The sequence below is a fragment of the Budorcas taxicolor genome, chromosome 2, assembly GCF_023091745.1.
Source record: "Budorcas taxicolor isolate Tak-1 chromosome 2, Takin1.1, whole genome shotgun sequence".
NCBI classification, from domain to species: Eukaryota; Metazoa; Chordata; class Mammalia; order Artiodactyla; family Bovidae; genus Budorcas; species Budorcas taxicolor.
In genome coordinates this window covers 170,182,142-170,452,506 of record NC_068911.1, presented here as the reverse complement: position 1 = coordinate 170,452,506, position 270,365 = coordinate 170,182,142, and the positions used below count along the sequence as shown (strand labels likewise).

The 270,365-nt window shown below is 47.2% G+C and overlaps 9 protein-coding genes, 1 non-coding gene and 1 pseudogene across 21 annotated transcripts; 6 read left to right on the top strand and 5 right to left on the bottom strand.

Annotated features, from left to right (window-relative positions):
- Nucleotides 1-50,002: 50,002 nt before the first annotated feature.
- WDTC1 (WD and tetratricopeptide repeats 1) lies at nt 50,003-112,836 on the top strand. Of its 7 annotated transcripts, XR_008200996.1 has the most exons (17): nt 50,009-50,348; nt 63,431-63,578; nt 64,949-65,032; nt 94,147-94,193; nt 94,624-94,735; nt 97,389-97,579; nt 99,625-99,807; nt 100,506-100,600; nt 100,978-101,093; nt 102,435-102,510; nt 103,121-103,229; nt 103,895-104,068; nt 107,071-107,306; nt 108,678-108,858; nt 109,507-109,699; nt 110,922-111,179; nt 112,519-112,836. XR_008200996.1 is itself a non-coding variant. In XM_052657137.1 (16 exons), the coding sequence occupies exons 2-16, from the start codon at nt 63,531-63,533 to the stop codon at nt 110,989-110,991; spliced, it is 1,857 nt and encodes a 618-aa protein (XP_052513097.1). In that variant the 5' UTR covers nt 50,003-50,348; nt 63,431-63,530; the 3' UTR covers nt 110,992-111,129. The 7 variants fall into 7 exon arrangements, 6 of the variants coding, with proteins under 6 accessions (XP_052513097.1, XP_052513082.1, XP_052513058.1 ...); XM_052657137.1 differs by lacking the exon at nt 112,519-112,836 and having other exon boundaries at nt 50,003-50,348; nt 109,565-109,699; nt 110,922-111,129; XM_052657122.1 differs by having other exon boundaries at nt 50,006-50,348; nt 103,124-103,229; nt 110,922-112,836.
- A 3,898-nt stretch (nt 112,837-116,734) lies between these two features.
- On the bottom strand, nt 116,735-117,202 carry LOC128043724 (U1 small nuclear ribonucleoprotein C-like). Its single transcript, XM_052636123.1, has one exon. It carries the CDS (start codon nt 117,200-117,202, stop codon nt 116,735-116,737), a length of 468 nt encoding a protein of 155 aa, XP_052492083.1.
- An 8,487-nt stretch (nt 117,203-125,689) lies between these two features.
- Nucleotides 125,690-136,613, top strand: TMEM222 (transmembrane protein 222). 3 transcript variants are annotated; one of them, XM_052663079.1, is made up of 7 exons: nt 125,829-125,896; nt 129,530-129,780; nt 131,229-131,313; nt 132,592-132,623; nt 134,120-134,216; nt 134,317-134,447; nt 135,551-136,613. In XM_052663079.1, exons 3-7 carry the CDS (start codon nt 131,254-131,256, stop codon nt 135,636-135,638), a joined length of 408 nt encoding a protein of 135 aa, XP_052519039.1. In that variant the 5' UTR covers nt 125,829-125,896; nt 129,530-129,780; nt 131,229-131,253; the 3' UTR covers nt 135,639-136,613. The 3 variants fall into 3 exon arrangements, with proteins under 3 accessions (XP_052519031.1, XP_052519022.1, XP_052519039.1); XM_052663071.1 differs by lacking the exon at nt 129,530-129,780 and having other exon boundaries at nt 125,690-125,896; nt 134,317-134,438; XM_052663062.1 differs by lacking the exon at nt 129,530-129,780 and having other exon boundaries at nt 125,690-125,896.
- A 5,685-nt stretch (nt 136,614-142,298) lies between these two features.
- On the top strand, nt 142,299-148,937 carry SYTL1 (synaptotagmin like 1). The gene is made up of 14 exons (XM_052635936.1): nt 142,299-142,489; nt 143,469-143,617; nt 143,817-143,889; nt 143,965-144,010; nt 144,460-144,544; nt 145,164-145,267; nt 145,431-145,544; nt 145,751-145,917; nt 146,185-146,281; nt 146,823-146,981; nt 147,288-147,366; nt 147,486-147,585; nt 148,369-148,574; nt 148,798-148,937. Exons 1-14 carry the CDS (start codon nt 142,299-142,301, stop codon nt 148,935-148,937), a joined length of 1,710 nt encoding a protein of 569 aa, XP_052491896.1.
- A 275-nt stretch (nt 148,938-149,212) lies between these two features.
- On the bottom strand, nt 149,213-162,576 carry MAP3K6 (mitogen-activated protein kinase kinase kinase 6). The gene is made up of 29 exons (XM_052660422.1): nt 162,234-162,576; nt 159,374-159,513; nt 159,262-159,285; nt 158,790-158,980; nt 158,508-158,676; nt 158,064-158,170; nt 157,497-157,667; nt 157,274-157,386; nt 156,705-156,864; nt 156,343-156,505; nt 156,147-156,266; nt 155,987-156,036; nt 155,808-155,903; nt 155,562-155,649; nt 155,347-155,480; nt 154,834-154,961; nt 154,456-154,592; nt 153,729-153,834; nt 153,045-153,202; nt 152,753-152,945; nt 152,511-152,649; nt 152,081-152,240; nt 151,748-151,924; nt 151,168-151,273; nt 150,723-150,894; nt 150,524-150,636; nt 150,357-150,430; nt 149,722-149,798; nt 149,213-149,498 (listed from the first exon to the last, which is right to left on the bottom strand). The coding sequence occupies exons 1-29, from the start codon at nt 162,574-162,576 to the stop codon at nt 149,408-149,410; spliced, it is 3,900 nt and encodes a 1,299-aa protein (XP_052516382.1). The 3' UTR covers nt 149,213-149,407.
- A 1,906-nt stretch (nt 162,577-164,482) lies between these two features.
- Nucleotides 164,483-169,261, bottom strand: FCN3 (ficolin 3). Its single transcript, XM_052653697.1, is given in 10 exon segments — nt 164,483-164,648; nt 164,650-164,713; nt 165,545-165,642; nt 165,644-165,677; nt 165,789-165,890; nt 167,576-167,671; nt 167,896-167,925; nt 168,387-168,437; nt 168,764-168,852; nt 169,158-169,261. Coding segments are annotated over 10 exon segments (834 nt in total).
- A 3,375-nt stretch (nt 169,262-172,636) lies between these two features.
- On the bottom strand, nt 172,637-176,270 carry CD164L2 (CD164 molecule like 2). The gene is made up of 6 exons (XM_052636130.1): nt 176,183-176,270; nt 175,603-175,770; nt 175,431-175,502; nt 174,899-174,943; nt 173,251-173,395; nt 172,637-172,703 (listed from the first exon to the last, which is right to left on the bottom strand). The coding sequence occupies exons 1-6, from the start codon at nt 176,268-176,270 to the stop codon at nt 172,697-172,699; spliced, it is 525 nt and encodes a 174-aa protein (XP_052492090.1). The 3' UTR covers nt 172,637-172,696.
- Nucleotides 176,271-187,188: 10,918 nt separating this feature from the next.
- On the top strand, nt 187,189-188,181 carry GPR3 (G protein-coupled receptor 3). The gene has a single exon (XM_052636029.1). The coding sequence runs from the start codon at nt 187,189-187,191 to the stop codon at nt 188,179-188,181; it is 993 nt and encodes a 330-aa protein (XP_052491989.1).
- Nucleotides 188,182-196,201: 8,020 nt separating this feature from the next.
- WASF2 (WASP family member 2) lies at nt 196,202-270,077 on the bottom strand. Of its 4 annotated transcripts, none has more exons than XM_052658321.1 (9): nt 269,991-270,077; nt 216,392-216,564; nt 209,792-209,926; nt 209,111-209,264; nt 206,878-206,995; nt 205,726-205,850; nt 203,315-203,470; nt 201,034-201,551; nt 196,202-200,084 (listed from the first exon to the last, which is right to left on the bottom strand). In XM_052658321.1, the coding sequence occupies exons 2-9, from the start codon at nt 216,519-216,521 to the stop codon at nt 199,927-199,929; spliced, it is 1,494 nt and encodes a 497-aa protein (XP_052514281.1). In that variant the 5' UTR covers nt 216,522-216,564; nt 269,991-270,077; the 3' UTR covers nt 196,202-199,926. The 4 variants fall into 4 exon arrangements, with proteins under 4 accessions (XP_052514281.1, XP_052514287.1, XP_052514294.1 ...); XM_052658327.1 differs by lacking the exon at nt 269,991-270,077 and adding an exon at nt 266,599-266,726; XM_052658334.1 differs by lacking the exon at nt 269,991-270,077 and adding an exon at nt 231,096-231,162.
- On the top strand, nt 220,687-220,840 carry LOC128044098 (uncharacterized; annotated as a pseudogene).
- On the top strand, nt 226,251-226,357 carry LOC128044123 (U6 spliceosomal RNA). Its single transcript, XR_008199091.1, has one exon. It is a non-coding gene; the product is annotated as a U6 spliceosomal RNA (small nuclear RNA).
- Nucleotides 270,078-270,365: the final 288 nt, after the last annotated feature.

The window sequence follows — 270,365 nt, the reverse complement described above, 5'->3', positions numbered from 1 at the left end:
GCCCTTCCCCCCACCGCATTCTTGACATGGCACTCAAAGGCCTTCACACCTTCAGGCCCACAAACATTTTCCCCTGCTCTAATTATTTGTTTATTGTAATTAATTAATCTATTCTTTGGACTGCAGAGGGTTTCTGTTGCTGCATGTAGGCTTTGTCTAGTTGTGGTGAGCGGGGGCTATTCGCTGCAGAGCGCGGACTCCTGTTGCGGTGGCTTCTCTTGGTGCCAAGGCATGGGCTCAGGCACGCGGGCTTCAGTAGCTGTGACACACGGGCGTAGTTGCTCTGCAGCGTGTGCCATCTTCCCAGACCAGGGATCAAACCCATGTCCCCTCATTGGCAGGTGGGTTCTTAAGCCCTGGACCACCAAGGCGTGTGTGTGTGTTTGTTGCTCAGTCGTGTCCGATTCTTTGCAACTCCAATGACTGTAGCCCGCCAGGCTCCTCTGTCCATGGGATTCTCCAGGCAAGAATACTGGAGTGGGTTGCCATGCCCTCCTCCAGGGGATCTTCTTGACTCAGGAATCAAACCTGAGTCTCCTGCACTGGCAGGCAGATCCTTTACCATCTGAGCCACCAGGGAAGTCCCCTCTAATTATTTTTAAGGGGGACTTTCCTGGCAGTCCTGTGGTTAAGATTCCTTGGAAATTTGAAAGTATAAAGATAATATAGCAAACATCAAAATGTTTACCATTCTGAATTATCAGCTGTTACAGTTTGTTCCGTTTGCTTTCATTTTTTTAAAAGATATATCTGTACTATTTCGTCAGATTTTAAAGTCTCTTTGAACCTTCACTGACAAGGTTATATACAAGGTTATATTATAAGAATGTAATATCGGGGACTTCCCTGGTGGTCCAGTGGCTAAAACTCTGTGCTCCCAGTGCATAGGGCCCAGGTTCCATCCATGCTCAGGAAACTAGATCCCACACGCGCAATTAAAAGAGCCCGCATGCCACAACAGGCACAGCCAAACAAATGAATAAGCAAAAAAAAAAAAAACCAAGAGTGTAATGTAGGATTTCCTGGTGATTAAATCTCAGTGCTTCCAATGCAAAGGGCATGGGTTTGATCCCTGGCAGGGGAACTAAGACCCCACAGGACAGATGGCAAAATAAAACACAATTAATGTACATCAACCTCTACCAATGACAGGAAACTTTATCATGAAAGTGATGCATTATTTTGACACTCTAACACACTGCTGTTCACCCCACACTTCTCCCAGCTGTGGTCAAACCCTTGAGAGAGCTGTCTGTACTGCCTGCATCATGTCTCTTCTCTCAGACTCTCAATTCTGATCCAAGTAGATTTTAACCTCCACATACTCTACCTAAAGCCACTCTTGTCAATGTCACTAATGACCCCTGAAGGACAAGAAAAATCTCTTCTTCTGCCCCCAGATCTCTTCCTATACCCATGCAGCTGGGGCTGCATAAATTAGACTGGCCAAAGACAGACTAACAAGAGAAAGGCACATAGAAGTTCATAAACATGTGCAGCATATACCCAGAGATGAATACCTCAAAGATTTAGTTAGAGCTTGGGCTGATATAACAACTTAGCAAAAGAATGAAATTTTTAGAGATATGACAAGAGAAAGAATAAGATCTGACTCTAGGGGCAGGTAAAGAATCTGCCTACAATGCGGGAAACTGGGGTTCGATCCCTGGGTTGGGAAGATCCCCTGGAGAAGGGAAGGGCTACCCACTCCAGTATTCTGGCCTGGAGAATTCCACGGACTGTATAGTCCATGGAGTCGCAAAGAGTGGGACACGACTGAGCGACTTTCACTTTCACTAGGGGCAGCAAATTGTGGGAAGGCAAATCAAAGGAAATGATGGTAGATAAAGGATAGTCAGTAAAGTTTCTTACATATTGGGTTGGCCAAAATGGGAACGAAATTTTGGGCCAACCCAATAAATTTCTCTGGAGCTGTCTCTAGACTGAAAAGGGTCTAAACTTGTTTCCAGTGATTTTCTGTCCCTTCTGATAGAGACAGGAGTTGGGACACCTTTATGAATGTGTGTGTTGCTTTTATGCAAATGAGGAGATAGGGTAGAGAGCCTTCCTTCTATCTGCTTCTTCTCAATTGCCTTTAGCTCAAAACAATCCTTGTGCCAAAGTGGCATATTTGGGGATGGCACATTCTGCCACCCCGCACCTCCATGATGCTTGATCAAACGGTCATTTCTCAGTCCTCATCCTTCTTTCCCTATCAGCAGCCTTCAACACATTTGATCACTTGATCCTTCTTGGAACACTTTCTTCAACTAGCTGGCTCTCTCTCCTGGCTTTTCTCCTGGTTTTCCTCCTGCCTCTCTGGCTGTTCCTTCTCCGCTTCCTGTTGCTGAATTCTCCTCCTTCTCCCTTTCCTCCTCCTCAGCTGCAAACTCTGAATGCTGGGGCCCCAGGGTTCAGTTCTCACATTTTCACTGCTCTATATCTATATTCATTTCTCGGGTGATCTCATCCTTTCTTGTGGTTTCAAATAACATCTATATGCAGATGAGGCATAGATTTTTATCTCCTCTGCTCAAAACTCCAGACTATTATATCCAATTGAACGCTCAACGTGTCCACCTGGTTGTCCAGTAGAAATCTCAAACTCAGCATGTCCAAAACGAAACTCCAGGCCTTCCCACCCCCTCCTCAAACCTGCTTCTCCCATTGTCTTCTCCATTCAGGAAACAATCGCTCTGCCTTCCCATTTACGTAGGCCAAAACCCTGAGTCATCCTTGGCTCCTCTTCCTCTGTCATGTCAATCCTCAGCAAATACCGTCAATTTGATCTTCAAAATATATCCAAAATCCAATCACTTCTTACCGCCACCCACTGCCACCACTCCAATGCAAGCTACCACCCGAGCCTCTGACCAATCTCACCTCAACAAAGAGGGAACCCTCTTAAGCCCAAGTCAGATACTGTCACCCCCTGCTCAGACCCCTCCAAGGTCCTCAGGATGGATAAGGCCCCACCCAATCTAGCCTCCATCTCTCTCTGGGCTCATTTCTTTTATTCTCATTTCTTTATTCCCTCTGCTTTAGTGACCCTGGCTTCCTTGCTATTTATTTTTCAAACACTCCCGGTTTACCGCTCCCAGAGCCTGTGATCTTGTTGTCAAGGCTGAAATGCGGGTACCCCCAGATACAGGCATGGTTTCCTGTTTCACTTCCTTAGGGTCTTTGCTCAGATGTTATCTCTCAGTGAGGCCATCCATGACCCCCACACCCCCTCTTTGAAGGGTAATACTCCCTTTACTCTCTTTTTCCTTCCCTTCTTTGTTTTTTTCCACAGCTCGTTCACTGTCTAACTTACTTACCTTCCCTAGAATGGAGCTCCATAAGGAGGGGGAATTCGAGGCAGAAAGCATAATGGTTGGTAGGACAGACTTGAAGCCAGGCTTCCAGGATATGGTTGCTGTTTCTACCACTATCCAACTGTGGTACCCAAGACAAGTTACTGAACTCCATTGCCGCTTAGTGTCTTGATCTATCTGTTGGGGTTAATAACAGAACCTGTCTCACGAGGTTTATAGTATAGTAAATGCTGGGCTTCCCAGGCGGTGCTAGTGGTAAAGAACACATCTGCCAACGCAGGTAGACGTAAGAGACACAGGTTCTACCCCTAGATCAGGAAGATTCCCTGGAGGAGAAAATGGCAACCCAGTATTCTTGCTTGGAAAATTCCATGGACAGAGGAGCTCGCTACAGTCCATGGGGTTGCAAAGAGTCGGACACACAACTGAGCGCACACACACACACACACACACACACACACACACATCACATATACCCTTCTTCACCTTTACTCTTTCATTCAGTATTGTATTTTTAACATCTAGCCATATTGATATATAGAAATTTCATTCTTTCCTTTTAGCTGCACTGTAGTAAATATCCCACCATATTTGTAATCTCTATATAATGTCCCCCTATTGTAATCTCTATATAATGTCCCCCTATTGATAGACATTCAAGTTGTTTCAGTTTTATGTTATTGTGGACAATTTGTATCAAAGCCTTTATAAATATCTCTTGGTGTCCAAGTGGAATTCTGGATTCCAGGGTTTGTACATTTTCTGCTTTCCTGGACTCAGTTGCTTCCTACAATACCTTTGACCCTTCCACCGCAAATATGAGAGAATTATTTTTCCCATATCCTCCTCAATACTTCTTTGAGTCACACTTTTTATTCTTTGTTAATCTCATGGTTAGGAATAATATCTCATCATTCAAAAAAAAAAATGTTTATTTATCTGACTGTGCCAGGTCTCAGTTGTGAAACATAGGATCCTCAGCCTTCTCTGCCGCATACACAGTCTTTAGTTGCAGCGTGCTTGATCTTTAGTTGTGGCACACGAACTCTTTGGGTTTCCCCGGTGGCTCAGTGGTAAAGAATCCTCTTTCCAATGCAGGAGACATAAGTTCGGCCCCTGGGTCAGAAAGATCCCCTGGAGAAAAAAATGACAACCCACTCAGATATTCCTGCCTGGAAAATCCCATGGACAGAGAAGCCTGCAGGGCTACAGTCCATGCGGTTGCAAAAGAGTTGAACACGACTTGGCAACTAAACAACAACTTAGCAACTAAACAACAACTTGGCAACTAAACAACAGCAGGAACAATATGAACTCTTAGCTGTGACATGTGGGATCTAGTTCCCTGACCAGGGAGCAAACGTGGGCTCCCTGCTCTGGTGGCAGAGTCTTAGCCACCAGACCACCAAGGAAGTCCCAGTATCTCATCATCTTTTAAAATAAATGTTCTACTTTGGAATACCTTTGTTGTTGTCATTTAGTCGTTAAGTCCTGTCTGCTGCTACGGAGAAGGCAATGGCACCCCACTCCAGTACTCTTGCCTGGAAAATCCCATGGACTTTTTTACAACTCTATGGACTTAGCCTGCCAGGCTCCTCTAACCATGCTATTTCCCACACAAGAATACTAGAGTGAGTTGCCATTTCCTTCTTCAGGTAATCTTCCCAACCCAGGGATCGAAACTACATCTCATCTCCTGCATTGCAGGTGGATTCTTTACCACTGAGCTACCAGTATCTTTAGATCTATAGAAAAGTTACAAAGATAGTCCAGATACCCTTCAATCAATCTCTGCTAATATTAGCATTTTACATTACCATTGCATATTTGTCAAATCTAAGAAGTCAACATTGGCTTATTACTGTTAACTAAAATCCAGAGTTTATTCAGATTCCAGTAATGTCCTTTTTCTGTTCCAGGATCCCATCCAGAATACTACACTGTCCTTCTGTTTCTTTAGTTTCTTCTGGTCTATGACCGTTTCTCAGTCTTTCTTTATTCCTATAACCTTGATAGTCTTGAGGAATATCGATCAGGTATTTTGCAGAAGAAAGTGAAATTGTTAGTTGCTCAGCCATGTCCAACTCTCAGGGATCCCATGGACTATAGCTTGCCTGCCTCCTCTGTCCATGGAATTCTCCAGGCAAGAATCCTGAAGTGGGTTGCCTTTCCCTTCTGCAGGGGAGCTTCCCAACCCAGGGATTGAACCTGTGTCTCCTGCATTACAGGCAGATTCTCTACCATCTGAGCCACAAACCTAATCCATTTTGCAGAATGTTCTTCAGTTAGAGCTTATCTGATGTTTTCTTCATGGCTTTCTCATCACCCCCTACTGGAGGTCACATGCTACCCACATGCCTTATTACTGGTGATGTTATTACCTTTCATCATTTGGTTAAGGTGGTATTCCCATGTTTCTTCACTGTAAAGCTACTATTTCCCTCTTTCCATACTCTATGGTGTCTACTCACTTTAATTTGCACTTCCTTCTGCAATCAGGAGTTCTTATGAGAATTGCCACTTTGTCCTTTGCTTATGTTTCAACTTGTTTGCTTGTTTCTAGATCTTACTGACTTTAAGGTGTTATTTATATATAAATTGCAATTATCTTCTCCCAGGGAGTCCTTTAGTATTTTAACTTAGTTCATAATGTCTTTTGCCATTTATGTTTTAAATTTTAATTTAATCATATATACAAATGCTTTCCTTTATTCTTTGTATGTTCTGAACTACCTTTGAACACCCATCCATAACTCACCAATCCTCTAGCAATCTTTGGTTTTCCTGATTTGATTCATGTTGCCCCTTTGCCTCACATGTCCTTTCTCCTTCTTACTGCCAAGCAAGCTCTTATTATCTTCAATGCCATAAACCAAATAAAACCTTTTATGGGAAGCCCCTCCCAATTCCCCCAGATAGAATTAGTTGCTGTCTCCACAGTCCTCTCACAACGAGTCCATATGTTTACTAAAGTACATATCTTGGGGGCTCCCCTGGTGGTACAATGGCTAAGACTCCAGGCTCTCAATGCAGAGGGCTGGGGTTTGATCCCTAGTCAGAAAACCAGATGTTAACATGCTGTCACTAAAGATCCCTCATGCTGCAACTAAGACTTCATGCAGCCAAATAAAAAATGAATAAGTAAATAAATAAAGTACAAATTATATTGTTATATTGCTTTTTGCTTAATTGTATGTCTTCTCTCACACTAAATTATTACATGAGGAGTAGAACCCCATGTAGTTCATCTTTCTTTTTTTTATTGTGTTGAAATATACATAACATTTACCACCTTAGCCATTTTTAAAGGGACAGTTCATGGTATGAAAAACACATTGTTGGGACTTTGCTGGTGGTCCAGTGGTTAAGAAAACGCCTGACAATGCAGGGAACACTGCTTTGATCTCTGGTTGTGAAACCATTTACCTCATATTGGGACTTGCACCCATATCCTGGGACTAGAACCCAGCCAAACCCAGTTTGGGACTTGAACCCAGTCAAAACCCTGCTTGGGACTTGAACCCAGGTGACTGGGACTCAAACCCAGCCAAAACTCTACCTGGGACTTGAACCCACATGGTTGGGACTTGAACCCAGCCCAAACCCACAGTACCTGGTTTCAGGGCTCAGGTTCTTGATGTCTCATCACAGAAAGAATTCAGTGAGAGAGAGAGTGATAGGGAAGAAGTGGGTTTATTCAGATTCAGAGAGAAGCACACTCCACAGACAATGTGTGGGCCATCGCAGAGGGTGAGTGGTGCCTGGAAATGTGGAGTGGTTAGTTTTTATAGGCTGGGCAATTTCATATGCAAATGAATGGGAGGACTATCTCTGGTATTTTTGCCTGGAGAATCCCATGGATAGAGGAGGCTGGCGGGCTCCAGTGCATAGGGTTGCACAGAGTGACAGCAGGCAGGCATGGGAGGACTATTCCAACTATTTTTGGGAAGGGGTGGAGATTCCCAGGATTTGGGCCACTACCCACTCCTTGGTCTTTTATCAGTGCCTTGGAACTGTCAAGGCACCTCTGGGTGTGTCATTTCACTTGCTGACTGAGGATCAAGGTCTAGTCTTGTCTGCCATCTAGGTCCCACTTGATTCTAATCAGTTTATGTTGTGTCCCTGGGCTATGTCACTCTGTCAAAAGTTATGCCCTGCACCTTTCCCTCCTGTTACAGTTGGGGAATAAGATCCCACTTGCTGCAGAGCAACAGGGCATAACTACTGAGCCCGCACTCCGCAACTAGAGAATCCACGCTCTGCAACAAAGGATCCTACATGATGCAACAAAGATGCTGCATACCGACCACAACTAACACCCAGCGCAGCCAAATAAATACATAAAACACATTGTTGCGCAGCCATCACCACCATCCATCCCTGTAACTCTTTTCTCCTTGTAAATCTGAAACTCTATATCTATTAAACAATAACCCCTCCTTCCGCCCTCCCCTCATTTCAGTTCAGTCGCTCAGTCGTGTCTCTTTGCGACCCCATGAATCGTAGCACACCAGGCCTCCCTGTCCATCACCAACTGCTGGAGTTTAGCCAAACTCACATCCACCGAGTCGGTGACGCCATCCAGCCATCTCATCCTGTTGTCCCCTTCTCCTCCTGCCCCCAATCTCTCCCAGTATCAGGGTCTTCTCCAATGCCCCCCAGCAACTCCCCATTCTACTTTCTGCCTTTTAAGTACCTCATATAAGTGGAATCATACATATCATGTATTTTTTGTCCTTTTGTGACTAGCTTGTTTCGCTTAGTATTACATCTTCAGGGTCCATTCATTTCGGAGCATGGGTCAGAATTTTTTTAAGGCCAAATATGATTCCATTGTATGAATATACTGCATTTTGATAATGCATTGAAGTGGCCAGACAGTTGGGTTGCTCCCATGCTTTTGCTATTGTGGATAATGCTGTTATGAACATGGGTGTGCACAGGAGGGTGTCTTCGAGACCCTATGCCAAGAAGTGGAGTTGCTGGGCCATCGGGTAATTCTATGTTTAATCTTTTTGAGGAAGCTCCATACTATTTTTCACAGCTTCAGCATCATTTTACATTCCCACCAACAGTGCACAAGTGTCCCGATTTCTCCACATCCTTGCCAACACTTGTTTTCTGTGTTTTTAATTTTTTTAATTGAATTAATTATATCTCTGCTGTACAACAAAGTTCTTTTCTGTGTTTTTGATAATAACCATCCGAATGGTCGTGAGGTGGCCAACTAGTTCATCTCTATAAATGAACACTGGACACGATGCAATCAGTGTTTACTGAGTGAACAAATGAGGCTACAGTCTTGTTAGGGGAAACACTGAAACCACTTGGCCTGGTCAGGCAAAATATAGCTACTTGTATGAATTACCTTAGAACAAGAGGTCCTATTTAAAAATGTGGGACTAACAAGCTACCACCAACCAGCAGAATTCAGGAAAGGTCAAAAGGAGACAGTAGATGCCAGGCCATATATCCTACCAACCTCCCAGATCCTTCTCGCTGGAATCCATCTTGGCTGAGCAATGTGTGTGCTACTAAGAAGGACTCTGAGTCAGAATGATTATCCAGGGACAGTTCAGTTCAGTTGCTCAGTCATGTCTGACTCTTCGCACGACCCCATGAATCACAGCACACCAGGCCTCCCTGTCCATCACCAACTCCCAGAGTTCACTCAGACTCATGTCCATAGAGTCGGTGATGCCATCCAGCCATCTCATCCTCTGTTGTCCCCTTCTCCTCCTGCCCCCAATCCCTCCCAGCAGCAGAGTCTTTTCCAACGAGTCAACTCTTCGCATGAGGTGGCCAAAGTATTGGAGTTTCAGCTTCAGCATTGGTCCTTCCAGTGAACACCCAGGACTGATCTCCTTTAGGATGGACTGGTTGGATCTCCTTGCAGTCCAAGGGACTTTCAAGAGTCTTCTCCAATGCCACAGTTCAAAAGCATCAATTCTTCGGCACTCAGCTTTCTTCACAGTCTCACATCCATACATGACCACTGGAAAAACCTTAGCCTTGACCTTTGTTGACAAAGTAATATCTCTTCTTTTCAATGTGCTGTCTAGGTTGGTCATAACTTTCCTTCCAAGGAGTAAGCGTCTTTTAATTTCATGGCTGCAGTCACCATCGGCAGTGATTTTGGAGCCCCAAAAAATAAAGTCTGACACTGTTTCCACTGTTTCCCCATCTGTTTCCCATGAAGTGATGGGACTAGATGCCATGATCTTTGTTTTCTGAATGTTGAGCTTTAAGACAACTTTTTCACTCTCCTCTTTCACTTTCATCAAGAGGCTTTTTAGTTCCTCTTCACTTTCTGCCATAAGGATGGTGTCATCTGCATATCTGAGGTTATTGATATTTCTCCCGGTAATCTTGATTCCAGCTTGTGCTTCTTCCAGCCCAGTGTTTCTCATGATGTACTCTGCATATAAGTTAAATAAGTAGGGTGACAATATACAGCCTCGACGTACTCCTTTTCCTATTTGGAACCAGTCTGTTGTTCCATGTCCAGTTCTAACTGTTGCTTCCTGATCTGCATATAGGTTCAACCCAGGAGCTAATCCCATCACCATAAAACCAGAGGCTGAGAGCCACGTGGCAGAGCAGTTCTTTTGGGTTCCTTTATCCTGCTACTCTCCACGTGGGTGCCCTTCCCTAGTAGCTCAGCTGATGAAGAATCCGCCTGTGATGCAGGAGACCCCAGTTTGATTCCTGGGTCAGGAAGATCCCCTGGAGAAGGGATAGGCTATCCACTCCAGTATTCTTGGGCTTCTCTGGTGGCTCATGTGGTAAAGAATCTGCCTGCAATGCTGGAGACCATCCCCAGAGAAGGGAATGGCTACTCACTCCAGTAGAATTGCCTGGAGAATTCCTTGGACAGAGGAGCCTGGCGGGCAATAGTCCATGGGGTCGCAAAGAATCGGACACAACTGAGCAACTTTCACTTCCCTCCCCTGCTGCTCTCCACCTGGGCCCCCTTCCCAGCACAAGCCTCGGGCTTTGTCAGCATGTGTATTTCCTTGAACAAGTCATTTCCAAGTGTTAGACAAGAGCCCACTCTCGGGCCCTAGAAGCCGTCCCCCTTTCTGCAGCAGTCTGAATCAGTGGTCTTCAGACTTTTAAAACTGCTGCTGCTGTGAGGATTCCAACAGGAAACAAATAACACAGTCAAATTAAGATAATTCAAGCAGGTCATATGTACAAAGGAGCTAATTTAGAAGGTGCGGTCCAAGTGTAGGGAAATCACCAGGGATTATGCAGGAAGCTGGGAAGAGCAGCAGCTAGGGTGTTACCACCTAAGGTCTAAAGGGCAATTTTTCTGCCTTAAGAGGAGCAATAACTTTCCAGCCAGGGACAGGGCCAGAATGACTAGATGTCGAGAGATGAGAACAAAGGGAATAAAGATCCTAATCTTGCTCCTCCCTCCATCCTATCTCCTGCCAGGGCTTCCCAATGACCAAATCCAAGTTGAGGCTAGAGGCACAGAGCCCTTGATGTCCTCCAACCAAGTCAGCAAACCAGGGGAGAGAAGACGGGACAGGTAGGTCGGAGAATGGATCTGCTGGTCCACATGCAGGCTAGGTGGCACATTTTAATATTGTTCACTGAAACATCTTAAATATAAGCCACTGCGAAAGGTGTACTTGCTTGGACTTCCCTGGTGGCACAGTGGCTAAGAATCCATGTGCCAATGCAGGGGACATGGGTTTGACCCCTGGTCCAGGAAGATTCCGCAAGCCATGGAGCGACTAAGCCTGTGTGCTACAGCTACTGAAGCTCGAGAGCCTGAAGCCTGTGCTCCACAGCCAGAGAAAGCACTTCCACGAGAAGCCCAAGCAGCACAAGCAGTAGCCCCTGCTCGCTGCAACTAGAGAAAAAACAACGAAGCAAAAAGCAACAAAAAAAGACCCAGTGTAGCCCAAACTGAGCCCCAACAAAGCAAAAAGCAACAAAAACACAAAAGCAACAAAGACCCAGTGTAGCCCAAATTTAAAAAAAAAAAAAGGATACACTTGCTAAATAAAACTGTTCCATCATCAGCTGAATGTAAATATCATCAGGGTTAAAACTGTTCCATCATCAGCTGAATGTAAATATCATCAGGGTTTGATACTATCTTTTATTTCAAGAAGGTCCATCTGGTGGCTCAGAGGTTAAAGCGTCTGCCTGCAATGCGGGAGACCTGGGTTCGATCCCTGGGCTGGGAAGATTCCCTGGAGAAGGAAATGGCAACCCACTCCAGTATTCTTGCCTGGAGAATCCCATGGACGGAGGAGCCTGGTGGGCTACCGTCCACAGGGTCGCAAAGAGTCGGACACGACTGAGTGACTTCACTTCATTTCAAGAAAACACCAGAACAAGCTCACTTTAACAGGCAGAAATGCTACATCATTTTGCTTCCTTTCACAGAATGTTATCCTAAGGTAATATATTTTATGTTGGAAAGTCTGTTATTGACTACTTTATTCATACTCTGATAGAAATTTGTATATATGATTGCAATTTAAGAAATTTTGAAATTTAAATAATTTAAATTTTCCTTTGACTCTAAGTTTCTATGTTTTAAAATTTCTTCTGGATTGAAATATCACTTATTATTGTACTAATACACAACTGATCAAAGCAACATAACATATATCTTTTGGAAAATAATTATTAAACAAAGAGTGAAACAATATTGGAAATATGTCTCTTACTGAAATAGATTTTTTTTCAATTGTGAATTTATGGATAAATGTTACTACTGGAATGAAGCTGGGTTCAGCATCAATTCTATATCTGTTTTTAACTTTTATAAATAGAAGCTCTGAGAAACCATGTTCAAATAAATAAGTAGATAAAAATGAAGGGAGTTTTGTTATAATAATGTCACTTAACTTTTTTAATTCTTAGAGTTTCAAGCCAAAAAATTACATAGTGATTATTTTGAAAATGATCAAAAGTTATTCTGGGGGGACTTCCCCGCCAGTCCAGTGGTTAAGACTTTGTCTTCCAAAGCAAAGGGCAGGGGTTTGACCCTTGGTCAGGGAATTAAGGTCCCACATGCTGTGGAGTACAACCAGAAATTTCTTTTAAAGTTGTTTTTAATAACAACAAAATCAGAACCTCCTTCAACTCTATTTTGAAAGCAAAAAACTGGCAATTGCTTCACTTGCAAAATGCCTTACCCAGTCTTCAGAGTTCTTTACCTTTTGCTGGTATCCTGAAGGTATTTACCCCCAGGGTAAGATTGTGGGTAAAAACCAGGGCTTAGAGCCTTTTGTAAAGTTAGAAAGGGTGGGTGGGAAAGAAAAAGATGGACCTGGACCAAAGAGCCTCTTCTTCAGAAGATGTGTCTTAGCAAAGAGCATGAAAGAGTTTGAGGATCAATTCTTAGAAGTATCTGTGCCATGCACCTTTGCCCTCCAGGCATGTCCAATTTAGTCAGGGGCAGAAGATTGCTGACAAAGGTCTGCATAGTCAAAGCTATGGTTTTTCCAGTAGTCATGTATGGACAGGACATGAAAGCTGAACCATAAAGAAGGTTGAGGACCAAAGAATTAATGTTTTCGGATCGCGGTGCTGGAGAAGACCCCTGAGAGTCCCTTGGACTGCAAGGAGATCCAACCCAGGCAATCCTAAAAGAGATCGACCTTGAACATTCATTGGAAAGACTGATGCTGAAGCTGAAGCTCCAATACTTGGGCCACCTGATGTGAAGAGTGGACTCATTGGAAAAGACTCTGATGCTGGTAAAGATTGAGGGCAAAAGGAGAAGAAGGTGGCAGAGGATGAGATGGTTAGATAGCATCACCAACTCAATGGAGCTGAATCTGGGCAAACTCCAGGAGATAGTGAAGGACAGGGAGGCTTGGCATGCTGCAGTCCATGGGTTTGCAAGAGTCGGACACTATTTGGCAACTGAACAACAGCAGCAGCAAGGGGAGTTAGAGAAACGTGCTGAAGGCTTGGTGAGTAGTGATGGAGAGGTTCAGGGAGTGTACTTTTCGCTGTGGGGGCCTAAAAAGGCTTTGTGGGTGAAGTGGCATGTCAGCTGCTTTTCAGGTTGGGTAGGATTTTGACAGAAAATATAGGAGAGAGGACATTCAAGGTGGAGTGCACTGAATAAACAAAAGCACAGAGATAAGAAGCCATAAGGCAAAAGAATAAAAATGGAAGACATAGGACATGTGAGCATGTTTGGGAAATAAGCAGAGTGTAGACAGGGGCAAAGAGTGGTAGAAAAGGCAGAGACATAAACTCTCAAGGCTAAAATCTTAAGAACCATCTTATCTAATCTCCACTGTTATCTCCAGCACGCCACAAAAATCCACTCAGTTCAGTTCAGTTCAGTTTATTTCAGTTGCTCAGTCGTGTCCGACTCTTTGCAACCCCGTGAATCGCAGCATGCCAGGCCTCCCTGTCCATCACCAACTCCCAGAGTTCACTCAGACTCATGTCCATCGAGTCAGTGATGCCATCCAGCCATCTCATCCTCTGTTGTCCACTTCTCCTCCTGCCCCCAATCCCTCCCAGAATCAGAGTCTTTTCCAATCAGTCAGCTCTTCGCAAGAGGTAGCCAAAGTATTGGAGTTTCAGCTTTAGCATCATGCCCTCCAAAGAAATCCAAGGGCTGATCTCCTTCAGAATGGACTGGTTGGATCTCCTTGCAGTCCAAGGGACTCTCAAGAGTCTTCCCACCACAGTTCAAAAGCATCAATTCTTCGGCGCTCAGCCTTCTTCACAGTCCAACTCTCACATCCATACATGACCACTGGAAAAACCATAGCCTTGACTAGACGAACCTTTGTTGGCAAAGTAATGTCTCTGCTTTTCAATATGCTATCTAGGTTGGTCATAGCTTTTCTTCCAAGGAGTAAGCGTCTTTTCATTTCATGGCTGCAGTCACCATCTGCAGTGATTTTGGAGCCCCAAAAAATAAAGTCTGACACTGTTTCCACTGTTTCTCCATCTATTTCCCGTGAAGTGATGGGACCAGATGCCATGATCTTCGTTTTCTGAATGTTGAGCTTTAAGACAACTTTTTCACTCTCCTCTTTCACTTTCATCAAGAAGCTTTTGAGTTCCTCTTCACTTTCTGCCATAAGGGTGGTGTCATCTGCATATCTGAGGTTATTGATATTTCTCCCAGCAATCTTGATTCCAGCTTGTGCTTCTTCCAGCCCAGTGTTTCTCATGATGTACTCTGCATAGAAGTTAAATAAGCAGGGTGACAATATACAGTCTTGACAGACTCCTTTTCCTATTTGGAATCAGTCTGTTGTTCCATGTCCAGTTCTAACTGTTGCTTCCTGACCTGCATATAGGTTTCTCATGAGACAGGTCAGGTGGTCTGGTATTCCCATCTCTTTCAGAATTTTCCACAGTTGATTGTGATCCACACAGTCAAAGGCTTTGGCATAGTCAATAAAGCAGAAATAGATGTTTTTCTGGAACTTTCTTGCTTTTTCGATGACCCAGCAGATGTTGGCAGTTTGATCTCTGGTTCCTCTGCCTTTTCTAAAACCAGCTTGAACATCTGGAAGTTCACGGTTCACATATTGCTGAAGCCTGGCTTGAAGAATTTTGAGCATTACTTTACTAGTGTGTGCTGCTGCTGCTGCTAAGTCGCTTCAGTCATGTCCGACTCTGTGCGACCCCTTAGACAGCAGCCCACCAGGCTCCGCCATCCCTGAGATTTTCCAGGTAAGAACACTGGAGTGGGTTGCCATTTCCTTTTCCAATGCATGAAAGTGAAAAGTGAAAGTGAAATCGCTCAGTTGTGTCCGACTCTTTGTGACCCCATGGACTGCAGCCTACCAGGCTCCTCCATCCATGGGATTTCCCAGGCAAGAGTACTGGAGTGGGGTGCCATTGAGATGAGTGCAATTGTGCGGTAGTTTGAGCGCTCCTTGGCATTGCCTTTCTCTGGGATTGGAACGAATACTGACCTTTTCCAGTCCTGTGGCCACTGCTGAGTTTTCCAAATTTGCTGCCATATTGAGTGCAGCACTTTCACAGCGTCATCTTTCAGGATTTGAAATCGCTCAACTGGAATGCCATCACCTCCACTAGCTTTGTTCGTAGTGATGCTTTCTAAGGCCCACTTGACTTCACATTCCAGGATGTCTGGCTCTAGGTGAGTGATCACACCATCGTGATTATCTGGGTCATGAAGATCTTTTTTGTATCGTTCTTCTGTGTATTCTTGCCACCTCTTCTTAATATCTTCTGCTTCTGTTAGGTCCATACTATTTCTGTCCTTTATCAAGCCCATCTTTGCATGAAAGTTTCCCTTGGTGTCTGTAATTTTCTTGAAGAGATCTCTAGTCTTCCCCATTCTGTTGTTTTCCTCTATTTCTTTGCATTGATCGCTGAGGAAGGCTTTCTTATCTCTTCTTGCTATTCTTTGGAACTCTGCATTCAGATGCTTATATCTTTCCTTTTCTCCTTGGCTTTTCGCCTCTCTTCTTTTCACAGCTATTTGTAAGGCCTCCCCAGACAGCCATTTTGCTTTTTTGCATTTCTTTTTCTTGGGGATGGTCTTGATCCCTGTCTCCTGTACAATGTCACGAACCTCCATCCATAGTTTATCAGGCACTCTATCTATCAGATCTAGTCCCTTAAATCTATTTCTCACTTCCACTGTATAATCATAAGGGATTTGATTTAGGTCATACCTGAATGGTGTAGTGGTTTTCCCTACTTTCTTCAATCTAAGTCTGAATTTGGCAATAAGGAGTTCATGATCTGAGCCACAGTCAGCTCCTGGTCTTGTTTTTGCTGACTGTATAGAGCTTCTCCATCTTTGGCTGCCAAGAAATAATCAATCTGATTTCGGTGTTGACCATCTGGTGATGTCCATGCATAGAGTCTTCTCTTGTGTTGTTGGAAGAAGAGGAGCGACCCCACGTTCAAGGAGCAGTGGCTGCGCGGGCGCCAAGGGCCTAGAGGAGCTATTCCATGTTCAAGGTCAGGAGGAGCGGCGGTGAGGAGATACCCTTCGTCCAAGGGAAGGAACAGCGGCTGCGCTTTGCTGGAGCAGCCGTGAAGAGATACACCATGTCCAAGGTAAGAGAAACCCAAGTAAGACAGTAGGTGTTGCAAGAGGGCAGACACACTGAAAGTGAAACCATGCTCACAGAAAATCCACTCAGAGCTGTAAAACATCTAGTCCTTAGGAGTTCACTATTCAGAGCTGCGGTTCCCGTCTTCTTAGTACCAGGGACCGATTCTGTGGAAGACAATTTTTCCACAGACAGGAATGCAGGGGTAAGAGGGGTGGTTTAGGCAGTAATTCAATCATTTTTCTGTGACCCAGAGGCTGGGGACCCCTGCTTTACATAATGCTCCGTCCATTGGAAATATAAAGCAAGCCACATGTATAATTTACATTTTTCTGGTAACTACCAAAAGTCGGGGAGGTGGGGGGGAGAGAAACAGGTGAAATTAAGCATTTTTTGTTTTCTTGGAATATTTAAATCCCTATTGAAAGTGAAAGTGAAGTCGCTCAGTCGTGTCCGACTTTTTGCGACCACATGGACTGTAGCCTACCAGGCTCCTCCCTCCATGGGATTCTCCTGGCAAGAGTACTGGAGTGGGTTACCATTTCCTTCTCCAGGGGATCTTCCCGACCCGGGGATCGAACCAGGGTCTCCTGCATTCTAGGCAGACACTTTAACCTCTGAGCCACCAGGGAAGCCTATTATTAAGTTTTAAACAATTTTTAATGTATTTTTATGATTCATTTATTATTTTGGCTGCGCTGGGTCTTTGTTGCTTCGAGCGGGGGTTTCTCTAGTTGCCGTGGACTTTCTCTAGTTGCGGGGAGCAGGGACTACTCTTCCATTGGTACTCAGGGTTCTCACTGTGGTGCCTTCTCTTGTTACTGACCACCGGGCTCAAGGGGGCTCAGGCTTCAGGAGCTGCAGCACATGAGCTTCAGTAGCTGTGGGTGCAGTCTCAGTTGCTCCTCAGCATGTGTATTTTTCCCAGACCACAATCAAACCTATGTCCCCTGCACTGGCAAGGCGGAATCTTACCCAGGGCACCACCAGGGAACTTCCCCATTATTAATCTGCATATCATAAAATTAATTAATTTTAAATGTATATGTTTTGTCATATGTACAGGTGAAATTAATTTCAGTAGTATTTTATTTAGCTCAACACATCCAAAATATTATCCTTTCAACCAGAAATCAAAATAAAAACAGTTACTGAGATATTATACATCCTTTTTCTGTAACCATCTCATTTCAGATCAGCCACATTTCACTTGCTCAGTGGCCCCATGTGACTAGTGAATAAAGCACAAATCTAGGGGGAACCCATTATATTCTTGGACCACTTTTGGTAGTTAGACATCTTCCCTTGGGTGATAGAATAATGCTGACTTGGTTTCTTCTTTAAACATTTGCATCTTCAACTTGTTTATCATCGACATGCACTAGTACAGAATTAGGATAGGAATAAGTACTAGGTGTTATGGTTGCTCATGTTAGGGGTGCTTCATCCTGGCCTTGTAGGTCAGAGAAGGTTTCAGGAGGAAGATACACAGGAATGGAAATAATTGATGCTGAAAAGAGATTTGATTATATCCAGCTTGTAATTATTCTCTAAACCATACTTATATGTTTGATGTATTCCTCTGTATATGATTTATTTCACAATTTAAAAACAGAAGGTTTTTTTCCCAGTAGCAATGAGCAATGATCCAGTGTCCAGATTTTGGCTTCTAAAAATCATCTTCAATAGAAGAAACCAGGGGTCTTTGGAGAAGTAGATGATTTTACGGTGGGTAGAGAAAAGAAAAGGCTTCTCTGGTGGCTCAGATGGTAAAGAATTTGCCCGCAGTGCGGGGAAACCAAAGTTCAATCTCTGTGTCGGGAAGATGATCCCCTGGGGAAGGAAATGGCAACCCACTCCAGTATTCTTGCCCGGAAAATTCCATGGATAGGGGAGCCTGGCGGGCTAAAGTCCATGGGGTCTCAGGACTGAGTGACTAAAAATTTCCAATTTCCAGAGAAAAGACAAGATGAGCTCAGAACATCTTGCAGTGCCAGAAAGTAAGAAAGGATTAAAAAACCAGAACCCGATAACCTGAAAGAGCAAGTGATGAGCAAAGCTGGGACAATTTGAGCTACAGAAGAAATAACATAGTATTGGATTATAACCCAAAGTGTAAAATAAATATTACATGAGTCCCTGTTAATAACAATAAGTAATTGAATAAATAAGTAAATAAATGGGGGAGAAGAGACAAATCTTCTTTAAAGAAGAATCCCAAATAGTTTATGTAGATGCTTCCCCCTCCAGGAGGCAGAATTTAATCCCATTCCCTAACCCTTGAGTGTCAGCTGGATTTAGTGACTTGCTAAAGAACAGACTGTGGAAAGGTGTGGGGGCAGGGGTGGCGGTTAGTGAGTAGGAGTGGTAGAATCACCAAGCGGTGGAAGTTGACATAACCAGTAATAAGCCACGTGGGTAGCATGTGACCCATGACAGGGTGTGATGAGAAGGGCTCTTCATCTCTGTGGCTATTTGTTCTCCCGAACCCATAACCTCAGTCTAGTCATGAGGCAAATATCAAGTAAGTCCAAATTAAGGGACATTCTGCAAAATACCTAACCAGTGTTCCTCAAGGTTTTCAAGGTCATAGGAATAAGGAAAGACTAGTAAGTTGTCACCAGCTGGAGCAGACTAAGGAGACAGGGGAACTAAATGCAGGGTGGTGTCCTGGCTGGGATTCTGGAACAGAAAAAGAAAATTGGTGAAATCCGATTAAAGTCTGGAGTTTGGGATTTTCCAGGCAGGAATACTGGAGCAGGTTGCCATTTCCTCCTCCATGGGATCTTCCTGACCCAGGGATCGAACCCGTGTCTCCAGTGGCTTCTGCATTGGCAGGCGGATTCTTTATTACTGAGCGACCTGGGAACCCCTCAAAGCGAGGGGAGAAAGACATCAAAAAAGAAAGGGAGGAAGGAAGAAAGGTCTTGCCTACTAGAAGCAGAAACCTGGGAGGAGGCTGCACTTCAGGGAGCATGGGGAAGGGGTGGAGCGGAACAGCAGACCCAGTGGAGGCTCTTGGTCAGGTCAGGGTTAGGCCTTTGGGACTTTATCTCATGGTAGTGGGGGAACCATTGACGGCTACGTAGCCTGACTTCAAGGGTGCGGCTGATTTCAGAATGACTCAGCCAAAGTCATCCTGTTCAGCTAACCCAGGCCCCTTTCTACCCTCCCCTACCCAAGGTCCCTTCTTTCCATGAGCTCTTTACTCTTTGCCTGTAGAGGCCAGACTCTGGCTAGAATCTAAGTCATTAGCACAGAGATGATCTCCTCCACTGCTCACCCTCCTACCTCCACCCTATCCTGGTTCAGTGGTCTTTAGAGGCTCAGCATTGCCACACCTGCTAAGGGCCAGAGCCACCTTTCAACCCACCCAGCAGAGACCCCTGGGCAGGGAGGTGCAGGATGGGGACTCATATAAAAATCCCATAAGCTCTTAGTGGAGTCATTTCCACCACACTCTCTCCCCTCCCTCTCCTCTCTCTTCCTCTGGTGAAAGGAAAGCAGTCCATCGGAGAGGGAAGCAAAAGGCAGCTTCAATACTGAACCTTCTAGACTGCCACCAGGAAGATTGTTATCAGCCTTTCTTCGATGACCTGCTTGGAAACACAAATATGTCCAGGTCAGAAGCTGGGGGCAGGGATGGGGGAGAAAATGGGAGAGAAAAGGTAGCTGTATAGTTTGCTCTCCGTATCCATGGATTCAACTAACTGCAGATAGAAAATATTCAGAAAAAGACATTTCCAGAAAATTCCAAAAAGCAAAACTTGAATTTGTTGAGCCCTGGCAATGATTTACATTGTATTTACAATGTTCTTGACAACTATTTAGGCAACATTTACATGGTATCAGGAATTATAAGTAACCTAGAGATAATTGACTAGTTGATGTTTTGGGCTATGCTGGCTATGCATGTGGGCTTTTCTCGAGTTGCAGCTCACAGGCTTCTCTTTGTAAGAATCCGCCTGCAACGCAGGAGACCCCAGTTTGATTCCTGGGTCGGGAAGATCCGCTGGAGAAGGGATAGGCTACCCACTCCAGTATTCTTGGGCTTCCCTGGTGGCTCAGAAGGTAAAGAATCTGCCTGCAATGCACGAGACCTGGGTTTGATCCCTGGGTTGGGAAGATCCCCTGGAGGAGGGCATGGCAGCCCACTCCAGTATTCTTGCCTGGAGAATCCCAGTGGACAGAGGAGCCTGGTGGGCTGCAGTCCATGGAGTCACAGAAAGTCGGACACGACTGAGCAGCTAAGCACACAGCATGCTATTTTATAGGTGTGAGGGGCTTGAGCATCCACACATTTTGGTATTGGCAGGAGGTCCTGGAACCAATCCCCCAAGGACACTGAAGGAGGACTTCTCCTGCCAGCGGTGGTAGCTATGATAATTCAGTGTTAGAATTTATCAATTTCCACACCTCAATCATGCCAGTTTTCTCATCCTGTATCTTTAATCCTGTATCTTTTCCCTCTGTGGAAGAGAATACAAAACTTTAACTTTACTGAGCAATCTGTTCTGTGCTAGGCACTACGCATAACTTCATTCGGTCCTCATAACAACTCTATTGTTATACCCATTTTACAGATAGAAAGCTGAGGGTCAGCAAAGGTAAGTGACGTGCCCAAGGTTATGCAGCTGAGAGGTAGCAGAGCAGGGAGAGAGCAAAGCCAGTTCAAGTCTTTAGAAGCATGGGCTTGAAAAGGATCTTAGGGAATTTTACCTTTCAGGGTAGAGGAAATGGTTTTATGGTAAAATCCAAATTTCTTACAAGGTATCTAGCTTCCACTTCTGACCTCACCTCTATAATGTCTGAAGTAGCCACAGCATTTAGAGAACGTCTTAAAGCCTTGCCCTTCTTTCTAAAGGTGTCCCTCCAAATCATTCATTCAGGTCTGGGCCTAAAAATCAGAGCCGCCATCCTTGTTCACCCTATGCAGAGCCCACATCCCCTTCAGTCACTCTTTGAGACCCCATGAACTGCAGCACATCAGGCTTCCTTGTCCTTCACCATCTCCTGGAGCTTGCTCAAACTCATGCCCATTGAGTCGATGATGCCATCCAACCATCTCATCCTCTGTCGCCCCCTTCTCCTGCCCTCAATCTTTCCCAGCATCAGCATCTTTTCCAATGACTTGGCTCTTCGCATCAGGTAGCCAGAGTATTGGAGCTTCAGCTTCCAATGTATATTTAGGACTGATTTCCTTTAAGATTGACTGGTTGGATCTCCTTGCAGTCCAAGGGACTCTCAAGAGTCTTCTCTAACACCACAGTTCAAAAGCATCAGTTTTTCAGTGCTCAGCCTTCTTTATGGTCCAACTCTCACATCCGTATATGACTACTGGAAAAACCACAGCTTTGACTAAACGGACATTTGTCGGTGAAGTAATGTCTCTCCTTTTTAATACAGTGTCTAGGTTTGTCATAGTTTTTCTTCCAAGGAGCAAGAGTCTTTTAATTTCATGACTTCAGCCACCATCCACATCCCCTTACACATGCTCAGGTGTCATCATAGCACCTACCGCCTCCTGAGATATTTCTGTACTTATTTCTCTGCTTGTCTGTATCCATCCACGAGAATATAAACTCCATGAGATCAGGACCTGGTCTGTTTGATTCACTGCGGTATTCCTAGTGTCTGATATAGTAGACCCATACTATGTTGGATGAATAAAAAGAAGAAATTCTGCCTTCTTCCACTGAGTACTTGACTCCTATTCCCCATCAGCTGCTGAATTCTCTCCCCACTTCAAAGCCTCACTCCTTTGCTTTCCCATTAGGGACTGCTTCTCTCTCACCTTTCCTAGCCTAGGGACTGATACAGCCACCCAATTAGTTGTTCCAACCAGAAACCAGAAGTCATCCTCAACGCCTCCTTTCTGTCTGCCCTGTGCCACTACCCCCAGTTTCCAATCAATCACCAACTCCAGTCCATTTTATGTCTTTACTTGTCCCCCAGATAGGCCGAATCTCCCGGTCCCTGCTATGCTCCCTCCTCCAGGCAGCTCTCCTACTTTGCCTAGGTTGCTGCATCAGCCTCCTCTGCCTCCGGTTAGGCCCTTGCCATTCAGCCTGCATGGTGTAATCACAATGATTACCCTAAAACTCAAATCGCCTGGGTAAGCATCCCATTGAGTCCTCAGTGACCTGAAATAAAGTCCAAGAACTTAACATAGAATATAAGACTCTGCCCTGTGTGCATAGCCTTACTTTTAACCACACTTTGCTCCTGTCTGATTGAAACACTTTTCGTTTCCCCAAATGTGTCCATGACATTTCTTTTGCCTGGGAACTCTGGCCAACTCCTGATTGTCATTCAGATCTTAGCCTGAACGTCACTTTCTCCAGGAAGCCCTCCCCAGCCTTTTCCTCCCCACCAGGCTGGGTTAGGAATTCTTAGTGCGTAGAATCAAGGCATTTTGCCTACCCTGAATGATCTCAGTGGTCACCTGGTCCAATTTCTCACCCTCTTCCCTTGCATCCCTCTGGGTGTCACTGCTTGAACAGACTTCATTACTTCTCCAATGCTTTTCACCTTTCAAGACCCATCTCAAGTTCAGATTCATCTAGAAAAATTTCCAGAGAGGGAAAAGAAGGCTGCCTATGAGTTAGGATGTCTCTAGTCTTCCCATTGCCACTTCCTAGTGTGACTGTGGGCATGCCACTTTGCCCCTGGGAGCCTCAGTTCCCTCTATAAAACACAGATGATAACATTACAATCTACCTCATGGTTGTTATAAGTAAAATTATAGATGTTAAAAAGCAGTGTAAACACTGAAGTGTTGTGTAGACATGAGGAAGATTATCATCTTTCTGGGCACTGTGCTCCTGCGGCACTCACAGGTCATGCCCTACCATTCTGCACTTAATTATACCTTGTCTCTAACGATCTGCTCTCGTTCCCGTGTGGTAGCCTACTGTTTACCCCAGTGCAGAAGCCAACTGGGATCGCATCTCTTACAGCCCTTCTGCAGCCCCTAGAGTTCAGAGATCAGTGCTGAGCTAACAGAAGGTGTGTTTTATTACTGTGATTGTAACACACTACCATTTATTGATTGCTTATTAAGCACTCAGTATATATTATTTCTCAGAACTACCTGAGAGATAGGTATTTTTATTTCCACTATGCAAACTAAGGGTCAGATAAATTAAATAACTTGTCCAAGGTCACAGAGCTGTTAGGACCAGGGGGGAAGAGGCTCTGAGAGTCTTTGTGGCACTATCCCCAGATGTATGTTAAGGGGCTGGTGGCTTTCCACCTATTCAGTCTTCTTTGGCCACAACTGAGCTGTGTCGAAGAAAAAGAAAAAAAAATCAAACTAGAGGCTGGTCAGAGGAGGTGGCTGCCATGTCATGGACCAGACACAGGGGCAGGAGACTTTTGGCAAGTAAGTTAGGTATGGCTCCACCAAAGGCAGTCACAAAGCCTTGGTCTTGTGGATGCAGTGTGTGAGAAGTGGTCAGCAAAAGCCCTGGGACATCTAAAAGTGTCAGCACTGAATAGCTGCCCACACCTACCTGAGGAGCGTAGAGAGAAGAGAGAAGTGTGCTCTGATGGCAAAGTCACTCACAGCAAGAGGATGATCAGCTCACAGTGAAAGTGAAGCCGCTCAGTCATGTCCGACTCTTTGTGACCCCATGGACTGTAGCCTCTGTCCATACAGAGAGCTGTAGACTCCTCTGTCCATGGGATTTTCCAGGCAAGAGTACTGGAGTGGGTTGCCGTTTCCTTCTCCAGGGGATTTTCCCAACCCAGGGATGGAACCTGGGTCTCCCGCTTTGTTCAGTTCAGTTCAGTCGCTCAATCGTGTCTGATTCTTTGCAACCCCATGAATCGCAGCACGCCAGGCCTCCCTGTCCATCACCAACTCCTGTAGTTCACTCAGACTCACGTCCATCGAGTCAGTGATGCCATCCAGCCATCTCATCCTCTGTTCTCCCCTTCTCCTCCTGCCCTCAATCCCTCCCAGCATCAGAGTCTTTTCCAATCAGTCAACTCTTCACTTGAGGTGGCCAAAGTACTGGAGCTTCAGCTTTAGCATCATTCCTTCCAAAGAAATCCCAGGGCTGATCTCCTTCAGAATGAACTGGTTGGATCTCCTTGCAGTCCAAGGGACTCTCAAGAGTCTTCTCCAACACCACAGTTCAAAAGCATCAATTCTTCGGCACTCAGCTTTCTTCACAGTCCAACTCTCACATCCATACTTGACCACTGGAAAAACCATAGCCTTGACTAGACGGACCTTTGTTGGCAAAGTAATGTCTCTGCTTTTGAATATGCTATCTAGGTTGGTCATAACTTTTCTTCCAAGGAGTAAGCGTCTTTTAATTTCATGGCTGCAGTCACCACCTGCAGCGATTTTGGAGCCCCCCAAAATAAAGTTTGACACTGTTTCCGCTGTTTCCCGCATTGTAGTCGGAGGCTTTACTGTCTGAGCCACCGCTCGCATTTTCCTTTTCCAGGAACTTGATCCAGGAGGAGGAAATGCGGGGTTCATAGTCCACCACTAGGTGGCACTGTGCGCGGAGAGGGCGCACAAATAATGCAATCAGACCCTTTCACAAGAATCAGTAGAAGGGATTTTAGAGCAAGTAAGCCATAAAGTAAATGTTTCCTTTTATAGAAGATACGTGAGACCCAGAGAAGTTATCCAAGTGTCCTAGTTTTGTGGCTGAACCAGTTCAGTTCAGTCGCTCAGTCGAGTCCAACTCTTTGCGATCCCGGGGACGGCAGCACGCCAGGCTTCTCTATCACGAACTTCCAGAGTTTATTCAAATTCATGTCCATCGCATTGGTGATGCCATCCAACCATCTCATCCTCGGTCGTCCCCTTCTCCTCCTGCCCTCAATCTTTCCCAGCATGATTTTTTCAAATGAGTCAGTTCTTCGCATCAGGTGGCCAAAGTATTGGAGTTTCAGCTTCAGTACCAATCCTTCCAATAAATATTCAGGACTGATTTCCTTTAGGATGGACTGATTGGATCTCCTCACAGTCCAAGCGACTCTCAAGAGTCTTCTCCAATACCAGAGTTCAAAAGCATCAATTTTTCAGTGCTCAGCTATCTTTATAGTCCAACTCTCACATCCATACATGACTACTGGAAAAACCATAGCCTTGACTAGACGGACCTTTGTTGGTAAAGTAATGACTCTGCTTTTTAATATGCTGTCTAGGTACGAGAGGCCAAATTCGGCCTGCTTCTAAGTTGAGTGCACTTCATCTTTAATGCTCATCAAATTCCATCAAAATGTCCATCTATTCATGGTGTGATCTTACTCAAGTCATTGATGTCTTCTGTGCAGAGAATAGTGAATTAGTCTAGATCCATGATGTCAATGGAGCCACTAGCCACATGGCTATTTAAGTTAATTGTAGTAGTAGTGTTAGTTGTTCAGTCATGTTTGATTCTTTGTGGTGCTGTGGACTGTAGGCCACCAGGCTCCTCTGTCCATGGGATTCTCCAGGCAAGAATACTGGATTGGGTTGCCATGCCCTTCTCCAGGGGATCTTCCTGACTCAGGAATTGAACTTGGGTCTCCTGCACTGCAGGCAGATTCTTTACCATCTGAGCCACCAGGAAAGCATAATTAAAACTAAAAGTTAAAATTCAATTATTAATCACAATAACTGCATTTCAAGTGTTCAATTGTGAATAGTGGCTATCGTATTGGACAGCATAAATATAGATTATTTCCATTATTGCAGATAGTTCTAATAGGATTGGTTGGTATTTAAGGTTCAAGCTTTTAGCATCCTAGAGATCCTCTGTGAGAGCAATGAGGGTATAGGGTTAAATGCATAAGGTTCCAGCTCTCAGCCTGAGTTTTTAACCACATACAAGGAATACAGAAGAGAATCAGATGAATAAAAATCCTCCCTTAATGGAGTTGACATTCTAATGAGCCTAAGATACTGAATCTAAAAACCACAGCTTTGTGCCCCAGGACCTGTGGAGGGGTAGTTTGAGGTTACTATGTAAATGGTCCCTTGGAGACTGTTAGTGGCTACTGACAAATACTTCTTAATTGCCTTTATTACTTCGACTCTTTCTTTCTCTACCCAACTCACCCTGTGTTAGAACCCCAATAATGCTACCCTGCATAATTTTTGCAAAATAAATATCATTAGGAAATCCAGATGTAGGATATTAGACTATTATATACTATTTCAATCCATAGTCTCTGGAGCATAATTTTTAATCCATATGAAAATAATTTCACATTAATGCAATAAGAAAAATAACAATTTAGTGCATGCTCAGTCACTTCAGTCATGTCCAACTCAGAGATCCTATGGACTGCCTGTAGCCCGCCAGGCTCCTCTGTCCAGGGAATTCTCCAGGCAAGAACACTGGAATGGGTTGCCATTCCCTTCTGCAAGTGATCTTCCAAACCCAGGGATTGAACCCAGGTTTCCTACATTGCAGGCATATTCTTTTACCATCTGAGCCACCAGGGAAGCTCAAGTACAAAATAGAAGGACTTCTCTGCTGGTGGTTTAGCCATGGACTCTAGCCAATCAGGTTCCTCTTTCCATGGGATTTCCCAGGTAAGAATACTAGAGTGGGTAGTCATTCCCTTTTCCAGGGGACTTTCCCCAACCAGGGATCGAACCTGGGTCTCCTGCATTGCAGGCAGATTCTTTACCAGCTGAACCACCAGGGAAGCTCTTGTCACAGTTTACGTTCTGATAACATTCTACCATTTCTCTGATACAATGTTTGCAACAATAAATGTATACAGTAAGTTTACAACAGTAAACTTCCGGTTCCTTCTGAGCACATTTTATACTATTTTCATCATGCATTTTACTTTTATATATGTTATAAATGCCGTGCAATACATTAGTGCCTATTTTGGTTTAGTTAGCCAATTCCTTTGTTTAATAGGCTATTTTTAAAATTTCTATTTCTTTTTATTTTTGCGGTGGGTCTTTGTTGCTGTGTTTGGGCTTTCTCCAGTTGCGCCGTGCGGGCTTCTCGTTGCGGTAGTTTCTCCTGTTGCAGAGCACAGGCTGTGGGGCATGCAGGCTTCAGCAGTGGCAGCACTCAGGCTCTGGAGTGCAGTAGCTGTGGTGTACGGGTTTAGTTGCCCTGCAGTATGTGGGATCTTCCTGGACCAGGGATCGAAACTGTGTCCCCTGCATGGGCAGGCAGACTCTTAACCATTGGACCACCAGGGATGTCCTAGTCAGCCAATTATTTTTTAAATAGATTGAAAGTGTCCTTTCTATTTATTTATTTATTTTACCATTTTCAATACTTCTCAGTTCTTTGTATATATCCAAGTTCCCTCAGGTATCATATTCCTTCTTCCCAGAAGAACTTCCATTACCTTTTCTTATTGTTAGGTCTACTGACAATGGATGTCCCCAGCTTTTGTCCGTTGCCCCCTCAGCTTTCAGCCACCCCTGCACTCATGCAACCCAGCAGGGGTTCTTCTCCATGATCTCCCTGCTCTCCTGGAGGCAGCCTGCGGTTGCCTCTTACATGATGATATGCAGGTCACGATGGTAAGACCTAAGGTGGATTTCCCCATTATCCTGACCCAGCCTCAGTCAGGGATCAAGACCATCCCCATGGAAAAGAAATGCAAAAAAGCAAAATGGCTGTCTGGGGAGGCCTTACAAATAGCTGTGAAAAGAAGAGAAGAGACAAGCAAAGGAGAAAAGGAAAGACAGATATAAGCATCTGAATGCAGAGTTCCAAAGAATAGCAAGAAGAGGTAAGAAAGCCTTCCTCAGCGATCAATGCAAAGAAATAGAGGAAAACAACAGAATGGGGAAGACTAGAGATCTCTTCAAGAAAATTAGAGATACCAAGGGAACATTTCATGCAAAGATGGGCTCAATAAAGGACAGAAATAGTCTGGACCTAAAGAAGTAGAAGATATTAAGAAGAGGTGGCAAGAATACACAGAAGAACTGTACAAAAAAGATCTTCACGGCCCAGAAAATCATGATGGTGTGATCACTCATCTAGAGCCAGACATCCTACAATGTGAAGTCAAGTGGGCCTTAGAAAGCATCACTACGAACAAAGCTAGTGGAGGTGATGGCATTCTAGTTGAGCGATTTCAAATCCTGAAAGATGACGCTGTGAAAGTGCTGCACTCAATATGGCAGCAAATTTGGAAAACTCAGCAGTGGCCACAGGACTGGAAAAGGTCAGTTTTCATTCCAATCCCAAAGAAAGGCAATGCCAAAGAATGCTCAAACTACCGCACAATTGCACTCATCTCACATGCTAGTAAAGTAATGCTCAAAATTCTCCAAGCCAGGCTTCAGCAATATGTGAACCATGAACTTCCAGAGGTTCAAGCTGGTTTTAGAAAAGGCAGAGAACCAGAGATCAAGTTGCCGATATCTGCTGGATCATCGAAAAGGCAAGAAAGTTCCAGAAAAACATCTATTTCTGCTTTATTGACTATGCCAAAGCCTTTGACTGTGTGGATCACAATCAACTGTGGAAAATTCTGAAAGAGATGGGAATACCAGACCACCTGACCTGCCTCTTGAGAAACCTACATGCAGGTCAGGGAGCAACAGTTAGAACTGGACATGGAACAACAGACTGGTTCCAAATAGGAAAAGGAGTCTGTCAAGGCTGTATATTGTCACCCTACTTATTTAACCTATATGCAGAGTACATCAAGAGAAACGCTGGGCTGGAAGAAGCACAAGCTGGAATCAAGACTGCCAGGAGAAATATCAATAACCTCGGATATGCAGATGACACCACCCTTATGGCAGAAAGTGAAGAGGAACTAAAAAGCCTCTTGATGAAAGTGAAAGTGGAGAGTGAAAAAGTTGTCTTAAAGCTCAACATTCAGAAAATGAAGATCATGGCATCTGGTCCCATCACTTCAGGGGAAATAGATGGGGAAGCAGTGGAAACAGTGTCAGACTTTATTTCTGGGGGCTCCAAAAATCACTGCAGATGGTGATTACAGCCATGAAATTAAAAGACACTTACTCCTTGGAAGGAAAGTTATGACCAACCTAGATAGCATATTCAAAAGCAGAGACATTACTTTGCCAACAAAGGTTCGTCTAGTCAAGGCTATGGTTTTTCCAGTAGTCAAGTATGGATGTGAGAGTTGGACTGTGAAGAAAGCTGAGTGCCGAAGATGCTTTTGAACTGTGGTGTTGGAGAAGACTCTTGAGAGTCCCTTGGACTGCAAGGAGATCCAACCAGTCCATTCTGAAGGAGATCAGCCCTGGGTGTTCTTTGGAAGGAATGATGCTAAAGCTGAAACTCCAGTACTTTGGCCACCTCATGCGAAGAGTTGACTGATTGGAAAAGACTCTGATGCTGGGAGGGATTGAGGGCAGGAGGAGAAGGGGAGAACAGAGGATGAGATGGCTGGATGGCATCACTGACTTGATGGACGTGAGTCTGAGTGAACTCCGGGAGTTGGTGATGGACAGGAAGGCCTGGCGTGCCGCGATTCATGGGGTCGCAAAGAGTCGGACACGACTGAGCGACTGAACTGAACTGATGCATCTGGGCCTCAGGCAGGAGCCTTCTCAGCATCCCTGCCTCTCATTGCGGCACCAAATTCCACCTGGAGTTTTTGGTTGGTCTATAGTGTTCCCAGCCCTATACCAGACCTCAGATTGGTATTGCTGTAGGGTCGTGAGCCCGAACTGGTTTCTAGCCCCTCTTGGAAAGGTGGAGGGTTTCTGCTTCTACTCATCCCCCACCTGCAGTGAGGCCTTCCTTGCGTCTTGGAATGAGAGTGTTCGCTACACGCCCACCAGTCCAGGAAGAAGGGTGTTGCTGCTATTCCTCTTGCAGAAACAATAGATCTTTGCTGGGAGGAACCCCGGCATGAGGGTCTGCTTCCCCTCCCTCAAAGGCTTAAAATCTTGCTTTGTTGAAAAGAAGGACGCATCTGGAAAACTGTAAGGGACTTTGTAGTAGCTCAGCTGGTAAAGAATCTGCCTGCAATGCAGGAGACTCAGGTTCGATCCCTGGGTCGGGAAGGTCCCCTGGAGAAGGAAAGGGCAATACATTCCAGTACTATTGTCTGGGGAATTCCATAAACAGAGGACCTGGTGGCTACAGTCCATGGGATCGCAAAGAGTCAGACACGACTGTGTGACTTCCACTTGCATCCTTCAGCAGCAGCCAGGAACCTGCTGCACACCTATGCCATGAGGGTGCTCTCTGGCCTCCTGCTCTGCTTGCAGTCTTTCTAGTGAGCAGCCACTGGAGGCCTGTGGAAAAGAACTTGGAGTGAAAACCCTCTTATGTCAGAGCCCCACTCCATACCACACTGATATGCTAGCCCATGCAAGGTCTTTGAAAATTTGTCAAAATTTTAGCTAATTTCTTCTCACCAGCTTCTCTGGCAGCCGCCGCTTTCTCTTGTGTTTTGATGAAGGTGACACGTGTGTGTAACCCACCTCACCTTTGAGAAGATTCTCACCCTTTGGAATTCAGTTGACTTCATTGTTCTCCGATGGGTTGAAGAAAAATCATGACATTGTAGATTACTTGCCTTTTTCTCCTTATTGAGTTGGGAGTGGTGTTTTAGCCACTTTCTTCATCTGAAGTGGAAGTAAAAGCCTATGAAATTTCTTGAAACGTACATCTTGTTACTGAACAACACTGGCAACAGTAAAGGATTTGCGTAGTAAGTCAAGACTATTCTGGCGACAAGGCAGTACGCCGAACTGGAATGTTGCCAAAAGTAATTCCCCATCCCTCTAGGTTGGGTACATGTTTGCTGCTCCAGTGTGTCAGGCACTGTGGGGCAAAACATCTATTCATTCACTCGCATGTACTTACTGAGAGCATCCCGTGGAAAGGTATCCACCAGGCTACCTGCTGGAGATTGTGCTGACAGACATGGTCCTGGCCTTCATAGGGTTCACGATATAGTGAAAGTGGACACTGAAAAAAATCATGGCAAGTGTGGTTAGTGCCCCAAAAGAGGAAAGAGAGGAAGCTATGCGACATCACGACCAGTGACCTAACCTAGTCCTGTCCAGGGAAGCATTTCAGATGAGAGCTGGAGGTTCAGGACAAGCTAGCCAAGTGGAGAGAGGAGGTATTCTACTTAAGTGTGGGTTCATATCAAATTCCCCCCAGTCTCATTGGCATTTATTTTATGATCACAAGTTCCCTGTGTCAGGAATTCAGACAAGGCACTATGGGATGGCTTGTTTCTACACCAGTGTCTGGGGCCTCAGTTGGAAGACTTAAAGGCTTGAGGCCTGGAATCATCTAAAAGTTTAATTACTCACTTACCTGGTGGTTTATGCGAGCTGTTGGCCAGTGGCCTCAGCTCTCCTCTACATGTGCTTCTCTGAATGTTCTGTCCACATGGATCCGTCTGGGCTTCCTCAGGTTCCAAAGGCAAACATCCCAAGAAATAGAGCTAGGTGGAAGCAACACCATTTTTTTCTTTTGGGTATGCTGGGTCTTCACTGGTGGTTCAAGGGGACTTCTCTGGTTGCAGGAACTTCTCTTATTATGACATGCAGGCTTTGCTGCCCTGTGGCATGTAGGATCTTAGTTCCCTGACCAGGGACTGAACCCATGTCCCCTGCATTACAGGACAGATTCTTAACCACGGGACCACCAAGGAAGTCCCAAAACCATCTTTTCTGACTCAACTTCAGAAGTCACTCAACTATTTTTAAAGTTGACTTAAGGGAAAGTTTTATTTTTTTAATTTTTAAAAATTTATTTATTTTTGATTATGCTGGGTCTTTTTTGCATCTGGTCCCATCACTTCATGGGAAATAGATGGGAAACAGTGGAAACAGTGTCAGACTTTATTTTTGGGGGCTCCAAAATCACTGCAGATGGTGACTGCAGCCATGAAATTAAAAGACGCTTACTCCTTGGAAGAAAAGTTATGAGCAACCTAGATAGTATATTCAAAAGCAGAGACATTACTTTGCCGACTAAGGTCCGTCTAGTCAAGGCTATGGTTTTTCCTGTGGTCATGTATGGATGTGAGAGTTGGACTGTGAAGAAGGCTGAGTGCCGAAGAATTGATGCTTTTGAACTGTGGTGTTGGAGAAGACTCTTGAGAGTCCCTTGGACTGCAAGGAGATCCAACCAGTCCATTCTGAAGGAGATCAACCCTGGGATTTCTTTGGAAGGAATGATGCTAAAGCTGAAGCTCCAGTACTTTAGCCACCTCGTGAAAAGTTGCCTCATTGGAAAAGACTCTGATGCTGGGAGGGATTGGGGGCAGGAGGAGAAGGGGACGACCAAGGATGAGATGGCTGGATGGCTGACTCGATGGACGTGAGTCTGAGTGAACTCTGGGAGTTGGTGATGGACAGGGAGGCCTGGCGTGCTGTGATTTATGGGGTCGCAAAGAGTCGGATACGACTGAGCGACTGAACTGAGCTGAACTGAAGGCTTCCCCTCGTTACAGCAAGTAGGGGATACTCTCTAGTTGCTGTGTTCAGGCTTCTCATTGTGGTGGTTTCTCTTGCTGCAGAGCACGGGCTCTAAACACAGGCTCAGTAGTTGTGGCTCATGGGCTTAGTTGCCCCAAGGAATGTGGAATCTTCCCAGACCAGGAATCAAACCAATGTCCCCTGCATTAGCAGGGAGATTCTTAACCACTGGACCACCAGGGAAACTTTTAATATAAAAGGTTTGTAAATATTGTAATAATGATAAAGATGAGAGGTAAATGAGGAGAGACTGAGAAATACTGGCAAAGGAGTAAATATGTTGGATCTGTCTGAAGTCAGATCAAATCCTGACCAGTTCCAGGGGCAAAAAAGTACTTTTACTTTTCCCTATGAAAAGTAAATCAGTGAATATTGGTAAAGTGTGCAGAAGAATTCCTGGCACTTAGTAAGTACCATGTAATTAAACAACTAAATTAAATCAACTTACTTAAGCATAAAAGGGAATGTATTGCCTTTTATAACTGAAAAGTTCATTGATGTTTGTCTTCAGTCTGGATGCAGGGGCTCAGAGTGTACCATTACTTCTGTCTCTCTCTCTCTCTCACTCTTTCTCCTTCCCTCCCTTACTCCTCCCACTCGCTCCACATCTCAGCTCTACCTTGCGTTGACTCATCCCCAGGTGACCTCTCAACCATTGTTGGCAAGGTGACCACAGCAGCTCCAGAGTTAGAGGAACCTGACAGAGCTCACAGCTCCCATGCCAAACGGAAGAGACACCTGCTTTCCGTTGCTGTGGGAAAAGCTGCTTTATTAGTTCTCATTGGGCCTGCTTAGGTCACATGGTGCTTCCCCGGTGGCTCAGAGGTTAAAGCGTCTGCCCGCAATGAGGGAGACCTGGGTTCGATCCCTGGGTCGGGAAGATCCCTTGGAGAAGGAAATGGCAACCCACTCCAGTACTCTTGCCTGGAGAATCCCATGGGCGGAGGAGCCTGGTGGTCTACAGTCCACGGGTCGCAAAGAATCGGACACGACTGAGCAACTTCACTCACTTCACTTTAGGTCACATGACCACACCTCAACCAATCATTGTGGCCCATGGGGAGGACTACTTGAGTCAGTTTAGTTACAAATGTAACCCTGACTCCAAGAGGTGGAGTGAATTTCCACAAACCCTTGGACCAAATATGCAGCAGGGGCGATTCTCAGAGGAATATCCAGTGTTCTTCGAAGAAGAAAAAGCGTTAGATACCGGAAGGGCTTCCCTGGTGGCTCAGATGGTAAAGATTCCGCCTGCAATGCGGGAAACCTGGATTCGATCCCTGGGTTGGGAAAATCCCCTGAAGGAGGGCGTGGCAATCCACGCCAGTATTCTTGTCTGGAGCATCCCCATGCACAGAGGAGCCTGGTGGGCTACAGTCCATGGGGTCGCACAGAGTCGGACACGGCTGAGCAACTAAGCACACAGCACTGGAAGGGCAAACAAAAACAAAAAATCTTCTATATTAAGTAAGTTTGTAAATTATCTAGAGTCTCCAGGCCTCAGTGTCCATTTGTTTATGTCAAATGTGTACAATATAAGACAGTTCAGTTCAGTCACTTAGTCGTGTCCGACTCTTTGTGACCCCATGAATTGCAGCACGTCAGGCCTCCCTGTCCATCACCAACTCCCGGAGTTATCTCAGACTCATGTCCATGGAGTCAGTGATGCCATCCAGCCATCTCATATATAAGACAGTGCCCACTGGGAATTCCCTGGCAGTCCAGTGGTTAGGACTGCCTTCAGTCACCAGCCTGAGTTCAATCCCTGGTCAGGAAACTAAGATCCCACAAGCCTCAAGGTGGTGCAGCCAAAAAAAAAAAAAAAAAAAGCTCCCATAGAGTAAAGTCAAGGTAAGTTTTAAATGATATAAACATTTAATAAAGCTTAGCACCATACCAGTCATACAGTAAGCACTCAATAAATATTAGTTATTATTAGTAATACCCATGTCACAGAGTTGATAATGATGGAGCTGGGAGTTACATCTATGTTTTCTGATTTTAAAAACTACTGGTACACTTCAATCAACTGGTCTTTGTAACCTTCAGTCAGTTTTTATAACAACAATCCCTCCTATCTCTGTAGTATTTTGCAATATACAAAGAGAATTCACCTACATTTTTCTTATTTGATCCTCACAATAAGAAATAAGGAATCCTCCTTATTTGATACACTTAGCCCTAGACAAATGATACAAAATTGGAGAACCGGAAGCTTGAAGAATAATACATTTGCTCTATTCATTTCCTCAACAAATATTAAGCGTACACTACGTTGTATTGAGAGGGACTTCTCCTAATGCTCCAGCTTTCTTCCCTACTTAAAATGAAGAGACATGCTTTTCAAGTTGCAGATCATTACCTGTTAGTGGGTCATGAGATCAATTTCGTAAACTGTTAACAGCATTTTAATTTTTTAAATGAGACAGAAAACTCTGAGTGCATCCCAAATAGTGAGCCAGAATTTGTGAAACTCATTTAATTACACAGCTGCATATATATGTTGATACGGATCATGATGAAAAATGGAGTTTCCTCTGGAAGACTTTGTTGAAAAAGTTTGAAAGCCATTGACCAACAGAGGATCTTTGCGACCCCATGGACTGCAGCATGCCAGGCTTCCCTGTCCTTCACTATATCCTGGAGTTTGCTCAAACTCATGTTTGTTGAGTTAGTGATGCTTAAAAATTATTGAGAACCTTAGAAAAATTCTTGTTTTGTAGGTTTTATCTATTGATATTTACCATGTTAGAAAATAAAATACTGAGAAAATTTTAGATCACAGGAATATACGGTGGAAAAGGCAGGTAACTTTTTTTTTTTTTTACTGAGCTGGGTTTTCCTTGGTGTACATGGGCTTTCTCTCGCTGGGGCAAGTGGGGGCTACTCTTTGTTGCTGTGCGCAGGCTTCTCATTGCAGTGGCTTCTCTTGTTGCAGAAGACAGGCTCTAGATGCATAGGCTTCAGTAGCTGTGACAAGACGGCTCCGTGGTTTTGGGTCACAGGCCCTAAAACTTGGGGTCTGTAGTTGTGGCGCACAGGTTTAGTTGCTCTGTGGCATGTGGAATCTTTCTCGACCAGGGATCGAACCCGTGTCCCCTGCACTGCCAGGTGAATTCTTATCCACTGTACCACCAGGGAAATCCAGCAGGTAGCTTTTTTGCACTCTTATGGATATTGTTTTTAATGTACAGACCCTCTGAAAGGTTCATGGGAAATGGTCTACAGGATATCTGTTTAAATGTTTCTGCCAAATTTCTAACTCACGCTTTCCAAAACACACTCATTATTTAATCAATAGACTCTCCCAGAATGCCTGTTTAGTCATTGGCACTACTCTCCTTCAGTGATCCAGGTTTCAAACTAAGAATTCTGGTTTTGTGTTTATTTGTTTTTTTTTGTTTGCCATGCCTCAAACTCAGTCCCTTGGCAGTGAAAGCACAGAGTTCTAACCACTGGACTGCCAAGGAATTCTCTAAGGATTCTGTTTGAGTCCTGTTTTCTTCATCCATCAGACATCTACCTCTCTTCTCTCTTCCAAGTGGACCTGGAATTATTATTTGGGAGGTGCTGTAATGATTAAGAGCATTAAGTTGCAGTTACATGACCTTGCTATAGAGCTCTGGGCAAGTTACTCACGCATATGCAAAATTAAAAGACTCTTACTCCTTGGAAGGAAAGTTATGACCAACCTAGATAGCATATTCAAAAGCAGAGACATTACTTTGCCAACAAAGGTCCGTCTAGTCAAGGCTATGGTTTTTCCAGTGGTCATGTATGGATGTGAGAGTTGGACTGTGAAGAAAGCTGAGTGCCGAAGAATTGATGCTTTTGAACTGTGGTGTTGGAGAAGACTCTTGAGAGTCCCTTGGACTGCAAGGAGATCCAACCAGTCCATTCTGAAGGAGATCAGCTCTGGGATTTCTTTGGAGGGAATGATGCTAAAGCTGAAACTCCAGTACTTTGGCCACCTCATGCGAAGAGTTGACTCATTGGAAAAGACTCTGATGCTGGGAGGGATCGGGGGCAGGAGAAGAAGGGGACGACAGAGGATGAGATGGCTGGATGGCATCACTAACTCGATGGACGTGAGTCTGAGTGAACTCTGGGAGTTGGTGATGAACAGGGAGGCCTGGCGTGCTTCAATTCATGGGGTCGCAAGGAGTTGGACACGACTGAGCAACTGAACTGAACTGAACTGAACTGATGCAAAATTCAGAAGTACTACCAGATATAAAATGAAAAGTAAATCTCCTTCCCTTCTCTGTCTCAGAGCATCCTGTCCCTCATCTTAGAAGAAGCCATGTCTCGAATATCAGCTCTCAAAAGTTTTTCATTTCATGTCATCTCTTTATTTTTCTGTCTGTCAAACTCCAGGCTCACCTTGAACCCTGGCTCTCCCCCAACAAAACAGAATTGGTTGCTCCTTTCTATTGGCAAACTCTGCATAAGCCTCTACAAGTTTACCAAATGTATCGCTTTGAACATAGACACATTTATCTTTTCTCACTATATTTTGAGTGAATAGGGCAAGGCCTTTTGCTTTTGTAAGCCTAATGTCTATCCAATTCATACTGCTTAATGCAGTATGAGTGTTCAGTGAATCTCTGAAGACAGAGTGTATTTCCCTTGATCAAGAATTTTCAAAGACTCTCCAGTGTCTGTGAGGGTTCTGTCTACACTCATATGGACCTTCCAATTTTCCCCATTTTACCTCAACTTCCCTATCCAAACTGATACCCTGGGAAATTTGGCTGTAGCCGAGATAGTCTCCTAATTAGAGCCAGTCTGCCAAACTCTGTCTAAATGCCAGGCCTTTGTCTGTGCTGTTGACCATCAGCTGAAATTCTGAAATCAAATGTATGTTTCTTAGAAAGAAGAAATGTATCTGTTTACCTATCAATATGTAAATGTTTAATATTTCCTCACAAGAAATTATCTGGTTTGGAAAGTTGCATGATATCAATCCACTGCAGCATTGTTTTAAAATAGCAAAAGAATCCCACTCCTGGGGGTGGGGGGACATGTTTTGAAAGGTTACATGTAGCCTAAAATTCAATGTAGCACTGTTTACAATAGCCAAGACATGGAAGCAATTTAAACAAATGGATAGAAAGATGTGATACATATATACAGTAGAATACTTGGCCACTAAATAGAATGAATTCATGCCATTTGCAGCAACATGGATGGACTTGGAGATTATCATGCTAAGTAAAGTAAGTCAGACAAAGACAATTATCATATGATATTGCTTATATGTGGAATCAAAAAATGATACAAATGAACTTATTTACAAAACAGAAAGACTCACAAACATAGAAAACAAACTTATGGTTAACAAGGGGGAAAAGTGAGGGGAGGGATAAACTGGGAGTTTTGGATTGACATAAACACATTACTACACTAAAAATTGATAACCAACAAGGACCTACTGTATAGCACAGAGAACTCTGCTCAATATTCTGTAATAAACTAGATGAGAAAAGAATTTGAAAAAGAACAGATATATGTGTGTGTATAATTGAATCACTTTGCTGTACACCTGAAAATAATACGACGCTGAAAATCAACTATAGGCCCATATAAAGTAAAACATTTTAAAGACTTTTAAACAGCAATAAAAATACTGAAAATATCCTAAATGCCTACCAATATAGGAATGGTTAAACAACAATATAGTTTATTTAGTGGCAAACTATATAGCTATTAAATGAGCTACATCTAGATATATTAACCTGAATAAATTTTAAATGGAATTTTACTGTACGCTGGGCTTCTTTCTACAGTGTTATGTTCATGAGATTCATCTAGGTTGTTGCTTGTGATAGTGGTTTGCTCCTTCTCCTTGCTATATATCAATAGTATTCTACTGTATAAATACATCCATTTTACTATTGATGACCATTTGGGTTGTTTCCACTTTTCGGTTATGATTCTGTTATCTGCTATAAATATTCTTGTGCATAAATTATGCTTATATGTTCACAATCCACGTAGAGTGGAGGATATGAGTATACATTCAGCTTTAATTGGTATTTTCAAAATCAATTTCCACAATGGTTGTACCATTTTACATTCGTACCAATAATGAATGAGTTTCCAGTTGATTCACACCGTCACCAAAACTTGGTAACATCAAGAATTCCCTGAGGACCTCACACTTGCACTGCAGGGAGCAAAGGTTTGATCCCTGTTTTGGGATTTCCAGTTAGGAACTAAGATCCTGCAAGCCTTGGCTTGGCCGGAAAAAAACAAAAAACAAAAAACTTGCTAACATCAGTAATTTAAATTAACCATTTTAAGGGTGAGTAGTGAGATCTGATGAAGTTTTTTGGTTTTGGGGATTTGGGGAGTCATTTATTTTACAGGATCTTTGCTGGTAGACCACTTTCTTACACCCAGGAGACTTACATGTCTCTCAGACATGTGCCTAGAAGGCTTTTGAAGGACAAGTGAAAGTATAAGTCGCTCAGTCCTGTCCGACTCTTTGCGACCCCCTTGGAATTCTCCAGGCTAGAATACTGGAATGGATAGCCCTTCCCTTCTCCAGGGGATCTTCCCAACCCAGGAATCAAACCCAGGTCTCCCGCATTGCAGGCAGATTCTTTACCAGCTGAGCCACAGGGAGGGACAAGACTGAACCACAGATTCAACCTGGTATCAATGCCCTTCTCACCAATGCATAAGCCAAAACTTCCCCTCACCTCTTAACTGCCCAGGGGAGAGCAAAATCTTCTTCCTGATAAAGCAAAGTCTAAAGACATCTAAAACCAAACATTCGGTGGGGGCAAGCCTGAGAAGGCCTAAGAGAGGTGGACAAAAACCAGCCCAGTGGGTCCAGCACGATGACCAGGGGTGGCCAGATTGGGAGCAATCAAGGGCTGGCTCCACACCAGCCACAGGATCTTGGGCCAGCTTTGGGGGGCCCCAGCTCTCAGTGCTCCAGTTCCGTGTAACAGCCACTGCCTCCACTCAAACGACTTGATGACAAGGATGTGCGTCAGGCCTGTGGTGGCGACGCCCCTCTCCAGCTGGATGGGGTGGTCTGCCTGCGCTCAATGCGGTGCAGGTTGGCCTCCAGGAGGACAAACAGGAGCTCCTCCTGGGCCTCTTCTATGTAAAACTGCAAGGGGAAGTTGAAGTTTTCAGGCACAGTCCAACCACAGCTTTGTCTCCATGTCCTCCTGCTCCTGGCTGATTCTGAATCGGGGCTAGTTCGGGAATTTATCCCAACAGGATTTAAGAGGAATCAAGCTCATGAAGTTTTAATTTGCATTTCCCTGATACTTAAGGTTTAGCAGCTTCTCGTTTAATGGTCATGTGAGTTTTTTCTCAGTATGCTTCTCTTCAGGCATTTTGTCTATTTTTATCTTACCTTTTATTGTAAAGGTGGTCTGTCCTTTTCTAATTGGTTTATAATAATTCTTTATATATTCAGAACATAAGCCTTTCTCATTTGTATATATTGCAAATATCTTCTCCTGCTTTGTAGACTGCTGCTTAATTTGGGTGATCTGCGAGTTTGCCCATCCTTCCCCATCTTTGTTAGCATCAAAATGCAATTTGGAAAAAAAAAAACAGACGAAAATTCTGCCCAAAGGTATTTCATAGTCAGCTGCGCTGGATCTTAGTTGCATCTTACAGGATCTTCACTGTGGCCCAAGGACTCTAGTTGTGGCACAGGCTCCCGAGCATGTCCTCTGCATTGCAAGGCAGATTCTTGACCACTGGACCACCAGGGAAGTTCCTCATTGTTATTATTTTTTAATAAGTGTTTTTTATTTTTTAGAGCAGTTTTAGGTTTATAGAAAATTTAGCAGATCGTAGAAAGGCCCGTATACCCCCTTTCCATTACCTCCAGTCCTTTAATACTAATACCTTTCTTTAGTGTAGCATATTTGTTATAATTGAGGCAATATTGATACATTAAGTATAGTGCAGAGTTGTTTTTCTTTTTTTTTACAGTCCATAGTTTTGACATGCTTCATTTTTTTTGTGTTGTATAGCAATAGGCATTTTGATAAAGACATAATGTCATATATCCACTTTTACAGTATCATATAGAATAGTTCCACTGCCCTACACGTCCTATTTCCTCCCTCCCTTCTTCCTTCCACTTTAAGTCCCCTGCTAACCACTCATCTTTTTACTGTTGCTGTAGTTTTGCCTCTTCTAGCATATCACATAGTTGGAATCATGTAAGTAGCTTGGCTTCTTTCACTCAGTAGTATGCATTTAAGTTTCCTTCATGTCTTTTTGTAACTTAATAGTTCATTTCCTTTATCACTGATTATTATTCCATTGTATCGATTTACCACAGCTTTTTATACACTGACCTTTAGAAAGACATCTCGGTTACTTCCAGCTCCTGGCAATTATGAATTAAATTTCTATAAATATCTGTGTGCAGGTTTTTGTGTGGACATAAGTTTTCAATTCATTTTGGGTGAATATATGTGTGTGTGTTAGTTGCTCAGTCATGTCCGACTCTTGGTGACCCCATAGACTAGCTCTCCAGGTTCCTCTGTCCATGGAATTCTCCATGTAAGAATACTGGAGGGGTTAACCATTCTCTTCTCCAGGGGATCTTCCCAAATCAGGGATCGAACTCGGGTCTCTTGCATTGCGGGCAGATTCTTTACCATCTGAGCCACCAGGGAAGCCCATTTGGGTGAATAACCAGGTGGTAAGACTCAGTCTAGGGCTTCCCAGAGGGCACTAGTCATAAAGAACCCATCTGCCAATGCCAGGGACTTAAGAGACACTGGTTTGATCCTTGGCTCAGAAAGATCCCCTGGAGGAGGGCATGGCCACCCACTCCAGTGTTCTTGCCTGGAGAATCCCAGGGACGGGGGAGCCTGGTGGGCTGCCGTCTATGGGGTCGCACAGGGTCGTACACGACTAAAGCAACTTAGCAGCAGCAGCAGCAGCAGACTACATAGGGTCGCAAAGGGTAGGACACAACTGAATTGACTTAGCACATAATGCATCCAAGACTCAGTTTGGCTTTGTAGGAAACCACCAGACTGTCTTCCAAAGTGGCTGTGCCATCTTATATTCCCATCAACAATGAATGAAATTTACTGTTGCTCCATCCTCATCCTTACCAGCATTTGGTATTGTTAGGTTTTTTTTTATTTTAACCATTCCAATAGGTAAGTTGCACTTATCAAATGGCATCTGATGTTGAGCATCTTTTCATATGCTTATTTTATACCTATGTATCTTCTTTGGTGAGATATCCAGAACTCTGTCCATTTTTAAACTGGGTTGTTTTCTTATTGTTGATTTTTAAGAGATCTTTGTATGCTTTGAATACAAGTCCATTACATGACAGGTGTTTTTGCAAATATTTCCCCCCAGTCTGTGGCTTATCCTTTTAACCTCTTAAGTGTCTTTTGTAGAGCAGATGGTTTTAATTTTAATGAAGTCTGGGTTACCAGTTTTTCCTTTCATTAACCTGAAAATTCATCACCCAACTCAGGGACATTTAACTTTTCTGTTTTTTTATTTTCTAGAAGTCTTATAGTTTCACACTTAAGTTAATATTTCCATTATAAGTTAATATTTATGAAAGATGTAAGAGCAGTATCTAGATTCTTTATTTTTTTTTGTATGTGGATGTCCGATAATTCAAGAAGTATTTATTAAAAAGATTACTTTTACTCCATTGAATAATCTTTACCCCTTTGTCAATGGCCAGTTCACTATATTTGTGAAGATCTATTTCTGGGTTCTATGTCTGCAAGGTTAACAACTACTTCTCATTACATATGAAAACATTGGAATTCTTTCTTTAAAAAAAAAAATATTTATTTAGCTGCACCAGGTCTTATTTGTGACATTCGAGATCTAATTCCCCGACCAGGGATTGAACCCAGGCCCCCTGCATTGGGCACACAGAGTCTTAGCCACTAGACCACCAGGGAAGTCCCCCACTCTTTTTTAAAAAATTTAGTTTTGGCTGCACTGGGTCTTCATTGCTGTTCAAGGGCTTTCTCTAGTTGTGGTTCGAGGGCTTCTCATTGAGGTGGCTTCTCTTGTTCCAGAGCATGGACTCTAGGTGTGCAGGCTTCAGTAGTTGAGGCTTGCAGGCTCTAGAGCACAGACTCAGTGATTGTGGAGCCTGGGCTTAGTTGCCTTGAAGCATAGGGATCAAATCTGTGTCCCCTGCATTGGCAAATGGATCTTTTATTTATTCATTCTGGGTTGTACTGGTCTTCACTGCTGCTCGGGCTTTTCCCTAGTCGCGGAGATTAGGGGCTACTCTCGAGTGGTGCTATACAGCCTTCTCACTGTGGTGGTCTCTCTTGTCACAGAGCACGGGCTCGGGGGCTCTCAGGCTTCAGTGGTTGCAGCCCTTGGGCTCAGTAGTTGCGGCTCCCATGCTCTAGAGCGCAGACTTAGTAGTTGGGGCACATGGGCTTAGTTGCTCTGCGGCATGTGGGAATCTTCCGGGATGCAGGATCAAACCCAGGTCTCCTGCATTGGCAGGCGGATTCTTAATTCCTCGACCACCAGGGAAGCCCTGAAAACACTGGAATTCTATTTGATCTATCTTTTGTGAGTTTGATTTGCAAGAGTTATTGCCCTAATTTTGATTGATACCAGGAATCCTGATACCACCGAGAGTCTAACTGTACAAAACTGGGCTTGTCTCCTGGACTCTGAGTTCTGCCCAAATCTATCACCTTGAAAGATTCTACAGTGGATACTCCTGGCTGCTGCTGCTGCTGCTGCGTCGCTTCAGTCGTGTCTGATTCTGTTCGACCCTGTAGACAGCAGCCCACCAGGCTCCCCTGTCCCTGGGATTCTCCAGGCAAGAACACTGGAGTGGGTAGCCCCCAAATCCATTTATTAATCTCTGTTCCTTTGCCTCCTCTTGGGATGCTAAATAATTGCTTTCTGGACTTTTCCAAACCTACCTTGTAGGTAGTTCTAAGACATAGTTCCAACAAGTGAGATATAAACAAAAATCTGTTGGAGGCTTCCAAAAAACTTTTGCTTTCTAATACAAGACAGCTAGCTGTTTCCTTTTCCCCATTCTTCCTGCCTTGAACATAGATATGATGCTTAGTGCTGCAGCAGCCATTTTATTACACTGAAAAATTAAAACTGAGCATTGGAGCAGAAAAAATAGAAAAAAATTATGTTGAACAGTTGGACTAATTACAACCATCACCTACCTCAGGACTTCTTGTTAAGCGTGAAAACAATCTCAAGTGTTAAAGCCACTGCTGGTCAGGTTATTATTACTTGCCACTGAAAACCATCTCAATTAATCTTCTAACAGTCTCAGTTAATCTGCCAACTATTCTAGTGGGGCCATCTTTGGGTAGACATTTCTGGAATGCTTCTTTTGGAAATGATCTAGGATTCTTTTTTTTTTTTTCTTCGTTGTGCCACTCAGCTTGCACAGGCCCTCAGCAGTAAAATCATGGAGCCCTAACCACTGGGCCATCAGGGAATTCCTACCATAGAATTCTTTGAGATATTCTCTTAAACATTCCCATCAGTGGCGATCTCTGCCCCTTCTTTGGCTGGATTAAAAAAAAAATGAAGATAATTCATTTAGGAAAGAGAAGACTCAGTGGGGACACGAGAGTCGTATTCATTATCTAAAGCTTTTTTAAAAAAATATTTAATTGCCTGGACCAGTTCTTAGTTGCTGCTTGAGGGATTTTTGATCTTCACTCAAGCACATGGGACCTTTAGAGTTGTGGCATGTGGGACCTAATTCCCAGATCAGGGATCAAACTCAGGCCCCCTGCATTGGAATCAGGCGTCTTAGTCATTGGACCATCGGGAAGTCCCTAAAGGTTTTTTAAGAGAAAAAGGGATCATTTTGACTATCACTCCTAATCAAATTGACACTTTACAGTTTATGTAAATATCACCTCACTTAATACACAAAATCTATGTTGCCACAGAGAAGAGAGTTGAGACAAATAAGTGGAAGTAAGAACTTCATTACAAAGAACTTTCTAGTGATCAGAATAATGCAAACAAGGAAATGTGCTGCCCCTTGAGAGGAAGAATTGCTCACCTGGGAAGGGCTGAGCAGAAAGCTGAGGATGCCAAGCAGGAAAGCAGATTAGGCCTCAGTTGACTCTAAGATTCAGATCCAAGTCTGGGGCATGAGATTGGCCAATTCTTTCTGTTTCGCTAAGCAGGATTTTAGAGAAGGAACAGAAGATCAGTAAGATAAATGGGAGCAGAAAGAAGCTTCCAAGTGGAGTGAATAACGTGAACAAAGATGCAGTGTCCTCAAGATGACTTGGGATACTCTTGATGGACTAGTTGGACTGGAGTGGACAGTTTGGGCCCTTGAGGGTCTGTGACTTTAGGCAAATCACCAGACTGTTTTAGATCACAGTTTTCTCTTCCGTAAAATGAAAGGACTAACCGAAATCAGTGGGTCTGAAATTTTCTCACAGTGACCTAGAGGGCACTCCCAAAGGCTTTGCAACCACAAGTCCTAAAGAAAATACTAGGAGGGAGTGTGTTAGTCGCTCAGTCATGTCCAACTCTTTGTGATCCCATGAACTGTAGCCCCCAGGCTCCTCTGTCTATGAAATTCTCCAGGCAAGAATACTGGAGTGGGTTGCCATTTCCTTATCCAGGGGTTCTTCCCAACCCAGGGATCGAACCTGGGTCTCCTGCATTGCAGGCAGATTCTTTACCGTCTGAGCCACCAGGGAAGCCCCTGATGGGGAGTACATTTTTTTAAAAAATATTCAATTACAAACTATTTCAAACATTCAGAAAATATAGATAATAATATAACCACTAAGATAAAAGTGATGTTTAATATTTTGCTATGTTTACGATTGACCTCTTTTTTAAGAAATAAGTTAGCACTATAGCCAAAACCCGGCTTCCCAGGTAACAATAGCGGTAAACAACCCACCTGCCAATACAGGAGGCATAAGAGACTCAGGTTTGATCCCCTGTGCTCCTGAAGGACGGAGGGAATGGCAACCCACTGGAATAATCTTGCCTAGAGGATCCCACGGACAAAGGAGCCTGGCAGGCTATAATCCATAGGGTCACAAAGAGTCGGACACGACTGAAATGACGTGGCATGCATAACCAAATCCCATTGTTCATCTCGGTTTTCTTCCTTTTCCTCAGAGGTAACCACTTTCCCCAAATTGCTATGTGTTTTTCCCATTTAACTTTTTGTACTTTTATTTCATATGTAAGCATCTATGGCATCCCACTCCAGTACTCTTGCCTGGAAAATCCTATGGATGGAGGAGCCTAGAAGGCTGCAGTCCATGGGGTCGCTGAGGGTCGGACTCAACTGAGCGACTTCACTTTCACTTTTCACTTTCATGCATTGGAGAAGGAAATGGCAACCCACTCCAGTGTTCTTGCCTGGAGAATCCCAGGGATAGGGGAGCCTGGTTGGCTGCTGTCTATGGGGCTGCACAGAGTCAGACATGACTGAAGTGACTTAGCAGCAGTAGCAGCAGCAAGCATCTATAACATGTGGTATTTTTGTGTTACGTTTTACATCAATATCATACTGAATGGATCTTTTTCAACTTCCTTTTTTCCACTCATTATTATGCTTTTAAGATTTCTCTATCTTGTTAGCATGTGAATCAGTGAATTGGTTGTGTAGTACTTCATGATCAGGGATTGAACTTGCTTATCCTGCATTGGCAGGCAGATTTTTTACCACTGACACACCCGGGAAGCCCCTGATGGCTCAGCATTAGAGAGTCCACCTGCAATGCTGGAGACACAGGCTTGACCCCTGGGTCTGAAAGATTCCCTGGAAGAGGAAATAGCAACCCACTCAAGTATTCTTGTCTGGAAAATCCTACAGACAGAGGAGCCTGGTGGGCTACAGTCTGTAGGGTCGCAAAGAGCCAGTGCAAGTAAACGCACAGTCACCAGGGGTTAAGACCCTGTGTTTCCAGTGCAGGGGATGCAGGTTCAATCCCTGGTCAGATCCAACATGTCTCGAGTTCCGGGGGGAAAAAGTGGTGTTCTTTTTAAATTTGTAAAAAAATATATCAGAAGTTGCATTGCTGGGTTGTAAAATATGAGCATCTTTAATGCTTTAATGAGCATCTTTAATTTCATGTTGACTATATCCCCTTTTGTCCCAGAGTCCAATCAGGACATGAAAATAGTGGTGTCAGTGACTACCTCTATAGAGCTGATCAGCTGGGGCATCATCGCTGCATTCACTACTATAAGTCATATTTGTGTAATCTTTGTCTACTTCCAAAAGTCAAATCAGAAAATATTAGAATTGGTCATATAATTAAATATCTATACAATAAAGTCGGAGAAGGCAATGGCATCCCACTCCAGTACTCTTGCCTGGAAAATCCCATGGACAGAGGAGCCTGGTAGGCTGCCATCTATGGGGTCGCACAGAGTCAGACACGATTGAAGCGACTTAGCAGCAGCAGCAGCATACAATAAAGTAATTCTTTCTAGAGTATCCTGGACAGATGACTATATAATATATCCTATACATGAATATTACCAAAGACAGAGAGCTCCAAACCTCCCAAAGTAGCCCAAATCTAGTGGTTAGAAAGTTCTCTCTTAAATTGATCTGAAAACACCTATGGCTGGGAGGGGTCTCATCTGAACTGAACTCCCCTGTGAGTCTGTTTCTTCTATGTAAAATGAGAGTAAGAATAATACCTACCTTATAATGTTGTTGTGAAGATCAAATGAGTTAGGGTGTGTGTGAATGTATACATGTGTGTATACAAAGATACATGTATATATGTATGTATATATGTGATATGTATGCATACATATGTATATGTATTTATATGTATCTATAAATGTGTACACATGTATATGTGGACATGGATACATGTATGTATATATGTATACATGTGCAATATATAAACCTGTCATATACACATATATATTCGTAGATGTAGAAAAGAAAAAGAGTGCATGAGAGAACAAGTGAGCTCCTAATAGAAAATAATAAATAATAGATGTAGCTATTATTAATATTCTTCTTGCTATCATCAACTCCCTATCAACAAAACAACTGACAACAAATATTTACTGAATGTCTGCTCTATGCAAAATACTGTGCTAAGAGTCACAGAAACATCAACCATACTTCTCTATCAGTATTTCTAAGATCCTCTGATATTGCCAGCATAGAACAGGGTTTAATATGGGGGTTCTGGACTCAAATAAGCTGGGTCTTAATTCCAACTAGCTATGATTCATGACAATATTGCTTAATTCACTGATAAGTACTTATCTCCCATGGTAAATGTTCAATGAATGTTAGCTATTATTCATTTGAATTGACCTAGTGTTTCAGCCTGCACCTTCAGCCTATGTACAGCCTGGAGCTATACATAGGTGATCTCAAAGCTTTATCCCAGTCTCGAAGTTTATAATTTTTTATTTAAAGTATTTATTTATTTTTATATTATCTTGGTCACACCATCCAGCATGCAGGAACTTAGTTCCCCAACCAGGGACTGAACCCGTGCCCCTTGCATTGGAAGCACAGAGTCTTAACCACTGGACTGCCAGGGAAGTCCCCTATACTTTTTTAAATTTGGTGAAACATCTGTCTGTAAGAGATCAGGAGGAATGATTCACAACATTTTTAGGATAAAGGCATTGCACAAAGCTGAACTGACAATGGCAGGCTTTAACGCCTCCAAATGGGGAGAAATTGCACTTAGGGAGCTCACAGACTAATTCAGCTCTTGATATGAGCAGAAGCAGGACAAAACAAGCAACTCATGGAGTAATAAACACGGGGCAAACACTATAAATGCTAAATATCTATATACAGTTCTTCCTGAGGACAAGTGCTGCCTGGTTCTCACTGGAGGGACAGGTACTGTTCAACAGTTCAGACTCTCAGATTGGTTCCTTATCATCCATGTGACCCTGGCCAAATTGCTTGTAACTTTTTTATGCCTCAGTTTCCTCTGCTGCAAAACAGATACAGTAATAGTACCTATATAAGGAATACCATCTTCCTTAGTAGCTCAATTGATAAAGAATACCCTGCAATGCAGGAGACCGAGGTTCTATCCCTGGGTCAGGAAGATCCCCTGGAGAAGGAAATGGCAACCCACTCCAGTACTCTTGTCTGAGGAATTCCATGGACGGAGGACCTGGTGGGCCACAGTCCATGGGATCCCAAAGAGTTGGACACAACTGTGCGACTAACTTTCACTTCTCAAGGAACTGTACTCAGTACAGTGCTGACATAGTAAGCAAATGCTCAGCGAAAGCACATTATTGTTATTGTCTGACAGAGGGCACCCTACGGTGAGCGATAAGTTTCCTTTCTTGGAAGATGACCTTGTCTTCTTTTTCTGACTGGAGGCTCCTCGTGGGTGGGGCCCGGTCTCTACCTTCAGAAGTTAGGCAAAATGACTCCCTTGTGACCTTGGGAGCTTCCTTATCGAGAGGAAGTGACTCCTCCGTCAGACTTGGGACTCCACAAGGGTGGAACCGCCTCTCAGAGGTGGGAACAGCAGTACTTCCACCGATCTCAGATGCATCTTGTCTCTCCCAACAGACTGAGGGTTTCCAAGAGTGTGTGTATGGCTGGCTCCCCTCCAGGCCACCCGGTGTAGGCTGATTACCTTTTATCCTCCTCCTTCAGGCGGGGAGACAACGGTGAGGAATGTGCCGCTGCAGCAGCTCCCAAGAATAGGATGGAGTGAGCCGAGAGTTGGCTCTTGGGGAGGACCTGGGGCCCCAAGCCTTGACGGGTCCCGCAATTAAGGGGCTCTGAGGAAGTCTTGAGAAGGCTGTTGCGAAACTGTGTCGGCCTCTGGGGGCAGTGGGTGAGGGGAGTGTCCCAAAAGTGACAGCAGGGAGCATTTTACGTGGATATAGGATAGAAGGCGCGTCCGGGTAACTAATGGCAACTGGGCGGGGTGAGCCCGCGCAGCGGGAGTTCTTCGACGGAGAAAAACTACGACTCCCAGGATGCCCCAGGGCCTAGCCCAGCTTTTCCGCCCGCCCACTGGCTGCCGGTCTGGCGAGCGGCGAAGCGGATTGGCCGCGGCTGTGCGGGGCTCCCCCACTAGCAGGTTAGTGGGCGCCGCCGGCAGCAGACGTTGACCGGGCGCGGGGAGTGGAGGGTGTTGGGGTGGGGGGGGCCCTGATCGCCATTCTGGAAACTGCCGGGCGCTGTCTCCGTAGCGTAGCCGCTGGCTGTGAGGCGCGGGGCGGGGGCGGAGACTGCGTGGCGCAGGCGCGGTGCTGGGCTTCTCCTGGGTCCCCAGACAGCTGGAGGAGATAAACAGAGCAGGAGGAGGGAGGGGAGTGCGTGTGTGAGAGCGCGCGAGGGAGTGTGAGTGTGTGTGTGAGCGCGGGTGTGAGGCGGTGCGCAGGGGCGGGCGGAGGCGCTGTCCGGCCCCGGCCAGGCGCCGGGCGGGGAGCATGGGAAGGGGCTAGAGCAGCCCGGGTCCCCCAGCCCCCTCCCCGGGATCCGCGCCCCCCCTCCGGGGAGAGGGGCCGGGCCCCCCGGACGGACATGGGCTCCTGAAGTTGCGCCGCCACCGGTCCTAGGAAGAGGCCTGACAGGTACGGGTAGCCGCCGCCTCCTGCTCTTCGCGGGCACCCAGGCGAGGACCGGCTCCGGCAGCCTTGGGCGCACGGGCCGCCTCTGCTCTGGGCCGGCCCCAGCCCTGCCGGCCCGGGGGCCTGAGCCCGTCCGCCTCGGGGTAGAGGGGGGCCGGGGTGTCCCAAGAAGGGGCAGGCCTCGCCGGGGCGGAGGGCAGAGTGGGCCGGGGTCATGATGGGGACGGAGGGCTGGCTGGGACGTGGCGGGGAAGGCTCTGGGAGTTCGGGTAGCCTCAGCAGAGGGAGAGGTGGAAGTCGTCCCATCACGGGACTTTTTTGCGGAGTTTTTGTTTGACATCTGATATGGCCCGGGTCTCAGGAAGAAGGGGGCAGGTGGAAGTGCCGAGAGGGCAACGTTGACCTGACCTCCTGCTCTCTCTTAGTTTCTCTCTCTCTCTCTCTCTGTGTCCGTCCCCGTGTCCAGACCAGGCTTCTGGCAGCCGCAGATGCCTTCAGTGGCCCATCCTGGCAGCAAACTAAACTCTGCCGAGGTGTTTCCACCAGGCGACTGTAGCGCCCGTACAAAAGGGCCTTTACTTGGGAACTGGCTATTCAGTACCCACTTCAAAGGGCAAATAGGAAGTGTGGAGTAGGAGAGAGACTGCGACCCAGCAGGTTCCAATTCTCGTTGCTGAAAGCTGCAGAGACGCCCCCTTGCCAGCCAGGTTGAATTTGCCCAGTGCCCTCTGGCTCTCCTCTGCAGGTGTGCTACCGGGGTCTCTAGAAAAGAGATACCGGGACTTAACGACTCATGTCTAACAACCTAATTTGACTATTTTGCCCAAAGGCCTTTTCTTCTATGACTTTCTTTAACTGGTAGAGCAACTTAAAGTTTTCTTCTCAAGTTAGTGAGTTTAAAAGCCTGGTAGGGTGGCTGTAGCTTCCCCATTCTTTCTGAAGATGGGTAGGTGATCAGGGCAAAGTGGCAGTTAAGTCATCACTTTTAATGAAGCCTGAAACAGTTTTGAGAAGAATATTCTGAGGTCACCTTCTGACTCAAAGGCATTGTGAAATCCCCACCTAGGGCACAGGTATGCCCAGTGGCCTCAGTAAACTTTTCTGTACCTTGCAGTCCTTCTTGAGTTCCTAAAAGTTGAAGGAACTACTTAAGGCTATTTTTATTTGAATTCTGGCGTCTTCTTTGTAATTCTTCTGTTTTTAAAGAGATTGTTGGCTGTTGAGTATAGTAATAACTAGATCCTCTATCACATGCCAAGGAGTAACTAGAAGGGCTTCTTTGGGCCAAGTCTTAAGACTGACAATGAATTTCTTCATTGCAAGCTGTTGTGTTTCATTGGTAGGTGGGAAAACAACCTTTTCTGCCATAGTTTGTGATCACACTGCTTCAGTTCTGGATTCCAGTGATCCTTCCCTCTTTTAATCTGTTTGGGGGCACTTATGTTCAAGTTACATCCCTGTTTGTAGAAGCAGTGCTTTGGGTCAACTTTGAGGAATAACTGAACAGCAATTCATATTTGTGCCTGGGACTCCTTCCCTTGGGGTCACTGAAGGAAAGAATATGTGTAATGGTTGTGGTGATGATGTCATTGACGATTTGCCAGTTTTAAGTTTTAAAGTTGTCAAACAGCTTTCTGAGCTGGAAAGAACTCATGAGACATCCTGTGAAGGATATTTTCACACACCTGGGCTTCAGAATCTGGCAGGTTACAACTGAAGAAGCCCCCTGCTAAACATCTGTAGCTCTGGAGAGGCTAACTGCTGGGATGATCCAGAACTGTGACTTTAATTATTCTTTAATTATTTTTGGTGATACTTACCTTTTCTTTTGGGCGACTGGTTTAATGATCCATTCTGTTTCCTTTCTTCTTTCATCGTCACCTTTCCAGATTCTCCACCACATCTTTGGGCTGCCAAACCCATATAACTCCTGGGCTGTGCTTTCTTCTCAGCTGTATAATAAGAAAGCTCTTCAAAAACCCAAGCCTTGATAGTTCCCATCAGAAACCAGTCCCTTGTGTTACATTTAATTCTGGCTCATTTACTGTGAGAGATATTTGCTAATTGGAATACATCCTAAAAAGTGACTGACATTTATTGAGGGCCTGGTATATGTCAGACTCTATGCTCAGTAGTGTTCTTACTTTATCTAATTTAACCTTTATGACTACCCAGTGAGGTGAAAATCATTTTTCTTGGTATACATATGAAGATACTGGTTCAGAGAGGTAAAATAACTTGCTTAAGGCCACATAACTAGTAAGTGAAAGGATCAGAATTCAGACCTAGTTCTGTCTCCTCGGGGACAGTGACACTTGATCAGGAGCTGAAGGGACCAGAGCAAAGAGCCTGGGGGACATATGCTTGAAGAACTGTCCTGGAAAGGGAACTGGACTTTCCTCTGTGTGATCCTGGAATGCAGCACTAGAATCAGAGGATGAAAATCCCAAGAGGGTAGATGTTGGCGTGACAGGAGAGAATTTGGCTTTCTAAAAACAGAATGGGCTGCCTTGTGAAGGAGTGAGTTAGCCATCACTGGAAGTATTCAAGCAGAGGCTTTGCCACTTTTTATCAAAGATATGGTAAAGGAGTTCATACTTATGTAGTTAATTGGACAAGTTTTTTTTTTTAGTATTTTAAACTGTTAATATGTGAAAATTATATAAAATTCCTATTGTTTTGATCCCTAAAAAACTAAAATGTATTGAATATTTTGTGCCTGGTACTTGCTGGACACTTTTCTTCCAAGATTTCATTTAGTCCTAGTGATAAGTATTATCGCTATTCCCACTCTACAGATGAGGAAACTGAGGATCCAGAAAGTTGACAGATATGCTGGAGGTTACAGAGGGAGTGATAGCAGGGCTGATACTTGATCCTATGTGTGCATCTTCTTAGATGCGTGTCCTGGAGTAAATCACATGTTCTCTCAGAGCTATGCTTTTCTGATCTGTGAAATGACCACCTACTCTACAGTGGGTTTGTGAGGACTCACTGATGTAATATTTGCTTTTCATTAGATCTCATCTATTGCCCCTCAAGGGCCTGGGTTTGGGGGTGAAGGGACTCTGGTTTCTTCAGGGTGAATTCAGGCCTGTCGGAAACCCTGAGAGTAGTTCTGGGGTTCATTCTTGGTGCTATTAGTAATAGCTGCTGACTCCACAAAGGGCTTTGTGGCATTAGTGACTAATACCTTAAAAACTTGAGGCCTGAATAAGAGGAAGATTCAGCCAGCAGGTTGGGGTACAGGAGGCAGTGTTGGAGGCTGTGTGGAATGGATGTTCTCACCCTGTTGTAGAGTCAGATTCAGGGGTCACTGCTGCATGTTTATATTTAGTGTCTCATTTTAGAATGAACAAGGTCCTAACTGCTAGAGCTGTGACAGAGCTGGATGCAAAGAATGATAACCCTTAATCTTCCCTGTAGCCATCTGGGGAGGTATTAACCCCATTTTCTTGGGGAAGGGGGCAGAGGAGGATCTGTCCTTGCCCAGGTAGCTATCTACAAGCTTTTTGGAGGCAGTGTTAGGATCAGGACCTTGGTAAAATTATGTCCTTGTTCATAACCTCCAGATTTTATTTTCGGAAAGCATAAAACTGTGCTTATTCTTGAACCTTTTAGAGAGCCTTTCTCAGAATGGGAGTCAGGCGTTTCTGGTCAGGGAGCTTCATAAGTTGAGGCCTGAGTGTTTGGGTGCCAGTGGCTCTTCTGGTTCCCTCTTGAGCTGGACATCTGGATGTAACGCAACTGCAGTTGAATCAAAAAGGAAACATTTCCAAATTGATCAACTTAGTTTTGCTTGACCTTTCTGCTAGGAGTGAAATTAGAGGGTGAAACTTAAAGGGCTTCCCTATGAGAGGTACATTGAGTTGTGGCAGGATTGGGGGCGATGCAAGTTAAAGGTGAAATGCAAGACCAGATGCTCTTGAATTCAGTGAGAAAGGATAATGTTATCAGAATACTCTCCCATTTCTGTTTCTCTTCCCTTCCACTACCTTAAGATAATTGTGGCCCTATGACACTGCAGATAAATTAGTATGTATGGTCACTGAAAAGCAAAGTTCTGAGAACAGAAAAATCTTTTACAAAACTCAGATGGCGATAGATAACTCTACAGACAGAGAAGACATCAAGGTGAGTTTTCATCCAGAGCTCCCACAAAATGGAGCATTTCTTAGGATGGCCTTTCCCAGAGAATGCTTCAGTCAGCCCCATACGGAATCATTTAAGCCAGGAGCCTCAGAGATGGCAGAAGAACTTTTCCAGTGATGCTTGGCCGATGGGCTTGTCCTGCCATCCACACCTTTCTCAGATGTTCTTGTGCCAACTTAGTCCATGACCCTGAAATGCAAGCTTTAAGTTTGTGTTTGAGACCAGCAGAGTCAAGGTGATTTTGATGCCTTAGCCTAACCCTAAGAAATAAGAGACAGAGTGTCTTTTGGCAAAGAGTGCTTGGATGTGGTCTAAATAAAGATAGTAGTAGTAATTCTTTTTTAGTGGTCAGCAGCCTGGGTTCTGGAGATGAACTATCTAGTTTGACTCTTCATATAATTACTGTAACTTTGGGCAAGTTGACTTCTCCATGCCTCAGTCCTTCATCTATAAGATGAAAATAATAGTAGTACTTGTCTCATAGGGCTGTTATGAGGAGGGGTCTGTCAGATTGTACTTGTAAAATGTTTAGAATGTCCAATAAATACTATTTGCTAGGCTCGGTATCAGGCATTTCCTCCCATTCCTCATCACTCTGTGAAGGTGGACTTTATAATCCCTGTTTTATAGATGAGTCAACTGAGGTTTAGAAATACTGTCACAGAGAAAGTAGGTGGCAGAACTGGGTTTTGAACCTGAGGTCTGTTGGACTCCGCAGCCAACTTTTTATTTTATTATTTTAGTTCAGATTACCTTTATGCATTGGAAGTGCATTTTTCCCCCCATAGGATTGCTCCAGTAGGAAAACCATTGCAAATAGAGAGGAAACTTGCATATATCTTTTGCATAATTCAGGATGTTGACAGGGAGGTCGGTCAGTTGTCACTCAGCTGGAGGCACCTCCCTGCAGTGGGAGGCAGCAAGACCAGAGGAAAGAGAGTACAGATGATGAGGGTTCAGTCTCCACTCTGCTGCTTCCTAGCAGTGTGTCCTGGGATAACGGTATTGAAATGGATTTTGCAGTGCATCTCAGTCTACCTCTCATTTTACAGATGGGTAAATAGGCTGAGGGAATGAAATGCCATACTCAGAGTCACATAGCCAGTTAGAGGCAGGTCTTGGCCTGGAGCACAAGACCCTAATCCCAGTTCAGTGCCTCTCCCTCAGTACCGCATAGCAGTGGGCTTCAGTTCCCCCTTGTTAAAAGGGGATCATAGGAACTTTCCAGCTTCTCAAGATTATTGTGAAGTTCAAATAAAAGCATGAACAGAAGCATTGCGATAGGTATAAAACACTGTTTGTATGCAAGGCAGTCATGCTGTTGTTCATTCAGCAAGTTTTAATATATTGGTACCTGCGAAGTTCACATCACTCCTTGGGAGACCCAGAAGGGGTCAGTAGATGAATCAGATAGATAGAGTTGGCCCTCAGGATGTTTTTAGTCTGTTAAGGAAAAGAAGCCACATAAGTAACTGCTATTCAAGTTAGGAGACAAATGAAGGAAAGGGTGAGAACTAAATTTTCTTAAATTGTGATTTTGAGGTAGAGAACCAAAGAAAGGGTTTGGGGACTTTTTCTCCTTTACAGTTGAGATATAACTTACTTACCATAAAACCCATGCTTTTAATGTGTGCAGTTCTTTACTTTTTGATATAGTCACAGTTGTATAACCATCTAATTCTGGAAGATTTTCGTCACCCCCCCAAAAGAAAACCATGCCCTTTAGCTATCACTGCCCACCCCCAATCACCCCATCTTCTCTCTCAACCGTAGACAACCACTAATCTACTTTCTGTCTCTAAAGCTTTTTCTATTCTTGAGATTTCACATAAATGAATTCACACAATATGTGGCATTTTGGGACTGGCTTCTTTCCCTTAGCATAATGTCTTCAAGTTTTCATCCATGTTACAGCGTGAATCAATACTTCATTCCTTTCTATGACCAAATAACATTCCGTTGTACGAATAAGCCACATTTTGTTTATCCGTTCATCAGTTGATGGACATTTTGGTTGTTTCTATCTTTTAGCTATTGTGAATAATGTTAACTATATGCATTCTTACACAAGTTTTGTATAGAATTTCTTTGTTTTCAACAAAGTCACTTTTTTCCTCCTGATCTTGTATTTCAAAGCTAGCAGAGGTGATAAAGACATCCTGTTCTCTATGCCCCACCATACCACGCACAATGGAATCCTCAAGGTCAGCTTTGTCTCTCTGGTAGGGAAGGAAATGTGGAAGAAATGTTGTAACCATGCCACTGAGCATAGATAACAGGAGTTATCCGGTCTTAGAATTCAGGTTTGTCTATCATATATTCCCTCATAGCTCAGTTGGTAAAGAATCTGCCTGCAATGCAGGAGAGCCCATTTCAGTTCCTGGGTGGGGAAGATCCACTGGAGAAGGGGTAGGCTACCCACTCTAGTATTCTTGGGCTTCCCTTGTGGCTCAGCTGGTAAAGAATCTGCCTGCAGTGTGGGAGACCTGGGTTTGATCCCTGGCTTGGGAAGATCCCCTGGAGAAGGGAACAGCTACCCACTCCAGTCTTCTAGCCTGAAGAATGTCCATGGGGTCGGACACAGCTGAGCGACTTTTACTTCACTACTGCTGCTGCCACTAAGTCACTTCAGTCGTGTCCAACTAAGCCTTCATTTAATCATTTATTAAGCCCCACTATGATCCAGGTATTGGAGAAGGAAATGGCAACCCACTCCAGTGTTCTTTCCTGGAGAATCCCAGGGATGGGGGAGCCTGGTGTGCTGCCGTCTCTGGGGTCACACAGAGTCGGACACGACTGAAGCGACTTAGCAGCAGCAGCAGCAGCATGATCCAGGTATATATTTTGCACTTTTATACATACTTCATCATTTATTCCTCACAATGATCCATTGAAGGAGGTTAGCATCCCTCTTTTACAAGTGAGCAAATTGAAACTCAGAAAGATTAAGTAACTTGCCCAACCAGAGGCTGAAATTCAGGCCCAGGTGCCTACGTATTTTAAGTCTGCTTCTCTTTCTGCTACATTAACCAGAGCCCAAACAAGGACTGTGGCACACCTAAAATGGGTGGTTTCTCATGTTTGCATATTACCATTTAATCCTTGGTTCCAGATGAGTAATCTTCTCCAGGTGTACTTTGTTCTAGGGTTTGTTAACCTTAAGCTGTTATATTACTGGTACCCTTTGCATTATGACCCTGGAGAAGGAAATGGTAGCCCACTCCAATATTCTTGCCTGGAGAATCCCATGGACAGGGGAGCCTGGCAGGCTACAGTCCATTGGGTTGCACAGAGTCGGACATGACTGAGTGACTAACACTTGCATTATGAAGTATGAGTTTAAGTCCTCCAAACTGAATTTTATTAGCTTCCTTTAACTGTAACAGACATAGGCCCTTGGAAGAAAGTTTCCCAGTAGCCTAAGTTAGAAGTCTGTGGAAGTGATGGTGTTAAGTTCTAGGTGTTTTAGAGCTCCAGGAACAGAATACCCTTTGGAAGATACAACATCTACATAGCAGCTCATGTTTTCTTTATAACATTAAGTCATATGTTTTCCTCTGTGCCTTAGGTGTTTCTATATTTCTCATATTCCTGATTCACAAAAACTGGCTTCCTTCTTCCTCTTTTCCATTGAATATCAGCTGGAGTTTGCCTGTAGTATCTTAAATTACAAGTAAATACCATTCCTAAATCTTTGTATTCTAGGTGGAGAACGTTTTCTTGAACTTTCATGTTCTGCCAGAAAATTAGCCCTCAATGTTATGAGAGCTTTAAGTGTGAAAATCAGAGTTTATTTATTAACTGTGCTATCCTTAGGATGAAGAAGATACATTAAAAGTTTCTTGTTGTCTGGGAGTTCCCTGGTGGTTAGGACTCAGCCCTTTCACTGTGATGGCCTCAGTTCAGTCCCTGGTTGGGAAGCTAAATTCCCACAAGCCATGTGGTGCAGCCAAAAAAAAAGTTGCGTGTCGACTGTTAAACTCTTCCTTCTTCATTAGTGATTTCCCAGGAGTCTGCCTAGCTCTACTGTTACATGTTTAGATGTGTGAATAAATGAGTATAATAAGATTTAATTTATTATTCCATGTTGTTCCTTCTGAATTTACTGTCCTAGCTATTCATTTTGATCATTTGACTAAAAGTTAGCCTTCTTCAGTCTCTCTTTGGAGCTCTGATTATGGCCTGGGTGCCTTTGATACTCAAGTAACTATGACTACATTGTGAGCTCTTAGTCTAGCACAGAACCTGGCAAAGTAGACACTGAAATTGTTACTTTATGGATTCTTGAAGTCACTTAGTTTGGTCTTTTTACCCCTCAACAGAACTGAATATTTTGTAATTCGCATACTGCACCAGAGATAGAAATTCTCTTGAATTAAACACTTTTCTAGTGTTTAATCACACACACACACACATACACACGTAACTTCCTTTTGCCAATTTCAATATTTCATTCATATCATTTCATGTCTATGAGTTCTTTACTCTGTAGAATTGACTATTTCTGAACCTTCCTTAAAATAATGCTTTTAAAATTTGACCATGCTTGAATCTCATATTTATATAACTTTTATTTATTGCTCTGATTATTTGTATTTGAGAAGTATGAAACTAGTTATGCCCTCTGTACATTTGAGTGTATTTCTCTCCTGAGGTGAGCCTTTTAAATGATCTCTACTTAGAAGTGTTTCCAGTTATGCTTGTCTGCCTCTAAAAGTTTGTGAAGAGGAGAGGGTGGGCTGTGTTACAAAATGAGCTCTCTGCCAGTGTGCTATCATTTCTTCTCAGGATGGGAATGGAACTGTTTACCAAAATACCACCTGAGCAGTAATTGTGTTAAATTTGACATTTTGGGTCTTAAACCTCTGCCTGCCAGTCTGATACTGTTTTAAATCTCAGTTTCCATTTTACCATTTACCTGAATGGCAGTGATTTTTGCTTACCTAGTTTCTCTGCTTTTACTCTTCTTGTTCCTTTTAGTATTTCCAAGCCACACACCAATATCAGCTAGAGTTCCTTGTGGCTTGTGGGATTTTAGTTCCCCCAGCAGGGACTGAACGCATGCCCTTGGCAGTGAAAACACCGAGTCCTAACTGCTGGACCACCAGGGAACTCCCTAAAGTCCCTTGCCTTTGATTCTTTGCTTCTTAGCATAGGTACTGTATCTTTTCATCTTCACTATTCCCTCATGACTAGCACAGTGCTGGGTGCTTGGTAAAAATTCAGTTTATGTTTTAAGAAAATTAGTGAATGAATAATGACAATTTATTTGGCTCTTTTGGGGGTTCCCTGATAGCTCAGTTGGTAAGAATCTGCCTGCAATGCAGGAGACCCCGGTTCTATTCCTGGACCGGGAAGATCCGCTGGAGAAGGGATAAGCCACCCACTGCAGTATTCTTGGGCTTCACTTGTGGCTCAGCTGGTAAAGAATCTGCCTGCAATGCAGGAGACCTGGATTTGATCCCTGGGTTGGGAAGATCCCCTGTAGAAGGGAAAGACTTCCTACTCTAGTATTCTGGTCTGGAGAATTCATTTACCCCTATTCATTTATGACCCCTATACAGTCCATGGGGTCGCAGAGTCGGGCACAACTGAGCGACTTTCACTTGGGGATTCTTGTGGTGATCATTACTCTAGGAAATTGCAGTCTGGAGTAATTTATTTATGTATACATAGTGGTTAAGAGTGTACATAGTTTTGGGTTTGGGTCCCTGCTGTGTCTCCAGTTTATCAGCTATGTGACATGGGAATTGTTTCATATCTGTCTCCTTGTGTGTTCAGTGAAGATAAGACCAGCATCTACCATACAAGCTTTTGAGCTGATCTTAGCACTGGTTGTCTCCCTTCTTAGAATTGTATCCCCCTAGATCTTTATGACTTCTTGCCATTCACACTTCAGCTTAAATCTCATCTTCTCAAAGAACTCCTCTATATCAGACCGGATTTGTAGCTGTCAGCAACAGAAACCAATTCTAGATGATTCTTAAAAAGATGTTAAGGAAACTCAACAAAATATCAAGGAAGGCTACGAAGCCAGACTTGAAGAATGGGCTAGAACAAGGGAAATTAGTTACCAGCCAGGACCCACAGCCAAAATTACTCACAGAACCAGTCCATGAGATCATTGCTGCCACTTACGTAGCTTACACCACCACCAGCTGACTGGACCTTAATGGCAACTGTAGCACCCCTTCCTGCCAGCATGGACTCTCCATGGTCCTCTGATCCTTTGACAGCAGATCTCAATTAAGGTCTGGGGCTCACGTATCTGCTGACATAGCCTGGGCCATACGCACACACACTAGGTACAGAAGAGCCTCAGAAAGAGAATCTTGTCTCCACCATTCTCACTTCATAGTGAGAGGGCTCTCTACTTCCCACCAGACTCATCAGATGGGAAATTCCCAAAATACAGGAAGGAAGTTCACATGCTGAGCAGCCAGACAACTCCAAAACGCACTATATCGTTTTTAACCTCAAGTCTGAAAGTAGCTCATCAGTCACTCTCTGATCAGCTTGTTTTATTTTCATCATAGCACTTTTCGCTACTGGATATAGTCTTATTTTATTTGTATTATTATTTGTTATCTATCCCCTCTTGCTAGAATATAGGTACCCTGAGAATAAGGAGTTTATCTCTTCTGTTCACTGCTATGTCTCCTAGGTCTGGAATAGTACCTGGCATATAGTAGAAGCTTCTTGTGCTCACTGTTGAATGAATAAATGAATGGATGAATAAATATAAAGCACTTAGCATAATTCTTGGCACATAGTAAGTACATAATATTTGGCAACATACTAGTTCTTAGCAGATACAAGTATTTGTGTTCCTTTCAAAATAAAATTAGGGAAAAGGCTTTATACTTATATTATTTTATTTGACCTTCCCAGTAACGTTCTGAGGAAAAGGGTGTTGGGAGGAAAAAGTGAGCCTTCTTCTGGTGAAGCATGCATGGCCCTTCACTTTGTTTCAATGCTTCCTGTGCCTGTGAGTCACAGGAATGAGTGCCTACTTAGAGAGATTAAGAGACTTGACCAAGGCCACATGGCTGGTCTTACTTTATATCAGATATACTCACTGACTTTGGTGTTTTCCATTGTGATAAGCCCCATCTCATATTCATGGTGATTGTGGGGGCAATTACTGTTAATATTTTGGCTTTGACTGTTATAACACAAATCAGAGTCATAAACACAGTTGCAGGCCAGTGCTTAATTGATGTCAGTTTGTTCAAAATCACAGAATTGTAGTTCTTACAATGGCATCCCTGTATGTTCTTGGTGCTTGTAGGTCTTGTGATCCTAGATAGTGCCCATGACTTCCATATATCCCTGGTAATGCTTACTGAGATGCAGTGCTGGTTTGCTTCCACATTCTAAGGGAAGGTTCTTGCCCTTTTAAGAGCTTGTAATCCCAAAATAGATCATGGAGACATAAGCCCCAAAGAATTCAAGCTGAATGGGAGCATCTAATCAGGCAGCAAGTTTTTTGTGTGTGTGTGTCCTACTGTGTGCCTAGCACTAAAGGGGAAAAAGCAATCTCTGATAACATAGTGTTTATAAATGGAGTCTCCTTTTGTGGTTAAATGCCAAGAGGAAGGGAAGGAGTCTGCTCACAGCTCAGGTGGGGAATGTTTGGTTTTAGGAGGGTGTACAAGGGATCTGCAGGAGGCCAGCAGGAGGAAAGACCAGGCCAGGAGATCCAGAAGTGGCTTCAGGGGGTCCTGCTGACTCAGGAGGGTTAGCAGAGAGGCCTGATGGGTCCCCAAGCCATTGTCATAGGGCCATAATGGAGAAGAAAGGCTGGACCTCCTGTGTGACTCCAGAGGTAGAAACAGGACCAAAAAGTGGGCATAACAACAGGCAGAACTTTCTTTTAAAATTTTGTGGGTATATTTTCTCTAGCTGTTTTTTTTTTCTGATTGTAAAATTAATGTGGTTGTATAGAAAAAAATTGAAAACATCAAAAAGTAGAAGGAAAAAGTCAGTCATACTATTTATTATCTAAAGATGGCAATTATTATTTTTTATATTTCCTTTTTTAAACATAGCTGTGATGATAGTGTTTATTGCAAAAGAAAATACAGGCATTGTGATATAAACATTTTTCTTTCACAAGTAGCCTTTCTAATATCATATGGCTATCCATTATTTAGCTGTTCCTCTATCATTGGAAACCTGGGTGGCTTTATTTATTTATTTTGCTCTTCCAAACACTGTGATGAGTGTGCTTCAGTGTGGAACTTTTTTATTTCTCATATTTTGTGCTTTCTTAATGGTAAATTATCAGAAATGGTTTCTCTGTCAGAGTTGTATAACAAAGAAATAGTTTGCTTCAAGAGGTTCCAAGTATGAAAGTCTACCTATCAGGATACTGAAGAAGGTTTTCTTAGAGTTGGACTGGTCACCATTAAATTCCCTCTCCACTCTTTGACTCTGTGAATCTATTGGAAAGTTGAATGTTCTGTCTGTGATACTGATTTGGTTTGGGGGAGAGCTAAGCTGAAGGTCAGGGATTTTGAAGCATAATTAAAAGTTACAGACTGGTGGCCACAGACGGATACTGAGCAAGTGAAACTTGACATCTTTCTCGCTGTATGCCTTGTTCATCCTTTCAGGATGTGTTTCCATCTTCCTTCATACTCATAGTCACACACAGACACACACACACACCCATTTTCTGGAGAAGCACACACGGCTCCTTCAGTGTTTGTTCCAGTATTTCCTGTGGCTGTGAATCACTGTCTCTCCCCTGCCCCTTTGACCCTCCAGAGGTTCTTCAACACTATGGAGCAGGGCCAGCACACCATGTCGTAAATCACAGGCAGTTGCCAGTTTACTGGGTGGGCTGGTGGGGTATTTTAGGGGTGGAATCAGGGCTCCAAAGCCACCTTTCCCCATCCCCCAAGGTTTGATGATTTTTCTTCCCCCAGGTAATTAAATGTGTGTCTTGTGGACCTGGGCTTGGCTGGAATGCTCAAGGGTCCTGAAGATACTTCTATAGCGTCCTTCTGTTGAACCCATTAAGAGAAGATGGCAAAAGTCAACATAACTAGAGACCTCATCCGTAGGCAGATAAAGGTAAGCAACCCAGGCCCATGATCCAGAACATGAGGTCCTTTTTTCCCCTCAGGTTTCTTTTATAGCTGAATAAACTGAGGACTAGAGTCTCTGACTTGCCCAAAGTCACACAACTAATTTAATTAGTGACAGACCCAGGACTGGAGCCGAGGTCCCTTGACTGTCATTGTCTTTTACCCGTGAACGTGGGATGCATCGGGATTCCTCTGTGCAAGCATGTGTACCTGGGCTCCTGAGGTTGCTGGAGTCTGGGGAGGGAGGGGAGCATGGGTGTGCACATCTCTGAGGGTGGGGGTGCAGCAGAAGGAAGGAAGTAGAGCTTCTTCATGTGGCTCTGGCTGCTCAGCTGAACCTGGGAGAGTCCTAATCCCACTTTAGCTTAAGCTCGCTCTTCTCTTCTTCAAGGGTCTCCTGTACCAAAGCCTGTACCTCTTCTTTGAGGTTTGTACATGGAAGACAGTCTCATACTGTGAGATGAATAGATGACTGGGTAGTCACACTCATTTAGCTGTGTAGCCCAGACTTTGTCAGGGAGGCCCTCAGTAAAGGAACATAGGGGTTTAATGGAGGAGATTCAACCAAGACAAGATGTGCTTCTGAAATAAGAACCCCAGGCTGGGGTCAGGAGCTTATAATCTCCCTGCCCTAATTAACTACCTGTATGACTTTAGTCATTTCACTTCTTTGTGGTACGGTTTTCTACTGTTAAGCGATAATAATGTCTGTCTGTGTGCAGGCTAATCTTGAGGATAAAATCTAAAAGAACCTGAGAAAGTTCTTTGTAAAGGTTCGGTGCCAAAAATCTTTAAAAAATTAAGTGGCATGCAGCATAAGGTGTGGTCCTGGAAGGACCGAGTATATGCCTCTACACGAGCCATGTACTTGGTGCACGTCGGTCTGCGTGTCATGTATTTTGCTCTGCATCCTTTTGCAGCTTTGTTCACTTGTTGGGGCATTTTCTTGGTTTGATTTCATTAGACTGGGTGGCCCTCAAGGGCCAGGACTAATTCCTAGAGGCACAGAGTCACAGAATTGAAGGACTATGCAAGTTATTTTTCTCCTTTGTATATATCCCGCAATATGTGTCCTAAAGATGATGCCCACCTTCTTTAACCTAAATATGGAAACATTCCCTCTTTGTGTTTCAGGTTTTTTTTTTTTTTGAACCTAACAATTAGGACTTAGTGCTTGATTATATGCTCCCTTGTGTTCTCTAATCCCTGCTGAAGTATAGTGTAAGCTCCTGCAGGCCAGTTTCTTGTTCTCTCTTTCTAGCTCTAGCCCAGCACATTGCTGTGTATGTAATAGGAACGTAGTAAATCATGTTACATTTGAATCAGTTGAACCTATGAGTTTGTTTCTGTCCGCAGGAGCGGGGTGCCCTGAGCTTTGAGCGCCGCTACCATGTCACTGATCCCTTTATCAGACGGCTGGGCCTGGAAGCAGAGCTGCAGGTAAGAGATCCAGTTTGCACCCTAGACGCAGATGACTGGTTCTCTACTCTCTGCCTGCCGAGAATCCTCTTGGCACTGTTCAAGGCATAAACAATTTTTCTCTGTAGGTCATACCTGAAGGTTACCTCTCCTTTATAGCAGCTTTATTAGGCACAGAAATCTGAATCAAGATTAGTGATTGACACGGTCACACAGAAGTTGTTTTTTGTCATATTATTTCCTTGGTGCCTGGAAGAAGACTATTGAATTTCTTTCATACTGCTGTTTTTACTATTGGCTTGGACAGTTAAGATTCTTACCTTTGTATATGAATTTAGAGTTTACAAAGTGTTTTCTCTCACACACACATGCACACACACATGCTTTCTCATTTTAGCTTCAGAGAAATGCTGTGGGAGGTAGATAGGAAATAGATACATATTTTTTTTAAAGAAAGCGATTTAGAAAAACTCAGCACCTTGTCCAGTGTTGTCCTGTCCAGTCCATGGAGAGTCAGGTCTAGAGTCCAGAAGTTGAGCTTTTTCGTTGTGTCAGACATAAAAACAGTCCATAATGTTAGTGTCATTCTTTTTCCTTCCTCAAGATCATGTTCTGAATCCAACTTTTAGCTGTCCTGTCCAACTTAGTGTCGTCCTTGGTTCCTTCACATTAACGTTTATAAGTGATTGTGTTGATCTTAGAAAAAGATTAGAAAGGAAATTATTGAATACTAACAGTGTTACCTGGAGGTAATAAAATTATAGATGATTGTTATTGCTTTCTTTTTGTTATAAACTTTTATCCCTTATAAAATATGACTACATTAATAGTAATATGGAAAAGAGAACTAGAAATTACATCTTATTCCCATCTCCCTAATATAGTTACTATTTTCATTTTATATACTTTGTTTTATCTCTTGCATATTTTCACATAATTGTAATCCCACTTTGATTTGATATTTTTTTCTATAATAATCCTTTTCTCTGTGTTCCAAGTAGTCCTCACTACTTTCACTGAAAATTTTTTTCTGATCATAGAAGTAGTAAATATCGTAGTAGAAAATATGGAATCAACAGAAATACATAGAGAAGAAAACAAAAATAACTTTTAATTCTTCCATCCAGAGATAAACATTGTTACTGTTTAGAATATTACTTGTGTATTATGAAGCAGAATGCTCATTAAGAGATGGTCATTAGAGCTGGATAAATTTAGTTTCAAGACCTATCTTCTCTCCAGCTATATGTACAAGTTACTCCTCATTTCCTGATCTATGAAATGGGACGATAGCTGAGAACTGTTGTGATGATTAAATGAGGTGATTTTGTAAAGTGATTAATACAATACCTGGATCATAGTAAGGCAGTTCAGTAAATAACGATTATTAAGTCTTCCAGTTTTTTTAATGCTTATATAAATTTTTGTCTACAAAATTGGGCTTATACCATTTACACAGTTTGTTACACTCTTTTATACTTTTATTTCTCCATATCCCATGGACGGAAGATGCTGGTGGGCTACAGTCCATAGGGTTGCAGAGTCAGACACGACTGGAGCGACTTAGCACACACGCACATATCTCTAAAGTCTCTGAACACATGAGTTTGTAAATATATTGTTTATCCTTTGTTTGTTTCTTTTCCATGTTTCCTTTAGAGTATAAAGTACATCTGTTTAGTGCAGTTGGGGGTGGTTATTGGAAAGTTTCCCCTCCGAGGGGACATTTGGTAATGTCCAGAAACAATTCTGGCTGTGAAAACTAAAAGAGCTCTCCTGGCATATCGTGAATAGAGTGCAGGGATGCTGCTAAACATCCTACAATCAGAGTACAACAAAGAACATGCAGCAAAGGATTATGCAGCGCCCAGTGCCAATAATGCCAAGGCTGAGAAACCCCGCTCGGGGGGATGCTGAGTAGACAGTTCCCGCTAGCTAGCTGGGCTTCTCCTTTTAGCTGTGCCTCCACCCAACCCGTATTGTCTCTACTATCTCTTCCTGGGCTGATAACTTTGTCCACAATAGACTTGGAAACTTTGGTGAACACAAAACAGGACTCTATGATTCCCAAAGATTTCACACTCAAAGACAAAAATATGTTAAGGTGGATGAACTGTTTGAATTTACACCTGGCTGAAGGCAGCTTTGTTGGGGACCTGTAGTAGCGGGGCACAATATGGAGGAATGCACACAGGTTTAGATGTTAAAGCACACATCCCAGCTTTGCCACTTGTGAGACTTAGAGAAGTCAGAGCAGATGGAAAGAAGACTGGGAGAAAAAACAGGCTTATGAGAGAATCAGGGGGTTGGACCTATAAAGTTGGAAAGTCTGTTGGATAGCTTTGTGGAGATGTCAGGTAGGCAGTTATCAACTGCTATCAGTGCTAACTGGGGGAGAGCTCTGGACCATAGGGAGAAATTCAGAGACTTCAGCTATCCATTTAGGCTTAAAGAATAGAGTCAAGATCTAACTCTTAAGAGATACTCCAGCTGTCAGAATTGATTACAATCTAAGGAGATTGAAAAGTTAACCACCAAAGAGAATCCATGAAGTAGAACAGAAACAAAACCAGGAGAGTGTAAGGAGAGCGTTTCAAGAAAGGAGTGGTCAGTTTTACTCAGTGCTTCAGAAAGTTTGAATAAGTGGGAGCAAAACAATAACTGTGGCCTAAACTAGAGCAGTTTTTTTGGAGTGGTGAGAATAGATACTAGACGGAAGGAGTAAGTTGGACATGAAGGAGTGCAGTAGCAAGTAATGGTAGTGGTTTTGCCACTTAAGTCGTGTCCAACTCTTGCGACCCCATGGACTGTAGCTTGCCAGGTTCCTCTGTCCATGGGATTCTCCAGGCAAGAATTCTGGAGTGGGTTACCATTTTCTTCTCCAGGGAATGTTCCCAACTCAGGAATCAAACCCAGGTCTCCTGCATTGCAGGCAGATTCTTTACCGACTGAGCTATCAGGGAAGCCCGTAGCAAGTAGACAACTCTATATTAAAAAAATTTTTTTTAGGAAATTCTCTCATAGTCCCATGGTTAAGACTCGGTGCTTTCACTGCAGTGGGCCTGGGTTCATTCTCTCGTTGAGGAGCTGAGATCCCGCAACTGCACAAAATTTTAAAGAGGGTGATTAAATTTTATTTATCTATTTATTTAGTTATTACAAACTTTTCCCCTAGATAAAAGGAAAAATAGGACGTAAGCAGTAAGAAGGGTAAACAGTTGCAGGAAGGGGGACCCTTTCCAGGCCCGGAGAGTGGGCTCTTGCTAACCCTCAGAAACAAATTGTCTGAGGAGACACACACGCTGACAAAGCAAGAGACTTTATTGGGAAGGGGCACCCAGGCAGAGAACAGCAGGGTAAAGGAACCCAAGAGAACTGCTCTGCCCCGGGCTTAGAGTCTCAGGTTTTATGGTGATAGGATTAGTTCCTGGGTTGTCCCTGGCCAGTCATTCTGACCCAGAGTCCTTCCCGCTGGCACACTCATCGCTCAGCCAGGATGAATTCCACGAGAAGGGTTTTTAGAAGTTGATGGGACATACAGACTGGCATCCCCTCTCTCCTTCTGACTTTTCCCAAACCCTTCCAGCTGGTGGTACCTTGTTAGTTCCGTTTTGTTCACCAGGACCTCCTATTGTAAGAAAACTCTTACTGTTGTGCTTGGCCATGGTGGGAGGTTTTGATAAGTGGTTCCCCTAACAAAATTGTAAAAGATAATTCCTGGTGGCTTCCCTGGTGGCTCAGAGGTTAAAGTGTCTGCATGCAATGCAGGAGACCCGGGTTCATTTCCTGGGTCAGGAAGATCCCCTGGAGAAGGAAATGGCACCCCACTCCAGTATTCTTGCCTGGAGAATCCCATGGACGGAAGAGCCTGGTGGGCTACAGTCCACGGGGTCGCAAAGAGTCGGACACGACTGAGCGACTTCACTTTCACTTTCCCCTAACAAAATTGTAAAAGATAACCTTCTCTTGTCTCTATACCTCCTCTTCACCGTTTTTTCTTCAGCTCACTGCCTAGACAGCTGACTTGCACAGATGTATCGAGTCTCTCTTGTCCTGCTCTCGTCTATTTGACTTTAACCAGTGGGGAGTCTTTCAGGAGATTGGAGGAAGAAGACATCTGGTTTTTTTTTCCCCCTTGTTTCCACCCTTCAAAGTCACTTTTGTTTTGTTTTTGTATTTGTTTTCCAGCTCGATTGAGCTATGTAGACAATTCATGCATTGGAGAAGGAAATGGCAACCCACTCCAGTGTTCTTGCCTGGAGAATCCCAGGGACGGGGGAGCCTGGTGGGCTTCCATCTATGGGGTGGACACGACTGAAGCGACTTAGCAGCAGCAGCAGACAATTCTTAAAGGACTTTGTTTACCAAAGGAAGCCAAGAAATGGGACAGTAGCTGGAGGGGCATATGGGATCAAAGGAGGGATTTGAAAGAATGGGAAGAAATACTAGAGCTTGTTTGTATGTTGATAAGAGAGAAAGGGATTTAGGATACAGGATTAGGACAGAATAACTGAAGGAGCAAAGTCCTAAGGAAGATTGGAGGGCTTAGGATTCAGAGTTGAAGCAGAGGGTAAGTGCAAAGACATTTCTATCATTGTTACAAGGTCCAGTGGGTCTGGGGCCAAAAGAAGCATGAAAAGTGAAAGTGTTAGTCGCGCAGTCATGTCCTACTCTTGGCGACCCCATGTACAGTAGTCCCCTAGGGTCCTCTGTCCATTGAATTCTCCAGGCAGTAATACTGGAGTGGGTCGCCATTCCCTTCTCCTTGCCCTCGGATTGTTTACCCGCTGAGCCACCAGGGAAGCATAGACTGGGATAAAAACCAGAACGTCTTTGTAATAGTCTGTACAGTAGCAGTTCTCAAAGTGTGGCGTGCAGACCCCTGGGATCCCTGTGACTTCTTCAAGGGAATCCATGAGGTCAAAACTACTTTCATAGTAACACTAAGACATAATTTGCAAAACTAATTCATTTAAAAGTTTGTGAAAAAGTGGTAAAACTATTGTGATTTCAGTGTGAATCAAGGCGAGTAACATCAAATTCGTTGAATCATTCACCCTATGCATTTGCAGTGACAACAGTCTTACTTAAAATGCCCTTGATGTAAGTGTAATAAAACTTACTAATTTTAAATTTCAACTCTTCAGTGCAGATCTCTTCTGAGGTAGGAAGTACTGCTGCTGCATACTGAATTATGACGGTTGTCTTGAGGACAAGCACTTGTTCAGTTGTTTTGAGTTGTAAGCTCAACTGGACATTTTTGTCATGGAACACCATCTGAAAGAATGGCTAGCAGACGAAAACTGTGGTTATTCAAATATGGGTATTTGGCAGACATTTTCTTTAAAATGAATGAAGTAAACTGTCACTTCAAGAAGAACAACTGACAGTATTTGTTGCCAAGGATAAAATTTGAGCTGTAAAGAGAAAAAAAAAAAGAATATAGGAAAACTTGTGTTTGCCACCAAGAGCTTGATAGCTTCTCAATACTTAAAAAAAAAAAATTCTCTGTCTCTACCAGGTCTCAGCTGCAGCTTGCAGCGTCTTTTAGTTGTGGCATGTCAGATCTAGCTTCTTGACCAGAGATGAAACCTGGGCCCCTAGCATTGGGAGTGCAGAGTCTTAGCCACTGGACCACTGGGAAAGTCCCTTCTCAATACTTGTTAAAAGACTTTTTGATGAGATCTGTGGTGCTATTAACATATGTCAGCAATATTTTATTGTATAATAAATGTTAGCATTTGAAGATCTTCAAATTCAATAAGTTGCTATTTTCCAAACAGTCATACAGGTACAGAAGTCATACATGTGTAAAGACCGAGGCATAATGTAAAATCAACCAGCACTTTTTAATGTAGCAGGGTACCAAGGGCTCATTTATGTGGATTCAGATTCCACGTTGTAACATTAAGAAACCATTATTTGTCCAGTTTTTGTATAGTATCAAAGGATACCTACAATGATCTGAAAAGGCCATTAAAATACTGCTCCTATTCCAACTACTTATCTTTATGAGGCTGGATTTTCTTCATATACTTCAACTGAAATAACATCTTGCACCAAAGTAAATACAAAAGTAGATATGAGCGCCCAGACATGAGAATCCATTAAGCTGGACATTAAAGAGGTTTGCAAAAATGTAAAGCGCTACGGCCATTCTTCCTATTAAATTCTTTTGCCTTGGAAAATATAGTTACTTTTTATTTAAAATGTTTTAACTTATCATTTTTTAATTATTTTTAAGTGAAATTAATAACTTTATTTTCATTAAAATTATAATTAATAATGTTAATTTTAAATGAAGTTAATATTTCAGTTTTAATTTCTAATATGGTAAATATTGATAACCTGTATTCAAAACATCCTCAGTAAGTTTTAAAAGTGCAGAGGTCTTGAGACTAAAAAGTTTGTAAACCAGTGGTCTATAAAGACATGAAGCTGAGTGACTGGATTGTGTCACTGGGGAATAAAGAGAAAGAAGAGAGACCAAGGCCCAGGACCAAGAACAAGGCATTTTCGGCATCTAGAGATTATCTGTTTCTTCTCTTTCTCTACCCACAGGAGACAGAAAGAATAGCATAGTGGTGGAAGAACGTGATATCTTGGAAGTCAAGGAGGAAAAATATTCAGCTGTACTGATTTTTACAATCCTGATCTCAAAAGGCTATCTGATTTCCCTCTTTCCCAGTTTGAGGTTGAAAAGGATAACCTTTTTTGATACCCTCACCCCCCACTATAGTAATAAAAATGCTATTATAAGCCATATGACCTTGGATAAGCCCTTTAACTTCTAGGACTCATTTCCTCATCTGTATAAGATACACATCCTGTTTGTCTCTTGGGTTTAAGAGAAGGAATAGTTAATTTATGTATGTAAAGTATTTAGCATAGCACTTAGTATATTATAAAATTCATGGTATATAGTACTCAAATATTAGCTGCTGTTATTATTGTTGTTTATAGAAAGTTCTTAAAGTTTCCTAAGATGCTGATTTGATGACATCTAACTTTTAAAAATGCTTTCTAGTCATTTTTTTCCCTTGTTTTGTTTCCCACCCATTATCACATGTGTGTGTTGGTCGCTCAATTGTGTCCAACTCTTTGCAAGCCCATGGACTGTAGCCCACCAGGCTCCTCTGTCCATGGAATTCTCCAGGCAAGAATGCTGGAGTGGGTTGCCGTTCCCTTCTCCAGGGGCTCTTCCCAACCCAGGAATTGAACCTGGGTCTCCTGCACTGCAGGCAAATTCATTATCATCTAAGCCACCACAGAATCCCTTATCACACATGGACCCCATTTCATTCAACCAGAGTTGAATTGGGGCATTAAGAAGAGGTGACATTATAGGGTTGGGGGGTGGAATAAAAGAGGTAAAATCAACAGTAAATGCTCCTGCCTTTTGTGGTTATTGATTATAATGTTTTCCTCTTACTGTCTGGGGGATTTTTTTCTCCTGGATTTCCTAATTTACTACTTTGTATACTTTTTGAAAAAGGCAAAAGGAAATTCCAAGAGAACTTTTAATATAGTGCTGAACACTTAGTAGAGGTTCACTAAAAGCCTATTGGTTTGATTGGCTTTTAAAGTTTTCTATTTTAGAGCTAGCTTAAAAGTTTAAAAAGGTCATCTCCTTTCCACTGTTTTTATCAGCCACCAAATGCACTCTCCTGGAATCAACTAGCATACTCAATTTCAGTATCCTTCCAGATAAATTTTATTCATTTTTATGTAGAGTCTCACCTTTTCTCACAAATATTAGCCAAACGTATTTACTACTTTGTATCTTATTTTGAATTTTAAAATATACTTTCTTGATTTTACCATATCAGTACATAAAGATGTCTCTAATATCTAATTTTTTCATGGCTTCAGAGTATTGTGTTGTATGAGTGTAGTATAAATTATTTAAATTGTCCTTGTTGTTGGAGATGTAGATTACTTACAATCTTTTGTATGGACAGTGTTATTCCTTGCAACATCATTTGGCATATGCGGGTGTTTATCTTTAGAATAAGTACCTACAAATAGAATTAGCAGGTCAGAGAGTGTATCTACCTGTAATTTTGATAAATATTAACAAAATTGCCTTTCAGGGAATATGTACAGTTTATCAATTTATACTCAAAGTATCAATTTACACTCTTATCACACTTCTTCACTCTTAAACATAGTATTCAATAAACAATTGTTCTCTCAATCTCAACCTCTTCTCCCCCACGTATCCATCATTCTGAGAAATTTCACATACAAGTGAAATACAGTGGGCCAGAGAGATCTCAACTTGGCTTCCTAAGAGAAATGTAGTCTAGGCTGATATCTGAAATATGGATGGAAGGAGCTAACTAGATTTGGTGGAGATAGGAAGAGACTGAACGACTTCACTTTCACGCACTGGAGAAGGAAATGGCAACCCACTCCAGTGTTCTTGCCTGGAGAATTCCAGGGACTGGGGAGCCTGGGGGGCTGCCGTCTATGGGGTTGCACAGAGTTTGACATGACTGAAGCAACTTAGCATCAGCAGCAGCAGGAAGAGAAAAGTTCTAGACTGAGAGAAGAGCATTTGAGTGATACAAAAGAGAGTAGAGGGTGCTTGGTTCAAGAGAACAGATAGTCACAGATACAAATGGAAAAAGGATATGGATGAGGTTGGTGAGATGAGTGTGAGTGGGTGATATTTCATAATGAAGGGTATTGTAAGCTGCATTGAAGATTGTTGATTTTATCCTCAGAGCAGTGGAGAGCTATAGAGTGGTCCGTATCATGTAAGCAACATGATCAGAGTTAAGGTTGTTTTTGTTTTTGAATTAACATTGCCTTCAAAATGAATATTGCTGACATTTAAACTGGACAACTAGACCACTTAAGGAGAAGGCAGTGGCACCCCACTCAGTACTCTTGCCTGGAAAATCCCATGGATGGAGGAGCCTGGTAGGCTGCAGTCCACGGGGTCACTAAGGGTCGGACATGACTGAGCGACTTCACTTTCACTTTTCACTTTCATGCATTGGAGAAGGAAATGGCAACCCACTCCAGTGTTCTTGCCTGGAGAATCCCAAGGACGGGGGGAGCCTGGTGGGCCGCTGTCTATGGGGTCTCACAGAGTCGGACACAACTGAAGTGACTTAGCAGCAGCAGCAGACCACTTAAGAGACAGTGGTAGTGATTCAGGAAGAAGTAATTGGTTACTTGAACCTAGATAATGGTAGTTTGGATGGAGAGAAGTCAGTGAATTTGAAAGACGTGTAAGAGGTAGAATTAACAGAATTCTTAATGATTGAATGTGAAAAGTTAGGAAAAGAGAGGAGTCAAGGATGAAGTTATGTTTCTTTTAGCAGAGTAAATGATAGTATCATTCACAGAGTTAAAGAGCACTGGAGAAGAAATAATTTTGAAGGAAAAGATGATAACTTGGTTATGGCTGTTCTGGAGCTATAGGTCATGTGTCATCTAGTGCTTTCTAGATTGTTGCTGTTCAGCCGCTAAGTTGTGCCTGACCGTTTGCAACCCCATGGACTGCAGCACTCCAGCCTTCCCTGTCCTAGAATTTGCTCAAACTCATGTCCATTGAGTCGTTGATGCCATCAAACCATCTCATCCTCTCTTGCCCCCTTCTCCCCCTGCCCTCAGTCTTTCCTATCATCAGGGTCTTTTCCAGTGAGTCGGCTCTTTGCATCGGGTGCCCAGGGTATTGGCGCTTCCGCTTCAGCATCAGTCCTTCCGATGGCTATTCAGGAGTGATTTCCTTTAGGATTTACTGGTTTGATCTCCTTGCAGTCCAGGGGACTCTCAAGAGTCGTCTCCAACACCACAGTTTGAAAGCATCAATTCTTCAGCGCTCAGCCTTCTTTACGGTCCAGTTCTCACATCTGTACATGACTACTGGAAAAACCATGGCTTTGACTGTACAGACCTTTTTTGGCAAAGTGATGCCTCTGCTTCTTAATATGCTGTCTAGGTCGAAGAGGAAAGTTTCATTGAGAAGGAAGTGTAGCCAGCATCATCAAATACAGCCAGGGACCAGTAAGATAAGGACTGAGAAGTGTCCCTATGATTTAGGGCAAGGAAGCCTCGTGGTCACCTTGGCAAGGGCCACTTTTGTGGTATCGACAGAAGTGGGTTGAGAAATTACTGGAAAATGAGGAAGTAAAAATGTCCAGTATAGACTGCTCTTTCAGTATGGTTATGAAGGGGAAGAAAAATGGATGGCCACAGCTAAATGTGAATTTGGCATCAAGGGAGGACTTTTTAGATAAGAGAACCTTTAGCACGCTTAATCCAAAGGGGAAAGAATCAGTAGAGAAAGGGAAAGTTGAAGATACAGAAAAGTTAAAAGATCATCTAGGGTTGGGATTTTGTCAGATGAAGGTTGGAAGAGAATGATTGTGGTAATGAATCATAGATTTTTAGGGGAGCAGGAAGGAAGTCAAGATATGAGTAGCTTGCAAGGGAAAAATAGAGTGATTGGACTTAGAGGACTTGTTAAGGATAAGAATCATTGAGCAATGATATATATTCTCTTTTTTTCACTTACTAATATATCTTGAAAATAATCACCCAGGTCGGGTCGGTTCAGAGAGTTCTTTTTTGGTTGTTGTTTTTTGGCTCCGCCTTGTAATCTGTGGGACCTTACTTCCCTGACCAGGGATCAAACCCAGGCCATGGCAGTGAAAGTGCTGAATCCTAACCACTAGACCTCTGGGCAGTCCCTCGTGGAGCTCTTTTTCACAGATGCATGGTAGTCTATTAATAGTATGTAGATACAGCAAGGCTAAGTCTGTGAATTCCCATGTATGGGCTCTTACAGTTGTTTCTAATAGTTTGTAATTACAACGCCATAATGAATAAACTTGTGTATATGGATTTTAGTATTGCTGGAGATACATCTTCAGGGTAAAAACCTAGAAATGGGAATGCTGACCAAAGGGTAAATGTATATGTGGTTTTGTTAGCTATTGCTGTGACAGCACCTGTTTCTCCACAACTTACCAGCATACTGGGAGGTTGAGCTTTAGAATATTTTACCATTCTAGCAGATGAAACAGAGAGAAGGCGATGGCACCCCACTCCAGTACTCTTGCCTGGAAAATCCCATGGACGGAGGAGCCTGGTGGGCTGCAGTCCATGGGGTCACTAAGAGTCGGACACCACTGAGCGACTTCCCTTTCACTTTTCACTTTCATACATTGGAGAAGGAAACGGCACCCCACTCCAGTGTTCTTGCCTGGAGAATCCCAGGGATGGGGGAGCCTGGTGGGCTGCTGTCTATGGGGTCGCACAGAGTCGGACACGACTGAAGCGACTTAGCAACAGCAGCAGATGAAACATGGTATCTCAATAGAGTTTCAGATTACATTTCTCTTATGAGTGGGCTTCCATAGTGGATCAAATGGTAAAGAATCTGCCATCAATACAGAAGACCCAGGTTGGATCCGTCGGTCAGGAAGATCCCCTGGAGAAGAGATTAGCAACCCACTCCAATATTCTTTCCTGGAGAATTCCATGGAGAGAGGAGCCTGGAGAGCTATAGTCCATGGGTCTTAGAGATTCAGACACGACTAAGTGACTAACACCCATGAGTGAAATGGAATATCTTTTTTTTTTTTTTAATGTATGTAAGGGCTTCCCTTGTGGCTCAGCTGATAAAGAATCTGCCTGCAATGCAGGAGACCTGGGTTCGATCCCTGGGTTGGGATCCCTGAAAAGGGAATGGCTACCCACTCCAGTATTATGGCCTGGAGAATTCCATGGGCTGTATAGTCCGTGGAGTCACAAAGAGTCGGACACGACTGAGCGACTTGCACTTTTATACGAGGGTTGTTTTAATATAATTTTGCCAAGTTTGGTTTAACGAAGGAGAGTAAGAATTTATATATGTAACTGCATATTTTTGCAAACGTAAGTATAGACTGGATAAGCAGAGACTAATGCAGGTGGTCATCTCTAGGGCATAGAAGGCATAGAGTGGAGGAGTAGAGAAAAGGGAATAATGCTTCTGGACCGTTCTGTAGAATTTTTACTTTTATAACCACATTGAGGTTTTACACATTCAAAAAGTAAAATAAAGTTGGCAGAGATGGAGAAAGGGATGTCAACTAACTCAAGTAATTTTTGACACAGTACTTTGACTATAAATATTCTTTGACTGTATATATTTTGAAGACAAACTAAAGAAATCTTGATTGAACTCTAGTTAGTAAATTTGTCATTTGTAGTGCTATTGCTGCAGCAGTTCTGTAACTATTTTGTGTATGTTGCAGAACTGAGCAAATGAGTAAATATGTCAGTGTTGTTGGGGTAGATTTATCAATGTATAATATAATATTTATAATATTGATATAATATTATCAGTGTTGTTCCCTTCTCACTGCAGAAGAAAGGAAATTCAAATATGGAATAGGCAAAAGAAGAACTCTGAGGTATTGAAGTGGAATTATTAGTATCAGTATGAATTCATGGGTGTTTTGCTTTTTTTTTTCGGCCACACAGCTTGTGGATCTTAGTTCCCCAACCAGGGATTGACCGTGGGCCCCAGCAGTGAAAGCGCCAGATCCTAACCACTGGACTGCCAGGGAATTCCTGAATTCACAGTTTAAAAATACATATATTTTAGCATACATTTATATATTATTTCTAGCTCTATCTTCTGAGAGGGTCCAAGAAGCAATGATACCTCTATAGCCATGAGTTACAGGTTTCTAAAAAGAACTAAAGGTTCTTGGAGGAGTCACTGATTCACGTCTAGGCCAGCCATGAGCCTACAATATCTTGTGGCAGAGGATTAACAGAAAGTGAAGAAATAAAAGTGATAGGGGCTTATCATAAGGACACAGAAGCCAGCTTGAAAGGCATGCTGCTGGCCAAACCTGTTGCAGTTTGAGCATCAGGATGAATAATGACTATAATGAATTAAAACCCACTGAATAAAAAATACCTGAGTTTGTGCTGGTAAGGGAGAGAGAGAGAAAGAAGAAGGGGAGGAGAGAAAGGAGGGGGGGGAACCCCACTTAATTCTAGTAGATTGTGGTGGTGGTTTAATCTCAAAGTCGTTTCTGACTCTTGCGACCCCACAGACTGTAATCTGCCAGGTTCCTCTGTCCATGGGATTCTCCAGGCAAGCATACTGGAGTGGGTGGCCATTTCCTTCTCCAGGTGATTTTCCCAATCCAAAAATCAAACCCAGGTCTCTTGCCTTGTAGGCAGATTGTTTACCAGCTGAGCTACAAGGGAAGCCCAAAGTGAAAGTCACTCAGTCATGTCCGACTCTTTGCAACCCCATGGACTATACAGTCCATGGAACTCTCCAGGCCAGAATACCGGAGTTGGTAGCCTTTCCCTTTTCCAGGGGATCTTGCCAACCCAGGGATTGAAGCCAGGTCTCCCCCATTGTAGGTGGATTCTTTACCAGCTGACCCTCAAGGGAAGCCTAAATGAAGAAATGAAACATTGGAAAAATCACAGATTTATAAGCATCATTACCAAATCAGTAATTGATTCAGACAAAAATAATCAGTGAGTTATCGAACCTTTGAGTGGAAATTGATGTTTGCACAATGTAAAGGTATTTTCTTACAGCCAACAAAAGGGAAAACAATAACATTAGAGTGGAGGAACCTGGTCTGTCTGCACTGTCTCACCCGACTCTTTGCAACCCTGTGGCGTGTAGGCTGCCAGGCTTTTCTGGCCATGGGATTTTCTAGGCAAGAACACTGGAATGGGTCGCCATTTCCTGCTCCAGGGGATCTTCCTGACCCAGGGATCAAACCCACGTCTCTTGCATCTTCCGCATTAGCAGGTGGACTCTTTATCACTGCGCCAGCTGGGAAGCCAGAGAAACCTGTAGATGCCACCTTAACATCAGGTGCCACCTGATAGTGTGCACTGAGGAGGACACAAGATCACCCGGGTGGTGGTTCTGTCAAAACGCATGATCTGAAACTGATGATGAGGGAGTAATCAGACAAATCCAAACCCAGAGACATTCTCCAGAACAGCTGACATATTACTCAGAAGTGTCAGTGTCAGAAAAAATAAAGGACTGAGGAACTGTTCCACATTAAGGGAGACTAAAAGGAAAATGACAGCTAAATGCAGCGTGTGATTCTGGATTGGATCCTGGATCAGCAGAATCAGAGGAATAATATTGGGACAGTTGATGAGATGTGAATGTAGACTCTGTAGGGAATAATAGTATCGTGTCAGTGTCAAATTTCCTGACACTGAAATTGAAGTATGTAAAGGGTCCTGAAGTCTGTAACTTATTCTCAGATGGTTCAAGGGGGGAAAAAAATGTGTGTGTGTGTAGAGAGAGAGGAGAGGGGGAGACAAACGTTAGCAGTTAATGAATTAGGGGAAAGATGTATATGGGTGTTTTTGCACTGTTCTTGTTCCTTTTTTATATGTTTGAAATTGCTTCAAAATAGAGAGTTTAAAATGCTCATTAAGAAAATATGAATAAGTGTTGTAGTGGCAGCAACTTAGGAAGAGAGACCAAAGGGAGGTCAAGATTAGAAGACTGAAGTTTAACGTTGATTAGGATAAGTTATAAGTTGTTCTGGCATATAGACCAAAGCACTTCTCTGTATTCCTTGGACACCTTTGCTGAGCACTCCTCACCCCCCTTTAGTTTTATGTGCTAGCTCATCTTGTCTCAGTGAGTTTTGTCCTAACCAGACAGGAGCCAGATACCCTGGGATTTCAGTTTGGGACCTGCAGTCCTCACTGTGGAGGCGGGGAGCTGTTTGCTTTCAACATCACTAGGATTTTCCAGGTCTTCCTTAAAGTTCTGATCATACTTTGATCCATTCTATTTCTTCCACTCATGGGATTTCTTGGCACAGTGTTTGGCATTAACATTGAGAGGCAGAGAGAGGGAGAAGAAAATACCCTCTCTTTACAAATGAGGAGAGTAAAAAAGCACTTCCAAATTCACATGAGTGGTAGAAATAAGATTAGTAAGATTTATATCAGGCCTGTCTGGCCTTAAAGTTCATAGTCTTTCCTACCTCACCCGTGCATCTACTTTTTTAAAGGTCTTGTTAACAAATAGTTCTTAGCTTGGTGGATTTATTTTTCTGCCTTTTTAGTTTTATTAATAATGTCCTTATAAGTTGCATACATTATATATATCCCAACTTCACAACTGGTTTGATGTTTTTTTGTTTCTGTTTTGTTTCTTCTGTAAATTTAAGCATAAATTCACTGGAAACAAGTCATACCAAACTAGTGAGGTTTTCTTTTTGAATATAGTTGGTATGGTAGACCAGGATAGTTTGATAGAGTAACCTGATTCTAACGAAGATTTGTCAGAGTTTTTTTTTACAATATCAGTTTAGAGAAGGAAACTTGACAACTTTTATCAAGTAGTTACCCTGAAAGAAAGAGATGGAGCAGAGATCTGACTTTGTGAGAGATTTCAAGGGCTGTCCTTTATATCAGGAGCCAGCGGATTATGACTTGCAGGCCAAATGCAGCCTGCCACCTTTTTGTTGATTTTGAGTTTTTGGTGTTTTTTTTTTTTTTAAGTTTATGTGTTTTATGTAAGTGTACAATTCAGTGGGTTTTTTGTTTTGTTTTTTTGTATATTCACAAAGTTGTGCAGCTGTCACCATTACCTAATTCCATACATTTTATCACCCCAAAATAGAAGCTCTTTACCCATAGTACTCCTCATCCCCTACCCCTGGCTCCACCTCCTGGCAACCACTCATCTATTTTCTATCTCTATGGATTTTCGGAGAAGGTGATGGCACCCCACTCCAGTCCTCTTGCCTGAAGAATCCCATGGACAGAGGAGCCTGGTAGGCTGCAGTCCATGGGGTCGCGAAGAGTTGGACACAACTGAGCGACTTCACTTTCACTTTTCACTTTCATGCATTGGAGAAGGAAATGGCAACCCACTCCAGTGTTCTTGCCTGGAGAATCCCAGGGACAGGGGAGCCTGGTGGGCTGCCGTCTATGGGGTTGCACAGAGTTGGACATGACTGAAGTGACTTAGCAGCAGCATGGATTTTCCTACTCTGGATACTTCATATGAATGGAATCATATACTATGTAGCTGTTTGTATCTGACTTGCTCATTATGGGGGCTTCCCTTGTGGCTCAGACAGGTAATGTGGGAAACATCAGTTTGATCCCTAGGTCAGGAAGATCCCCTGGAGAAGGAAATGGCTACCCACTCCAGTATTCTTGCCTGGAGAATTCCGTGGACCGAGGAGCCTGGCAGGCTACAGTCCATCAGGCTGCAAAGAGTCAGATGTGACTGAGTGACTAACATCTTTTTCATTTCCTTAATATGATAATTTCAAGATTTACCTGTATTGAAGCATGAATCATACTCCATTCCTTTTTATTGCCAAATAACATTCCACTATATGGATATGCCACATTTTATTTATCCAGTCATCCATTAGTGGATATTTTGTTTGTTTCCACTTTTTGACTATTGTGAATAATGCTGCTGCGAATAATTGGTGTAGATGATTTTGTGCGGACATTTATTTTCAGTTCTTTTAGTTATATACCTAAGAGTAGAATTGCTGTGTCATATGGCAACTCTATGTTTAATATTTTGAGGAACTGCCAAACTTCTTCCAAATGGCACCACCATTTTACATTTTCATCAGAAATGTACAAGGGTTCCATTTTCTCCATATTCTTTCCAATACTTACTGTCTTTTTTTTTTTTTTTTAATAGTCATTCCTGGTGGGAGTGATGTGCTATTTCATTGTGGTCTTGATTTGCACTTCCCTAATGACTAATGATGTTGCACTTCTTTACATGTGCTTATTGGCCGTTTGTATATCTTCTTCTTTGGAGGAATGTCTATTCGGATCCTTTGACCATTTTTATTTTTTTTAATTAGTTTATTTATTTTAATTGGAGGCTATTTACAATATTATAGTGGTTTTTGCAATACATTGATATGAATCAGCCATGGGTGCACATGTGTCCCCCATCCTGAACGCCCCCTCCCACCTCCCTCCCCATCCCATCCCTCAGGGTCATCCCAGTGCACCAGCCCTGAGCACCCTATCTCATGCATCAAACCTGGACTGGCGATCTATATCACATATGGTAATATACATGTTTCAGTGCTGTTCTCTCAAATCATCCCACCCTTTCCTTCTCCCACAGAGTCCAAAAGCCTGTGCTTTACATATTTGTCTCTCTTGCTGTCTCACATATAAGGTCATCGTTACCATCTTTCTAAATTCCATATATATGTGTTAATATACTGTATTGATGTTTTTCTATTCTGACTTACTTCACTCTATATAATAGGCTCCAGTTTCATCCATCTCATTAGAACTGATTCAAATGCATTCTTTTTAATGGCTGAGTAATACTCCATTGTGTATATGTACCACAGCTTTCTTATCCATTCATCTGCCAATGTACATCTAGGTTGCTTCCATATCCAAGCTATTGTAAACAGTGCTGTGATGAACGTTGGGGTACACGTGTCTCTTTCAGTTCTGGATTCCGTGGTGTGTGTGCCCAGCAGTGGGATTGCTGGGTCATATGGCAGTTCTATTTCCAGTTTTTTAATGAATCTCCACACTGTTCTCCATAGTGGGTGTACTAGTTTGCATTCCCACCAACAGTGTATTTCTCCACACCCTCACCAGCATTTATTGTTTGTAGACTTTTTTGATAGCAGCCATTCTGACTGGAGTGAGATGATACCTCATTGTGATTTTGTTTTGCATTTCTCTGATGATGAGTGATGTTGAACATCTTTTCATGTATTTGTTAGCCATCTGTATGCCTTCTTTGGAGAAATGTCTGTTTAGTTCTTTGGTTCATTTTTTGGTTAATTTTTCTGGAATTGAGGTTCATGAGCTGCCTGTATATTTTGGAGATTAATTCTTTGTCAGTTGCTTCATTTGCTATTATTTTCTCCCATTCTGAAGGCTGTCTTTTCACCTTGGTTATAGTTTCCTTCATTGTGCAAAAGCTTTTAAGTTTAATTAGGTCCCATTAGTTTATTTTTGCTTTTATTTCCATTACTCTGGGAGGTGGGTCATAGCGGATCCTCCTGTGATTTATGTCAGAGAGTGTTTTGCCTATGTTTTCCTCTAGGAGTTTTATAGTTTCTGGTCTTACATTTAGATATTTAATCCATTTTGAGTTTATTTTTGTGAATGGTGTTAGAAAGTGTCCTAGTTTCATTCTTTTACAAGTGGTTGACCAGTTTTCCCAGCACCACTTGTTAAAGAGATTGTCTTTTCTCCATTGTATATTCTTGCCTCCTTTGTCAAAAATAAGGTGTCCATAGGTGAGTGGATTTATCTCTGGGCTTTCTATTTTGTTCCATTGATCTTTATTTCTGTCTTTGTGCCAGTACCATACTTTTTTGATGACTGTGGCTTTGTAGTATAGTCTGAAGTCAGGCAGGTTGATTCCTCCAGTTCCATTCTTTCTCAAGATTGCTTTGGCTATTCGAGTTTTTTTGTATTTCCATACAAATTGTGAAATTATTTGTTCTAGTTCTCCAAAAAATACCATTGGAAGCTTGGTAGGGATTGCACTGAATCTGTAGATTGCTTTGGGTAGTATACGTATTTTCGTTATATTGATTCTTCCGATCCATGAACATGGTATATTTCTCCATCTATTTGTACTTTGACCATTTTTAAACTGTTATTTATTGTTGAGTCATAAGAATTCTTTGTATGTTCTAGATAATAAACCTTTATCAGATTTATGTGATTTGAAAATTTTCCTCCCATTCTGTGGATTTTTTCACTTTCTTGAGAGCACTTTTGACTCACAAAACTTTTAATTTTCTTGAAGTCCAAGTTATTTTCTTTATTTTTTCATTTACACTTTTGATGTCATATTTAAGAAGCCATTTCCTAATACAAGATCACAAAGATATATACACTTGTGTTTTCTTCTGAAAGTTTTATAGTTTTAAGTCTTCTGTGTTTGTCTTTTATTCATTTTGGGTTAATTTTTATATATGGTGTCATGTTGAGGCCCAGTTTCATTCTTTTGCATATACATATTCAGTTATATATATGGGCTTCCCTCACAGCTCAGTTGGTAAAGAATCTGCCAACAATGCAGGAGACCCGGGTTCTATTCCTGGGTCAGGAAGATCTCCTGGAAAAGGAAATGGCAACCCACTCCACTATTCTTGCCTGGAGAATCCCATGGACAGAGGAGCCTGGCAGGCTATAGTCCACGGGGTTGCAAGAGTTGGACACGACTTAGCGACTAAACCACTACCACCATTCAGTTATTGGGCTTCTCAGGTGGTGCTATTGGTAAAGAACCCACCTGCCACAGCAGATAGACGTAAGAGACTTGGATTCGATCCCTGGGTAGGCAAGATCCCCTGGAGGAGGACGTGGCAAATCACTTTGGTACTCTTGCCTAGAGAATCCATGGAGAGAGGAGCCTGGTGGGCTGCTGTGCATAGGGTCACACAGGGTCGGACACTACTGAAGTGACTAAGCAGCAGTGGCATTCAGTTACTACAGCATCATCTGTTGAAAAGACTACTCTTTCTCTCATTTGAATTGTTTCAGCACTCTTGGAAATCAGCTGCTGCTGCTGCTGCTGCTAAGTCACGTCAGTCGTGTCCGACTCTGTACAACCCCATAGATGGCAGCCTAACAGGCTCCTTGGTCCCTGGGATTCTCCAGGCAAGAATACTGGAGTGGGTTGCCATTTCCTTCTCCAATGCATGAAAGTGAAAAGTGAAAGTGAAGTCGCTCAGTCATATCTGACTCTTTGTGACCCCATGGACTGCAGCCTACCAGGCTCCTCTGTCCATGGGATTCTTCAGGCAAGAGTACTGGAGTGGGGTGCCATTGCCTTCTCCGGGAAATCAGCTAACCTTACATAAATGTACAGGTTTGTTTGTGGCCTATAGGACACCATTAGAATCTTGCCTCTGCTCATCTCCAAAACTTAGCTTGCCTTACTCTGTCCCTTTTATCCCTATATTCTAGCCACTGGCCTTAATTCTTTATCTATAGCATGCCAAGCCTCTTCTTACCTTTGTACTTGTTCTTTCCTATGCCTGGCATGCTTTTCTTTCTCAGCGTTCATATTTCTTCTCAAACTTATCTATAGTGTTTCCCTGGCCAGTGTATCTAAAGTATAACCCATCACCATGCTTTCTTTTCTTTAAATTAATTAATTTTCTGGTTGCACTGGATCTTCATTGCTGTGCAGGGGCTTTCTCTAGTTGCAGTAAATGGGAGCGAACTCTTCGTGGTGCATGGGCTTCCTATTGCTGTGGCTTCTCATGTTGCAGAGCACAGACTGTAGGCACGCAGGCTTCAGTAGTCGCAGCGTGTGGGCTCAGTCGGTGCAGCATATAGTTCTAGGGCACGTGGGCTTCAGTAACTGCAGCACATAGGCTCGGTAGTTGTGGCTCTCAGACCTGAGAGTTTGCAGCCTCAGTAGTTGTGACCCACAGGCTCAGTAGCTGTGGCACATGGGCTTAGTTGCTCTGTGGCATGTGGAATCTTCCTGGACCTGGGATTGAACCTGTGTCCCCTTCATTGGGAGGTGGATTCCTATCCATTGCACCATCAGCTAAGTCCCACCATGTTTTATTTTCTACATAGCAGTTATCACTGTCTGAACTGATTTTACTGATTGCTGTGCTTATTTTTTTTCATCTCCCTCATGACTGGAGTTCTTTATCTTATTTACCACTATAGCCTTTGCACATATAAGAGTGCCTATTCTATAAGAAATAAGAATAAAGTCAATCCATCAATCAAATAAAGTGAATTTGCTGGGATAGACAGCAGATATAGGTCAGCATAAGGAAAAAGTTTCTCATATGGTTGTTGACTCACTCCACTATATTCATACTTAGATTTTTACTTAAACATATAGCAGTTGAAACATATATTACCTTATTTTTTATAGAAATATGTTTTAAATCGTTCCTTTTAATAACTTCTAGGAGGATTTTTCCTTCCCCAGTAATCATAGTTCACATTAGGCTGTACTGTAAGTCTTAAATTATCCTGGTGCAGGGGAAAGAACATATTTGGACTTGATTTCCAATTTTGCTACTCAGCTATCACAGTGTTTTACAAATACTGATTTGTTCCCCACAACAATTCTATGAGGTTATGTATGTTATCACCGTTTTTTTAGAGATATAAAACCTGAAACACAGAGAAGTTATAGGACTTCCTCAAGGAAACACAGCTTGTGAACCCAGAAACACATTTATTGTCCTTTATGAACAATTTAATGAACTTTGAAGAGTAATTATGTGAAGCAGTTAGGACAGGGCCTGACACGTAGTATGATGAGTTTTAGTTATTCTTGTTTCTCTTACTACTCTAGTAGGTAGTTTTCAGTCATACTAAAATTTGAGAAAGCATTGAACTCAGTTAAAGAAGCAACAGAAGGATTTTACAGAGATGTTTGTGTACTCACATCATTCTGCCTTTAAGATAACTGAGTTTTATTTGCCTTTAGGACTCACTACATTCTGTTATTTTTCGACTGTGTAATCTTAATACATTAAGGCTAATAAACAACATGTATTGTGAAGTTTAAATGAATTGGCATACATGAAAGCTTAGCACTTACAGCCACATAGCAGACATTTCAGTTTTGAGGGAGATAACCTGGAATTTAAAAAGGCACTATGACACCATGGTTAAGAGCCAAGCTGTGGAGTCTGTCAGACATGGCTTCACATTCTTACTATACTGTTTATGCAATATGGATATTAACCTTTTTCTCATGTAAAAAAATGAGAATAGTAGTAGTATTTCCATCATGAGGCAGTTGTAAAGTTTAACTCAGCATTAAGTAAGGGACATAATATTGTCCCTAGAGGATGGTGAGATAGCACTTATTATGTATTAGCTACTACTATCACTATTATTATGATTACCTTTTTTCTTCCCTCTCTTTATTGAAGTATAATTTGCCTAAAAATAAAGTACATAGGTCTCAGGTTGGATGAGTTTTGGCACTTGAGTAACTACTACTCATAACAAGACAGAAAATACTTCCATCACCCTAGAAGTTCCCATGGTGCCCTTTCTAGTCAACACTCCTCTCTCACAGCAACCACTTTTTGGCTTCTGTCTCCATAGATTAGTTTGTTTGTTTTTTATTTCTCCCCATAGGTTAATTTTGGCTGTTCATACACTTTCTGAAACTGGAATTATACAGTATGCATGTTTTTCTGTTTGGCTTCTTTTGCTTAGCATCATGTGTTTTCAGTTTCATCCACGTGGTTTCATGTATCTATGGTAGTTCCTTTTTATTTCTGAGTAGGATTACACTGTTTGAATACACTACATTTTGTGTATCTCTTCTCCTGTTGATGATCGTTTGGGTTATTTCTAGTGTGGGACTTTGAAAATTAAAGCATAGGCTGCAGTCCATGGGGTCGCTAAGAGTCAGACACGACTGAGCGACTTCACTTTCACTTTTCACTTTCATGCATTGGAGAAGGAAATGGCAGCCCACTCCAGTGTTCTTGTCTGGAGAATCCCAGGGGTGGGGGACCCTGGTGGGCTGCCGTCTATCGGGTCGCACAGAGTTGGATATGACTGAAGCAACTTAGCAGCAGCAGCAGCAGGGATATTCCTATACCAGTCTTTAGGTGGACAAATGTCTTCATTTCCCCTGAGTAAATACCTAAGGAATGGAATTGCTGGGTCATAGGGTAGATATGAGAAACGCTGGACTGGAAGAAACACAAGCTGGAATCAAGATTGCCGGGAGAAATATCAATAACCTCAGATATGCAGATGACACCACCCTTATGGCAGAAAGTGAAGAGGAGCTAAAAAGCCTCTTGATGAAAGTGAAAGAGGAGAGTGAAAAAGTTGGCTTAAAGCTCAACATTCAGAAAACGAAGATCATGGCATCCGGTCCCATCACTTCATGGCAAATAGATGGGGAAACAGTGGAAACAGTGTCAGACTTTATTTTTTTGGGCTCCAAAATCACTGCAGATGGTGACTGCAGCCATGAAATTAAAAGACGCTTACTCCTTGGAAGAAAAGTTATGAGCAACCTAGATAGTATATTCAAAAGCAGAGACATTACTTTGCCAACTAAGGTCCGTCTAGTCAAGGCTATGGTTTTTCCTGTGGTCATGTATGGATGTGAGAGTTGGACTGTGAAGAAGGCTGAGTGCCAAAGAATTGATGCTTTTGAACTGTGGTGTTGGAGAACTCTTGAGAGTCCCTTGGACTGCAAGGAGATCCAACCAGTCCATTCTGAAGGAGTTCAGCCCTGGGATTTCTTTGGAAGGAATGATGCTAAAGCTGAAGCTCCAGTACTTTGGCCACCTCATGAGAAGAGTTGACTCCTCATTGGAAAAGACTCTGATGCTGGGAGGGATTGGGGGCAGGAGGAGAAGGGGACGACCGAGGATGAGATGGCTGGATGGCATCACAGACTCAATGGACGTGAGTCTGAGCGAACTCCGGGAGATGGTGATGGACAGGGAGGCCTGGCGTGCTGCGATTCATGGGGTCGCAAAGAGTCAGACACGACTGAGTGACTGAACTGAACTGAACTGAGGGTAGATATGAATTTGACTTTATATCAAACTGACAGTTTTCTAAGGTGATAGTAGCAGTGAGATCTCTTTTTAATACGGGTGGGAATAAGGGTGGTATTTGAGGTAATTCAGCACAGAGAAATATTTGGAGTCATATGGACCTGGGTTCCTATCCAGACTCTGGTGTTTACAGTCTGAGTGACTTATTTAATATCTCTGAGACTTAGTCTTACCTGTAAAAAGGGAGTGACAATAAGGTCATGTATATTGCTATCTAGTATTCTACCCAGCAGTGGCATACCAAGCTGGGGGCAGTAGTGCAGGCTTGTAAGGGGGTGTGTGGTCTGCAAAGAATTTAAAAGCAGTAAGAAAACCACCTAAGTGTCTGCTTTTTAGCATCATTATGCACCTGCAGGTCGAAGCAGCGTCAGTGATAAAATGCTTCTCCTTGCCTCCTTTTCCTCCTGTATACTATGCTGCCTAGCAATTATGGGAATTTATAATAAATAGTCATTATAAGCAATCTTTAGTCAAGTTAAGCAGGAAGTAAGAAGTTGGAATTTGGAACCTGAGTGAGATCTGGGACTTTTGTTACAGGTTCGTTCTCTGTGCAGTTTGTTTCTTCCTTATTCCTGGTATGCAAGGCTCACCGTAAGTAGGGACATGTCCAGGGTTCCAGGGAGCCAGCCACACAGATGTCTGTTCCTCTCTCGGAGCCATCTGTAAACAGCCACTCCTCTCTATTTCTTTAAAGTTTGAGGTTTTCTCCCTTCTTTTTTACCCACTGTTTAATTCTGATATGCCATAGACATATTTTCTTCCATTGTATTCTTCAACTTAATTCTAGATCACGTACCTCATCTAAGCCAGGCTTATTTATCAAGGCCAAAACAAATCCTCTTAAATACCCCATACCTTATATAAATTAGCTTCCCAAACACATATTCTAACTTATAGAGCCCTTTATTAATGCCTTTTGTCAATAGTTAATTTGTATTTTTGTAGAATCTGATTTGGACTTTCTCTCTACACTTTCTCCAACTTACCTGTCTCTGAGCTGTTTTTTCTGTGTAAAAATGAGTCATAAGTAACACGTTTGTCTGCTGTGGCCTGTCTTCTGTACATTGGATGCGCTACTAATTTGAGGACAAAAATAATAATTCTGGAAGCATTCATGCATTTTTCAGACAGTGCTTACGAGCCCGAGCCCTTGAGTTAAAATGCTTCCTGACACCACTGCTAGCTGTGCTGCATTAGCCATGTCCAGCGTGTGGGTGTGTGTTGGTTTGGTTTATACCACCAAGCAACTCTCCAGTACCAGCTGGTTCCCTACAATTTAACTCAATTCTGATACTGTCTACCTGGAGATAGTGTCAGATCCCTCAGGTTAAGAGCTCAGCCCTTAACCACTGGACCACCAAGGAAGTCAAAAGCTTAGTCCTGTAAACAACCCTGCTGCCCTTCAGCCCCAACAGCTACTTCAGACACCAATTGCTAATCCAGGTTGTCACCCGTGCTTTTGACTAGTTGTAGATTAGAAGTTCCAAGGGGCTTCCCTGGTGGCTCAGACAGTAAAGAGTCTGACTGCAATGGACGAGGCCCGGGTTCGATCCCTGAGTCAGGAAGATCCCTTGGAGAAGGAAATGGCAATCCACTCCAGTATTCTTGCCTGGAGAATTCTGTGAACAGAGGAACCTGGCAGTCCACAGGATCACAAAGAGTCAGACACGACTGAGCGACTAATGTTTCATAAGTTCCAAACCCCTTTTCCTTGGTTTCAATTAATTTGCTAAAGTGACTCACAGAACTCAGAGAAACATTTTACTTACTAGATTACTGGTTTATTATAAAATGATATAATTCAGAAAACAACCAGATAAAAGAGGTGCAGAGGGCAAGGTACATGGGATGGGCTGCATAGCTTCCATGTCCTCTCCCAGCATGCCACTCTCCCAAATCCCCATGGGTACCAACACAGAAGCTCTCTGAACCCTGTCCTTTTGTGTATCCCATTACATTGGCTGGTTGATTAAATCATCGTCCATTGGTGATCACTTCAGCCTCCAGCCCCTCTCCCCTCCCTGAAGGTCAGAGAAGTGGGACTGAAAGTCCCAACCCTCCGATCATATGTTTGGTTCTCCTGGTAACCAGCCTGCACCCTTAGGTGCTTCCCAAAAATCTCTTCATTAACATAAACTCTGGTGTTAGTTGAAAGAGGTTTGTTATGGATATCACGATATCTTTATCACTTTTATTACTTAGAGAATTCCTGGAGAAGAAAATGGCAACCCACTCCAGTGTTCTTGCCTGGAGAATTCCAGGGATGGAGGAGCCTAGTGGGCTGCCGTCTATGGGGTTGCACAGAGTCGGACACGACTGAAGCAACTTAGCAGTAGCAGCATACAGAGTGAAGTAAGCCAGAAAGAAAAACACCAATACAGTATACTAACGCATATATATGGAATTTAGAAAGATGGTAATGATAACCCTGTATGAGAAACAGCAAAAGAGACACAGATGTATAGAATAGTCTTTTGGACTCTGTGGGAGAGGGTGAGGGTGGGATGATATGGGAGAATGGCATTGAAACATGTAAATTATCACATGTGAAACAAATTACCAGTCCAGGTTCGATGCATGATACAGGGTGCTTGGGGCTGGTGCACTGGGATGACCCAGAGGGATGGGATGGGGATGGGGAGGGAGGTGGGAGGGGGGTTCAGGATGGGGAACACATGTACATCCATGGCGGATTCATGTCAATGTATGGCAAAACCAATACAATATTGTAAAGTAAATAAATAAGTGGGAAAAAAAATTCCAAGGGTTTTTAGGACTTCTGTGCCAGACAGACTATATCAAGACTATGTCTTTCTGACATACAATAAATACATATAAATTACAGAATCGCAGCAGTTTACCTAACCTCTCTGGGTATTGGGTTTTTTGAGGGGTTTTTTTGGAGGGTGGGGAGCTGTTTTTTTGTTTTGTTTTGTTTTGTTTTTCAGTCATACTGCTCAGCTTAGTTCCCTGAACAGGGATCAAACCCACACCCCCTGTGTTGGAAGTATAGAATCTTAACCACTGGACCTCCAGGGAGGTTTTTCTTATCCATGAAATAAGTAATGATACCTGCTTCTTAAACAAGATAATGGAGGAAGAATGCTGTAAAATTCCTATGGCTGCCGTAACAAATTACCATAAACTTTTAGTGGCTTAAAACAACACAAATGGATTATCTTCTAGTTCTGTAGGTCGGAAGTCTGACCTGGGTCTCACAAGCCTGATGTCTTGACAGGGCTTTGTTCCTTCTGGAGGCTGTAGAGCAGAATCCGTTTTCTTGCACTTCCCAGTTTCTGGCATTTCTTGGCTAGAAGAAACCTTCCATCTTTAGAACTGGCAGTCGTCAGTCAAGTCCATTTCACACTTACATCTCTCTACTCTCTGCAGCCAAGAAAGGTCCTCTGATTTTAAGGACTCCTGTGATTGTATTGGGCTCCCCTGGATAAAGATAATCTCCCTGCCTCAAGGATTTTAACCTTAATCATATCTGCAGAGTCCCTTTGCCATCTATCATAATGTATTCATGGGTTCCAGAAGACCACGGCATGGGCATTTGTAAGGGGGCCATTGTTCTGCCCACCACAGGTGCAAGATACTATGCCTAGCTCTTTGTAAGCCCTCGGTAAGTGATGAACATTGAAAGCCCTCAGCACTCTCGGAAATTGCAAGCTGAAGATGTGACCCCTGGGCACAAGTAATTTAAAGCCTGGTGGGAAAATGAGAGGGGTGAGGACAGAAATGAATCTGATTCAGGAAGAGTGACCAGAGTTGTGTATGGATTTCAACCCAGTGCCATGGGAAAGTGAGAGGCCGCAGGTCACCCAGTGGTCTAGCAAATTGAACAGAGTGAATGTGTCAGTAATGTATTGAAGTGCAGAACCTACAAAGACATGAGGTTCAACCCACATGAGAATTTTTATAGAACAATGGGTGAGAGGGAAGGAAAAAGCAGAGGAAAAGCTTCTGCTGACGAGAGAGTTAGGGGTTGGTTCATTCTCTCAAGTCTTCCCACGAGGCCCACCAGACCCACTTGTTCACTGTGCAGCAGATACGTGCCGGGCACTGTTCCTGGCCTCAGGGATACAGGGAGCGTGGTCACAGAGGCCGCTCTCCCCCGCTCAGTGTGGTAAAACAGACAACCGTGTCAGCACAAAACCGTGGTACAGCGTGACAGTAGGAGCCCGCAGGGAGGGTGTGCCTCCTTCCCAGGTTTACGGGATGGGAGCAGCTTCTTGAGGGACCTGCCCACGAACTGAGACCTGAAGAATGAGTTGGTCAGGATGCTCTGAGCCACAAGTAACAGCCCAGCTCAAGTGACCTTAAAGCAACGAGCAGACTGGCTCCTGACTGGAGCCCAGGAGTTGGGTAGGCATCAGGGTGGGTTACTCTGGTCATTCTGGCTCCATCTTTCTGTGATTCCTTTGGCTGGGCTTTCCTCACCATGTTTATTTCACTGTCAGGCTGGCTACCCTCGTGGTCACAGTTCTAGGAGTCACATCAGGACACCCAGCATCCACAGGAAGAAAGGCGTCCCTTTTGTAGACTCTTTTTTGAAAATGAGAAAACTTCTTTTCTACATGCTCTCAACTCCTGGCCCCCTTGCATCCAGTTGGGGTTACAGGCTCATTTCTGAGCCAGTCCCTATGTCTGGGTGAATGCCATATCCAGTCTGGCTTAGATCTAAGTTCCTGAACCCACCATTGTGGAAAGGACAATGAACTTGCACTTCCTGAAATACATGGTCTTATTTTGGGCTGGACAGATAATGAAGTGAAAATCAAGATGCGGTTAGGAATGAGGGAAAGAAAGAACAGCATGTAGGAATGGAAGTGGCTTGTTCTCGTCTTCTCTCGTGTAAGACTTGTTTCTGCCACTGTATACCTTCTGCTTTTCATGGCTTCTGTTTCCTCGTAACTCTAGCTTTGCCGTGACTTCTCTCTGTGCATGCTTTCAACTGCAGCGTTCATCAGTAAGTGCCTCACTTCTCCATGTTTCTCAATTCACATCCCTGTGCTTAATTTACCTCACTTTACACGTGCTTGCAGTAAGCTCCAGAAGACCAGGGACTTTGTTATACCCCCAGCACCTGAGCGGTACCTGGCATGCAGTGAGTGCTGGATAAATGTGTGCCAGGTGAATGAAAGATCAGGCCTCTAGCTAACTGGCTGCGTTTTGGTCAGTTGGGCTCCTCTGTCCAGGTTTTCTGCAGCTGAGGGGCTGTTCCCTGAAGTGACTGTTAATAGATGCCCCTCTAGTGGTAGAAGCAGAAATTTGTTTGGATACACTTCCACTATTACCTGAACTTCGGTTTACTTTTCTGCAAAATAAAGTCAATAAAATCTTCCCTTTGTGGCTCAGAGGAGTTCAATATCAAGTGGAATTATGCGTATGAAAGTGTATTACATATTGTGAACTGCAAGGTGCTTTGATTCAGTCCTGGTCAATCACATACACCTAGAAAACACTGATGATGGAAAAGCTATTTTATCTGTTCACTTCTACTTCTTGACATTGAATTCTCCAGGAGAACTTCTAACTGGCTGTCTTCTTGTCCCCCAGGGTCACTCAGGATGTGTCAACTGTCTGGAGTGGAACGAGAAAGGAGAGTAAGTATGAGATCCGGCACCTACGGGTGCCGGAGGAGGGTTTGGGGAGGTTGGGAGGAGGGGATTTTCCTTCCTCTTTGTAGATCTAAGGAAAAGAGTGGACTCAAAAGAGAAGTTGGGTCCTCTGCTCTCTGCTGTGTCCTTAAGTTTCATTCTTCAGCAGCACACAGTTAAATAATGAATCCCAGATAGATGGAAGGTTGGATGACCTTCCAAACTTTTTTTGATAAGCTAATGCATTTAAGGAACAATGAGAAATCCTCAGAACAAAATAAAAGAGAATCAATCACTGTTTATAAGATAACCTTATATTGTGTGACACATACTGTTGTTCTTAAAGTTGTATGTGGCCTAAGTCCTTTTCACCTGGGAAACATGGGATAGAGGAACTTGAGGAGAGGTCAAAACTGTCCTCTCTCTCTGCTTACAGCTTGCTGGCCTCTGGTTCTGACGACCAGCACACGATTGTGTGGGACCCGCTGCACCACAAGAAGCTGCTTTCCATGCACACAGGACACACTGCAAATATCTTTTCTGTCAAGGTGAGCAGGATGAGCCACAGAGCAGATGAACGGTGTGACTGGGCTGCGTGTGGCCGTGCTTGCGTGTGTGTCTCCCACCTACCCTGGGGGTCACAGACATCTTTGTGATCTGAGCATCTGCTGGTGATTTCTAAAACTCTCTGTCTCTTTTCCATGCGCTAATTCCTCTCTCAGAGCCAAGAGGTCAGCTCCAAATGAATGTATACGCATGTGAGTGGTGATGATATAAGGTACGGTTCTGAGTATGAACTTTGATAGCATAGCAGGCAGACCCATGTTTGACTCCCTTATCTGCCTCTTGGAAGCTGTGTGAGCTGGGCAAATCACCTGACCTCTCTGAGCCTGTTTACCCATCTATAAAAAGGAAGTAGCTAAGGAAAATCCTTCAAATTCATGAATAAATAATTTAACTAGAAAGGGAAGTAGCAATCCACAGGGTTGATGTTACAGTTTAAGGAGATGGTTGATTAAAAAAAAAAAAAGCACCTGGCCCAGGTGATTGTAGGAAATGAGTCTGCTGTTTTTTGGTGGAGGGGAGGAGAGAGGGGACTTACAAATGTCTTCAGACCTCTGAAAGTGAAAGTGTCCAACTCTTTGCGACCCCATGAACTGTATAGTCCACCAGCCCCTTCTGTCCATGGGATTCTCCAAACAAGGATACTGGAATGGGTAGCCATTCCCGTCTCCAGGGGGTCTTCCCGACCCAGGGATCGAACCCAGGTCTTCCACCTTGTGGGCAGATTCTTTACTGTCTGAGCCACTGGTGAGGCCCCTCTTCAGACCTCGGGAGACCTGTTATGTGGAAGTAACGTGAGGCTTGTCCCTTTTGGTCCCAGAGAACAGACCTCAGATTAGTGACTATGAGTTTTCAGAAGCAGATGTAGGCCTGATGAAGGAAAGAACTGTCTAATACTTAGAGGTATTTGGAAAAGGCAAAATGGGCCTTCTGAGGATGTAGTCAGTGTCCCAGCACTGAGGTATTCCTCACTGGGAACTTAAAAGAAATGACCTTTAAGGACGTTTCCAGCTCTGAAATTCTGTAATGGTGTATGTCGTCCAAGAAATCTTTTCCTGATTAATATCAAGACCAATTACAAGAAGCCTGAAGAGGAAGACAGATTCAAGAGCTCAAAACCAACTTATTTCCCTAGTCAGAACTTCTTTCCCAGCTCTGACTCTCATCTACTGTCCCAAGGACCAAGCCTAGGTTAATTTCTGTGATTTTTAATGACAGAGAAATGCTGATTCACCTCTCGCATGATGACTAGAAACTGCTCTCGTCCCCTGAAAAGTGTTAGGTCTAGTTTAAATCGGTGGGGTCAGATCAGAAGAAGGGACCTAAGCCATCCTTTTGGCATCATAGAACACAAAATGTCGAGTTCACAGACCAGACTTGGACAGTGGCCTTGATATTCCCTAATACTAAGACCTTGGGCAAGACCCTCAGCCTCCTCTTCTATTATAAAAGGGTTCCTCTCCCTTCTGGTGATAAACCACAGATGTATTTAACCCTCGAGCTCCCCCTAGTGGCATCTATAATGTCGGGCGAGTAGGGCAGCAGCCACAAGCTCTTCCCAAGGGCTCTTCTGTTTCTGTTGCGAGTGGGGTGTGTGTTGTTTCCAGACAGGGTTAAAGATCACTAGTTGTCCCTAAAAATGATCAAATTCCATCTTTCATCTAGCCCTTATGCTGGTGAGCTATCAGAGAAGTGGATGTGGAAAGAGTGAAGTTTTAGCTCAAGCCAGGTGGGACTTTAGTATTTTTAGACAAAATTTTAGTATTAATCAAAATTATGTTTGTGGCTGTTTTGTCCTTGCCATATGTGATCTGGACCCTTTTTTTCTCAGCTTCATTGGAATGATAGGATTGTCCTTCTGAATGATGGCCGCATAGAGTGGTAGCCTTCTGATGCTCAGCCCTTCCCCAAGGTCTGAGGTCTGAGCCATTTCCAGCACTGCCCTTATAAGGAGTGCTACTTGGAGCATCTTTGCACAGGTCCTGTTTTTCTTTTAGAATTACTTCCCAGAAGTGGTAGCTTTGGGTCAAAAGATAGAAATAGTTTTTATCTGTTACCTGTTGCCTGATTGTTCTCTAGAAGTATTTGAACCAATTTAAAACACCCACTCTCTTAAAACACTGAGGGACTTGTGTTTTAAGACTAATTTATTACTTAACCCCCAGGTTATTAAATAGTCATCATGAAGCATCTAGGAGTCAGACAGACTTGAATTTGAACCCAGTCCTGCTTAATGCTAGTGCCAAACCTCAATTTTAGTGAGATTTTTATATTATATTAATAAGATAAATCACGTACTCAATGTCTAGCACTGGTAAATGCTTAATAAATGGTAACAATGTGATTATCATCCATTCAGCTCTTGGCCTGGGGAAGAATCAGAAGAAGAGAGTTCCTTAGATAGTCCAGCTTGGCGTGGGTCAGGACCACTCTGGAAAATAAAGGTGTACACCCTGCTTTTGACTGTTAGGCCTACAGGCTGATGCTCAAGATCCAAAGTTCTCTTGGTGGATTGGCTTGGATGGGCTCCTTTTCTCATCTGCTATGGAGAGGGGGGAAAGATGCTAACGTGCAGGCTAGTCTCCTTCCATGGCCCACCCCCACCATCTGCCAACCTCTTCTTCAATCTCTCCCAAGCAGTTCCTGCCTCACGCTGGGGACCGCATCTTGATCACAGGGGCAGCTGACTCCAAGGTGCATGTCCACGACCTGACAGTGAAGGAGACGATCCACATGTTTGGAGACCACACGAACCGGGTGAAACGCATCGCCACGGCGCCCATGTGGCCCAACACGTTCTGGAGCGCTGCTGAGGACGGGCTTATCCGGTGAGGCTCTGAGGCAGGGCGTGCAGCCTGGGCCTCCCCTGCTCCTGCTGCACGTGGTGCCCCCTCCCCTCTGCGCTCCTGCTTCCTTCCACAGACCTGGCTCCTTCCCTCCAACAGAGGTCCAGCCTCATTGGTCTGCCCAGCACAGTGATCAGGGCACAGATAGAGTGGGAACACTTGCTGACTCTGTTCTTTGCCTTCCTCACTTCTTGCCCTCTCCTGAGCTACACAAGCGCACTGGCTTTCTCGCCGCCTCGCACACACAGTCTGCCTCCTCTGGCTTTCGCCCTTGCTGCCCCTAACCTGGTTTTCTCAGTCCCAGCTCTCTGTCAGCTCTCCTCACCCCAGGGAGACTGCCAAAGAGCCACCTCCTGAGAAGCGCCTTCCCTGGCCGCCCGCTGCCACAGACCTTCCGCCGTTGTTTTTGTCTCCGTGCCCTCACTGTATCCTCTATAGCTCTAGTCACCATCTGGAGTCATTTATTTGCTGGTCCACTCTTTTGTCTGTGTCCCTCACTGAGTAGTGAACTGCCAGCATTTTTGTCTGTCCTGTCCTGGGTTGTGTCCCTAGAGCCCAGCACAGTGCCTGGCACACAGAGGCACATGATCCATTTGCCTTGAACAGTCAGCCAGTGGGCATATTCTTGGGAAGGGGACCGCAGCCAGAAATAGTTAAGTGGCCTCTCCCCCTTTCCACTGACCTGCATCATCACGCCTCTGCCTCTGCTTCCCTTGTTCGTAAAATGGCCTCATTGCCTTTCCTAACTCCTTTCTTCAGATATAACCTGAGAACTTTCCCCTATCTCTACAATCTGCCCAAACTGCCTCCCTTGAGACCCCATGGGGCTTTGTGCCCTTTTCCTTTCCACAAAGGACGAGGGGTATCTAAGTCATGGAGGAACGAGGACTCAGACCAAGTCAAGTCCTACCTCTGTCACTCGTGTCCAGGCAAGTCACTTCAGCCTCAGACCTCAGTTTCCTCATCTATAACAAAAACAGTATTTCAGGAAGAGCAATCTGTGAGGATGCTGAGAAAGATAAGCAAACGATGAAGAGATTATTGCAGGTGTTTAGGCGGAGGTGGGTGAGCACAGGGGTGATGCCCCTGCCACTTTCTGGATGTGCCTGCGCCCTAGAAGCAAAACAGATCCCCGGTAAAGTGTGCTCGTGCTGGGTGGGTGTTTTGGCCTGACCTTTACCATTGGCTCAGATGGCGAAGAATCTGTCTGCAATGCAGGAGACCCGGGTTTGATCCCTGCTTTAGGAAGATCCCCTGGAGAAGGGACCGGCTCCCCACCCCAGTATTCTGGCCTGGAGAATTCCATGGACAGAGGAGCCTGGTAGGCTACAGTCCTTGGAGTCCCAAAGAGTTGGACATGACTGAGTGACTTTCACTTTCTCTTTACCATCTGGATGGGACTCGGGCTTGTTCTGGGAGTTGGCGTTTCTGGGAAGCTCGTAGGTGATCTCCAGATTGTCTTTTCTTTCACCTCTGTACTTCTTTTGTTTCCTACAAGAAACTAGGTTAAGAATAGAATTAAGAATTAGAATCAAGGAGCAGAGCATAGTGGTTAAAACGCAGTCCTCCCAGCTCTGCACCATCCCAGCACTGCACTTACTGCGGTGTCATCCAGGCAAGTTATTGAACTTCTTTTAACTTCTAGTGGTACCTAGGGATAGTGTGAGAATTTAATTAGATAATACCTGTGTAACACTTGGGAACAATACTGGACACCAAGCAATGTCTCATGAAGTGTTAGTACTCAGTAGTAATAGTACTTAGTGGCAATAATATTGATATCTGTTAAAAAATAAATAAAAGGGTTCAGTAGTATCTACCTTAGGGAGTTCTGTTAGAATAAAAAGAATGTATGAGAAGCCTACTACTTGGCATTCAGGGCACTCAAGATACGGGAGTAGTTTTTGACATTCTACTTACAAACAGATCCAGAACCCCTCCCGGTTCTTTTGCGCTCCAGGCCTTGGCTTCTCCCCTGCCCTCTGCCCACGGACGCAACCCTCAACCCGCTGTGTCCTCTCTCACAGCCAGTATGACCTTCGGGAGAACAGCAAACACTCGGAGGTGCTGATCGACCTGACAGAGTACTGTGGCCAGCTGGTGGAGGCCAAGTGCCTCACCGTCAACCCCCAGGACAACAACTGCCTGGCCGTGGGGGCCAGCGGGCCCTTTGTGAGGCTCTACGACATCCGCATGATCCACAACCACAGGTAGGAATATGCGGCAAGTCCCTGAGAACCTGCTGCCCCTTACCCTCATTGCCAGGCCCTCTTCTCTTTGAGGGGGGGTTTTTTCATTCTGTGATTTTTTTAAAAATAATTCAATCCGTGCTTGTTCTTATGAGAAGTGTATTAAAGAAATTACTTTTACTCCATTACCTGAAAGAAATCCCGGTGTGTAATAGCTTCTGTGCATACGTAGTGTACATAGTTACCATCTTATACATGTAAACTCCTATATTTGTACATGCAATTTTACTTTATTCTTTTTAAAAAAAAAAAAAAGTATACTCAGAACCTCCAGAGAAGTCCCAGACCTGCGCGGCCCGCCAGTCTGGGTTTTCATTGGACTCCTGGGCTGGCCTGCATTACTTTCATTTGTGGATTTGGATGACTGTTGTTACTCTTCACACACTACATGACTTAGAGTAGGCCACAAGCTTTAGCTTCCTCATCTATAAAATGGGAGTAATAGGGTAGCCACGAATCAAAGACAGGTAGGCAGGGCCACTGCGATGGGTGTGTCCATAGCTCTCTAGTTGGTTGACTTTTGGGGGTGCTCAGGTAAGGAAAAAAGGTACCTCTTCCCATATCTCTCCAGGGACACAAACAGGTTTTTCCCGAGGAAGTGTGGTCCAGCCAGGAGTCCTGATCGGCATTATAACCTATTTTGTTTGCCTTGCCACCAGAAAAAGCATGAAGCAGAGCCCTTCAGCAGGTGTACACACCTTCTGTGACCGGCAGAAGCCCCTCCCAGATGGCGCAGCCCAGTATTATGTAGCAGGTAGGGCTCAGCCCAACTCTGGCCCTAAACTCTTGGTGGGGTGCTGATTGTCTCCAGAGCAGTGCAGGGAGGCAGTGGTGACCGAGAGTCAGACAGACCTGCATTTAATCCTGGTTACCATCCACCAGCTCTTACGTGACCTTTGGCAAATTTCTCACCCTGGAGGAATCTTAGTTTCTTTTCTGTAAAATGGGATTATGATGACTCAGTGAGATAGTGTTTAACAGTTGGCCCACTTCATACAGTAAGGGCTCAACACTTAGAGCTGCTTTTCTGGGGAAGATGACTGGTCACTGGGAAGGCTGACTTCTCACAACTCCCTGCCCCTTTGGGGAGGGACCAGAAGCCTCCCACGCGGGTACCTCTGCTCTCTGCAGGTCACCTGCCAGTGAAGCTGCCTGACTACAACAACCGTCTGAGAGTGCTGGTTGCCACGTATGTCACCTTCAGCCCCAATGGCACAGAGCTGCTGGTCAACATGGGGGGCGAGCAGGTACGGCTGGCCTCCCGAGGCGGCACCCCCCACCCCCGCCCCCATATCCGGCAGCCAGGGCTGTGCCCGCCACATCCACTTCCATGAGGCAGACAAGAAGCCTCACTGTAAATGGCGTTACTGTGAAATACCGAAATGCCGTGGCACCACTGGAATTCCCAGAGAAGTACCCTGCTCTTGAGTGTAAGCTTTAGAACTGACAGACCTGTCTTTAGTCACTGGCCTTTTATTTATGAGCTGTGTGCTGAGACTTTGAACACCTCTCTTCATTTTCCTGAACCTTGGTTTCCTCATCTGCTGCTTTCCTAGGAGGAAATCCTGTGGCTCAGAGCATGCAGCCGGGGTTCTGTTCAGGACCAGTTTTGGGAAGTCTTCTTTGATAATGACCGGTTGCTAAACCTTCTGTTGTTCTCGGTCAGGTTGTTTAATAAGCCTTGCATAAATTAATTTACTCTGCAAACACTCACTGAGTACTTACTCTGGGAGTAGCATTAGCATGAACATGAGGGAGACAGGTGCAAAATATGATCCATGCTAGGCTGACAGGAGAGACATGGCAAGTGAAACAAACCATTGATGACATTTAAAGGCAAGGTGTGATACAGGAGAAATGGGATGTGATACAGGAGACTGAGTGAGCCCCCGAGTTCAGAAGAGGGCTCTGGATCCAGATTGCTGAGCCGTCCCCTGAGCTTAAAGGTGGTGTAAGGATAAGTGGGAGAGACAGTCTAGCAGAGTGGTTTGGAGCCAAATAGACTTGGTTTTAGGTGCTGGCTGTGCCACTTGCTGCTTTTATGGCCCTGGATAAATTAATTAAACTCTGAGCCGACATTTCTTCTTCTGGAAAGGTGGCTGATAATAGTACCTTTTTGTGGTACTAAAGATGGTACTCATTTTGTGGTACTCATTTCTAAGATGAAATGAGAAAAGTCATAAAACACTTAACAGAGGAGCAAAGTAAGGATTCAATACATGGTAAGTAATAATAGGTAATATTTACTGAGGGAAGTAACTAGCAATGTTATTTGGGCAAATTGCTTCTCTTCTCTGGGGTTTCAGTTTTCAGTTTCATTTATAACATGAGACCCCTGAGGCCCTTGTTGACCTAATACACATGTGATTCTAAGGAATGACAGTATTTGAAGCTGTCCACCCCCAGGGCCAGGCACTAGGAGGATTTTCCCACCTGAGGCTTGCTCCAGGAAGCACCCCGTCCTGTGTCACTCGGTGGTTCCCTGCTGAACACTCAGCTGTGTTCCCGAGAGCCGCCCAGGCCTCACTCCTGGCCCGGCCACGTTCTTGCCTCACAATGTCCATCTTCTCTTGACCCCTGCACTCTAGGTCTATTTGTTTGACCTGACTTACAAGCAGCGGCCGTACACCTTCCTCTTGCCTAGAAAATGCCACTCCTCAGGGGGTAAGTTCTCCCTGCCCGGCTCCTTCGGGGCATCTCTGCTGGGAACGTGAGTGTGCGCTGCCTCTGTCGGGCAGCCTGCCCCTTACCTTGCACTGTGGATGTGATCCTCTGAAAGGAGCAGTTTCTCTGAAATAACACCGTACAGTAAGAAGGAAGGGAATCGCAGGTCAGAGAGCTCTGTAAAAATGGGTTTGCCTCACAGCCCTTTTCACTTCCCTCAGAAAAAGCAGGTTCTTCCCATGGCTTGGCTCTTGAGGACCTGACGTAGTTGTGCCCTCCCCTGCCGTCCTAGACCAGTCTCCTCAGTGATTCTTCCTGGGGCCTGCAGTTGATTTAGGCACCTCCGCACCCCCCAACTTTTAGGCATCCCTACAGCCAGATAATGCCAAGTTGAAGTTATGTCCCTCTCCAGCCAGCAGAGGGCGCACAGGCTTGCTTTATGTGCTTGCCGGTCTGCCTGTCAGAACTTGGTTTCTGGGAGATCTACCCTGGGAGGGACAGCCCTGCCGTGGAGCCGTCAGATCCCCGGATGGAAGCTGGAGGGCTGCTGAGGAGAAGTGAGGACTGCCTCCTAAGTTGTTGCTGTTCCTTTCTAACCACCCACCGCCAGAAGTTCAGAATGGCAAGATGTCCACCAACGGTGTGTCCAACGGCGTGTCCAACGGCCTGCACCTTCACAGCAATGGCTTCCGGCTGCCAGAGACTAGGGGGCATGTCAGGTAAGGCCAGCCTGACTTGGGGCACAGAGGCTTCTGGAATGTGGCAGTGGTCCCCATGCCACCTCTGCCTGATGGGACTCCAGTCGTGCTCCAGCTGAAGCTCTGGTCTCTTGGTGCCAGTAGCTGGGGTCAGGACCCAGGGGCTAGCTCCTCTTAGCCCTGGGCTCCCTCCTAAAGGGTCCCGCACAGCCAAGCCTCCCCCGTTGTGTTTTCTCCATTCATAGCATCTTCAAGCCTCTTGCACTGCCAGGCCCTGAGCTCAGCTTTTGATATAGAGGTGCCCAGGTCCTCTAGCCCTTGAGAGAAACCTCTCTATAGAGAGATCCATGGGCGGGACTTGGATGGTGACAAAGTTCAGCTCAGCATGGAGGCTGGAGGTGTCAGCTACTTTCATGCCCAGTTTGATGAAGAATTCCTTTAAACCTGTCTAGGACAACTTCATTTCTGCCTGTCTGTTTTTTTTCACTGGCACAAAGCATCTGGAATTGTGGCTATTGACCTGCCACAGTTACCCAAGCCAAGGGTGGGAGTAGCATCCTCTTTCATATGACAGTGCAGATCTCAGGGACCAAGAAAACCTGGGAGGCCTCCAGGCAGGGCCACAGACATCCTGAGGGGCTGCTCTGACCTTCCTTGGTTGGCCTGACACTCTGCTTCCCCCGTAGCCCCCAGGTAGAGCTGCCCCCATACCTGGAGCGGGTGAAACAGCAAGCCAATGAGGCTTTTGCTTGCCAGCAGTGGACCCAGGCCATTCAGCTTTACAGCAAGGCCGTGCAGAGGGCCCCTCACAACGCCATGCTCTATGGGAACCGAGCTGCTGCCTACATGAAGCGCAAGTGGTGAGTGGGCCTGATGGAACCAAGTTGCTGAGGCATCCAGGGACAGTAGCAGTGGCATCCTGCTGCCCCTCAGGGCATGTTAGGCCCAGGCCTCTCACCCATTCCTGGTTGGTGGTGGGCAGGTGCCTGACCTGTTAGTCAGGAAGCTTCAAACACCAGGAGAGCTCACAGTTAAGTGGAACATGTTTACAAGTAGCTTCAGCATGTTAGTGCTGTGGTTGCTGGAAGTAGGAATTGGGAGAGTGGTTAATTCCAGTCCTTGGAGAATTGGGCCTTGAATCGGACTTTTAAAGGGGCAGTAGAATCTTGCTAGATGGAAATGAGGCCCTGGTGAATTCAGTTGCTATCTGTTTGAAGTGATTGTGCAGCGCCTTGACCTTGGGATTTGCTGTCCTATGCTCTTGGACCCTTTGGACCAAGCACAAGCAGGATCCTAGACATCTGAAGCTGGCTGTGGATCTTGCTGTGTGGTAATGGCCAGTGGTAAGGGAACAGGTCCATATCCTGAAGAACCCTTTATCTTTGAAGACCACCAGGGCCCCCAGCCCTTCCGCCTACAGCACCAGCAGGCAAGCAGGCAGGCAGACCCCATCCCCCAGCCAGGGCCAGGATGGGAGATGGATAAAGCTGGGCCCACAGCCATTTCTGCTCCGTCTGGCATCCGTCGGCTCTGCCCAGACAGACAGGCCAGCTGGTGTGCCATCGTCTGGCTGCAACTCGGCAGGCCAGAGAGGGAAGCTTAAGAAACCCACCCAAGTCAGCAGGCTGGTGGATGGGGGTTTGGGAAGATGCTGCCCCCACAGGCCTTAGCTCAGACATCAGGAGTTGGCCACGGGCTCAGATGGCAGGCAGCCCCAGGAGATGACAGTTGGGGGCCCTCCTGGGGTGTTTTGCCCCTCTTTTCCAGCAGGTGGGTAGAATGCAGTGGTCTTCATGCAGGCTGTAGGCTGAGCACACTCTCCTGCATTTTTGCTGAGAAGGACTGATGATTTCCCAGTCCACAGTACCCTTAACATCTTCTCTGAATCCCTACTATGCACTGAGAACTAGAGACACAAAGTTCTGTCCCTCCGAGTTCCTGTGCTCCAGAGCGCACAGCCTCTGGACAGGGGATAAAGAGGTGGGCATGGTCCATCACCGAAGAGGCAGGAAGCAGTGAGTCTTTGAAGGGTCAGGTGAAGTGCCATGGGCAGAGGAAAAGTCGGGTCACTGTACTGGGGATCAGGGAGCACCGGGAAGACGTGGTGTCTGCTTTCAGTGTGGGCAGGCTTAGACAGGAGAGGAAAGGGGGGAGGGGACTGTGGGAGAAGGACATTCCCAGGGAGATGAAACGGTGTGAACAAAGGCGTGGGGGTGGGGGACTGACTGAAGAGCTTGTTTGCAGAACAACAAATCCATTTGGCTGGAGCAGAGGGTTCGGGAAGGGACTGGCAGGAGATGAGTCTGTGAGGTAGCCTGGGGCCAGCCTGGGAAGGACTTGGAATGCAGAGCGGTGGCGTTTTGGCCTCGATTCAGTGGATGATGGGCAGCTACTGAAGAGTTTTAAGCAGCAGAGGGAGGTGTTGAGGGCTGTCTTTTCAGGGAGATTGAGCTGGCAGCAAGTCCGGATGGGTGCGCCCTGGGGCCAGCTTGCTCTCTCCCCATCCCCACGTGCCTGCCAGTGACCCTTAGAATGTCACGTTCTGTCCCAGGCCAGTCTCCCCAGGGCGGCCATCTGCTCCTGGATGCGGTGGGAGCTGTCGCCCTCTGGCTCCTGGCTGCTTTCTGGTCTGGCTCTCCCCGGGAGTTCTGAGGGGCACCTTGCAGGCGGTAATTGGGTTTCCGAAGCGCGCCTGCTCCTCCGTCACAGCCACTCGTTCTGACGCAGCTGCGCCGTCGGGACACTCTGTCTCCCGCCCGCCTCCGCACTGCCAAGCCTCTTGTCCCTGCTCTGAGCACCGATGCTCCCTCTGGGTGCTGTAGGAGGGAGGGTCAGGAGCACAGCTCCAGCGTCAGACCTGCCCTGGCCCCCGCGCACAGGGGTTGTGAGCTGCGCCTTGGTGGGGAGGCCATGGGGGGGGCGGTCGGCGGCGTGCTTCTTAACGCAAGTGGGTCCTAGGCCCGCCTCACCCCAGCAGAGGGGAAAAACGGAGAAGTGGATCCCGTGAGGACACCTGGCTCTCCAGTTGAGAGGTGGGGCTGTCTGTGGACCTGGGCAGATGTGTATTCTATACTCCTGCACAGGGTGGGAGGAGGAGGGGCTTCTTCTCTGACCCTCCCCACCCCGCAAAACTATTCCCACTTCCCCACATCCATGCTTCGGGAGTTTGGAGAAGTTAGTGTGGACGATTTGCAGCTCCTGTGGCCTATGCCCGCCCCCACTCCCGCCATCCACTTCCAGAGAAGTGACTCTGCCAGACTGTCAGGCCCCATCCTCCAGCCCCGGGAGGTAGAGGCCACAGCTGCTGTGGATCAGTCAGCCAGGACAGAGGGGGCCTGGCTGAGGACTTGCTGCCTGCTGGTCAGCAGCCTGAATCCCCAGCCTGACACTTCTGGCTTCCCCGGACCACAGAACTGTCCTTGAGGGCCCCCTGCCTCAGACCTGGCTTTGAAGGCCAGCCGGGGGGATCTGAGGAGGTGGGTGGAGGAAAGGAGAAGGAGGGCCTGGGAGCCTGAGGCGGGCAAGATGCCAGGCCTTCTGCTGCAGGGCTGCGGGTGCCTGGGGTGAGCGGGTGCACAGTTGCACTCTGTGTCCAGCAGAGGGCAACCCGACACTGGTTTTTGCCTTATGCCCACCCTCTACCTGCCAAGACGCCAGGGTTCCTGGCTTTCCTCCTAAACATACTCTGCCTCCTAGAGAGCAAGTCCTGGGCTGAACCAGGATTCTGTTCATCCCCAAATACCCTTGCCCTGAGATCGCTCAAAGGTGGGCTGGGGTGGCCACAGGAAGCGACAAGACTGAATGGGGACTCCCTACCTGCCACGGGGCCCCACCTCCAAAGCACACTCCCCTGCCTTCCCAGGGATGGTGACCACTACGATGCCCTGAGGGACTGCCTCAAGGCCATCTCCCTAAATCCATGCCACCTGAAGGCGCACTTCCGCCTGGCCCGATGCCTCTTTGAGCTCAAGTACGTGGCTGAGGCCCTAGAGTGCCTGGATGATTTCAAAGGGAAGTTCCCGGAGCAGGCCCATAGCAGCGCCTGTGACGCATTGGGACGTGACATCACGGCCGCCCTCTTCTCCAAAAATGACGGTGGTGAGTAGAGTGCGCACTGAGGAGGGGTTGCTGTCACTCTGTCTGTTGGAGATGCTGTGTGACATTCTGGAGAGGACGTAAGTCCTGAGACTGGAGAGGCCTGGGCTCACACTGATTGAGAACCACGTGACCCTGAGACAGTCACTTGGTCTCTTCGAGACAAGGATTAGCAATAGCGTGTTTAAGGCACCTGGTGTGGTTCCCCCGGGGCTCAGGATAGGAGTCGGCTGAGCTAGGTCATCCTCTCCTGTCATAGACAGAGCCTTGGCCGTTCCGTTGGGGTCCGAGCTCCAACTAGTTGGCTAGAGTGCACTTGCTCCAGATTGCATGGGTGCAGGAGAGACAGCCCACAGGGCAGTGGTAAGGCCCCAGGCACAGGGATGGAGCCTCGGTTCCAGTCTCAGCTCTGCCATGTGGAACCATGAGACTGGGCAGAGCACAGCCTCTCGGAACCTGCTGGCTTATTTGTACAGCATGTTGAAGGGCCTGCCCTGCTCCTCTGGGTAGCGCTGGAGAGTGAGCCAGCTGACTGTGCAGTCTGTAGACGTGAGAGGGGAGCTCACTGGGGCAGACATGCAGCTTCCTCTTCTGCTCTGCAGCGTATTGGACCATGGATTGATCCATCTGTCTGGATAGAGCCAGGCACTGTGCTATGTCCTGGGAATACATCTGGGAACAAGTCAGATAGAATTTCTGGATTCAAGAATTTATAGCCTGGGAAGGACCCTAGCGATGAAGAAGCAAAGAAGGCCCCGGGGGCCTGATAGGGTGTGAGTGCAGGGGAGGGGTTGAAGGCAGCCTGGGGTTTTTGAGGGAGATGATCAGGCAGAGATCTTGAAGCTGAGGAAGAGGTGACTAGGCAGAGTGTCGCCAGAGGTGAAGTGTCTGGCAGAGGAGCCAGCGCGTGCCAAGGCCTTGAGGCAGGCAGGGACAAGGCACTGAGAGAGCTGGTGTGACTTTACTGAGGCGCGTATGCGACCACCGGGACCCAGGCTGACTTGTCTTCCGGGGCGGGAGGGCTAGAAAAATCACCCGCTCAAGGCTCTCTTGGCAGCGCTTTGCCCTCCCCTCCCTGCCGCTCACCTGCACAGCAACAGACCTTAGGGCCGGGCATCCTCGGGGCTTCCAGACATTATTCAGGGACCTAAGCCAAGGCCGTCCGGGCATCAGCGATCTCCTCTTGAACACCCTCAAGGGCAGGATGCACAGATGCCTCTTTTCCACAGTTGTTCCCAGTTTTCCAGGGTAGTGGGAGAGGGACAGCCCTTCATGGCTTACTACTTGGACGGAGAACGGGGTGAAGGGTGGGGAGGAAACGGGGAGGTGGGGGGAGACGGGCAGGACTCTCACGGTCCCTGTTCTCTGCCCCAGAGGAGAAGAAGGGAGCCGGCGGTGGCGGCGGCGGCCCCGTCCGCCTCCGAAGCATGAGCCGTAAGGACTCCATCTCCGAGGACGAGATGGTGCTGCGGGAGCGAAGCTACGACTACCAGTTCCGCTACTGTGGCCACTGCAACACCACCACGGATATCAAGGAGGCCAATTTCTTTGGCAGGTCCGAGGCCCTGAGGAGGAGGAGGAGGGCCCAGCCCAGTTGGCGGCAGAAGGTTGAGGGTGGCGTGGGGACCTAGGCTTTCAGAAGTCTCAAATCCCAGCTCTGTGCCCTTGGGCAGATGGCTTCACCTCTGTGAGCCACCATCCCCCCCAGCCCTCCTCTGTAGATGACATACCGTTTTGGGTAGGTGAGATCCATGAATATGAATCAAGCATCTCCAGCAAGATCCCTTCTAAATATCAGCAGTGTGTTGGGGGCAGGTGTGCTGTAGGGTCTGGGGGTCTGGATCCAGAGGGGCTAGGACTACTGAGGAAAAGCTGAGGCAGGAGCATTCCCAGAGACCCCCGAGAGGCAGGATCCGATCCTGGCACCCAGGGGGCTTACGATGCACTTTGAGGGAGAGTAAGTCAGAGGGACCTCGGCCGTCTGTGACCCCAAGGTTAGGAGAACAGTTGGACAGTGACACAACTCTCCAGTGTGGAGAGGATGCTCGTGTGCGTGGGAGTTCCAAGTCGGGTGAAGACCCCAGAGTTCGGGGGGCTGAGTGGCTCCAGGCTTCCCTGCCACCCCCTTTCCCTCAGCCATGCAGCCTGTGGGCCATCCCCCAACCTGACCTCCCTGCTCTTTGCCCCCCCACTCCCCCGCCAGCAACGCTCAGTATATCGTCAGCGGCTCTGATGATGGCTCCTTCTTCGTCTGGGAAAAGGAGACCACCAACCTGGTCCGCGTGCTGCAGGGCGACGAATCCATCGTCAACTGCCTGCAGCCACACCCCAGCTACTGCTTCCTGGCCACCAGTGGCATCGACCCTGTTGTGCGGCTCTGGAACCCCCGGCCAGAGGTGAGGGGGCGGGCAAGGTGGCAGAAGCCAGGCGGGAGGAAAGAAGGCGGGACGCTCTGCAAGGCCTCCAGCTGAGCCTGTGTGGGGCGGGATGGGAAAGGAGTCACAGCCTCACGGAGGCAAGGGGCTGCCAGGGGAGGAGCTCTCTCCCCAGGGGTCCAAGCTGCGTCAGGGCAGGAGCCAGCGAGTTCTGAAAGCTCCAGATGAAGCGGGCAAGTCCAGGGGCATATCCGTGAGCCAGGTGTGAAGGTGAGCCTCACACCCGGGAGGCAGTGGCCCAGTAACTGGGGCCGGGTGCGGGAGGGCAGGGAGGGCACCCACCAGGGCACCCGCCTCAGCCCAACACCAGCTCCCAGGTCAGCACCTCCCTTGGTGCCCTGCCCCTCGTGTCCCTCTGCGTCATGTCCCCCAGAAGCCCTGCAGAGGCCAGTGCCTCAGGCATCCGGGCAGCACGTAGGCTTTGTAGTCTGATGGCCCTTAGTTTGAATCCTGGTCCCTTTACTTAGACCTGAGGGACACAACCCAGGTTTTTATCATCTGTATATTGGAATGGGCATGACAGCACCACCTCAGAAGGTTGCTTTGAGGATTAAAGAAGTGATGCCTGTGATGCGTCTGGTCCACAGGGACACAGGGATGGGGTGGGCAGTCAGGTGGGCTGGCCTGAGGCCTCCCCTGCTCTCTGCCCACCTCCTCCCACTTCCCAGCTGGTAAAACAGAAGTCAAGAGGTGGATCTAACTCCAGAGGCAATTTCCTATGCATTTTAAGACCTTTCCTTGAGGGATGAGTGGCGGCAAAAGAACGGGGTGGGGGAGCTGTGTCTGCACCCCACCAGGGTATGGCATCTGTGCCCCGCACATCCTGGGGCGAGGCTGCCCTCATCCGTGTCCATGCCCCGCCCCGCCCCCCACATGCTGTGTCCTCAGCACTTGGCAGTGTGGGGCCCACCAGAAGACGCTCTGCTGTGTGTACCCTCCGGAATAGATCCCACTGTGTGTGACCATGTGCCCCCATCCCCAGTGTAGTGCGTCATCCCCCTCACGTGCATCCTGGTGGCTGTCTGTCCATCCGTCCACATACATCTCAGACGCGTTTCCCTTGCACCTGGGCACCCATGGGTACACCCACACACGCCCCCTGGTATGTACATGCCCCTCCAGACGCACAGCTCAGTCTGTGATCCCCGCAGTAAGCATGCCTCCCCCGGCCCCCCTCCTGCAGAGTGAAGACCTCACTGGCCGAGTTGTGGAGGACATGGAGGGCGCCTCCCAGGCCAACCAGCGGCGCATGAACGCGGACCCGTTGGAGGTGATGCTGCTCAACATGGGCTACCGGATCACGGGCCTGAGCAGTGGGGGCGCCGGGGCCTCTGACGACGAGGACAGCTCGGAGGGCCAGGTGCAGTGCCGGCCCAGCTAGGCCCTCCCAGCCCCGGGCCCAGCCCCCGCCATCGGCTGCATCCTCCGCCCCGGGCAGGAGGTCAGGGGGTTCTGTTTTGGTTTGTCTTCCCCGTCCCCCCATTTTTTTTTTCATTTTTCCCTGTTACATTTGTTAGTTTGGCATTGCGGGTGGGAATTGCTACAACTTGCTGGCTTTTGGACTTTTGGGCAGTTGCCCCTTGACTGGCCCCAGCCCTGAGCAGATGAGCAGGAGGGGAAGCCCGTCCATCTCCCCTGACCCCACCTCCCCCCCACCCCACATCCCTGCCTCAGGTCGGGAGGCCAGGGCTGCTGCTGTCTCCGGGGACTGCCCCACCCTTTGGCTGGCAGCAGGAGTGGGGTGGAATTGGACAGGCTGGCCTTGGCCTGTTTAGCATTCTTGCTCCTGACGGCGAGGCTGGCTCCCTCCTGGTCTTCAGGGAATGTTCTAGAAAAGGACAGGGTGCCCCCCCATCCCTGCAGAGCCCCTGTGTCAGGGTGGAAACAAGTGAGGAGGGAGCCCTGGAATGGGCACAGTCAGGCCACTGCCTCCTGGCAGCCCAGCATCCTTTCCCTATCCCCCCTCGAAGCCCCCGTTGGACCCCCCATGCATGGGTGCTGGGTCCTTGCTGCGCCCGCCCGCCCTCACCGGCCCTCTGGGGGCTCAGCCTCTCCCACAGGCCCTGGCAGTGGGCAGGGGCACCACACCATTCCCCGCCTACCCGTGCCAGCCCTTCTGCACTCTGGGGGGGCCCTCTCCTCCCTTGGGCGCTCTTCGGCCTCACTGTGACCTTTCTGCCAGAGCTCCCAGCCAGGCCTCCTCTTGCTGAGATGGCACTCCCTCCCACCCCCACACGCTGAGCCGCCACAAAGACCAAAGAAGTGATGGCTTTTCTCTGTCCCCTGCTGCTCTGGGGGGAGGGGTGGGTCTCCTGAGCCCTGGGATGGAAAGTCCCTAACTCGGCCCCCTCCTCAGCAGCCCAGAGCTCTACACTGGATGCAGCGGTCCCCCCAGCACCCCACCACTCCCCCCAGGCCTCGCTCTTGGCCTCCCTGGCTCTCAGCTCCCCTCGGCGCTCCCTGGGCTCCAGGCTCCAGCTGCAGCCTCCCTCCACCCTGCTCCTTCCCTCCGCCCTGTCTCTGCCAGGTGCCTCCTCTCAGTCAGGCTTCAGAGAAGCCCTGGAGACAGCAGGGCCATGTTAAAAGCTTTTTCACAGTTTTAAGAAGATGGGGGTGGGGGTGGGGTGGTGAGGATAGTGGTGGGGGGTCTGGCACCATCTCGTCATTGCTTTAATCCCAGCGACACAGGTGGCAGCCTCTCCCCCTTCCTCTCCCCCCCCACCCATCACCCCCCTACCCCTCTCTCCTAGCTTGGTAATGAAGTATATTTATTGGTGAAGGAAACAGCTGCTGCTGCTTCTCCTGCTGCTGGGACTCGCTCCCCTGTCTCTTCTCCACGACCTTTCTCCAGCCGGGAGGGGAGAGCCGGAGCGCTGAGGCTGGGCCTGGGGCCCAAGGACTAGCAGGGGCCCCTTTGCTTTCCTGTGTTCCAGCCACCCGCCATTTCCTCCCTCCCTGCCTCCTGCCTGCCCAGCCTGGGCCCTGCCGTGTGGAGAGACACAGAAGCCTTACTGTCCTCTGGGGGCAGGAGCCGAGCCTTTTTGTTGCTCCGCTCCCAGGAGAGTGAGGGTGACGCAACTGATTAAAACCATTTTGTTCTAGGTGTGGCTGGTGGCATTTGTGGGTTGCCCATGGGTCTGGGGGAAAGGGAGAAGATTTCATCTCCGTAGCTCCGTGACTCTTGAGTAACCACACCTCTGCTGGGTGGAATGAGGCCTGCCTTGGAACGTCCCTGTGGACGTGGCCACCAGCCCTGCAGGACTAAGTGCAGAGCCTGGCCCTGGTGGCCGTGATTTGCAATAATCAGCTTTCATTATCTGGACTGTCTTCTTATCTGTAAAGTAAGGAGGGTGAAGTCTTCGTGGGTTTTCAGACTTTTAAAATCACAACCCAAACAAATATACATCTTAGACATTGTGACCCAAGATACCCATGCTAATTTGTATGTATATAATGAACATAAGTTTTACACAATAACATTAAGCCTTGCTACATGCAGTGTGTTCTAGTTACCATTCTATTTTATGAAGGAGAGGAAAAAAGTGCTGTCTATAACCCACTAAATTGATTTCAAAATCTGTTGTTTTTTGATGGGCCCTAGATTAGAGGGTTTCTTAGACCAGAGGTTCCCAGACTGTCTCAGCTCACTGAACCATCAGTGCCTCAGTAGTTTTTACCTGGACCCCCTAAGCCAAAAGAAATACCTAACATTTCAACATGTTAATTAAGCCAAGATCACTTAAGAATTTATGTCCTGGGCTTCCGTGGTGGTCCAGTGGTTAAGAATCCGCCTGCCAATGCAGGGGACATGGGTTCAATCCCTGGTCTGGGAAGATCCCACATGGATCCCTTTTCTGGGAAGATCCCACATGGATCCCTGGTCTGGGAAGATGCCACATGCCACAGAGCAGCTAAGCCCGTGTACAACTACTGAGCCCAACCAGCCTCAACTGCTGAAGCCTGTGTGCCTAAAGCCTGTGCCCCACAAGAGAAGCCACTGAAATGAGGAACCCGTGCACTGCAGCGAAACAGCAGCCCCAGTCACTGCAACTGGAAAAGGCCCATGCAGCAGTGATGACCCAGGACAACCAAAAACAAATAATAATCTTAAAAAAAAAAATTTGTTCTACCAAGTTAGTCATTAAAGAATACACAAAAGAAAAAAATTGGAAAAAAAAATACATATCAGAAGAAACTATCTGTATTTCATTCTTAATAACTACAGTAACTATTGGAATCTGTGTGCTTGTTGGGTGCTGTAAAACTTGTCAGACTTTCTAATCAGATTGGACACTACCACCCTCATTTCATGTTCCACAGTGACTTTCATTTACTTTGTATCTCAGCAACCTCTAAAAACTCATCTCAAAGATGACATAATCAAAGGAATGTAGTGAGTCTAAGGATAAAACTGAACCACCGTGAGCTTGCAATTCTCTCGGTAGCCAACAGATATTAAGTAACTCTAAATTTAAAATATCCTTCTGTGCTCCTGTGACTTGACTGTGGCACCCTAAGGTACCCTGATGCACAGTTTGGGAACTGTGGGTCAGTACTGTAGGAACAATAGTTTCACTAGTGAGATTTTGTGGTTATTCTGTTTGTACATTTGGAAAGAACCAGGCTGAGGCCAGCAGGGTATACTCAGTTTAGTACAGGAGACAGGGAGGAGATTCTGTCAGAAGCACAATAGGTGATGTCATGAAGCAGGTGCTTATCATTCCTCTGTATTCCCAAACTGACGCTGCTTTAGCACGTTTCCAGACTATGCAAGGAAGGGGTGATATACCAGATCGAGGGACTAGGGCAGAGTCCCAAGTGCCCTCATGGAGCCTGAGTGATTCAGTTCAGCTGCATGGTAGAGGATGGAGTCACCCATGGACTTCAGGGGCAGCCAGACTGTGGAGGACTCCCTGTGCTTGATGAGGGATTGTAGGCTTGGTCCTGCGAGCAGGGATTAGCCATTGGAAGACTTCACCAGCAGCTCCGTTTCATTTGGAATTGGTACATTTTTTTTAAAATAGAGTTTTTTTAGAGCAGTTTAAAGCTTACAGAAAATTAAAAAGATAATACAAAGTCCCATATACCCCCTCTCTCCCTGGCTCCATTTCCCCTCTTATTAACATGTTGCATCAGTGTACATTTGTTATGATTAATGAACCAATGTTGATACATCATTAACAACTAAGGTCCGTAGCTTATATTGAGGTTCACTCTTTGTATTGTACAGTTTTATGGATTTTGACATATACATAATGTCCTGTATCCACACTGTGAAAAATAGTTGCACTGCCATAAAAATCCCCTGCGCTCCACCTATTCAGTGCTTACCAGCACAAAAAAAAGAGAAAAAAAGTAAGTACTATAAGTACTAAGTACTTATATACTTAGTACCTACTAACTATGTACCAGCAAAATATACACAAGATATTTTTGAGGAAAACTATAAAATTATGATGAGTGAAAACAAGGAAAATCAGAATATGTGAAGAGATATTCCATGCTCATAGATAGAAAGCCTCTATTATTAATAAAGATGTCATTTCTTCCCAACTTGGGCAGTGAAATCTCGACCAAAATCCCAGCAGATTATTTCATGACTATCCACAGGCTTATTCTAACGTTTGTATGGAGAGACAAAAGACCCAGAATAGCCAACACAGGTAACAGAGAAAGAACAAAGTTAGAGGACTGACACTATCCAACCTCAAGACTTAATCATAAAGCTACAACAACCAAGACAGTGTGGCATCTGTGAAGGAAAAGACAAATCAGTGGAATGATCTAGGGATCCCAAAAGTAGAGCCACCCAAATACAGTCAACTGATCTCTGACCAAACAGCAGAATCAACTCAGTGGAGAAAGGAAAGCAACCTTTGCAACAAATGGTGCTGGAACAACTGGATATCTCCATGTGTGGGTGTGTGCTAAGTCGCTTCAGTTGTGACTGACTCTGCAACCCCATGGATTGTAGCCCTCCAGGCTCCTCTGTCCATGGGATTCTCTAGGCAAGAACACTGGAGTGAGTTGCCATGCCCTCCTCAGGGGATCTTCTCCACCTAGGGATCAAACTCATGTCTCTTGTGTAGCCTGCGTTTTGGTGGGTGGTTCTTTACCACTAGAACCACCTGGGAAGCCCAGACATCTACATGCCCCACCCAACCCCTCCAAAAAAGGATCTAAACACTGAGTACACTGTTCACAAAAATTAACTCAAAATTGATCATAGAACTAAACGTAAAATATATCAATAAAACTCAGAAGACCACATAGGAGAAGATCTAAGTTTGGCAACATGTATTAACATTGAAAGCAGAACCCATGAAAGAAAAAATTGATAAACTGGACTTCATCAAAACTCCTGCTCTATGAAATCGCTGTTAAGAGAATGAGAGAGACAAGCCAACAATTACGAGAAACGAATTTTTACAACTCAACAATTTGAAACAAGCACCCCAATTTAAAAATGGGCAAAATATCTGAACAGACACCTCACCAAAGAGGATATACAGGTGACTAGTAAGCGCACAAAAGCTGCCCAACATTATGTCACTTCAGTTCAGTTCAATCTAGTTGCTCAGTCGTGTCCAACTCTTTGCGACCCCATGAACCACAGCTCGCCAGGCCTCCCTGTCCATCGCCAACTCCCAGAGTCGACCCAAACTCATGTCCATTGAATCAGTGATGCCATCCAACCATCTTATCCTCTGTCGTCCCCTTCTCCTGCCCTCAGTCTTTCCCAGCATCAGGGTCTTTTCTTTTTTTTTTAACTAAAAGAGTTGACAATTTTATTTTCACATTTCACAATACAAATGAAAATTGTTTTTTTCTGTCCCACTACTTCCCTCCAAAACTACTCTCTCTGTTAGGAAGGGGGAACAAGTTTTCCTTGTCATGCTGTTAGAAAACACCCCGAGTCACAGCACCATGATCTGGTGAAGTACAAGTAATATAAAACTGATATAAAGAAGCACCCCAATCTCCTTGTCTGTCTGGTCAGGTCATTCCTGTCCGGGTGGGCACCATCATGGGATGGACCCGAGGTCTCATTATTGGGGGCCCAGGCATCATTGGCATGTGGCCTCCCGTAGGCAGCCTCATTCCAGGAGCAGATCCAACTGGCATCATCCCAGGAGGAGGGGTACCCATCATCGGCATCATGGGAGGGCCCCCCATGTGAGGTGCAGGCGTCATCCCAGGGCGAGGAGGACCTGGGAGACTGGGGGGAGGTGGGATCATTGCCCCTGCAGGAGGAGGAGGAGAGAAGGGTGTAGGAGGTATCTTTCCTTGTTGAAACGCAGCAGTTGTTTTGTCAGTCAGGCTCTGAGCCTGCTCTTCCATCCATTTCTGATAGTAGTCTCTCACAGTCTCTCTGTGCTTCCTGCCACTCCAGTGTGTCTTTCTCACAGATGGAGAATCATGGGTGAGGTGTGTGTCACAGTAGTCACAATAAAATTGAGGCATGTTGCTCCACAGGCCATCGGCAACTCCGTTCCGCCCATCAGGGTCTTTTCAAATGAGTCAGCTCTTCGCATCAGGTGGCCAAAGTGTTGGAGTTTCAGCTTCAACATCAATCCTTCCAGTGAACACCCAGGACCGATCTCCTTCAGGATGGACTGGTTGGATCTCCTTGCAGTCCAAGGGACTCTCAAGAGTCTTCTCCAACACCACAGTTCAAAAGCATCAATTCTTCAGTGCTCAGCGTTCTTTATAGTCCAACTCTCGCATCCATACATGACCACTGGAAAAACTATAGCCCTGACTAGACGGACCTTTGTTGACAAAGTATTGTCTCTGCTTTTTAATATGCTGTCTAGGTTGGTCATAACTTTTCTTCCAAGGAGTAAGCATCTTTTAATTTCATGGTTGCAGTCACCATCTGCAGTAATTTTGGAGCCCCCAAAAATAAAGTCAGTCACTCTTTCCATTGTTTCCCCATCTATTTGCCATAAAGTGACAGGACCAGATGCCATGATCTTCGTTTTCTGAATGTTGAGCTTTAAGCTAACTTTTTCACTCTCCTCTTTCACTTTCATCAGGAGGCTCTTTAGTTTTTCTTGACTTTCTGCCATAAAGGTGGTATCATCTGCATATCTGAAGTTATTGATATTTCTTCCAACAATCTTGATTCCAGCTTGTGCTTCTTCCAGCCCACCGTTTCTCATGATATGCCCTGCATGTAAGTTAAATAAGCAGGGTGACAATATACAGCCTTGATGTACTCCTTTTCCTATTTGGGACCAGTCTATTCCATGTCCAGTTCTAACTGTTGCTTCCTGACCTGCATACAGATTTCTCAAGAGGCAGGTCAGGTGGTCTGGTATGCCCTTCTCTTTCAGAATTTTAAAACTACAGTTTATTGTGATCCACACAGTCAAAGGCTTTGGCATAGTCAATAAAGCAGAAATAGATGTTTTTCTGGAACTCTCTTGCTTTTTCCATGATCCAGCAGATGTTGGCAATTTGATGTCTGGTTCCTCTGCCTTTTCTAAAACCAGCTTGAACATCTGGAAGTTCACAGTTCACATATTGTTGAAGCCTGGCTTGGAGAATTTTGAGCATTACTTTACTAGTGTGTGAGATGAGTGCAATTGTGCAGTAGTTTGAGCATTATTTGGCATTGCCTTTCTTTGGGATTGGAATGAAAACTGACCTTTTCTAGTCCTGTGGCCACTGCTGAGTTTTCCAACTTTGCTGACATATTGAGTGCAGCACTTTCACAGCATCATCTTTTAGGATTTGAAATAGCTCAACTGGAATTCCATCACCTCCACTAGCTTTGTTCGTAGTGATGCTTCCTAAGGCCCACTTGACTTCACATTCCAGGATGTCTGGCTCTAGGTGAGTGATCACACCATCATGATTATCTGTCATGAAGGTCTTTTTTGTACAGTTCTTCTATGTCACTGTGTCACTAGGGAATTACACATTAAACCAACAATGAGATACCACGCCACACCGATTAGGATGACAACATCAAATGCTGACAAGGATGTGAAGCAACAGGAACTCATTCACTGCTGGTGAGAATGCAAAATGGTAAGAGTTTGGCAGTTTCTTACAAAGTTTAAATAGTGTTTTTCTAAGATCCAGCAACTGCTCTCCTTAGTTGAAATTGTTATGTCCATGCACAAACATGTATGTAAATGTTTACAGCAGCTTCATTAATAATTGCCAAAAACCGGAAGCAACCAAGAAGTCCTTCAAAACGCGAATAGATAAAATAGGTACAGCATGCAATATATGGAAATGAGCAATCAAGCCCCAAAGCCAGGAAGGAAACTTAAGTGCATCATTGCTTTTGAAAGAAGCCAATCTGAAAGCCATACCATATGATTCCAACTACATGACATTCTGGAAAAGGCAAAACTAGAGACAGTAAAAAGATCCATGGTGCTCCATTTTTAACGTGCATCCGCATGTGTTACTCAACCCTGCTGATGGGGAACCTGGGGCTCGGTCAGATAAGCCTGCACAGTGAATGTGTAGCAAAAGAGGCTTCAGAATTGGAACTCCTGTGTTTGTGGTGGGCAGATGTGGTCCCAGGGTCCTGCGGTGGGTCTCTGTGCTAAGGAGCATGCTCAAATGTAGTTGCAGAACTGAAAAGGTGATGAGAGGTCATCTAGCTCAGCGGTTCCCAGCCCTGGTTATACCTTAGAACCCCCTGGGATACTTAACCACCCCAGAGATTCTGTTTTAATTGGTCTGTGGGGAAGGTGGGGAGGTGTCCAAGCAGCCATCCATTTGAAAACATCCCAGATTCATTCTAATGTAGGGCCAGAGTGGAAAACCGCCAATCTAGTCCTATTTCCAGACCATCTATGGAGTCCTATTTACGAATATAGACAAGTTCCAAAGAGAGGCAGGAAGACGGAATGGGCTGCCTAAAACCCAAGTTAATTAGAGGCAAAACCAGGACTGGGTCACTAATCTCTGCTTCCTGGTCGACTTCTTTAAGAATCATTTTTCTTATTTAATGTCATGATACTTTTTGAGCCCCTTTTTGCCCAGTGCTGGCTTAATGAAAATGCACCCAGTGGGTTAGCCCCTGCGTTCCCCACATTATCTGGAAGACGTGGGTAGCAAATTAGGGGGTCGTGCACAGTCCCTGAATGTTGGATTTCGCCATGGAGTTCCCCACTGAGTGGCAGGCCCTGTGTCTGATGGACATGATGGCAGGCATGAGGCACTCATGGAGACATGGTCTGCTTCCTGCATCTGACCCATTTCTGTATATGTAACAGGTCCTGGGGTTTCCCTGGTGGCTCAGAGAGGAAAGGATCTGCCTGCAATGCAGAAGACCAGGGTTCGATCCCTGGGCAGGAAAGATACCCTGGAGAAGGGAATGGCAACCAACCTACTCCAGTATTCTTGCCTGGAAAATTCCATGGACAGAGGAGCCCAGTGGACTACAGTCAATGGGGTTGCAAAGAGTCGGGCACAACTGAATGACTAACGCAAACAGGTCCTGGTCCAGTGAGGCCGCAGTTTGCACCATTTTATGATGATTTACAGAATCTCAGGTCTCATCCTCCTCTCCCTTTAATGGCCCTAAAAGGGGTCACCAGCAGAGAAAAAGCAGGGTTGAGGTTCAGAACCCCAACTCTATCTAGTTTATGCATGCTAAGTCGCTTCAGTTGTGTCTGACTGTGTGACCCTGTGGACTGCAACTTGCCAGGCTTCTCTGACCATGGGATTCTCCAGGCAAGAATACTGGAGTGGGTTGCCATGCCTTCCTCCAGGGGATCTTCCCCACCCTGGGATCGAACCCCTGTCTGTTACATCTAACCTGCATTGGCAGGCAAGTTCTTTACTACTAGCACCACCTGGGAAGCCCAGTTTATGTTTAGACCTTGGAAAAGTTCCTGAACCTTTCTGGGCTTATTTTTCTCTTTGGGAAAATGGATGCCATGATACTTGCTCTCTGGTTACTTCACTGCATTGTAAGGAGGCACCAAATCAGGAGAGTATGCACATCAGAGTGCGTTTTGAGTGGTTAAGTGGTGATGAGTGGTTTTAATTGCTATAATAGCTAACGCTGAATGTTCATATTGGGCCAATAGCTGATCAGCTATAGCTTATCCAATAAACTTTACAGGAACTTTGCAACTTTTTTTCCCCCCATTTTAGGGATGAGGAAATTGATGCCCTGACAGGTTCAGTTACTTTCCTAAGGTCTGACAACCTCTGACAGAGCTAAGGGTCAGTACTGGGCTTGCTGGCTGACACCTGAGTTCACATGTTCAAGCATCATGCTTTATCACCCACCTGGCAGCAGAACACTTAGATTCTGGGCCTGGCTGTGCTTTCTATATTCTTAGGGAAGTTTACCCGTCTATAAAATGGAATGGAGAAGGAAGTCGTTTTGTAATCTCTGATGTCTTAACGGTCAGAGGGTGGTGTGTTCTCAAATGGTTTGTTGCATTGTATCTGCCCTGGTGGTCCCTTCCCCACCACGGAGAGGTTTGGAGCTATCCAGAAAGACAGTTTAGGCCTTAATGGCTGGAATCCAAAGGAGCAGAAGCAGAAAGGCTGCAGAAGAGAGGGGACACACACACACAGCGTCCCCCCCAGCAGCTCCGCCAACCTGTGCTGAGATTGCCCCAGGCTCAGCTCTGCTTCCCTGGCTTATTGATTGAGGTGATTCTTCTGCCAGAGCCCTGAAGGAGACCAATCTATGGTCAACAGACAGCTCCGGGGACAGTCCCTAAGCACTTCCTATCTGCCGGGTGCCGTTCTGACTCCAAGGTCCAATGGATCTAGTCAGTCCCCTTCTCAAGGAGTTCACAGTCTCCTGGGGTAGACAGACATGTAAACAGCTAATGCTAATGCAAGTATACATGAATATTCAATAGGCAGAAACAGCCTCCGTGCTCTGGGAGCAAAGAGGGAGGATTTGCTGGAAACCTTGAAAGTGGTGTAGGAGAGCAGGGGAAGGGCACTCTGCTGAAGGAACAGTTCGAGCAAAAACACAAGGTATGAAGTGCAGGGCTCATTCTCTGAAGGGCAAACAGCGCAGTGAGGTTAACTCCAAGCAAGTCCCAAGGGAGACAGAGAGATGAGGGTGGAAAAAGAAGGTTAAGGGTTGGGGCCAGACCATGAGGGCCTTGAATGCCAGAATGAGGAGTGAGATGGCCTGGGGAAGGAAGGAAGGATGTGAGCTCTGGGGACTTCTACCTGGGGCCAATTGAGGGGGTGTCCTGACCCACACCAAGAGAGGACATGCCCTAAGTTCACCCTTCAAACAAGCAGCATCTTACCCTCGAATCTTTCCCAGCTTGACGCTTCCAGCTCTGCCATCCTTCCCTCCCCCAGCCAGTCCTATAAGTGGGTCCAGATGGTCATTCCTATTTTAGGTCGGGGTGTGTGTTGGGGGAGGGGTAGCTATGAGCTCTATCAATCCTTTCCTGAGCTGTCTGTTAGAGGAGCTTCTTCCAGGACACTGCTGTGATCCTCTGAGCCTGGAAGGGCGTGTTAGGCCTTGGTGGAGATATCCCATCTGTCTGTGCGTGATAGGGGTGGCAGCAGCAGAGGAGGCAAGGACACGGGCCAAGGAGGCTTTCGCATTGGGTAAGAGGACCAAGGTGACGTGTACAAGTGGGAGGCGGCCCTGTGGACAGGCTGTGATGGGGAACAAGCCTGGGACAGAGGCCCCAGAGGAGTCAGAGAAGGAGCTGGCTTCTCCCTCCAGGTACCTGGAATTCTCCAGGCAAGAATGCTGACTCTCTGCGACTCTATGGACCATAGCCTGCCAGGCTCCTCTGTCCATGCGATTCTCCAGGCAGGAATACTAGAGTGGGTTGCCATGCCTTCCTCCAGGGGATTTTCCTGACCCCAGGCATGGCAACCCACTCCAGTATTCTTGCCTGGTGAATCGCATGGACAGAGGAGCCTGGCAGGCTATGGTCCATTGGGTCGCAAAGAGTCAGACATGACAGAAGCAACTTAGCACAGCACATGGACCCCTTCAGGTACCTGCCTCTTCTCATGCCCCTGCTTCTGAAGCTGCTTAGACCAAGGATAGGAGGATGCAGGCCATGGGGAAGGGCTGGGGCTCTCTAGTCAGACCCTGCTGAGCACTGTGCCTACCAACATCCATGGGGCCCTTAAAACTCTTGGGGCACTGCCAGGTAGCAGCTAACAAGCTAGGTTCCTGCCCTCAGACTGACTGTAGCTGTCATGCTAAGCTTATAAGTATTTGTCATTCATTCAATTTAGCAAATACTGGTTAAGGAAATGCTCTATACTAGACACTAGTAGGCATTGGTTTTACAAAAGCGAAAAAGATAAATACAGTGTCTTCCTTCAAGGAGTTTCCAGCCTAGTGGGGGAGTCCAACAAGACATAGCCACAAACATGCTGTGAAGGAAAAGAACAAGGTATTCCAGGAGCTTTCTCATTTAGATTGGGAGGCCAGGGAAGAGCTCTCTGAGAAAGCGACATTTAATCTGTGACTTGAAGGATGAATGGAAGTTAGCCAGTTTGGGAGGCAGTAGGGGCCTTTCAGGTGAAAGAGAACAGTATGTGCCAAGTCCGTGGGGTATGAAACAGCATGGCCCATGAGCGGAACTGAAAAAAGCTGTAGAACAGTGAACAAGTAAGCAAAAGGGCATGATGCAGGGCCTTGTAAGCCACGGTGTATTTGTGTTTTATCTAAAGTGCAATGGGAAGCCACTGAAGGCCGTAGAGTAAATGTGGTGCTTGTGTTAGTACTACCAGATTTGTGGCAGACTCTGAGAAAGGCTGACTTTGGTTGTTTATTCATCCATATACACAATAAATGTTTAAAGAGCACCCACCAGCCCTTTGCTAGAATTACGGGTTGACAGTGATAGAAGAGGCATGTCTAAGGTATAGATTTTCCTTGGAGACCTTCCTCCAGAAGAGATGAGACAGGTATAATCAATGAATCAAGATGCAATTTCCTCATTCCACAAACACATACTGTACACCTCTTCTATATCTGTGCCAGGTGCTGGCTGTTGCCCTTCACGGATCACACACATGGGCCACAGGAGAGGCACAAACACACTCAAAAGAATTTTGACTGGGTGAGAATCATTTTCAGCTGTGATATCTGTGAGGCCTTTATAAAAACATCCATTTAGTCACTCGGTAAATCAGGAACTATCTAGTGGGCATCTGCTCTGCCCTAGGAACAGTGCAAGCTGCGGAAATTAAGGACCTTAGAGTTCCATAACAGAGGTAGATGTGTGCCCCACAAATGCATTAAAATATTAGGTGCTAAAAATAGACCAGCACTGAAGGAGGGTAATTCAACAGAAAAAAATCTTCCCCAAAATGCACAGCTCCCACCTTTCTGAGTGGATGTAGCCATACCTCTCACCAGCTTAATTCTGAGCTGCTGCCTTCCTTCTTTGTCCTCCCATTTCCCCTTCCCACTCCAGCAGATTCCATTTCCTTTGTCTAGGCATCTGTTTAAAAAGCCCAAAGAATTCAGGATTTGAGCCTGGCTTCTTCATATGATACTGTATGATCTCAGACAATTATTTCACTTCCCTGAGTCTCAGTTTTGCCAGTTGTACAGTGAAGGGATGGGATCACATCTAAGGATTGTGATTTACTCCAGCCAGGGTGATATCCACACTCCTGCACATTGCTCTGCAGGCCTTCCTTTCTTTGCACCACTGCACACACCCATCCTGGAGCCACGTGCAAACATCAGGACTTGGTTCAAATATCTCCAGGCAAGTTTTCCCTACTTCTACACATAGGCCACACATTATTTTAGCTTAGCCTTCCTTTATGCTACCACTACCTCGTGAAAGACCACAGAATGAAAAAGAGAGGGAAACAGACTTGGAGTTGAGTCCTGGCCCCTTATCTTACCTCTTAAGCCTCAGTGCGGGAAATGGAAGCAGTGATAGACTTTATTTTGGGGGGAGCTCCAAAATCCAAAATTTCATGGACTGCAGCCATGAAATTAAAAGACGCTTGCTCCTTGGAAGAAAAGTTATGACCAACCTAGACAGCATATTAAAAAACAGATATTACTTTGCCAACAAAGGTCCGTCTAGTCAAAGCTATGGTTTTCCAGTAGTCATGTATGGATGTGAGAGTCGGACTATAATGAAAGCTGAGCGCCAAAGAATTGATGCTTTTGAACTGTGATGTTGGAGAAGACTCTTGAGAGTCCCTTGGACAGCAAGGAGATCCAACCAGTCCATCCTAAAGGAAATCAGTCCTGAATACTCATTGGAAGGACTGATGCTGAAGCTGAAACTCCAGTACTTTGGCCACCTGATGCGAAGAGCTGACTCACTGGAAAAGACCCTGATGCTGGGAAAGATTGAAGGCAGTAGAAGGGGACAACAGAGGATGAGATGGTTGGATGGCATCACCAACGCGATGGACATGAGTTTGAGTAAACTCCCGGAGTTGATGATGGACAGGGAGGCCTGGCTCGCTGCAGTCTATGGGGTCGCAAAGAATCGGACAGGACTCAGGGAATAAACTGACTGAACTGATGTTCGCATGTCTAGGGGCTTCCCAGGTGGCGCTGGAGGTAAAGAACCCTCCTGCCAATGCAGGAGACACGAGACGTGGGTTCGATCCCCTGGTCGGGAAGAGCCCCTGGAGGGGGGCATGGCCACAATTCTCGCATGTCTAACCAGTTTGTAGGGATTAAAAACAATGTCAGGTGCGTCGCACCTAAGGATCGCTCAATAAGTAGAGACTGCACCACACCTCTCAGAACCCCTCAGCGTACTGAATTACTGAGTGCTTGGTGAAGCTCCCGCACTAGACTGCGCGCTGCCTGAGGGTTCAGGCAGCGCCTGGCCGCCGGCGCAACGGCGCGGCGCTGGTGGGCGCCGGGCCCAGAGGGACGCGGCTCCTATTCCCGGGGGGAAAGCCAAGCCGGGCGGACCCCATCTCCGGGAAGTGACGCCACCCAGCGAGCGGCACTGGAGCAGGGGCTGGGCCGGTAGGCGCACGCAGCATGGCGGAAGCGGAAGGGAGTTCGCCGCTTCTGTTGCCGCCGCCGCTGCCTCCCCCGCTCGGGATGGCGGAAGTGGAGGCGCCGACGGCGGCCGAGACGGACAAGAAGCAACTTAGCGGTGCTGGCAGCGGCGCCATGGACGTGGAGCGGAGCCGCTTCCCCTACTGCGTGGTGTGGACGCCCATCCCGGTGCTCACGTGAGTCGTCTCTGGCGTTCGGCCGGGACAGGGAGAGATGGGCCGGCGCGGTGTCCTCTGGCGGCCTCGGGCCAGCCTCCGGGCCCAAAGCGCAGCAAAGCCTTCCCGAGGGGCCGGGGTTCAACAGTACCCCGCCAGCCGCGTGTTGCCTGTGGTGCTGACGGATGGGACCGGCTCCTCGCCCTCGTTACACCTGGTCTGATCTGAGAGACAGTTGTTGACCGTGGAGAGGTTCAGAGGCTGGGAAGCTCAGGACCTGTGGCCGTACAGAAAAAGGGCCCCTTGACTTAGTGTGAGAGAGACATCTTCATTCATTCACTGGCTTATTCATTCATTAAACAGACGATTACTGGTCACTTCCTGTACGCAAGACATCCTGCTGGGTCTGGAGGCCCAGAATGGAAGTTTGGTTGGGACCACAGTGACTCCTGGGATGTCGTCATTGGAAGGGCCCCCAGAAATACGACCACACCATCTCTGTTGCAAAGCGTGTTTAGGTCCCAGGCAGTCTGCCCACCAGACCAAAGTTTCTTTCTATGGCATCAGATCAGCCTTTGTCAGAAAAGAAGGCAAGTGCTCCAGAAAGTGCTGGCGCCTTGTAGCAAGGAGCCGCAGGGTTAGGAAGGTAGGGAGCTGGTTTGCCCTGGTGCTTCAGCCCTGACAACTGATGATAACCATTACCCACCGTGCTGGACACTTGGCTAAGCTGTTTTACACTCATTTTCTCTGAATTTCACAGCCACTTTCTGAGGTAGGAATTATAGCCTCAGATGATGGATCTCTACCATTGAATGTCTAGATCAGGTTCACACGACAGTAAGCAAAACCATCCCAACACCATTTTCTGACTTGCTCTCTTTTGACCACATCCTGTTCCCTCTCACCTGATGGAATAGACTTATTTGTTCCCTGTATCAAAAACAGCCAGGTGGAAAAAAAAAAAAAAAGAACAGCCAGGTGGTATGGAGAACGGATCATTTTTGTCCTTATATGTTTCTGATTCTAAAATGAGCTCTTTTTCTTAAGTCTTGCATCATGTTAAAATACTTGCGTTGTTTCTGTTTCAAATGCTTTTGCATTTCTTTAAGAATATCCAAGTCTGAGTCCTTTAAAAATAAAAATATTTAAGAAAGTGTTTTCATTGATTAATTCAATATTCCTTATAGCACACCTGCTCAGCGACTCCTGTGTGCCTAGAATAGTTCTAGGTGATAAGAATATATAGTGGTGAGTAAAGCAGGTATGATCCTTGCTCTCACAGTGTTAAATCATGGTGGAAGCAGATAGACAGTAAACAAGTGAATTATAAAAGAACTGATAGTGATTAGTGCTATGAAGAAAGTAAAATGTTAATGTGAGAATAAGTGGGAGGGAATGTATTGGTTTTGCTAAAAATTGTGTTGTTATCCCAAGATCTCTTTGGTTTTCCCCTGTTCTCAAAAACACGTTTGCAGAGTCCTCTGCTCTTCAGAAAGCTGGTAGCAACGTTAAGTGGAAGCACCACAGTCCCCTGTCATCTGGGCCAGAAGCAGGGCACACTCCGTTTCTATGCAGATCTGTGTACAGGTGTTCATAAGATGAATCTGGTGCCCCTGTCAGAGGGCTCATGTTCCCATCAAAGGACTCGCCCTCCAGCAGAAGAAAGAGAGAGGTGAACCATTGTAGTGCATTATGGTAACTGCTGACCTCAAGTGCAGAGCTAGGAACAGATGGGGCACAAGGAACTGTCATTGATTTTGGAGGGGGAGGATCAGAGAGAAGGCAACTGAATCCAGAGATCTGTCTGTCCCCTCAGAACTGTTGATGATTCTGCATGAAAAGCCTGATAACAGCTACTGCTACTACAAAAAACAGCAAAGAGTAGATGCTTACTCTGTTCTGGGCTCTGTTCTAAACATTTTATATTCACTGTCTCATACAGTCCTCACATCAACCTAAGGAAATAAAATAAATACTATCACTCCCATTTTATAGATGAGGAAACAAAGGCTTTGAAGCCAGCATAGGGCTTTTTCCACTGAAATACTCTACCTTACTAGGTAGAGGTCCAGGGTCAGTAACTCATTCATTCAATAAGCAGATCTTGAGGCCCTGTTACATACTAGGTCTGACTATACGGTAGTCCACAAAGCAGCTTTGGAGCTTGCCTTCATGGAGCTTCCAGACTGACAAAGACTTTGAGAGTTTCTTCTCTGGGGCTTCCCCAGGTGCAGGCGCTGCCATTGTCTCCAGTCTTTATTCTAACCTCCAGCACAGCCGTGGCACGTGGAGTACTGGTCAAAGCCATACCTTTGCCCCAACCAGATGAAAGAAATTGAGGGGAAGAGGGGGAGAGGGATCTTGAGATTAGGGTCTGAGAGGTCTGAGTCCTTTCCCGTAATCCTGAGTGTCCATGCTGTGGCCACTATGAATCTTCAGCAACTTATACACCAGTCCAACCAGTCCTATAGCAAGTATTTATTGTACACCTCATGATAACAACAGTGAGCAACTACCAAGTGCAAGGAAGTGTCAGGCATTTTGCAAGCATATCCTGCTTGATCCTCACAGTTAGGCCGCACTGAGGCACTATCATTAGCGTTCACCTCTCACTGAGAGATGGGAATGAGTGCCTGCCCAAAACACAGTCCAGGCTCCACCCAGGTCTGACTTCAGAGCCTGACTCCATTCTTAAATGCAGGACATTCACTCATTCAGCATTTAGTCAATGACTGTTTGGCTCCGGTCATGTGCCAGGCACTACCTGTGGGCTACTCTAATACCAGAGAGAGAATCTCTGCTTTCTTGGAGTCTACATGCTAGTGAGGAAAGACGGGCTTTCCAGGTGGCACTAGTGGTGAAGAACCTGCTTCCCATTGCAGAAGACATAGAGATGTGGGTTCGATCCCTGGGTCTGGAAGATCTCCTGGAGAAGCAGATAACCCACTCCATATTCTTCCCCGGAGAATCCCATGGACAGAGGAGCCTGGCAGGCTACAGTCCATAGGGTCGCAGACATGACTGTTAGACATGACTGAAGCAACTTAGCACGCAGGCAAGGGGAAAGACAGTGACCATGTAAGTGAACAAGGTAATCTGAGATTGTAGTAGATACTATGAAGAAATTAGAGCAGAGTAATGGGATCTGGGGTGTCTGGGGTTGTGTGTGGCTACTTCAGAAGGCATCATCAAGGAAAACCTCCAAAGTTGATGGTTGAGCTGACGCATCAATGATCAGAAGCAACCAGCTATTTGAAGCTCTAGAAGACAGTTTGGGATGAAAGCCAGAGCAAAAAGCAAAAAAAGCATTGAGGTGGGAGGACTTGGTGTGTTTGATGAACCAGAAGTGGGCAGTGTAGCTAGCGAAAAGAGTGAGGTGGCATCAGAGGATAAGCAAGATGAGACTATTGGGAGGAGTTTGGAGTATATAAGTGTAACAGGAAGCCTTCAACGAATGTCAAAGCAAGGGAATGACGGAATCTGGATTACATTCTTAAAAGACCACTTGGGAATCCCCTGGTGCTCCAGTGGTTAGGATTTAGGCCTTTCACTGTGGGGGCCTGGGTTCAGTCTCTCGTCTGGGAACTAAGATTTCTCAAGCCATGTGACAGCAAAAAATTTAAAACAGACCACTCGGTCCCACCATCCTTTCAGGTCCTCAAGCTGCAGCCCAGAAGTGCTCTATTCTGTCGTCATGAAACCATCCAGTTTCCTTTGAAAGATCTTCTGAAGCCATCTGCTTCTCACCACCCCACCACCAGTACTCTGCTCAGGATCACGGTCACCTCTTGCCAGTATTCCAGAAGAGCCTCTGAACTCCTGTCCTCCCATTCTCCAAGCACAGGCAGTGCTTTGCTGCCTTTGGAGTTCTGCTGTCTGCCTCTTGACATCCTGTCCTTTCACAGGTCTGGGTTAAAGGTCACCTCCTCTGTGACGTCCTAGCCCCACATAATTGTTTCCTGGGGTTGCATCTCTAGGTTTTGCCTCCACCTCTCCAGCAGGCAGCCTTAAAATCACACATGGCTGCTGGCCCTGTGAGGCCTTTTTTTTTTCCCCCTGTGAGTCCTTCTTAAACTGATCAGTCTCTCCACCACCTAGTTCCTGTGGAGCCATGGTTCTCAGACCCTAGACAGATCTGGAGTTCCTGTGTGTTTTGCATATAGGGGTCCTACTGCGATTTGGGTGTTTGTAAATGCCTGTGACTTTGAGAAGTTTGAACTCAATTCCTGTAATACACCGTGCTTTTGTCCGGATCTCTACCCTTGCACGTATTGTTTCTTCATCAGTTCCTCAGAGGAAGCTTCTGAACCTACCCCGCACCCAACACACATACACACACACACATATATTGGTTTAAATGCTCCCCCCTACTTAAAAAAAAAAAAAAAAAAAACAGCTTTTTATTGAGATGTAAAATATAGCATAAAGGGTACAAATCTTAAGTGTATGGGTCAATGAACTCTGCATATGTGTATGCTCACGTCACCCAGGTCAAGAAAGGACATTTTTAGTATCCAAGGGAACTCCCTTGTACGTGTCCGTTCTGCCACAGAAATAACCCATCTTCTCCCTCCAGCACAATAGATTAATTTTGCCTTTTCTTGAACTTTATATAAACAATACTATGCACGCATTTTTGTGTGAGATTTCATTTACTTTGCTTATGTCTGTGAAGATCTGTGTTGTACGTAACAGTTTATTCTTTCCTATTGTTACCTGCTATTCCACTGTGTGACTATACTCCAGTCTCCATACCCACTTTATTATTGTTGGACATTTAGCTTGTTTCTAGTTTTTTAATCAACTTCATTGTGGCATAATGCGCTTTTAAGTGTGCAGTTCAGTGAGTATTGACAAATGTTTTTTCTAGCTATGTGTTTTTCTTCTTTAAAAAATGTTTTTTCTTTTTCCTTTTCCCTGCTGTTTTTTAATAAAGGTGCTGTGAATGTTCTTGTCCACAGCTTTGGTGGACACTGGCACCAAAGGTTTGCTTTTGTGGGGTGTACACTCTGAAGTGGAGTTGCTGAGGGAGAGGGTACAGTGCCCGTTTGCGAAAGCTGTAGAAACGGCTTATATCCCAGCAGCAGTGAAGGAGCGTTCCCGTCGCTCCGCGTCCGCACCTCGCTCGGTGTTACTGTCCTTGGAGTTTAGCTGTGTTGCGGGCGCGCGGATTCCCCCTCTGTTACTCGTCTGCACTGGCCTCTCTTCCCTACTCCCCCGCCCCTCACACCACCCTCATGGGCACATGTATTATACTCATCTGCTCTCAAGCCGGATGGAGTGTCCCCAGCTCTGCCTCACCAGCTGAAAGACTCCCCTGAGCTCTGCCCTTCCATGTCCTTTTCTCCCACAGGTGGTTTTTCCCGATCATCGGCCACATGGGCATCTGCACATCCACAGGAGTCATTCGGGACTTTGCCGGCCCCTATTTTGTGTCGGTGAGTTCCCCATTCTGCCCCCTCTGGAGGGCTCTGAGGCTCCCATAGAAGGCTGGCCTATCTTGCCAGCAGGCAGCCTTCCCATGTCCCTAGTATCCAGAGAGTACAGCTGCCCCATAGTCCTGGCCCTGGCCCTCTGCTCCCCACCAGTGTTTTGACCCCTTTTCCCCTTCTCTTGCCTCCAGGACAGGCCGGGAGGGCAGTGTGGCCAGAAGGAGTCTTAAGTAACTGACCCAGCTCTTGGCCCACCCCGGGGGTACCAAGACATGGGTAGGGGTTAGAGGCAAGAGTGGAGAGTCAGACCATCCTGGAACTACAGCTCTGGACCTTCAGAAGGTGGGAGTCACAAGGTGGGGGCACATGGGAGGCTGACATGGTTCCCTGGGTGTGGCCATGGAGAAGAAGGGGCAGGCCTTCTAGAATGAACCAACTGTGTTCTCAGGTCTGCTCCCCGGGGTTGGGCCCACGATAGGGGCAGTGGGCTTGCTCCAGATAAGCAGGCAGCATCCTGCCTATTTCAAGGTTGCAGCTTCCTCTCCATCAGAGGCTAGACGAACAAGTGTGACAGTACCAACCTGTCTGATTCATATTTATCATGATCTCTAACCCCACAGAGGCCTTTCCTACCCCTTACTTTCAGTGTCATACACGTTGATGAGAATTCATCTCTGACCAGCTCTGTGAGCAGATGCTAAACCCAGATTCTGTCCCTGTGTAACTCCTGCGCTCCGCATCTTGTGCGGCAGGTCTAGGACTCGGCTATAACATCTCCCTCAAAGGAGGCCTCTTGAGACCCAACCTCTCTGTCCCCCCCAACCCACCCCACGTCCTGCTCCGACTGCAGCCACACTGCCAGGCTCCATGTGGGCCACCACTGTCAGGTCAGGAGGTCAGAGGGTGTCCTCATTAACACTATCAAGGAAACCACCTCCCTGTGGGCACAGACCAGAGACTGACCAGAGAACCTGGAGAAAACCAGGCCCAGAGAGGCGGAGAGAATTACCTGGGCGCCACAGGGAGCGGCGGCCATGCCTGTACCCCAAGTGTCTGGCCTCTGGGCACAGAGCTCTGTGCACTCCTGTCGCGTCGCCTTCTTCACGCAGGAAAGCTGCTGCAACCACTTGAGATACCCCACCAGCCCCAGAGCAGGGCCCACGCCCCCCTCATGCCCACCCCACATACCTCCTTCTGAGTTGCGACACTTCCACCACCAACCCAGGTCTGTCTTTCTGGCTGGATGCAGGCTCCCCACTGACCTCTGCTCTTGTTCCCCAACAGGAAGACAACATGGCCTTTGGGAAGCCTGCCAAGTAAGTGACGAACATGCATGTGACTGGCCCTGGAGCCAGGTTCCTCTGCCTGGAGCAGCAGGCCAGGCCTTCTGGGGCACAGCAGGAGCCAGCAGCCTGAGGAGGGATTGAGGGGGGCGCAGCCAGGGTCCACCAGAGGGTCTGGCCTTGTACCACACATTTCCTGCTCTGGTCCCTGGCCGGGTCCTTTACCCACAGGCCTTCTAGGCCTTGCCTTAGCCCTACAAGGTCGTGTTCTCAACTGCGTCGGAAAGGTGAGGGAAAGAAGGAAAAGGTGAGAAATGGAAAGAAGGTGGCAGGACTGGAACTTGCACGAAGGTCTGTCTCCCTCCAAACCTGGACCCTTTCTCCTGCCCCTCAGGGAACAGACACACCATGTAAGGTGTAAGGGAGGCATTGTTTAAAACTCCGCTGGAAAGTTCTGGTTGGAGAGAACGAAAGCAAATTTAGGCCCTCCTGAAGTATTGCTAGTTTGCATGGGGTTTCAGGACCTCAGTTTTTCTGTCTGGGGGCCTGTCTCTCTCGTGGCCTGGAGACAGCACTTTAGTCATCGGTCTGCTCAGGAGAGCGTCAGGTGCCCTGTTGGCCGAGGCAGCGTCCACGAGGGTGGAGCCCTGGAGGAGGCACCGCGGCAGGCAGCCGGGAGTGGGGCTCCCAAGCCCTGCTGGCGTCCTCAGGGGCCTCTGGCCTGGGTGTCTGCTGCCAGCCCACTCTTCAGCAGGAGTTGGAAGGGCACCAGGCACCTGTTTCCAAGCAGGAACCACCAAGCAGCCCAAGTCCCCACAACATGTCCCCACAACACGTCCCCAGATGGCAGCGGTTTCTCTCCGGTCCTGTCTATAGGCTCCTCTGTCAAGCCACTCCCCACACAGCAGCCAGAGGGCGCTCGAGCTCCCAGTGCCCCCGCCTGAGAGACCCTGTGGGCTCACCCCCAGCTTGAAGGTCGTGAGCTTTCAGCTCCACCGGCTGTTCTACTCACCCTAGCCTCCTGAGTGAGGCGATGAGGGGAAAGACGGATAAATACCTCAGGAGGACATTCAGGTCCCCAGACATGGCCTCATGCCTCCCCACCCTCGGCGTCCAGCCTCCCTTACCCTGTTCCTCCAAACCCTGCAGCTGTGCCCAGTGTCTTCATTCCTGTACACGCCACGCAGCATCATGCCCCTTCCTCCCTTCAGACTGTTCCCTCTGCCTGGAACGTCCACTCCCCACTCCGTGCCTGGATGCTGCCTCCTGTTTCACCAGACCCTCCCCCCACCCCACCGCCCCCTCCCAGGGAAGCCTCTCACACGCCGACTGAGTGAGCCCGTGTCCTCCGCAGGATCTGCGAGGCCGCGGCACGTCACACTGTTCAGCTGCCAGCTGCGTGGCTCTCTCCCTGGACCTGGCTCACCCCTGCAGCCTCCGCGCCCGCTCAGGGCCCCACACAGAGCAGGCGTCAGGGGGCACTCATGGAGCTGAGCCGGTGCCCAGAACGCCCTCTTTCCCCCTCTCAGGTACTGGAAGCTGGACCCCGCTCAGGTCTATGCCAGCGGGCCCAACGCGTGGGACACCGCTGTGCACGACGCCTCTGAGGAATACAAGCACCGCATGGTAGGTGGGCCACCCCTGGGGGCGGGAAGCAGGGTGGGAGGGCGCCGCCCGCCCCTCATGCCCGCAGCCCGGCCTGACGCAGCCCTCCCTGCATCTCCAGCACAATCTCTGCTGTGACAACTGCCACTCGCACGTGGCCTTGGCCCTGAACCTGATGCGCTACAACAACAGCACCACCTGGAACATGGTGACGCTCTGCTTCCTCTGCCTGCTCTACGGGAAGTACGTCAGGTGAGCCCCCCGGGGCTGCACTTCCACAGATCCCAGCAGGGCCACGCATCCCAGCAGGGTAGCTTCTGGGGTCCTTCAGCCAGCAGGGCCGAGCAGGCGCTGATGGAAGCCGCGGAGGTTCTGAAACGACTAGCTGAGCTGGCCAAGAAGGCGTGCCTTCCAAGGCCGGCTCTGTCCCCTGCTCACGGTGAGATCTCTGGGAGTGGCCCTGGCCTCTCAAGCGGCACCTGCCCTTTGGTAAAACAGAGATAAAGATGCTGGCTCCTCAGGGACGCTGCACGTGCGCAGAGCCCTGTGCTCAGGTCAGGGTAGCCAGGTAGACCCTCGAAGAGGGTGGATGACCCCACAGGGTCCCCTCCCAGCTTCCCTTGCCAGAGGCAGGGTTCTGGGCAGGTGGGCCCCCCATGGTGGCCTGGGAAGCCCTTTGAGGCCACGGAGGTAGCACAGGCCGTAGTCACGATTCACAGGTTGAGGGAGCTCGGAGAGGTGGAGTGACCCACCCACGGGGCCCCACACACCTGGGCTAGCCTGGCCTCCTCTCCAGGCTTCCCTTCAGCTGCACTCATGGTTCAGAGCTCCTGAAAAGGAGGTTCTTTTCAGAAGAATCTTTTAGTTCAGAGAGTTTTAGAGGTCCTCCGGGAAGCCCTTAACTACAGTCACACAGAGGCTGAGACAAAGCCTTCGTTGAACCTGGGACCCTGACTCCAGCCACAGCCCTGTGCTGACTCTTGCTAGCCCCTCCCCACCTCGTAGGCTGTCTGCACCACACAGACTACAGAATTCCTGGTTCTCTTGCCGGAGACCCCTCCCCAGACAGGAGCGATTGTGGACAGAGTCAGGAAGGCCCAGAGGGTGGGCCTGTCTTCCTGTGCCCACCCAGCAAGGTGTCCCATTGCCAGGCGCCTGGAATGGCGGCCGCCTGGGACAGGAGCTGGTGGGCCTCCGTAGTGGACCAGTCCCTCAGTTGACCGAGTTTGGGCCTGAGAGGGTGGGTCCGGGAGCTTCCTGAGGGGAGCAGCCCCGTCTGGGTGTGCAGGTGAACGGTGTTCTGAGCCACACACCCACAGGCCCCTGCGGCCCACACACTTCTCTCTCTCCACCAGTGTCGGCGCCTTCGTGAAGACCTGGCTGCCTTTTGTCCTTCTCCTGGGCATCATCCTGACCGTCAGCTTGGTCTTCAACCTGCGGTGATGGCCGCTTCACGGCCCCGGGCCCACCTGGCTCCTGAGAAGGCAGCCGCCACCCCCCTTTTCGCCCCAGATTGTTTGTCCTCGCCCCAAAAGGCAGGGATGGGCCTGTTGGGTTTGACCCGAGGTCTGGGCTAGGCAGGATGGAGCGAAAGGCTGAGGTTGAGTTTGGGGCAGAGGCGTTTGCATTTTGTGCCTAACCAGTTGCTCAGAAGCTCCTGGACCCCTCCGTCCCAGGCTTGTGACCCCCCCATCCTCGAGATACCCTTTGTTTATCTGTCAGAAAAGCCTTAGTTTCCCTCTGGAGCTGGGCTCCCTGTGCCTCAGCCCCCTGACTGGCAGGGGAGAGAAGGGCATTTGGACCCACCAGCCAGGGCAGCCCTGGGGCCAGAGCTGGGCTTGAAGCCCATTCTCCTGTCAGGGCTCTGGTCCCGGGACGAGGGCACCCTGAGAAGTCTCCATGAGCTCGCCGCCCCGGGGCCTGCCTTCTCCACTGGCCACTGGAATGGCCCAGCAGGACTGACGGCCCCCTCAGATGGTTGTCAGAAGCTGCGCTCGAGGTGGTTTGGGCCCCACTGCGGGCGGCCTCCAGCCCATGCAGCACTCTCTTCCCACTCTCCCAGGGCCTGCAAGCCCTTGGGCCTATCTTCCCCTGCAGTTTGGGGCCTGGGCTCCCCCAACCAGGCTGGAGAAAGGAGTGATATATCCAGGGTGACCCCTGCAGGTCAGAGCAGTGTCACAAAGCTTGGCCTCAGCCCCAGGTGTGGACTTCGCACTGGTGACTGGACAACCTCCAAGATGTTGCGGGGGTGGTTGGTGCAGCCAGCCCCATCAGAGGGCTGAAGGGGAGCTGTTTCTGCCCTCCTCCCACGGCTCCCCCTTCTCTCCAAGATGTGGACGGGCCCGTGCCGCCCCCCCTCACCTCTGCTCCACAGATTCCTTTGTGTGAGCCTCCCTGGACAGGACAATAAAGAGTTTTAACTCCAGACCAGGCCTTGTCCTTGTTTTCTCCCTTTGGTGTTCCCTGGGTTCACTGAAGATGTGAGTTCCCTTCAGCTCCTGTCTTCTGGGTGAACGTGGCTTCCTCTGTCCCCAGCAAGGGGTCTGGTTGCCGAGGACATGGCTGTTTGGAGCTTAGACTCAGCGTCCCTCGGGTGTATTCTGCTCTGAGCCTGAGCTATGGAGGTTCCTCATCACGCCTCATCCACCGCCCGGAAGCTGTCTCCCTGAGGCAGGCAGATAGTGAAACCCCTCCCACATTCCCTTTCGGGAGGAACTTGGCAGTGGGATTGGGGGTCAGCGCAGGGCTGACCCCAGAGGCCAGGCCGCTGCCCTGCTCCGTGGCGTTTCTGCTCGTCGTGACCTTCAGGACCCTGCAGTCTCACTCTACATCCTGGCCTCCACCGACACAGGGTAGCGCCCACTCTCTACACCTGCCTGCTTATGGTCCTCTGCTTTCCACCTGTTAAAGTCATGCCCTTCCTTCCCAGCTTAAAAGCCACTTCCTTGGCAAAGTCTTTCCTAATCTTGCACTATGCCAGGTGTCACTTTAGTTGAGCTAGCAAAAGATTTGGTCTCTGAATCCTGAAATTCCAAGGATGGCCCTCCGGGCCCTGGATCAGGTGTCCGTCAGCTCACTCCAGACCCTACAGTGTTGCAGTTTGCAAGCCTGGGGGTTCACCAGGTTAGGGTAGTGCCACCTCCCCTCTTAAGAGCTATTCCATTTTCAAAAATCTGTTTTGCATATTGGGGTCCACCTAAGGTTTGGGGTTAAGTTCTGATACAGAGAACACAACAGCAGAATGGACAGGAAAGTTTTCGGGCCTGCTTTCACACAGCAGAATTTTAAATCAGCTGTGTGTTGATGGACCTAAATAGGTGTCATAAAATCACTAATGGTTACTAAGTGCTGATAAAGTATGTCATTTACCCTCACCTCAGCCCCATGAGGTACATGCTGTCATCCCCATCTGAAGATTAAAAAAAGAAGGGATTCCCTGGTGGTCCAGTGGTTAAGAATCTGCCTTGTAATGCAGGGGATGTGGGTTTGATCCCTGGTCTGGGAACTAAGATCCCATATGCCGCAGGGCAACTAAGCCCGTGCGCTCTAGAGCCCATGCACCCCAAGGAACGATCCCATGTGCCCCGACTAAGACCCAAGGCAGCCAAAATAAAATTTATATATTTTTTAAAAAGCACAGAGAAGTGATGTGATCAGCTCAAGGTCACAGAGGTAGCGTGGAACCACGTTCAAAGGCAGCAACCGGGCTCCAGAGCCCCCCACTTGGAACCACCCTGCGAGGTGGCCCCGCTGGAGCACAGGAGGACAGGTGAGGAGGGGCTGTCCCTGACAAAAAGGGAGAAAGGACTCTGGAGGCAAGAGAAAGGGACCTTCTTAAGACAGTCCTATGAGACGGCTGCCATTGTCCCTGTTTCATAAAGGGATAGAGAGACGCTTCCAGAGATTGTCATTGATCCAAGGCCACGGGAGCCATGCGGCAGAGCCAGAATTTTAACCGAGGTCCGGGGCCTCTTAGCCAGGAGTTGCCTGGAGACCAGCCGCAGTGCAGAGGCGCTGAGTGGCGGCGCGTAGGGAAAGAATTCTGCAGTTGAGCTGGGAGCACACGTGGACCAGGTGGGGGGCGGGGGGGTTGTTGAAGGACAAGAAACAGTGTCTGTAGGTAGGGCTCTAAGGATGTGGGACCACTGAAAGCCAGGCAGGGGTCCTGAGGGTCAGGCCGAGGGGCCGGGCAGCCCAAAGGAGGATGCACTGTCTTGGGAGATGATAAGACTCGGCTGGGAAGGCTTGGAGCAGATTTGTTAAAAAGGTCAGAGGGTTCCCCTGGCTGTCTGCTGGCACCTTCCAAAGCTGAGGAATGACACATAAAAGGGCCCTCTGACAGCTGGGCGATAAAGGGCTAGGGGTAGCGCTGAGGGTGGAGGCCAGGAGGCAAGGGGGAGGAGGCTTCCAGAAGAGACTGGACAGGAACGGAAAGCTGGCCAGTGGGACGGTGGTGGAGGTGGGGCACAGATGGGAAAGGGGGCAGCCTGGGGAGTGGCAGCAAGCGTCAGGAGGCCTGGGGGCCAGGACAGGAGGGCTGGCCACACAAGTGGGAACTGGGAAACGGGTTAGAGGTGGGGAGGGTACAGAGGAGCTGGGGCTGAGAAGAAAGGAGGGTCACAGATGCTAGGACAGGAGATGAGAAAGAGGAAGAGGGCATAGAAGCCAGAACAGACAGCGAAATTTGATGCCGTCCAGGGTGAGAGCTGCGGAGAAGGCGCGGGCAGCCCACTCCAGCACTCTTGCCTGGAGAACCCCATGGGCAGAGGAGCCTGGGGGGCTGCAGTCCCTGGGGTCGCGAAGAGTCGGAGCCGACTGAGCGACGTCACTTTCACTTTTCACTTTCGCGCACTGGCGAAGGCAATGGCAACCCACTCCAGGGTTCTTGCCTGGAGAATCCCAGGGACGGGGGAGCCTGGTGGGCTGCCATCTATGGGGTCGCACAGAGTCGGACACGACTGAAGCGACTTAGCAGCAGCAGCAGCAGCAGCAGGGTGAGAGCTGACAGGTGGGGTGTTAAAGAAGCATCCTTGGGTGGAGCCAGGACAGAATAATGGGCAAGGGTGAGGGTGCTGCTGACCACTCGCCTTCCATTTGGGGAGACTTGGCAGAGGAGGCTGGCATCAAAGTGGTGGCTCCTGCATTGGACAGTCAATGGCTATCGCATCTACCCATGCATATACATGCTTATTATGGGCCTGTAGGGATCTCATTGCACTCTAGTGAGACCTATCTGAGGAGGGATTATTATCCCCATTTAACAGGTACGGGTAACAGCACTTCCTGGGAAGCATCTGTGGACACTGAGGGACAGCAGTTGTCAAAAGGGGCTTATGTTGGCCAGAGGACACCTGGTAACCGTGCCAACTGGTTCCAAGCACTTCCATCTCCCTTAGAGGCTCTTCACCCTCTGCAGCCCGTACTTTGCATAGGAGGAAATTGCAGCTCAGAGTGGCTGAGACCTGCTAAAGGTCACACAGCAGCCGAGCAGGAACTCTTCGGGGTTATCTGGCTGCCGTGTGCAATCCTTCCACTGTTCTTGTTTTCAGGTTTTCTAACGTTGCTTTCAAAGCAAGTTTCTATCAGCTCCTTAGTGGGCGGGATGGGGCTGCAACCCATTCTGTGCAAGGGGCAGCTGAGGCTTTGGGGGTGAGAGCCAGCTCGGGTTACAGGAGTCACAGAGGAAGTCTGCCCAGGAGCTGGGGCCAAGCCCCGGGCCTCTCCCACTGACCAGCTCAGCTCTGGGTTTGCTGAAAGCCAAGGCTACACCCCTGGGGAGCCAGGAGTCCAGGCCCGGTTTTGCATAGGGCCCTGTGAGAAGGTGTTTCCTCCTCCTTGGGGCAGCCGCTTTGCTGGGCTGCGGTTGAGTCAGCCTTAGGCCCTCACTGCTCTTCTCCTGGTCCCTGAACCTTGACTGCCAGGGAGCCGGGATTACCCCACAAAGGCGTCCCCTCCATTCTGGACCCCTACAGGTAATACACCTTGGGCCGGGGATCCCCTGCCTGTGCCCAGAGGGGCGTGCACTTCCACCTGGCATCCCGAGCACCCTCGAGGATCTCAGGGTGTTAGGGGGGAGGTGGAACGCGTCTGGGACTGGAGCAACCAAACAAACAGACGCTTAAGCTGACCAATGGGTGTGTCCCATGAGGGTCGGAACCGTGGGGAGGGCTGGACGCTGGATTCTGCCTCTGGGACCAGAAGGGACTGCAGGGAGGGGGCGCTGCTTGGGACCCTGGGCTCAGAAGCCCACAGCCCAGCCCTCAACCTCAGGACCAGGGTAGAGTCAATTCTGCAGACCGTCGCTCCGCCTCCACGCTCATACACACACACTGGGTAGCCCCCAGGGCAACAGGGTACACACCACCACACAGCCCCATCACACATACACACACAGGTGCACACCCCACCGCGCTGTCACCAGAAAGTCAGAATATACCACACAGACGACAGTCCCCTGTGCAGCAGCACACAGTGTCATGATGCCCAGAGACACACGCAGCTACAACACTCACACCCACAAAAGATACAGGCTCCCAGAGCCACGGTATGCAGACGCCTGCCGAGAGCAGAGGTTCACAGCAGCACCAGGCAACACAGGGGCTCCCACGCCAGGCCCCAGAAGAGCCCCGAACCCTGCATCTGTACCACCCCAGACCTGCACACGGCAGACGTTCAGGAAATGCTGTTAGCGTGGGCACAGGCATTTCCACAGCGTCATGCAGGACACCTGATCGAGACTCCCACCCACCCTCCCCGGGAGGGTGGGGCAGGGGCTTGCTCGACAGGCTCGCTGACTCAGCTGGGAGGGCACAGATTCCAGGCAAAGCCAGGACCTGCCTACTGGGCGCCCTCTCCCTACCCTGGCCCTGCCTGGTGCCCCGGGAGGGAAGGGACTGGTGGGGCAAGGGGAGCGGAGAGACAACCCCGGCCCGTGGGCTCAGGCCCGGCCGCGGGCCCCTTGCCACGTCCACATGCCCCTTGGGGCTGCACAGGTGTTTTCCTTCCGGAGTCACTGTGGTACCCGTGCTGCTTTGCAGCACTCGGCTTCCACGGCCAGGACCCCAGCCAGATCCAGGCCAGGGCGCGGGGATCCCAAGCAGTCAGAGTAGAGGGGTCGGGAGCCTCTGGCTCAGGGTGCAGGGCTGGCAGCAGGGGCATCCCTGGGCTGGAGGCCGCAGGGGGAGTGGGTGCTGCGGTTACCTCCGGGGAGGAAGTTGGGCTGTGGGCTGGGGAGGAGGTTGCCTCAGACAGGAAGGCCCACTGGGCCAGAACAGGGTGGGGGTGAAGAGTGGAGGGGAGGTGAAGAGAGTAGGGGGATTCCCAGGGCAGGGGGCCAAGCAGACGTGTGTGAGCCTGTGTTTCCCAAGCCAGATATGTGTCTGGCTGCGTGTGTGTGTATTCCCCCTGTGTGTGCAGCTGCATTTCTGCATTTAACTAGTCAGACATTTACCGACTATCTGTCGTGTGCACAATTCTGGCTTTAGGGGTGAGGCCCTGGTTTCTCTAGCTTGAAGGTCACAATCCAGTTTCAGGGGTGCAGTATGTGTGTGCAAAAGTCTGTGTGATTTGTAAGTATCTAGGGACACGCCTTTGTCCCCGGACTTATCCTTGCGCAGGTGAAGCCATCTGTGGTCCTTGTCGCCCTTGTGTGCTGGTGCCTGTGTGCAGGTGTGAGGATGTGTGAGGCACAGCTCTTGGTCTGCACATTGATCTGGGTCTATGACTGCCTAGGGCCCTTTATGTGGAACCAAGTATCATGTGTTTTTATACAAGGGTCAGTGTGCATGTGTGACCAGGTATACTTCCCACTGGGGTAAGTGTATCTACATGTATCAGTGTGTACACATATATCTCTGTCCATGTCTTGGAGTATGTCCTTGAGTATGTTCATGGGCCTCTGTAAGCGTGTGTCCATGAGTGCCTGTCATGCCGCCTTGATCTCAGCCTTCCCGGGCTTGTACCCTTCCCACCACAGGGGTGTATATTTGGGCAGAAAAGGGCAGCTGGCTCCAGGATGTGCCCTGTACAGGGGCAAGGTCTGACCTGACCCTTGGTCTGCCCCCAGGGAGCCTCGTGTGCCCAGCCTGGGTGCTGCCCCGGCTGATGCCCCAGAGGGGCCACCCAGCTCCAGAGGAGCTCTGGTCCCTGCCTGGCCTCCTCATGGCACGTGAGCCAGAGCCCGAGGCTGACGGGCTCCTGGATCTCAGCTTCCTGACAGAGGAGGAGCAGGAGGCCATTGCCGAGGTCCTGCAGCGAGATGCCCGCCTGCGCCAGCTGGAGGAGGGACGGATCAGGTAAGGCAGAACAAGGGGAGCCCTGGAGGAAGGGGCCTCCGGCCTTGGGGGGCTCAGGTGGCCCCCACCCCGTCCCTTCAAGGTGCAGCCTGTTGGATATCTCGGTAGGCCTTGCTTTTGCCCCCTGGTCTACTTGGCCCTTGGCCCACTCAGCTCATCACCTCTCCCAGCGTGGCTGCACCCGCTCCCTTGCTAGCCTCCCTGCCTGCACTCTCGCTCTTTCGGACCCACCCGCCATGCTGCAGCCAGAACTCTCCAGATCTATTCTTGGTATCCACTCCAGAAACCTCACATGGTTCCCCGGCATCCCGTCAGGGACAAGCTCCGCATTGTGGTCCACAGGCCTCCCTGGTTGGTCTCTGTCAGCCTCTCCCATCTCACCTTCCACCAGTAACCCCACCCCCCGACACACGCACTCAGAGTGTAGTGCTGCAGCCACTCAGTTGCTCCACAGTCCCCAGACACACCCTTCACTTCTGTGCTGTTCCTCGTGCCTGGAAGAAACAGTGAAGACAAGCACTATCAGTAGTGTTTGGGGACACACAGACACCTCCTAGCTTGAAACTTGGACCTCCCCAGCACCGCTCTCCTCATCTGTAAAATGGGGTTAAGGAACCTACTTCATAGAGTTAGGAAGGGTTATACACAGTCATTTAAAAGAATAAATATTTTCCTTCTCTAACTGGAGAACTGAATTTGTCCTCGGTGAGAAATTCAAATGTCACCTCCTCTGTGAAGCTCTCCAGGATTCTCAAAGGCAAAGCTGATCCTCTTACATATATATGACTCCTACCTCATGGTAGTGTCCTAGTTTATTCCAGACTCAGTCCCCCACGAACCTGAGCACCTCCAAAGCAGGGATCAAGTCTGATTTACTGTTATATCCCTGGCCCCAGGTACAGGGCATGGCACACAGAGTGGGTGGCGAGAATATTTGATTGCATAAGCGGTGACCGCCATGTTCTCCCCCATCTTCCAGCAAGCTCCGGGTATCACTGGCAGACCCTGGGCAGCTGAAGATCCTAACTGGGGACTGGTTCCAGGAAGCACGCTCCCAGCGGCACCACCACGCCCACTTTGGCTCTGACCTGGTCCGAGCTTCTATCCGCAGAAAGAAGGGCTGCAGGGGTGAGAGGAGCTCCCCAGAGGAGGCAGGCCTTGTGCAGCCCAGGTCACTGGGTATGTGCGGACAAGGAGAGGGGGCCCCTGGTACTATGTGACTTTAGGTGGGCACCACCCCTCCATGGGCTCCGGGGAGTGGGTGGGTATCTCCAAGGGCCAGACATCCCGGGAGCAGGGGTTCACAGAACGTCTCACCTGGGTGCAGGAGACCAGGCTGGAGGCAGCGATGGGGAGGCCGAGGCTGCAGGGAAGGAAACTGAAGAGGCCCTGGAGCCCAGGTGAGGAGGCGTGGCGGGCAGTGGCGGGTGCCTCCCAGTCGGCCCATCCCTGACTACACCTCTCCCTCCTCCCAGGCTCTCTGTAGACGAGGGCCCCCAAGAGAGGTTCAGCGAGGCTGAGGTGAGCAATGAGTGACTCAACAGGCTAACGAGTGCGTGTACAGAGTCTCTGGAGCAGAGGTGGAGTGTACTAGGGAAAGAACCCAGCCTGTGAATTAATTGGGAGACCCTGGGCTAGGCCTCTGTCCTCCTCCTCCATCACATGGGGCTGTGGGCCCAGCCTCTAAGGGAAACCAAATTGGCTACTAGGGTTGGGGTGGGGGACAGAGCTGGGTAAGGTCCAAGACTCAGATACCACTGGTGGGGACCCTGGGAGTCAGGCAGGGCAGGCCCTGAAGTGTGAAGTGGTGTGAAGTAAAAGGGCCAGACTGGTCCTACAGCTGGTTGCTGGCTCGGCCCTGAGGGCGGTGCAAAATCTGGAGCTGAAGCCTCTGACCTCTGACCCCATCATAACCTCTGACCCCTTCACCACCAGTCCCCACTGTGACTTCTACCCCTTGCTTCTTTCAGGGACCGGATGTCCCCTCACCATGTGTCTCCATAAAGCCTTCAGAGCAGGAGGAGGAGCCCCAAGCCCAAGAAGATGAGCGGGAAGGTGGGTGTTCAAAGCACTGGGACGCTGGGGGATCAGAGACAGCTCTGTGTGTGCTGTGCTTAGTCGCCCAGTCGTGTCCAACTCTTGTGACCCCATGGACTGTAGCCCACCAGGCTCTTCTGTCTATGGGAATTCTCCAGGCAAGAATCCTGGAGTGGGTTGCCCTGCCCTCCTCCAGGGGATCTTCCCAACCCAAGGATCAAACCCTGGTCTCCCGCATTGCCGGCGGGTTCTTCACCATCTGATCTTCCCTGGCGGCTCAGACGGTAGAGAGTTTGCCTGCAATACAGGAAACATGGGTTCCATCCCTGGGTCAGGAAGATTCCCCTGGAGAACAAAATGGTAACCCACTCCAATATTCTTGCCTGGAAAACCCATGGACAGGGGAGTCTGGCAGGCTACAGTCCAGGGAAGCCCAGAGATAGCTCTAAGTGCCCCCCAAACACCTGCTTTCACCTTTCTCCTGTTTTGGGGGCGGGGAGGCGTGGTCTCCACGGGCGACCGCAGGGCAGCCCTGGGCCTGAACCTAGCTGGTAAACCAGTCCCTCCAAATTTGCTCAGGGGCGGGCTGGCGGGCGGGCAGGGGAGGGGCTCTCTGAGCAGCTTGTGCCCCTCCCAGCCCCTGGCCTGGGGCACCCTCCGGTCGTCGCCGGCGAGGAGGCGGACCCGGAGATGCAGCCGCCGTCGGTGGGAGAGGTGGAGCCGCAGACCCCGCCTGCCCAGGTAGGCGGGAGCGGCCCGCGGCTGCTCTCAAGACCCGGAGCGGATTCCGGGCGGGGAGCGCCTCTGCCCGAGGCTGCGAGCTGTGCGGGACCAGGAAAAGCCGCGGGAGGGGCGAGGGGTACGGGGGCGCCCCGGTCACTTAGTCACTTACGCCCTTCCTGAGACCCAGGCGGCGTCTGAGATGCTGGAGAATGGGGAGGAGACCCCGGGGCCCGACCCCTCGTTCGACCGCATGCTCAGCAGCAGCTCTTCCATGTCCAGCCTCAGCTCCTCCACGGTGAGGGGGTGAGGGAAAGGGTCTGGGGGTGGGGGTGGGGACACCTCCTTTCCCCGCATCCCAACACACAACCCCTGCATAACCCCTCCCTCGACCTCACTGCCCCACCCCCGCCACTCCCACGATCTGAACCCTCGGGGCTCCGCTTCCCCAGCCCCGATGTGAGCCCCGGTCCCCCGCTCTGACCTCCCACCCTCCGTCCGCAGCTGAACGGCAGCCAGATGAGCCTATCCGGGGAGCCGGAGGCGGGCGCGGTGCAGGTGCGCGGCTCCGTGCACTTCGCTCTGCGCTACGAGCCGGGAGCCGCCGAGCTGCGCGTGCACGTGATCCAGTGCCAGGGCCTGGCCGCCGCACGGCGCCGCCGCTCCGACCCGTGAGTGCCGGACCCCGCGAGGCTGAGGCGCTAAGGGGGCCGCGCTCTCCGCCCAAACCCGTCGCTTTTCTTGGCCTCAGTTTCCTCATCTGCAAAATGGGAATAACCTTCTTGGGAGACGCAGGAGTTGAGTGACTTAACCCCTATAAAGCGCAGCACGAGGCCTGCCACGCGTTCCAGGCTGTGGCTGGAGCAGGTGCTGGAAGGGGCTGGAAGGGTAAAGGGCCCCCTCCCTTTTACCTCCGTTCCTCACCTCCCCCTCTCCAGCTACGTCAAAAGCTACCTCCTCCCGGATAAGCAGAGCAAGCGCAAGACAACAGTGAAGAAAAGGAATCTGAACCCGGTCTTCAACGAGATTCTCCGGGTGAGGCTTCGACGGCGGGGCGGGCCCCATTAATGAACTGAACCCCCGCCCCTTCCTGCGGGGGTAGGGCGGCAGGGGCAGACATGGTACTGTCACTCCTGGTCGCTCCAATCCTCCATTCTGCGGGAGGAACGGCTTGGAGGCGCTCGCGTTAACTCACCCTCCGGCATGTCGGTCTAGAGGCGGGCACGGCGCTAGTCCAGACCCCCATTTACACCGTCTGGGGCTCTCCGGGATTCCTTCCAGCAAGGAGCGTGGTAGGATAAGCCCCAGCGAAAATTCCAACAGCACCGGCCTCGACGCTGCTCCATTTAAGTGCACCGCTTTCCCTTATAGCTCAGTTGGTAAATCATCTGCCTGCAGTGCAGGAAACCCGGGTTCGATTCCTAGGTCAGGAAGATCCCCTGGAGAAGGAAATGGCAATCCACTCCAGTATTCTTGCCTGGAGAATCCCATGGGCAGAGGAGGCTGGCGGGCACAGTTCATGGGATCGCAAGAGTCGGACACGATTGAGCGACTTCACTTTCTTTCCCGTCCCCAGTACTCTGTCCCGCAGACGGAGCTCCGGGGCCGCGTGTTGAGCCTGTCCGTGTGGCACCACGAAAGCCTGGGTCGCAACATCTTTCTGGGCGAAGTCGAAGTGCCCCTGGACACGTGGGACTGGGACTCCGAGCCCACCTGGCTCCCCCTGCAGCCCCGAGTGAGCAGCTGGCCTGCGTGGGGAGACCCCGGCCCAGATCTCCCGCCTTTATCCCACCGGGCTTTCCCCCAGTCCCCTTCAACCTCGAAACCTTAAGGCCCCATGCAGAGGTCTGGTCTCCGACAGCTGGTGCCTGGGTGGCTCTCGGATTCCCTAGGCGGTTCTCTCGGAGCCCCGCCCCGAGACCCCGCCCCATAGACACGCCCCACCAATGTCCGGGGACTCCGCCCCCCGCCCCCCCCCCCCCGCCCTCCCGTCTTTCCCTAGGTCCTGGTCCCCAGCCCCTGACAAGCCCGCCTCTCGCAGGTCCCGCCCTCTCCCGACGACCTTCCCAGCCGCGGGCTGCTCTCTCTGTCCCTCAAGTACGTCCCCGCTGGCTCCGAGGGTGAGTGACCGCCCCCGAGGGGCCAAGCCAGATGGGCTTTGAGAGGCGGGGAACCCGGGTCCCGCAAGGGTGAGGGGACGCTGTCCCCGGGGCAGGGCCTGAGCAGAGTCTCTCCACAGGCCCGGGACTGCCCCCGAGCGGGGAGCTGCACTTCTGGGTGAAGGAGATTCAGGATCTCATCCCTTTGCGGTCAGGGTCCCCGGATACTTTCGTACAATGGTGAGGGGCATAGCCACGTCCCAGCTTCCCTTCCTTTCTTCTGCAATGGAGCGCCCCCCGCCTTCAACATGCACCCACTCTTGATTCCCCCTGCCTGGGCTTTGACCACTGAGCAGGGGTGGAGGGAACTGCTTGCGCAAACGCCTGGAGTCAGGAGAGTGAGGACTCCTTCCAGCAGCTGCATTCCAGTGACTGGCACCTATAGGACTTGTTGGAGAGCTGAGACTGAGACCTGGCAGGTCTCAGGGCACCTATGGAGGACCTGGAAATCCAGGTTGTGGGACTTGGTCCTTGCAGTTCAGTGGTTTTCAAAGTAAGCACCGGAGGTATTCTAGGGGTGCCTGCATCTGCTGCCCCACCCTCAGAGAGTAAAACAGAGGCAGGCCCCAGTGAGGTTCTGAGCTCCCAGCCCTGATTCAACCAGAGGCTTTGGTTTCCCTTTAGGTTTTGTGCTTCTGAGTAATATTTTGTTTTGCAGAAAGAGCTCCAAGTGCCTGCTTTAGAAAAGTTTGGAAATCACTTCTGGGTGGTCTTGAAGGTGACTGAGCTGAGGAGCAGCAGACAGGCATTTCAGGGACATTACTCTGGGGTCCTGTGGATAGGAGTTGTAATTTTTAAAGGCAGGAGATCAAAGTAAAGGTCCCAGCAAGGGTTTGAGGCTGGTTCTCAGGCAGGAACCCGAGGACGTGGACATTGCAAGGGAGTGTGGGTAGGACTCAGTGACTAGTGGTGCTGGGAAGTGTGAGGGGGTGGCTGCTTGACGTCAGCCCAACTCCCCCACAGCTCGGTGCTGCCTGATGACAGCCGGGCCAGCCGCCAGAGGACAAGGGTGGTGCGACGCAGCCTCAACCCCATGTTCAATCACACCATGGTCTATGATGGCTTTGGGCCTGCTGACCTGCGCCAGGCTTGTGCGGAGCTCTCCCTCTGGGACCATGGGGCCCTGGGCAGCCGCCAGCTGGGGGGCACACGCCTCAGCCTGGGCACCGGTGAGTGGGGCAGAGCCCTGAGGGGACCTGATGCTAAGAGGCAGGGGCTCAGCGTGTGGCCTTGGGCAGGTCTCTGTCTTTTCCAGAGCTTGGTGTCCACTGAGAACGGGGGGTGGGGGGGTGGGTGACGGTGCATGCCCAGGGACCAGGCAGTGTTCCTCGGGATCTGGGGTGTTCAATGTGACCATGCCTTCCACCCCTTTCCCCCGCCCACTGCATCCAGGCAGCAGCTACGGGCTCCAGGTGCCCTGGATGGACTCCACACACGAGGAGAGGCAGCTGTGGCAAACCCTCCTGGAGCGGCCATGCGAGTGGGTGGATGGCCTTCTGCCCCTCAGAACCAACCTGGCCCCCAGGACATAGCTGTCCTACATGCTCTACAAAACCCCTGTTTCGGGATCCCCATCTCAGGGCCTGCCCTTGCCTAAAAAATAAAGTTTATTCTGAGGGCAACAAGGGGCTGATGTCTGCCTGGGATGGGGGAGGGAGTTGGTGGTGAAAGTGAAGGGGAGGGGGCCAGAGGCAGGAATTTTAGACTCAAGACATAAAGGCCTCAGGGAGCTGGTCCTAGGACCCCTCTCAATACTTCAGACATTGCCAAGGCCCAGGGGTACAAAGTATTGTTTAATAGTCTTTGCCTGGTGGCCCTCGTGAGCTTGAGGCACATCTGTGATTGGTTCTCCCCACTGGGGCTAGAGGCCTGGCGCCTACCCTGCCCCCCACCCACCTGGACTCCTCCAGTTGCTGCTGGGTCCTGGGGCAGGTATGTCAGAAGCCTCTTGTGTTTCCTCCATTCATCCATCCTTGGATCTGGCCTCCTGCCTTGGATGTCCTCATTCGCCCTCCTGGGGGCCAGGGGTAACCGGCGTGGATCTTGTTCGCTGTGCCAAGATGGCTCTCCAGATGCGGCATGTCATCCCTCCCCTGGGGGTACCAGGCTCAGTGAGGCTCAGCCAGAAGGCGGCCCTGGGCACTCTCTGGTGCCCACTGTCTGCCTGATGCCCCCTCTGTCCCCAGAGGACACTGGTGTCCCTGTAGTTTTCAGGGAGGAACCCAGGCAGGCTTGTAACAGCAGAGTAGGGTGGTGTCAGGATCTGGCCAGCATGAGGCCATGTGTGTGGGTTATCCTTCGAGGGCCAGGACATACCTGATACGAGTGTAGATGAGGTCATCTCTAGTGGCACAGGTCAGCAGGGCATGGAGGGTGAAGCTGTGGTTCAGTAGCTGGTTGTGGACAGAGACCCCCACACAGAAACAAGGAGAGGTAAAAATCAGAGAAAGCGACATCCAAAGACCCAAGAACTAGCTCTGGGTTATTGGGCTGGCCGAAAGTTCATTCAAGTAAGAAAAACCTGAATGAATTTTTGGCCAACCCAATACTACCAACATGCTAGGGCAGCCCTTTCTGCACCTCAGTTTTCTCACCTGTACGATGGGGGGAAAAGTAAAGTGAAAGTGTTGGGCGCTCAGTCATGTCTGACTCTTTGCAACCCCATGGACTATAGCCCGCCAGGCTGCTCTGTCCATGAAATTCTCCAGGCAAGAATACTGGAGTGGGTAGCCATTCCCTTCTCCAGGGGATCTTCCCAACTCAGGGATCGAACCTGGGTCTCCTGTGTTGCAGGCAGATTCTTTACTATCTGAGCCACCAGGGGCATACAAAGTGCTCATTCAGTATTGAGATTCTCTGCATCAGATGGAGAAAGGGAGAAGAGCTGAAAGATGGGCATAAGAGGAGTCTGGTTGGTGGCTGTCAGGGGCAACCAGCACATTTCCGCTCACCGTCTGGATGGTGCCTGAATCCACATTCAGGTCCTGTAGCCACTGCACCAGGCCCTGGTCCACCGTGAGAGCCACTGTGAGGGAGGTCATGTGTTGAACCCAAGGGTGCCTCAGCCAAGAAGCTGCTCCCACCCACCATTCATGTTCGCCAGCCTGATCCTGCTCACCTGGGGGCTCTGAAGCCAGGGCACAGGTCCTGGCCTCCCCACTGACCCGCTGGAGGGCTAGTTGCACCAAGGCCTGGCATTCCCTTTCCTTCTCAGCCAGAACATCTCGAAGCCTGTCGGAAGGCAGAAGCCCACAGAATGGAGTGGGAGTAGGGGTGAAGCTTGTGCAGAGATTATGGGCAGGTCCTCGGAGCTGTACCTATCGGTCTCTGCTCGTAAGAGGCCCAGCTGCACCATCAGAGAAGGGGTGCCCTGCTCCGGTTCCCCCAGGAGAGGGCTCCGCTCGGCTGGGGTCTCCTGCTGCTTGGGTTCGGACTCCTCTGCGTTACTGGCCTCTTCCGACTTCGGTGGGACCGCCTCCTTCTCCGCCTCTGCCAATCCGAGGGGGGTTGAACTCAAGCAGGGCGAGAATGCCCATTTAGGACCCCAACATCGGCAAAAGACGCGGGACTCTGGGCACCGGCCAGGCAGCGTCAGCCTGGGAGGTATCCATTTGGCCACATCCCCCTCCTTGGCGCCGAGTCTAGGCTGGGCCTCGCTGACCACGCCCCCACCTGACCTATTGGTGTTCGCCACGCCCCCAAGGAGAACAAGGAGAGGTCCCCACGCGCAGGCGGGCAGATAGGCCCAGCCCTTCCGCCCACCTGGGGCCAGCACGGCCAGGGCCGCCCTCACAGCGCGGCTGAGCAGCGAGTCCAGCACGAACATCCAGTGTGGGCGGATCTGGCGCCTGCGGAGGACCTGCTTCACCTGGAGAGGGAGGGAGGGCGCGGCTGAGACGGCCGAGCCTCAAGTAGGAGTGGAGTTTAAGTTGGAAAGGCCTAGAAAGGCAAGTAGGGTGGGCGGGCTTGGGATCAAAGGAAGGTCAGAACAGCTAGGACTGGGCAGGCGTCCCAGAATACGCGGAATCTTGCGATATCAAGTCCTTGCACATGCCCAAGTATTGGGAGCGCCCTACCTCTTACTGCGTGCATGCGTGCTAAGTCGTTTCATTCCGTGTCTGACTCTTTGTGACCCCATGGACTGTAGCGTACCAGGCTCCTCTGTCCGTGGGATTCTCCAGGCAAGAATACTGGAGTGGGTTGCCATGCCCTCCTCCGGGGGATCTTTCCAACCCAGGGATCGAACACGAGTCTCATGCCTTCTGCATTGGCAGGCGGGTTCTTTACCACCAAGCACCACCTGGGAAGTTGGGTAGCCCTTACTGTGAGAGGGCTCCCTCACCTCATCTGGGAAGGCGAAGAGCGGTCCTTGCAGAAGCTCGGGCTCAAGGCCCTGGGCCCGAAGCTGCCCTTGGAGTCCCCGCAGCTCCTGGGCCAGCTGCCGACGGTTAGGAGAGTGGATGTGCGCCCGGAGGCAGAGCAGTAGCTGTTCCACGTGACTCCTCTCCAGACGGGGACCCTGGGAAGGAAGAGAAGGGTCCTCAGCGAGTATACGGATGAGCCAGGAGAGATGCTGGTTGGGAGGATGTGCTGGGTGGGCGCTAGGCCGTCAGCAGGAAAAGCAAGCGTCCTGTCGGGGCTCGACCAGCAGGGGGCGCCGGGGCGAGCCGCCCACCTGTTCCTGCTCCAGGCGCAGGCTCTCCGCCAGGGCCGGCAGCTCCTGCTCCAGTACCGTGGCCAGCGTGGCCCGGCGCCTACTCTCTTGATGCAAGAGGCTCAGCCCCGAACTCTCCTCAGGGGACGCGGGCTCGTCAGCCCCAGGCTCCTCGGGCACCCTGGGTGCAGTGAAGAGTGGCCGATGGAGGATGAGTAGCAATACCATCCAAGCCATCTCCACCCCAGGGACTGAATCCTGGCTTTTACTTTTATCCCCCACCTCACAGGGATAAAAGAGATGAACTCAGCATTGAGAGGGCACAATAAACTTAATGTCACCTTGCACGTGGTCCAAGTGTCTGGGTCCCCAAGAAGGGCTTTTGCTGGAGGGAGTCCCCCGGGGACAAAACCAGATGAAGCGAACCCACCCTGGGACCCTGGGTGCTCACCGGAGCTGGCTGGTGTCCCCATAACTGAGGCAGCGCTTGGGGGGACTGGGAGGGTGCTGAGAGGGTGCCTGAGGGCGCGGGAATGTCTGGGACTGGGACGTGGAGTCCGCTGAAGGAGCGGGGCTAGCAGATGGCGCCTCTGAGGGAGGGACAAGGCTGTCGGCCGGGGCCCCTGAGCCCTCTCCCTCCAAACCTCCGCTGCCCTCACCGCACGGTGCTCACTCCCTCCACCCACTTAGTACCTGAGGATCTTAGAGCTTGCCTGGGGGAGCCCGGGCTGCGGCTCCTCTTCCCAGGCTGCAGGAAGGGGTCTGCCAGCAGCGCTTGAGCACTGGCTCGGAGGCGGGGGTCGGGCTCAAAAGTTCGGAGGAGGAAGGCTTGAGCCTCAGCTGACAGAGAACCGGGCATTGGCGGATGCACCTTGTACATGCCCACCTGGGAAGGGAGCAGGGACGGGGAACAAAGGACACATTTAGAGGTGTTCAGGACTCTGAACACCACCCCACCTCATAAGCCAGGCCCTGAGGATCTCACCTGAAACATGGCAGCCTGCGGGCTCCCTAGCTCGTGGAAGGGTGGGCGACCTGTGGCCATCTCGATGACTGTGCAGCCCAGTGACCAGATGTCTGCTGCCTTCCCATACCCTCGTGGGCCCTGGTCAATGATTTCTGGGGCCATATACTGTAGGGTCCCTGGGACAGAAGCAGTAGCAGTAATGCTCATCTAGGCTGTATCACTGGGGGTGTGGCAGGGGGCTTTATCATTCTCTGGCCACCTGCTCTCAACCTGAACTCTATCATCCAAAACATCCCATCACCAACCCTGGTCATCAAACCTCTATCCCTATTCTCCTCACTCATCTCAGGCTCCATCACATCCATGGCCTCCATCACCCACAGGAGGTGCCATCATTTATCCCAGACTGCATCATCCGCTCTGAACTTTGGTCCGCATCCACACTTTTGGGCTCCATTTCAGGGACTGAAATCAGTTCAGTTATCAGCTCTCCAAGCTCCAGTTCTAGATTGTATCATTGCCCCCTGGCTCAGTGACCTGCCCCAGGTTCCATCTCCCATTAAGACTCTAACTCCGTGCCCAGGAGAAATGTCATTCCCTGGAATGTCCCAAGAGTTCTCTGCCCCACATCAGCAAGCTTCATTCACCAGCCCACACCCTGTTCCCTGTGAAGGCCTCAGTGCAGGGTGTGCTGGCTGTTACCTGTGAAGGTCTCAGTGCAGGGTGTGATGCCTGCTAGTCGCTTGGAGGTGCCAAAGTCAGAAATCTTGAGCAACCCGCTGAAGGTGTTGATCAGCACGTTGTCCCCCTGAACAGAGTGGACATTGTGCTCAGCAGACATTGGACTGGGCTCCTGATGCCAGAACTGGACTCTATCCCAGACCCCATCTCCCCAGACTCCCAGCTTGACCCTGCCTCTCTCAACCCCCTCCCCCTGCCATCCCATTTATGTCCCCCTGGAGGTTGGCTGCACTTTAGTGATTTATTTTTGGCTGTGCTGGTCTTTGCGGCTGCGTGCAGGTTTTCTCTAGTTGCGTCGAGTGGGGGCTACTCTCTAGTTACGGTGCATGGGCTTCTCACTGCGGCACCTTCTCTTGTTGCAGAGCATGGGCTCTAGGGCGCACGGACTCAGTAGTTGTGGCACAGGTTTAGTTGCCCCACAGCATGTGGGATCTTCCCGACCCAGGGGTGGAACCCATGTCCCCTGCGTTGGCAGGTGGATTCTTAACCACTGGAAGAATCAGGGAAATCCTGGAAGCTGGCTTCAGATCTGAACTTCCTTCCTTCCCTAGGGAAACTTCTTGATGAATTTCCCAAGCTTTTGCAAAGGGTCTGTCCACTTAAACTGCCAGCCTGTGTCTGGAGCCCTCTCTGCTCCTCCCTCTCACCCACCCCACCCCCCACCAAGGTGAGCCAGCTACAGGCTGACCTTGATATCTCGATGCACAATGTGGTTGTCGTGCAGATAGCTGAGTCCCTGCAGGATCTGGCGGGTGTAGAAACTGATGGTGCTCTCGTTGTCCTGCAGGGGTCCCCACACTGATCGCAGCAAGGAAGACAGGCTGCCTGGAAGGTGCAGTCCAGGGTCATAATTGGCAGCCATTTAGTCCAGCCCACGGCTGTCTGCTTGATGGCCAGGCCATGGCCCAGCTTCCACCACCCAATCGCACTGCCTCAGCTAATTCTGGGCTGCGCCACCCACACAGGCTAGGGGTCATTTTCCCCGGAGGGTTCTCCACCCTTTGCTTGGCTCCATCCCCAGGCCCCACAACTCCAGTTCCATTTGCCTCCCACGCAGGGCAGATACCTCCAGGCACTTCCTCCATGAAAATCTTGAGGTAGCCGCCCTGGCTGACGGAGCCCAGATAGCGCACGATGTTCTTGTGGCGTAGGCGTTTGTGCAGAGCGATCTCTTCGTGCAGCGGCTGAGAGAACCTGGGGGCCGGTAGGGAGTGACTGACAGGCCTGCTTGGGGCAGGGGTGCTTACCCTACTCCAGTGCCAGCAGGACAGGCCTATAGATTTCCCCCCCTCACCCCACCAGACCCCCGCCTCCTCCTTCCTCAATTTATCACCCAGCCCACACGCCCCTCCGGACCCTATCCCCCCCGCTGGGTCCCTGCGGTTCTGCGCACAGGCCTGGCTGGGCCCCGGGGGCTCGAACTCTCGCTTCTCTGAGCTCAGGCACTCAGTCCCGCCCATGTGGGCCTTTGCGTCGCCCCGGCCTACAGTCGGGCCCACAGGAGCCTCTCAACTTCCGGTCCCGCCCATGTGACCCGCCCACTTGTTCCCTGGCGCCCTGGGCCCCGCCGCCCCCAAACCTGCTGTCCCGCTCAGGGATCTCCTTGATGGCGATGCGCACGCGAGTGTGCCGATCGCGACCAGCGTACACCACCCCGTACGTGCCCTTGCCCAGCACCAGCCGCTCACCCGACTCCGTGTACTCGTAATCAAACTGCGAGGGCGGGTGACATGAGGGGTTCAGCGGGGCCCTCGGCCCACCCCCCTCCTCAAGCTCCCAGCACCCGCCCCTCACCTCCAACACCTCCCCAACGCCCTCCGTCTCCTCTGCGGGCGCCCCGGAGTCCGGACTCTTCACCAAGGCCTGGATCATGCCGCAGAACCTGAGGGCGGAGATCAAGACTTACCGGAGAGGCAACCTGGGGCAGAAGCTGTTCCCCTCTCTGCCCAGAGCACCCAGAGAACATAGTCCCTTCCTGTCCCTCGATGCCCCGCGCCTCCTGGCTCTCGGAGCACCCCGACCCCGCGGGGCTGCTCGCACCACTGACAGTGCCCGGCGCTGGGGAAGCACAGCTGGAAGTCCTGAGCCGGAGGCGGCGCGTAGAGGAAGCAGCAGCGCTCGTCCCGCTTCGAGACGCTGGAAGGGATGAAGAACCCGGGTGAGCCGGCCTCCCAGCCGCGCCGCCTCCCCCCTTCACCTTCCAAAGGGCCCCCTCTTACCTGACGCCGCTGATGGAGGCCACCGGGAAGGTCCAGCTGGAGGGAACGTCCTGTGAGAAGAAAGGGGTCCCAGAGGGGTGCTGGGGACAGGGAGAGGGGTCTAGGGATGGGGGAAAGGCCGGATAGAAGAGGTGCATAGATGTCAGTGGGGGTGGCTCACCGGCGACTTCACCTGCTTCTCCGGCTCCAGCAGGCTCAGGGTCACCGCGCTCACCGGGTTTGTACCCTGAACCTCCAGCCTGGCGGGCAGCAGCACCTTATTCATCTCCAGGACCAGCACCTTCAGACGACAGGGGAGAGGGGTTGGTCAGAAGGGGCTGGCACCTCTCCCGGGTCCCATACCCCACCGGCCTCACCAAGCACTGGTCCCCTTGGGGACAAGCCGTCTTGAGTGGCTGGCAGGACTGTAACAAGAAGTGGAGCCAGAAGTGGGCACCGTGGGGGGCTTCTCCAGGAAGCTCTAGTGTGGGTCTGAAGTGCTGATACAGCAGGAAGGTTTCCATCACAGACACCAGGTACCTGCAGACAATAGGCATGTCTTCAGCCCAGGCACCAACTGGCACTGTCAGGGGGACTAGACTGGCTTGGATGCAGCCAGAATCAGGCCATTGGGTGCCATGGGTACTGGTTTGGAAGGGGTTCAGACTAGATGCCAGGGGATATATGTGCAGAAGCTGATAGCCCAGGCCAGCCCAGGACCCCAGAGGGGGCCGCTTACCATATGGGGGCGTTGAGCTTGTACAGCTGCTCTGCGGCCAGTGCCACCTGAGTGAGGTCATTGGCGAGGATCTGAGCTCCCAGGTAGAAGCCAACATCCCAGTAATACTGCATCTTCTCCACGCAGCCTTTTCGGGCCAGCAGGCAGCCCAGCTTCATGCCTGGGAGAGAGGGGCCTGGGTTGTAATGAATGTGGTTGCGAATTTCGGCAAAGCCCAGGTGTAGGCCACCAAAGTCACATGGGCAGGAAGATAGAAATGGGTGAAAACTGAGGTGTGGCCAGATCTCAGGTGGGAGTAGAAGCTCAGGCACAGGTGAGGGTGTGGGGACAAGTGTACGTGGAATTCAGTGTGTAAGGAGCACAGGTGTGAGCTTAGGAACAGTTGGGGCCTCAGGGGCTCATGAGGGTCCAGGTTAGGCATGAGGACCCAGGTGTGGGTTCAGGCAGAACAGGTCCCAAACAGGATGGGTCAGCCCCAGCTCTAGCCCAGTGTCCTCTCTCCCTGCCCTCTTCCCAGGCCCCTCAGGGTGCCTGTGGGTAAGGGATAGGGGTGCAGGATTGGGGCTCACCTATGAGCCGGAGCTCCTCGGAGTCCTCAAAGCGCTGCCCGTCGGCAATGAGGAGCACAGCGGCATTGATGCCCGAGTGAAGGCTGGGCTCTATGTCAAAAGCCTTGCGATACCTGGGGTAAGGGTGGGGGTGATGCAGGGCTGGACTAATGCCCATAGCCCCATCCCTCAGCCCACTAGCTCAGCTCACTGTTCACCTGTTTCACAGGCATATCACCCTTACCAGTGATATGCCTGCTCCCGATGCCCAGCATCCTGGAAGCCAGAGCTGAAGAACATGTCCTTGTAGATACGGCCACACATGCAGTACAGATCAGGTGCCACGGGGCCCTCTACCTGTACCAGTGGCAGCAGCACGGCCAGTGCCTTCTCCCGGTCCCCAGGCCTGTTCCTCCTGGGGGAAGGGGAAGATAGGCTGGGGACCACTCTCTGTCCACCAACCCCAAGACCCTGAACAGCAGGGACCTTTCCAAGGGCCTGACCATCATAAACCCAGAAGAGCAGTGTCTCTGGTCAGCGCTGACCTTCCGAGAGGTGGGAATCCCAGACGGAAGTGACCGCAGGGACTGCAGAGCTGTGGCCTTAGACGGCTGTGACCACTCCAAGGTCAGCACCACCACCCCACCCCACCCTGGGCAGCAGAAACAGAATCATAGGGACGATTTGACACCAGCGTGATCCTGGTCGGCAAATTCCCTGAACAGCCATGATTGCAGACCGCAGGGACTTTGCACGGCAGAGACCCATGTCCCCACGTGGCCATGACCTGAGCCTTGTTCTGCCAACCCACCGGTTGAGGGCAAAGGTGTAGTGGAAGCACACATTATGCTGCTCAGCCACGTCACAGGTGGGCAAGGCCTGCAGGGTCTCCACCAGGTCAATGATGGCTGAATAGTCCTGCCGGAGGGAACAGCACGCACTGGCCTCATGGCCTCCGGTGGGTCCCATCGGCCCATGAACCCTGAGGCAAACCTTGAGCAGGGGAGTGGGGTGGGGGTCTCCTCCCACCCGACCCCCCACCGTTCCCACCCACCATCCTCTGCACACTTCCTCCAGGAAGTGCAGACACTGCACCGTTCGCAGAGACCCCAGTGGGTGCCCAGCCTTCCCTGGTTTTCTCCCAGGAAACCGAGGCTTGGAGATGTCAGATAATTCATTCAGAGCCTCTGGTGGGTCTGGAAACTGGCCTGGGGCTTGTTGGACGGGCCGGCCTGCCTCTCCGAGTCCCGCACACCTGCACATCCCGGTAGGAGAGCAGCAGGTTCATGATGATGTCGGGGCTCAGCAGCTCCACACTGTCCAGTCTCCGCTGCAGGCGAGCCAGCTCCTGCCGCAGCTGCGGCCCGCTGAACCGCTCCCGCGCCCTCCGGATGTCCTGCCGAATGGTCTCCCGGAAGTAGCCACTAACGCCCAGGGAAGGGGAGAGAGAGAGAATGGCAGGGTCTGCCCTCAGCTCCAGGGCCCCCTTGTCCTCGCCAGCTCCTCCTGGCACTCCCGCTCTGGGGGGGCCCATTACCAAGAGTCCGTGGGCGTGGCCTCCAGCAGGCGGGCCAGCCGGCCCACCAGGGGTGTGAGCAGGGCCTCTGTGCCCACCCCAGCCTGGAGCAGCCCATCAGCCAGGCCCCTCAGGAGGCCTGCATCGCCACACAGCACCCGACCGGTGGCTGTCACCACGTAGGGGATCAGCGTGTAGCTGCCAATGCAATCCTAGAGAGGGAGAGAGAAGCCAGGAATCAGAGGAGGTTAGAGGTCAGGACTAGATTGGAGAGGGGCAGTGGAGGGGTCAGAATAGCTGGGAAGGGGCCCACTTCATGAAGGGAGGCAATAGGGGGCCAAAGGTCACATGGATGTCATGGGGCACTAGGGAGGTCAGGGCAGCACTAGGGAGGTCAGAGGTGAATGAGGAGGCCTGGAAACATGGTGGAGAGCAGAGGTTATAATGGTGGAGGTCAAAGGGAAACCGCGGAGGAGGGGTGGATTCGGCTCACCGAGTTCTTCTGGAAAATGTCCTCCTGCAAGAGACAGACATTCAGATACTGGTGCTCTGGGTAGGGCCACCCCCGCCCTGGGCTGGTCCCCACCTGCCCCGTGGCCACCTACCCGCAGGGCCTGCAGGTCAGGGAGGTCGGCCTGAGAGCAGAGGAGCACGTTGTTGGTCATGCTGAAGCTCTCCCTCACACCCAGGTGGTAGAACAGGGAGGGCTGTGCCAGGGAGCTGCTCACCTCAAGCACCACCATGTCTGTGGACACACAGGTAGAGGCCCTGAGCTCTGAGCCTGAACCCCAAGCCTGGCACCCAGAGCCTGGAGCCCCAAGCCCTGAGCCCCGAGCCCCAAACCTCAAGTCCCAAACCCAGCTTGTGGGGAAGAAGCCTGGGGATCCATCCTGGCTGGGTCTGCCTTCCTATATAACTCCTCAGAGTCCAGTTTTGCTCTGGGCCTCAGTTTCCCCCTTTTAGGGTCCCTCTGGATCATACAGAAATTATGCCTATGGTATTATGACCAACCTAGATAGTATATTCAAAAGCAGAGACATTACTTTGCCGACTAAGGTCTGTCTAGTCAAGGCTATGGTTTTTCCTGTGGTCATGTATGGATGTGAGAATTGGACTGTGAAGAAGGCTGAGCGCCGAAGAATTGATGCTTTTGAACTGTGGTGTTGGAGAAGACTCTTGAGAGTCCCTTGGACTGAAGGGAGATCCTACCAGTCCATTCTGAAGGAGATCAACCCTGGGATTTCTTTGGAAGGAATGATGCTAAAGCTGAAGCTCCAGTACTTTGGCCACCTCATGTGAAGAGTTGACTCATTGGAAAAGACTGATGCTGGGAGGGATTGGGGGCAGGAGAAGAAGGGGACGACCGAGGATGAGATGGCTGGATGGCATCACAGACTCGATGGACGTGAGTCTGAGCGAACTCCGGGAGATGGTGATGGACAGGGAGGCCTGGCGTGCTGCGATTCATGGGGTTGCAAAGAGTCGGACAGGACTGAGCGACTGAACTGAACTGAACTGATTGCAAGGAGAGGGTTGGAGCTCCCCAGGCCCCACTGCTTGTATCCCACTGTTCAGCGCCTACGGGCACTGGGCACAGAGAAGGGGAAGCTGTGCACCAAACCTGGAGCCTGTTGTGGGCCATTTGAGAGGCAAGAGTTGTACAAAGAGAGACGTGCCCTTCCCTGGGTCCTCAACACAGTCTCTTGAAAGGGGCTGGCACCAGCAGTGTGCTAGGTATATACACATGTATATACATACTTGCCTTGTGTGTGTACAACACTGTGCCTCTGTGAGTGTGTCGCTTGCTGTCTGTATCTCTGTGTGGGACAGTGTCTGCGACAGCCTTTGTGAAGCAAGATATGCACGATTTGTGAGTCCATCTATGATTGTGTGTTTGTGACCTCAAGGTCGAGTCAGCCTTCATTTTTATCTCTTTATTTATTTTTGGCTGTGATGGGTCTTTGTTGCTGCTTGCAGGCTGACACGGGCTCAGTAGTTGTGGCGCACAGGCTTAGTTGCCCCGCCACAGGTGGTGGAATCTTCCCCGGACCAAGGACTAAACCCATGTCCCCTGTTTCCCAGGTGGCGGCAGTGTGGTAAAGAATCCACCTGCCAATGCAGGAGACGCCAGAGACGTGGGTTCCGTCCCTGGGTCAGGAAGATTCCCTGGGGTAGGAAATGGCAACCTGCTCCAGTATTCTTGCCTGGGAAATCCCGTGGACAGAGGAGCCTGGCGGGCTACAGTCCATGGGGTCCCAAAAAGTCGGACCGACTGAACGCCCCGCAGGTGGATTCTTAACCACTGGACCACTGGGGAAGTCCAGCCTTCATTGTTAGACTGACGTTTTATGGACATCCTGCAAGTAGGGTTCCTGAACTCTTGGATAAACAAATTAGTATCGGGGCGGGGCATCCGGGCTGGCGAGAGGGCGGGGTGATCCCCCTCGGGAATAGCCGCTTTCTGGCCCCGCCCCCGGACGACCCTTCTCCGCCTCCAGTTTCCGCCCCAGCCCTGCAGATTCTCCCGGAGCTGCTTGTTCAGTCGGTCCGTTGTGTCCGGCTCTTTGCTACCCCGTGGACTGCAGAACGTTCAGGCTCCGGTCCTTTTCTATCTCCCGGAGTTTGCTCAAATTCATATCCATTGAGTCAGTGTTGCTATCCAGCCATCTCATCCTCTGCCTGCCTTCTCCTTTTGCCTTCAATCTTTCGCAGCATCAGAGTGTTTTCCAAATGAGTCGGGTCTTCGCATCAGGTGGCAGCTTCAGCATTAGCATCAGCGACCGGGGGGGGGGGGGTCGTCCCATGAATATTCAAGGTTGATTTCTTTTAGGATTGATTTGTTTGATCTCCTTGCCTTGCCGTCCAGGGGACGGCCTTTCCCAGCACCACAGTTTTCACTTTTCTCAGAACTATTGGGGCCTCATAAACCAAGCTCCTTCCTCTAGAATCCAGTGCCGTTGGTGCCCTTCGCTTCCCTTTGCAGCCGGATCTCCGGAAGTAGTATGCTAGGACCCCTGAACTCTAGCCCCGCGTGTTAGGGCCCCTTTCCCCAGTCCAAGTTCCACCTCCAGGATCCTCCGTCATGAGCTCCGTGAAAGATCATCCTGAGGCTGAGTTCTCCGATCCCATTCCTGAGGTACCACACCCTGCCCTGCTCCCAGCCTCTCCCTAATTCTAGACCCACTCCCTAGGCACGGTGCCAACTCCAGAGTACCTAAGCTCCCACTCTGAACCCCGAGCCAGACCTGGATCCGCGAAGTCCCTGCCCGAGTCTGGCCACGCTCCACATCCCCTAAACACCAATTTTATCACGGGTCCCTCCTTGAGCCCCTCTGCTTTAGTTCACTTTATGCCCCCCACGACTCCGCACCTCGGGGGTCTCCCGGGAGTCGCTGAGCCCCGCCCCTCGGCCCCGCCCCCAGACTCTAAGCCCCACCCAGCGCCCCGCCCCCCGGGCGCGCTCACCCGCGTTGTAAAACGAATCGAGAGCTGCGGTGTCTCCCAGTGCCAGGGTTCCAAAAGGCAGGCTGCGCAACTGAGGTCGCGGCCGCGGTCCGGGGAGCTGTGCGCAGGCCTCACGCAGGCAGCGCAGAGGCAGCGGCTCCGCCTCGGCTCCGGTCTCGGGTTCTACCTCCGGCAGCGGCTCCCGGGTCAGCACGTAGACCACGCTGAGCGGCCGGCTTCGCGCACAGCCCCGACCGGGGGACGCAGCGAGCGGCCGGCCCCGGCTCAGCGCCTCGGCCAGCGGGTCCTGCCAGCAGCTGCCGGCGCGCTCCAGGGCTCCGGACCGCGGGCTCGGCCCCGCCATACGGGGGCGCTCGGGTGTCGGGCCCCCGGCTTTGGGCCCCCGGGGCTGGACGGGAGCCGGGAACAACAGATCCTGCGATCGAGAATTTCCTGCGGGATCTGGAGGTCAGGAGTCCGGCCAGAGATCCCGTTTGGGAATCTGGTGTGCAGGGCGAAAATCCGGCCTCTGACTTGCAAGGTCCTGAAGATCTGACTTCGGGGATTGGGTCCTGGGAATCTTGGGCATCCAGTGATCCGCGGTTCAGAGTCACGTGGAAGGTCCCAGGCATCGGGCCAGCAGTGCCCACCACCCAAGATCCGCCGCAGAACGCCGGCTGTCGCTCTCTCCTGCCCCCACATGTAGGCTGGGCCCAGCCCTTTCCCGGCCGACCGGGAAAGCTCCACCCTCGGCCTTGGGGCAGCACCGCTCCCTAGCGGCCCGGGACACGGCCTCTTCCCTCCCTCCTCTCCCGCCAGAACCTCTGAGACAGGCCACTTCCGGAACAGCCTGTGCCCCTGGGCAGCCAACCACTGTGGACTGCTCAGAGCAGGCAGTCGTGAGATGGGTGCCCAGGCCAGAGCTAAGACCCAAGTGCATTGCAGGCTCTGCCCTGCGGGGATCTGTTGGAAGAAAGGCTCTTCAGAGATGTCAGGGTGTGTAGAACAAACACGGCGGAGAGAGCCCGTCTTTCGGTGTCCTTGCTGGGCAGGCTGGGAGGGACTGGACTGGGGAAGCCTGCTCCCCAGCCTGTCAGGAGCATGGAACTTGGCATCAGAGCTGGGTCCTTTGCCTTTTTTGCCAGGGGGCTGCTTTCCCTGGAACTCAATCTGCTTTGGAGCCCTTCTGACCCCTGACCTCCAACCTGGACATGACCATGAAACATCTGAGAAGAATCTTCGTGCAAACGTTTCTCCGTCTCCCTGGAGAACCCCAGGAACCCCAGCCCTTGGGTTACAATGGCTTCCCAGCTCCAATTCCCAAGAATCCCTAACCTTCTAGTGGGAATTAGTGAGGCCACAGCCTGGCATAAACTTCAGTGGACTCTGAAATCAGGAACCAGGAACTCTGAGGTTGAGTAACTTGTCCAAGATCACTCAGCTACATAACAAAGCAGGATGCAAGGCCAGGACTCCCTGTCAGACTCAGAGATCAGACTCTTAACTTATTGTTCTAACACTTTCTTGAATGTGACTCTGGCAAATTATCTAACTGCTTAATAAATGCCAGTTCAGGAACTGCTGTTTCACTGCCCTGTTGCCCCATGGGAGAAAAATGCCTTGTTTTGACTGAGTTCGAACTAACCCCTAATGGAACAGGCAGGAAGTAGCAAAGGATGAAAACGTGACAACAGAGCCTAGAAAACAGACAACTTTGAAGGGACAGGCAGGGGATAACAGGGTGAGATGGCGGTGCAATTTCCACCATGAAACCATCTACTTGTAGGACCCAAGGGACCCAAGAATGTTGTCAATGGATGCTTGAATCCTTCCAAGCCTGCCACTCCAAGTGCCTCTGGCCTCGACTTGCAAACCTCTAGGAACAGAAGCCTCACTATCTTTTGAGGTCAACTTGTCAATCTTCCTGACTGGAAGGAAGATCTTCCTTGAATGGAACTGAAACTTGTGTCCTTCCTCTGCCCTCTTGTGTTTTTCCCAATAATTGGAAGAGGTCTGCCAGTCGGGAAAGAGTTAAAATGATTTTATTTTTTAATAAAAAGTAAGAGGAGCAGGGATGAGATGGTTGGATGGCATCATCGACTCAATGGGCATGAGTTTGAGCCAACTCTGGGAGACAAGGAAAGTCAGGGAAGCCTGACATGCTGCAGTCCATGGGATCATGAAGAGTTGAACACGACCAAGCAACTGAACAACTACCGAGAGTCCGGAAGCTGTGTGATAGAGATAAGGGTGCTGGCTACCAGGGTGCCCTAGTGAAGCACCATTTAATCCCTGTGGTAAGGGTGCCCCACGCCTTGGTGTGAGGCCCTTTCAATGCTACAATTATGGGCAGGGGCTTTGAACATCAAGTAGCGCCTGTTGAGATTGGTCTGATAGCAGGATCCGTGCCGCCAGGCTCCGGGAAGAGTCACTGAAGTTTCTCCCACTTGTATCATGGTCGGTGGGAAAGGGTTTCCCGGCGTGGAAGCTCTGGGAGGCCCCTGGCAGGAAGAGGGTGGGAGGCGCCTCGGTGCTGGCACCATGCCTGGCACCCTTGAAGAGATGATATCACAGGAGCCTGAGGGCAACTGTGAGGTGGGTGTTTTCAGGCCCCTTGGGAAAAACAGCAGTGTCATGGAACCAGGGCGTTGGCCCAGGCAGCTAATCACAGAGGCATTGGGACTTGAGCTCAGGACTGTGGCTCCAAAGCCACTGACGCCTCCCTTTGCCTCGTCCCCTCCCAGAATCTCCGGCTTCCCTCTTGCTCGTTTGTCTCCTCGCAGCTCCCAGCTGCAGCCTGAGCTACTGTGCCTGGGGGAGCTAGGAGGGACTTCTCAGACGCTTAGGCAGGGAAGGGGGCTCCGCTGAGGCACTCCTTGTAACCACTTCCCTCTTTCAAATTTCTTCTCAACTGTTGGTATTTCTCTGGAAAAAAAAATAATAATACTTTCTTGGTTCCTCTTCCAAAGCAGATAATGATAACACTCAACAGAGCCTCAGCTGGCTCTCACATCCTCCCTCCCTGCCTCCTTACCCATTTTACAGGAGAGGAAACTGAGGCTCTGACCCAGAAGGGACTTGCCCAAGGTCACACAGTTAATAAACGACAGAGCTGGATTTTAAACTCAGGATCGATTGCCTCCAGAGCCTAACTTGTTCACTCCTGCACCACCCTGTCTCATCACTGCCATTTTTTCCAATGAGAAAACAGATCCGCAGCAGGGGAAGGAGTTGTCCTGGGTCATCCGTGGAGGCCATGGCAGCTCTGGGGAAAAATCCAGCCTCCCTAGACTTCTTGGCTTGCTCCAGGGCCGTACGATAGGCTTGCTCACCTGCCCTGCCCTCTGAGAACCTGCCCAGCAACAGCTGGTGATGGTCTGCCTCCACTAGGAGGAGGAAGGACCTACAGGGAACAAAGGTGTGGTTGCCTAAAGTCCTCCGGCTCCACCCACAGCTCCTGGGTGCCTGGGGGAGGGGACAGGGAGTCAGAGACGGAGGAATCCTCAGATCCCAGGTGGAAATCAGAATGCCAGGGAAAGGCCCCTCAGACTCCCTGGACCCTACTGAGAAACCTACCCTGGAGAGTAAGCTGGTGCAAATTCCCCAGCCAGAATTCAGACTCCTGGCTCCCCACACCTGCTGTGTAGGAAGACCAAGAGCAGAAGGAATCCATGGGACCATCCCATCACCCCTGGAAGACCTAGGGAGGCAGAGAAGGTGACAATGGGAGTCATCACTCCAGGCTGAGCCTGGGATGAGGAGATGCAAGGGGCAGAGGCACTGCGAGGGGTAGGCGGACAGACGCCCCCCTCTTTGGTTTGAGGGCTTGTTGATAAAGTGTGAGTCCAAGTGAGCCTTGCCTGTGAATATACCAGTCAACTCTACACACCTTTTACTGACTCTCAACTTCACACCACAGCCCCTGGATGGACTGAAATAGAAACGTTGTCCCTGCCTTCAAGAGATGGTCAGTCCAGTTGGGGGTAGGATTCAAAATAACCCTGCTTTCATTTACGATAAGAACCAAGGTATTAGAGCAGAGGTCCATTCAGTCTTACCCTGATACTCCCTCTCAACCCCAGTTTCCTCTTCATGCCAAGCAGTCCCCAGGTCCTGTAGAGTTTCTCTCCTAAATATCTTTCAGTCTAAGAGCCTCTACCTTCGTTCCTGCCCCTGCCCACCCTCTTCTCCTGCCCAGACCCCTGCAGTCATCCTAAACTGTGTCCCTACCTGCACTCTGGTCCCCATTCAATGCATTCTCCACAGTGTAGCCTGAGTCTTCTTTCAAAAACATGTCTGACCTGGTCCCTCCTCTGCTTGAAACTCTTCCAAGGTTCCCCACTCCACTGAGTCAGTCACTCAGTGCCCTTTGTGAACGGGTCTCTGCAGACTGGGCCTTCCTCCATGCTTGACCCACACCAGTAGACCTCAATCAAGCACTCCACCTGCTCTCAGCTCACTCGTCCGGTCTCCCCCACCCCCTCATGCTCTCCAGCCTCCCTGCATTTGTCTTTCCCTCTACCTGGAAGGCCCTTCCTATAGGCACCTCACCTATCTTGAGAACTTCTACACAGCCTTCAGGGCCCTTTCAAATGGCATCTCCTCTGTGAAGCCTTCTCAGACTTCTTCAGGCCCTCTGGGAGCTCAGTAAGCATTTGTTAGTGATACTCACCAAAGGGATGTCTTGGCTCCAGTGGGCTCTGGCTCCGCCTAGGGGCCAAGGGGAAGAAGTGCCCACTGGGTCTGACTTGTTCCAGTCCTTTCTGTCCCTGACACTCCTTCACCAGCCAGCCACCATCTGCGGTGTCCTTGTCACAAAAGACAAAAGACGCTTGCCCCTTGGAAGAAAAGCTATGACCAACCTAGATAGCGTATTAAAAAGCAGACATTGCTTTGCCAACAAAGGTCCATCTAATCAAAGCTCTGGTTTTTCCAGTAGTCAGGTATGGATGTGAGAGTTGGACTATAAAGAAAGCTGGGCGCCAAAGAATTGATGCTTTTGAACTGTGGTGTTGGAGAAGACTTGAGAGTCCCTTGGACTGCAAGGAGATCCAACCAGTCCATCCTAAAGGAAATCAGTCCTGAATATTTATTGGAATGACTGATGCTGAAGCTGAAACTCCAATACTTTGGCCACCTGATGCAAAGAACTGACTCATTTGAAAAGACCCTGATGCTGGGAAAGATTGAAGGCGAGAGGAGAAGGGGCAACAGAGGATGAGATGGTTGGATGACATCACTGATTCAATGGACATGAGTTTGAGTAAACTCGGGGAGTTGGTGATGGACAGGGAGGCCTGGTGTGCTGCAGTCCATGGGGTCGCAGAGTCAGCCACGACTGAGCCACTGAACTGAACTGTCACAAAAGACTGGGAGGGCTCAGCCCTCAGGTAGGCACAGATGGTACCAGTCACTCAAAGTGGTCTTCCGGCTCAGCAGCTCCTGGAAGCTCCCAGGGCCTGGGGAAGAGGAGATGAGCTGATGGGGGCCCCTAAGTTATTTCCCAAGCCCCAGCCCACAGGCAATGGAAGAGGCCACGTGCTGAACTCCAGGAGCCCTCTCAATTCCTGTGGACCCCTGAAGAGGGGCTCCGGGGGTGGGGCTGGGCCACTCCTGCTGACCCAACAACACCCCAGCACCGTCTGATTCTAGGTGCCTGGGCTCCAGCAAAGATGGCCTCAACCTTCCTGTCCCCACAGCAAGTTCACTGAATCTCCAGCCCCAAGAAAAGATGAATGTTGACTCTGAAGTTTGAGTACTCCCAAGGGAAGGCTCACGAACCACCAGAGGGGAGGGTGCCCAGGCCCTTCTCCTGATTCTCACCACTCCTCCCAGCTTTCCACCCCCACTGCATGTGTGCTAAGTCGCTTCAGTCGTGTCTGACTCTGCGACCCTGTGGATTGTAGCCTGCCAGGCTCTTCTGTCCATGGGATTCTCCAGTCAAGAATACTGGGGCGGGTTGCCACGTCCTCCAGGGGATCTTCCCGATCCAGGGATCGAACATGCATCTCTTATGTCTCCTGCAATGGAAGATAGGTTCTTTACCACTAGCGCCACCAGCTTTCTACCCCCTCTACAAGAGGTCAATCACAGCCAATTCCTGAGCAGCAGACAAGCAGCCCCCTCTCTGGTCCAGGGACAGAGCAAAGAAAGAAGAGACCTCTAGCTCCACACAGTCCCCAGGCTCACCCTTGGGACCCATCTTGCCCAGTGGTCCAGGCTGCCCTGACATCTCAGAAACAGAGAGATGCCTTACACCCTGCCCTATGTCAGGGGCCAGAAAGCAGTCAAGTCAGATCCCAGCTGCAGCCTTTCGTGGCTCCTAGCTCTGTGCACATGGGTGAATGACTGATCCTCTCTGAACCTCCCTTCCCCCACAGCCCAGCGACATGGGGATGATACTACCTACCCCACAGGGTCAATCTTAGGATGCTGGGCATCCAGCCTGGAGCCTGGCACACAAAGGTTCCTTGCCCCTTTGCCATGGTCTCTTTGCACAGACTGTAATGGCTGCCTCCGCAGGCCCCTGCCAGATCTCTGGCACCTCTTACCTTGAGGACCTGGTTCTCCCTTCTCCCCAGGACTTCCTGGGGTTCCAGGACAACTGGGCAAGAGGACAACTTTACTGGCTTCCAGTTTCCTGGGTTCTGCAGGGAGATACAGGGCCAGGTGGGCACAGGATGGGCATGGGGGTAGTGGGTATGTCTCTTCCAGATCCCTCTGCACTTTTCTTTCCATCCCCCAGACTCTAGCTGTCAGGTTTTTCATCATTTGCATCTATTTGCATACAGTGTGTGTGCATGGGTGTGTGTGTGTGTTTGTGTGTGTAGAGCCCAGATTATCAAACTCCCACCCTGCTCCTTGAGGCTAGTGAGCCTGGGTGGGAGAAGGATACCTAGGGAGAGGATGAGGATGGGATGGTGAGTGGGTGAGTGGGGAGGGTACCCTGGGCCCCTATCTGGGCAGCTGGGGTAGTCATGGGTCCTCAGAGAGGCAGACTCCCCAAACAAGAGGAGGAAAGGGGAAGGTGGGGTCCACAGAGGGCCCATCTTGCTGGGGCCCTGAGAAAAGATTCCAGGCTGGTGGGAGTTCATGAAGCAAGACTTCCTCCCTTGTCTTTCCCCAGGGATACCCCACCCAGCCTGGAACCAGCAGAAGGTGGGGGCTTTTCCTCCTTCACCTTTGAGAGAATGGGCATTATTCCTGCCCGGTCCAACCAGGATGGAGTCCAGCTTCTGATCCTGGCCACCAAGACTCTGCAGCCATCTCTTCAGACTTCTGCACTCACGTAGGGTCTTTCTACTTTTGTACCTTAGCTCATCTGGAACCCCCTCCTCGTCTCTCCCTGTGAAGGTCCCCCCTGTGCATGAAGGTCCAGCTCTCATGTCATCTCCACTAGGAATTCTTCCCTGATCCTTGTCACCATATTGGGAATGACCACCAATACCATCTGGTGGGCACCTGCTGCCCACCCCCACCCCAAGTCATGCTGGGTGCTATTTGTATATCGCCTCCCATCCTTACACAGTCCCACTGATGGTTGTTATTAATATTATTGAAACTGGGTTATAGGCTGGTACATAGCAGGTGCCCCATTAATGTTTGTTAAATAAATGAATAAACAAGGAGAAACAGGCTCAGAGACAGGACATGATTTGTGTTCTCTCTGCCAGAGATTTTGCCCAAGCCCCTAACTGTGCCCCCAAACCAGAGAGAAGCGTTGTTAGCAAGGTGACTTCATGCCCACCCTCAGGTCCACTGAAGAGTCCCTGGCAGAGACTAGAAAACAGCTGCTAATATAGGCCATCACATGGGCAGACCATGCAGGGCAGGCATGGAGGCCAGTGAAGAAGAGGCAGCAGCCTTGCTCCAGATGTGAGGGGTGAGGTCTGAGCTGGAGAGGGACCTCTGGTGACAGAGGAGAGGAAAACATTGGTCATTCATTCACTCATCAAATCCTCCCTGAGGGCCTTCTCTATACCAGGCCCAGTTCTCGTGGGGGTAGAGAAGGCCAGGTTCATGAGAGTGTCAAGGAAGGTGGAGGCCAAGCTTGCCAGACAGGATGGATCCATGAGATGAACGCTGAGAAGCTCCAATTCCAGTTCTAGGAATATGTCCCCACCACACACGCTCTGCTGCAGGTATGCCAAGATCTGAAGACAAGCCCGTTTATCATGATGCTGTTTACGATAAAACGGAAATAACCCAGTTGGACTTTGATAGGATGCAGGCAAATCAACCATCACCATCTGAATAAGTCATGGGGCAAATCTGATCTCTAACGAAAGGGGCAGCGTTGCAGAACAAAATGTAAAGCATACTCCCACTTCGTATTTTTTTTTTTGTAATGAAAAACTTTAAAAAATAATTTTATTTTTGGCTGCGCTGGGTGTTCGTTGCTTTGTGCGGTCTTTACTTGCAGCGAGCATGGGTCTCTCATTGCAGTGGCTTCTCTAATTGCGGAGCACGGCCTCCAGGCATGCGGGTTTCAGTAGCTGTGGCATATGGGCTTAGCTGCTCTGAGGCCGGTAGAATCTTCTTGGACCAGGGATGGAACCCGCATGCCCTGCATTGGCAGGCAGATTCTTAACCCCTGCACCACCAGAGAAGTCCCTCATTTTGTATCAAAAAAAAAACTAAGTGTGTGTAGGTATGTCTTTTGTAAATTCATAGAGAAAGGTGTGACCCATCCTGTTAAGCATAGTTATTTCTGGGGAGCGGGACGCTGGGGAGAGTGATTCTCGTTCTTCATGTACGTGAATGTCCATGTAGTCCTTTTGCTCTTTGCAGGCATTTACTACATTTGAAAAAGAAAACATCCACTAGAGGAATGTCCTTAAGTGGGTGAAAAGCCAGGAGGAGGTGGAGCATTCTTTCCTTGGCCTGGGAGAGAACGGGCATCGTCCCAGCCAGGGGAGGGCAACCCAGGCAGGAGAAACCATGTGTACAGAGGCTTGAAGAAGAGAGAGCAAGGCAGGCTGGGTCACATGACCCAGATGCAGGGACCTGGAGGGGAGGCTGATGTCTGAGAGGAGGAGAGGTGTTGATAGAAGTGAGTCTGTGGGGGTGGTAGACTGTGTTTGGCATTGATGGGTAGGCAGGTGAGCCCTCTGAGAGGCCAAGAAGTAGCTGAAACTCCCTGTGGAGCCCAGGGGCCCTAAAGCCTTTCCCGCTGCAGCCAGAGATCCTCCAAGGAGAGGCGGCCTCAAGGGGAGGAAGAGATGCAGGCATTTGGGCAGCTGGAGGGGTGAATGGGTGCCCTGGAGTGAAGCAGACGGGGCACATGCCCCTGCTCTGAACCTGCCCTGCATCCCACTGAGATGGAACAGCTGATACTGGACTTTACAGACGAGGAAACCGAAGCCCAGAGCTGCTCCATTAACTTTCAGTCCCACAAGGCAGTCGGGTTCCACAGGCTAAACTCTTGCCCGTGACTCTCTACTGCCTCTCAGCTGTCTAGGACAATCATGGGACTAAATGAGACACTGATGCCAGACTCTCAGCCACACACCTGGTTTCCAGCAAGTGCCCCATGGATAGGAGATGTTATTAGAGAAGACTTCAGGGCCCAGGGTTGAGGGGGTGAAGAGAGGGAGGTGGGCCTAAGTGGTGCTTTCTAGGAGGGCCCATTCAAGGAAGGCCAGAAGTACCCTGGAGAGGGTCCCGGGGGTACCTCCACCTTGGCACAAGGGCAGAGATCCAATTTAGGAGCCAAAAAAACCACAAAAAACTGGAGATGCCTCTGCAGAGGAGTTCTGAAGTTCTGCTTATTCTGGAGTCAGAAAAACCTGGATTAAATTCCCAGCCCTGCCCCCATTCCACTCTGCGTGATCTTAAGCAGGCGTGTTTCCCTTTCTGAGTCTCTGCACCCTTCTCTATAATGCAGTGGAGGAGGGGCTTAAACACATAACAACAAAAACTATTTTTCTGGCCAGGCCATGAGGCTAGTGGGATCTTAAATTTCCCGACCTGGGATTGAACCCAGGCCCCAGCAGTGAAAGCGCCAAGTCTTAACCACTGGACTTCCAGGGAATTCCTGCAAATAAAAATACTTTAAAAGGTGACAGTGTTAATTTAAGGCTCAATTTCCATGAAAGAGAGGGCAGTGAACCATACCCCCCACCCCATCCAATCCACACACAGCCCAAGACATGGGAGCACAGTGCTGGAAAGAGCTCCTTTATTGGGGGGCAGTGTCCAAGCCGGGTTGATGGGAAGAGGCCAGGCCCAGACCGAGTACCAGGTGGGGGCCCACAGGGATGATGGATCAGGCAGAAGGTGGTTGAAGGATGCTCTCATCTGCACGAATCAGGCCCAGGACAGGAAGGGATGTCAGCTACGGGGTCCTGAGTCTGCTCAGTGTTCACAGGGGCCACAATTTGGTGACCAAAGTTTTTCCCACCCTGAGGGCCCTTAAGGGGGCCAAGAGAGGGCAGCCTCTTCATCCTCTTTCCCCTGAGCGTGGAATCCGGGCCTGAAGGGGGTCAGATTCTGCAGAGGGCAGACAGAGAAGGCACTCAGGGTGGTGGCCCCACCTCAGCTGGGCTGAGGACGCCCCCTGGACCCTGCAGAGAGCAGGCAGTGGGCAGAAGAGCAAACACTTTGATGGAGGTTGCAGCGATCCACCCCACAGCACACACAGGGGCCAGAGCCTCAGAGCAGCTCCCCTTCTCAGAGGCAAACCAAACCGCACACGTGGCCTGGGCTCCTGCCTGCGGCCACAGAGCTGCAGGCTGAAGGCGGCCTGGGCTGTCACCTACTGGTTCTCCTCCCTGCGGGCAGCATGAGGGGACAGAGACAGAGGAGCTCAGCTGGGCTCTCAGACGCCAGGCCCGGGCTGAGTTCCACGCGGGCCAACACCCAGCCGAGAGAACCCCACACTGGAGGGGGGAGACGCGCTGTGGCCTACATGGAGGAGGCCGAGAGGGCCTCAGGGCTCCTGAGGCTGCCCCGTGGCGGAGACAGCACACGGGCTGTGAGGGCCACCTGGGGGGCCAGGGGGAAGAGGGTGCATGGGGCTCGGCAGCCAGGTACTCACAGCGTCTGGTAGGTGCTGTCCTTGGCCTTGAGGAAGCGCAAGACGAAGAAGGCCACTGCCTGCAGACTCAGCACCATCACCACGCCTCCGGTGAAGCTGGCCCCATCAAAGCCGGGGCTGTGGGCCTCAGGGACCGAGGGGCTCTCTGCAGGGTGGAGGCCACAGCAGGCCACTGTAGGCCAGGGGCCCAGCCCCACCTCAAACCCGGCACAGGTCATCTGGGAGGCCCCCAGTCCTCACTAGGGGAGCCTTGGACAGCGGGCTCAGAAGTTCCACCCAGATTCTACGGGTGGCCTGGAAGTGCCTGGAAGGACGGATAGCATCGGCCCTGGCTCCGCTCCTGAGTTGCTCTGTGGCTTGATGCCTGTCACACTCTCTCTGGGCTTCCTGACTGCAGGTCCCAGATGGTGAGTGAGCTCCCTGCCTGCCTCCCTCTTCCACTGGGGCCCCACAGAGTGACGATGGACCCAGAACTTGGGCGTCCACACAGCTTTCAGCTCACAGTCCCTCTCTGTCTTGGGTCTTGAGCTTCGAAGCCCAGGTGCAAATGCTGTGGTCTCCTTGGGACTCCCAAGTCCCAAGACCCTAGAGTCACCCGGGGTCCGGAGAGAGGGAAGGAGGAGAGGAAGATGCGGCAGCCCACACTCGACCAAGGGGATAAATGAAGACTCGATGACATGTGTCGGAGGGACTAACCAGGCTCTGAGTGCCAGGCCTGACAGTCACCTCTCCATTAGGGCAGAGCCAGACTTACACGGCATCCCCGACCCTTTCCCCCACCCCCGCCTCAGGGCCCACAGTTGCCAGGACGTCTAGGTGGCTCCCAGCTGTGCCATGTTAGTCATCTACTCCCACCAGGGATTCAATTTCAGGCCCTGGGCCAGGTGCCCAGAGCAGGGCAGGGCTAGTGGTAGAAGAGCATTCTAGGGCAGTGAGAGAGGCCCAGTTGGGTGCTGGATCCACCTCCCAGAGGGTGTAGCTTGCAGAAGGGGAATGTGAGAATGTGAAGGGTGGTCCCAGAAGCAGTTCAGGGAGCCCCAGAGAAGGGGACTAGGGAAAGAGGAGCAGAAGAAGGAAGAAATAAGCTGCGCAAGACCCAGCTGGGGCTCAGGCTGGAGGAGGAGCCATCAATAATTCAGCCCCTGAGATCATGTTTCTGACTTTAATTAACCAAGAGCCTCTTTAGCCATCCTTGCCAAGCCTGCTGACCTCCAGACCCTGAGGGGCAGTGGGAACCAAAGAGTGGGGTTCTTGCCTCTGTTCGGCTGGGACCCTGCTTTGTGACCCTCTCTGGGCCGGGAGGTTGCAGTAGGTAGTCACTGAGGACATCTCCTTGGCAACCTGACATACACCCTCAGCACCAAGCAGGTCCTGAGCGGGGCCATCCTGAGTTCTCAGAACCGGGGTTGGGGAGAAAGGATGGGAACCATCATTTCTTGAACACCTTCTATACATTGGAAACTGAACGAGGTGCTATACACGCTCTCATAAAATCCTCACTTTGTGAGGTATTCTTCAACCCATTTGACAGATGTTGGAAATAGGCTCAGAGGGAGAAATCACAGGAGGTCACAGAGCATGTCAGTGCCTGAGCCCAGCTGTTTTTCCCTGCACCTCCTGTCCTTCCATTGCCCCAGATGGTACCTACCTGTTGTGACTGTCTTCGGTTCATGAGTTGGGTGGTGGTGCACAGCTGAAGAGACAGGGAATCCATAATTAAACCAGACCCCCCTGCCACTTCCCATCAAGACCCCATCCCAGGCCCACCTGGCACACTCTTAAGCCTTAGTTTATACAGTTCCTTCCACCAGCGCAGCCCTCCCTCTCCATCTCTACGTCTAATCATCATTTGTGACGCTGCCTCCTTCAGGAAGCCTTCCCCCCATTCCCTTCTGAACTTCCAAAGTCCTCACTATGGTTTAAAATAGAAGAGCTCCTCCGATTCCTCTACACGCTTGTCCTAGATCCTCTAGCTGCACCAATTTTCAGAGGAGGAAATGGGCCGGAGAGGGGGAGCGACATCTCAGTGAGCTGAAGGCAGAACTGACGCTGGACCCAGGTGCTCGTGGGCACAGTCTTCTCTCTGGGAGAGGCTGGTTCCCTCCTGGAGGCAGGCTCTGGCTGAGGACACCTCGGCACCCTCCCCCCAAATTGACTTAGGCCAGAGGGAGCCCCCTTACCTGGACATGACTCTGAGCGGTTGTAGATGGAGCAACCTTCCTTGACCACCTCCGCTTGGGCCACACAGCGTCCTGGTGGGAAAAGGAGCAGGGAAGTGGTTTAGGGAGCAGGGCCAAGGTTCTGGTGTTCAGAACTGGGGGCACTAACCTTGGGGAGGGCCTAACTCCATACCTGGCTCCTCCGGCCGACACTGCTCCCACACGCAGCCGGAGAGGTTGTGTGCTTGGTCCCCCTCCACACAGTGCTCACAGGGCTTCAGCTGTGTGCAGGCCACTCGGACAGCTGGCCAGATGTTCACGCGGAGCAGGGCTCCCCGCCCAAAGCCTCGAGCACCTTTACCTGGGCGTGAGGTGGGTGCAACACTTGGAACCCAAGCTACCGTTCCCCTTCCCCACTACTACGGATCTCACCCCCTGCACACATACACTCACCTGGATCCCCTAAGCCCCACCGCACGCCTGGAGTTTCCACAAATACATGGGCACACACACCTAGAAGCTCCCTGACATTCACCAGAGCACCCTCCCTTTGCATATATCAGGAACCACCCCCATCCCATTCACCTGGGGCCACTTCACTTCCCTACACCTGAAGTTGCCTCACACCCGGAGCCTATATATACGGCTCCACAGACAGTCGGAGCCCACGTCTACCCACCCCAGGAGCCCCGCACACAAGTGAAAAGTCCCCTCCCGCCCCCGCCAAGCCCAGACTGCTCCTGGCAAGCAGTTGGGTGAAGGGCACGCGTTACCAGCCACAGCAAGCTGGGCACACAGGAGGAGGCAGCAGCAGCCGCCACAGAGCGCAGCCCGTAAGGCGCGGGGTCCCAGCGCGGCCATGGGCTCGGAGGCGGGGCCTGGGGGGCGGTCGGGGTCGGCGGAGAGCGGGTGTGGCGTGGCCCCTCCGGACTCGGCTCCGCCGGGGTGTAGGGAGCGAGACCAGGGCAACCCGCGCGATGCCAGGTGGGCGTGGCCCCGACAGGGCGGGGCTAGTGACGCGAGTGGGAGGGCGTGGCTTTGTTGTCTGGGGCGGGGTCCGATGGGGCGTGGTTTGTGGGAGCGGTCTGGTGGGGCGGGATTTGGGGGTCTGGGGCGGGGTTCTGGCAAAAAGGACGAGTCCAGAACTATTCTGAGTACCCGGCCAGGTCCCTGGATGTCCCCTTCCCTCGCTGGATCATGAACACTCTGTTGCGTTATTATCCCTACTTCACAGGTGAGGAAACAGGCTCAGAAAAGGTGTGTGACTAGTTGGAGGTCAAAATTCTCTAAGCCAGTCTTCAACAGTACATGAACTGTGAACTTTCATATGTTCAAGCTGGATTTAGAAAAGGCAGAGGAACCAGAGATCAAATTGCCAACATCTGTTGGATCATCGAAAAAGCAGGAGTGTTCTAGAAAAGCATCTAATTCTGCTTTATTGACTACGCCAAAGCCTTTGTGTGGATCACAACAAACTGTGGAAAATTTTTCAAGAAATGGGGATACCAGACCACATGATCTGCCTCCTGAGAAATCTGTATGTAGGTCAAGAAGGAACAGTTAGAACTGGACATGGAACAGCAGACTGGTTCCAAACTGGGAAAGGAGTATGTCAAGGCTGTATATTGTCACCCTGCTTATTTAACTTCTATGCAAAATCCCATGGACAGAGGAGCCTGGTAGGCTGCAGTCCATGGGGTTTCGAAGGTCGGACACGACTGAGCAACTTCACTTTCACTTTTCACTTTCATGCATTGGATAAGGAAATGGCAACCCACTCCAGTGTTCTTGCCTGGAGAATCCCAGGGACAGTGGAGCCTGGTGGGCTGCTGTCTATGGGGTCGCACAGAGTTGGATATGACTGAAGTGACTTAGCAGCAGCAGCAGCAGCAGAGTACATCATGAGAAATGCTGGGCTGGATGAAGCACAAGCTGGAATCAAGATTGATGGGAGAAATATCAATAACCTCAGATATGCAGATGACACCACCCTTATAGCAGAAAGTGAAGAACTAAAGAGCTCTTGGTGAAAGTGAAAGAGAGTGGAAAAGTTGGCTTAAAGCTCAACATTCAGAAAACTAAGATCATGGCATCCAGTCCCATCACTTCATGGCAAATAGGTGGAGAAACAGTGGAAACAGTGGCAGACTATTTTTCTGGGCCCCCAAATCACTGCAGATGGTGACTGCAGCCGTGAAATTAAAAGATGCTTGCTCCTTGGAAGAAAAGTTATGACCAACCTAGACAGCATATTAAAAAGCAGAGATATTACTTTACCGACAAAAGTCCGTCTAGTCAAAGCTATGGTTTTTCCAGTAGCCATGAGAGTTGGACCATAAAGAAAGCTGAGTGCTGAAGAATTGATGCTTTTGAACTGTGGTGTTGGAGAAGACTCTTGAGAGACCCTTGGACTGCAAGGAGATCCAACCAGTCTATCCTAAAGGAAATCAATCCTGAATAGTCATTGGAAGGATTGTTGCTGAAGCTGAAACTCCAACACTTTGGCCACCTGATGGGAAGAACTGACTCCTTGGAAAAGACCCTGATGCTGGGAAAGATTGAAGGCGGGAGGAGAAGGGACTGACAGAGCATTGGATGGTTGGATGGCATCTCCAACTCAATGGACATGAGTTTGAGTAAGCTCCAGGGGTTGGTGAAGGACAGGAAGCCTGGTGTGCTGCAGTCCATGGGGTCACAAAGAGTCAGACAAAACTGAGTGACTGAACTGAACTGAGTCAGAGGTCACAGAGTTAGTGGCAAAATCTAGATTTGAAGGGAGGTCAATTTCCTGATTTCTGAGCTTCTGTAGAGTTCATCCTCCAACCACGGGGGCAGAACAGGCCCCCAGACACTGGCCGCCTGTATCGCTTCACCTGTTGCATCCTCTTCTCTTCTGCCCCTCAATACACTGCGTCCATCTCTGACCCACCACACACTTTGGCCAAGCCAGCCATCTCACTGGTACTGGGATAGTGGTTTTTCTGCAACCTTCCCCTCTGCCTCTTGTGGCTTTTCTCCCTCTGCAGCCACCTCTCAGGTCCCTTAGAAGACAGCTCCTCTTCCACTCTGCCCCATCCTCCATTCTTCCCTTTCCCATCCCGACCTCTCCCCTCGCTTCCCCTCTCCCTTCTCTACTTCTCCTTTTCCTCTTTCTCCCTCTTCATTGCTGCTGGCCCAGTTCAGTCCTGAGCCCTATCCTCTCCTCTTCTGGGTCATCTCAGTCAACAAGTACCATATCTCTATCTCCAGCCCAATGCTCGCTCCCCAGCTGCCACACCTGTAATAATATTTCGTTAGGTGGTTCAGTGGTAAAGAATCTGCCTGCAACGCAGGAGAGGCGGGTTTGATCCCTGGGTCAGGAAGATCCCCTGGAGAAGGAAATGGCAACCCACTCCAGTATTCCTGCCAGGATAAATCCCATGGACAGAGGAGCCTGGCCGGCTACAGTCCGTGGGGTCGCAAAGAGTCGGACGTGACTTAGGGACTGAACAGCAACAAGGGAACTATCAACGACTTAGTACTAGCAGAATTTACATTCTACTAAGAGGCTTAACTTGTCAGGTCTTTGCTGATGTCCACAACTACCCTCTAAACATGGGTTTTGTAATCTCCCATTTGCAGGCCTCTGGTAAATTTGCTTTCCCAGGGGCACAGTTATAATGGAGGGGGTCAGGATGTGGACCGGGACCTAGTGAGGCCAGAGGCTACTCTGCCCTCCACTGTGCCTCCTGAGGGTTCACCTGCTTCTAGGGCATCTCCACTTGAGTTTGTGCCTCAGGCCCTGGAAATTGCCCAGTCCCTCTTTTCCCCTCAGGAAGGCTCCTTCCATCTCACCAGGCAGCTGATTGGAAACCCTGGTCTCATCCTCACCCCCTCCCTCTGTCTTGCCCCCAGACTAAAGTCCTGCAGATCCTGCTCCTGGGTCCTGCTCCCTCAGCTTTCTTTTGCTGATCTCACACTTTCTCTCAGTCTCCAGGCCTCTCCCCAGCTCACCCCTCACAGTGCAGAGCTGTCCTGAAAACGTGGATTTGACCATGAAACAAATTTCAACTCAGCTTGGCTTTCACAGCCCTTTGATTCCTGGCTCTAGAAGCCTCAGACATCTTGTGCTCACCCCAGCATCTTACCCTCTGAGAAAATAGAATAGCCTTCCCCCTAGCATGTGTCGTTTGTACCTCCTTGCCTTCATCTGGTAGTGGTTCTCTCTCTTGGAGGGTCATCCTCCTCTCCTGACTACATGTATCTGGCAAACTAACCCTTCATGACAACGCTAAATGGCCACCGCCTGCAGGAAGCCCTCAGTGACCGTCACAGAGCAAAGCTGAACTGCTGTGGCACTTGTCCCAGCTGGTAGATCCGAACCCATCTGCCCTGCACCCAAGGCCTCACCATCTCTTGCCTTGGTGACTGCAGTGGCCTCCTGGTAGGGCTTCTGCTTCTGCCATAGTCCATTCTCCACTCAGCAGCCAGAGCAATCCTTTGAAAATGTAAATCAAATCATATTATTCCATGTTTAAGCTCACCGATGGCTTCCATCTCACCACTTTCCAAGACTTACATGACCTTCCCCTGCCTGCCTCTCTGAGCTCAGCTCCTACATCTCCCCTTGGCTCCTTTGGTCCAGACACACTAGCTTCCTCTGTCCCTCAAACAATCAACTCTTTCCTCCTAAGACTTTCAGTTCAGTTCAGTCACTCAGTCATGTCCGACTCTTTGCGACCCAGTGGACTGAAGCAAGCCGGGCTTCCCTGTCCATCACCAACTCCCAGAGCTTGCTCAAACTCATGTCCATCAAGTCAGTGATGCCATCCAACCATCTCATCCTCTGTTGTCCCCTTTTCTTCCCACCTTCAATCTTTCCCAGCATCAAGGTCTTTTCTAAGGAGTCAGTTCTTTGCATCAGGTGGCCAAAGTATTGGAGTTTCAGCTTCAGCATCAGTCCTTCCAATGAACACCCAGCACTGATCTCCTTTAGGATGGACTGGTTGGACCTCCTTTCAGTCCAAGGGACTCTCAAGAGTCTTCTCCAACACCACAGTTCAAAAGCATCAATTCTTCGCTCAGCTTTCTTTATAGTCCAACTCTCACATCCATACACGACTACTGGAAAAACCATAGCCTTGACTAGATGGACCTTTGTTGACAAAGTAATGTCTCTGCTTTTTAATATGATGTCTAGGTTGGTCATAACTTTTCTTCCAAGGAGCAAGTGTCTTTTAATTACTTGGCTGCAGTCACCATCTGCAGTGATTTTGGAGTCCAAGAAAATAAAGTCTGTCACTATTTCCATTGTTTCCCCATCTATTTGCCATGAGTGATGGGATTGGATGCCATGATTTTAGTTTTTTGAATGTTGAGTTTCAAGCCAAGGTTTTCACTCTCTTTCACTTTCATCAAGAAACTGTTTAGTTCTTCTTCACTTTCTGCCATAAGGGTGGTGTCATCTGTGTATCTGAGGTTATTGATATTTCTCCCAGCAATGTTGATTCCAGCTTGTGCTTCATCCAGCCCGGTATTTCTCATGATGTACTCTGAATATAAGTTAAATGAGCAAGGTGATAATATACAGCTTTGACATACTTCTTTCCCGATTTGGAACCAGTCTGTTGTTCCATGTCCGGTTCTAACTCTTTCTTCTTGATCTACACGCAGATTTCTCAGGAGGCAGGTCAGGTGGTCTGGTATCCTCATCTCTTGAAGAATTTTCCACAGTTTGTTGTGATCTACACAGTCAAAGGCTTTGGCATAATCACTAAAGCAGAAGAAGATGTGTTTCTGGAATTCTCTTTTTTGATGATCCAACAGATGTTGGCAATTTGATCTCTGGTTCCTCTGCCTTTTCTAAATCCAGCTTGAACATCTGGAAGTTCACGGTTCATGTACGGTTGAAGCCTGGCTTGGAGAATTTTGAGCATTACTTTGTTAGCGTGTGAGATGAGTGCAATTGTCCAGTAGTTTGAACATTCTTTGGCATTGCTCTTCTTTGGGATTGGAATGAAAATGGACCTTTTCCAGTGCTGTGGCCACTGCTGAGTTTTCCAAATTTGCTGGCATATTGAGTGCAGCACTTTCACAGCATCATCTTTTAAGATTTGAAAGACTTTGCACCTGCTCTACTCTCTTTGGAACTCTTCTATTCTCTTTTCAGCTGACTTGCCCCTGACCTCCCTACTAAAAACAGGTCTCCTGGTTATTCTACATCACGACGTCTCCTTTTCCCTTAAGAACGTGTATCAGCTATGTACTCAATCACTCAGTTGTTTCCTAGTCTATAAATAAGTTCTGGGAAGGCAGAAACCATGTTTGTCTTCATCTACAGTTAACTCCCTGCACACATAAAAGCTAATCAGGTGCTTATTAAATAATCATACTGTACCATGTTGTGACTGTATACATGTTTGCCTATCTCACTGGTCTGTGAGACCCTCAAGGGCTCCCTACTTAATATCATATTAAGTGTTTATTTGTAGATTGTCCATTTCCCCATCAGAATGGAAACACCATGAAGAGGAGATATCTGTTCATTGCTATATTCTCTGTGCCTAGAACTGTGCCTGGCAAATAGTAAATAAACTCAATAAATATTTACTGAATGTTGAAAATGCATGGATATGGCCACATCATCTCTGTCTGTGGCACCCTCTCAAACCCAAGCCCAAGGGAACTATCCGTGAATATTGGCTGAATGAATGGGTCTGTGCTAAGAATGTGTACACTGATGATGGCCAGATTCTTGGAGCTTGGACAGGGGGCTTGTGTCTGTGTCTCTCTCACACACTTCCCTCCAGAGTCTAGGCCCACAGGGTTGGTGGAGGGAAAGAAGTCTTACCTGGAGGTGAGTGCTCACAGCCATCTGGTGGTCACCTGGGGAACTACAAGTATTGTCCACCTTAGTCAAACTTTATTCCCAGCCCCTTCTGGGGAGATGGTGACATTTAGGCTAGAGTGAAGGCACACTGGATTTGGTTCCAAATAGAATGGCTTCAGATCCCAGCTCTGCCACTGACAGTGTGATTTGGGCAAATCGTCTGGCTTCTCTGGGCTTCACCTATGAAATAGGGGTGTAGGATTATTGTATGTACTGGGCTCTGGTCTGGCATCTGGTAGGTGGGAAGGGCTGGAGGGGGAAGTCAGTGATGAGGAGAATCAAGGAGACAGGGAAGGGGGCCTGAGGATGAGAGAAGAAAAAGGGTTGCCTTTTCCTCTAGATAGCAGATCTTTGGGGAACAGACCTGGTTGGCAGTGATGGCCTCAATTGTCCTGTTGACATGGGGCAGTTTTGGAGCACGAGAGAGTGTGCCCACATGAAAATCCATAGCCTCAGACTTCCCTGGCAGTCCAGTGGTTAAGACTCTGTGTTTCCACTATAGGGGACGCAGGTTCAGTCCCTGGTCGGGGAACTGAGATCCTACATGCCGCATGGCACAGCCAAAGAAACCCCAAAACAAGCAAAAACGAAACTCCACAGCCTCACTTGAGTCTCTTAGGTCTCCAGGGTTTCTCAGGGTTAGAAATGTCACTTCACTCTTTTCCTCTTTGGCTGACTGAGGATCACCTCCGTCATGAGCCAACACCATGATTCTCTGGATCAGGAAATTCTGACCAACCAACTACTTCAAGGGAAAGGTGGAGATTGATGTTCTTCACCCTGGAAGGGCAACCGTATCCAAGACAGAAATTTGGGGAAAATAGCCAAAGTATACAAGACCACACCAGATGTCATCTTTATATTTGGAGTCAGAACCCATTTTGGTGGTGACAACTGGCTTGGATGTGATTTACGATTCCTTGGGTTATGCAAAGAAAAATAAACCACCACCACCTTGCAAGACATGGGCTGCCTGAGAAGAAAAAGAACTGAAGGACAGAATGAAGGAGTTTGGGGGATCACAAAGACCAATGTAGGTGCTGGCAGAAGGAAGGATTAAAGATCCTGCAGTGACTTTATCTGTGGTGATTGTGCAGATTTTTCATGAGAGGATTAATAAACTATGTAAAATAAAAAAAGATCATGCCACTCAGAAGAGAAGAAGATGGTCTCTCATACATCTCCCCTCTATTTGTGTGTGTGTGTGTGTATGTGTGAGCCACATGGCTTGCAAGATCTTAGTTCCCTGACCAGGAATCGAACTTATGCCCCCTGCGGTGGAAGTGTGGAGTCCTAACCATGGGACCACAAAGGGGTTCCCTCTCATACACCCTCTCATGCCAACCTCCCAGCAGCCTCTCTGAGACCAGCTGGACAGCTGTTGGGACCTGGCTCTGACAGGGGAGAAAGTGGACATCCGGGTTCCAGGGGGCAGATGTTCTTGTATTCCCTTTGATGCCCCGCTTTCCTCGACACTGTGCGTATTACTGTTCCCTCCGTGATTTCCTTCTCTTTCTCGGATGTTGCTTTTTGTCCAGTCATCCAGTCAGCAAGTATTTATTGAACACCTCCTCCATGCCAGGCTTTGTTCTCCAGCACAGACCAGAACAAAGTCTGTATCCTCGTGGAGCTTATATCCTGGTGGGGCTGACATGTCTTTTCTCTTAAAACAATAAATTTACAATTTCAGGAGTGCTAAGTGCTCTAAAAAATGATAAATCAGGGAAAGGAGGGAGAGAGTGACGGGGGCGGGAGTGGTCGTCTAGGGTAGAGGTTGGGAAAGCCTGCTCCGGAAGATATTGACTTGGCCGCAGAGACTCTCAAATGGAGTAAAGGGGTTCTGGGCAGAGGGAACCGCCAGGCAAAGCCCAGGAGCAGGAAGCGTCTCACCCAGTCTGTGCTCTCATTGGTAGGTTTCCCTGAAGCTCCTCCTCTCTGCTCCCTCCCCGCACACCCAAGCCTCCCAGGTGTCCTCCTCCTGCAGCCAGCACCTCCCAGCAATCCCATGCAGAAGATACTAACATGGTCTCTCTTTTTCTTAACTTTTATTTATTTATTTGGCTGTGCTGGGTCTTAGCTGCATCACGTGGGATCTTGTTAGTTGCCGCATGCAAACTCTTTAGTTGCGGCTCGTGGGATCTAGTTCCCCTGACCAGGGATCAAACCCCAACCCTCTGCATTGGGTATGTGGCGTCTTAGCCACTGGACCAATTGGGAAGTCCCTGTCTCTAGAGAAAACAGGCCCAAAGAGCCTAAGATATTCACCCAAACTAACTGCTGACCACACCACCTGCTAACCACCCCAAACTCACCATGTGCAACCTGAAGTACAGTATCTTCCCCAGCCCTGCCCGCCCCATGTACCCTGCCACTGGCCGGCCCCCTCCTTCTCCCTGCCCCACACTGACTGTGGACACTGCAGTGGTTCTGTGCTGGGAGGATAAGTGGTGGGGCCTGGGATCTGGGCCCTCACCTGGTCCCTGCCCCCAGCCCCTTCCCACAGGCCTGGTTGATTCCAATGAGGATCAGAGCTCGAGTTGGAGGGTGGAGGAGGCAGCTATTTCCCCTTTCCCAGAACTGGCCATATCTGCGGCATCTGGAGAAGTCAGCTGGGAGAGGTTCCCTGGGAACAGGAAGAGGTGGGGAAGGGGGAGTTTCTTCTCTGTGCCCTGCCCTGCCAGGGTGCCTAAGATGGGAGGCCGAGAGGGGCCCGCCCTGGGGACTGAGCTGATGGCTTTCTGCTTCCAAGTTCTTCCCGACTCCTGCTGCTTCGGGGAAGTGACCCCCCACCCCCACCCCCACCCCGCTGGCTTTCCAGATCCTTGAATAAATAATTCAAATTTTGAAATCTTGCCAGGCCCACCCCTCCCTGTGCAGTGAGGGCGCTATTGGGCTGACATGATTGACGTCGCCCAGCTCCTTCTGCCAGCCCCGGCATCGCGAGGGCTGGCCCGGTTACTATCAGTCCAGACCCTCTACCCTGTCCCACCCCCCTGGGGGCCCACAGTCACCTAGTATCTTCATTCCAGGACCCTATGACCCTTATCACAGCCTGGTCACTTGTGACAGGGTCACGGTGACCTGAAGAACTATCACCCAGCCCCTCCACCTTCCCTTTCCTACCGCCTCATCCCTGAACCCCATCATGGCCCAGCGTCACCCTGACACTGCTATGGTTGCCCTGGGGGCTTCCTTCTCCTCCTCAGCGTCGCACTGCCACCATCCCCCCAAGATCCTGTCACCGCGCTCATACCGTCACTTCCACCCACCTCCCTGCTCTCTCGTGCTCCTGTCACCATCACCTCAGGGCCCCATCGTCTTGGCAACCCCTGTCATCCTCACTGGGGACGCTCATTCAGCCCCCATCACTCGGGCTCCGTCACCTGAATTCCGTCAGCCTGTCTCTGCCACCCGAGGGTCCCATCACCTCCACAAACTCTCCGGGGCCCCTTTCTTCCTCTCCCTCTAACACATGCCCCCCGCCACCTCCCTGAGACTGCAAGGGCTCTCGCACCAGCGACCCCGAAACCCCCGGCCCGTAGAGGGCGCAGCGTCAAGGACAGCGCGGGCCGACTCAGAAGGGGGCGGAGCCGCAGCCACGGTCGCTTTTTATGAATGGGGGAGCGGGCGGCACGAGGCCTCATTACTATGCCGAGCGGCGCGCGCTGCGCCCCAGCGCGACGCACCCATTGGCCAGCCGGGCCACTGACGTCACCAAAGCGGTGGTCGGGGGCGGGGCAGGGCGGGGTGACTCACGCCGCTTCTCCCGCGGCCGCGGGGGCTTCTCGGGGTCCTCACACACCCTGCGCAGCCCGGACCCGAGCGCAGCCTCCCCGCGGCCCGGCCGCGCCCCGTCCCGAGAGGTGAGTACCGGGCCCCGCCTTGGGTACCAGGCGTCCAAGAGGGCACGCAGGATGCTGGACGCTGGGCAAGAGGTCAAGCTCCCAGCGGTTGGTTGGGGTCGGAGGTTGAGACCAGGAACTCTGAGTCTGGGCTAACAGGAGGGGACCCAGGGTCTGGGTGATAAGAGCTGTCAGCTGGGTAGCCCGGCGTGGGGTGAGCACTCTTGCAAGGACCCGAGGCCCTGAAGGGACTGATGGTCATCTAAGTTTGGGCCGGCAGGAAGCGTCTGGGCCAGGAACCAGGCGTCCGAGCAGGAGGAGGTGGCCGACTTAGAAATCCAGACGCCCGGACAGGAGGCGGAGTCAGGCCCAAGATCCAGGTGTCCAAGCAGAGGGAGGGATCTGACTCCAGGATCCTGGCTTCCAGCAGGGGGTGTTTGTCCCAAAGACCCAGAGGTTCAGGCAGAAAGAAGGGTCCAGCTGGGGGCAGAAGTCTAGGCGAGTGTGTGTTGGGGGGCTGAGGTCCCAGATGTTGTTACCCCAAGAGTGCAGGGTGGGGGCTGGCGGGAGCTTCATGAGCATTCTCTGGGGGCGGAGTCTGGGGCTGGCCATACTGAGAATCGTGAGGGGTCTGGTGAGCCTCAGAAACTGAGCGTCATCCTCCCCAGTGGGGAGGGAGCAGAGCTGCTGTCAGTCTTGAGATGTCCCCTCCCCCAGTCCTGGGCCTTTCCCGGCTTCTCCGGGATTCTATGGGCCTCCATCCACTTATGGTAGTCCTTCATCTTGTCCTCCTCGGTCACACACGTGGGAGAGAGACCTGCAGGACTCAATGTATTAGAAGGGAGAGGGGAGCGACCCACCACAGGGATCCCCAGACCCCTGCTGGCCTAGGGGCATAGGTGAAGACAAGGGTATCCTGGAAGGAGCTTCAGGGCATGGGAGGGGGTGGGCAACCTGGGACCCCGCCAGGTATCCTGAGGAGAGACCCCCCCCCCCCACTGCTTCCAGACCCCTCTACCCAGCACCCAGCCCTGCCAGCTTCTCACAGGGCGTTTCTCCTACAGGTACCATGATGTGGGGTGCAGGCAGCCGCCTGGCCTGGCTCTCTGCTGGCCCCGGAAACATGAACATGAGCAGCATGGGGTCCACAGAGGGGCCCACAGGCCCTGCCGCACCTCTGCCCACCCCCACGGCCTGGGACGTAGTACTGTGCATCTCGGGCACACTGGTGTCCTGTGAGAACGCGCTGGTGGTGGCCATCATCGTGGGCACTCCCGCCTTCCGTGCCCCCATGTTCCTGCTAGTGGGCAGCCTGGCTGTGGCAGACCTGCTGGCGGGCCTGGGCCTGGTCATGCACTTCGCTGCTGTCTTCTGCATTGGCTCAGCAGTGATGAGCCTGGTGCTGGTTGGCGTGCTGGCCACGGCCTTTACTGCCAGCATCGGCAGCCTACTGGCCATCACCGTTGATCGCTACCTTTCTCTGTACAATGCGCTCACCTACTACTCAGAGACAACAGTGACGCGGACCTATGTGATGCTGGCCCTAGTGTGGGGGGGCGCGCTGGGCCTGGGGCTGCTGCCTGTGCTGGCCTGGAACTGCCTGGATGCGCGGGCCACGTGCGGCGTGGTCTATCCGCTCTCCAAGAACCATCTGGTGGTCCTGGCCGTTGCCTTCTTCATGGTGTTCGGCATCATGCTGCAGCTGTATGCCCAGGTCTGTCGCATCGTCTGCCGCCATGCCCAGCAGATTGCCCTCCAGCGGCACCTGCTGCCTGCCTCCCACTACGTGGCCACCCGAAAGGGCATTGCCACCTTGGCCGTGGTGCTTGGCGCCTTTGCCGCCTGCTGGCTGCCCTTCACCGTCTACTGCCTGTTGGGCGATGCCCACTCCCCACCCCTCTACACCTATCTCACCCTGCTCCCTGCCACCTACAACTCCATGATCAACCCCATCATCTACGCCTTCCGCAACCAGGACGTGCAGAAGGTGCTGTGGGCTGTCTGCTGCTGCTGTTCCTCTTCCAAGATGCTCTTCCGATCCCGCTCCCCCAGTGATGTCTAGTCTCATCCTGGTGACCCTCCAGCCCTGATCACTACAGAATTCCAGAATGTTAGGTCCTCCAGGGCTTTGTTCCAACCCCCAGCTCCACACCCCAAGACCCAGCTGGTTCTGGAGTTCTAGGACTTTGGGTGTTTCACAGGATTCTGTTCAGATCCCTGCAGGGCCCAGCTGGCTCCATGGTTCTAGAATGTTCCGGTGGTCAGGGTCCCAACTCAGAAATGTCCCACAGCCCAGATGGGCTTGGAGTTCCAGTAGGCTGCTGGGTGTTTCACAGTGCCATTCCAAGTCCCTGACCTTCCCCCTCCCTTGACCTTGACCATGTCACTTTACTTTTGTGTTTCTGAGCTAAAGAGTCAGAGAGGTTAGTTACTCCGTTGCCTAGATAAGAGAAAGGTTTATCTGTATATATGTGCACATACAAAGAGAATATCTATTTATTATTTATTTATGAATTTATTTATGGGTGTTAAGGGGAAATAAAGAGACCCACACCTTGAAATCCAGGCCATACCAGGGTACTCCCAGTCCCCAACACCCTCATTTCTGACCTCAGTTCCTAGACGGGGAAAAGGGAGAGAGAGAAACCACGTATTTTGTTATTATTTTTGCTTACTTTTTATCGAAGAGATCATAGAAACCAGAGCCTTCTCCCCAGGCCTGCCCCCTCGGGTTTGCAGGGGGAACACACCAGCCTCTGGTTTTTTATTTTTTTAAGAAGCCATCACCTGAGAAACCGAGCATTCCTCTGCTCTGGGGGCCGACTGCCCTCTGGTGGCCGTTTTCGGGGAACTGCAGCCGGGTCGGCCGTCGGAACCAGGCCAAGCAACCCCAGCTCCACTCCAGCCTGGTGTCCAGCACCATAGCCAGAGCCTGGGGTCAGGTCTCACCCTGCGGTGCCCTACAGGAGGCAGGGTGCGAGCCAACACCTGAGCCCTCTGCCATCTGGGGTAGGGTCCCCAGTGCAATCCCTATTCCTGTTCCTGACCCAACCCTCAATAAAAAAATGATTTTGTGATAAATAAGATTTGTCTGTGTGTGGAAGGAGTGGTGTGGGGTGTGATGGATGACAGCCTGGAACGGGAGGATTAGGCCAGGCCTGGGGACCTATGGGGGGATCCAAGAAACTAGAGACTCAGGTGGAGTAAGGCTGGCAGGTGACACCTCCCACCCCAGGATGCCAATCTGATGCGTTCCTCTGTTCAGACCCAGGCGTCCCCAGACAAGAACCCCACCTCCACCGGGACTAGAACTGCTGGTGCCAGGCCCCCATGGGTTTCAGTTGCTCACATCTTGCCTACATTAGCTTTAGCTTGGGGTTTGGGCATGAAGAATGTGCTCAAGCCATGTAGTGTCCCGAACAATGGCAGCCTCTTCCACTCACAGGTGTTTCCTGCGCGCTGGGCACTGCACTAAGCGTTCTGCATCCGTCAGCTCACGTATGCCTAACAAGCATCCCCTGGCACGGGTAAGAACTTCCTGTTACAGACCAGGAAGCGGGCCAAGGGAGATTCAGTGGTCAGCTCAAGGTCATACAGCTAGGAAACGGTAGAGCCAGGATTCAAAAAGAGGCACATGTTTCCAGGCCCTGTGCACTGTCCCCTGGCCGATGCCCCATCTCCTGCCTTCCCAAGCCAAAGGCTTAGGACATTCTGGACCCTGCCTTGTGTTGGGGTTAATCTTCAGAGCCAGTGGCCCCATTTTGGGAGGTGATTGGATGGGGTCTGTTCACTCAGGACCTGGAAGGACTTTTTTCTATGCAAAGGTGAGTGAAGGTAAGTGTGTGTACCCTTGTGTGCATCTGAGGACAAAATTGGGCAGGACTCTGAATTTCAGTTTTGGAACCAAAAAGAACTTGTTCACCAGGTACAGGCAGGAGTAGGTTTGGGGTGTGGCTGAAGAGGAAGCTCGGACTGCCCCAAACCCACATCTACCCAGATGGGCAAAGCCTGGAGGTGGGGCCCTCAGAGCACCCCTATTGCACAGATGGGGAGATTGTTTCCCTGGCCAGAGAGCTTTTGCCTGATGTTCAAGACTCCTCCCCAATAGCAGCCACAGGAATCCAAGGGGAGTGGGCATACCAACAGGGCTGGGTCACAGCTGGCAGAGGGCGGGCCTGGGCTGAGCTACACACAGTGCCAATCCAGGCCCAAAGCGGGGAGGCTCCACCAGGTCGGGTTGAGGCTTACCTCCTCTCCCCGCCTTCCTGGAAGGTCCCTGGGAAAAAGGTCCCCAGTCAGGAAGCACCTGTCCCATGCCAAACATCTCACACAACATCACCATGGCCCCTTTGGTTGGGGGGGGGTGGGTACTATTGCTTTCCCCATTTTACAGAAGAGAAAGTTGAGGCTCTGAGAGTAATGAATTTTCATTTATTCATTGCGGTCCTTGTGGGCAGTGTAAATTCTAGCTGGAGGACACAGTAATAAAGACAGGAACTAAAATATGATAATGTCAGAGTGATATATCCTGAGAGACAGGGCACAGGGAGCGGATGTAAGCTTTAAACGAGGGCGCCCCTGGGGACCTCCCTGGCCGTCCAGTGGTTAGGGTTCAGGTTATCCACTGCTGCTGGGGACCCATGCTAGATCCCTGGTCAGAGAACTAAGACACTGCAAGAGATATGGAGTGACCTCAAAGTAAAAAAAAGATACGATGCCCTCAAAATCCTCACTGAAAGTGACATTTGATTTGCCTAAAGTCACACAGTTAAGAGCTGAGCTGACCTGAGGGTTGAACCAGGTCCTTGTGACTTCCAATCTGTTTCTTTCCTGGATGAGGGAATTGGTTTCAGGAGCAGCTCAGAAATAGCAAGCAAGGAAACCAGGGCAGGGAGCCCTGTCCTGGGCTAGGGAAAGTTTTGGGGGTCTCCAGGGCACCCCTAGACCTTTGGGAGGGGCAGTGTAGGAACAGGCCTACTGGCTGCCTCAGCCACACTCCCAAGGAGCACCCACCAAGGTCTCGAAGGAGCAGGGCCAGGGGCCCATCCCATCCTCGGTGGGCTTGGCTCTCGGCCCGCTCCTTGCTTCTGGCTCCAGGGCCCAGCAGGGCCAGCCTCATTTGTGGTGGACCCTCACGCCGTTGAGTCCTCTGTCTCTGTGTAGCTGTGAGGTGGCGCTCAGACATTTCTGGAAGCCTGCATCTTCAGTCTCGGCCTTGAGTCCTGGGCCCACATGAGGGTGTCTGAGCCTGTCCCCGGGTTGGGGTGTGTGTGCAAGGTGGGGCCCGTTGGCTTCTCCTTCCTCCTGGGATTCTGCAGCTACATCTCAGGTCCTCCCTGTACCCCAAGTCTGTTTCCTCCGGAAAGCCTCCCTGGCTCAGCCCTCCTGTGGCTGTGAAGATGAAGTTTATACACCTTGCTACACTTCTCCTTAGTAAATATTTACAGAGAAGTTTTACCTTTCTCATCAGAATGGGGGCCTCTGAAGGCTGTGTCCCAGCTCCAACTGAAGGTCCCTGAGAGAAGGGACATGTCTGCCCCTCAAATTGAAGCCGTCTGTGTCTCTTTCAGGCTCAGACTTCTCAGCCTGGGGCTGCTCATCACGTGTGCATGCATGTGTGCGTGTATGCCTGTGTGTCTGTGTTTTTCGGGGTGGGGAGTAGCCAAGCCTTCCAGCCTCTCTGCCTTAGCCAGCTGTCCAACTCCATGCCTGATCCCCCCAAGTGATTGAGGCCCAGGAGGGTGAGCTGAGCAGTGGGGGCTCCCTGGCTTGGAGGAGGCAAAGGCTGGGGCCCGGAACTCTGCCTTCCTGCAGGGGTAGGCCTTAGGGTGGGGCTGGGGCCCTTCTCTCCTCCCCTTCTTCCCAGGTCCTGTGGAGGGGGCAGCCCCCACCAGGGCCATGACCGCTTCTCCCTGCAATAAGTGAGGAGACAGCAGCTATTAATATAAGATGAGTTCACGGGCTCACAGCTTCTGCAGGCTGGAAAACAGGCTCCTGGGGCTGGGGGCTGCGGCAAGTCTCGTCTGTCAGATTTTCTCCTGGAGCCTGAAACCTGCCAACCCCACACCCCACAACTCCCTACATGCGGAGACATGTGTGCACACAGGCATGTGCACACAGGCACATATGTGGGGGCCCAGGTTCCTGGCTGTTGAGAGAAGACCCACACATGCACACATACCCAGACACGCACGTATGATCAGTGTGTCTGCACACTGGTATGAGCACCTGTGCACACAGATATATCACATGTACACAGACCATGTCAACCTCAGGTGCACATGTTCTCATGCAGAAGCACACACCTAAATGTATGCACATGCCCCTGCACAAATACGTACGCACACAGACACACAGCCTTGTATATACATGTGTGCACACAGGTCCAGGCACGCTTGCATACTCAGACCGATCTGCACACCACGGCACAGACACAAAACTGCCCGTGTGCATACAGATGGCATCAGAGTCATTTACACACATGTGCACACAGGACTACATTCAAGGACTTGTACATGTACATATATGTGTACATGCATGTCTTTTGCAGACAGTGTACAGTCACACAGGCTCCTCACTGTCAGTGTTCAGCAATCATGAATTCACAGGCAGACCCTTGCTTTCCAGCACTAACCGGCTGGCTCAGCCTCCCCTCCCCCCAGCCTCATGACATGCAGCTCAGGCTCCTGCCAACCCCAATGTCTGCCCTTGGCTTCCCACCCCCCGGGGGGGTCCCCAGATCCCTGATTAACCCCCTCACTAATTGGCCACCAGCCCCTTGACTTTGCTGCAGGCCTTCTCGGGAGCTGGGAGCGAGAGGCTGCAAATTGGCCAAGCAGGTTGGGTCTGGGGAATAGAATGCGAGGCAGGGCGGGGGTGCTATGAGCTCAGTGCTGAGCTGGAGCCAGGCAGGGTGCCCCTATACCAGGACTGGGGGGGCACTGGCATCGTACCCTCGTGGGAGGGCACTTAGGATTCACATGCATCCAGTCACCTGAGCCTTTGCTGCACGCACTTTCACGCACACTAGTCATGTGGGTGGACATGCTCCAGCCCATTTCACACAAATGCATGTGAACATTTGCACACACCCACACTCAGGAAAAACCCCATTAATCAAAATCTTACATGTTGATAAATTCACCTGTCAGATACACAGAGACCACTGATATATGTACATCCAAACACACTTCACCTAAATGCCCAAATGTGTCACATGTATACCTGCTTGCAAACACAAATTTACTTGCTATACATGCCTATGAATGTACACCTAGGTCTACCTGTAGGCATGTAAGAACATACATCCACACCTGTACATGCACACCCAGAGTGCAGGCATGTGTGTGCCTACCATGATGGACCCCCAAATAGCCACAGAATAAGAACTCCCACAGCCAGCCACCAGCTTTGCGGAGGAACAGGGAGTTTAAAGTTCCTGAGGTCTACAGGAAGAGGGGTGTGTGTTGGGGGCGGGGAGTGGTGGAACTTGCCTAATACCTAAGCCCAGTACTCCCTCTGGGTTCTCCTCAGCCTCGGGGCTCCCAGACGGGACAGAGGTTCTGGCTTTGCTTCTCTAGTTCCTGTCTCCTTGGCTCTGGGCCTGAGCCCACAGCAAGTTCTGCTTTCTTGCAGCCAGCCAGGGGCATTGGAAAGCAGAGGGTTTCTACTTTCATGCCTGCTGCCAACTTGCTGTGTGACTTTGGGCAAGTTGCTGTACCTCTCTGTGTCTGCCTTACCAACTGTAAACTAGGAATGAAAAGCTTGGTATTGGCTGTCCTTCCGGGATTGCCTGAGGAGTCCATGGGTTCATCTTTATGGATGTGCTTTACTCAGGCACACGTCTGGGAGAGGTTAGTTCCCAAGACAGCAAGACACGAGTTGTGGTGGGGGGTCGGTGTTGGGCAGAATACCTAATCCTGTGCGACTCCTCACTGAACAGGGGAGGGAGCTGAGGCCCAGAGGGAGCTGCAAGGTGGGAGCTAGAAAACCTGGCCTGACTTCTCAGCCAGGAAATCTTCTCCTCCTTAAATAAATACGCAGGGCATGAGCAGGTTGTGTGTGCACAATCCCCCAGGTAAGGAGAGGGTGTCTCTGCAGAATGCCTGCCACCATGATACCGAGCATTCTACCAGGAAGAGATTCTTTTGGGTGTGAAAGGCTTATTTTTTTGTCCTCTAGCTTCAGACCCCTCATAAGACACTTCTCCTGGGGCTAAGGCTGGCTTTGGGGAGCACCTGAGACATCTCCTAGCTTCCAGATCTAGGAGGGAACTGGCTGACAACCACCCTGGAGCAGCACTTACGGAAGCGGTGCCAGGTTGCCCTGGCCGCCAGGCGGCCAGGAGGGGGCAGTGAGGAGCTGGCAGAGGCAGCACAGGAGGGGTGGCTCCTGAGGACTGTGTGTGGTTTGCTTGCGCTTGTGATCCTGTAACCGTGTGCTGCTCTGTGCTCGTTTGCACAAAGATGGGATTCTGTGTGCATGTGTCTCCATGTCTGAGTGTGCACAAATGCCAGCATCTGAACAGGTGTGCGCATATACTGAAGCTGTGTCTGTTGGAAGCCCCTGCCCATACACAGGGAGACCACTGTGTTCCAGGCAGTTGAGGGCACAGGGCACTTCTAACTCTAAAGGTCTAGGATAGCAGGGCCCCCAGTCCAGCTCACTTATTGCAAAGCGAGAGCAAAATCAACCATCATTTATAAAACTAGGCACCAGCGGGTAGGTAGGGCAGTCTGTAACAGAAAACCTTTAACACACCCCTCTGACACCAAAGACCATGATCCTCGATGGAAAGATTCTGAAAATGGTTTACGCTGCGTGGTGGGCAGAACACGAGAGACCCCCGCGCGAACTGCAGCTCTGCTTTTGGTCGGCTATGCGGTCTTAGGCAACTCAACCTCTCCGAATCATGTTTCTCAAGCGTCAAGTGGGACCCTTGGTTGGTGAAATAAAGCATAGGCAGTCTCGGGCAGGTAGTAGTTGAATGCTTCTTCTTTTCACGACTAGCCCAAAGAGCTGAAGCTCCCAAGTGGAGGAGCTGGAATTTAAGCCAGACTCCCAGCTGCCCAGAACCACATTCCTTCCCTCCAATTCTCCAGCAAGGGCGGCTCCCGACACCACCATTTTGTCTTCTCCCAGGGCGGGCGTCTGGCTGCCTGTCAGTCACCGACCTCGGGAAGCCAAGTGCTGACTAAACACAGGCCTGAGCAGGAGGGTGGGGTGAGGGGCTCCACCAGGGCCAGCAGCTCCCGCGCCCCCTCCCCTGCACCCCCACCCCCAGCGATGAGCTCAGAGTGGCTGGCGCAGCACTTGCTGACGATTCAAAACTTCTGCCCCCTCTCCTGGGATGCCAGTGGGTGACTCTCTCGCAACAGCAGGCGTGACCAGCCGAGTCACCAACCCAGCTCCCACCCCTCTCCCGGGGCCGCCCCACACCGTCTGTCTGCTGGGCTCAGAACAGGGAGTCCACTCATCAATTACCCCCGGGGACAGCTACTCGCAGCAGCTGTGCTCGGAACAACCGTTGCTTCCTGGGTAGGTCATTTTTTTAGGGTCAGAAGAGAAACCCAGACCTGTCGCCTTCCCAGGCAGGAGAGAGAGGGGGCGTGTGGCAGCCTAACCCTTTTATCGGATTCCATTGTAAGTCGTTCTATTTAAGGTAAGTTGCTCGGGTCTGAGAGGCAGACAAGATGCCGGCCAGATGCTGGCAGGCAGCATCAGCATTCTCCTGCCTGATGTGAGGGCCCCCCCCACTGCCCTCCCCTGCCCCAGCACACCCTTCCCAGGCAGCTGAGGTGGCCTCCAGGTGCCCCCCCACCATGGGTCTCCTCCTAAATCAACACCCCCACCTCCCACACAGGGCGCACCAGCCAGAGGCAGAGGCCCCGGGCCTCCGAGCCCACCCACACCGACCTCCCTCTGGAGCTCTGGCCACCATCTGTGGCTATCAATGTTGCCCCCTTGGAACTGCTTCTCCCATTACACAGATACAAGTGTGCGCTCGCACGCGCACACACACATACACACCCCCCAGAGGTGGGTGCATGGTTACAAAGACTTTCATCAGATTATTTAAAATGTTGGCATTTATGTATTCGCAAGTATACATAAAACAATTACACAGAATCCTCAGGTCACTTTGGGAGCTAACGTGCTACACACATGAACCCGGCAGGGACTAACGTGAGCCCAAGCTTGGAGGCATAGGACTGAAAAACTGGGTGTCCTTCTCTTCTAAGGGCCTGAGAGCAGCAGGGGAAAGAGGAAAGGGTCACTTCAGGGGTCTGGCTCAGCCCCACTGCTCAGATCTCAGTTGCAGCTCCTGTCCCATCTTCAGGGGAAGGGGTCCCATCTTCAGACTGTACCCCACGACATACAAGCCTAGCCCCTAACATCTTCATGTGGCAAACACACCCAAGAATAATCCACTGGACCAGGTCCTTATAAATATATTTATATCAGAGAAAACAAGGCACTTTGGGAGCGTTACGGCTCACTCTCCTACACATACATCATTCTAGACAGAAAGTAAAAACTGGTTAGTTTCTCAAATGAGTTAACTGAGTAAAGTTAATACAATAACAAAATTGCTCCCTAGCCGTTCCTGAGGCACGGGATGAGGTGCATCTCTGGGCAACCCCTGGTATCCCAGGTCAGCTGGACCCCGGCAGAGCTCAAAGCCTGACGAGCCCAGGAAGCCTGACAACTCTCCTGAGCGAAAGCCCCTAGCCTTGGGGCACTGCCCTCCTCCCCAAGCAGGTGAGGGGGGGCTGCAGTGGGAGGCAGGCAGAGAGCAGAGCTGGGACACGGTGGGAATGCTTAAGCAGGGTCACCAAAGCCACAGAGACCTCAATCTGTCCGAGCTGGCACTGCAGAGCCGGAGGATCGGCGCCACGGGAAGAGATTTCACATTAGCCCTGACAACACCGCCTCAGCTCTGCGGTGACATTGGCCAGGGTCGTTTCTGAGGGGCACACGAGCTTCCGTTGGAGGCGAGCTGGAGCTCAGGCCAGCTGCTCTGAGCCTCCGAGGGATCGCTGAGCCTGCCCCCTCCCCATGGCTGCTCCTTTGGAATGTACTCATCTCACAACCAAGGCAGAGCCACAAGTCACTTCTGACACTGCCGACTGGAAGCTGGGCCCCTGGGCCACAGGAATGGGGGCAGGTCCCCTGGGCTGGGCCGAACAGGGAAGAGAGGCAGCTCCTTGCCTTCAGCCCTCAGAGTCCCCAGGGGCCATTGCTCCACACCCTCACCAGCCTCAGCCCAGTTTAAATAATCACTAAACGGCATTCTACAATTACAGGATTCCAAAGACACACAATTACCTGCACAGGGTCCTTTATCATCTTAAAGGGCTCTGGGTTTAAAGAAGCTTTTTTTTTTGGTGCACATATGCATAAGTAGAGCCCAGAGGGCCTCTCGGCTGACTGGGTCCCCAGCCCCCTGAGCTGAGGAAGCTTCGCAAGGCCGGCTGCTACAAAGCGCCGAGCTTGGCTGCATAGATTTTAATGAGAGCGTCAGGCAGAGCTGTGCTGTAGCTCTCCGGGACTTGCAGATCATTACCAAACCAGCTGTAGGATGAGAACACAGCACATCGAAACCCTAGGAGGTCACTGAGCTAATGATCTAATCCTACCTTCCGCAGGCAGTGCCCCTCCCCACCTCCTCCTGCCCCCAGCCCTCTTCCTCGGCAGGCTCTGTCCATTCCAGAAGCCAGGCCAACACCGCCCCCTTCAAGGTCAGAGCTGGATGATACGAGCACAGTGCTGGCTCCCCCTTTTCCAGAAAGGAGGGGGGTGGGGGTGATTCAGTCAAAGCCATTAGGCCCAAACCCCAGCCTGGCCTAGCCAGGCCCCAGGACTCCTATTTGGAAGAACCGCTGCCCTCTGCCTGCTGCCCTGGTCACTGCTGGGTGACAGCTGGGGGGCACCTTCAACAGCCATTTTAGAGCTCTGAAGAAAGCACCTTCAGCTTCCAGAGCGCACTGTGGGAGGCACGGCAGGGGTGCACACGGTCTGGCTCTCTCAGCGCCGGAGCCTGGTGCCCGCCCTGCGCCCAAGATGCCCTATCTGGGGAGACAGGCGGGCACACTGGCCTCTTAACGGCTCCGTCCCCATGACTGCATGCTCTCCTCGAGCTGGAGGGGCTGATGAGGGCTTTGGCAATTACTAGAACCATGTGCTGTGCTGGGGGGGAGACAGATCCTGTCTGTCTTTGTTTCAGGGCTTGGAGAGCTGGAGAAGCCTGGAAAAGCCGGTTTCAGCCTAAGAGGCTACACAACAGAAGAGAAGAAACCTCACTGCTAGCCAAAGCTGACCAGCTTTTTTCTCAAGAATAGCACCTGTGTATTAGCTTAGGGAAAAAGGGAGGAGGGAGGGAGGGAACATCATGGTGCAGTGAGGAGGGGAGCTGGAAACAGGACCCAGAGTCATCCTGCCTCTCAGCCCTCCTCACAGCTGCCAGGCCTCCCCACCCCACCTCCCCAGGCAGCTACCTGCGGCCGCTGCCAGCCTGAGGGACTGAAGTTTCTACAGTTGGCAGGACCTATGCTTAAACTGGGGAAACAAACGGGGGAGGAGATGCAGAGGAACTGAAAGCAGCACCTGTCACACTGCCTACCCTCTTCCTCCTCTCACTACTCTGGTCCCCCAAAAGGGCAGCTCTCAAGGCCAGGTGCCGGGCTGGTGACAGGAAAGGAGGGGGGCACACGACGAGAAGCGCGGCCACGAGGGTCTGGGCAGCACTGACAGGCCTGGCACAGGCCCTGCGCCCTTTTACTGGACTCCCCTCTGCGGGGAGGTCTGGAGCAGCGCAGGGCCCAGAATCTAGCAGGTGCCCACGATTTGGTCCCATAAAGCACAGGGGACTCGGAATCAGGAACTCCGGGCTTGAGCTCTGTCCCCATCCAATGGTGTGAACATGAGCCAAGTCACTTCCCATCTCCAGGCTTCAGCATCATTCAACCCAAAGACTTCCATCTTCTTCCAGTCCTGCAGCCCCGAGTCTCTGCTCAGCTCCTAACCGCGGCAGAGGCCCAGATCCCTGGGTGTCAGGGCTAGTTTGGTCATGGCTCCTAGAGGTTAGAACCGGGCTGTGGTGCTTGGAGGCACCTGGTGGCAAGGGAGGGGTGTTTGAGGGACACGGGAACAGCACAGTCCGGGAAGGAAGCCTGGGAGGGAGGCAGCCACCCCTGCCTTCAGAAAGGCACTGTTTCTGAGCAGAGAGGGGTGAGACATTTCTTTAGGGGCTTGATGGCTCCCAGAATAAAGGGCATCTAGACACAGAGAAGGCTTAGAAAAAGGCAGCCTCACCCTGCGGATGAGGACAGAGGGGTGAGGCACCGGGCCTGCGGCTGCTCCGCCCTCTCAGTGCACGGGAAAGGGGCCAGCAGGCTTCAGGACCAGAAGATGGCTGGCACTACGCAAAGCAGCTGAGGGCAAGGATTCTGGAAGACTACAGAAAATGGCTCCTGGGGGAAGGCACCAACTCCAATTTAAACCCAATCAAAGGAGTGTGCTTGGGGTCGTTCCTTCTCTTCAGTCGGCAACAGTCACTTGAAGGGGACAGGGAACATCCCAGCTACAGAACCTCAGCAGCCCCATGGGGCCTGACCCTGGGGAGACGGGAAACACATGGTGATTTGGAGGAAGCACTTGGGATATATCTTTGGTTGCTTCAGGGAAGGCTCTGGCCCCTTGAAATTCTTTTCTTCCTCCCTTTTCTTCCCCTTGGGACTGTTGGGGTAGGTATCAAAGAAGGCAGGTAGGAAAGAAAGAAAAAGGAAGTAGGCGGCAGGCAGAAGAGTTAATCCGACCATTCGTCTTCATCAAACTCAGAGGAGTCGTCTTCCGAGTCGCTGTACTCCACAGCAATGCGACGCGACAGGATGGTGGCCACATCGTTGCCCACAACATCCCGCTTCTCTTGCTCCCGCTGCTCCTCAACCCTGCGCAGCTGAAAGCCTTGTGGGAGAGAGAGAGAGAAGGGTTAAGAAGGCAAGTGAGGAAGAGGGAGTGGCCCCTGGTGGAGGTGGGTACTGAAAAGGACAGCTAAAAAGAAGGACGCTGGAGGAGAGTAAAGAAAGGGGGAAGCCGATGAGAAGTCAGACAGGCTTTATGACACTGTGGTCCCAGTGCAACAAGAGGGTCTGAAGGGAGCCTGCCATTCTTCCAGGCTCCCACGCTCTCAGGCTGGTGAGGATGGTACTTCTCACAAGGCTTTGCGTGAGGAGTGGCTGCCATACCCCATCTAGCAGGCACTCAGTCTGCCAAAGTCATCGATTTTCATGGAGTTAAGCTGCCTGAGGTTGTCTCCTCTAGACAACCCTTCAGTTCACTGAGGATCAAACAGAAGAAACCACTCTGGCCTCCTGGGACCAGAATCAGCCTCTGACAGAGAATAAATGCTTCACGATGGGAAGACGATGATGAGGGAGGGGAGGAAGGCAGGGTGAGAGGAAGGAGACATGGAGACAAGAGGGAAAAGGGAGGAAGGAAGGAGGCGGGAAGGTGGGGGAGAGGAGCGGAGAAAGATAGGAAAGGCAAAAAAGTGAAGGACAGGAGGTGTCTGAGTCCAGATGAGGAAGTACCTTCCAAGACAGTGATTCTTGGTTTTCTCTGGGGCACAGAATGAACGCAAGAACACACAAAGCATAAATTTCCAAGCAGTTCAAAGATCCTAGGTTAAGAACCCTTTACTTTAAACCAAGGTGGAAATAAATACAAACTTCTGCATTTCTTCAGGAGTGAAGCCTTTCTTCAGACTGATCTGAGGTCTGAAGTCCTAATCTCTCTCCACCCAGCAAAAACCATTCCCCTGGAAGGGCACAGGGGCCCCCGTCCGCCCTCCAGTCAGTCATCCCAGCTGCCCAGACAAGGCACCATGATCCTGGACCCACCACTGGGGGTTTACCTTGACGGATGGCTGAAAGCAAGTCGCTGCGGGCATCGCTCACAGGAGGCAAGGAGGACTTGGGCTTGGTGGTGTCAGATAGTGGCGGAGGAGGTGCAGCCAGCTGGCCATCTGCACCACTGAAAGGGGGTGGAGGGGGCCCTGGAGGAGGGGGCGGGGGCGGGGGCGGAGGTGCGCCTCCTGTTGGCTGGGACAAGGGAGGTGGTGGCAGAGTTGAGTAGTCAACTGCCGGCGGTGGGGGAGGAGGTGGAGGGGCAGCAAAATCGGGGTGAGGCGGGAAAGATGGGGGTGAAGGTGGTGGCGGGGTCGCTGGAGACCCAAATCCTCCAGGTGGGGGTGGGGGTGGAGTGTTTATCATCGGAGGTGGAGGCGGAGGGGCAGGTGGTGGAGCAAACCCGGGTTTGGGGCCTGGTGCAGAGCCCAGAGGAGGAGCTGGTGGTGGGTGGCTTGGGCTGACCACACTGGACCTTTTGAGTCCAGCTACGCCAGCCCCTCTTTGGTTACTGTCTGCCGGGTAGCTGAAAGGACAAAGAAAAAAGACCCACTATCACTCTCAGGATGCAAACACTCCCCTTTACGTGAAGCTTATCGATTACCCTAGGTTCATTCTGGTTGACAGTATAATTTCATTCTGGCTCAAACAGAAAGAATAACCTGGGGATGGTCAGAAATCCCCAGCCTTGAAATGGGCAGCTTTTTAAGATAATGAGCTTCCCGTCAGCAGAGGAGTTGAAGCAGAAATTGAGAAATACCACCTGAAAAAAAGTGGACTTAGGAGTTCTCTAACAGGTAAGGCTGGCCAAGACCATCTCTTAGGTCCCCCTCAAACCTTTCAGCTCTGCAAGGGAAGGTGCCCTCCTGAGTCCTCCTCTTAAGAGGAAGGGTCAGCTCAATCCTGGAGCCAGGACTAATAAGCCACGTAAGAACGAACCGAAATAAAAATTCAAACACCACCACCCACCAGGCTCCATTCCATAGGCTGTTAACATTCACCAGATCTTGTGAGGGCAGGAAACCCAAGCCAAGCTAGGCAAACCTGACCAGGGTACAGATTCAGGTGAAAGCACCTTCAGTGCTCCTGTGGAAAAACCTGAGAGAACGAGGGCCTGAGGGTCAGCAGAGACGGGAAACGAACGTGCCGCCAGACTTGACCCAAGTTGAGGGAGCATTAAGGCTCACCTCTCCTGGGTCAGGCCTGCTTGCCTGCGGCAGCGAGGTCTCAGGCCACGTGTGAGGCTGAAGGGCCTCTTTTTCCACCTTTGTGTCTGTCCTACACTAATAGCTACTCCTTAGGAAAGCATCCATCTTGGAATTTTCCACAGACCTTGGAGCCTCACTGTATTCGACGCGGCAACCAGCAGGAAGTGATTTGGGAGGCAGAAGGAGGTTTGGGATTAATGGTTTCAGACGCCAGGAATGGGGCGGGGGGGGGGGGGGGGGTGACAGCGCGGCTACAGGTCTCCATCGGAAGGGGCCTCAACATCCAGTCTCCGATTAAACAGTGTCCAAGGAGACAAATGTACCTTTCAAAGCTCTCACTCATTAGGCATCAGAAAGAAAAGTAACTATTTTTCCTCAGGAAACATTGAAATCTAACACTCCTCAGATCCCTCCCCTTTCCAGCCACGACATGCTAACTCTTCCTGTATACACCTCTGCCAGGGACACTGACAAATATCAAAATGGTCAGATCCTAAGTCTCATCTCTTTCTCCTTTGTTTCATTCTTCCTGGAGATTCTAGCCACAGTGAAATGTAGCAGAGGCAACAGGAGAAAAAGGCAACTACTTACTAGGTTCCTAGACAACTAGGCAGAAAGGATATTCAGTATTTTATGGACAGCAGCCGATTATACCACTTTATTTGATGCTGAGTCAGCGCTAAGCGAAAAAACAAGAGAGAAGCTGGTGACTTCTCTCTGTTCAGGTGTAGCCAGTAGTTAAGAACACAGGCTCTGGAGTCAAACTGGCCTGCTTTCCAATCGTGAGTCTGCTTCTTACTGGCAGTGTGGTCTTAGGTGAGTTCACTGACCTCTGTGCTTCACTGTGTACTCTTCTGTGAAATGGGTGCCTATCTCAAGAGGACTCTTGGGGAGGTTAAGTAACATATACAGTGTTTGGTATAATGCCTGGTACCTTACAGACAATAAATACCAATTATTTCTATTATCCTGACTCACTTGTCTGGAGTTACTTTAGTGGTCCTAGCCTGGATTTGGAACTTTTACTTTGTTCTTGAGTGTTTAACCACCCAGAGTAAATAGCAGAGATACCACTGTTTACCTGAATTCTGCTGGTGGGGGAGGCAAGTTGTCCTCAGAGAAGGAAGGAGAAGGTGGAGAAATGGAGTCTGACTGTGGTGGTGGTGGGTAGTTGCCTGCATCCACGTTCTCAACAGAGCCAATGCTGCCATTCTGGTACACCAAGGTGGGTGGATACCTGATAATGAACCCAATGCCAAAATTGTTATTTAAAGCCTGAGTGATACTCTCTTGCTTTCCTAAAAGAGCCCACAAAAAATGCATTTGATTGCTAAATATCTCCCAGACATTTCTACTCCCCCACGTTGCTGTAGCTGTAATTATTTTTTTTAATTTAATGGAGTATAGTTGATTTACAATGTTGTGTTAGTTTCAGGTGTACAGTAAAGTGAATCAGTCACACACACATACACACATATATCCACTCTTTTTTTAGATTCTTTTCCCATATAGGTCATTATGGAGTACTGAGTAGAGCTCCCCGCGTTATACAGTAGGTCCTTACTGGTTATCTATTTTATACATAGTAGTGTGTATATGTCAGTCTCAATCTCCCAATCTACCCCTCCCCTCTCCCAGATATTTCTGTTGGATTGTCTGTAAAAATGGAACTCAACCCAGCTTATCAAAATCATGCTGTTCCTTTCCTCGTGCTGGCCTTGTCACACCCAGCAGTTCTTTGAAATTCTTTCCCAAATGTTAGGAGCAGCCCAGATTCAAATCCCAAAGTCTGTCTTGCAGCAAAGGGCAAAGCCAGGCCCCAAGGCTAGTGAGCTGCAAACACGTGACTGGCACTCAGCCTGGTATTGAGGTCGGCAAGCCTCTGGAATACTCAAAGGCCAAGGAGGCATCTGACTGCAAAACCAAGCTGAGGATAAATGCAAGTTGCTATGTGGTAGTTGGATGCGGTTTCTTATCTTACAAACCAAGCTGCTGATTCAAGTGGGGTCCTAGGGCTGGCCTCATGAACACCTGTCCCTCATAGCACAGGGCCGTGGGCGAATTCACTCTGGGTGAACAGCAACAAACTTCCACACAAGCAGGAACACACCAGGCAGCAGCTAACAAAGTGTGGCCTGTCCCGCTCCACCTCGCCCTTCTTTCCACCACTGCTGGGTTATAAGGAACTCATCTAAAGTAGACCCCAGGGAGAACAGAGTTGGAGGAAACTAACTAAATCAAATGATGCTCTGACGTAGAAAATCCCCAAGGCCTGCAGCCCTGTAGACCTGGCACATCTCTTTACAGGTTCACCATGTAGAACAGCCTGGCAGCCTGATCCCAAACCTCTCGGACAACAGAATCACCATACACACACACACACACACACGTAATAGCTGGTTGGCACTCTGAACACACAAGCTGCTGGTCTTAAGAGTCACTGAGCCTTCCTATGACAAGGGCCTGTCTGAACAGGATGAGATCATGGAACAAAATGACCCCTTTTCATTGAGAGGTGAAGGTAAAGGAGGTACCCTCAGGGCTAATTCCCCTGCAGAAAGGTTCATTTTTTTCCTCTCACCATCTTCATCACTCTTTAAAACAAATCTCTTAATCTAGGAAGAACAAGTGTCAGAAGTGTCAAGATTTCTAAAAGTCAAGAATTTCATGGTAGAATTATTCCTAAAAGCAAGAACAACTCAACTCTTTCCTTTTATCATTCCTAGACACCCGGCATGGGCTGGCATGGTTCTCCGACAGCCAGGATGCAAGGTATTTAGGGGAAAAACCAGGGCAACATTTATGCCAGGCAATCTCAGCGACTTGGCTTTGAATGTCACACAGGTCGGACACCAGGATAAGCATCAAACCAAGCTTTAAAACCATTTACCCCCCCTTTTAAACCTCTAGTGTGATCTGGTATTGGGAAACAGGGTCAGACTGACATCTACTATTTCTCCACAGAGATATATAGCCTCACACTGGCTGCACGGCCTTTCCCACACTGTCTCTGAGGCCCGCTTTCAGTCCCTTGGCCAGCCTCTCTCCAGAGACTGACAAAGGCTGACTGAAAAGTTGCTTTGGTGATGTGCACAAATTCTCTGCCTGGCCTTCCCTACTCCCATGAAATGTCCAGTTCTTAGTCACGACCTTCGAATCAATGCTCTGAAGGCAAAGGACTCCTAAGACCAGTCTTTCCTTTGAGGCCCTCAGATATTGTAAGGGCACCAGAAGCCACGGGCTTTATTTTCCAGACCACTCTGGCCACCTTATTTAAACTGCTCAGCCTCTAGATTTTTCTTCTTGTTTTTAGCAAATTTTAATCACCAGATGGAGGTACTTTAAAGTAGCTGATTAGCAGTGGTATTGATTTAAGCCACACAGCCAGACTTCGGGGGTATGAAAGGTGTCACATCAGAGCTGTCAGACTGCTGCCCCCAGCTGCCCAGACCCTTCAAAGAATGCTACCAAGAGGACAAAAGTAGCACCTACCGAGAAGGCTTTTCTTTGGATTCCACAAATTCTTGACCCATCTTCATTTTCTCCCACTCTTCCTTACGTGTCTTGATTTTACGTGGGTTTACATTTCCTCGATTTGGATTATCTTTTTTTTCTTTCTATAATGAAAAGAAACAGAAAAGCTTAATAAACATTTCCCAAAGTTCTTCATTAAAATTCCACCCACCTTCATGGATATACACCCTAGAAATAATCTGCCTAGACAACATACAGTAACCACAGAACTTACAAAATTGCTGGGTTTAGAGTGACCTAGAGGTCATCTAATCCAAACCACCTCCTGGGCTCAAACACATTTCTTCAATCCTATACTCAAATACCTGTAGCAATGGAAATCTACCATCTTTCTGGGTAATTCATTCATGTTTTTGAGCAACTCTAACTGTTAGGAAGTTAATAAATAGCTATTTATTATTCGTTATGCCACAAAGGTCAGTCAAGAGAGAAGAGAAATAATGACAGCCATAGATATCTCGGACAGACACAAGGAAATAGTTAAAAAACAAACCCAAACAACTGACGGATTCTTCAGCTTGTGCAGCTGCACTAGCCCCTGGTGCTCTCTTAGGCCTCCCAGCAGCCATGCTAATGGGATTGTGAGGTTGCAACTGCTAGGTCATATGCTTACACACATCACTGGGAGTCTAAGGGGAGGGGAGCACCTCTACCAAAACTAGGCCTATGCCCCTACCCCTGCCCCGCCCAACCAGTAGTCAAGGTGTTAAACCGCTCCCGTTGCAAGTCAAACACTGTAGAGCCTTGTGCTGATCTCTGAGAAATGAGCTGCAAAGCTGGCGCAGAAGGGACTAGCCTAGCTCGAGTGTCCAGCAGAGTCAGGTGCAAATTGCAAGAGAAATAAATGGTGAATAGAAAAGTCAATTTCTAAAACTCAGCCTGAATATACTCAATTGTTAATAGTACTGGGGGGAACAAACACATTTTTGGTGTGACTTATACTTTCATCTTGGTTGTGCTTGGAGTGGACACATTTTTTTAAGAGTCTCACCTGGCATCCAAGCAAGCAGCCACTCAGAATGATTACTTCACATAAGACTGGCTTCCTTTTTATCCCCCCTCCACAATCGTGCCTACTGATGTGTAGAACAGAAGCCCCTTTCCCCTCACCCTATGCTTCCTCTTCTCTTTCATGATATCCTTGGTGTCCTGAAGCATCTTCTCCTTCCAAAGATCAAAGAAGTACGAAGGGTCTGTGTAGAATTTGAGTGCCTCTTTCCCATCATCCCTGGGATAGAAATGAAGACAAGTAGCTGTCAGTAGACAAATGAGCTCCCAACCAAATCCAATATTCCAAACACCTACCAGTTAGCAGTTTTTACACTGAGGAATCAAGAAGTCATTCAAATTGACTGCGTATTTCCTCCTCTATACCAGCGTTCCAAAGCCCCTGAATGGCATGGCACCTATTACTTATCTAGCTTTTTAAGAACCTTAGCCTTACTTTCAATTCCTGGTGGAGGAATCTGCATGGTTAGGGCAAGAACGGTTTATAGCAGCAGGCATCCTGCTTATGTCTAATGATCTCCAGGGCTGCAGACATCTCCCCAAGGACACTCGGATATCTTGGCACATCAGATGGGATTTCTGCCACTGACTCCCCCTACCACCATCAATTGCCCAGGACTCTCCAGCAAGCATTAACGGCCTCCACCCACCCACAACCTGTGTACACATGCACAGCTTCACATGTGTACAGACGTATGCACATACACACGTGAATGTGTATCGCGTGTGTAGCTGTCATTCCTCTGTAAATACAGGCAACCACAGCACTTCACCTACTAGAACAGCTCAGCATCCGCCCCCCATCGCCCAACCACAAGGGGGCCCCAGTGAGAAAAGACAGCCAGCTGTTCTATGACCACAAGATTTAATTACCAGCTCTTAGTAGCTGTGACAGAAGAACAGGGTGAGCTGATGAGTGTCAGTATAAGGGTCATCCGCCAGATTCAACGACCCTGGCTGGAATCCTGAGCTTTGGCATGGCTAAGTCTCTCCCCTTTTTCAGAAAGCATGCATTTAGGGATGGATAGTTATTTTAACACTATTCTGAACTAAAACGAATTGGAAAGGTAGTTCTTTTCTGACCTCCAATCCTATCACAATACACAGAAACCAGTTCCAATCAAGCACTAATGATTTTTATATTAAATCTGGTTCTGAGTTAGCCACATCACTCATTTCTGTTAGGCTAACTCCAGAAAACTGAGAAGAGAATGTTAAAAAGGAAAATACCCTACATTAGCTGAAAAATAAACTTGTCTTACCATACTCCATTCAATACTATCAAGTGTATAATCCGTTCCTCTCCTACAAACCCTCTGCCCAGATCCAACCAGACTCAACGATGGAGGCTGCAGAGTCAGAGCTCTGCCCTGCCATGTTAGCTGGCCCCTTTGAGAGCCAAGGGGCAGACATAATTTCACACAGTAATAACAAAGGATAGGTACCACGCACTTTCTCTGCATCTGTGTGAGAAGTGGCCATGTTCCTATTCTGGCTCTCTGGATCAGGTGGGTGTCCTTGAATTTCACACACACACACTCTCTACTTTGCAGTACACCCATGTCTCACAGAAGACATCTGCCTCCAGCTATCTGTAATTACTTTTACCTGTTCCAAAGATATTTATGGATGCGAGCAAGATAAATATTCGCTTTCTGTCCCTGCTTGGAAGTTTTTTACACAGTAACACTACCAGACCAGACCACTAGAGGGGAGGGGCTTTAAGCTGTCTATAAGGCTACCTTTTTCAAGTCCAGCCATAGCACTGTAGGTCCTTTCACAGGGGAATGTTGAAAGGATGTTCAAAACAAAGTGAACGACACTCACTTGGAAGAATGCCAATTATTCCTTAGGCTCTGGAAGGACCCTCAGGGCCCAGAGAAGCCAGTCCACAAGGCTGGCCCCACTAACACGCCCAAACATCTGGTAATCTAGCGGTTTCAGAGTAAGTGGGAGCCTTGCTAAAATGTTGCCCCTGGGATGCAAGCTATAGGACTGCCTTGTAACAAAGTCCTTTTGGTTCTATAATAACTAAATTCCTTGGATGGAGTCCAAGACGGACTTGGCTTATACCAAATTAAACTCTGCAGCATAAATGCTATAGCAAACTTTCAATATTATATATTATATTCAATCATATTATATATGTTTCAGAAACCGAACAATAATAAGTGACACCTGTTTATATGGTAAATGTTAGCTTCTTCCACCACAAGCAACTCTGGGGTAGGTAGTACACTTTTTGATATAATCCTCTGATGTACTCAACATCTTTAAAATGACAATCTAGTGTTGTTAGCCACAGGCTGAAGAGGGGAGAAGCTAGCCAGGTTACCTGTAAGGGGTAAGATTGTTGAGAGGTGGAGGAGTATCACAGGTATTGTATGTTTCCAAAACAGGTACGGGGAGAGAGTTTCTGTCAAAGAGCTTCTGGTCTTGAACAGTAGAGCTTCTGAAGGCCTTTCGGGTGTTGATTCCCTGTAGTGATACTGAAAGAAGATGGAAGGCATTAGAAAATGGACGACAGGCTATCTGAGCAAACACTGAGTCACGCCAGCCGGAGAGGCCTCAGCTGCTGCGTTTCTTGGCTGCGGCTGTCTGCAGCCGGGATTTTTTTTTTTTTTTCTTCTCCCCCTCTGGGGAAGCCCCACAAGGCTGTCAGCAGCCCAGCCATTTCATGACTGAACAAAATGAGGCAACACAAAGGTTTACTATGTGGCCAGATCTAGCAGGCCCCTCCTTAGGAGGACTGAATCTTCCAAGTACTTTTATGGTAGCAAAACAAGACTGGGGGGAAGGAGAATTTGAGAAAGAAGGAATTGGGGAAATGGGAGAAAGGGAGTGTGTGGAGGTATGGTAGAAATGAAAAGGTTTCTTCACATCACCCAGGTTTGTGTCATTTCAAAGAACTCCATAGGTCTCTGTGATTTCCCCTCTCACTTTTTTATAAATCAGGGGAAAAAAATCTAAGCAACTGCTCAGCAGAGCCTGCAAATGCTGAGCTCAGCTTCCTTACCTTCTTCTTCCTTGGGATCCAGCTGAGTGACTTTAACTTGTAGGCGGTCGACCCTCTCAGCAAGGGAGCTTACCCGAGAGGCAAAAGTATTTGCCTGAGTAAAGAGCTCTCCAAAAATGTCCTCGGCATATTTACCTGAGAGAGCAAAGAACCAAGTCACTAGTGCATAAAAGTGACAAAAATGGTCAGAAAAACTGGCTACTAAAGACTGTACTCCCCACCTCCCAAACACACAGGGACCTCGCCTCTCTAAGATGGTTCAGTCTACAGGAAGAGCTTGTTCTTGGAGACAGAGATACACCCTCCAGAGCCTGGGCAGCCTGCAGTGTGCTCTGTAACTAAGAGTCTTCTTGGCAAACTGAGCTGTCATGAGCTCAAAGCAAGCTGAGTAAAATCAAAAGGTGTAATACAAAGAAACATCTAGAAGAGTGGATAGTAAGTCTGCATATTTGCCTACAGCCCTTAGCTGTTTGCTGTTCTGTAAAAGTACCCTCTGAAAGTGGTTCTGGAAAACAAACTGTGAATTAGTTAGTTAAGTGTTTACAATTAACATAAAAAAAAAGAAGTTACATCCTCAATGGAGCCCCCAAAATATGTTGAACAACCATGATGAGATGTGGTATCTGTGAGAGGCCCTGAACTGTCACTAACAACTCCTAGTAGAGACTAACAACTTCTTCTAAAGGGTCAAAAGGTGATTTTATGATTCATAAGCTACAATTTTGAAAGTCTTTGCTTTAGGTTATAATCCTTCAAATCTACATGTCAGGGAACAAGTGGAAAGCTGAAACATTCAAGCTCTCCCTGAAAAACAACATACCAGTGGTCTCATTCCACAATGTCTTGTTTTTTAGAAAAAGAGCTCCGTACTTTCAACCCTGGAATGCAAGGAGAATCTGCAGCCAAGGAAATGTAACAGCAATCTGACACTGCCTCCACACCGTCATTCCAAGCCACAAAGCACATTCTTGCTAGGAACTGAAGAGTGGTGCGTACGAACAGACATACCATCTGAGGGTGTTACTTGCAAGGTGAAGGCAGGCATAAGTGACTGCGCCCAACCAACAGATCATTTCTTTGAGAATTATTTAAGGTAGATCTGATTTTTAGCTTCTAAACTACATTTATGCTTAGTCCACACCTGAGGGGGAAAAAATTAGTTCAAAAGGCCAAAACTTCACCTTGAGGGTGAACTGCAGCTCACTCACCTTCCCAGTGTAACCTGAAGAGTAAGCATAAGACCAATCAACACCATATTCTGGATTGCTAGTAGATTTAGTCAATAAGGAGTTTCTAATCAAGAAAGAAGCAAGTCTTTGCATACTGAATGGTTCTGTGATCTAAACAACCATGGGAAGCTCCTGAGCTCAAAGGACTCAAACTGGCTAACAAACTGCATTTCCACTGTGCAGGCTGAAGATTCCTATCTGATCCCTGTCCATAAAACGGCTAAGTTCCTATAAGAACCATACTGTATTGACTCACAGATACAGAGAACAAACTAGGGGGGAGAGGGAAGAGGAAAGGGACAAGATAGGCTAGGCGTTTAAGAGGTACAGACTACTAGGTATAAAATAAGCTGTAAGGATATATTATAGAGCACAGGGAATATAGCCAATATTTTATAATAACTATAAATGGAATATAACCTTTGAAAATTGTGAACTACTATGTTGCACACCTGACACATATAATATTGTAAATCAACTATATTCAAAAAAACAAAAAACAAAAACCATACTGTATCATGCTTGCCTAGGTAATGAAAGACTGACTGAGAAACACACAACATTAGTATGGAAAGTAACAAAGGCTCAAAAATATCTGGTAACCAACCAACTGTTCTGGAGGAAAAGAAAATCCCAAGTCAACTCACCCTTAGATCACCCAAGAGAGTACCCAGGACTTTCCGTGCTCCTCAGTGAAAGGAGCAGTGACAGCAGGAAGAGCTCCTGTGATTTAAGATAAAAATCATACAAAGAACTCCACCACACAAAAACGGTGACACTGAGAATGCTACTTGAAGGGGCAGTGAGGCGGCGTAAAGGCTTCCCCATTGTCAAGCTACCTCAGGACTTAAGCATACTTAGAACTCAAGACAATACATGGAAGAAGCATTAGTCTTCAAACCAGAAAGTCTGAATTTAAGTCTCAGTTCTTTATCTCTATCCTTGTCTTACTGACTCTTCACCAAGTCAAACTCTCAGCCTCAGTTTCATCATCTGTGAAATGGGGACAACTGTATCTATCTCACCAAGTTGTCATAGGACTAAATAAGCCCAAATCGTAAACAGTTATATAATGAGATTTGGCCTTATACTGATGACTTTTAAGAGTATCAATATCTCAGTATCTTAAGACTTAAACGCTTGAAAATGAAACTGAAATTCACTCAGTTGTGTCCAACTCTTTGCAACCCCATGGACTCCACAGTCCATGGAATTCTCCAGGCCAGAATAGTGGAGCAGGTAGCCATTCCCTTCTCCAGGGGATCTTCCAATTTAAAATATAATTCCAGTTGGTAATGTGATAGTCCTGCTCTGTAAGTACTAAAAAGTACTCCAACCTCTGAAAACAGGAGTGTGATACGTACATATCTTGTTCAGAGTTAATTTCATTCATTCAGATTACCAAGACAGATCCACTATCAAACCAGGACATTCATAATAGACGTCTACCTCATTCTGCAAAAGATACCTTAGCAGTAGAATTTTTCAAACGAAAACAAATCTTCTTAATGACCCAAGAGGAGGTTCCAATCTCCTAGGTGGTCAGAACACTGATTCAGAAGTGCTGGTTGGCTGCACATTTTCTAAGACGTGGCAACCTAATACGTGAAACGCCAATCTCACTGCCCTGAGGGAAAATAAGAACTCTGGATATGCTATCAGGGAGCAATCCATGGCTGTGAAATTTTTAGTTTTGTGCTTCATGCATTCCATAATCAGACTTTCCCTGCTAGACCAAGCACTTCCGGCTAGAGTATATAATACATGAGGTCAAGGTCAGGAGCCTGAAGTACGCAGGAGCCCATTTCTGCACCCTTCTCTGCTGGATGTAATCCTAGTCATCTTTCAAGGTTCGGTTCATATGTAACCTCTTTAATGAAGCTTTTCTTGACTCTCCCTATTCTTGCTATGTTCCCACTCCTCATAGGAAATATTCCTTCTTTCCCTGTATTCTCTGTGCACCAACAGCATGGAAGGGTAGAAAGAATAGAAGCACAAATCATTTAACAAATATTTACTGAGCTCCTACTGGGTGCCGGGTACTATACAAGATAGACACTGGGGTTCAAGGAAACCACACATGATTTCTGCCTTCAAAAAACTTTTAGTTTAGTATAGGAGATACAGACAATTTTTAATATAATGTGGCAGGTAATATAATACAGGCAAGTAATAGGATCTCAGAGGAGTACTCAGTCCAACCTGGAGGAGATCCCTAAGCTGGGTCTTGAAGATCCTCTACAAAAATGGCAAGGGCTCTCTAGCAGTGGGAACAAAGGCGCCGTGCGAAAGTGTGAAGAGTATATGGTCTGTCTCAGAAGCTATGAGTAGTTGGCAATTCATCTTTTTTTCCTTCTTCCTCCCTCCCTTCTTTTTTCCCTTTTTAATTTTAAAAGAATCTCTTTAAAAGATTATAAAATGGGAGAAAAAGATGGACTGCAGAAAATGAGGCTGAAAAGAAAGGTAGGTCTTAAAGTCTTGAATGCCAAGTGAAGGAATTTAAAATTAAATAATTTCATAGTGAGGAAGACGGGAGATAAAATACATAGCTAACAATTATGCTCTTATTTTAAAAACATTTTTAAATTGCAAAAGTTAACACAGACTTAACTTATAAAAATTCAAACAAATCAGAATCATGAAAGTAAAAAGTCAGATTTTAGTTTTTGGACAGACCACTCTGGCAAGAACATGTAAGTTTAAGATTTAAAAGATTTTACACAATTTTTAGGTTTATAGATTTAAAGAGGTTGATCAGAGAAAGGGAAGCCAGAGGTGGTCTAAGAATCGTTTGGTGAGTGTTCAGTTGGGCTGCCCTGGTGGCTCAGCGGTAGAGAATCCGCCTACAATGCAGGAGCTGCAGGAGACGTGGTTTCGATCCCTGGGTCGGGAAGATCCCTTGGAGAAGGGCACAGTAACCCACTCCAGTATTCCTGCCTGGCGAATCCTTGGGACAGAGGAGCCTGGCAGGCTACAGTCCACAGGGTCACCAAGAGTCGGACATGACTGAAGAGACTTAGTACGGCACAGCAAAGGTCTAATGCAGGGCAGTCGTGGGAGAGCCAGGGAGCCAGGGAGCCAGGGAGCCAGGGGGCAAGCTTAGAAACTCTTAGGAAGTCTGACTTTGCCTCTCAGTGGCTACTGTGTCTGCAGGCAAGTTACCTTACTTTTCTGAGCCTTCATTTCTTCACCTGAAAAACGGGAATGCCAACTTCTAACCTCAAAGGATTATTAAGAAGATTATATTAGATAGTCTATATGTCAAGTGGAGAAGGCAATGGCACCCCACTCCAGTACTCTTGCCTGGAAAATTCCATGGACGGAGGAGCCTGGTAGGCTGCAGTCCATGGGGTTGCTACAAGTTGGATACGACTGAGCGACTTCACTTTCACTTTTCACTTTCATGCATTGGAGAAGGAAATGGCAACCCACTCCAGTGTTCTTGCCTGGAGAATCCCAGGGACAGGGGAGCCTGGTGGGCTGCCGTCTATGGGGTCGCACAGAGTCGGACACGACTGAAGTGACTTAGCAGCAGCTATATGTCAAGATCCTAGTAAAACCTGGCATAAAGTAGGCAATCAACAAATATGAGTGAGATCTCTTCTCACCCTCTCTCATTCTCCCCTTATTTCTTTCTTTCTCCCCTGGTAGATTATGAGCTCCCAGAAGGCAGAGACCACTTATTATTGCTGTATCCTCTCAGCACCTGGCACATAAAATATGTTCAATACATGTCTACTGGATGAATAAAGGGTCAGCCAGCTCTACGATGTGAGAAAATCTTATTTCCATAAGCACAGGCCAACCCTGGCCCTCAGATGAACTTCCTCAAGATAGGAGTGCCTGATCACAAGTGGGAGAGTGAGCAATGGCATCCAGCAACACTGCGCTGGAAAAACACCTGAGAGAGACCGTAACTCCTGCTGAGAGAGAAGAAGACGCACCATTAGCTAGATGTCCTTTGTCCTACAGAGAAGGAACCCCTGTGTGACTGACTTCCACCCATTTGGCCTTCTCAGGGTGACAGAAGCAGAAAGGATGCTTTTAAGGAGCAGTGAGGCTCTCTGCAGTCTTCACGTGCTTCCCTGTCAGTCGTACTGCTGTGGCACTGCTGTCAACGGTCCTTTGTGTAAGACAGACACTGGCAGGGTTTCATTTCTTTCCTGACGCCCCATCCAGGTTTCCCTAAGCCCTGGATCAACTGAGACGGCCTCTGAGCTGGGTGACGGCTTAGGAATCTCAGACCCCATACATCATCTGGTCACAGGCTCTATCTCCTCAGGCCCCTATTTCCAAGGCAGGGGCTATTACTATCTGGGGTGGCAGGGGAGAGGGGGGATGCAGGCTTTCTTGATATTCCACTGCTTTCACGAAAGGCAGTGATGCGACAGGAGGGTTAAATGTCTGAAATAATTCACACTAAGATGCTTTTGCTAAGGAAGATCACTAAAATGGCATTTTGACAGAGGTTCTTATGGGAACTAGAACGGCACTAGACAAATGCAGAGCCTATCCAAGCATCTGCCTTTCCCATATCTCGGCTCCAAGCAAACAAAATCCGCTCAATTCAGAATGAAATCCAAACCCAAGCATGTACCCCACTGAAGGCAGTCTCATTCATTCTTAGCAATTAAAAAAAAAAATTACAGTTGAGCTGGCTTTCCCTCAGCTTCAAAATAGACTAGGTTAACCCCCATCTTCCTCCTAGAGAAGAATGGCTCCAGCTACAATCTGTGTCACTGTGTTCACACAGCTTGCAAAACTCCCAATACCCCAGAGACTACAGAAGTAATTTGTACCCTGAACTTAGACCTGGGGGCTTGCAGCACAATTAAATGTGTACCAGGGTAGACAAGTCAGCCAGAATCTCTCTGAATGTGTGTTTGCTTTACTCCTCTTTGTGAAGAAAGGTTGTGGGGGGGGGGGGGTGGGTTGGGTAGATAAAGACTATTGGTACATTTGAGGCTTCAACAAAGTCAGGCTACATCGAATAGCTTGTGCAATTACAGGCACATTCCCCAACCCAAGATACTGCTCTGTGAACCTCCCACTTTACACAGAGAATTCTGCTCTGTCATTCCATCTGCAGTTTCTGCTGCAGCCCTTCCTGCCACCCTTCCCACAGATTTCTTTTGAAGCAGGTGGAGGGGGAGGTGGAGGGAACCTAGAGGGTGGTGGTAGATGAAGAAAGGGTTGAGGGGAAGAATCTGTATAAACAGAAGCCTCTCTCTGGGGAGGGGTGAGGGTGGGATAAATTTTCGCACTACCTAGGGAAGGCAGATGGGGGAGAACGAGGAACACGGAGAAGGGGAGGAAATAAAGAGCACCAACGACCCCTGAGGGCAAAGCACAGGCTCTCTGCGGCACTCACTCAGGCTGCCCAGCTGTCGGATGACATTTGCCAGGGTGATGTTGGTCATGCATTCCAGCTCGCTTCTAACGCTAGGCAACGTCTGACGGCACAGGTGCCTTGGCTCGATGTTCCTCGTTACTAACGGCATGGTGGACCTGCTTCAGGCAATGTTCTGAATGATGAAAAACAACCTAAAAAAGAAATAACAGGAAAGTATTACTCAACCACAAATTCCAGGCACACCAAGGCTGTGTGAGTCGTTTTTCCTTTTGTCTTGCTCTGATCTAAACAGCTTTAAAAAATCTTTCCCCCTCTCTCTCTTTTTCCCCTGCTTTAAGCCCTCCCCAATCACACCCCTCTTTCACAGGTTTGCTATCAGAGCCCTGCTGGATGAGTTTAGAAATTCTGAACTGGTGACTGCTGGCTGAGGGTACACAGGCAGCATAAAAACCTAAAAACCCTAAAATAACAAGTATGCTCCAGCTAACAGAAGTCTCTAGAGGCAGGGACGCATGGTCAGAAAACAGCCCATTCAGCAGGTCCTGGATGGTACCGATCCTAACCTGGGGGTGTCCACAAGCAGAACAGATCAGATTCCAGATGATCAATTATGAGAATCAAAAAAAGAGCTTCTGTCATCTGACAGTCTCCACAACGAAATTACGTTGCCAAGTGATTCCACTGATCTACATCAGGACGTAACTTCTCCAGTTCTTCCCTGATGGAGGACTCTTAATGTACAACTAAATACTGTCAGTATCTATTAAGACTACTAAAGTGCACTCTGTAAATGGACAGAATGAAAGAATACCAAGGAAAATTTTACATGTTCAATATATTAAACCTGATGCCAAGCACACTGTGCTGCAAGATTCCCCAGCAGTCCTTTCTCTTCTACTCACAGCTCCCTTTCTCTCTCCCATCCGGTTCAACACACCTGGGCCAAAAGGCTCTTGAGACAGCAGGAAGTGTCTGGAGCAGATCCGGAAACCTTCCAGTTACTGGTTCTTATCCTGTCGGCTAAGCCCCTTTCCCTAGGAAATCCCCCAGCACTTTAGGTTCACGCTGAGCTATTGTTTCAGAGTTAGATTACCAAATTCCTAACTTTACGAGGACAGGAGGAGGTTTTCTATCCAACAAAATGACTATATGACTATAGCCAAGGCACACCGGGCTGGAACTGTTCACCTAACTTGTGAAACTAAAGAAATCTGAAGCAGCCTAAAGGTTTTTGTGCTAGGGAAAATGGCAAGTTAAATGGTAAAGCATAAAGGTAATATACTCAAGTCCCCAAGATTGCAAACACCTCTTAAAACACACACACAAATCCACAGAGGTTTACTTACATTGAATCTTAAAACACCAGCTCATCACCAAAAAAGTTGATTGTGAACACAAAATGCTTAAACCAAGCTATACATCATAGAACTTAAAAGTGAACCAACATATTGTCTGACCAAAAGAAAAAAAAGCCCTTCAGCTCAAAGAGGGAGTAGAACCCTTTGGAACAGACTGCTCCTTGTTATGGACATTCTGATCTGCTAAGAGTAAAAATAAAACAGGAAGCCAGCAGCCTGGGGAACAAGATTTCCTGTCACCAACAGCAACAGCCCAAGAACCAAGAGAATCAGCTGTTTGCTCCTAACTTTGAACCTCCCTTGAATAGTCACTGTATGGCAGCTGTGCCTATCTTTGGGGTGCAGAGGTGTTTCCTGAATATTTGTCTACTGTCTAAGGAAATAATTTTCATTCTGTTCCTCAGCTAAGTTCCCCTTTGATTCAACAGATTTTCTAATCCAAACTCTGGACTTTCCCTTCCAGTCTAATGATTCTCCTCTTTTACATAATGTAAAGGGTACTGGGTACTAACATGCAGCTTCAGTAACTAACTCAAACTGAGAAAGAGTTTAGAGCAGAAAGGGAGACAAGGGGTCACAAATAAAAGAAGCTCACAGGGCTGTGCACCCTCTGGATGCCCCCAGATTCCCCAAATCCAAGCTCGCCAGAAGAGCCAGAAATTCAGGGTGCAGCCAGAGATGACTGGAAATAGCCACTATGGCCCCCTCCTTTAGCAATCATTTCAGAACTTGTTCCAGCATCTTAGAGGAGCTACAGGAGCCAGATCCCCCTGAAATTCTGTGTCAAATGGCTACTGACAGGGCATTCCAGACATTCTCTTTGGACACCTAATGGAAACTGGATTCCAAATAGCTAGGTAAATGTCAGATGGGGATGAAACTGGGGAAGCCACTCATAACACCTTGGTACTTTAGCATTTATGTTTTCCCAAGTTCCTTGGGTAAGAAGACACAAATGGAGTCAACCCTGTGTCATCTGGAGGTGGAGGGGGGGGCCAAGTTTTCAATACCAAGATAGCTAGCTACGTCTTGCCAAAAAAACCCCAGCTCCCACATCAAGCTAGAGTAATCAAAAAATTACAGTATTCAATATCCATCAAGACAAAAGAATTAGAAAAGTGAATCTGCTACTAAAAAAAGTCATTTTACATGTTTCAGAGTCACCAAAGAAAGACAAGAGTCCTTATTAAATGGAATTACCCACATTACTACTCACTTTTCTTCAAAAGTATGGAATTATGCACAATATGAACCAAAATACTAACTTGACCAAGAAAGAAATCCTACATTCCAGTGAAGATAAACTTGGAAATTCAAGCAAAGGCTCTTGACTCAACTCAGCTTTAAGTTGTGGAGTTGAGACATACTTGGGTTAGTGCCCTGAGTCTTGACACCTTACTAGCTGTGTGATCTTGGGCAATTTTCCTAGAGACATTAAATAATGTAACATATATAAAATGTCCACTACAGGGCTAAGAAAAAAAGGTAGTTATTTTTAGTTCAATAGACCTGAGGCAAATCCTCCTGTAAAGTCAATTTTATTCATTGACAAATGTTTTGAAACACTTTTAACAATGGACATATTATGTAGTAGAACGCAGTGTTCACATAAATTTAAAGATGAAACCCTAGACATCAATGAAATTTGTGAGTTCTGTTTCTGGAGGCTGCTCCCAGCCATGCTGTTGGGCCTCTTGAAGAACATACATTCTCTCTCCTCTACTCTTTTACAATGGGTTCCTCATCTGAAGCACAGAATAGAGAAAAGGACTAGAGTGACTGCTTTCTCCATTCTCATCAAGAGTGTAAACAACTAGCACCATTCCAGATGCACTGGAGAGAAGCTAATGCATTATATACAATGGATACCTAATGGCATTAGGGCTTAATGTTCTCATGGGAATCCAGTTGAGAAAAACTCCTCGATCATCAGCCGTCATTTAGTGGGAAATCCGTGGAGCACTGGGTGCTGAGGAACTACTAAATTAACGAAGTGACATGGTCAAATCTGCATTTTTAGACAAATCATTCTACAAGAAGTAGGAAGTTGTATTTGCACAGAAGACTGGAGGTAAGAAGACCAGTTGGGAAACTCTTCCCAGGATGAGGAGACGATAGAATGGAGAGGCCCACCACAGCTAGCAAATAAGAACTGGGAAACCACAGACAGGCTGTGAGGGTGAGTCCAATCCTTCAGCCCTATCTGTTCTGTACAAAGTGATAAAATGTATGTTTCTTTATTAAACATATTATGAGGGAGTTCCCTGGTTGCCTAGTGGTTAGGATTTGGTGCTGTCACTGCTGTGGCCTTGTTGCAATCCCTGATCAGGAAACTGAGATCTTGCCATTTATAAAAATTGTTTTAAAATAAAAGTACTATGAAAAGAACTAAATGCTAGTGCCAGTAATGAAGGGACAGTGAAGAAAACGAAGAAAGTAGTCATTCTTAGCTAGAACAAGTAGTTTTGGACACATGCAAAGTGGAATGTCCTGTCTTTATAGAATCAGTAGAAGTTCTTTTTCAGTTATACTTTACTTTGATTAGAAAAATTATACACTATAGTGATATTTGCTAATTTGGGGGTTTGAGAAGGTCTTACCTTCAGGGATGTTACATAGGAGAGGAATTAAATTAGAACCATTGAGAAGATAAAAGTTATAGGGATGTAGATTTCAATTAAGTTAGTTCCTTTTAATTAGAGCTGTCCTATATTAGAATGGGTTCTCTTCAGAGGTGATAAGTTCCCCAGTATCATCCCCTGGATACCAGCTATTAGGCATGCTGGGGGAGAGATTCCTAGACTGTAAGAAGATGATATGGCGAGGTCAGACTGGATGACTGATACAATGCCCTCTAAATCAAAGATGATATAATTCTGACTCTGGGCTTCAGTTTCTTCATTTGCAAAATAAAAGGACTAAGCCAAGATCTTTAAGAATTTCTAAAATTCTTGGAGCTTTACGCAGTGGCAGTATTGTAGCCAATGAGGTTTATCCGAGGCACGATTATTGCTAATTGAAGACTCTAAAATTCTTGGATTTGCTGGACTTTGGCGACCTGATGTGAAGAACTGACTTATTTGAAAAGATCCTGACACTGGGAAAGATTGAGGGCTGGAGGAGAAGGGAACAACAGAGGGTGAGATGGTTGGATGGCATCACTGACTCAACAGACCTGAGTCTGAGTAAACTCCAGGAGTTGGTGATGGACAGGGAGGCCTGGCGTGCTGCATGCCACGGGGTCACAAAGAGTCAGACACAACTGAGCGACTGAACTGAACTGAAAGCTGCCATAACCTCTGCTTGGCCAACAGTCACTTGCATTTTGAACATAAGGCCAGGGGAGGTCTAGGTACTGTAAAGATGGATGGATCATGTCCATGAATCAAACTCTTCTATAGATCCAGAATGGTAAAAAGGACATTCCAGATAGTGCCCTGGGGTTAAGTTAATTACACTCGGGGAGCCTCCCAAGCCAATCTGGATGTTGGCTACCCAAAGATGAAAAAAAAGGGGGGGGGGTTTTTTTTTTTTTAGACCAGTTACAGACATCCAGTCAGACTCAGCAGCAACCCCCATCTTCACCCCCCAGCTATTTTCAGCTTAAGGGACTTGAGAATGAGTCAGAATAAATCAAAGACTTCAACCATCCCCTCCAACCCATGGCTTGGAATACACTGACCAGTCTGGACTGCCAGTACCATGATGGGATTCCTGCTTTGAACTGGAAACTGGATGAGGTGTTCTCTGAGGTCCCTTCACAACAGTAAGACTCTACAAGTCTGTATGTTTGAAGTTATCATGGGGTATTTATATATCACATTTGGCCAGTCTTAAGGTAAAAGGAGACTCTGACATGTACCCTACACTCTGAACTCTCAACTCTGCTCCCGACAAGCCTGGAGCAGGAGTGGGGTGAAGTAGGTGAGAGGGACGAATCTGGAAGCTGGAATAAGGTAATAAAGGAAGAGTGCATGTGACGGGGAAGATGCACTCATCTGTACTCTACACTTTGAATTCCTATTAACAGCAGGACAAAAAACAGATGACTGCTCATTCTGGCAATGACATGTATTACTAGCTGTTTATTATAAATAAATGAACGATGCTTCATTTAGAGCCATGGTCACTGATAACACCTGCAGATTTCTATGGTCACATCCCAAAGCAAGTATATCTGAGCTACAGCAATAACTATAACAACAGAAATGCTTCTCAAGGCAGTTCCTCTTTGAAACATACCCTCAAAATGCTGATCAGCAGTAGCATGGGATGAGAACATGTGGGGATATTGTATGTGTGGCAATTAGTACTTCTGCTTTTCACTTCAGCATTTCCCACTGTTCTATAGTTAACAGCATTTTGGATAGGGGCATATGAGAAGCGCCTTGCTTTGTAGACTAGTTTCCTCTTTCAGGAGGTAAATTTCTTTATGATAAAGAATATGCATTCCACAGTGGTTCACGAATCTCAACTGAAAAGTCAAACAATCACTTGATTTCAAAATAAAACACAACACTCAGGTTTACTGTAATCTAAGTTGGTCCATCAAAATATTTAAAGAAGTATAAATTTACTGTTGCATATAGCAGTTCCTCACTATCATGCAACAATCCCAAGGAGAATTGTCTCTTTATAGACTTAGGCACCTACCACTTCCTGTTGAAATACAGGGTGGGGCTGAAGCTACAAATATAACCAGACTCTCTCCAAACACAAGAAATTACTGACAAATCAGTTTAGGTCACCAGAGTAATGTTCAAAAAAGCTGGCAAGATAAATGGAACTCCAAGAGTGTACAAAGAAAGTATCTGACTGGGAGAACCAAGAATAAAAGCTTACCTGTGATCTAAAACCAGGAGAAATGACCAATTTCATAAATGAATGACACCAGCTATGGACCTACCTTCAATAAATGTAAAGTTCCTTCTTGTCCTAATTTGGTTTTGGGAAAGGAATCCAGGAGAACAGATTTCTAAACTACAGTATCTTACTCCTTGAACATACTGTACATCTATCAAGGACCACTCACACCTGGCAATTTCATAACTTTCTATTATCTTTTAGGGGCAATACCATCTTTTTTCTTCTATTACTCTTCAGGCTTTAATCATAGCTTTGTTCTTAAAGCTAAAATCGGGAGCTAATAACTTCAACCTGCAAAACTGGTTTCTTCTAGTATCAACTATTCCACAGAAAACTGCCTTTTTTGGTTGGTTTTTGTTTTGGGGTTTGTTTTGTTTTGATTATTACTGTATAGCTGCTTTACAATGCTGTGTTAGCTTCTGCTGTACCGCAAAGTAAATCAGTTACACGTATACATATATCCCCTCTTCCCTGGATTTCCTTAGGTCACCACAGAGCACTGAGTAGAATTCCCTGTGCTAATAGTTGGTTCTCATTAGTTTATCTATTTTATACATAGTAGTGTATATATGCCTATCCCAATCCATCCCCAATCCCACTTCCCCTTGGAAGCCGTATGTTTGTTCTCTACATCTGTACAATACCTGGAGAAAACCGTAATTCAAGAAGATACAAGCACCCCCAATGTCCACTGCAGCACTATTTACAATAGCTAGGACATGGAAGCCACCTGAATGTCCATCAACAGAGGAATGGGGAAAGAAGATGCTGTAAATATATACAATGGATTATGATTACTCAGCCATAAAAAGGAATGAAATTGTGCCATTTGCAGAGATGTGGATGGATCTAGAGACTGACATATAGAGTGAAGTAAGTCAGAAAGAGAAAATCAAATATCATATATTAACACATATATGCAGAATCTGGAAAAATGGTAAAGATAAACTTATTTGCAAAGGAGAAATAAAAAACTGCTTTTCAAATGGCCAAAATTAAGCTCTGTTTTAAAGTAAGATCCATCTGGTTGTCCAAAAGAAAATACACTTAAAATTGTGCACTGGAAACCACTTAAAACTGTGAGTCGGGTTCTAGTTCTTAGTCTAATGATGACTAGCAATTGGAGAAAAACTTTCAATTCATCTTTCCAGTTCAGCTGTGAGCTGCACTAAAAAAAATGCTTGAGAGGTGCTATATGAAACTGAGATTTTGTTTACAAAATATTCCTAGCTCCAAAGAGATTTATTCACATAAAATATTTCCTGTATCTGCATCTTTGCCTAAGTTCCTAGTTATGAATCCATTTAAATTACACAGGGTCTGCATGGTTATCACTGATAACTTCAATAACAGACACAAAGTTCATTTTACTCTCCCAGTCTTAATTCCAATTTCTAGCAAAACTTAAATTCATCAGAATGGAATGGTCTGAAATACTCCAAACCATCCATATAAAAGGTCTTACTTTTGATCCAGCAATTACACTCCTGGATATTTATCCAAAGAAACAAAAACACTAGCTTGAAAAGATACCTACACCTCCATGTTCACTGCAGCGTTATTTACAACAGCCAAGACACGGAAGCGACCCAAGTGCTAATCACGAGATGACTAGATAAAGAAGACATGGTATACACACACACACACACACACACACACGTACACACTGGAATATCACTCATCCACAAAAAAGGAATGAAAACCTTTGGGACTGATCTATACACACTACTGTATATCATATAGGAAACTAATAAGAACCTAGTGTGTAGCACAGGGAACTCTACTCAATACTTTGTAATAGTCCATACGGGAACAGAGTCTGAAAAAGAGTGGACAGGGACTTCCCTGGTAGTCCAGCAGCTAGGACTCAGGCTCCCAATGCCGTAGGCACCCGATCAATCCCTGGTCAGGGAACTAGATCCCACATGGTGCAACTAAGAGTTCGCATATCACAACCACAAGATCTCACATGTCACAACTACAGATCAAACACACCATGTACCTCAACTAAGACCCAATGCAGCCAAAAAAATAAACATTTTAAAAAATTAAAATAAAAAAATAGAGTGGATCTGTATGTGTGTAACTGATTCACTGTGCTGTATAGCAGAAACTAAAACAACACTGTAAATCAACTACAGTAAAAGTGCTCCCCCTCGAAGCAGAATGAAATCTTGCCATTTGCAACAACACGGATGGACCTAGAGGGTATTATGCTAAGTGCAATGTCAGACAGAGAAAGACAAATACTGTATGATTTCACTTATATATGGAATCTAAAAACGAAACGAACAAACACAACAGAAGTGGGTTCCCTGGTGGCCTAGCGGTTAGGAGTTGGTGCTTTCAGAGCTGCCGCGTGTGTGTGTGCGTGTGTGCTCAGTCACTCAGTCACGTCTGTTTGCAATCCCACTGACTGTAGCCCGCCAGACTCCTCTGTCCATGGAATTTTCCAGACAAGAACACAGGAGGGGGTTGCCATTTCCTACTCCAGGAGATCTTCCCAGCCCAGCAATCGAACTCGAGTCTTTAGAGTCTCCTGCACTGGCAGGTGGATTCTTCACCACTGGGCCACCTGGGAAGAAGACTGGGATTCAACTGCTGGTTAGGGAACTGAGATCCCTTAAGTAAACAGAATTATGATACAGAGAACAAAGCAGGTGGTTGCCAGAGGACAGGGGGAAAGAAAGAAATAGGTGAAGGAGATTAAGATGTATAAACTTCCAGTTGCAAAATAAACAAGTCAGGGGTATGAAATGTACAGTATGGGAAATACAGTCAGTAACTATGATATGTATTTGTATTGTAACATATCTTAACTAGACTTATCCTTGGTGATCATTTTGAAATGTTTCAAAACACCAAATCATATACTGTATAATAGGAACTAACACAGAGTTGCAGGTCAATTATACTTCAAAAATAAACTCATGGAAAAAGAGATCAATTTTATAGCTATCAGATGCAGGGGGAGGGGAACTGGATGAAGGTGGCAGGTATAAACTTCATTATAAGATAAATAAGTGACAGGGATATAATGCACAACATGATAAATATAATTAACACTGATGTATGTTATATACAAAAATTGTTAAGAGTGTAAATCCTAAGAGTTTTCAACAAACAAATTTTTTTCTATTTCTTTAGTTCTGTTATCTATATGGAATGATGGATGTGAGTAAAACCATTACGCTGCACACCTTAAGCATATACAGTGCTGTGTGCCAACTATATCTCAATAAAACTGGAAAAATAAATGGGGGCTCACTTTTACTCTGAGTGCATGCATGCTACATTGCTTCAGTCGTGTCTGACTCTATGACCCTACAGACTGGAGCCCACCAGGCTCCTCTGTCCACGGAATTCTCCAGGCAAGAATACTGGAGTGGATTGCCATGCCCTTCTCCAGGGGATCTTTCCAACCCACGGACTGAACCCACATCTCTTCCGTATCTTGCATTGGCAGATGGGTTCTTTACCATTGGCATCACTATGAGTAAGTGAGGAAACCTTATTCCTGTCATTTGTGGGTACTCAAGTACCAGATTTCTTTCAGCTATAGTCATCAAATGAGCATTAAATTCACACAGGAGTTTAACATGAAAAACAACTCAACTGCTCTGGGACAAAGAAACCTCACAAAACAAAACCTCGTGCTCGCTTCAGCAGCGCATATACTAAAATTGGAGCGATACAGAGAAGATAAGCATGGCCCCTGTGCAAGGATGACATGCAAATTCATGAAGCGCTCCATATTTTTTAGGAATAAAACTACCATATGACCCAGCAATCCCACTCCTAGGCATATACCCTGAGGAAACCAAAAATGAAAGACACATGCATCCCACTGTTCATTGCAGCACTACTTACAATAGTTAGAACATGGAAGCAACTTAGATGTCCATCGACAGATGAATGGATAAAGAAGTTGTGGTACATATACACAAAGGAATGTTACTCAGCCATAAAAAGGAATGTATCTGAGTCAGTTCTGATGAGGTAGATGAACCTAGAACCTATTATACAAAGTGAAGTCAGTCAGAAAGAGTCAGAAAGAGAAAGATAAATATCATATTTTAACACATATATACGGAATCTAGAAGAATGGTACTGAAGAACTTATTTATAGGGCAGCAATGAAGAAACAGAGAATAGATTTATGGACATGGGGAGAGGGGAGGAAAGGGTGAGATGTATGGAAAAAGTAACATGGAAACTTACATTACCATATGCAAAATAGATAGTCAATGGGAATTTGCTGTATGGCTCAGGGATCTCAAACAGGGACTATGTATCAACCTAGAAGGGTGGAATGGGGAGGGAAATGGGGGGGGAGGTTCAAAAGGAAGGGGACATACGTATACCTATGGCTGATATGGACTTCCTTGGTGGCTCAGATAGTAACGCATCTGCCTATAATGCAGGAGATCCGGGTTTGACCCCTGGGTCGGGAAGATCCCCTGGAGAAGGAACCGACTCCAGTATTCTTGCCTGGAAAATCCCATGGACGGAGGAGCCTGGTAGGCTACAGTCCGTGGGGTCACAAACAGTCAGACACACCTGAGCAACTTCACTTTCACTTTCTTTCATGGCTGACTCATGTTGAGGTTTGACAGAAAACAACAAAATGCTGTAAAGCATTTATCTTTCAACAAAAAAATAGATTAAAAAACCCCAAAACCTCAACAAATCACTGCACAAGATTATTAGAAATGTGTCAATAACTCACACAAGCCCTTATAAAGTATTCTATTTTTTAAAAAGTTTTCTTTATTTACAGGCAACGACAGAAATGAGTGATCTCCGGTTGGTGGTGGCCAAAAAACTGAGATGAGGATAGATACAAAAGGCATTCCTCTCCAAGTACCTGGGCTTGAATACCCGGGAGGAAGCCTAACCTGGACATGTGCTACCATATAGGAACACAAAGTTGTTTTTTATGGGAGAATGTCTAGTTCCCAGTTTACTATCTCACCCAGGGATAGAGAAAATGGGGCTAGGCTGTAACCCTTCTTTCCTGGTTCCTGTAAATAGTAGTCTACTGCACTTGGTTAAGCTCCCTACAGACAAGACACTGGAGCACCCACTGGTGGATGAGATACTGAAGCAAGTTTGAAAATGAGGAAGGACATAATCAGGATGGAACCGTACATTAGGCACTGAGTAGGTCTCATTTCATCCTGCTGGCTCTCTAGCCATGCATTTAATCTCTATGATGCTTCTCTTCATATTTCAAGCAACCCTCCGTAGTAACTACTCCCTCTCTGGGATGAAAAGGCCGAAAAAGAAGCCAGTTCCACACAAATGAGAAAGGCCAGGGGGGGAAAGGTTACAGAGTAACAACAAAAAAGGAAATTCAGCAAAATGTTTTGCTGACAGCTCAAGGCGATACACAAACACACTGTGTGGTCATGGGGTAGACGGAGCAGTAGTCCTGGATGTGACTGGTAACACGCCAGCGTAAGTGGGAGAGAGACCTGCCATCTCAGGTGCATCTGTACACCAGCGAGTGGAATTACGAAGCACACTGCCATGAGATTTCATATCAACTATTCTATCCTGCCAGCTGTAACAAGAATTCATTGCTGAAAAAGTGTCACACACTCATCTGTCACCAAAGGCCAAGCTGCCAGCAACTAAGAGCAGCAAAGGGCAGCTGTACATCTTCCTCTCACAAGGTCTATCCACCACTCAAAACGTGGGATTTATAAGGAAAAGTCCCTGAACAGCGGGAAAAGCACGTGTCCATTTCTTTTCTTTCTATCCTCAGTTTACTAGGTTACCAAAGCCCTCAAAAGAGCTAATAAGCAGTGATGTAGAGCAGCAAGAGCATGGGCGTTAGAGAAAGAGGTGTGGATTTCACCCACTACTGCCGAACTTCAGTTCTGGGACGTTGGCAAGCAGGACTCTCCCTGTCTGTTTCCTAACCTGTTAAAACTAGTAAAATGATCCTTAGTTTTTAAGGTTGTTGTGCATAAAAATGAAATAATGCATGTATAAAATACTTAACATAGTACCTGGTACAGAATAATCACAATAACAGTAGCAATGACTGTAGCAGTAACAGTAGTCCCTGCAGCAGCAGTGGTGACAGAAATACTAATTCTGCACCTATCTAGCGGTCAGCTCTGGCATATAGCTAAAAATGTGGTTCTCTTAACCAGTAAACACTCCTTTAATAAGTTTTGGGTTGCATTAATTGCTAACTACTAATTATAGTACCCTTATCAATCAGTGAATATTTATCAAGTAGACGCTAGATGACACAAAGAAATGTAAAATTCTTCCCATGACTCCAAGAGCTTATAATTTGAGGAGACAGATAAAACACAGGTAAGTAACAACACAGTAAACAGAAGTTATCTAACGAATGATGTAGTCGATTATGACAAAAGAAGGGATGAGAAGATCACTTTCAACTGAACAGAATTCCTGGAATAAAGACCAGAACTGGGCAGGATTTGGATTTAAAGAATAAAGAAGGGAAGTTTTCTAGGTGAGGGTAATATAAGTAGAAGACTTGAATTCTACCATGAGTATTTACGGAAAAGTCACAACTCTAATGGGTTTTTACGGTATTTCATGAAATTTAAGATGCATGATTATTCCAGAGATGTTAAAATATGGGGAAAATATACATCTCAGAATTAATGAAACATAATATTTCTTTTTCTACAATATGAGAGGGTGAACAAGATGATCTTTAAAAGTTCTTTCCAATTCTAAAATGATATGAAAAAAAAACCAAAATGATATGATTTGGTTAACTTAGACTTACAAGATAATATTCAAATTTTACCAAATCAACACCATGAGGAGAAAGATAATAAAAAATAAGAGAGACTGAAACCAAATCCTACTATTTATTTGCAAGGCTAAAATGTTTACCTCCTAATTAATATGTGCGTATGTTCTTTTATATGTGCTAAGTCGCTTCAGTCGTGTCCAACTCTTCGCAACCCAATGGACTGTAACCTGCCAGGCTCCTCTGACCATGGAATTCTCCAGGCAAGAATACTAGAGTGGGCTGCCATTTCCTTCTCCAGGGGATTTTCCCCACCTATGTATCAAACCAGCGTCTCTTAAGTCTCCGCACTGGCAGGGCGGGTTTACCACAAGTGCTACCTGGGAAGCCCTTTCCTCTATATATTTGAACATAATTATAACAGCTGTTTTAATATCTTTGTCTGGTAATTCTATCACCTCTATCATTTTTGAGTGTTTCTATGAACTGATTTTTCCCCTAATTATGGGCCACATTTTCCTGGTAACTTTGGACTGGACGTTGGACATTGTGATTTTATGACGTTGAGTACCTAACACCGTTGTCTTGGTTTCAGAAGTGTGAGGCTTTGTTCTGGTTGGCAGTTAAGTGACTTCTGGTTCAATTTGGTACACCTGAGGTTTCTTTTTAAGCTTTGCTAGGGTGGATCTTGAGCAGCTTTTACTCTCTTGGCTCTTTAGCCCCAGTACAGACATGGCCCTTCGGTGATCTCTACTGGATCTCTGCTGGACAGTGAGCAACATGGGCTCTCTACGCTGGCTGACAGGAATTAGTACACCTCCCTGCACTGGGAATCAGTTAGCTCCTAAGTTCCTGGTCACTCTTTTCCAACCTCCTGTAATCTGACCCCAGGCATATGGGTGATCAGTCAAGCCTCAAGGAGACCCTAAGAAGATTTCTAGAACAGTATTCTTCCTCTTTTCCAGAACTGCACCCCACAGTTTCCAGTTGCCTCAGCCTCCCTTGAACTATTAACGCAATTTGTCTCTTCAGTTCAGTAAGACAAATCTGCTCTGCTTGGGATTCCCCACCGCCCCACCCCGCCTTGCTCCATGGTTAGAATATACATCTAGACAGAAAATCAGGGTAATCACGGGGCTCACCTCCTTATTTCCCTTCTCCCAGCAATCAAAGCCACAAGCTTCCTATGTAAGTCAGGATTGATTTCCACTCTGGTTTTGCAAGGTCCCCAATCATAAAGAGGTATTAATATCAATTTATCTTCAATAAGTATATGCCATGGAAAACTTTTAAAAGGAAGAACAGGTATCCCAAAATCAAATAAGAAAACATTGCAAAAAGGCAGGATATCACCACTATATGCCTGTAACATATTTGAATAACATTTAATTTTCTGAATAATCATAATTAATAATGGCAGAAAATTTACCCTTTTTCTTTTTTTAAAGTTTGTACTCATATAGGTATTTATCACATTAAAAATCAATACAGCTTGATGAATCCAGAGGCAGTTCAGTCAAGAGACAAGGATTCCCTGAGCCACTAGTTATATATGACTTTGGGCTGGTTAATCTCTCCAAGCCTCATCTGTAAAATAGGGAAAATAAAACCTATCTCATAGGATGGTTTTCAGGATAAAACGAGGTAACATACGTAAGCCTTCTGGAGGGGTATCTAGCACCTAGTAGGTACTCAACAACTGACAGCTCTCATTGTTGCTAATTCAAAGGAGAACTGAGTTTGTTGGACTTACCTCCTAGTGGTAATACCATAATCTAAAGAGCGCAGGTCAAATCAAAGAGGTCTCCTAATTGGTTCTCTTTCCTTTGGTCTCAGAGGAAACCAAGCAGTAGGTAGGCCTCTTAACTTCTGAAACGGGTTCTCTGGGAGTCTGAAGACAGGAGCTGAGAAAGAAATGGATGGCCTCAAAATTCCACCAAATGCAAAACTTATTTTTGAGGTGGAATTAGTGGATATTGACTAAAATAATAAAGACGTGGCCGTGAAGAAACTTATGTATCTAATTAGAGCTGGTTACTATTGTTAAGTGAAGAGTCAACTGGAAAATACAAGTTAGAACTTGTTTACTTGATCCCTCAACTTTTAAGAAATGCAATCCATTATAAACCCTTGAATTTTAAAATATTTTACTACAACTGTGTAAAATATCACTTGAAGAGAACTGATTTGCCTTTTACCTCATGTTGTAAACTGAAAGGTTCAATAAAAACGTATCCAATGTCAAAAAAAGAAAGAAAGAAAGAAATGGATGGCCTCTGCTTACGTTATACCAATTTTAAGGATTAAGACAAAGGGTATCAGTCTATCAGTCTTCCAAATCACAGTCAAGAGTCAATTCAATATTTTCACTTTATGTATTTTGAAAGCAGTCTCAAAGGTACTATTATCTGGATTGTACCATTTCCTAAAAAAAAAAAAAAAATTCTTTCATCTTAAAGGCCCAAGGCGAATGTCACCATTTCTAAGAAGCCTCCCTCAACTCTTCTAGTCTGAAGTAATTTCTCCCTCTCCAAAGGTGCCAAAAAAGTATGCTGAACCTTTTACGGCAGTCACTACATCCTATATTGTAGCACAGCTTTTTGGAGTGTACAATTCTTTGAATACAGGAACTGAAAAACAAAATATCTTTTAAACAGAAACAGTAGTAATAGCAGCAGCTGTTGGAATCTGCTGTAATAAGGGTGGGATTTTTAAAAACTTCTTTGCATCCTACAGTGTCTGCCCAAAATGTGTCAGGTATTTAGTCACATTTTCTTTAACAAATCTAATCTTCAAAACACTACTGAAAGGTAACTGGTAGCATTCTGATTTTACAGCTAAGAAAACTAAAACACTAAGAGCAGTTCTGTAACTTTATCACAGTCACACAGCTTTTAAACCCAGGTCCATCTGCATCCATGACACTATGCTGACTTCACAAACACCCTAGCCAAGACTGTGCCCAAAGTTCTCATTTTCATACACAAGTGCCATCAAACCCCAGACTAGTTTCTTCCCCCTCAAAAAAAAAAAGATAATATGCTAACATAAGAAAGCCTTCCTGACATATTTACCCTGGAACTGCAATGGTGTTAATGAGAATAACACACTGCTTTCTCCCTCTTTACACCCAGTTTTAGCCAGCTGCTCAGGGGCTTCACATCTTTCACTTTAAATAACAGAAACACTGGCTCATTTAAAGTGCCAGCCTCAGATAACATACATGTTCAGATGCTACTGCTTTTCAAACAAACGCCTATTTCCAAAGAGCTAGGCATTTGGGGTTCCGTCACTTCTGATGGGTTACTTTTATTTACAGGGTCCCTGAAAATCACTTTTAAGTTCCATTCTCTGGGCACTGTTGAACTCATCAAATCTTGTCATTAAGGACTTTTTAAAAGTGCCTAATCTATCATCTTCTTTTACAATGAACCAAAACACATTCCCATGGGTAATTCCTAAAGTGTATACAGTAGTCCCCTTTTTTCCAACCAAGAGTCATACATTCCAAGCCCCACAAGGATGCCTGAAAGTACCAAACCCTATATATAAACAAAATACTTTTTTCTTTCCTTGTTAAGTCGAGAACTTTCACCTTTTCACTTAGAGGAAGTACTTTTAGGCCTCTCTTTGGCTACTCTTGCATTTGAGGGTCATTAATAGGTAAAAGAAGGATTATGTGAACACAAGCACTGCAACACCTGCCAACTGATCTAATAACCGAGATGGTGGCTAAGAGACTAACAGGCAGGTAACATACACAGCGTGGATACGCTGGACAGAGACGATTCACGTTCAGGGCAAGACAGCGCAGGATGGCGTGAGATTTCGTTCTGCTGCTCAGAAAGGTGAGCAATTTAAAATTTATGAATTGCTTATTTCTAGAATTTTTCATTTAATAATTTTGGACTACTGAAATTAGTTATTATTTAATAATTTTGGTAACTGAAACAGAGGAAACTGAAACTTCAGATAATGGGTGATGACTGTATGTATGTTTTAAAATAATATTCTTCTGAGCCTTTTTCTAAAAAGCACAACTGTTTTTCCTTTTTAGCCCAAGCAAAGATAATTATATATCAGAAGTGAGTCCTACCCCCACATCTCTTTCTGCATATGGGGAATGCTGAAAAGATAAGTCTTTTTTAATTATTAAATGTAAATAGCTCATTAAATATAATCCAATTACTTTAATTGTAAAAGGGAAGTAATTACAGTATGTACATGTATTCTTGCCTAGTAGATTTAATATCTTAATCTTTTCAGCATTAATATTTTAAATTAACCTTTGATATCAGAAAAATTCGAGATTGATGTCTATTTTAAATATATACATATAGAGCTGTACCTTATGGATCTTTGTTGTGCTTTCACCCACAAACAGTTTTTGTGGGAACAGCCCCATCCCCATAAAGAAGGGTAATTAAATAACACCTGCCCTAACTGAACTGGCATTTCTTGTCTGCTGTAATTCATGTTAAAGGGTCTGTTTTAAATTCTAATGCTTTTGTGGGACAAAAAGCCAAGAGATGAATTCTATGGCATTCCAGTAATCACAACAGCTTTACTTAGCGAGACAATTTCAAGCCAAAACTAGGAGCATGTCTCTGGTATAGTAGCCTAAATTTTCCACTACCTCATTTCTATTCTGTTACTATCAATTACAGTTCCCTGAGACTACCCTCGAGCATTCTTCTCTTGCTAGCCCCTTCTGGTCTAGCCCCTCAAGTTTGCTGTTACAACATTTTCCCTTAGCAGCCATTTGGCTCTTTGATTTTTACTCTTTCTTGGTGACCGAGAGTAAGTAAATTGCATAGCTAAATCTATGAACTGCCTTGAAAATGGGCTCTGCCACAGTTTGTGCACAGAAGAACTTCTATTAAAACGGAGAGTAAAGGCCTATACGGACGAGAAATTAGGAAGACAGTTTTGTTTTTATACCTCCCACCAAAATCTATCAATGAGTGTTGTTTTAAGATATGAGCATGTGTTTAGAAAAATTAAAATTGTGTTTACATTAACATGGAACTTTCCCAAACTTTGGAAATATCAAGAACTGAATGAATATATATGTTGTAGCAGTAACAACTGCGGCCATGTTTGTACAGCACTTCCCCTCCAAAGTAGAAAAGTTCTATTTAAAGTACAAAGAGGAACTTCTCTGGCAGTCCACTGGTTAAGAATTTGCGATTGCACTGCAGGGGGCACAGGTTCAATCCCTGGTCAGGGAACTAAGATCCCACAAGTCACTCAGTGCGGCCGTACATACAAAAGAAACTACAAAGCAGCATCATGCCTTTTCAGCAACTTTCCAGGATTTCACTGAAATAAATTTCACTGTTCAGACTCCAGTATTAACGAGCCAAAGGTGCATCTGTGTCTCACTGATATGACTTCTCAAAACAAATAATGAAACATGTAAGCTTAACTATGACTAACTCCTTTCGCCATTCAGACTGTAGCCATACTGGAGCGGTTCCTGACCACGTAATACATAAGGCTGGCTTCTGCTGTCATCCTAACTTGGAAGGCTATTTTATGGTCCAAAATCATAGTGACAAGGGGTCACTGTGAGTGCCTCATTTCAAACACTGTAATGAATTCTGAGCAGTCACCAAAGGTTAGCAGAAGGAATGGAGCCTGATATCTGATGATGCTCACAGGACTCCAGGAGGACAGCGCCATTAAAAGACAAGAAGGAATTCCACAAGTGAAAGGTGTACTGGCAGCTAAAACCGAGCCCCTTTCCAGATTTAAATGATTCAAGTCTCATCTTAGTAACACTGGTATTTTTGCACAAAATGTATCTTATTAGGCCAGCCCTTGAAAGTTAAAAGGTGTCTTTAAATGCCTGCTGATCTAAAATTGCCATGTTCCATGTTTAAAGGGATTGATTTTCTGGAAAAGGACAATAAGATGCCAAATTCTGTTCAATGGAGATCAGAATACTGTTTGGTGAACCTATTCTGCACCTGTGGAAGCAAAAGAATAAGACTGGCTCACACACCCGAGGGAGGGTAGTATTTATGTGGGCTCTCCCAATGACCGCTTTAGCAGCAAATGTAAGAAAGCCCTTTTTTTGAGGCTAAGGGGCGGGTCCAGGACTTTCAACTACCCATTCAAGCAGGGTTACGATTCCCCTCCTCCGTAATTAAGTTCCCTTTCCCACTCTCCATGCATGCATGAATTGCAGTGACATTGACATGGGGGTCTGACATTAGTCTTTGAAGGTCATTTAAATCCTCCTCCTTCCAAGCTGCCTTAAAAGCAATGCATCATCCTCTCCACAATGCCTGAGAATGGGGTTTGACTAGATGATACTCTATGTGGAGTGAGCCTAAAGCATAAAAGGAAAGGGGGCTCCAAATTGATATGATACCTCCAAGGGGCATCATAAAAAGAACCAAAGAAATAAACATTAGGTAAAACTCAGCTGCTCAAGAGACAACACCAAGAGAAACACTACACATCTAACATAACATGAATGAAAACATGTCTACTGACTAATTTAGGAAGGTAGAAAAGGTCATTCACAATATGGCCCCTTTCTTTGGCTCCAGTCTCATCTTCTGTCATATCTTATATTTACATACCCTTCCCTGAAGTCCCACAGACCTTCTCATGGCTTCCCATCTCATCACGTTCTCTCTTGCCTCCATACTTTTGTTTAAGTCTAACCACCTACCACAACCTCCAACTTCTCAGTTCAGTCGCTCAGTCATGTCCAACTCTTTGTGACCCCATGAACCGTAGCACACCAGGCCTCCCTGTCCATCACCAACTCCCGAAGTTCACCCAAACCCATGTTCATTGAGTCAGTGATGCCATCCAACCATCTCATCCTCTGTTGGCCCCTTCTCCTCCTGCTTCTAGGGTCTTCTCCCCAACTTCTAGGATTTTCCAAAACTGAGCTCAGGGATTTCCCTGGTGGTCCAGTGGCTAAGACCCTGCAATCCCTGCAGAGGGCCAGGGTTCAATCCCTGATCAGAGAACTAGATCCTGCATGTCACAACTAAGACCTGGGGTAGCCAAATAAATAAATTAAATATTAAAAAAAAAAAAAAAAAAACCCACTGAGCTAAAGTGAAACATCTTTTGACCTGCCTTGACCCCAAAGGAGCTTGATGGCCCTCCCTCACACCCTCTTTAAAATTCCATAATCCTCTGTGCATTCCCATCCTATCCCACTGCTTTAAAATGACTGATTTTCTTACCTGCTCTCCCACTAGACTAAATTGAGGCTAGTGTTCAGTCATCTCTAATTCTAATGGCTACCACCATGCGAGATACAGAATGTTCAATAAAAATTCGTCAAATGAATAAAGCTACAGTAAGTGGCTACTATGCTTTAGCCCTCGAAAAGGTGAGGTCGGGAGAGTGTCTCTGGACCTCCAGTCTAACAGCACTGCTTCCTGAGGGAAGAGAACCCAATCTGAATGGTCCAAGTTTAACCTCTATTTTAGATTAAGAGTCCTGGTAGCACACCAGATCACAAGATAGAATCTCCATACACTTTACAAGCCCTAGAAAATATCAAGGGTCTAATCTGGTACAGCGTGAGACATTAAAAATTAAAACCCAAGGCAAAAATTAACTAAAAAACAAAAGGCTACCCTGACCAATATGATCAATCTGCCACCTCCTTTTTATTCACTCACCTCCAAGTTCTTACTTCCTAAAGTAAAGAGAGATGAATGCTAAGAGTCATCAGCCAAAGAAGATAAATTTCCAAAAAGGCTAGGGAAGGTCTAAGTCATGAAAATCAGCACATGTCCACTGCTTGAAAGAAATCCAGGCTGTTATTAAAATCCCCGGGCACTTAGCCTAAAACGTTAATAAGCCTCTGAGTCTTTCCTTTCCCTCCCAAATCAGCTTCTGGCTTCCCTTCCCTCAATACTTCTTCCCCATCATCTACTCACCCACCAGCCTGCCCCTCTGTCTTTCTTTTCCTTCCTACCTTCACAAATACTGATAGAGATGATCAGAATTTGGCAAACAAATGACAACTTCAAACTACATGTGGAACATCAGTATAAAGGATATCCAATTAATCAATTGTTTGTTCCGCCTTCCTTCACTCATTCAACAGACTTTACATACCAGACACTGTGCACACAGTGGGGATATAATTCAACACTGCTCTGTCTTCATGAAGCTTGATCGCTTCTGAAGGAGACAAATTAAAAAGGGGGACAATAATATAAAGTGATGAATGTGACCACAAATGTTAAAATTCAAGGGTTATGGAGGCACCCAGCTCACACTGGGGGTGAAGGGGTCATAAGAAAGAGTGTCTTAAAAGATGAAAAGGGTTAGTTAAGAGAAGTTTCAGGGGAAGGAAGCAATGTGTGCAGAGGCAATCACTGTTCCAGGAACAGCAGACAGCTGGGTGTGGCTGAAGTGCAGGAGGTCACGAGTGATGAGGCTAATAAGACAGACAGAGGCCCAGGTACAGAGAGCCTTGTGTGCCATACTATAGCACTTGGGAGCGTGTTGATGGCTACTGAGAACTATTTAAGATTGAGGCCAGGGAGTGACATGATCGGATTTGCATTTAGAAAGCTCTCTCTGGCAGCAGAGAAAATGTATTACATGAAGGGGAGAAAGACTGAGGCAGTAATCCAAGTGGAAGCACTTCTAATTGATCGATAGAATCTACATAATGGGAAAGTTGCAACGTAAGATGACAGAAATTGCTCTATATTGAGTTTGAGACCAAGTTGTCACTGATAAGCTTTCTCTTTTGAACAATTAAATTACCTAATCTCTCTCAGTTTTTACATTCTGAAAAATGCATTTGTGTGTTCTAGGGGGAACACTAGACTATCATATATCATCCTTTTCTTAATGCTTTAAAATTTATAGTATAAATTCTTTAATACATGCATAGTGAGATAGCAAGTATCACTGTAGAGTGTACCTACCACCTAGTTTAAGAATATTACCATTAGTTTTATTTATTTTTTTACCATTTTTTTTTTACCATTAGTTTTAAAGTCCCCTGCATGTCTCTCCCCAAACCCACCTTCTTCTCTTTTCACCATGAGGTAACACTATCCCAAATAGTGATAACTTTACCACATCTGCATCTCTAAACATTTTTAGTTTCACATGTTTCTTCACATGAATCTTATCATAATGTATTTTCTTCTGCAACTTTTCACTCTACAATTTGTTGAGATTCATTCATGTCATTTCCATGGTTACACGGTGCTCTACTGTATGGCCACACTGAGATTTATTTATACAATCTGGAGTTGATGGATATTGGGATTTTTTCCCAGTTTGGATTTTTTGTTTATTTTGCTAATGCCAACAGTGTTGCTACGGACATTTTGGTACACATCTCCCACTGCACACGTGCAAGACTGCTTTAGGGTAGACAGCCAGGAGAGAAACTGCTGGGTACAGGTATGCACATCTTCAATCATGAGATAATGCCAAATTGTTTTGCAAAATAGTTGTACCCATTTACACTACTATTTGCTGGGTTCTGGTTGCTTCATAGCCTTGCCGACATTTTTTGCCAGACTTTAATTTTTGCCAATTTGATAGACACAAAGCAGCACATCACTGTCGTTCTGACATGCATTTTCCTGATTGCTCATAAGGCTGAGCATCCTCAATGCTTTTTGTAGAAAGGAGCTACTTTTTATTTTCAGAAACCTTCTCTGAAAGCCTAGAATGGCTGGAAGTCCTTCAGAATGCTGCCTCCCCGTAACTAACAAGATGAAAATTGGTCTTTCTTAGCACTAAGCTAAAACTGTATGACCAAATCTCAGTCATACTGACACCTGACACACAGGCAAATCTAAGATTTTTCATCTGACAACTGATGGTGAGTTAGAGAATTTAGAAGGACTATACTGAGACAGAAATATCAGAGGGGCAAATACTGCAATATTTAAGGCCTCTGACTATCTGATATCAACACACTTCTTCAGCTTCCTTTCTGGTCACACCTTTACAATGCTCTACACTTCTCCTGCCTGTGATTTCATACAAGATATTCCCTGCTTCCTGGAATACCTACCTTTAAAAAAATTTTTTTTTCCTCCCCCTACTTCTTGAAATTTTATTAATCCTTCCCTGCCCAATTCAAATGTAATTGCTTCTGTGAAGCCATCCTCACCCTCTTCCTCAGAAATAATTAATCAAGCTCTCCACTGCTTCAATAGCACTCTATAATTCTTCTGTTAGAGTACCCATCCCATATTACAGTTGTAACAGGGATCGACTAGGAGCTTTCTGAGGGAAAGCACTCTCTCTTAAATCCTCAGGGGCTGAGTGGCATTCTGTCAACTATCGATTCTTCATAAAACACTGGGTAAGTAGACAGAAAGATAAACATAATCTGCTAAGAAAAAAATCTCTAAGGAATTTCCTGGTGGTCCAGTGGTTAGGACTGTGCGCTCTCACTGTCTAGAGCCCAGATTCAATCCCTGGTCAGGGAACAAAAATCCTGAAAGTTGCACAGTGTGGCCAAAAAGAAGAAAAAATCTCTAAACAATGAAAAGGTTCTTTCTTATTCTTGCTGATTATGAAGAGAAAAAAAAAAAATCAGAGAAAAGGCAAGGTAGGACAAAAGCACTGGGAACTAGTAAGAATTAACTGTGACAATTCAGACTCCTGAATGGAGCTCCGTGTCAGGAAGGCCAGGAAGTGGACATGTAAACTGGACAGTCACCTTTTTAATGGGGGACAAAGGCATCGAAAAGTGAGATTTATAACTGAATCTAAAACCTCAGGCTGTATCTTTAAATTCATCTGGAAATTATCTGGGCCTGGTATTTTCTGCAGGAGAAGTTGTTTTTATTATAAATTCAATTCATTAAATAGTTAAAGGTTTTCAATTTTTTCTTAAATCATCTTGATAAGCTTTCTTTTGAAGTTTGTCCATTTTATCTAAATTTTAAAATAAAATGACACAGTATTCTTTAACTTGATTAGCAAAAATGATTACTATAAGGAAAAAATATCTAGAAGACTAGACAGAATAAGGGCAGAGATAAGGATCCAAACAAAGATTTGAGATTTCACAATACTGCAACGTGTTCATGTGTCTCTGCATTCCTAGAACACAGACTTCTTTTGGACAGGGATCACGTCTACCAGTCTTTGGTACCTAATGTGTTCTAAAAAGTATTTCCAGATTTCCCATATCAAATGAAAAATACAAAATTGATAGTTCAAGTCAACAGGTATTTTCTTATTTTAAGAGTTGATTTTGATTAATATATGGTTGACCTGAGTAATATTTGTAGTTGTCTTTAAAATAAAAACCTTTTTTACAATCAAGTAAAAACTGGTTTCAAAGATCTTTAAAAAAAAATCCATTTAAATATGGGAATTCATTGAATTTAAAGGAAAAAAAAACCAGCAGGAACTGATTTGAGCTATAAAATACAGCTCTGAATGAAAAAATACACTTTATTTTAAAAAATAAAAATGAAGTTATTATTAAGACTATTGTTACTATAAACTCACACTTCATGACTTAAGAAAAGTCAGTTTAGTGGTTTGAAAAAAAACATGTTAGTCATTTGTTTTATTCACTTCTTCCTCACACCTTAGAACACAGTAACTAACTGAAAGGAAAACTATCTGATTTAAATTTCAGAGTCCCCTCCCACCCTCTCCTGCCCCAGTGGATGTGCACTCGGTTAAATGCATTTTGTATGAGAAAGGAGAAGCAAAGAGATGGTTTGAGCTTTAAACATCCAGAGCAGATTATATTAGAATAATTTTGAAAGCTTGTTTAGAGACTCATGGAATAATACTAGTCTTCTATTAGTGAAGGTCAACCTTTTTAATTGGACATAGTCCAGGACACTACCTGGGCAACAAATCAGTGAGACAGTACAGACACCTCTGATTCTAAACTGGTATAATCCTTTTTTAACAAGCATTATCACAGCCTCCAGTATTATACAATAAGATTTCCCAAATATCTATGAGAAGTTGACAGCGGTAATACTTCTCTACCTATCTCATAATACCAATGTATTTTACCAGCTCTTCTCCTTACAGAAATCACATTAACAGAGATGTTTAGAGAAATTTCCTGGCTGTCCAGTGGTTAGGACCCCACGCTCTCTCTGCCCAAGGCCCAGATTCCAATCCTGGTTGGGGAACAAAGATCTCACAAGCTGCTCAGCACAATGCCAAAAAAAAAAAAAAAAAGATGTTTGAGGATTTATGGTTTTAAATGTCAGTAGTTTTTAAAACTAGACAAGTGTTACAGAAATTTTTGTTGGTATTTTTCAGGCTTGGTGAAAATGGAATTTGACAAAGATTATTTTCCAAGTGGTGTGGAAGGAAGCAAAGAATTAGCAAATCGAGAGAGAAAATGAGAAGGCATCAGGTGAAGGCCTGAGGTTTGTTGGCAGGAGAAAAAAGTATGGTACTCTGTAAACAAGAATCCATGGTAAACAAAATTTAGTTAAAGTGAAGCAATTATCATGTCTTGTCACATTTGTTAAAACAGAACTCTGCCAACAGGTATCCTGTTTTAGGGTGTCCATCAACCTGATTTCTATCAATTGTCCCAGAGAAATTATTAATAGTATTCCCTTTTACTCTTCAAAGTGAACTGGTTTAAAAAATAGCAAATCACCATGTTGTACACCTGAAACTAACATAACATTGTAAATCAACTATTAGTCAGTTCAGTTCAGTTCAGTCGCTCAGTCGTGTCTGACTCTTTGCGACCCCATGAATCGCAGCACGCCAGGCCTCCCTGTCCATCACCAACTCCCGGAGTTCACTCAGACTCATGTCCATCGAGTCAGTGATGCCATCCAGCCGTCTCATCCTCGGTCGTCCCCTTCTCCTCCTGCCCCCAATCCCTCCCAGCATCAGAGTCTTTTCCAATGAGTCAACTCTTCGCATGAGGTGGCCAGAGTACTGGAGTTTCAGCTTTAGCATCATTCCTTCCAAAGAACATCCAGGACTGATCTCCTTTAGAATGGACTGGTTGGACCTCTTTGCAGTCCAAGGGACTCTCAAGAGTCTTCTCCAACACCACAGTTCAAAAGCATCAGTTCTTCGGCGCTCAGCTTTCTTCACAGTCCAACTCTCACATCCATACATGACCACTGGAAAAACCATAGCCTTGACTAGAACGACCTTTGTTGGCAAAGTAATGTCTCTGCTTTTGAATATACTATCTAGGTTGGTCATAACTTTCCTTCCAAGGAGTAAGCATTTTTTAATTTCATGGCTGCAATCACCATCTGCAGTGATTTTGGAGCCCCCCAAAATAAAGTCTGACACTGTTTCCACTGTTTCCCCATCTATTTCCCATGAAGTGATGGGACCGGATGCCATGATCTTCGTTTTCTGAATGTTGAGCTTTAAGCCAACTTTTTCATTCTCCTCTTTCACTTTCATCAAGAGGCTTTTGAGTTCCTCTTCAGTTTCTGCCATAAGGGTGGTGTCATCTGCATATCTGAGGTGATTGATATTTCTCCTGGCAATCTTGATTCCAGCTTGTGCTTCTTCCAGTCCAGCGTTTCTCATGATGTACTCTGCATATAAGTCAAATAAGCAGGGTGACAATATACAGCCTTGACGTACTCCTTTTCCTATTTGGAACCAGTCTGTTGTTCCATGTCTAGTTCTAACTGTTGCTTCCTGACCTGCATACAGGTTTCTCAAGAGGCAGGTCAGGTGGTCTGGTATTCCCATCTCTTTCAGAATTTTCCACAGTTGATTGTGATCCACACAGTCAAAGGGTTTGGCATAGTCAGTAATGCAGAAATAGATGTTTTTCTGGAACTCTCCTGCTTTTTCCATGATCCAGCGGATGTTGGCAATTTGATCTCTGGTTCCTCTGCCTTTTCTAAAACCAGCTTGAACATTTGAAAGTTCACAGTTCACATATTGCTGAAGCCTGGCTTGGAGAATTTTGAGCATTACTTTACTAGCGTGTGAGATGTAGCGTGTAAATCAACTATACTTCACATAAAGAAGTTTTAAGCGAATCGGTTTACACAATAAATTATATGATCACCCTGTCCTTCAAGAACCAGGAGGTAGAGCTGCCTCAATGTTCAGGATCGAATCATAGTCCCAACTATGTAAAATCCGTAAAATCCAGTACATACTTCCCTCATTTATCTAGCACCATGACCACAACAGCAACAGCAGAGTAACTAAGAACATGGACTCTAGAAGCAAATGGCCAGAGTTCAAATCTTAACCCTGCTACATACACTCTAGCTATGTGACCTCAAGAAATTTTGCTGTTTTTTTCACTTTGAAATAATTTCAAACTTGGAGAAAAATTGCAAGAATAGTACAAAGGACTCCTTTATGCCCGTCACCGAGGTTCACCAATTATGAACATTTTACCATATTTACTTTTATCTTCCCCACACACACAATTTCATCACTAATTTTTAAACTATTTTGATAACAGGTTGTAGACAGACATGGTGCCACTACATCTAAATACTTCAGAAAGTCAACTCCTAAGAACGTACTACAGTCCAATTATCACATTAGAAAATTTAACAATAACAATACAGTATTACTGTGCAACAAACATAAAGTCCATATCTAAATTTTACCAAGTGTCCCAATAATGCTCTTTATGGGAATTTTTTCCCTCAATCCAGGATTCTAATCCAGAATTGTGGCCAGGTTTCTTAATTTTTCCGTCATGGGATTACTGGGAGAAAGAAAGGAGTAAACATACAGAATTTGGAACGGTTTCTGGCATTTAATATAGGTATTAGCTGCTTTTAGGGAGGGACAGACTCCATGCAGGGCTTCCCTGGTGGTCAGCTGGTAAAGCATCTGCCTGCAGTGCAGTGCAGGAGACCAGGGTTCGATCCCTGGGTCGGGAAGATCCGCTGGAGAAGGGTATGGCAACCCACTCCAGTATTCTTTCCTGGAGAATCCCAGGGACAGAGGAGCGGGGCAGTGGGCCACAGTCCATGAGGTAACACAGAGACTCCATACAAAGTACAATAACTGTTGGATAATGAAAATAACTCTTTAGACATTATAGTTCTGTTGTGTTTTGTTTTTTTTTTTGGGGGGGGGGGCATGCTGTTCAGCATGTGTGATCTTAGTTCCCCAACCAGGGAACGAACTCCCACCCTCTTCATTGGGAGCATGGAATCTTAACCACTGGACCGCCAAGGAAGTCCCTAGACACTATACTTCTTAAAGTCATTTTAATGAAAACCCTCTGTAAAATATGTTGTGCATATCTATTATTTCTTAAACAGAATACACAAAATATAATTCAACCTTTTCCTTAGTAACTCAGGGTCTTCACATCAGCAAGAGTACTATGCTATAAAACCATGATGCTGTCAAAGGTTCTTGAGGTGTGAAGTGCTATACGCCTCCACAGTGAAATGGCAATAAAGTTCTGGACAGACATCTTGAATCCCCTCCTTCTGCTGTCAGCTTTTGATCATCTGTATGTATTAGTGCACCCACTCTATATTATTCTAATAATGCTTATAGTCAAACAAGGCTTTTAGTTTAAAAGGCACTTTCATGTCATCTCTCATTAATTCAATAAATATCTACTATGTCATTTGATTAATTAGCTGATTTGAATTTCACAAGAAGTCTGTGAGGTAAAAAGAACATGTATTACGACTCCCAATTTTAATTACCTCATTATAGATGAATAAATTAAGGCTCAGAGAGGTCAACTGACTTACTCTGGGCCACAGAGCCAACAGGCAACACTGACAGCCTTCACACACCTAGATCCTCTGGCCCTCAATACAAACACAGTTACCTCAGAGTGAGGCTCTAGGATGACAGACTTTTTAGGTAGGTGAACAAGCTTTTGGAAAGCTCTTTGACTTTCAAAAGTACTTTCAGCTTCCTTTCAAATGCAAGGAGTTGCATTCTGCTCGGCTGAAAATGCCAGATGTCTGACTTTCAGATGCTCTTCCTCTGTATTTTCTCAAATATTTTTTCTAAAATTCTCTGAACTTGATGGCAACACTTTATTAACATAGACTCCACACCCATTTGAAACTTGAGATAAACTCAGACCTGAGCTAAAGTTAACCTCTGCACTCTAATAAAGAAAAGCCTGGCTAAGAAAATGGTGTAAATAAGATTGTAGCCAGAAATGTTTAATGAGCTGTTTTTAAGCATTTCAGGAGTCTAATTTACATACAATTAAAGTTAAATTGCACATCATTCTCAGCTATTCATTAAACCAGGTACAGGGACCTCTACCTAACAAAATAACCTGGTAACACTATTAGCCTAGTTTCAGTTATGACTCAAAGTAACAGCTGCACCTAAAGAAAAACAAAACACAACACTCTCACTAGGATTTACCCCAATTAGCCCAAATTAATGAGGTTTGATTGTACCTCCAATGATGACCCACAAAACCTATCTTCCCCTGATGGCCTAGAGTAGAAGCTCAAATGCAGTTAAAACACCTGCCACAGAAGCTAGGTAGAGAAAGTAAGACAAAATAGCAATGGCATAGAGTTAACAGCCAGAAGCCTCAGGTTCTAGGTCAGCTTATGCTGCTGAATCTGTGTGACCTTGGTTAAATCACTCTACTTCTAGAGCCTTCAGTTTCCTAAGCGATAAATGTGGTCTTTAAATACCATATCTCACTAAAAGCATCCAGAGTTCTTTGACTAAAGGGCAGGAATTGTTCAAGACGAGTCTGGAACCTCTTATAACTAGAAAGCAAGGAACAGTATCAAAGACTACTTCAGTTATGTCAAAAGGAATCAGGAGCCAACCTGAGGAGGCTCCCACTAGTTCAATTTGGAACAAAGTGAACATCAGTAAAAATAACTACAATAGACTAAAACATATCAATTATGTTAAAACTCATGATAATACTTTTTTTAAAAACCTAAACAACTCATTCATTCCCTTTGGAGTGTATCAGGGAACCAACTTATTTTCAAACTTGCAAATAAGGGAATAAAGGTAAAGAATAGAGTATTTATCCTGCCTTTCCTGTACAAATCAAAAACTTCAGAGAAACCAAAGAGTTGATTAGGGAAGTTTTTCTTTTTTGAAGTATTCCAGCTCATAAATGAAGAAAGAATAATAGGGAAAATAAAAGAATGATAGAACCAGGATGAATATCACCATTTTGCAAACATCTAGGTAATCATCATCCATGACTACTTACAACACAAAAAGAGACACCTGAACATTACAGGCCTTCTGAGAGAAGAACACAACCACACTTACAAAGCATTATATCGTCAAAGCAGGGAGCTGATTTAGTTCAAGCCATCAGAGTTGTGCTGACCAGTAAACAGCCACTACACACACACAAGGCTACTGAGCACTTGAAATGTGGCGGGCTCACATGCATTGCTATGTGCTGTGAGTGTAAAATACACTCTAAACCACACAGGTTTAGTATGTAAAATATCTTAATAATTTTTATATTTATTATATGGTGAAACGATAGTAACTTACAACTAAGTAAAACAAATTTCACCTGTTTCTTCTTACCTCTTAAATGCACCTACTAGAAAATTTAAATCTCACTTCAGACTTGAATATTTCTATTAGATAATGCTGCTCTAGATCTAACAACCAGTTTACAAGGAATACAAGCAGCAGAGAAACAAATAAATCACAGAAATTCAATTAGCAAAATCTAGAATGAGAAAACTTGGTTTCATCAACAACAAAAATATAAGGGAAAAAAGAGGCAAGAGAACCCAAAGATTAAAAGAGACTTAAGAGCCATATAAACCAAATCAATGTATGGAAATTTTTTTGGAACCTGATTTTAATAAACCAACTGTTTAGAGAGAAGGGGGGAACACTGGTGAAGGGAGAGAGGGAAAAGAGAAAGCAACTGTGGAAATATGAACATTAACTGGATATCCAATGATGTTACTGTGTACTGTGATTTTTTTTCAAGAGTAATTACCTTTTAAAGCCACATAATGAAATTATTTACAATTTAAATGACATGGTGCATGGAATTTCTTTCAAAAAAATCTTGTGAGGATGAGACAGTAGTGGTACAGATGAAACAAGACTGGCCATGAGGCGGATAATTGTTGGAGTCCAGTGATGGACATGTAGAGGTTCCTTATATCATCTTCTCTATATCTGTAATATTTGAAATTTCCTAAACTTACTTTTTTTATGAGAAAAAATTTTACTATAAGGACACTTCCAGCTCTTGAATCTACAAATATCTATGAAAATAAATGATGGGGTTGGCAGGTACCTCAAGAAGTCATTCAATCTAGTTTTTTGCTTCTAGGAATGTTACTTGCAATATTACTTCACTCAACAGATATTTATTATGTAATTACTAAATGCAAAGGCCATAGCACTGTAGAAGATGTATGCAGATATAAGAGTTTCTGTTTAAATAGTTTCATAATACAGGAGAGACAAGAAAAGAACATAAATATAAAATAAAGTAAAAGTGATGAAGTTACGGTTTACCTGGTTAAGTAAACCACAAAAAGGCATGATAGAAGAGTGTCATATAACTGGGTGTTAAAATAGGCAGGATTTGGACATGTAAAGACAAGGAGTATTATGTCTAAGGTGGACAGTGTGAGCAGAGGTACATAAGCAGAAAATAATGAGACATTTCTGAGGAATGAAGATGAGTACCTTATTGCAAAAGCAGTAGGGAACATGGCTGGAAAGACAAGTATGGCCAGATGATAGAATCTTAAATATCAGGGTGAGTTTGTACTTTAGTCGCTAAGAGATAGGAGTCACACAAGACGAGTTACAGATTAAAGAATATTTAGGAAGATGCTATGCATATCACTTGGTATTACTGCCTGGAAAATTCCAAGGACAGAGAAGCCTGGCAGGCTACAGTCCATGGGGTCATAAAGAGTGGGACAAGACTGACTGACTGAGCACACACACACATCTCACTTGAGCAGAGAAGAACAGAATGGACCTGGGAGCGGTGGGAGTGGGGACAGGCGTGATACAGAAAGCTGAAGCGACAGTCAAGGCAAAGGGAACAAGGAACCTGAACTGGTATAGTAGAGAAAAGAGACAGGGAGGGACCTGAGGGTATCTTGGCATGAAAAGAGGGAGGTCCGGAAAGTCAACCAGCAACTAAGGCCTTACATCTCACTCAACTGGGGAAGCAGTAGAGCCAATGTTTGATATGTTGGCAGACCTATACTAGCTCTGAAATGTACTGAATAAATGACTGACCGAGTGAATAAGTAAATAAGGGGGTTTGTGGGGTGGGATGGGGAGAACAGCTCAGCCTTCCTGTTTTAACTTATGAGGAAGTCAAGGTGCTGAAGGAAAATGCTGCCCAGGTGTGCTAAGCAACATTGTCAGAAAAGCAAAGGTTCTATGGTTAAAACCTGTATAAAAAGTATAAAATCCATCCTTAAAAACTCTTACCATGTCTCCCTAGCAAGAAGGAAACAAGTTGTACCAATATGACCACTGGTTGCCAAAAGCAAACAATCCATGAAAAGCTGAAGGTGCAGAAGAGATGACCAACTGGAAGAATTCAATAGGAATTCTGGGACTGGGGTTCAAAGGTGGAAATACAGATTTGGAAGTTACCAAACAGAGGTGGTGATAGTCAAAGACATGAGAGAAGAGATGACCTCCTAACACAAAAGCATAAAGAGAAAGGTAAGGACACAGGACAACCTGGAGACAGAAAAAGAAGAGAGATCAAGGAAAGCGAGAGAATCAGAACAATGCCCTATTAAAAAGCTTAGAGAAGAGTTTCCAGAAGGAAGGCATGCTCTATCCTTGTTTTCTTCTCTGACCCACACAGCTAATTCATCATCAAGCCTATCAGCTCTACCTCCAAAATACTTACTACATGCATCTACTTCTCTCATTTCTTCTTCCACCAACCTAGCTGACGTCTCTACCACTTGGACTTCTGCTATTCACCTTATATCAATCCCTGCCCCCCAAATAATTCTTTTTTTTTGCAGCAGTTGGATTAATCTTTTCTTTAAAAAAAAATTATTTATTTACCTGGCTGCGCTGGGTCTTCGTTGTGGCATGCAGGATCTTCGTCTTCACTGTGACACACGGAATCTTTAGTCGCTGCATGCAAACTCTCAGGAGCAGCAAGTGGGATCTAGTTCCCTGGTCAGGGATTGAACCTGGCCCCCTGCATTGGGAGCTGGGGTGGTCTAGCCACTGGACCACCAGGGAAGTCCCTACATTAATCTATAAAAAATGCAAATCATATCACATACCCACTCCCTCTTTAAAACACTAACTAAATGGATACTTAAAGACACTGGGGTGTGACAATGCTAATATAATCATGTTCCAGTAGGGAAAATACTTGCATTTTATATATGCCAAAATATTGACAAATTAAGTCTGCTTCAAAAATAATAAGGGCAAACAAGTCTGAACCTATTCTATGAGGCCAGTACTACTGTGGTATCAAAACCAGACAAAGGGACTTCCCTGGTGGGGAAGTGGCTAAGACTCCATGCTCCCAATGCAGGGGACCTGAGTTCAGTCCCTGGTTAGGGAACTAAATTCCATATGCCGCAACTAAGGTCCAGTGCAGCCAAATAAATTAATTAATTAAAAAAAAAAAACAAAGACTTCCCCCTAAAGTTAGGAACAAGAGTGCAATATCCATTCTTCTCCCTTCTGTTCAATACCGTACTGGAGGTTCCAACCAGGGCAATCGGGTAAGAAAAAGAAAGAAAAGGCATGAGACTGGAAAGGAAGAAGTAAATTCTATTTGCAGATAACATGATCATGTAATATAGAAAATGCTAAGAAATCCATCAAAACACTGTTAGAACCAAGGCAGCAGGATACAAGATCAATATACAAAAATCAATTTTAGGGACTCCCCTAGTGGTCCAGGGGTTAAAAGAATCCACCCTGCAATGCAAGGGACCAGGACTGAATCCCTGTCAGGGAACTAAGATCCCCCATGCCTCAGAGCAACTAAGTCCGTGAGCCACAATTAGAGTCCATGAACTGCAACAAAAGATTCCCCACGACTCAATGAAGAAATGACGTGCTGCAAGTAAGACCCACAACGCAGCAAAATAAATTTCTTTTTAAAAAATCAATTTTATTTCTATACACTAGCAATAAACTGGAGAAGGCAATGGCACCCCACTCCAGTACTCTTGCCTGGAAAATCCCACGGACTGAGGAGCCCGGTAGGCTGCAGTCCATGGGGTCGCTGAGAGCTGGACACGACTCAGTGACTTCACTTTCACTTTTCACTTTCATGCATTGGAGAAGGAAATGGCAACCCACTCCAGTGTTCTTGCCTGGAGAATCCCAGGGACGGCAGAGCCTGGTGGGCTGCCATCTATGGGGTCGCACAGAGTCGGACACGACTGAAGCGACTTAGCAGCAGCAGCAGCAGCAGCAGTAATAAACAATCCAAAAATTAAACTAAGAAAATAATTTCATTTACAAATGCATCAAAATAAATTTAGGAATACTTAGGAATAAATTTAATAAAAGCAGTGTAAAACTTCAAAATATAGAGAAAATTTGTAAAGGCCTAAATAAATGAAAAAACACCCTATATTAACAGAGTGAAAGACTTAATATTGTTCCAATAGCAATACATCCTAAATTAGTCTACAGATTCAATTAAATTCCTATCAAAATCCCAGCTGAAATTTTTTTTTTTTTTGGCAGAAATTGACAAGCTGAGCCCAAATTTATATGGAAGTGCAAGGGACTCAGAAAGTCAAAACAATATTGAAAAACAGAACAAAGCTGAAGGACTCAAACTTTTTTATTTCAAAATTTATAATAAAAGAGCTTCAGTAATCAACACTGTGACACTGGCGTAAGAACAGACATTCAGGTCAGTGGATCAGAACTGAGAACTCCCAAAAACCTCTATGGTCAATTTATTTTTAGCAAGGATGCAAAAAAATTCAATGGGGAACAAATTATCTTTTCAATAAATGGTGCTGGGACAATTAGATACTCATCTGAAAAGAATAAAGTTGAACCTCTACCTAACACCATAACAAAAAATTAACTCAAAATGGATCAAAGGCTTAACTATAAGATCTAAGAGTATAAAACTCTACGGAGAAAATATAGGTGTAAATCTTCACAATCCTGGACTAGGCAATGGTTTCTTAGATAGGACACCCAAAAAAACCAACAAGCAAAGGAAAAGTAGCTAAACCATACCTCATCAAAATTAAGAAACTTTTGTGCTTCAAAGGTCACAGCAAGAAAGTGAAAAGACAACACACAGAAATGAAAATATTTACACATCATATCTGGTAAGGGGCTTATATCCAGAATATATAAAAAACTATTCAATTCAATAATAAAAAGGATGAATGACCCAACTTAAGAATGGGTAAGGCATTTAAACAGACATTCTCCAAAGAAGATACAGAAACAGCCAACAAATACATGAAGGGTGCTCAACATCACACTAGTTATTAGGGAAATGGAAATCAAAACATTAGCTATGTGGGAGGTGGGTAAACTAGGCACTTGGGATTAGCTGATACAAACTACTACATAAAAAGTAGATAAACAAGAGGTCCTACTGTATGGCACAGGGAACTATACTCAGTATCTTGTAACAAACTACAGCGGAAAAGAATTAGGAAAAGAACATATCCATGTATAACTGAATCACTATGCTGTACACTAAACACTGACACAGCACTGTAAATCAACTGTACTTCAAAAACAAAACAAAAGCTATGAGGTATCACTTCAAACTCACGAGGATGGCTATAAAGAAAAAAGAAGATGAGAAATATTGGTGAGGGTGTGGAAAAACTGGAATCATACAGTGCTGGTGGAAATGTAAAATAGTGCTGCCACTTTGGAAAACAGACTGGCAGTTTCTGAGTTACCATATGACCCGGCAAATCCATTCAGAGGTGTGTACTCAAGAGAAATGAAAACATACATCCACTCCAAAAAATCTCTATACAAATGTTATAGCACCATCATTCATGATAGCAAAAAAGTGGTAACAAACCAAATGTCCACCAACTGATGAATAAATAAAAGTGTTACATCCATACAATGGACTACTGATACAAGCCTGCCACATGATGGACACTTGAAAGCATTGTGCTAGGTGAGAGAAGCCAACCACAGAACAGCATGTGTTATATGACTGAATTTATATGAAGTGTCCAGAAAGGGCAAATCCACAGACACAAGAAGCAGATTAATGTAATACCATGTAAAAACGTCATTAAATTTATTTTCCCCAAAAGTATCTTCATCTATTTTAACCTTGACTAATTCAAAACTCCTATGAATTCTGGTTGTAAACTCTGGAAGGGAGTTTAACGTAGATTGCCTAGGAACACTTGACTTCCCAATATAAATGCTTCATGTGCCATGCTTGCCTTTCCTACACAAGGGCAGTGTCATCGCAAATTGCCTAACAAGGTCATGGAAGTGACTTTGTATCAAAAACATTACTTTTGGGGGCTGATCTGCACCACTTTATTTTATTTAAGTCTAACTTCAGTCTGTCTGCAAAGCAGGAGACCAGGGTTCGATCCCTGGGTTCGGAAGATCCCCTGGAGAAGGGAATGGCAACCCACTCCAGTACTCTTGCCTGGAAAATCCCATGGACTGAGGAGCCTGGTGGGATACAGTCCATGGGGTCGCAAAGAGTCGGACACGACTAAGCGACTTCACTTTCACTTTCAGGGCTGTGGGGAGGGGAAAATGGGGAGTGACTTCTAATAGGTATGGGGTTTCTTTCTGGTGTGATAAAAACATTCTGCATTTTGAAATTAAACAGTGGTGATGACTGTATAACCTTGTAAATATACTAAAAAACACTGATTAGCATATTTTGTTTTTGTTTTTAATATCTGTTTATTTTTGGCTGGCTCGGGGTCTTAGTTGCAGAACACAGGATTTTCCTTGCAGCATGCAGACATCTCTCTAGTTGAGTCACTGGCTACAGGGAGCTCGGGTTTAGTTGCCCAGTGGTATGTGGGATCTCAGTTCCCCGACCAGGGATTGAACCTTGGTCCCTTGCATCACAAGGCAGATTCTCAATCACCAGACCACTGAGGTCCCTGAACTGCAGATTTTAAATGGGTAAACTGTTTGGTATGTGAACTGTACCTCACTTTTTATTTATTTATTTATTTATGGCTGTGCTGGGTCTCCATTACTGCTCGGCTTTTCTCTGGTTTCGGGGAGTGGGGGCTACTCTCTCCTGGCGGTGCACGGGCTTCATGTTGAGGTGGCCTCTCTTGTGGCAGACCATGGGCTCCAGAGCACAGGTTCAGCACTTGTGGTGCACAGGCTTAGCTGCTCCGAGGCATGCGGAATCTTCCTGGATCAGGGATCGAACCCGTGACTCCTGTATTCACAGGTGATTCTTTATCACGTAGCCACCAGGGAAGCCTGCATCTCACTTTTAAAAATCAAAAAGAAATGTCCACAAAAAGACTTGTACACAAATGTTCATAGCAGCTCAATTTGTAATAGCCCCAAACTAGAAACATCCAAATATCCATCAACAGGTGAATGGATAAAAAAATTACTATATTCATGTAATGGATTATTACTTGACAACCAGTGAAACTTACAACAACATGGATGAATCTCAAAATAATCATCCCAAATGAAAGACACCAGACCTCTGTCAATGAGCATGTAGTGTATGATTCCATTTATATAAAATTCTAGATTTCCTGATGGCTCAGCAGGTAAAGAATCTGCCTGCAACTCACGAGACAAGGAGACACGCGTTAGATCCCTGGGTTGGGAAAATCCCCTGGAGGAGGAAATGGCAAACCTCTCCAGTTATTCTTGCCTGAAAAATCCCATGGACAGAGGAGCCTGGCAGACTACAGTCCAAAGGAATACAAAGAGCCAGACACAACTGAGCATGCACGCTGGCTAGAAGATTCAAAATAATTTATAGTGATAGTGTATCAGTTGTTGCCTGTGGCTGGGAGTGTGAAGGTGAGCATCAGAGCAGAAGGGAGTGATTACAAAGAGGTAGGAGGAAAGATTTACGGGTGATGAGTATGTTCATTATCTTAATTATGGTAGTGTCTTTAATGGTATATACATATGTCAAAAATTACCAAATTTTACATTTCAATAGGTGGTTTATGCCAATAACATCTCAAAAAAGCTGTTATAAAAATGAAAAAAAAGGCTGTTAATTCAAGTATTTAAACTGCTGCTGTCTATAAGCTAGATAATAATTTTAAACAAAAGTTACATGATTAATAGTTACTATGTGAGGTGATGTATGTGTTAACTGACTTGATTGTGGTTAATCATTTCACAATGTATATACATACACTAGATTTTCATGTTGTATACCTTAATATAAGATTTTTGTCAATTATATCTTGATAAAGCTTAAAAAATAAAAATAAATAAAAGTTACATTAACTGTTGAAAAAAATAACATTAGGGGAGGAGATAGAGTATTAGAAGGAAAAAAATCAGCCATGAATTAGTAACTCTAGTTAGGAAATAGATACACAGGGGTTCATTATACCATTTTTTACTTTTACATATGCTTGAAATTTTGCATTAACAACTTTTTAAAGGGAATACCCTGGCAACCCAGTGGTTAGGACTCCACACTTTCACTGCCAGGCACAGGTTCAATCCCTAGCTGGGGAACTAAGATCTCGCAAGCCACACAGTGGGGCCAAAAACAAAGAAAAAAAGAAAGTTTTTAAAAAAACTGTTCAAGCATCTGAATTAAAAAAAAAAAATCTCATCAAGACTTCCCATTTTACTTAAAACTTATCAAGCCTACAAAGCTTTGAAATACCTTTGCACTTAGTTCCTCTTCCTTCTACCTTGGAACTGTCTTTTCCTCACCTCTTCCTTTGGTTCATTCATTTTCATTCTTCAGTTTTGGTTTGTCACCGTCTCACAGAAGCCTTTCTGACCATCTCTGTGGTGTGCTTAGTCACTCAGTCGTGTCTGACTCTTCGTGACCCCATGGACCGTAGATTACCAGGCTCCTCTGCCCATGGGGACTCTTCACACAAGAATACTGGAGGGGGCTGCCATGCTTTCCTCAGGGCTTCTTCCCAACCCATGGGATGGAACCCAGGTCTCCCACACTGCAGGCAGATTCTTTACTGACTGAGCCACCAGGGAAGCCCAACCATCTCTGAATTTCTCCATTACCTCTGTTATAACACCTTATTTTATTCTCTTACTAACATATCACAATCTTTCAATATCTTATGAGTTTGTTTTTCTTCTTTAGTCTCTAAGTTGTGTCCAATTCTTTGCGACCCCAAGGACTGTAGCACACCAGGCTTCCCTGTCCTTCACTATCTTCCAGAGTTTGCTCAAACTTCTGTCCATTGAGTCCATGATATCATCCAACCATCTCATCCTCTGTCACCCACTTCTCCTGCCTTCAATCTTTCCCAGCATCAGGGTCTTTTCAAATGAGTCAGTTCTTTGCATCAGGTGGCCAAAGTATTGGAGTTTCAGCTTCAGCATCAGTCCTTCCAATGAATGTTCAGGGTTGATCTCCTTTAGGATTGCCTGGCTGGATCTCCCTGCTGTCTAAGGGACTCTCAAAAGTCTTCTCCAGCACCACAGTTCGAAAGCGTCGATTCTTCCTCACTCAGTCTCCTTTATGGTCCAACTCTGACATCTGTACATGACCACTGGAAAAACCATAGCTTTGACTATACAATCTTTGTTGGCAAAGTGATGTCTCTGTTTTTTAACATGCTGTCAATGTTTGTCATAACTTTTCTTCTAAGGAGTAAGCGTCTTTTAATTTCATGGCTTCAATCACGGTCCTCAGCGATTTTGGAGCCCAAGAAAATAAAATCTGTCACTATTTCCACTTTTTCCCCCCTCTATTTGCCATGAAGTGATGGGACCTGAGCCATCATCTAGTTTTTTTAATGCTGAGTTTCAAGTCAGCTTTTTCACTCTCCTCTTTCACCCTCAACAAGATGCTCTTTAGTTCCTCTTCACTCTCTGCCATTAGAGTGATATCATCTGCATATCTGAAGTTGCTGATATTTCTCCAGGCTATCTTGATTTATTTGTCTATGTGATTAATTTAATCTTGATTTATGTGTTTACTTATTGCCTACCCAAGCCTCCTTAAACTGCATGAGAGCAGAGACCTTGCCTCTTTTTTTTTTTGAGACCTTGCCTCTTATAATCACTGAGCTCTGTTCTTCATACCTGGCACATAACAGATATTCAATAATTATTTGTTGAATGTTAAACTAGTGACCCAATACTGCGTATTATTGCTGAACATTTAATACATTAAGGTCCTACAGAGAACCTACTGTTTGCAAAGCTTCAGGTAACACATATGCATGTCTGAAGTGAGAGGATACATGATATAACGTGAATAGAAGGCAAATTTTTTTTAATTCCTCCAAAGGCTAGTGAAAACAGTAAATAAATACTATTTAAGAAGACTTATTTTTTTCTCTGGCGAATTCATTTAGAAACAGAAATAAAGAGTATTTACCTTCTCAAGACAGACCTATAAACAAGGGGATCCCCAGTGATTAATGCTGAAACCTATCAGAAATAACATTTTTAGAAATTAGCTAGGAAAAAAACTGTCTAGTGAATCTTCTCAGCTTGCATGACTCTAAAGTAGTAGCTAGAGGTATGATGATACAAAGTTGTGCGTTAAGAAAGGTAGAAAATAGCATCCATGTAGACAAAAATAAGGTAATGCAGTAATGGAAAGGCAGTCCAAACTATAATTATCAAATGATGAGCTCTAAAGCTACCTGTTTCAATACAGGAAAAGGATATCAGAATCCCTGGATTTATGCTGAATACAGCTACAAAAAGGCAACCAAATGCTGGTCATTATTACAAAGGCCTTGGAAACAGGGAACACATCATCCTGCCCTTGTACCAAGCAAAGTGTATCTGTATTAGAATAAAATGTGCAGTTGTGGTCGCCATAACACAAAAAGGTAAAATAGAGAAGGTCTAAAAAGGTATCCAAAAAGGCCAAAGGACAGAGGAGCTTATGTAGGTATATATATATATATTTTAATATAGATATATAAAGGACACATTAGTATGAAACAAAGCGAGTGTGAAATGGTAGACTACAATCCAGTTAGAAGTGTAAACAAACAGTAAAGTATATTTTTTAAAAAATTTAAGCCCAAGTTTTAGAATAAGACAGACAGAAGTTTTATGTCAAAAAAGGGAAGGGAAGGGGGAAAGGGAAGAAGGGGAAAAAAATGAAGGCAGGAAGGAATTGAGCTTTAATCCCAGTAGGCTTAGCTGTTTGACAGTGGGAATGAACTTAACTTTGAGCCTCGCTTTTCTCATCTTTAAATATCTAATTTGAAGGGCTGCCATGAGGATGGAGATATGCATACTACCTGGTATATAGTCTACATTTACTACTTTTATTAGGACTAATAAAAAGTAATAGTTTACTACCCAATCCAGTATATAAAGTAGTAAAACTCATTACTCAGATGACGAGTACAGAATATAAGAAAAAAAAATCATTCAAAGATAGTCTAGAAAAATTCATAGGCATCTTTTCCATAAGAACCTTCTTCCTAAGAAAAATTACAAATTTTAGGCAACAGAGGCCTAAACTTTGAAGCTGACACTTTCACCCCTTTACCATTAGCAGCAGAATTCTGGACTAGATGATATGTCCAACCAAACACGCCATTCATTGTCTTAATTTAATTAGACAGGTCCCTCTCTTACAGATGAGAAAACTGAACCAAAGAGTCAATGCCCAAGGCAATACACAAAGCTAACACATGGAGGAGCCTACATCTGAAACCAGATGGGCTGACTCCGAATCTATACTCATAACCACAACTAACTGCCTCCTACTCTGCAAGAAATGTTGGATGCTGGGTATGCAAGAATGAGATGAGTGATTAAGGAGAATACAATAAGTATTCAAAAAGGCTGCTTGATGAGTCCAGCCCAGCCAAGACCACCACCAGTTAGATACTCAGATTTAGGGTGACCACAAGCACAAACACTGAAATAATAACCGACTAATGAGGATGTAACAAACCTAATATAAGAAGGGAAGCCTAAAAATCCCTAAACTGTGGTCTCAGATATGGTAAACACACTGCAGAAAAAGAGGAAAACATATCAAAATGCTAACTAGTGGGATTATGTGAAAGTGAAAGTCACTCAGTCGTGTCCAACTCCTGGTGACCCTGTGGACTATACAGTCCATGGAATTCTCCAGGTCAGAATACTGGAGCCGGTAGCCTTTCCCTTCTCCATGGGATCTTCTCAACCCAGGGATCGAACCCAGGTCTCTCACATTGCACGCAGATTCTTTACTAGATGAGCCCCAGGGAAGCCCAAGAATACTGGAGTGGGTAGCCTATCCCTTCTCCAGCGGGTCTTCCCAACCCAGGAATCAAACCAGGATCTCCTGCATTGCAGGTGGATTCTTTACGAACTGAGCTATCAGGGAAGCCCAATGGGATTACGGGTGACTCATTCTCTGTTTCATATTTTTTTTAGTTTGGCTTTAAAAACAAAAAAGAGCTCATATCATTTTCATAACTGGAAAAATGAAGAAATAAAAATAAATCTGAGGAAACTTTCACTCTTTACTCACTTCAAATTCTGTAATTTGTTGCAATGGGCATGTATTACTTTTGTAATTCCAAAGAGATTTTAAAAACAAATAAATCTAATATATTAGAAAAATGAAGTAAATTACATGCAAATACCAAAGCCCAAAAAATGGATATGATATAAGAATTTGCAAATAAGGAGTTACAATTTGTTGGAAAGAACTCTATACATAGACCACAAGACTCAGATTCACACTGATATACACACCAACATGGATATCAAAAACTATGTTGAACAGAAGAATTCAGACACAAGAGTACATACTGCATGAGCCAAGGACAGGAAAATTAATATGTAAGGATAGAAATCACAACAGTGGTTGCCTGTAAGACAGCAGGGAACTGAGGAGGGTTATGGAGACAGTCTATCTCTTGACTGGGTGTTAGCCATACACGTATTTACATGTGTCAAAACTCATCTATCAATAATTACACACTTGTATTTCTATGTATTCCACTATATGTAAATTTTACCTTTAAAGAAATCTCATTTTTTAAAAAAAAGACAGGGTTCAATCTCTAAAGACAGGGTTCCATCTCAAATCCGTTATTTATTAGCTGAATGACTTTAAGGAAGTTACTTAACCTCTCTGAGGCTGCTTATCTGTATGTATGCTCAGTCATATCTGACTCTCTGCTACCCCAGGGGCTGTAGCCCACCAGGCTCGTTCGTCCATGGGATTTTCCTGTCAAGAATACTGGAACGGGTTGCCATTTCCTCCTCCAGGGGAATCTTTCTGACCCAGGGATCGAACCCACGTCTCCTGTGTCTCCTGAACTGGCAGGCGGATTATTTACCGCTGAGCCATGGGGAAGCCCATTTATGGGTATAAAATGGAGCTAACATAATTTATCTCAATGCTGGGAACTGACTGTAACATGTATCAAAGTCAGAGACTGTGCTTTGCAAACTGTAACAGTATGAATGTTCAAAGAACTTTAAAGGTAAAATAGGGGCAAAGTGGATCTTATATTTCTCTTAATACCACAAATGGCTTTGTTATCAGGAATACTATTCTTTAAAAACTATCAGTATTCTACAAAGGGAAATTTACTTATAGTTCTCAATTGTGAAGGGAAAGGAACATCATGGACATGATCTAAGACCTCCTTCTACATAGTTAAAAACAATTACTCAAGATACGACTTGAGAGAAAGCTTGCTAGACTGAGTACTTGCCGGAACAATGGCATAATCACAGGAGGAAAAGGTCTCAATTCTAAGTACGTGAGAGTAAGAGTTGCTCACTACTTTACTATGTCAATTACAAAGTTTAAATGTCCCTGTAAGTCTTATCATAAATGTGTATAAATATTTATCTGTGCACATACATACACATATTTACTCAAATTGGAACAGAGTTAAACCACTGCTTCTTCCCAAAAGGGCTTCTACATTCTAAAAATAAGAAACTTAATTCTGTTCAACTAGAATTCAGAATTCATCTTATAACTGAGAGTATGTCTCAGGCTTTCCCATATTTACCCAAAAAGAAAAGCAGCTTGAAAAATAATATCATAGGCAAAGTCTAATAGCCTCTCCCATCAATCTCAAACTGTTTGTCTTTATTAGTGTATAGAAATCATGAAGACGACCAAATTTTTCTGCGGTACTTCTATATCTGAACGTTATTTCTTCTGTAAGCATTCAACAATTCTTGTTTCTATTCTTCTCTTTTCTAATTCAATTCTGTTTGGTTTCTAAGTTAAGAAGTGTGCTTCATTTGCATAAATGGTAACTATTCTGAGATACCATTCATAACCATACATTTGAATTCTCTAGAGTACTATTCATAACTTTAAATGGAACAGGGGAAAAAAAACACTCATTCAACTTCACTTTAATGGTGACTAAGACATGAATGATTATGTTATCTTGTAGAGGGTTGGCCAAAGGAGTGAAGTCCCCCAGTGTTACGACTAACTTGTCATCATTTTATGAACGTCCAAAGGAACCAAGAGGATCACTGCCTTGACCAATCTACCTATCACAAAAAAATACTGCGCTCAGAAAAACATGCTCATTAGCTAAACATGTTTTTTAGAGTTATGAAGTATCTATGTAGAAACATTAAAAGATATATCTTAGCCAAGAAGCTCAAAAATTAGCTGAGAAGAATCCTGACAAGTCCTGGCAAGTTCTCTATAAAACCAATGCTGGTTATTCTCTAAGTATTAAAACAGCTTTTCTGAGAAAAGCTGAATCTTTTATTCAAGGTAGTAATATTCTAGTAGTTCTTTACTCTACCTAACCGGTGGCAGAAACTGAATTCACAAAATCTGCATAAATAATTCAACTGTCTGTACTGCTCTAATATATTTAAACCAAACAAAATAAAATGAGCAGAATAAAAATGATGGTGCTATTTTAAGTTTGTCACCTCCTGATTTCCCTCATTTTTCTTCCTTATCCAAAAGTCAGAGACAAGAGACTATATAACCAGAGAGGAGGAATGGAAGGACAGCACATATGTGGGGACACCTACATTCATCCCCGCTATATGACCCTACTACCCCTACCTTTGACGGAGTTTTCAACAGAGGGCAATTTTCTCCCCAAAGGTCATTTGACACTATCTGGAGACATTTCTGGTTGGCACAGAGAAGGGGCAGAGGTGCAATTACCATTAATAGATAGTGGGTAAAGACCAGGGATACTGCTAAAGATACTACAATTCCCACGACAGTCTACCACTATATAGCATATTATTCAACCCAAAATGTCAATAGCACCAAGGATGAGAAACCTGACCCCAACGCTCAATAAAGACCTACCTCTCAATAAATGTTTGTTGGAATGAACTGAAAAGGAAAGACCATAAATTGGAAAAAAGAGAAGCCTACAAGAATGAAACAGAAGACAGAGGCCTAAATTAAACATTACTAGCATCTATCAAGCCTTTATTGAGACTTCCTGAAGGTCCAGTGGTTAAGACTCTGCACTTCCAACACAGGCGATGTGAATTCGATCCCTGGTGGGGGAACCAAGATCCGACATTACACGTGGCATGGCAAAAAAAAAAGGCTTTATTCTGTGTTTCACAATCAGTCATACAGAAATGAACAATAGAGCCCAGCCCATAAGAAGCTCATCACCAGGTAAAGGAAAGAGTTTTATAATTTGTCTGTTATCTGAATTGACAATATCCGATAAATGCTTTAATGAAGGAAACGGCATACAAGGGAGTCACTCAACTTTTCCTAGGAATGATTCACATCTTAGAAGACATCTTAGCTCAGTTCTGAAGGATGAGTAGGAAGCATCTTACTTCACAGCTTACAATGCCTCCTTGCAGACAAAAAGCCATTCAACAAAAACTGTGGAATACCAATTATGTTCCGCACATTCTGTTATGTTTTGGAGACACAAATTACAACTTTCCACTTTTCCCCTGGCACTGCCGGTGCCCAGCAGCCCACCTCCCCAACTCAAATCCCAACCATTCTTTCACTGAGCAATTGTCACCAACCTAGCACAGTAGTCAGGAAGGCCACTATCCACGGATTCAGTAGAACTTCCAGTTGCCTGTCGACAAGACTGTATCTAATCTTACCTAGATCACAAAATCAGGATGGCGATGCTGGCAGAGTAACTAGCAATGAACTGACTATGTGTCCAGATCTGCCAACTGTTGGATGTGTGCTGGTATCTTGGAAAGCTATTTTACTTTATGAAAAAATCCTCTTCCACCCTACCCAATTCATGCCAGAACCAATATGGAGTTGCTCAGTCGTGTCCAACTCTTTGTGACTCCATGGACTATAGCCTACTAGGCTCCTCCATCCATGGGATTTTCCAGGCAATAGTACTGGAGTGGGCTGCCATTTCCTTCTCCAGGGGATCTTCCCGACCCAGGGATCGAACCCAGGTCTCCCGCATTGTAGACAGACGCTTTACTGTCTGAGCCACCAGGGATGTCCAATAGTAAATTAATCAACATATATTTACTGAACACCTTCCATGTGCTTACCTCAATGGTTCTCAACTTTGGTTGTTTACTTACACCAGAATTCTCAGATATAATTTCCTTTTTGATGGTAAATTCTGATGCAACAAAAGTGTGATGCCTTGGCCTTTAGGCTTTACAGAATATACAAGAAGTGTAATACACAGTGCTTGTTTTGAAGAGCTTAACCACAGTCACAACAGAGTAACCTGTAATAATATGTTTGTTTACTAATTTGTAACCCTTTTGCAATATTATCAATCCTTACCAAAGGGAAGAAACTGAGGTAGTCTGGATAAGAACTGTTCCTATTCCCTAGTCCAATCAAACACTAACTACACTAATACACTGTTACACTGATACACTGTTCCACACCCTTTCTATCTCCCAGACAGTGAAAGTGCCACTCTCAGGAACTATGGAGACACTCCAATTAGGAGAATGAACTGAGGCCCTCAAATCAGGTGGCAGTTTGTCCTGAAGCCCAGAATCTCTCAAATTCATGATGTCGAAGGCCTTCTTTTAAACAGGAGAAATAATTCTTTAACCTCTAACAATACCAGTCCACCTCACTCCTAGTTGAAGTGTTCAAGAATAGTAAAGAGTAGACCGAATTTTTGTAAATGTGCTCCTAGAGGTCCTTGGCTGTTTAAAGAAATCACCCAAATTCATAAGGCTGGTAAACTTCAGTTTTTCACATGGTAAACAACTGAAATTTTTTAAAAAGTAAAAATATAAATCAAAACTATCTAAATCCAATATATTTTAGTAAACTCCTTGATGTACAAATTGAAGAAGCTTGAAAACTTAAAAACATAAAAATTTTTATCTAAATCTCATCCAGCAGCAATGACCTCATACTAAAGACCACCTTGAAACTTTAAATTCTGCAAACATGATTCTACAGATCCTCACCTGATTAGTCTTTCTCTGAATTATATGGGAAAAGATACAATTCTCTTAATTGCTATATAAAAATTGATGAGCACAAGACCTATAAATTACTTTTTAAAAAAAAGAGGGCAGGGATGTCTTTCAAACATCTAAGACAGAGACCAATAACAGTATTAAAAGGTAAAATTTTGTACTTGAGGAAAAATGCATATTAATGTATAATAAAATAAGAAATATGAAAGAAAAAAGTGTCTTCTATGTAATACTGTTTTCAGGACCTATGACTTTAAAATTTGCTTGGTTGACAATATTTGTCCTTGTAATTGTTCATCATATAAACTATATCCATAAAATTCCACAATTCCTTATTTCCAAAATCCAAAAGGCTATAAAAAACATGTATTCATTATTCATTTGGTGGCAAATCCTGACATGAAATGACTATAAATGAAATGACATGACGCTATTTATAACATTTATTTATCCCAGTTGGTGTGAACATTCTGACATTTTACTGCAGAAACAGAAGTATGTTTGATTACAAGGTGCTGCCCCACACCTTTCAGGGATGTTACATAACTTACAATATATGTACATTTCTTTTTGAAAATTCTAAATCCAGAAGCACAACTAATCCCAAGAACCTCCCCCCCGCTCACGGTACTGCAGGTAAACTATATATAATTAAGACTAATCTTTTACAGAAAATATAACTGATGTTATCTTTACATGTAATAGATAATAAATTTAATGTCTTAACTATTCACAACTATACAATCCTGTAAAATAAAGCATTATAAAGACTTAACAAATCTCAAAAAACACACCATTTTTTGCTTTCCAATTGATGGGGACATTTGCATCATCCAATATCTAGATCAAGTCCTCTCAGGCTGAAATACACTAATTTCAATCACTGATTAAAAAAAAAAAAAAATCCCAAAGACTACAATTGGTAATAATGTTGAGAAAAACAATCATTCACTGACAAATAACATATTCAGTTCTGACTTTTTAAAAATTATCTCAGAAGGTTTAAGATGTAAAATTCTTTCATTCTAGAATATAATCTCTGAACATAGAACATATTTCAAGTGACTTTTTCTGTGAAAGCAGAGCCTTAGACAGGGGACAGCAACAGTTAAGTCCTTAAAAACATTTCAATGGGAAAAAGAGTTTCACAGTTCTTTCCTTGCTTCCTCCTTCAGTTGCTGCTTTTCTGGTTTTAGAATTTCAAACAAAGAAATACATATTGGCTCCAATGCTAAGAAACGCCCTCCTTCTCAGCAACTTCCTCTTCCAATTTTCTTCCCTACTGTTGACATATGAGAACAATGCACACTGCCGTCCTACCATTTTGATTAACCAAAAGCTCCGCGACTTGGAAAAATTAAGAGTTGCAATTTAGTTGTAGTACCCACTCTAGGTCCACAATCTTCACTAATCTAGAAGTCAAATGACAGGAAGCAAAAAGAAAGGAGTATTTCACTTCAAGAGGCGGGCTATTGAAACTTTCACCCCCAAAATCCAAAGAAATTTGCACTAAGGAATGGGAAATTTCTTCCATCCCAAGAAAGCTTGGCCTTCTTAGGGAGGAGAAAAAGTTACTAGGCTGGCACCATTCCAAACCAAGAGTCAAGTCTATGCACCAACAGTTAGTGAACTTCTACTGGCCATGCAATCAGGATTCAAACTGAGTTCTCTGAGATTCTGACACACTTCTGAGTGACTTTTACAGTTCGGTAACGGTCCTTTCCAACTCACAAATTGAACAAAGGGGATGTACTTATGATTAACCATCCAGAGATTAAGACCCAGCCCGTCTCCTTGTCAGAAGTCAATTCAAGTGTCTGGGACCCAACCCCTCCCCCATCTATGACAAAACAAACTTCCTTTAAGTAGACAGTCAATTGCCCCTTGACCAGTGATTCTCAAAGGAAACACCCTAATGTTGGTAAGCTCTGAACCTTACTGTGTGACCTTGGGCAAGTTACCCAAGTCCTCTGAAACTTATTTACCTGTAAATTCTCAAGCGTGGCTGTAAAAATTAAACAAGAACCTGTTTGACACACAGTAGGGGCACCATAAATGTTTCTTCTAACCCACCCCCCAAAAAACCCAAGTTCTTTGGGGCCTAAATTTCAATCACAGCCCCAAGAGGCTCCAAGGATCCCTCCCTCTTCTCCGATTCTATGAAGAACTGTACAAAACTTCCCCATCTCAGAGATTCTACGGTCCTGGAAGACCAAGACAACCAGACCCCACCCCATTATAGTCTGGGGTCCATTCAGAGTCTTCCTCGATGGGCCCCTTTAGCCAACTTTCCTTGTTACTCTGCAGACCATCCTGGACACACACCTACACTCACGTACACTACACATTCCTCTCGACCACTCTGGCCAGAAGTCTCAAAGAGCGCTTTAATGCCTTCATGGCCGAGATGGAAACTGAGGCTCCGCCGAGAGAAGAACTTGCCCAAGATCTCTGACAACGTCTGCCCGCAAAGCCTTCGTTTTACAAATGGATAAAACGAGGCCCAGAAAGGGAAGTGACTTGCCCAAGGTCACACAGCGAGTTGGAAGCGCAGATAAATCAGGTTGGGGTACTTTCGCTGCCTCGCGGGCCCTTCCAAGCCTCCGAGGGGGTCTCCGGGACATCTCCTTTCTGGGGAGGGGAGTGTACTGTAAGACATCACCCCGTGCTGACCGCTCACCGGCTCTCGATCGGTCTGCGGCTGGAGGCGCGGCACCCACTCCCCCGGAACCCTGAGCGACTCGGGAGGGGCGGCCCGACCGGGCCCGGCGCCTCACGGCTGGGCCCGCCCGCGGGGACTTGTTGCTCACCTGGTCTCGCGCGGTCGCCCTTAGCGTCAGAAGGGCTGGCCGGCCGCCCTTCTCCGCACAGGGTCTGTTCTCTCCGGCCGCCTCTCGGGCTGCCACACAGCCGGACCCCCCCCTCCCCCGCTCAGCGCGATACGCCCCCAGCCGCGCTCGCCCGGCCCGCGTCCGCCATTACGCGATTCCCCGCCCGGGGACGCAGCCACACCCCGCCAACCGCCCTGATTGGCTCGCTGTCCCACCCGCCTGGGACTTCCGGGCTTTCCATTGGCCTGAGTGGAATGTCAGTTAAAAGCTACGCAAACGACGTACTCAAGGGTACTGTCCCGGGAGCTCCACCCGAGCTACTTCCGCAATCGGAGTAAACAGCAAGGAGCAAACCAAGTGAAGTGGGGGTGGCTTTGAAACTAAACCAACCCCTATATTCAAAGTAGGAAAATCCCACTTAAAAACTCGTACAAAGTGTTTCGGGAGGTGAATTCTTCTTGTTAGAGTTCAAATAACCAGGATCTTTGACAGGATGAATGGGTCAAACCTATACAGTTTCTGTGGACACCCCTAAAGTTACTGATAGTTTTGTTCCTTCCCGACCGGTCTCGGGCCGGCAGAAAGTAGGGCGGGGAGAGTGAGTCACAGGCTCCCGCCTGCCGCTAAGGGTCCTTCTTGGGTGACGCCCGGGGTCCTGGGATTGGGTGCTGGGTGTGAAAGGCCAGGGTCAGGTGAGTTGGATCCTGGTTCAACCGCCACCGAACTCTGCGACCTCAGGCAACTCTCTCAACTTATCTGGGTCTCAGTCTGTCCTGCAAAGTAGGAGCAGTCACGTCTGCCTCTTGTCCTGTAGTGTTTAAGGATTCATGCTTGAGTGGGTATATGCACGTCTTGCCGATCATAAAAGGTTGCAGGCCGGATTCACATTGTACCTCAGTTAGTTCTCTAGAGCAACTCTTAAAGGCAGATACTGTCCTTATTTTGCAAAAGAGAAAACTAAAAACGCCATGACTTAACCCTGAGTCGCCCAGGGAATTTGAAATGACCCTGGGACTCAAACCTGTATATTTTGGCTTCCATTTCTGTATTTCTCCCTTCCAGGTCTGGTGTCCCCTGAGAAAGACCTCTCCTCCAACTTGTTAGCATTCCAGGGAGATTCTTGAGGGTGCCCTCTGGCCAATCCCCCCATCTCTCTGGTAACCATAGACTTAGGTGACCACTCCCTAGCTCCGAGGTTCCTGGGAAAAATAAGCCACTCCCCAGCTCCGAGGTTCCTGGGAAAAAGAAGCCAAGGGATGTACCCGAACTGTTTCTGGGGGCCTAGGAACCAGGAGGTGGGTAAGGGATGACAGGTGGGTCAAAAACCCAGGTAGAATCCTGAGTGAGGACGCAGAAGCTCCAAGAGGGGCAGTCTCCATTCCAGGACTTATGTCCAGGTCTCTCTGCTCTCGGAACAGGGCTCTTTTCACCGCAGGATTGTTTTTCTCTGAAGGACTGCCTTGGCTATAATTCCTAGTCCTTTTCCCTCTTTGGAAAAGAAGGGAGCCAAAAAGGGAGTGTGAGGAGGGAGCAGCCTAAGACGTCAGAAGGACAGAAACCACCAAGTGGGTGGTGCCCATAAGGCCCCAGTGCCCGCTGAGTCAGTGACCTCCAGGCTCAAATTGGGCCATGTGGTCTGACGGCGGAAGACTATTTAAATCCTGACTGTGGCCACTGGGCGCTGGGAGGCAGCAGGTGCTATGCAGAGGTCAATGACTTTAGGGCAGACTAACCTAAGATTGAATCCAAGCTCCACTACTTTGTAACTAACTCTCAGCCTCACCCAGGTCTTCTCTAAAATGGGGACAACATAGCAGTTGTGAGGATTCAAAAGTTAATTGTGGAATTAATGAGTCATGTGTGTAAAGTGCCTGATAGCTATTTATTCATTCATGGATTCATCCATTCAGTAAAAAAATTATTACACACCAACCATGTGTAAGGCAGCCTGCCAGCAGTGTAGCTACAGTGGTAAGCAAAACAGACTCATACCTTCATGGGGCTTACAGTTTGATGAGGAAGCAAGTTGTTAAATGATCAGACAAATCAAAAGCTATGATAAGGAATAAGGAGGCAAAGTACAATGTGTTTATGAGAATGAATGTCAGGAACTGAGATGGGGTCTCAGGAAGCTTCCTGAAGAGATGAGTTGATGCATGGGGATTAACTAAGCTGCAGATGGTTGGAAGAAGTGTTGGAGGCCAAGAGAAAGCATGCTAAAAGCATCCAGGCCCAGGCCCGTGGGGGTGAATTGCAGCATTGGGGAGAGAACTTGCTGTGGGCCTAAACAAATAAGGTGTTACAGGGTAAGGCAACTGGCGTGAAAGTGAGGCCATTCTCCAAGAGTCTCTGTTCTTTTCTGGTAGTGCCTGAGTGTTGACATCAACCTCCCTGGGCTTGAATCTTGGCTCTGCCATCTCTCCTTGAACCATGTGACCTGAAGCAGTCACCACACCTCTCTGTACCTCAGCTCCTCTTCCAGTCAGTGGGGATAGTGGTAGAATAAGGTGAGGGAGTGAGGATTCAGTGTGAAAATGTGTATAAGACACTCTGGCACATAGAAGGCACTTCACAAATATTTAGCCTTCACAGCATGGAGGGAGGTGAGCCTAAGGCAGCATATCCAGTAGATGAATAATGCTAATACTAATTAGCAATTAGTGTTAACTGATTAATACTGATATTGGGAGAGAGCTGATGCAAGCTCCTGGGCACCACGCAAGTTGTCATCTGACTTTAATTGTCATAAAAGACTTTGGAGCCAGGCAAGCCTGGGTTCAAGTCACATCTGTACCATTTCCTGCCAGTGTGACCTTGGGCAGGTGACTTCACCTCTCTGAACCTCAGTTTCCTTATCTGTAAAATGGGGGTGATAATTGCTCCTGATTCTCAGAGATGTGAAGATTATCACATCTTTATCTCAAATGCAGGGACTTCCCTGCTGGTCCAGTGGTTAAGAATTCACCTGCCATTTCAGAGGATATGGGTTCAGTCCCTGGTCAGGGAACCAAGATGCCACATGCTGCAGGGCAACTGGGGCACAACTACAGAGCCCTGTGCTCTGGCACTTGCACATCACAACAATAGATCCTGCATGCTGCAACTAAGACCTGATGCAGCCGTAAATAAATATTAAAAATGTGAAGTAATTAGCACAGTGATTGGCACATAGCTGCAGCTGTTGAATGTTCGCCTTAATTATTATTATTGATGTCGGCAGTTACTGTCTACTAGGTAAGATTCTGGTGCTTTGCTTGAAGGTTGTCTGGCAACAGGAGACTTCGTTTCTCCTTTCAGGCAGTGGAGATAGCTTACTTTCAGAAGGGGAGGTGCTGTGCATCTTAATACTAATAACTAATCTTGAGACTTACCTGACAGTCAAGGTTAGCACTCCACACTTTTATTGCCAAGAGCATGGGTTCGATCCCTGGTTGGGGACCTAAGGTCCACAAGCCACATGGTGCTGCCAAAAAAAAAAAAACATAACTGTTACTAATAATAAGCACTAACATTGAGCATTTGCTATGTGCCAGCCATGGGGTAAGTGCTTTACTCATACATTCTTACAGCAGGCTTATAATTTAGGTCCTGTTGTTATCATTTTCCAAATGAGATAAAGGAAGCACAGAGAGGTCAAGTGACTTACCCAAGGCCAAACAGTCAAGAAACAATATGACTGTATTGGTGTTTTGGGGGAGGGAGGTGGGAGGGGGGTTCAGGATAAGGGGGCACAGGTACACCCATGG

Excerpts from the sequence above, each read along its gene's own strand:
- LOC128043724 (XM_052636123.1), bottom strand. The coding sequence starts at position 117,202 with ATGCCTCAATTTTATTGTGACTACTGTGACACACACCTCACCCATGAT.
- CD164L2 (XM_052636130.1), bottom strand. The coding sequence starts at position 176,270 with ATGGCCGCGCTGGGACCCCGCGCCTTACGGGCTGCGCTCTGTGGCGGC. Across the intron at positions 174,944-175,430 it reads CCGCTCAGAGTCATGTCCAG|CTGTGCACCACCACCCAACT; the intron begins GTAAGGGGGCTC and ends CTGTCTCTTCAG. Across the intron at positions 173,396-174,898 it reads ACCGAAGACAGTCACAACAG|AGAGCCCCTCGGTCCCTGAG; the intron begins GTAGGTACCATC and ends TCCACCCTGCAG.
- WDTC1 (XM_052657098.1), top strand. The coding sequence starts at position 63,531 with ATGGCAAAAGTCAACATAACTAGAGACCTCATCCGTAGGCAGATAAAG. Across the intron at positions 65,033-94,146 it reads GCCTGGAAGCAGAGCTGCAG|GGTCACTCAGGATGTGTCAA; the intron begins GTAAGAGATCCA and ends CTTGTCCCCCAG. Across the intron at positions 109,700-110,921 it reads TCTGGAACCCCCGGCCAGAG|AGTGAAGACCTCACTGGCCG; the intron begins GTGAGGGGGCGG and ends CCCCTCCTGCAG.
- SYTL1 (XM_052635936.1), top strand. The coding sequence starts at position 142,299 with ATGCCCCAGAGGGGCCACCCAGCTCCAGAGGAGCTCTGGTCCCTGCCT. Across the intron at positions 146,982-147,287 it reads GGCTCCCCCTGCAGCCCCGA|GTCCCGCCCTCTCCCGACGA; the intron begins GTGAGCAGCTGG and ends CGCCTCTCGCAG. Across the intron at positions 148,575-148,797 it reads ACGCCTCAGCCTGGGCACCG|GCAGCAGCTACGGGCTCCAG; the intron begins GTGAGTGGGGCA and ends CACTGCATCCAG.
- WASF2 (XM_052658321.1), bottom strand. The coding sequence starts at position 216,521 with ATGCCGTTAGTAACGAGGAACATCGAGCCAAGGCACCTGTGCCGTCAG. Across the intron at positions 209,927-216,391 it reads CCGACAGCTGGGCAGCCTGA|GTAAATATGCCGAGGACATT; the intron begins GTGAGTGCCGCA and ends TTGCTCTCTCAG. Across the intron at positions 209,265-209,791 it reads GGATCCCAAGGAAGAAGAAG|TATCACTACAGGGAATCAAC; the intron begins GTAAGGAAGCTG and ends ATCTTCTTTCAG.
- MAP3K6 (XM_052660422.1), bottom strand. The coding sequence starts at position 162,576 with ATGGCGGGGCCGAGCCCGCGGTCCGGAGCCCTGGAGCGCGCCGGCAGC. Across the intron at positions 158,677-158,789 it reads GCCACGCCCACGGACTCTTG|TGGCTACTTCCGGGAGACCA; the intron begins GTAATGGGCCCC and ends CCTGGGCGTTAG. Across the intron at positions 151,274-151,747 it reads TCTTCGCCTTCCCAGATGAG|GTGAAGCAGGTCCTCCGCAG; the intron begins GTGAGGGAGCCC and ends CTCCCTCTCCAG.
- GPR3 (XM_052636029.1), top strand. The coding sequence starts at position 187,189 with ATGATGTGGGGTGCAGGCAGCCGCCTGGCCTGGCTCTCTGCTGGCCCC.
- TMEM222 (XM_052663062.1), top strand. The coding sequence starts at position 125,700 with ATGGCGGAAGCGGAAGGGAGTTCGCCGCTTCTGTTGCCGCCGCCGCTG. Across the intron at positions 125,897-131,228 it reads ACGCCCATCCCGGTGCTCAC|GTGGTTTTTCCCGATCATCG; the intron begins GTGAGTCGTCTC and ends TTTCTCCCACAG. Across the intron at positions 134,217-134,316 it reads AGGAATACAAGCACCGCATG|CACAATCTCTGCTGTGACAA; the intron begins GTAGGTGGGCCA and ends CTGCATCTCCAG.